General features: G+C 37.6%; 20 protein-coding genes and 2 non-coding genes across 28 annotated transcripts; 14 read left to right on the top strand and 8 right to left on the bottom strand.

The window, feature by feature from the left end:
* Nucleotides 1-6,634: 6,634 nt before the first annotated feature.
* On the top strand, nt 6,635-12,293 carry LOC145214316 (uncharacterized). 2 transcript variants are annotated; one of them, XM_080082823.1, is made up of 3 exons: nt 6,635-7,368; nt 10,020-10,692; nt 11,208-12,293. In XM_080082823.1, the coding sequence occupies exons 2-3, from the start codon at nt 10,335-10,337 to the stop codon at nt 11,795-11,797; spliced, it is 948 nt and encodes a 315-aa protein (XP_079938949.1). In that variant the 5' UTR covers nt 6,635-7,368; nt 10,020-10,334; the 3' UTR covers nt 11,798-12,293. The 2 variants fall into 2 exon arrangements, with proteins under 2 accessions (XP_079938949.1, XP_079938948.1); XM_080082822.1 differs by having other exon boundaries at nt 6,635-10,692.
* A 9,120-nt stretch (nt 12,294-21,413) lies between these two features.
* LOC145213539 (CD2 antigen cytoplasmic tail-binding protein 2-like) lies at nt 21,414-27,459 on the top strand. Its single transcript, XM_080081851.1, has 10 exons — nt 21,414-21,700; nt 21,807-21,842; nt 23,778-23,868; nt 24,104-24,273; nt 24,705-24,788; nt 25,297-25,462; nt 25,907-26,052; nt 26,124-26,271; nt 26,688-26,776; nt 27,120-27,459. Exons 1-10 carry the CDS (start codon nt 21,614-21,616, stop codon nt 27,228-27,230), a joined length of 1,128 nt encoding a protein of 375 aa, XP_079937977.1. The 5' UTR covers nt 21,414-21,613; the 3' UTR covers nt 27,231-27,459.
* A 68-nt stretch (nt 27,460-27,527) lies between these two features.
* Nucleotides 27,528-34,458, top strand: LOC145213538 (uncharacterized). Its single transcript, XM_080081850.1, has 5 exons — nt 27,528-31,744; nt 32,088-32,265; nt 32,572-32,610; nt 32,673-32,929; nt 33,403-34,458. Exons 1-5 carry the CDS (start codon nt 31,438-31,440, stop codon nt 34,356-34,358), a joined length of 1,737 nt encoding a protein of 578 aa, XP_079937976.1. The 5' UTR covers nt 27,528-31,437; the 3' UTR covers nt 34,359-34,458.
* A 6,477-nt stretch (nt 34,459-40,935) lies between these two features.
* Nucleotides 40,936-53,144, top strand: LOC145213409 (metabotropic glutamate receptor 4-like). The gene is made up of 21 exons (XM_080081664.1): nt 40,936-41,011; nt 42,261-42,301; nt 42,719-42,871; nt 43,326-43,415; nt 43,605-43,748; nt 44,543-44,723; nt 44,958-45,083; nt 45,716-45,877; nt 46,420-46,584; nt 47,059-47,135; nt 47,580-47,739; nt 47,914-48,048; nt 48,120-48,217; nt 49,011-49,141; nt 49,642-49,774; nt 50,181-50,381; nt 50,940-51,216; nt 51,693-51,775; nt 52,021-52,157; nt 52,577-52,644; nt 52,714-53,144. The coding sequence occupies exons 1-21, from the start codon at nt 40,954-40,956 to the stop codon at nt 52,773-52,775; spliced, it is 2,682 nt and encodes an 893-aa protein (XP_079937790.1). The 5' UTR covers nt 40,936-40,953; the 3' UTR covers nt 52,776-53,144.
* Nucleotides 53,145-54,079: 935 nt separating this feature from the next.
* LOC145213408 (serine/threonine-protein kinase NLK2-like) lies at nt 54,080-65,947 on the top strand. The gene is made up of 9 exons (XM_080081663.1): nt 54,080-54,362; nt 54,691-54,820; nt 56,704-56,756; nt 57,219-57,325; nt 57,885-58,053; nt 58,501-58,627; nt 59,537-59,734; nt 61,112-61,316; nt 62,637-65,947. Exons 1-9 carry the CDS (start codon nt 54,307-54,309, stop codon nt 62,783-62,785), a joined length of 1,194 nt encoding a protein of 397 aa, XP_079937789.1. The 5' UTR covers nt 54,080-54,306; the 3' UTR covers nt 62,786-65,947.
* Nucleotides 65,948-66,952: 1,005 nt separating this feature from the next.
* On the top strand, nt 66,953-74,596 carry LOC145214318 (uncharacterized). Of its 2 annotated transcripts, XM_080082827.1 has the most exons (12): nt 66,953-67,118; nt 67,516-67,665; nt 68,324-68,462; nt 69,217-69,353; nt 70,061-70,216; nt 70,492-70,614; nt 71,333-71,481; nt 71,786-71,886; nt 72,464-72,605; nt 72,910-73,033; nt 73,782-73,948; nt 74,135-74,596. In XM_080082827.1, exons 1-12 carry the CDS (start codon nt 67,043-67,045, stop codon nt 74,342-74,344), a joined length of 1,674 nt encoding a protein of 557 aa, XP_079938953.1. In that variant the 5' UTR covers nt 66,953-67,042; the 3' UTR covers nt 74,345-74,596. The 2 variants fall into 2 exon arrangements, with proteins under 2 accessions (XP_079938953.1, XP_079938954.1); XM_080082828.1 differs by lacking the exon at nt 74,135-74,596 and having other exon boundaries at nt 72,910-73,037; nt 73,782-73,878.
* A 25,747-nt stretch (nt 74,597-100,343) lies between these two features.
* On the bottom strand, nt 100,344-101,927 carry LOC145213899 (protein/nucleic acid deglycase DJ-1-like). The gene is made up of 4 exons (XM_080082311.1): nt 101,681-101,927; nt 101,286-101,447; nt 101,062-101,212; nt 100,344-100,617 (listed from the first exon to the last, which is right to left on the bottom strand). Exons 1-4 carry the CDS (start codon nt 101,768-101,770, stop codon nt 100,466-100,468), a joined length of 555 nt encoding a protein of 184 aa, XP_079938437.1. The 5' UTR covers nt 101,771-101,927; the 3' UTR covers nt 100,344-100,465.
* A 5,034-nt stretch (nt 101,928-106,961) lies between these two features.
* LOC145212965 (putative adhesion G protein-coupled receptor E4P) lies at nt 106,962-108,981 on the top strand. The gene has a single exon (XM_080081212.1). It carries the CDS (start codon nt 106,962-106,964, stop codon nt 108,573-108,575), a length of 1,614 nt encoding a protein of 537 aa, XP_079937338.1. The 3' UTR covers nt 108,576-108,981.
* A 371-nt stretch (nt 108,982-109,352) lies between these two features.
* Nucleotides 109,353-116,901, bottom strand: LOC145214436 (lipase maturation factor 2-like). Its single transcript, XM_080082962.1, has 18 exons — nt 116,834-116,901; nt 116,632-116,756; nt 116,381-116,548; nt 116,059-116,153; nt 115,824-115,930; nt 115,549-115,661; nt 115,260-115,285; nt 115,044-115,196; nt 114,149-114,287; nt 113,894-114,025; nt 113,533-113,638; nt 113,378-113,462; nt 112,679-112,864; nt 112,401-112,455; nt 111,896-112,009; nt 111,117-111,331; nt 109,744-109,855; nt 109,353-109,542 (listed from the first exon to the last, which is right to left on the bottom strand). Exons 2-18 carry the CDS (start codon nt 116,729-116,731, stop codon nt 109,472-109,474), a joined length of 1,977 nt encoding a protein of 658 aa, XP_079939088.1. The 5' UTR covers nt 116,732-116,756; nt 116,834-116,901; the 3' UTR covers nt 109,353-109,471.
* Nucleotides 116,902-117,551: 650 nt separating this feature from the next.
* On the top strand, nt 117,552-120,199 carry LOC145214717 (mitochondrial inner membrane protein OXA1L-like). Its single transcript, XM_080083304.1, has 7 exons — nt 117,552-117,731; nt 117,822-118,094; nt 118,683-118,869; nt 118,927-119,103; nt 119,175-119,339; nt 119,454-119,596; nt 119,817-120,199. The coding sequence occupies exons 1-7, from the start codon at nt 117,673-117,675 to the stop codon at nt 120,004-120,006; spliced, it is 1,194 nt and encodes a 397-aa protein (XP_079939430.1). The 5' UTR covers nt 117,552-117,672; the 3' UTR covers nt 120,007-120,199.
* A 2,020-nt stretch (nt 120,200-122,219) lies between these two features.
* On the bottom strand, nt 122,220-123,146 carry LOC145214718 (uncharacterized). Its single transcript, XM_080083305.1, has 2 exons — nt 122,958-123,146; nt 122,220-122,403 (listed from the first exon to the last, which is right to left on the bottom strand). The coding sequence occupies exons 1-2, from the start codon at nt 123,130-123,132 to the stop codon at nt 122,252-122,254; spliced, it is 327 nt and encodes a 108-aa protein (XP_079939431.1). The 5' UTR covers nt 123,133-123,146; the 3' UTR covers nt 122,220-122,251.
* A 3,398-nt stretch (nt 123,147-126,544) lies between these two features.
* LOC145212604 (tuberin-like) lies at nt 126,545-132,526 on the bottom strand. The gene is made up of 3 exons (XM_080080778.1): nt 131,631-132,526; nt 131,183-131,371; nt 126,545-131,111 (listed from the first exon to the last, which is right to left on the bottom strand). The coding sequence occupies exons 1-3, from the start codon at nt 132,114-132,116 to the stop codon at nt 127,308-127,310; spliced, it is 4,479 nt and encodes a 1,492-aa protein (XP_079936904.1). The 5' UTR covers nt 132,117-132,526; the 3' UTR covers nt 126,545-127,307.
* Nucleotides 132,527-134,155: 1,629 nt separating this feature from the next.
* On the top strand, nt 134,156-135,431 carry LOC145212606 (NF-kappa-B inhibitor-interacting Ras-like protein 2). The gene has a single exon (XM_080080781.1). The coding sequence runs from the start codon at nt 134,365-134,367 to the stop codon at nt 134,935-134,937; it is 573 nt and encodes a 190-aa protein (XP_079936907.1). The 5' UTR covers nt 134,156-134,364; the 3' UTR covers nt 134,938-135,431.
* A 19-nt stretch (nt 135,432-135,450) lies between these two features.
* LOC145212605 (ubiquitin carboxyl-terminal hydrolase MINDY-2-like) lies at nt 135,451-141,681 on the top strand. Of its 3 annotated transcripts, none has more exons than XR_013856746.1 (9): nt 135,451-135,726; nt 135,868-135,925; nt 136,064-136,287; nt 136,885-136,987; nt 137,246-137,391; nt 137,751-137,933; nt 139,247-139,338; nt 140,199-140,410; nt 141,245-141,681. XR_013856746.1 is itself a non-coding variant. In XM_080080780.1 (9 exons), the coding sequence occupies exons 1-8, from the start codon at nt 135,529-135,531 to the stop codon at nt 140,350-140,352; spliced, it is 1,158 nt and encodes a 385-aa protein (XP_079936906.1). In that variant the 5' UTR covers nt 135,451-135,528; the 3' UTR covers nt 140,353-140,386; nt 141,245-141,681. The 3 variants fall into 3 exon arrangements, 2 of the variants coding, with proteins under 2 accessions (XP_079936906.1, XP_079936905.1); XM_080080780.1 differs by having other exon boundaries at nt 140,199-140,386; XM_080080779.1 differs by having other exon boundaries at nt 140,199-141,681.
* Nucleotides 141,682-148,263: 6,582 nt separating this feature from the next.
* On the top strand, nt 148,264-151,597 carry LOC145214239 (retinol dehydrogenase 12-like). Its single transcript, XM_080082733.1, has 7 exons — nt 148,264-148,601; nt 149,054-149,392; nt 149,697-149,786; nt 150,002-150,154; nt 150,229-150,334; nt 150,635-150,846; nt 151,284-151,597. The coding sequence occupies exons 2-7, from the start codon at nt 149,074-149,076 to the stop codon at nt 151,574-151,576; spliced, it is 1,173 nt and encodes a 390-aa protein (XP_079938859.1). The 5' UTR covers nt 148,264-148,601; nt 149,054-149,073; the 3' UTR covers nt 151,577-151,597.
* A 379-nt stretch (nt 151,598-151,976) lies between these two features.
* LOC145212750 (uncharacterized) lies at nt 151,977-171,218 on the bottom strand. The gene is made up of 15 exons (XM_080080990.1): nt 171,142-171,218; nt 168,096-169,998; nt 167,980-168,013; nt 167,454-167,560; nt 166,620-166,775; nt 165,499-165,576; nt 164,727-164,929; nt 163,883-164,082; nt 163,487-163,562; nt 161,621-161,774; nt 160,882-161,017; nt 157,730-157,933; nt 156,993-157,069; nt 156,044-156,238; nt 151,977-155,369 (listed from the first exon to the last, which is right to left on the bottom strand). The coding sequence occupies exons 2-15, from the start codon at nt 169,923-169,925 to the stop codon at nt 155,010-155,012; spliced, it is 3,810 nt and encodes a 1,269-aa protein (XP_079937116.1). The 5' UTR covers nt 169,926-169,998; nt 171,142-171,218; the 3' UTR covers nt 151,977-155,009.
* A 1,859-nt stretch (nt 171,219-173,077) lies between these two features.
* On the top strand, nt 173,078-189,954 carry LOC145212239 (casein kinase I-like). 3 transcript variants are annotated; one of them, XM_080080288.1, is made up of 11 exons: nt 173,078-173,455; nt 174,680-174,720; nt 175,269-175,338; nt 175,456-175,604; nt 178,108-178,342; nt 180,713-180,798; nt 181,255-181,339; nt 183,228-183,376; nt 186,938-186,988; nt 187,052-187,164; nt 187,588-189,954. In XM_080080288.1, the coding sequence occupies exons 1-11, from the start codon at nt 173,251-173,253 to the stop codon at nt 187,637-187,639; spliced, it is 1,236 nt and encodes a 411-aa protein (XP_079936414.1). In that variant the 5' UTR covers nt 173,078-173,250; the 3' UTR covers nt 187,640-189,954. The 3 variants fall into 3 exon arrangements, with proteins under 3 accessions (XP_079936414.1, XP_079936415.1, XP_079936416.1); XM_080080289.1 differs by having other exon boundaries at nt 187,055-187,164; XM_080080290.1 differs by having other exon boundaries at nt 175,459-175,604.
* On the bottom strand, nt 173,959-174,032 carry Trnas-gga (transfer RNA serine (anticodon GGA)). The gene has a single exon. It is a non-coding gene; the product is annotated as a tRNA-Ser (tRNA).
* Trnas-gga (transfer RNA serine (anticodon GGA)) lies at nt 174,258-174,331 on the top strand. The gene has a single exon. It is a non-coding gene; the product is annotated as a tRNA-Ser (tRNA).
* Nucleotides 189,955-190,020: 66 nt separating the features above from the next.
* On the top strand, nt 190,021-205,924 carry LOC145212237 (uncharacterized). Its single transcript, XM_080080287.1, has 10 exons — nt 190,021-192,820; nt 193,089-193,282; nt 194,338-194,517; nt 197,862-198,128; nt 200,449-200,618; nt 201,079-201,305; nt 201,711-202,160; nt 202,730-202,877; nt 203,112-203,677; nt 204,558-205,924. The coding sequence occupies exons 1-10, from the start codon at nt 192,382-192,384 to the stop codon at nt 205,226-205,228; spliced, it is 3,312 nt and encodes a 1,103-aa protein (XP_079936413.1). The 5' UTR covers nt 190,021-192,381; the 3' UTR covers nt 205,229-205,924.
* A 767-nt stretch (nt 205,925-206,691) lies between these two features.
* On the bottom strand, nt 206,692-211,065 carry LOC145214522 (uncharacterized). The gene is made up of 9 exons (XM_080083069.1): nt 210,907-211,065; nt 210,431-210,617; nt 210,056-210,195; nt 209,788-209,928; nt 209,164-209,367; nt 208,531-208,690; nt 208,175-208,384; nt 207,665-207,763; nt 206,692-207,413 (listed from the first exon to the last, which is right to left on the bottom strand). Exons 1-9 carry the CDS (start codon nt 211,063-211,065, stop codon nt 207,250-207,252), a joined length of 1,464 nt encoding a protein of 487 aa, XP_079939195.1. The 3' UTR covers nt 206,692-207,249.
* A 3,057-nt stretch (nt 211,066-214,122) lies between these two features.
* On the bottom strand, nt 214,123-221,152 carry LOC145214520 (uncharacterized). The gene is made up of 13 exons (XM_080083068.1): nt 220,461-221,152; nt 220,338-220,402; nt 220,193-220,270; nt 219,979-220,131; nt 219,654-219,812; nt 218,904-219,090; nt 218,081-218,220; nt 217,419-217,559; nt 216,804-217,007; nt 216,145-216,304; nt 215,625-215,834; nt 215,072-215,170; nt 214,123-214,882 (listed from the first exon to the last, which is right to left on the bottom strand). The coding sequence occupies exons 1-13, from the start codon at nt 220,504-220,506 to the stop codon at nt 214,719-214,721; spliced, it is 1,806 nt and encodes a 601-aa protein (XP_079939194.1). The 5' UTR covers nt 220,507-221,152; the 3' UTR covers nt 214,123-214,718.
* Nucleotides 221,153-226,316: the final 5,164 nt, after the last annotated feature.

Below are 226,316 nucleotides of genomic sequence, written 5' to 3' on the forward strand. Positions count from 1 at the left end.
TAAAACACAAATGTTTGAAATTTTCGAGGACCTGGTGCATTTATACTAAACCAGTGGTACCCAAACTGTGGAAAAACATTTTCAGAGGACCAAAGAGCTTTTTGAACTTGTAATCTTAATGTATGTGATAAAAATAGGCTTTTATGATCACTTTTGGCCGGGCAATTGTGAATATTTTCAAAATTTGGAAGCACGTGATGGGCCACAAACAAATTTTGACAAAATTTAGTTCACTGAGTAAAGGTTTAGGAGTCACTTTACTACGCCCAAGCAAAGTTTTCCAAAAACCTCAGTCCAAGACTCCAAGTGCTGTGGCTAAATGTGGTGTATTTTCGTTGGAGAAAAACACATACGGACCGGCATACCGTTTCAAACGCCCTAATGAAATTCTGGACAGCGTCCGTCTATACGTCCAAGCATGTCACAAACACTGGAGCCAGCAATGCCGTGAATCCAAGACCGAAAACACACGATTTATTTCCGTAACGTACGAGTAGGAAAGTTATCAGGGCCACGTACTTGTTAAGGTATAAAGTTTTAGCCCGAATTTATTATGGTTATACTATATGATATTGTTTTTACCTAAACATGTTAATATACAGTAGGGAATGGTAAAAACACCAGATTGTTTTCTAAATTTCCCGCATAAAAACTAAACCTTTAATTTTGTGCAATAAAACCGGACAAAATGAAAGGTTTGTTAATACATTGAAAAGTACGTTGCCGTACAACCGTGCCTCTTCAAATTGCCTGAGCACACAACTACCAAAACATGACATAACAGCATAGTCGCTGAGGCGTACACAAAACGGCTTCTTACTGTTGAAAATATCTGCTTGGAAAATGAAGATGAACTGTTCACAGAGAGGCCCAAGAACTGCACGCTTTGTGACCAGTTGTCATAGTTGCATAACTCCATTCCGAAGGCAACACAGCTTAATTATATATTAAACTGGGGTCGCAAATATAAAGATATAGGACGAAATCAACGGACAACCGATAAAGTAATAACAAAACCTACCTTAAAAAGACTCACTGACACAAAATCATTACCACAATGTTTCAAAAAAACATGACTTAACTGGCTTGTATACACTTATAATAACTATGCTTTAACGACCACTTTTCAACTCTGCGACACAAAATTTCCTGTATACACAGTAATAAACTCATCAAAGCATAATATAAGTTTCTAACTGCGTTTCAATTAACTTCCGCGCACGGAAACTGGTTTAGTGGTTGCCAATCTCATAGCTTCCTAGTAGCAATCGTTGTCGGGTTCTCTGGGCGTTGGCAAATTTCGCTGCAAAAACGTTAACGTTTACCGCTTGGGGCTATAGCTCCGTAATTGGCAGTGTTGGACAAAGAAGAAATTTTGCCCCATAGAGTGATAGACGCAGACGCGGTGTTTACGGTTAAAAATAAGGAATAAAATGACACGTTGTTGACAGTGTGAGGTCACCAACATCTATGACGCAACGACCATTGTGACTAAATTGAAACAAAAGCGGCATTGGTTTCTGTTAGTTGTTAAGTTGCTATATACGACTGACACATTTTACTCGTTTTAAGCGTTTCTTCCTGACATGCTTTATGGCTAGGATTTCAAAATCAAAACGATTTTAATGGTGAAAATAACGGCCCAAATAGAAAGCGACATGCTATATATTTCAAACGTTTCGGCAAATGCTCACGCCATCATCAGTGATACAAAGCCACATCAGTTACATCCGTTCATATACACTTGAGTTAAATTTATGAACAAATCCGTATATAGTGTTCCAAAACGATTTAGTTGTTAAAATGAATTCACTTAAAACAGTTTACCCAAACAGATAAACGTAACAAGACCGTGTAATTTTCCTATTGGATGAAACTAAATTTCCTGTACATAAACGAATCAAACGCATTTCAATACGACATGTAATTTAATTTGCAGACAGGGACAGATTGAACATACCATTTCACACCGATCCACGTTACGTAATTATAATTAAATAAAACCCGCCCTTTCAAAAGCTTGTGCGTCTAAGGCTATATAATCCCCCCCCCCCTCCCCAAAAAAACGGCAACAATTCTTCATTTGATATAATATGCGGCTTGTTTGGCTACAAATTGGGACAACAAATGCAATTATTTGTGTAAAAATTAAAATATTTCAAGTGATAAATTGCATCCGGACATATTGTACTGCTGACAGGGGCCCGACACTGCAAACAACATAATGACTGCAGCCGAAAATAAAAAAGTATCTTATGTGCAATATATAAGAACTCCCTCCAATACTCTTTTACAGATGCTGTAATATTTAGACACATTATTATCTGCGTGGCAAGGGTTTCGGTTTATTCTTTTCGTTTTTTATCACCATAGTACACACGGACACATAACATCAAATACTGTTGTGAGATTCTGAGGTATCGTACGCACCTGTTACATTGCGGGGGTGAACACTATAGCCTACGTATAACAGAGATGCCACAATTAAACCGGTGTAAACCATTTGCTAGTACCTGACTGCCTGTTTCTTGCTTGTAACACACATTTACTGTATAGTGAAGAAGTTCATAAAAAAGATTGATGGCCTCTGGTAAACAGCGTTTAAACAACCGTTACAAGACTACCCAGTTGCATGAGCCAAACAGGCGTTCAACCGCCCTGATGACAGCCTGTATCCATTCATTCGACCGTCTTTGCCCCTAGCAGGGCATCCCCGTTTGACGTGGAAGCAATTCACAAAAAACTATGACTTCTCCGGGATATATAAACGTAAAATCAGTAGCTCTAACAGTTGTGCAAAGCGCAAAACTGCTCTAAAATATAGGGTCATCCTTATTGAACTTGGTGCACACATGGTACAAAACATTGCAATATGGTAACACGGCTAAAACTGTTGGATACAATTAATTAGGCGTTTTACGACTGTGCCAAACTAAATGATCCAAACAACACGGCTTAAGAACTGTAACTTTGCTTTGACAACATCCAGCTGTTCACAACCAACGCAGTTCCTCAAAATATAAATAGATTGCCAGTTATGTTTCATAGTGCAGTACATCTCTTACTTAATCCAACCTTCGGCAACGTAACCAGTTCAAAATCGGAGCGTTCACCCGAAAGCGAGGCACACAATCACAACTACAAAAAGCTAGGCTATCAAATTGCACCTGTGACAAACAAACGCAAAAATAACACTATAATCTGACAAGCCGACTTGTTCGTAACTGGACCTGTCGAGAATGGCTGCCTTTAGCAATTAAACAATTGCGGAAATGTGACGTCACAGTCGTCGTTTGATACTGGTATCTACAGGCTGTTAAGTAATTAAATACAGTGCACGCGTCCTTTGCTGCCGCTGTTTAGACAATGACGCAAACACGGCGCTAACGTTTGGCAGTCAATAAAAAAAACATCCCACATATATATTCTGTGGCACTAGTGTAGTGTTTCTGTACTAAGGTACCATTTTCATGTCCGGTTACAAAATTTATACAACACAATACAATATGTCGTATGGTGTTATATCTTGTCCTCACAATACTGACAGTAAGGATTTGAAACTGTTTCCTATTTGTGTAGTCTAGCCTGTAGGCTGTACGACAATGTTGCGATCTGAGGCGATTTGCTGCAAATATCGGGAAGCAGACTCAAGACCTGGCAAAGGGGCGGTTGGGTCAAAAATTTGATCACTCTCCTTTGAGATGCCTTCTTTCCAGTACTTGTTTCACTCCTCTTTTAAGTTGAAATTGGTATTTTTTGTTGTTTTGTAGATTGGATTTTCTGATTTCAATCTGAATGTATGTGGTGCCTAGTGGAAAATCCGTTTTTGGAAAGTGCCTTCTAAAAACTGCTGTATGTTAGTCTAGTTAAAGCCTGTTTGCGTCTGACATGAGCTAGCTATTGCGCTAATGGTTGGGAGCCAACACAACGGTGTCGATTTCAGAGCTCCTAAAATGTGTCAGTACTTGTCCCATACGGTAGTGTGTTAAAATGTGTGCTCAAAAGGGTTGACACCGTCCGAGCACCGGTTTGCTGGATCCGGTCTTAGTTATGTTTCTTAAGCTTCTACACTAGCGACAAGGTGCCGAGTTCATGGCCCTGGAGAGGAGAATCGTGTGGTGCAAGACGTTTTCTGGGCCCCTACTCGAACATTAGTCAGAACTAGATAGGCCACGTCATATAAGAGACAAAATAAAAATACGGTACGCAGCCAAAATCATCATTAAATACGGTACGTAGGTACGTTCCTCCATTAAAACGTAGGCCTACTCTGCCACCGCACTGATCTGCAAAATAAATCTTGATCAAAAACTTATTTTGGGATCGTGTCCAGTGTTTTTTTAAGGTGTTTTGGGGGACCGAAACGGTCCCCAAAATTTCTCCAGCGGTTTCCCAAAATTTGGACTTATGGCTATTTTTTGCAAATATGGCTATTTTTTGGTATTTAAATGAACACTTGCGGTCTCTTAAAACTACTTAGCGGTCACCCAAACCAAACCTTAAAAAAACCCTGATCGTGTCCATCGCAAAAGATGTTGAAATTGTCCGGAACTTGCGTTAAAAACTGTTTACTCTATGATCTCATTCAAGCACCAATGCACTAAACTAGGAGTTATAAACGTTGATGACGCCACGCTTTATATTTTGCGCTTACGTGGGTGATCGCTTTGGAAAAATGGGTTAGACGGACGATAATTATGGGCCCCTCAGACTATTATAGGCCCTAGTGCGGCGCACCGGCTGCATCCTCTCCCGTTGGCCTGGCCGAGTCCATCGTAGGGGACATCCCACATAAAGCAAAGAATATAAACAACTTTACAGGTCTGTATGGTAATTGTAAGTTGCCATAATACTACCACCAATTACTGTAAATTGTGTGTTATTTAGCCTGGGATATAAATCTTGTAAAGATGTCTTTTTAGGACCAAAACACTTACATTTACTCCAAACATACCTTAGAACTACGCTACAGGCTTTGCGTCAACCTGCTTTTGATCTACATTTTGTGATAAACCAAACAAACAGTCGTCGTTAGTTGCACCATAAAGCCCCAATAGAGACCACTTAAATCCACCTACTTTGGGGTTGTTCGGGCATTTTTGCTGTAAAAACAATGACTTTGGCTCCTTTCGAGTTGCTTTAGACAAATTTTATTTAGGAGAAGATAATTATCGTTAAAAATAAAAATCAGAGGAATTATGTTAATGTCTCATTTTATAAATTATGACCACAATACAACATGCCAAGTTTTTCAAGCACCAGAGAGGACAAGAACTCAAATCCGGGTTTCAAACTTTTAAAAAAATAACTGTAAAAGGTATATTTGTTGTCCTTAACTAATCAATGCTACATATCTCTTTGCACGATGTAAAGACCATTAACACGTTTTTAAGCTAAAATTTATTTTTAACGAACGCGGATTTTAGCAAAACTACTGCCGTTCACGCCTGTAGTATTACAAGTCACACAATGATTTACTCAGCAAAAAATACATGCAATCAGTCAGCAGAACTTTAGCGCCCACTACCGAATTACATATTTAAATACCAGCTGAGCAAATAAAACTGTAAATTCCAGTTAACAACCAGCAAAAGATTTGTGAACGGACATATCTAAAATATTTTGTTAAATACTTTAGACTCGATAATTGACTCACAGAATAAAACGATACTCGGAAATACTGTGACGATGGCTTTCGCACTATTAACTAGGAGACTTACGATTTTTATGTTGACTACCTTCGTTAAATAACACAACCGAAGGCACTGCTGTTGCATCTGGAGCGAAGTCGGGTAGTCCAAATGAATATAGTATAGTAGTAATGGTGTATACTATGTTACTAATACTATATTATTGAAGCACTAATAATAAACCAAACGAAAACATTCTTACGCGACCACTATAAGCATACACTGTTCATAGAATTGCTTAACACGAAATGTACAGTTTCCCAGAAAGCAGTACAAGAGCAAAGTACATGCAGATAAAAAGACGTAACTCAATTTGAGCGTTTATAAATATCAAGCCTAGTTGCTCCTCCAATTTATTGAAAACCAAACCAAATACCTACTTGACTAGTCTAAGGGCCATATAGGCCAACTGCCACAACACCCGATCTTAGTTAATTAAACACACACAAACAGAACTGACAGCAAGACCAAACTTGCCGCATACCATTGGTTTGTAATTTGTGGACACGCTCAAGCCGGATTCGTATACGCCCTCTCAGGTCAGCCGAGTACAGGTACTACAACATTACATTTGTTTATATGTTTATGTATAGGGGTCACGAGCCTTTCCACAACATCCCTATGCCATTCCCTCTTCGCCACACATCCGCGTGGGAAGTTCATTGAAATGTCGTCATGTGCATGCTGAAATGTCACCGTCGATTTACGGGTTCTGCTGTAAAGATTTTGACGGTTCCTGCCAACAATGAAGATCCTTTGTGACGTGACATATGCAGGCGCTGACGTAATACGACACCGGCTCGAGCCTGAGCGGCGTAAATCTGTTTACGGATGATCATACCGCGTCCGAATGCGATAAGACGCGCGATGTTTAGCCTCCAAACAGGCGCGCGCGTGCAGACCGGATATACAAGCATCTTTATTCTGCTCCGGGGATGAGATCTAAATCTGATGAGGTCCATTGATCAACGACGCAAAGCGACAAACCGGGTCATTGTACGCGCGGCGCCTCGACGATGCGCCACATGATATCGGCGCCGGACGCAGTGCGCCATCAGTTGTCGCTTAATGAATTCCGCAAAGGTCCTCTTCGCGGAAGAAAGATCGCGAGGCAGGAAATATTGGAGACGGAAGCGGCGTTCTAAGAGGGCGCTTTGTCGAAAGATAAATTATCTTTGTCACAGGTTGCATAACAAATTTTGCCAGGCCTCTAATGGCAGCGTCGCGCTAATTACGATATGAACCGCGAATATTGAGACCGAAGCCACACATACACATACATTGGTGAGAGGTTAAAGGGTTGCTTAATGGCGCTTTGTTCAGCTTTTGGGTTTTGCAATTATCTGGTTGATTTCACGCAAGTGAACTTTGGAAGCAAATTTGACGAGCATCCCCCCAATTGGCAGTTTGGTAAACCAGAAACGCTGTTCAACTGTCGTTTGTAAAGTCAGATTAGTGAAAGACCAATTTTACGGTGGCTGGAACCAGTTTTGAGTACAACCGATCAACCCGGAGAAAAAACTTGAGCGGTATTTTGAGAAACTTCCAAAACGACAAATCCAATTTTTGTAGAACTCGGAACTTTGGATGGAAGTGAATACGCTTTTGGTTCTTAGGTTTCATGCAGTCAAGAAGTGCGTCAAGACGTAAAAAGTGATGTTATGACGTCAATTAAGCGGTAATATAGTAAATAGAATTATTTTCACGTTATTTTACAGACAAATGTTGAAAATTTAACAAAGTTTGCATGAGTTTAATTATATGTGACTGCAAATTTGATATTTTATTTTGTTGTTATTTACGCATGTAATGGACTAATATACCAATAACTGACTATTGTCATTTCAACACAAGAATTTATGTGTGATGAACTATTTTGTTTTCCATGTTATATGAAACCAATGCCTAAGAAAATCGAAAAACTTGTTCTTAAGAATCAAGTGCCAAACGACTTATACACACCCACTAAGTGTAATCCCATAAATCAAGCCCCTAGTATTGCGTAAAGGAGAAATGGCATGCAAGACAAAAATAACTTCACAATTCTCAGAGAGCAACAAGGGGCGTGGGTCGGAAGAAGGGTCATGGGTCGTAAACCCCGGGGGTAACGCCCATGTCCCTCACCCAGCAACTCGATGACACCTATCCGTTGTCACTTGAGGGGTGAGTTCACCCAGCGGTTCGCACGGTCCCGCTCCAGTTGGCGCGGCTATTTTTGGGCAAAATATTTTTTCGGGAAGTATTCTCGGACTTCGCGCAATGGCATTTCGCGCCGCAAATATGTTTGGCCGCCAACAGTCGCCAAATTTTTTGACGCCACAAGGTTGGAGACAGTGGGGAAATTTGACTCTTTACTGATGGAAAGCCACTTGTCAATGAGCCCGCTTTTTAAGGCCTTCCAAGTCGTTGTTTTCAGTGGTAATCCGGTCATTGGGCAATCGTGCAAGGTTGGAGTGAGCGCTGAAAGGTAGTTTGTTATATTTTGGGTCACTTTCCGACGTTTCGTGGCGACGTCTGCGTTCGGGGGACGTGCGACTTGGATTTGGTAAACTCATAAAATATGTGAGAAAGTGAGTGGAGAGGTCAGCCGCTGTCAGCAACGGCATTTTTCCGAACGGTAAGAGTTCAGTTAAGAAATGCGCGACTTGTAATGGGTACGTTGTCGGTATTTTGGCTGTGCCTTGAACTCTTGCATCCGAAGAACTGATGTCTTTTCTTGGTTTAGTTGCCACTTGGCAGAAAGTATAAAAAATTAATATGATTTATTAATGTAGATTTTTTTAAATATTGTTGTTTTAGTTTTTGCAGTGTTTTTATTGAAGTATTACAATTCATAGTTAAACCAGATTAAAGCCAATTTAAGTAAGATTCAATTTTTTTTCGGGCGGCGGGGAGGGCAAAAACCATTAAAAACGGTTGTTTTGTGACATAGATGAATTCGTAAATCTGACACAAAACCATTAGAACGCAAATCAAAAAAAGTAAAAAAATTTAGAGTTAAAAACGATGTTTCGAATATCAAGATCTGACAGCGCAAAGTTTTAAGCTAAAAATCTGGGAGAAAACCAACTTGAACAATTTAAAAAGCTTTCGTATAGGAACACACCAGCTTAAAGCTTTGTGGATAATTACATAAACAAGTCGAGGACAAAAGAAAGGTTTAATAGTCGCTTTTTCTGTGTAGGACAAACAAGAACTTATCTCGCGGGTTGAAACGGATACAGTGAGGCCCAAAACACGATGATCTCATTCGTACACGTGTTAGCTCTATGGTTTACAGCGCAAACCACCTTTGACAATACTTTCGCGTGAAACACCAGGTCCGTTCGTTATTGGGTGTAACGAACACAACGTGAGTTCAAAAAGATCAACAGCATTTCATTTAAATGAACGCACAATAATATACAATTATAATTTTTTTAAACTCGTAAATTGTATTATCTTGGTCTTTCTTTAAAACCGTTTCGTTAATTTTAAAAACAAATTGCGGCGTTTTATCTCAGTCATCTATAACTTTATAGAGAAAGTCGAAAATTCCCAAAATACAAAAAAATTCTAAACCAAAAATATCGTACTTTTTAACAAAAAACAAAAATGGCCCAAAAAACAAATTATTTTGCTTAGTGAGGCATGACGATATAATTTGCGTCAAGGGATTTGCCTCACAATTAGACGATTACTAAGAATGTGAAAAACAAGTTTAGACAACAAACGTATTTCTTCGCGATCGGTTGGCGGTTTATCTCCATAAAACGCGCCTCTCAACTCGTTCCCGCTTGTTGAAGAAAAGTTCAAATTATCCATAAAAATATTTTCCCGAGTAATGTTTCTCCGGTAAACAAATCACGTTTGTTGCAAATAGGATATTTTTGTTTAGCCGGTAAATATCTAAAGCGGTATCTAATGAGCCATTAAAAATAGAAGTTGCACCTAAAGAGAAATGATAAAAGATTGCATTCTAGAGATGCAAATAGATTGCATTTTTTTCGTTCTGTCGTGTAATCTTTATGTATTTTAAATTGTCAAAAATTCTACATTTCCTGCCGAAGTCGCGGCGCTATTGTACTTTTGGTGTAAATTCACCGAAATCTGTAGAAGTGTCAAAATTCCCGGGAAAAAAGTGTTAATCGGAGTTTCAGAAATGAGTCGCTATCCTCTAATCCGGATCACCAGCGACGCCCGACACAGAATGCATTGTTTTAAGTCATTACGTAATGGAAGCTTTATGCACGTCATGAGTCAAATCACAGTAATGGCTTTTCCTTTGTGATCAACGTTATTTCGGGTTTGGCGGAGCCGACTAACGACTTTGCTCATTTATCTTCACAGCTAACGATATAGGTGTTCCCAGATACGCAGTTGTTAGGTTTATCCTGACAATATAGCACTGGCTCTAGGGAAAAAGGGGCAGCGACACAGTTCATGCACCGTGCCAAGGCCTGCAGGGATTATATAAAGAAGAAGCAAGCTTCGTGGAGGTTGCATTTGAGAGCCAAGCAGTAGGATAATCACATCTCAAAGCGCCCGGAAGAAGACTTGACTTTGATTTGTTTGGGTCGACGAGAATCAATCGGTCGCCTTGTTTTCCAGCACCAAGCCATTTCGTGTGTTTACGCAAGATCAGAATCAGTTTAGACAGGATTGATGATGGCGGAACTATCAATGCGCTCTCTTTGCCTCCTGGCCTTGACTTTGGCGGGGATTCGAGTCTCCGAAACCGGCCGAATCCGATCTCCGAAGCCCAACCATAAAGTAGATGCCGGATTGCCTTCATTAAAAGACAATGCAGAAAGTTCACTTAGTTTTGCATCACAAGAAATGCAACGCACAGTCGGGGTTGGGGAACTAGGAAGCAAGAAACATTCAAAGCGTGCTGCAGGACGGCGAAGATTACAAGTTACTGAAATGGAAAATAGCACGTTGCTCAGCGTTCCAGCTTACTCCTTTCCTGCATCCTATGGAGATACGATCATTGTTGCTCCTGTGGCTTATGTTAGAAGAGGTGAGTTGAACAATGATTTTGTTTGTTTTTGTATTCTAGAAAAACTCTAAAATCGCTAAAAAAAAAATTTTACCAAAATATATTTTTTTTACTTTTTCACTGCCACAGAATTTTTTTTTATTGTATAAGCTTATATTTACTATTTTGTCTTGTTGACCCATTGTATAGTGAAACATTGGCAAGAAATGTAAAATAAGAAATTGGATTTGGTCCAGTTGGCAAGTTGTGCATAGCTCAAGTGCTCTGAAGCGAAAGCATAATGTCATCAGCTCTTAAGTGCTGTTTACCTTCCACGACGGCAAAACTTTAATTTTGCCGTGACATTATCACACGCAGTGCACGTTTATCGCTATATTTCGAGACGGATTATTCTAAAACATCCGTTTGGTTAAACCATATTTGTTTGATCAACGCAAAATTTGACCTCAGAAGCTGTTGTCGCTCAAAACAGATCAAGTCGTTATCAGCGAGCAACTAGGAAATTGAGATCTAATCGTTGCTTGTTTACTGCGCAGACGGCAGGAATCGAAACGTGGTATCATACGACACCTCATCTATACGCTCCACAGAATCCAGTCTACGCCTGCGATCAGCCAAGATCTACGTCAACTTCGAGCATAGATCGGTTGCTACGCGACGGCAACAGCCTCGTAGCAGCCGTACGCGCCACGGCTACTACCAGCGACGCGATGTGGAGATTATTCCAATACTTGTGCGCGAATCAACGGCAAGTTCGGTGCCTCTGATTGTGGCGCGCGGAAAGTTTTGGCTGGAATACATTCCCGGTGGTGACCTTAACCGTTCTGGACGCCTTCGCTCAGCCAGCACCATAAAACGTTACCGGTTTGATGTAACAAAAACCGGAATGGCGCGCAGAAACGCCGCGACGGAGGAAAACGCCACGGAAAACCGCCACGCTTTGGACCTACCGACTCTGGCCTCGTGGCGACTCCCAAACCTCCAGATGGCTGTCATATGCCGACGAAAGCGCACTCGCGCAATAGTTAAATGTCAAAGGAACGGAGTGGTTGTACACGGCGCACCGTACCTCGAATTAACGACAACGCACGTAGACGGAAGTAATTACGGAATTCGGTGGAAATAAAAAGGAATTCCGCGGGACACGATTAGCAGTTTTTTTTTTGTAACTTATTATAATTTAGTGTTCGAAATTATTTTCTTCATTGTGCACTTGTTTTTGTTTTGATGTGTGCGTTTTCGTTTTGAATCAATTGGTTCAGGTAAATTACCAGATATTGCTTTTGTGTATCAGTCAGGTATTTCTCGAAATGATTTTTGTACCACATATTGTTTCAGACCAAAATTATGACACTAAAGTTACATTCTTACAACGACACCACAAAAAAAATCACTATGACCATTGTCTCACCAAAAATCTTATGCCATATGTACCACTATACACCACGGAAGCTTACACAGTTAAATGAACCAATGTGCTTATCTTAGCGTTTGTACATAACTCGCACTGACACTGCAGATGTGTGGCGAGCATATACTTTATACTGCTGATTCTTGTAAAGTTCTTCCCTATGTCAAACACCGCTTTGCCTTTTTACTACAATAAACTGCCGAATACCTTGTTTAAGAAGTTGCCGTTAGCAGGACCAAAGGCTATAAAAGAGTATATTAAATCTACTCTTAATTTATACTTTACGAGACTAAAAGAATGGTTTACAATAGCTCTGTTTAAGGTACAATGTCAGTTCCTTGGATACACCTAATCCAAAATTTAAATGCAAATTTATTAAGGTTTACAAACTTTGGTTCGTGTGCCTGTATCAGAAAATCCCGCTAGCGCTCGTTTCCTGCCATACCTGAACTTATTGTGTTCGTTCACTTTGATAAATAATTTATTCGCTAGGCAAGCACACAGGTACTTCAGTTCATCACTCACAAAATCGATTAAAACCAAACCGTTTAATCTGAACTGAGAGGCATGACTTGTTTTTTTTGCTCCCCAGCTATATACCTATTACGGTTGTTGCAGAAATTTATAGCCCAGTGTTTTTTAACCTATTTCAGGCCATGAAAGACTGGATGCATTAAAAAATACCTGCGGAACACCGAACGAAATTTTATAATGACGCTAAACTACTGTATTGTAATTATAGTTACAACAGGCTCATACACAATTACATTTTTAGTATTACGCAAAGAACCTTTATTAATACAACAAATGAATCAAATCACAATGAAACTTTCAAACTGGTGATAGTGGAATTACTTTCATAAAAGAAAAGCTATTTACGCTCACTACTAAACCATTAATTTTCGACCGGTGTTCCATGGAACACTAGTTAAACTAATCAATTTCGTGCGGAACACCTGACTATCTTTCACGGAACAATAGTGTTACGCGAAATGCCGGCTGAAAATAACTGCTATAGGCCTAGCCCACTAACTGACGTTCTAGGTTTATACGCACAAAACTTGACTAAAATCAGGTTAATATTGACAAGACAATAGTCAAATATAAAAAAATTACCTTTTTACGACCGTACGTACTTTCAAAAACATTTGGCATTTCTACTGGAGTGTTTCAAATATAAACCACTCCTTCTGTGTCTAAAAATAATTGAAAGCCAAAACAACCTGAGGTAGCCCACACACAACTACTAAAGTACAGTAATGTAGTGTTGCTCCAAAAAATCGTGTTACTAGTTGTTGACGTTACACTAACCTAATATACACGTAAGCGAAACGTAAGCAGCAAAGGCATGGCAAAATATCTTCACTACACAGGTGACAGGTACAAAACTTCTTCTAAGCCCATACAAGTGCAATTGTTATGTGTGTTGACAATGAGTAAAAGTCATTCTAACAAGAAGTAAGTTGATACAATTACTGCAATGTAAAACCACTTACACCGTCAACCGAACAACAAGAAGTCTACAACGTACACCTGAAAATTTCCTTCATCAAATTTACAACCCTGTGACGTAATAACCAGATCTATTACTGTTCGGGGTCAGTGTTTGCCGTTGCCAAAGCACAAAAGGCGCTTTTCAAACAGTTCATTGCGAGCACACAATTTTAACGGGCGAAACAGGTTCGTATGCCTACAGTAAACTGCTCATATACGCAAAGCAAGTAATATGGCTATCTGAAGACATTATAACGTAATGGCAAAGCACGTTGACACCGTTGTTTATTCTGTGCAAGCACTTGGTTTGAGTCGCGGTCTTGAATAAGCACAAAAGTAATCGAAAACGGTACAATTATGCCATTATATGAGGAGGTAGGAGGAACGTCCTTGTTCAAGCAGCGTCAAATGACAAACCACTATATCTTGTACAAGGGTGTAGGCCTATTGTGAAAATTGTATTATCTCAAGGACAAAACGGTAAACTAATCAATAAAATCAACTGAACGCGTTAAAGCCAAACCAATAACACTAATCCAGCATCTGTTTACCGCGAACTGTGTAGTCACCAATTCCCAGTTGCACTTTTTGGATTTATAGCGTCACAATACAAGGTACTGTGATGTCATAATCCGTGTCAAAACCCATCAAGACAAAACACACCTGGAACACGTTTGCCTACTTCCTCGGTGGTCCTTACGGATTTCCCATGAAATAAAGGTGTCAGTTTAGGAAAAGTGGGTTATCCAGCGGCCAAATTAGCCTTAAAGGTCAGAGGACCGCACATGCAGTAGACGTGAGGTTTGGAAATTGAAACCACGAATTTGTTGGTGATGAAATGGGAACAAAAACTCAGTTAAAAATCGTGACGTTTTGAAGTTGAAACTGGGTGTTCCGACATGTCGACTGTGGCCAACCTTGTGCAAACTGATTAGGTTTTATGGTTACGGTTACTTTTATTATGGGGCAACCTCAAGGCTGGAAACATTTAGTATTAGACGAAATAACAAACCCTTTTTGATCAATTAAAATAGTTTTTTGCGCAGTATGATTCATGCATTCATTATCGAACAACAAAAAAGCGAGTTACAACAGAGCTAAGTAAGCAATGTTTGATTTTACAACTTAACGTTGAGGATAAGGTTTGTTTGTACGAAAACCAAGGGCTTACTCCAAAAACCAACTACTACACCGCAACCTTCAGACAGCGATGCTTACTGTTAACGTGCTTAATTGATGTTAAGAAAAAATGAAATTAATTATTACTGGAAATTTGACGGGTGTTCTTAAAGTATGAATTAAAATTGTTTTAATTTCTGATTTGATTGTAATTTCGTGTTTGTACATCGAAATGGTTTCTGGGAAGACCATTTGTGCTGTTTAATACTATACAAAGAATAAGGCATCGTAAAAATAAAAATCTGTTGATTAAATTTAAACAAAGCCGAATTATAAAAGCTTAGTGGTAAACGATTTTAAAGTAATGCTTATCAGGCTATTCAAATTAAGTGACTCACTGATTTCATAGTTTTATTTTGGGTTTAACGCAAAACATAAACCGATGAAGCACGCTATGAAATCGGAAAAAATGTCAACATTAAACGTATATTACAGCAAAACTATTATCGATTTATTGTAGAAATGATGTCAAAAATTTTCTCTGAACTTGCCCACGTCATGCTATAACGTACAATTCATACAGGCTAGTCATGTGTGGAAAAGGGTTTAGTAAAAGGTGAGATCATGACGGGAATAGTTCCCAGACATTCGTATTGTTTGTTAAAGCCATAAACCCACATCCCAACGGCGCCGTAAAAGTGATTTAACAACAAGATATGGAAAATCCACGAAACTATGTGACTCATCGAAGCGAGGAAGTGTTTATTACGTCACAATCAAATAGCACACAACAAAATTTCTGTGATTACTTGTTTGTAGAAACGTTTAAGTTGGATCTACTTGCGACATTTTTTATTAACCAGAAGAATATCGAAGAACTGTAGTTGAAGTAGCAACCTCTTTACCGCCGCCTGCCGGATATTTACCATTCTGCTTAGGCGAGACAACACAAAACAATACACTTTTGTTTTCATACATAAAATGTGAAGTGAAAACTGGAACGAAATTGTTTCATAATCCATGATAATTTTAACTAACCTCTTTTCTCGCTAGTACAAAATTAGTATACGTAGACTTGACAAACTTGGATTATCATAGCCTCAAAACACTTAAGGGCTATTTTTGGAAACTAAGTGACATACGACGTGCTTTGCGTTTACTTTGTCTGCCTGTAGTTACGCTTATCATGAGTAAACAAACAACGAAGATCTGTTTGAAGATATATGGGCGCAATGGACAATGCAAAGACATTTCTCCACTCACGGTTATTTACATTTGCTATTCGCTGTCGTTTTTTTGGCAGTCGCACAGAACACAAACTAAAGAAAGACAAAATATTTCTACGCTATTTTGTTAAGTTTGGGATTTAGACAGACTCCAACTGTTCCCTCAAACGTACATAAATGAATGGCCTTTGTTTCTTGTGAGATTTGGAAAATTACATTTTTGGTTGCGGTTCTCTAAAAGATGCTCTTTTGCAACTATATGATAGCAGCCCACATGTTTACAGTAATTTAAATTTTTAAATACAACATTACCATACTATTTAGGTATCTAATTCTACACAAGTTAAAACAAATTATTACCGTGGATTTGCGTGTTGTTTTTTGGACTGTAACTTTGCCGACATTTGATTCAAGATTTGCGCAAACAAAAAGAGCTTTCAATAAAATGGCTTAAGGGGCTTTTCTGTGATAAAAACCTAAAGACTTTGCGACAGGTTGGAACATTAAAACCCATGAACAGCGTGAAGACAAAGGACATTTTCATTTCTTTTTCCTTGCAATATACATTTTGAGATAATGGGCATATATCTGTTATTTGACTATTGAATTTAATAACCGGCAAACCTCGTGTCTTATTAATTCTGACTTGTGTACATATAATTTTGCGAACTGACTAAAATGCCAACTTCACATTCTGTATCCCTTTGCTGTACGTAAAACTTTCTGGCTTCGACGTTTCTAAATATTTGCACACTTTAATTGTGAGAAAATTTAAAAAACCTGCAAAAAGCAAGATCTAAAGATAGAGGGACTGTCCAACGAAACCTATCTATCGTCAACACTGAATATAGACAAAACAAGTCAGTTGTTCACCAGTTAGAACGTACTTAGAATTTCAAGCATGGCACGGATACAAAGAAAACCGGCAACTAATAAGAAACAGCAATACCTAGGAAACATAAATTTATAACTGGATGTCAATTTAACAGCACAAGTTTGACATAAAGACGTTTCAAAAAGCTGAATCCCAAACTACCGTAAAAAGATGAGTTTTTTTCAAAAACGAAAGTACTGGCCTGACATGACACTAGGCAAGCAGTTCTGTATTTCGGGATCGAAAACACATGTAAGCAAACATAATTTTATGTTACGTTTTATATGCGTACCGTAAACCCTGACATAATTATATCTGCCCTGTACAGGTAAAGCAACAAGCATAATATATACAATTTGAAACTTTAAACAAAAAACTGAAAAAAATCGGAAGAACACTAACTATACTGGACGTTAAACTCTTAACACTGCAAGTCAAACATACTGATTCCTTGTTTTACATATGTTGCTTTCCTGAAACACGACTTGATATCGATAAATCGAAACTGTACACAAAGTACAGTCCGATTTATAAGTAAGGTCTTCGGCCAAGAAATTAATTTCTAGTGCAAATATCACTCACATTAATGATGTGACAAGACTGTAGCGAGGTGTTTATTCGAGGTACATCGAATCTAATACATAAGGTTTGAAAATCACGCCATCCAACTTAATTTTAGCAACAAAATAAAAATAATCCATTAAATAATTCTCCTTTGCAATTTGAATTTGACAGTGCAGAAAACTTCAAATCCTGAAATAATTTCTCTACCATCCCCTAAATGCTCAGTACAAGATGCTGGCCTTTCACAAATAGATCTTCCAAGAGTGCAAACAGAACCAGGGCGTTTCTTGAATATGCACTGAGCCCTTGAGTTTTCGAAAACGGCCAACAAAACAAGATGAATAAGCGATCCAATATTTGCTATGCCCAGCAACTCGAAAGGCCTGTCGGTGCGCGGCCTGTACGACTAAAGACCGTACTAAAGCCTTGCTTGTTAGTTAAACCCCATCTTTACGCTTTACCTAACCATAATTCTATTGATAAGAGCGTGTATACGTTGGGGAAAAACAACACTATTGTCACAGTCAGTCTCGGACGTGCTCCTGTGTTCAAAGACAAAACAAATCACCGATTGACTGTTGTTAATAGGAGCCGGTCTGCTCTTTGTTATGACAACTATTGTCGTTAAAATAATCAAATGTTTCGTCACAATGCGATACCAGTGATTGAGACTAGGTATACAAAAAACTCACAATGGGCCAGCTAATTGTTTTAGGTCATGATTTAACGCCGGCCTGATCTAAATTGCCCGGATGTATGTGTTCAGCAGGCTCTTAACGATGCGCTATTACCAGTACATTACAAGTCCTTTTGAAAACAATCGCCTCTTCGGGGTGTTGCTTGGACGCTATGAGCACTGTCCAACCAGGCGGAAAATGGACATCACTTGATAAACGGTCCATTGGGTCCTGTTTTCTTAGCATGGATTTTCTGGTTTATATACACTGTACACTAGTGGGCCTTCAACCGACGTGTTATGGCGAAAGAGAACCAGTATTTCAAACATTCCCTTGCAGACGTCAAGTAGTTTGTCAAATACGTCACTAACTATATTTATAGGTGATGATGTGGTTTGTTCAGGCGAGCGTTCCCCTCAGTCAAATTGACATGTGAAGCAATCAAGGGTGTCTGCGATAAACACAATGGTCAACATGCGCAAGCCTGTTAGAAAACTGAAATGCTGAATTTTGGGTGGTGATTATATCCTGCTGGTTTGTGTGCTAAACCCAACAGAGAAAACCGTTTCTTTGCGAAATCCTTTCTTTGCCATTTGAATGTTGTAGAGTGAATAGGGTTGTATCGTTTGCCAAGTAAACAAGTCTCTGATTTCTTTGTATTTTTGTACCTGGTGTTTGCCTTGGGGCACATACACCGTTTACGCATAGTCCGATGTGCAAAGTGAATTTTTTTTAGACGGCTTAATACAAAAAGGAAAATTTACTCGCCTATTATTGCTGCATTGCTAACCTGAACTAAATTAACAAAGATGTAAATTTAGACTCTATACAATGGAAAGTCTACAATCACATCGCAAAGTCACAAAAAATGCAGGATTTTAATCTTACAATGATTCTTTACTGCACTAGTAAATGACACCCCAATACGTACCCTATGTTTTGGTTTTCTATATATCCGTTAGCATAAAATCATAGCACCAGTCAAAACAAAGAAAATGCAAGATCGCAAGTTATTAAAGTTTGAACAGATTTACCGCAAGTATTTTTCAAGTGAAAGGACACGCTTTATAACGGGACAAAATAGCGTGTGGTTATTACGACATAACGATACGAGAGCTTTACTTCAAACAGTTAAAACGATTATATTAGGTATAATACTGAGTTTTGTGATTTATTTATACGCACTAATATCTTCACCACAAATAAACCGTAACTTACAAGTTTCTATGTCCTAAATGCTTTCGAATAAAAATCAAAAACAGTCTTTAACGCAAACTTAAACCAGTATACAGCGATGGCGCCACAATTAGCAGTTGAGAACAAACCATTTGATTGCAAATCAAAATTAACCTATGGATCAATCTCATTAAGAAACCTACGAATGCATTTCTTGCACACAAAACTCAAAGCTTTTGCTGTAGGCCTGATTGGGCACAAAAGTGGTCATTTAAACCTGTTTGCACCTAATTACACCTCATTGAAACGGCTTGATCACTGAGCTGGAAGCGACATTACCTAAGCACAGTTGAAATAGGTACAGGTGACTAATTGACAAACTTCGACCCTAGGAGCTATTACAATGGGTTTTGTTGTGATAACATTCCGGTAAAAAATGCACATAAAAACATTTCTCTCAACACAAAGTATGATGAATACAAACTACGATTCAATTTATAAACTGAAATAATCTGCATAGTTTTGCTACATAACATCTTTGCCCCTTAAATACAAGTCGGTCAGTTTGTCACCACCATCAGACTATAACTTTTATTATGTCTAAATACAAAGATTCCACAAACCGAAACCTATTTACTGTACATCACAACGTTATTGCAGCAAAACAGTTTTATCCAAACTACAAGTTAAGTTAATTAACTTGTTACTTTTAAGTCAAGTCCGTTCCATGACTGTGAAACTTAAACTTGACACCCTGACGGGATACATTACAACACTAAACAGCAAACATCAATTGGTAAACTTTTTTCTCACTTTATTGACTTTATCAGAAGAATTTTGCCATTACGTCGTTATTTTTTCCAAAATTAAATAAAACCTGTAGTTTTATACTCTTAATACTAGATACTGTTTTGCGACTGTTTAACCATCTGCCCATTCATAAACGTAGCTTGTATACCGCAAATGTATACTGCGTTGGCATGCACTCCCAACGTATTGACAGTCCTCGGCGATTTGTATAGTCAATGGGTTTCCTTGACACCCGACAAGTACGTACGGCAGTCGGCGCAAATGAAGGGACGAGCCACAGATTTGCCCGAATCAATCTGCTTGTGCTGCTGCTAATTCAGGAAACTTCGAGTCGATTACGTAATTACTGGAAATGGAAGCGAGGATGGAGTCACCAGGCTCGCTGTTGGAGTTGTTAATTCTTCCCGAAACAGTGTGGTTTTGTTCATTTACTAACGTACCAAGCACGTGATAGTGCGTCGTTAATTTTATCACAGTCTCGATACAAAAGACGAGCGGTTGTTATCGGTTTTGAATTGGAAATCGTCAAATTAGAAATCGTCCATGTCAGCCTTCGTCGCACAAACAACGCCAACCTTGCAACAGAGTTTATATCTCGGCAAAACGAAAGCTGTATTTAACAACGGAAAGTTAATATTTGCATTTCCCACTACTACATTCAGCAGTTGTTTTTCCTCGATTAGTTTGTTTAAGCTTTGCAACGGCTCACGGAAAGTTTGTAAGGTTACAGATAATAGAGTAAAACGACTATATATATGAAACCTTGCGCGGGAACAACTGTGTGTTTGCTTTTAAACAAAATATCTCAAGCTGTAATTGCCGCCCATATTCCCCTACGGGACCGTGGACTTCAGTTTTGGAGCCGCCGGGCTATACCAAGCTTAATTTATTTAAAAGTCCTGCAGCCGGGTTAAGTGAATTTGAAAATACGCCTATTTGGGCTACACCGCGTCGAGATAAAATTAGGATGTTATGTTTTGTGTACCACCGTCGTAAAAATGGTTTTGACCATATGCAGGTCTCTTTGATTATTATGCTATTTTTTGCCATTTTTTAGGAAGTTTCAGATTTTTTTCGCCGGAAAACAAGTTACGCGAAACTCTAAGTAACGTTTAGCACTTGTTTGTAGCAACTGGTATCGAATTGTAAATTGAATACGGTTTTGTCGCCACAAAGGTGGTCGAAAACAAAACGTTTGAAAAGGTCGGAGATACGTTTCGTATCAGGCAATACTTAAGTAGCCTTTCGATTATTTTGTCAGCGTGTTGAATTTGACCGTAACCCGCGGCCGTTAACTGACATTTGTCCGAGTAAGGGTGGTAGATGACCAAAACAAACATATAACTTATTAATATTGATACCTATACCTTCATGTAATATGCTTATTTTTGCTCCAGCGTGCACTTTTTTGCTAAAATGACTTTTTTATGTTTGTGGCTATTTGTGGTAGATGGTGGTTTTGTGACGGCAGCGGGAATCGTGATTTGTGAACAAAACAACTTTGGGTTTTGAACGTCCAGGTTCGAATGTTTTAAGCTTGTAGATCGTCGTTTTTTTTCTGAAATTTATTCTATAATTTCGCCCCGCAATCATGTCAAAGCGTGTGCGTTTTGATGAGGAAGCAATCACTGCTAAGGTCGGTCGTTATACTCCTAAAGATCAGCCTTCGTCGTCCAAGGTTTGCACCTCTCTAATTTTGAGTCTAAGTGTGCTCACTTTTCTTCGTCGTGTCAGATACAAAATTTTTGACTTTGTATTGATTTAAGTGTTTTTATTATCGGCAGGAATATGAAAAAACTGGACCAGGATCACGGTTTAAAGTAAGTAAACTTTTTCTGCTTGATTGACCCATTTTGATTTTTTTCGTATTAAATTAGATTGTATTACCTAACCTGAACTGAGGGAAGTCATGTTTAGATTGATTTCCTTTACCCAAAGTCACAAAAATAACGCACACTAAATTATACAGCTGTTGTAGTAACTATGTTAGTTCTTTCTGCACTCTACGATCCGAAGACCTTGCAAAAATGGCTAATTTTAGTTTGACCAACTTAGTGCTTTTTAACCTATTCTTAAAGGATATTAAATCGTCAATCATTTAGATTATGGAAGATTAGTTACATTGCACGCTGTTTATTATGGGTCCCCTTCCCTGAAGGGGACACATATTGTTTTTGTCCATATTTTTTTTCTTTCTAACGCGGATTTGTTCCCACGTTTTGGTCAAGAAAGAATGGTTAAAACTTTTTCAAATTTACACACGTTACAGATATTGGTGTAAAGATGGTCCATGTGAATTTTGACCCCGTTTGATCCCTTGGTTCACCCACAGCCCCCCAAAACGTGAAATTTTTAAAATGGCTATACTGGCTAAAGTACTTTATTTAGGAGTTATATGCTTTGTTGTTTGATGCAATATAAGGTATTTCAAAGAATTTTGTACCTTGAAAAAAGATTTACCCATTTTCACCCCTTAAACCCCAAAATATTCGTTTCTGTCTAACGTTGGTTTGTTAAATGTGTTTGGTCAAAAAAGAGTGCTTTAAATTTATTCAAATTTGCACAGATGTTAGTTATTGTTCCGAATTTGATCCTCCTGAAGTTTGACCCCAAACGACCCAGCGGTTCACCCACAGGCCCCCAAAACAAAAAAGATAAAAACGGCTGTACTGACCCAATTACATAATCTGAGGGTTTCATGCTTTGTTGGTTGGTGCAATGTAAGCTATTCTAATAAATTTTGTAACTTTTTATTGGATTTTACCCCTTAAACCCCAAAATAATAAGTTTTAGGCCAGAAATACAAGCCCTAATGTGCTGAAATGTTAAACAATTGTTTGCAGTAGGTTATTCGCTTCGTATTTAAAAATTTGCCTTAATCGGCCAAATAGTTACTTTTACAGCCCATAATATGTGTACACTGTCAGTCAGATATAAGTCTCACACTTTCAACTCTCAAGGGAGTAATTCAATTGTTTACTATTAAAGCGGGTGAATGCAGCGGGAGTGCTCAGCTTGACGTCTGGACGGATGTTTTACGAGACAATCGTGTTGGTGATTAGAAATCAGCTGTTTTTGCGCAGCTATTCTATGTCGTTTTATTAAGTTATCAAGCACATTTTCAGTTTTAGAAAATTGTGTTTAAAAGCTGACCTTGAACGACAATATCAAGGTCAAAGCATGAGATTAAATTGAAAGTCTTTATCCTGTTCTTGTTTACTGTTGTTTGTAATTATATGACAATAATGATGCAAAAAGAATAAGGCTAAAGTTGGTTAAGTTTTTTCTTAAGAATGTAAAAATAACCAGGATGTTTGTTTACCATAAATCCGCACAAAGCGCGTGTGGGGACCCATTCGTTTTTGCTTGCAAAAACAATCATAAGCGTAGATCAAATAATGTGCATAGTAAATTGGTAAATATCTAACAATGATTGTGCCCTATTTTTACTGTTACCTAATCGCATATGCGTATGTGTGGGCACCCATTAGATTATGCTTGCAGAAACAATTATGTTATTAAGTGCCAGGAAAAAGATAGGGACCCAATGAAATGTAGGTGCCAAATATATATCCATTATGAATATAGTAAATGGTATATGTGATACATCGTTAAATATGATGTAGTATATTTAAACTGGCAATATATAGAAAAACCACTATTCTAGTTTATTTTTCGATGTTATTTTACTTCTGTGGCCCATTTTGAACTGATGCATTGTGTTTTGGAAACTGTTTTATAATTTTCTTCTTTAGGAAGATCACAGTTTGGACAGTGACGAAGAAGATGAGAATGGGGATGAAAAAAAGGAACAATTTGAAAAATTAACAGAAGAAGATGTGGAAGGTTTGTGTGCTTTGTTTTGGTTATTGTATTTTCTGGATGGTAACTTCTAAGGAACTTAAGTTATTTTTTATGTTAAATGTGTTATAACTGATAGTAATGTACCAGTCTTATTTTTTAAGTTTTATAATTATTTGTTGTTTGACATGATTTACTGCTAAAGTGTATTGGGTCATTTGGATAAGCCATTTACTTGAAAAGCTACAAAGATTTTAAATGAACTTTGAAATGTTGTTAGGTGCTGAAGATGAAGAAAATGATGATCCATATGAGAATGAAGATGGTCCACGGATTACTCCCTTCAACCTTAAAGAAGAGATGGAAGAGGGAGACTTTGATAAAACTGGCCACTATCACTTTAACAAAGACAAAGAAATACATGACAACTGGTTGGATGACATTGACTGGGTAAAAACTAGCGATGTATATTTGGTGTGCCAAATTGATTGGGTCAAATCAGCCATTTCAATAAATATGCGGTTTAACATGAATTCAGGCAAAACCAAGTCTTTTATGTGGACAACTTTCAAACACATTCAATCTATTTTCCACCTTATTACGTCCCGCAGAAGTTTCAAATTGTGCAAAACTTACATTATAAATATTAAAAAAACATTCACCCCAACCCAATAGCCTTAGCCATAAGAGCTTTCAAAAGTCTGGAAATTATGATTTTAATCTATTAAAATTGTTTAATGTGATAACATGCGATGCCATGCGGTTGCATGCAGTGCCATGTGTTTTTTTTGTACCACCTATTTATTGATGGTGAAGTGTCCATCATATTCATCTCAGGTGCGATTCATATTGGATTGTCATTTAACTCTTTTTTAATGCAGGTCAAAATCAAAAAGGTTAAGAAATCTGAAGATGTTGAAATGAGCAGTGGTGACGAAGGCCCTGATGACTTTGATGAAGTCAAGGTACAAAATGGTTCATTTAAATACCTCACCTCATTTTGACAAATACTCACCATTAAAACACAGTGTACTGACTAATGACTATTAAGGTGTTAATGTAACTTTGTATTAACATAAGGCTGTAGCCTCATACTTGTTTCAATTTCTAAGGGGAAAAATTTCAGTTATACCACACAAACTAGCATTGTTGTGTCTGACAAAAATATATTTTTAACTTAAGTAAACTGATCTCTTACTAAAAACATAACCTTTATGTTGTACTTGTACAATGTATTGCTGTTTTGTTATAAAAATGGACTGTAAGTTAGTGTTGCCAAAAAACACTCAACCTCAATAATAATGAAAAAAATCGAGGCAGACTTTACTCTTTAAAGGTGTGATTCCTCTGACTCTTCTGAATCGAGAAACAAGAACGAGTTTAACGAAACCAACATAAATCATTTGTCACATTAAATTTTGTCCATTGTTGGTGAGGTGAATTGAATCAATTTGCACAATTTTGTATTTTTAGATTTTAGGGGAAATTGTCCAGCTTCTTCAGAAGGGTGAGACCGTGAGTGGAGGTTTAAGGCGACTGGGTGGAAAAGAAAAAACAAAGAAAAAAGGTGCACAGAGATCATGGAAGAAAGAAAAAGTTTATGATTTGGAAGCTGGGGATGAAGATACTGAAAAACCAAGTAAGAGTCATTGTGTAAAATCGGGGTTGTGAAGTTGCACTATGGAGTCAAACGTGGATGGAGTTTTTTTGTTACTTTAACTTTCAGGGAATTTTGTTTAAAACAGCAATGAATTGTGCAAAGGCAACACAACAGCTTTATCTTAGGTTGTTGTCACCGTGAGAAACTATTTAACCCTATGTAAAACATGATTTGATTTGTGTGGTTAAATTGAAGTCAATTATGTAATATTTAAGCCAATTGTGTGTTGCATTTATCTCTTGTGTTATGCGCATGTATAAGAAAAATAAATTATTTTCCAATTAATTAAACTTTTAGATAAACACTGCCAGACTCTACATTGTGGCAAAATTGATTTTTCTATCCTGCCTTTATAAAATTACAACATATACTATTTAAGGTGTGCCAAATCTTCACAACATTTATTAACTTTTCTTACTACAGTGGACGAGGACACTGAACTTAACGATGAAAAGGAGAAAAAAGAAAGATTTCTTCAACTTACAGAACTTGCAGATCAGATGGCTGGAGCTGGACATTATGATATTTATTCTGACACATTCGAAAAAATTCAATATAAACTTAACTCGGTAAAAGTTATTAGGATCTTTAGTGTTTTTAAATTGTGAGTGTTTTAAACAACAAAATTACTTTTTTGCAGTTAAAAGTTTCAAAATTGGCGTCCATCCCCGAAGGAGCTAATGCTGACGATGCTTTGGATATATTTGCTGATGATATCGACGCATCAGAACTGAACAAACCAACTAAAGTCTCCGCAACCCCAACGGAACAAGACGACAAAGCAAACGGTTCAATTTCGTTTCACCTTTTTGTGACTTGGTTTACGTGAGCGCTAGTAGAAAATATGTAGGTCTCGTAGGTTTGTAAGGTTTTTTGTAGGATTGTAAGGTTTGTAAACACGAAAGGCATTACATGACAATGCAAACTTATAATGTAATAATGGAGATACTGACAAAGACGAAACAAGGCAGCATCTTTTAACATGTTTTTATATGTCCTACAATCTTTTATTGTACAAAATAGGACTCATAATGTCAAACCAAGCAACTGCGTTGTTAAGGGCTTAAGTGTCGATAATATCATAAGAAGCGTAAAATATTCTTCAGTTTTTCACGAAATTATCTCTGCCTTGAAACATATTCCTAATTTGCGATCTTGAGTTAAAATTTTCTTTTTAAGTTATTTTGAATAACTTTTTCCGCAGGTAATGACGACGCCTCTGTCAAGTGGGAATACAAATGGAAAGCGGATGCTGATGAAACCTTCGGTCCTTTCACATCACAACAAATGGCTGTAAGTACAGCTTTAACAGTGCACTGCCTACAAGGCTTGGCTACTGTCATTTGTTGCTTTAAATCAAACCATTAATTGTCCTTTTTTAGTACATTACCTACAAGACTTGGTACTATTCTATCCAATGTCTTATCCCACCCCAGTATCGCTGTAAATCATACCATCAATTACTCTCTGTTTACCCCGACTTTAAGTTTGTTGTTTGTTTATATTTTTATCCTCCATGCTTTGTGCTAGTCCGTTGAAACACGTAGGATTAGAACCTAAGACCTTGTAAGCCACTCGACCGTCTTGGCGACAAGTGTAATATGGCTAATGTAAATTTCTCATTTTTCAATGTTAGGAATGGAAAGAAGAGGGATTTTTCAACAAAGAAGTAAAAGTACGGAAAGTCGCGGAGGGTGATGTTCCCTTCTACGACGCCAAACGGATTGATTTTGATCTGTACGAATGACGTCATGGGTTGTGACGTCAGCAGTTCCCGTCGAAACATTCTCATGTTCCTCAGTTGCGTCTTGTCGCCAAGGGAAAGATATGATATAGAGGTTCGAAGCAAATAAACTTCCCAGCAACATGTTACAGTTTAAAAAACAGCTTTTTAAAGATTGTATCTCCCTAACCATTTTCTGAAAACCAATTTTGCTACCCTGAGGTGAAAAACTAAATAAATTTACACACATGTATGTGAAGTTCAAAACAGGAGACTAGTATGGCAAGAAAGAAACAGAACTGTCAGAAATAGATAAGTCAGTGTCTATATTAGTGGTGTACCGAAGTTTCAGATGAAATTGTTTTGCCAAATTTGCTATTTTAACAAAGATTCCATTTCGATTAAAGCGAAAATGGCAAAAGGTGTCTTTTTCGCTTTATTTTGTGCGAAAGAATCTTTTAAACCAGTGGTTCTCAAACTCGGTTTTCGGGGCCGCATGCGGCTCCCAACTACTTATTTTGCGGCTCGCACCAGACCTCAGAAAACCACCAAACATTGCTATTTTAGCTTTCAAAGTAATAATCTTTAGTGATTTTCTTAAGGTTTCGTTTTTTTGCGGCTCCCTACACACTTAAGAAATACCGTTTGGCCCCGATAATGAAAAAGTTTGAGAACCACTGTTTTAAACTGTTGAATCGCGTCGCGTTTTTTTCCAAAAATGTGATTGTGCCAAAGGCGTAACATACGACTTGGCGTGGCGATAAAAATGATTCGATTTAAACTGTGTCTCGAACCCCGTAAAACATCTTAGTTTTTGGGATATTTCACCCCAGTTGTGAAGTGTGACTAGAGTTGCAAGGGGTCCGGACCCGGTTTAAAAAAGCCCCTTATTGGATTCAAACCCCGATCCGAAAAGTCCGGTCCAACTTGAACAAAATTATACTCCACTAAAAGAACAACCAGAGTATATTTTTCGTTTTACAATTTTGTTTCTTGTAGAAACGTTTTGAAAAAATCTAAAACCTGATTGTTTGGTCGTTTTGGGTGGATTACTATTTGTGACGTCACAATACAAGGGTGGCGATCGCGTTACCTTCTCTCAAATATCGTGCGTCGCTAACAAGCTAAAATCTTTAGGCACAAAGGCGAAATTGTTGAGATGTAAGCTGAACAGGCACAGATTTAGGACAGAAATAAACATACCATATAAGGTTGCGAATTTAAATTCTATATGCTGCTCAAATATAAACCTATGTCTGTGGTAGCTGGTGGCCTGTCCTGCCAAAATTTCGTCCAGAATTCAGGTTTGTTGATTACCGTACGTGATCTGCTGGGTGAAAATTTAGTACATAATTAAATCCGATGAAAATTGTTGAAATTTTCCAAACTTAAAACATAGAAATAACAACCAAATCTTTGGCAGCAGAAGAACAGAACACACCAGTACCTACAGTTCAATACCGAGTATTTTTATTGCTAATACATAGTCTCAATGCTACTAAGTGAAAAGTTTGTTTTTGCAAAGTATGAAAAGCAGATTTCCGTTAACTCGCGAATCACACGTTTAATTGGAAAGCAACAATAGGTTAAACCTGTTATAATAACATCAACATGTTGTATCAACACCACTTCTTGCTTTTATGTTTACGCAAACCCCCTATTAAAGAAATCCTTTGGAAACCATATTCTTTCATCTTAGCACAAATGTTTAATAGAGTAAAATGTGACGTTTGGTGGCGGAACTAGGACTTTAGGAATGTTGTTTTTGCCTTTGTTAAACACAGGTACAGCTAGTTGAGATCAACTCAACATCTGTCGTTTATTGCCTTTGCAAAGTCAACAAGTGTCTGGTTTGGTAGTCGTTTATATGGAATACAGTCATTTGCAAGGGTTTTTAACAACTTTTGTCTCTTTCAGATGTTGTTGGGTGCCAAATCTTGTTTTCTTTAAAAAAGTCATGTCAAAACACAAAAACAATTCAGCAGCAGCCATCAGATCAACAACTTACTTTTGATTGTTGTGGCTGTATGACATCACAAGTAAAATCATTTGTTTTTATTTGAAGGATTTCCGTAGCCTAGATCTACTGTAAAACATTATTCTCAGTCAAAGCCAACGCTCTGAATTTAATTTCGTATGTTCTAAAGTTTGAACTGGGGTGCGATTGCTTGCAAAACGGCGAAAACTATGGCCTATTAAAAGCGAATGTTAGGGTGTTTGTTTGTTAACCAGCAAATCTGATATTTGATTTGAGATGCACATTGTGTGCGCGGCTTTGTTCAAGTGCTCTCAACATTCAATATTATTCTCTATTTGTGTTAAACTGTGGCGTAACCATCCAGCGATAAGAGGTTATCTTTGCGAAGTACCCATTTGGGTTGGGTATGTTGTGTTGTACATTTGTGTATCACCACAAAGTTTGGCTATGTGGCATCGGGGTAAATGTGCCCACTCAAAATATGTTTTGGTTTAATACTTTGAATGCCTCGGAGTGGTGCAGGATACATAGGAGCACGTTTGCGTGTTGTGATAACGGCACAATCATAACTGTATCTAGAATTTGATCAAATATCTAGAGTTTAAGTTGGGTTTGTTGTGCTGTAAAGAGTGTTTTGAGCAGCAAAGAAATCAACAAATCTACTTTGTGAAGTGTACATGCAGCTTCAATTAAAAAATTTCCGAGATCGTTTTTGTTCTCAATGTGTTTCCTGATTTACGATATTACCTGTTTTATAATATTTGCTTGATGGCACGTACACCACTGTGACGTCAAACCCAGAGAAGTCATCATTTGCCTGTCCGGCATATTGTTTGCCGTGTAGTTACGGGCGATGTGGCCAGATGACGTTTCGAAGCATGTTTGTCTTTGTCAAGGTACACGAATCACTTGTGCTTTGATGTAGCTTACACTAAGGATACCAGCGCTCTCTTTATTTGTATTTTGCTGGACAAACGAGTTTAAAGCAAAATATTTGGATTTACATGGGGCGAGGAGTGATGGTTACTCATGCAGCTGTTTTGGTTTAGCAATCGGCGGGACAATAATAGGCCTACTATAGTCAGTTAAAGAGATAACAGGTCAATTGGTCTTATCAGATGAAAATTTGGATGAGAGGTTTTGTGTTTTTAAATCTCGCTTCTAACATCTGCACTTAAATGAAAAGCATTGTAAAAATGCCTCTCTGTAAATTATGAATTATTTCTGCTTTAATTTTAAAGTGTGATTTACCGGTTTAGTTAAATACGTTTCAGTGCCAATAGTAGTAGCAACATTACATCCACTATATTTCAAAACATTGCATTTGCGAAAATGTGAAATGTGGTGGTTGGCACAATTCGAAAATACGACAATTGTCAGCTATTTTTGTCCAACAAACGATCTGTAATATGTGAGAAGCAGCACCACATTACCGCGTAATATTCCATTCACCCTATTTCATGGCTTAAAAGGCGCCAATAACACCAGACATACACAGGACTTTCTTTATTGTAAATTACAGGTTTGTTGCAAATCACAGGTCAAATTGTAGCAAAGCTGGCCCAGTCAGACAAGGTTTCTTCAGTGTTTATGCCTTCGCGTTTTAACTGGAGTCAAATTACAGTGCTTGTTGCGTGTTTTGCGACCGGCACGACCTTCCTATTGATTTGCGTTCACACGGAGAGGGTTTGTGTTGCTTCTCGCGTCGGCTTGTATCGAATGAGGCGTTTTGGATTGAAAGTATTTCAATTCCGGAATCTGGACTCGTTGTTTACACTGATATTCAATGTGTAATGGCAGTGCTGTGTTTGTTGTAATAACCCCGTCTTTGTCTTTGGAGTTGGACTGTATGTTGTCTTGGTTCTCATACTATAGGCAGGTTTGATACTTTAGCGGTTCATTGCACGATGTAGCGTAAATTGTGTAATAGGCAAACACATTAGATAAAGGAGATTATGTTTTCAACTAATTGCATTTCAACACCTTTATTATCTTTATGACTTCGGTAACTGCAGATAAAGTTTCAGTCTATTATAACAAGATAGCTTTGTGCACAACTTGCAAGAAATAAGAGGAAGGTTTGTTGTGATTTTAGAATCAGCCTACCATTATAGGGTGAAGAATTTTGAAAAAAATTGCATGCTTTGATCGAGAACTCCAACAGGTTTTATTAATAAGTTATTATCCAAAACAACCATAGATTTTAACATTTCAACTGCTACATATTTATGTCTAATGTAACTGCATGATAAAATGTCATCGGATGACGTCACCCCACATGACGTCACAATTGCGGAAAAACTTTTTGAATCCACTGAAAAGCACCCAGTGGTAACAAGGGGTTGCATAAACCGTTCGGCTAGTCCCCTAACCCCGTGGGGTGACGAACAGCAAATTAGGGATAAAAAGAGAAGAAGCTCGATCAAGGGAAGCAACCGTCAGAAAACGAATCGCGCAGAAAAGGAAACGAGAAATAAACGGAAAGAGCGGAAAGACGAAGGAAAATGCGGAAATCGAAAATCACGGAATTCGACAACGGAAAAAGAGGAACAAAAACGAAGTAGAACCATTTTCTGACATTTTGTCATAACTTTAGCAGATCATAATTATAAATTTTGTACAGCCTTGTGTTTTGCGATAATTTTATTATTACGATGGGCTATTTCTTATGTTTGCAACACAATTTTTTTGCAAACATACTGAGTTAACCTAAACTGTTTAGTACAACGTTTCTGTTTAGTATTTTCGTGAGAGTAAACAAATAGAAAATATCTTACATTAATATAAACGCAATAACTTGATATGTTTAACGATAAAATATGAGTTTAAGAAGTAGTTGTGTACTCTTAAAGTAGACATTCTGGAAAATTGCTTACGACAATTTATTTCATCTTGTTATTTAGAAACCTCTTCTTTTCAACATCATTTGGATTTAGGAGAATACATGAGAGAATATAGGGAGGTCCGGAACAAGATATTGGCCACTCATAGAGATTGTGCATGCCACGGGTCTTATAAACGAGAAGACATTATGAAAGCTTATGACAGCTTGGGTGTGCCGAAGTTTCTTCACAGGCCACCGTAAGCATATGCTTTTATTCGATTTATGTACAAAAACAGGCGTACTATTCTAGGTTGGGTGAGTTTGGTTAAAATGTTCTGTCAAATGGGGGAAATTACAAAAAAAGTAAAAATTTGAGGCAGACGTGCTTGATAACTTTTGCGAAAAACTATGAAGGGCCTGAAAACCAAAAATCATTAATAAATGAAATCATCCCTAACATAGTTGTTTGTAGAACAATTTGCCTAAAAATGTCCAAATTAATTTCAATAATCAGTGACATACAGCATTTGCCGAATCTGGTCTGATACATTTCTTATTTGCAGGACCAACTTCCAAGACTTGGAGTCCCCAGAAACAGACAAGTATATTTGCCAACCAAACAACCATTTCGAAATAAACTTCTAAAATTTACGTTTGTTTAAAGGGAATCCCCATCAGGCGAGAGAAGCGATTCGTTGGAACGGGATCCTGACGCTGAGGATTCTTCTGACGAGAGAGAACTGTCCAGTCCCGACGCTCGGCAGCGAAGAAACAATCTGAACCTGACACCGTTGAGGAAACACGTTCGTTTGCCGGACATGAGTAATTTTCCTGTACAATCTGTGTCGGGTTTAGGCGTGAAAGAATTGGTTCGTTTGGCCACAGCGAGAGGGGAAAGTCGGTTAACTGAAAGCAGGACAGGTAAATGTCAACCTTTGTTTGTACTTGTATGTTTCATGTTATTAAGAACAAATGCTGTTTTTAGTATTGTAAGTCTATTAAAAGAAATCTCAAAGATATATTGGATTTATTAATTCTAAAAAGCAGTGGTAATGACTTTAGTTTGACAAAACTTCGTCAGAAATATTATGTTAAAATGTAGATAAACGCAAATTAAATTGTTCGGTTAAAATTTGATGTAAAACACAGGCTGAAAGTATATTTGAATTAGTCAAAAACCACTGCAAGGAACAAAATTACAAAATGTAACCACATATAAGGATAACCCTATTTAATTTGACTGTTGCAATATTCTCTGTGGTGTGTGTTCAATTTTATAATTTGCACATTAAATAAAATTTATTCAGACATTCGATTTTGCCTTCAACGATCAGACATTCTAATAGAGAAACCTATAAATCAATGTTTCAATAACGTGTTTAATTTTAATTCAGGTACATCACTATCAAGGATTCATTACTCTTCAGGAGAACGACGAAAACTCCCAGATCTTCCGGCTCACATCCAGGAGAAGGCTCTTTGTCGGATCGTGGAGCTAACTCTTCCAGAAGGACTTGGAAACGACAAGAACACAAGTGATGAAGATGAGAAGAACAAAACAGAAGAAAAAAGCAAATTTATTACTAATGACAAGGATAAATTACACTCTGTCGGTTCGGACCAAAACACTTTAGAAAGCAAACGAGTAACGAGATTGGATAAGTTGCACGAATGTAATGACGACCCTTTATCAATCGCTATTGGGACTAGCAGGAGTTGTCAATCATCGGTTCTGTCACTGACCGCCAGTCCTTCAGATGAAAGTCCCAACGGCGCGGGTTCAAAGCGCAGCAACACCACTGTCCGTGAGATGTTGACCGCATCGGTTCGCGATCTGCATCCTTTCGACAAAAACGGCGCGGCCGACAAAACCGATAAATCGCCTCATAAACTGGTGACATCGGGAAACAGCAAACAACAGGTATCGATAAAAACTCTGCGCAACCTGGGATACAAGCCGTCCATGCGAAAATTTTTGAGCCACTTCTACACCCCCACGCGTGAAAGTCCCAGCGGGGTAATTCCCAACCACTCGGACTGTTTGGTGTCCGGCAAAACCATACGAAAACTCAGCAAAGATGACGTCATTGGTGATGACGTCACCACCCGTTCGGAGCCTCTTCCGATGCCGTCAGCACCAATCTGCTTAAGCAATCCTTTGTCGCAAGAAAGTCTTTGTGCCAATCGTCTTATGAAACGTGCTCGACAGCGACAGTTAGCGGCGGAGGCGTACGTGTCATTGCGCCGCGTAGTGACGCTAGAGGGTCAAAATCGTCCTAAGTTAGCGATCTTTTCAAAATGTCATACAGTGGTGAAGCCTCAGGTATCGGTTCGCGGTGTTGCGTTATAGATGGTACGTTTTACTGCCATTATGAAACCTGAAAATTCATTTTGTTGCCTAACCTCACATCGTAATTTTTCAGGTGAATAAAATCGCTTGTCTTTCAAAATTGTTCTGCATTTTTCGGCCGTTTTGTAAGACAAGACAGGCGCTTACTCAGTTTTTTTTTTATATTTCAAAGTGTATTTTTACAAATAGGCGATGGTTTTATGAAGAATGTTAAAAACTGTAAAACACAAGAGGCGCAACGATTATGATGTGAGTTTAAAAATAAAAAATACTGTATAACCACAAGTGAGCTTCCATTTATTCTTTAATGATATTACATGATTTAATTTACACCTTTTATAAAAACCAACTGTTAGTTAGCTAATGATAAAAATTTCAAGAAAACATCATTGCTCGGTCGTACTGCCTCAGCTATCTCAGTGATTTAAACCTTTTTGAGCCCATAATACTTTTTGCCTTAAAATAATCGCGCGGAATAACAAGCGTAATTTTATAATTAAGCACAAAAACAAACAAAAGCGTACACACTCATCTACTATGTTTTACTTAACCAGGGACATGCCCACGTAGTTACATTTTTATCACACAACGATTTTTATTATTACATAACATGAAGCCAGGGAGTCGAACCGCTTGTCATACGGGTTTAGGTTCGGTTCGGGTTCACTTCGTTTTGTTTTTGAGGGTTCGGGTTCGGTTCAGGTTTTTAAAAATGTATATTTTCGGGTTCGGGTTTTGTTCCGGTTTGGGCAAATTATCCGGTCCGAACCGGTTTGCGGTTTTTAAACCGGTTCAAATTTTCATTCGTTTCAATTTATTTCTATCTATCATCTTCCTGGGCTTATCAAATCCCAAAAGATTTTTGACCGTACATTGTATTTTTTGACACGTTATCTCGCGTTTGCTTAAGTGCGCTGTTTTGAAAAAAAAAAATACAAAACATAAAACAGACTGATTTTTTTACTGGTTCAGTTCCGGTTCGGGTCCAACGCAAAACAAAATATGGGGTTCAACTCCGGTTCGGGTTTTTAGAAAATCGTAATTAGCGGTTCGGGTTCGGTTCGGGTTTAATGAATTTAACCGCTCAAACCGGTTCGTGGGTTCGGGTTCAGTTCCGGTTCGACTTCCTGCATGAAGCAAAATCACGATGGAGCATTCAGACCGTTGGTCGTGGTTAATTACTTTCATACAATAAAAGCTATTTGCACCCAACGTGTTAAACCAGTGATTTTTAACCGGTGTTCTATGAACGACGATTTTTCACTGAACACCGGTTAAAAATCACTGAACTATGTTGTATTGATAACCAAAGCACGCCTAACCATGCGTTGATTTTAATACAAACAAGACATAAGGGCAAACAGGTTTTACCGAGTTATTGCGGAAATCAAAATAAACCGCATGCGCAAAAACGTGGCTGCGATTTGCAATTTTCAGTAAGTGCCGGTAAAGTTTGACCAAGAAAAATAAGCAACGTTGGTGTCCACCCAAGAATTGACCATTATGACGTCACTTTTCAGTTCCTTGACGTAATTACGGTCGTCATGACGCTTTTCGGGCACGAAAGAAATCGAATGACATAGTAATGCAAAAGATTATATTTGAAAACGTTCATATGTTTATTTGTTCAAACTTTAAAACGCGGTTTGTTGCACGCTGTGTGATGTCACAGCTGGAGCAACATACGACTGTAAAACAGAGCAAGGAAATTGTTAACAAAAACAGGAGAGCTTATTTCCTTCTAAATATGAAAAGTGTACAATAATAACCTCTTGTAGATTTGCATACTTAAGTTGTTGATTGTCTCTTATATGTTGTCCTAAAAGCACTTTCAAAATCGTGCTATTCATATTTAGAAGGAAAAAAAGCTGTCCTGTTTTTGTACAAATATTTTAATGACAAATTCATAAATAGCACAAACTAAACCTGTAGTTTATCAGAATGTCATTGCCATTGATCCAAATTCCAAAAAAAAACATGACGCGATTGGTTAGAAATTAAAGCAATATTTAATAAAATACACTGTAAATAAGCAGTTTGAGACCCAACACGTGGTTATTGAAGCTTGAATATCGGCTGAACTAAAATATATTACAGAAATTTTCACGCAACAAACCGCAGGTCAAGAACCAGTGATCAAGATATTTTTTAACCGCGTTAGAGCGTAGAAATAGCTTGTACTCACTGGAAGAGATGTAAGGCTTTTTTTGTGGGCGGTTATTTCATCACAATAGGCGCGGCCACAACGAAGGTAATTGCCAGTTACGGCATAATTAAACCCTGAATTTGGGCGAAAGAACACGTCGCCACAACCGACGTTTAACTAAGCCCAGCATAGTGTTTTGAATAGCACCTGTAACCAGCCACAGTCAGTTATTTGATATTCTAAATTTTAATTAATAGCAAGTAGTTTTGAGTAGAAACAGTAGATGCAGCACTTGAAGTAGTAAAAGATTTGTTTATGAGAGTGGTAAGTTTGCAATGTTGAGAATTTGTGCTGTATTAGAGTATTACAGCACTTCGGGACTGTTACACAGAGGGGCGGAATAGTATGAGGGTTTTGGCATTCGATCCCATATGGTTTTAAACTATTAGGGTTTTGGTGACTTAAATTTATTATAAACTTTATTAAACGAAAGTGTACCAGCAGCTAAAAAAGTACATGTACTTTAACCAACGGCAAATACCATAGCATTTTTCTACATCTGCAATGATGAAGCAAAGTTCCTCTTATTTATTTCTGTCCAACTGGCGAAGTCTAACAAATTGCCTTGCTAAATATTTTGGCAATGTCACATCCAACAGTTCAACAACAACAGACATCAATATCAGTAAAGGCACGATTTCTATGCCCCAATATTGCATAAGCAGTGAAAACAGTTTCAGTTCCGACTTTGGGACCGAAAACTCTAATTATTAGGACTGATTTAGCCCCACCGAAAACTACAAATAGATATGTAACTAGAATTGATTGAAAAATCTTCAATTTTGGTTCGCAAAATGTCTATTTCGTCTTACTGATAAGAATCTGCCAAATCGTAACAGTTGTTTTTGACGAAGCGGCCTCGTTTGGTTCCGGCATTAAGTGTGGGAAATGGGCCCATATTGTCATACTATAATATGTTGTGATTTTGTTTATTGGCACGTTAGGGCGAAACCATTATATTTTTTAATAAACTGGAGATCTGGCCTGAGTTAAATCTTGGCAAAAACTTTCCTGGAACTATATTGGGTTTAAGTTTGCCTTCTTACTCAGCAACGAGAATATAAAAACTCCGATTTCGTTTTCTTTGGGATACAATAGTTTATTTTGCACATAGGGACTTTCAATTGGTAACTAATTTCAAGAGTGTAGTTTCTATGAACGGCAAATATGCATTTTCATTGCGTTTTTTTTTGCATAGCGGTATATGCAAAGTTGCAGACATGTGCACGTTGTTTCGGCCCATAATGTCTCATCAGTTCAGCTGGTGACGAGAGGTCGGCGGTATAAGCTAATGGTAGCCACCTTACGACACGAACACCAGTTTGTTGGGAGCAACAGGCTAAAAAGCCATGCTTTATTAACCTGTCCAATGCCACAGTTGGGCATTAACGAACTTATAGGTCGAAACAGTGTGCACTGTCTGCTGCTTATCATGTATTGGCTCGATGATTTTATTGTATATGTTAACAATTTATAAATTTAATTTTAATTTCGGGTTCTAAACAGTTAAATGGCGTGTTAACAACAAGGTATGTGTTTTCAGCGTGTCGTTGGCAGTTTGATAGACACATTTTTGCGACGACCACAAGTAATAGCGAGATAAAGCCAAGCCATAACAACGTCGAGGTTAAAATGCCAGAAGCTATTCTGCTCGAAATTTTACTGAATTAAAAGCACATATGTCTGCAACTGTCGCACAAATACGATCAGTTTTTCTGTCGTGCATTTAGTCAGTCTGTGACCCTTAAAAGTGTGATGTGAAAATATATACATGCAAATAACTAATAACATCAGTGACGATACAGGGCGATTTTTGAGGCGAAAGAAGCGGTATTAACTAACACCATTATGCTTCAGTTATGTGTTTTGCAGATTGTTGTTTGAGTTGTTTTACTGATATTGGGGTGCCTTTGAATGAGTAATTGAGGGATATGATTTATTATAGTTTTGATTTGTTAAAGTATGAGTAATAAGTTTAAACGCGCTGTATACTATACTGAAATACGGTTATGCTCCGCAAATTATACTTCAGTTGCATACTGAGCTTTTGTCTTACAGTAGTGCAAACCAGATTAAGCAGATGTAACTTCTGTGTTTTGGGTCGAAGTGGCAGCATATAATGAGCCGAATTAAGTAAAAATTAAAGTCACTAGTCACATAACAAAACAGTTTGATAGCCACTGCCACCATTTGTAGTATTGAATTCTAATTTTTTGAAAAGCAACATATTGTATACACCAGGGGTGGCCAACTTGTTAGTCGTTAAGATCGACAAAAATTTTCTTAATTGCACACGATCGACTGATCAGTAGTAATTTAGGCTACCACTTACACAAAGCAATAACGCAAATTTCTGCATGAGATTTGATTGACAATTACCACATATTTATATTCATGAGTTTTATTATAAAGCATCACCTAGTTCTTGCAACAATAAAACGTCGCATATGTACATATTTTTCAAACTTTTAAATCTCCTCAATCAATTGCAACTGCTTCGTTAACGCAAACATTAAAGTTGTGACGACAAACGAAAATCACAATTGTTACCCAACAAAGAGAGTGACATTTACATTATTATTGTCTCATTGCACATTTGTGGGTTGTGTCAAAATGTCAGAAGTGCTGTTTTATATTATTTAATTTGTTTTTCAATTGATAAGCTTTTGATTAGTAATGGAGAATTTAGTGCTATCGACCAGTCAAAAGCAGACGATCGACGTGTTGGCCACACCTGGTATACACCGTCTGCAGCTAATGTAAGCCTTATTGTTGTGTTTACTGTTGTTCTGTTAATTACTGGTGACGTTGCTGATAGGTTCCTGTCTTTTTATGTGAAAAGGTAAATTGCACATGGCGTTTACTCATACCGCGAACTTGCCAGTCATTATGACGTAATAATAAATCCTTTGAGCATTTGTCATATCTACGTAGCTCACGTATGCACTACTATACAATAGAATTAAGCGTTTAGCTGACAGTTAAGCATTAGCTGAATAGGACGTGATTAATAGACCCTTCTTTCAATGCGTGTTTTAAGTTTGCATCACGATTGATAACTGGTAGTTGCGTTTATTTTGGGACTTATTATTGCCACATGACTCTTTATTTCAGTAACTATATTATTACATGGCGTTCGAACTTATAATTGAGTTTTATGCAGCAGTCTTAGTGTACATCAGGGGTCAGCAAACTATGGGCCGCCACGTGAGTCCTGTGTTGTGTAAAAGTACCTAATACTCATTTTGCTCATGGTCATTTGACACAAAGATTGTTTTGTACCAAATGATTTTGATGTAACGTCACGTGTAAATTTATAAGTAAGTATTGTATCTTGTAGACTTAATCTCTTTGAAGAAAGTCAGCTTTGGGGTGTTAATCAGTTTAAACAAGTTTAGAAAAACACGCATCGAACCAGAACAATCAGTTTTTTGAAAGTAACTGATATTGCGCATATGTCTGTTAAATCAGTATTGGTTTAAGAACGTTGCAAACAATGTCAAGTTGATGATCGTAATACATAGACGTGCTTTATGTCCAAAAAGCTGAGCTAAAATTACGGGTGGTGCTCTAGCTACTATTTTGATCTTGTGTGGGCCACCAAGTATGACTGAAAAATAGTTTTGGTGGTAAAATATATCAAAGTTAGCCGACCAGCGGTGTAAGGAAGACAGACTTTACGTTTCGCTGAAAAAGGCGTTAACGAAACAAAACAAAAAAATGCATTTTCTATTCACGAGCTTGAAAATGTGACGTGATCTGAGTCCAAGGCACGTTTCTTATGTGTTTGTGCATACTCTGTGTTTCAATGTTTTCAATTGACAGTGTTGCGCAGCTTCCTGTTAAATTTGAGCGTGGGTGCGTTAGGGTCTATAACACAAATGAAACAGACGACGGGACTGCAGCCTGAAGGAGAAGACGTATACGTCAACACTACAGTGTTAAGAATTTTTAAGAAGAGTCAACGTCTAAAAACGTGATCGTAGAAGCAAAACAAAATTTTGCGTTAGATGTTTTTATAGTCTGGTTGCTAAAGACAGTTTAGCAAAAAGTAAGTTAATTAGTAGTAACATTTTTTGCAACCACCTACAATCATGTTGCAACAAATCCTACATTTCCTGTAAGTTAAAATTCACCCACGAACTGAATCAGCTCTTAAGTTTACTGAGTTGCCAACACGCTTAAGATGTCAATCCATGACTTACGCCTGTAAAGCGATGGTGACAATGTTTAATTCTTCCACTGTAAAGTAATAGCTTAAGCAGTACAACCGCGAAGGCATATTACTGAAAGCTATATGAATGCATTGTCTTTTTTGACTGATGAAAAGCCATTCTTAACATTTATGTTTTGTTGTTTAATATAGGGAGGTTTAGTTGCAAAATAACAATGAAGTGTTTTTTGTTTCTTCTTATCTCTCTGTTTGCGAACCAAGTTCAAACACAAAGTAAGTTATTTTTTGATACAACTGTTGTTACGAGAGACAACTGGTGACGATAAAAACATGTTATTGTTATGGTGAAAATACAAGTATCAATAAACTTGAACTAATTAAAGCAGCCATTTTCGACAATTAATACCCAAGCAAATTCGTTTTTGTTAAGTATTACTCTCGCTAGAAACTAATTTCGATCTTAAAAAATAGCCAATGATATTGGTGTTGCGAAATTTCATTTTGTCACGGTTATAAAAGATTGAAAAAACACTGCATGGGTTAAAGTTAACACAAAAATTTGGTTGAATAAAAAATCCTTAATCAAACAACTTTTAATTCATAAACGTGATTATACTAACCGTTTTTGACCCATCACTATTCTCAACCGTTTGCAGACGAAACAAAAGTAAAAACAGAGAGGAGTTAAAAAATTGTTTATGATTTTGGTGGTCGCAAACTAAAACAACTTTTAACCGAATAGCTTGCGATAAACACATAGACAGAGCCAAGAGCAGTGTTTCTTAACCTTTTTAGCGCTCGTACCCTTTGAGCTTTCATAAAATCTTCTCGGACCCCCTGTCTAAAATAGCCGACGGAAGTTAATAAAACGGTAATAATAGGAATGAACATAATTTTAATAATAGCTATTTATAACTTGCGTGTTGGATACATGCATTAAAACAGTATTGTAAGTAGTACAAAACCAACCCGTTTTAGACATAACAAAGTAACTTGCCTAAATACGGTTTGATTTCACCCTGCATGTCGTACCCCCTGCTTTAGTGCTCCGTACCCCCAAGGGGTACACGTACCCCTGGTCAAGAACCCCTGGCCAAGAGGAAATAAGGCACGGGACCTTAACCGTACACGCCAATGGATTTGCAGCTTTCGCTTACAGCAGGGGTGTCCAAACTTTTTTTAACGGGGGCCAAATTTTACCAGGTAAAGACGCCCGCGGGCCAACGTATTTTCAGAATTAAGACACAAATTTACAGGATTTAATGAAATTTTGTGATTTTGTTGAGTCAGCTGCACCTTCCTTTTTACCGGTAAATGAAGTTCCATGGAAAGCTTTTGCGTGATGTAGCGTCGCCAAAACCCAAAAACTTAATCCAAAGTTCCAAACTATGGCGGGCCATACGCAACACAATTTACAAAAAAACAGCCGCGGGCCACTTAAAATGCCGTCGGGGGCCGCAGTTTGGACACCCCTGGCTTACAGCCTTACACAATCAAATTACAACACTGTTATTACTTCCAGGTATTCCTGAGGCAATCAGTCCGCTTCATCAACAGTACCAGGTATGTGACGTCACATAGCGCTTCCGTCTAATGCCTGAATTTAGAGAAAACAAAACAGACCTTTGGTTAAATGTGTGGCCTGACGTAAACAAATATACGTCACAGTTTATTCTAGTCTACGTCTGTTAAATTTCGACATTTAAATAAGAATCTTAAAGACTGTGTTTTTTGTTAAAGGGCCTTAGATGTATTGCCACATTTACTCAACTTAAAGTCGTTGTTTTCAGTATTGACTTGATATCTGCATTCTAAATTTAAATTAACCTCAATAGAATCAATTTACTTTTGCTTTACCGTGACGTATTTCTTTTTTGCATGATTTTGAAACAAAAAAAAATACTTAACAAAAAATCATGCAAAATATCAAGCAAATACAAATGATCTTTTTACCACTCGAATTGTTTCTGGTTTACATAGGACAGAAAAGGAAATTTGGTTCAATATCGACATGGCGACATTCTAATCGGTGCTCTGATACGTGCTCACAAACGTGGAGCCGGAGACAAATGCTCCACTGTACTCGAAGATGGAATCCAAGCTTTGGAAACCATTAACATGATTGTCGACCAAGTAAGCAAGTCGATTACGTGTTTGGTTGGTAAAAGTGAATTTTGCAACAACTATGTGTTGTTACTTTTCGAAGTCAAAAACAGTCATATTTGTATAAATGTACGGACCGAAGCGGTAACAACTGCTGATGTATTTATTACGCTCCAGCAGAGTTGTCAGTCGGACCAAGCATTGGCGATGGGCTTATTTTTTTTTGAAAAAACAAACGGGCTTGATTTGACTTTACATTTGTGTCCGTAATCTTGTTTAAGCCATTTCTCTATTGTCCATTTTGTACGTCTTCTTTATTATATTCGTACAGTCGTAATTTTCGCATGCTTTCATGCGTAAATCTGTCAATTAAACTTGCGAGTCCATACGGATTTCTCAAAAAACGATTCGGTTTGGGATCGAATTTCGGGTCCGCAACCCTGATTCGCAAACGGTTATAATGTTGTTTCAACCTGTTTTCAAGGTCAATGCCAACTCATCAATACTTCCCGGTTTGAAACTTGGAACAATAATGGTGGATACTTGTGATATTGATACACATGCTTTACAAAGGGTGGGTAAAAATTTAAATTTATTAAAAAAAAATTTAGGTATATTTTGCGTCACACTGTAAAGAAACAAGTTTTTAGTAATCCCTAGTTGCTTAAAAAAATGATACATTGTTTAATTTGCTTACTTTAGACCGGAAAAATTTTGCCGCAACATTTTTCGGTTATTTGATTTGCAAAACCTTGTTACGTAGGCGGTGACGTCATTTCTCCCCTATTTCTGGGGCCAAAGAAACAGCACAAATGCAACTCCTGCGTTTGCTGGAGTCGTGGGAGCGTCTTCCAGTGCGGTGTCCATCCAAACTGCGAGTCTCTTGCAAATTTTCAAGATTCCACAGGTAACATTATGCTGGCACCAATGTAACCGCTAGGGGCGGTAGCAAGCTTTTTAAACAACTTGGCCGAATGATCCAAGGCGCCTGACCCATATATGCAAAAAAACGGATCGGGTTTGGTCCTCGTGAGTTTTAGGGTTCGAACCCCGTCAAAAGCAAAAAAAGCATTATATGTAAACATTTATGTATATGTTGCAGACAGTGCACATTGTTTCGACTCGTAAGGTCTCATTATTTTAGCTGGTGCAAGAGATAGGTCGTATTGTGTGTGACCATCCAACTACACTCCAGTAGACCGAAACAATGTGCATCACCGTCTGCAGCTTATCATTTATTGGCTTGATACTTTTACATTTATGATTGTTATCACAAAAGACCAGGAAATGTTTCAGACAGTTTTGAAAGCATTTTTCACCTTATTTCGATAGTTTGATTGTCCATATCTTGTTTTTGGTTTAATTCTTTGATTGGAAACATAAGGTGTAGCTAAAGCGCGTTTTGCCACTATCCACCAATCGTGCCCTTTTTGCGCTACGTAACGTTTCATCATGGAGCAGCTATTTCCGGCTTGGATTTTCACCAAGCGAAATAATCCAACCCAACTAAACAGTCACACAGTTTCGGCTGAGGTCATTGACGTAGGTAGTACAAAAATTTGGAAAAGGCTAAACAATTTTGTCGACGAAATGTGCATTGTTGAAGTTTGCGAAGGGGGCCATGACCTCTTTTGATCCCGGATACGCCAATGCCTGGAGTTGGACTTTAAATATGTTTTGTACATGATTTCTATTTTCTAGGTCAGTCCCTGGTCTACGCATCCGGACTTGAGTAACAAAAATCGCTTTCCCTACTTTTTTCGTGCTGTGCCTTCCGACGCTTTTCAGGCCAGTGCAATGGTGGCGCTCGCCAAACTACGCAAGTGGAATTATATTTCTATTGTCTACGAGGACGATTTCTATGGCGTGAGAGGCTACCGCGGTGAGTATAAGTTTGCTATACGAATGAACACCATCCTTTTTTGATAGAGATTTATTACGCAATCTGATTCTGGTATTATTTTTCAACCCTTCTTACTTAATTAGTATTGTTTGTTGCAATAACAACAAAATTACTAATAATTTTAACATTTTTTCTTTGTATACCATAACGCTGTACCGAGATGTAGTTAAACAGAAATTCAAAACTGTTAACGAAAGATTTAATACTTTTTAGAGGTTGATGCTGTTGCAGTAAAACAGGGAATTTGTATCGCCGTGGCTCAGGCCATTCCAAGGAGTCCGACCGCCGCAGACTTCAATAATACAATTCACAAGTTGCTTGCTGCAAAGAAAGCTAGAGGTAATTATTGCAAGAAACTTCGATAGGGAATCACAGTACAATCCTGGTGACCTTTCATTTAAATTCCACCCCAGTTTAGGCCACCAATAATATATAATAAAGATAAGATGCAATATAATAAAAGAGCTTCAATATCCCATGCAGAGTTACAACCTATAAGCTGGAACTAACTTTTGTCCGGTCTGGGCTTGCGTTTGGCCTGACCTTACAGTTGGCCTTATTTGTAAAAACTTTCGAGCATAGTTCAGACTTTTTTCGATAAAAAATCAAGTTCTGGGCGGGTTTCGGGCTCCAGCTTTAGTATCGCTTAGAATTCCAATACAATACGTTTGAAATGTCGCTTACATCTTCTTTTAACATTTCTTGCATTCAACAAAATTATTAACCCAAATCGAAAGGTGAAATATTAAACCCTGCGCAATTGCCCCAAAACTGAAAAAAATGCACTGATGATGTCAACAGGACCGTTAAAACAACAGGGTGGCTCGAAATTTCGACTCAAACGGGTCCGAACTCGAATGTTGAAAACCCGACCGTAATTTTGGTGTATAATAACATGTATCCATATACACAATTTATTTCGGCTATTTGAGTTCAGTGTTTTCAAAAAAACATGTTATTGAATCTCACAGCTGTTGTGGTTTTCACGAAACGCCACGATGCAGAAATGTTGATCGAAGCCGCTGAAGCGAATCCCAAATCACGTGGTTATTTTCAGTGGGTCGGTTCTGACGGCTGGTCGGGTACGATTCCCACCAACGGAGCCACAAGCAACTACAACACGTCTCTAAACGGTGTGAATATGGCTATTCGATGAGTTTTGGATCTGGCCGGGATTAAAACTGTATTATTATTATTATTATTATTAACTGAAATATCATAGTACGTCCGGCCTACTAAGGGCGTTGTAATCAAATATGGGTTACCTTTGATTTTAGTAAAAGTTTTGTATTTTCCAAATACTTGAACGCCTACCTATCAGTTTTTGGGCCACTTGTGTTTCCCTGTACAAGAAACTGATCTGCATTGCTCCAACCCAAAAGACCCCGATGAGTTAAACTGAATCGAATTTATAAAACTTTCCAAGTGTAAAATACAAATAAAAATTGATTTCACGGACTTGCAATAAAACAATCAGCTCGATAGTGGGCTCATTGTGAGCATGACGCATTCAGGTGTTGCCCTCCCACAAAGAATGAATATAGAACAAACAAACACTCATTGTATTTATGCTATTCCACATCTAATCCTGCCAATTGAGTTTAAAACATCATAACTTACTAGTAGTTTATAAACTTTAAAGTTTTCATTTCGAGTACATTTTTATCTTTTGTAGGAGCCATAACCTTCAAACCGAAGACGAGCGTGGTAAAGCCACTGGCAGCGTACATGGCTAATCTTACGCTTGGAGAACACCTCAATGGCACTAAGTCGAATTCACGCAACCCGTGGTTCCCGGAATATATCAGGAAAAGATTTCAATGCGTCTTAACTAACAATGGTAAAGATTTTTCTAAGATACAGTATGGTCGTTAACTAGGTAAGGGTATACAATGGATATTTGTTATCAACGAATGCAACGAATAAAACTTTATCGTCTATTTATAGTGTAAACTTATAGCTGAATAAAAGTGAAATTTACGTATAAAGTTGGTTTTGCAGAATTTATTAAATAATGTTTTTGAAAAAATGAAGCTTCAATGAGAAAACATCGAAACATATCTCATGTAACAATCACCAAACAATTGTTAGGCAAAAAACCCCCAAAAAACATACTTTATCCAAAAAGGGGTTCTTCACTTTGCATGATCATTCGTACCAGGCACTTAATTCATCACAAATAACTTATGACAAAAATTCTTAATTGTAGAAATGTATAGGTCCAAAAACCCTTTTTGTTTGTGAGAAAATATTTATGTTACAAGTATTTGCATTGGTTAACAATCTTGTAAATATTAATGTTGTCATTTTTTAGCAAGTGAATCAGTTGACAGTTGTTCACCAGAGGCACATCTTGATATCAACACTTTTCATACGTTGAGCAAAATGCAGGTAACCAATGTGCAAAAGAAATTAACAGCCAACATTTTTTTGAATTTCATTAAATAAGAAATATGATAGACGAAACCGTTTAAACGCAATCCGGTTAAATGGGACCAAACGCAAATAGGAATCCTGATCAACCGGTTTCTGCTAAAGAACACGATAGCATTGAGGCTTTACAATGATAAATTAGTAGCAGACAAAAATGCACACTTCCCTAACAGGTACTTGGCCATTGTTAACCCAGTTCCTCTGTAGTTATGGCCAGTGGTTCAAAACAGATAAAGTGGAGCATGGCTTTTTACCATGTTACTTTCCAAAAATGGTGCCGTTAGATGGTTACACTAACCAATACGGCCTGTCTCTGGTCACCAGCTCAACTGGTTAGACCTTAACGGTGCGTAGTCTGCAGCTAAAACGTAATACAAGGCTTGCCAGTTTCATTTTTGACAGAGTGTTGCCGATGCGACTCTTGCAATCGTGGCTTCTCTTCACGAATATCAACAAACTGTGTGTCCTAACCAAATAGGATGTCAGCAAATTAAAGCTATGGCTGGAACCAACAAGTTGGCCGACATTGTCTACAGAATCCTCAAAAATGTGACGTACACAGGTAAAATATCATTGAAGTTTAAACTTGATTAAATTCAGCGTCTTTATTTAACTGTTTCCATGGTATTATATTTAAACAAAAGTGCGATACACATATATGTTATATGTACTTTTTAAATATATATCTATATATATTGATGTTTTTTTCGCTGTTTAATGCAATTTGCTACACCAGGAATTAACGGCGACCTACTATCCTTCGATTCCAACCAGGATGGTCAGGCGGTTTACGATTTGCAAATGTATCAGAAAAATACATCAAGCAAACATGGCGGGTTTTGGATAAACGCGGCCACATTCAGAAACGAAGGTAAGCATTTAGTTGATATATTCCAATCTGTTATAATCCAATCTAATAGAGTTTTTGGGATTTTGATGCAGAAATTACATGGCGGACACCGAACGGAAATACAAGTGACGTAGAATCTGTGTGCAGTCAACCGTGCAGCTGGGATCAAGCCACATTAACTGAAACTTCAGTAAGTTTTGTTGAACTGTGTTTGGTTGCTGCTTCCAATCCATATACGCTAAATTTCGACAGGTGGCGCAAATCGCATAATTATCAATTTAAAACGGTATATTTCCTGTTAGGGATATTTGGGTCGAGGTAAAGTATCATTATTAAAAGCCATCAAAATTATTTTAAAAACTTAGATCCTGCAGACAGTGCACTCTGTTTCGACCCATAAGGTCTCATCAATGCAGCTGGTGACGAGAGATCGGCCGCATTGGCTAGTGTAGCCATTCAACGGCACTCCAGTTTGTTGGGAGCAACAGGGTAAAACCCCATGCATCACCTAGTCTGTGCGATGCCACAACTGAGCATACAGCACAGATGAAACTGGCTCACAATAGCCAATCAACTGCTTGGGAACCACTGTCTGCAGTTTATCATTTATTGGCTCTATGCTTTTACAAACTTAGATCCTGATGTGATAATTAGAAAATTTAACTTTCCAACCCTACCCCTGCCGTAAGGTATAGTGTTGGTAGCTCTACCTTTGTGGTCAAACAACGGGCTTTAGGATTTATTGCTGGGCAATAGCGATAACGTTTTTGCTTTCAAAAAAATGGTGAACCCCATAGCTGTACCCCAACTATAACAACCAACGCCTAATAGGCTAATTTTACTCATGATATCATCCCTAAACCTTGTTTGATATCATTCGAATGTTTTCTTAATACAGCAGCATGACAATATAATAGCATTCGGCAACTTTTCTGTAGGATAAAAAGCAACTTGGAAACTGATCTTATTTTTGTCTTGTATAGGCGTGTTGTTGGCATTGTGAGACTTGCTCCGGTAACTCTTACGTCGGCAACAACGGTTCAAAATGTGTGGAGTGTCCGGTTGGATCCAAACCCGATTCCAAAAAGCGTGGATGCGACCCACTAACAATACAGTGAGTACAAAATAAGAGTGTGATAATGAAAAGAGAATGAAAGTTAAAAAAACTTTTATGTTGTCGAGAAACCCACCTTTTCTAAGTTTTTTGGTGCAGATTTGCAGACTCATTTGCGCCTTATGGCCTTTAAACAAAACGTTTCTGAATTTGTGCAAATTGGCCCTTCTAACCAAAAACACTTGTTAATCCATAAAATGAACTACATTTTTTATTGCCGCTTGATAACCAACTAATACTCACAGAACAGACAGATTTTCAACGTTAGTTTATTATTTTTTGTATCTTTTTTAAATATCAATTTCGCCTTTTCTAAGGCATTGTCTGTTTCTGTATTTTTCCAATCTGTTGGAATATTTGACGCTGCTCATCTACCGCTCTTAGAAGGTATTTTATGAGTATTGTACTACTTAGGTCAGATTAGTCGGTCACCTGCCTCTAGCACACGCCTCTATGTTGCTAAGAGCTTCCACTGATACATACACATATACGTGTTGCAGGAGCACCCGATTTGACAGCGCATTCAGCATCAGCTCCATGGCGCTCGCAGTGGTAGGATTAATTATGACGTCAATTGCGGGAGGAATTTTCCTCAAGCACAGGGATTCGGCGATTGTTAAAGCTTCCGGAAAGGTAAATCCATACTATTAACTATTTTATTTTTATCATACTGGAGAAGTGGTTCTTAAACTTTTCATGCAACGCATTGACAAAATTTTCTAACGCAAAAAAATTGTCAAAAGAAAGTTAATTACCAACATTAGTGTCGTTGATCAGATTGCTTTTTGTGACACATAAATAAAAATGAACTTTTAAACATTGTCATGCATGCTACATTTTGTTTAAAAATAGCGAATATTTCGCGGCACACTTCGAAATCTCTCAAGGCGCACCAGTTTGTCGCGGCATACAGTTTAAGAATCACTGTACGGAATAAAAGTTAAACTTTCATTGTAATGCAAAAATATTGGCCTTTCTATGGTTAACAACCTTCTGTACTCTATTTTGCGACAGATTGTAATTTTCTTTGTATTTGCAGGAACTTTGCGTGTTCGTGCTCGGTGGCGCTACCTTGTGTTTTCTGAACAGTTTTGTCCTCTCAGCTCCAGCCATGATTACCACCTGTATCGTGTCGCGCGTTTTCCTAGCCTTCGGCCCTACTCTCATGTACGCTGGGTTGCTCGCAAAAACTATCCGGGTTGTAATTATCTTCCAAGCTAAGTCCTTTCTCTCGCCCCAGGTAAAAACCTCATGTTGAACTGACAATTTTGGTTGTCCACTGTTTGTTAAAAGTTGCCTTGACCAAGCAGGGTAAATATGTATTCAAATAAGTTTTCAAGCTTTCTTCTACATATGCTAGATTTGTTTTCATAGATACTTGTGTATGTTCAGGATTTTTATTGTTAACCTGTGTTGTCTTTTCTTTAATGCAACCAATACGGCGGATTATGACTATAGTCATGTATGTTTAAGAGTCGAGCTAGCAACATACTCACAACAGACAAAGTTTGTTAAATGGCGATAGATGGCATAAAGGGCACAGTTGTTTCAATTAACAGTGAGACTGGTATAGCGTTGATTTTATTGTTATACCTCACCCCAGCCCTAATAGCCATAATCGTCATCATTTTCACACAATAGTTTGCATTTAAATATTTACAATTGCTCTTTGCGCCGTCTACCGGTATTTAGCAAGCTTAGTATAATGTGAGTTACTACGTTAGTTTTTTTGTACTTATTTAATAAATCTGCAACAAAACGAATATGTTTCTAACGATCACTTTTTCACATTTATTAGGTCAAAACCTTCTTGCGACCGAAATTTCAAATCCTTACAGCTTTCGCGTTTACCTTTCTGCAAGCATTCGTCATCACAGTATGGTTTGCGGTCAGCCCGCCGTCAATCACAACTACGTATCCAAATGATGACGTAGCCTTTCGCTCGTGCAATGACGTAGGTCACCTTCTCGTTCTGGTGGGTCTGGCTTACCCACTGCTTCTTATTCTCACATGCACAGTTCTGGCAACTGTCAATAGAAATGTCCCGACAGGGTTTAATGAAACGCAGTACATTGGTAAGTACAACACCAAATTCGTGTTAAAATTGGTAACCCCGGCCGAACAGTAGTTATTTTTCAAACATAGTCCGAAACCATTCTATTTGAATAAGATACCGACGATGCAGCAAAGGCGAAATATATTTATCCTAAAATCTGGATGATGAGCGACTGGATGTTTTTTATAAACTTGAATCAATAAGCATAAGGTTCATTATAGTCTTCATCCACCAAGCAACAAGCTGGGAGATTCTAGTTTTAAGTAGAAACTATACAGTAAGGCCCGAAGCGTGGTGAAACTGCAACACAAATGAGCCTAAATGTAAAGTCAGGCCCGAATCGAGCCCGGGTTTTGCTAACTAAAGCCCGACCTGTTCCGAAAAGACTGACTGGACTTATAACTCCGGCTTTGCGTAGGCTAATAGAAGCTTTTTATATATTTTCTTGAGTTATTGCTACAATGCCGTTGGGTAATGAGTTTCTATGCTTCTTAGGCTTCACGATGTACGCTACCTGTGTCACGTGGTTGGCCTTCCTTCCCATCTTTATCACTAATGCTTCGAATGTCCCGCTTAAGGCAAGTATTTAAAACAGCTATCAAATGAGTTTAATATACTAGATGTTTGAGTAAACGTAACTATAAGAACAAAATCAACACCTAACAAAAATTAAATAAAAGGGTCGAAACTAGCTAAATGGGGAACTATGTTTTGCATTTCCCTTTCAACACATTTTGTCACTTGGCTATACAGAATTTCGAAGGACAGAAATCTTACCAATATGGTATATGGCCCAATTCTAAACAACTATTTTGTCCTTCAGGTGGCTACAGTATCAATCTGTCTTGACATAAGCGCCATCACTGTGTTGATCTGTCTGTTCAGCTTTCGATGTTACGTCATCATCTTTCATCCCGAGAATAATACGTCAAAATCGGTGATGTCATCAGTACAAAACCCGTAAGTTGGATAAGTTCCAAAAAACTGTGGCATAAGGCGTTTACCTAAAATGCAATCAGCAAACATTTGAACCTGTAAACTTATTAAGCCTTACTTAAATACTTGCATTATGGTATAGTATAGGTCAGTGTTTGCAATTGTTCGCGCACAATCGTAATGTTTTTGTCCTGTTTGTGATGTCACATGCTGTCTTTGAATGATTGTTATGCGCAATTTTGCATAACTAGCTAAAATCCTGCAATCAACTTTCGTTTTTATGAAATACACATTCAGGCTTAAGGACCGCGAGCCCTCGAAATAATGGCAAAGGGACCGTTTTGAAAAAAATATGAAAAAGTTTGGGAACCACTGATTTAGAGAGACATGCATATTTGTCACAATGGCATGCGTTCCCGCTAACAACTGTTAGCTTTTTGCAGAGTGACTAATTCGACGGGTCAGAAGAAAGACTCAGAAAACAGAGTGAGCGAAATAAGGAACGACTCTGGTTAGTGTTACAACAGACACCTATAAATCCTTAACACCCTACAAAACCAATTCGATGTTTTTCTTTTAGCAGGCCGAGGACCAAACGACGGGAAAAAGGCTGCGAAACCTCTTTATGCAAATGCGTTATAATTAATTATATTTTAAAAAACTTGAAGAATATATTTACGACACGATTGGAAAATCAGTGTAATCAATACTTTTGGTCATGTGTATAGTTACAACAGAATAACGCATTCTGTTTTTTCAGACTACTACTATTGCATGGAAATGATTAAGATTGTGTAGCATAGTCAAACATATTCTCATCAGTCACGTTTTTTTTAAATTGTTCTATTTTTAATGATAAGTTAATTTAAGGAATATACGCATAAACGCAATTTGCACGTATAACATTTATTTTTTTCATTCATACTTGCCTTAATTTTCGTACTTTTGTTTCCGTTTTCTTTTTGTAAATACTACTGTTGTGTGTTGTAATAAGACTATGTAAAAACACGAGCAATATGTTCGAATTTTGTTTTAGGAGGAAAGTAAGGGCTTCTTAACTGTGGACACGTGTGCCTCATAGGGGTACGAAGCACTAATGCAGGCAGGGGGTACGAGTTGTGGGATTCAATTTTTTGTCAGCCGGTTCTATCACAAATGTCATATTTTTTCACCAGGTTCTGTTACAAAAGTCCATTTTGACAGTAACGAGTATTGCTAACCGGTTCGCTGATTTCATAAAATTTCGTGAGACGGTTCTATTGAACCGGTACGAACCGGCTGAATCCCACCACTGGAGTTAGGGTCTTAAAATAATGACAGTAGCCCAGACCGAGCTTGTGTTAAAGCTATGTTTCAGTACTAATGTTAGATTAAAATATATAAAATGCCATCGTATTTATAAAAAAAGACTGTCAGGTTGATTACTAGAATTAGATTTACTGCTGTCAGTTATTGTAAACACGAAGAAAACTTTCCAAAGCTTGAGTGCCAGAGCAAAAATGTTAAGAACGCTCTCTTCTATTAGAGGACCTGGTAAATTAGATCTTTCGTATTTAACATAATCGCAAAGCTGTCAAGTGATTCCTTTTAAAAGTCAGAAAAACTCTTCATTTACGTAGTTCAGACATTTTTTATTTATTTGTTGTCAAGTTCTGTGACGCTAAAAATTTACGCATGGTTGCACATTTCACTCCTGAGTGACAAAACTTTGACGGCAAACTTTCCCTAATACAATTTTGAAAAATATTTGACGGGTAAAATGTTTGCCTCAAACGAAATGTGCAGCTGGATTATAATTGGAAAAGAGAAAAAATGTGTATGACAGTAAACTGAGACTTTTGTCCGAAAATAAATGTTTTTTTGTTGCAAAATATTTGTTGAAAAAAACCTGAACAATCTTGTAGTTGCCGTCAATTTGGTCAAACTCCACTACTACAACAAAGCATTTATTTTACAGGCACAGTGTTCTAACTTCTAAACTTTAGAATCTAAAGGCAACTTGTCAAGTTTTCAAACAGCACCTGAAATTTGCAGTTGTGTGGACAACAGTAGCCTATCTGCCGGACAGTTAGTGTTATTGAAGCTTAGAGTATTAGCTGTTATCGTTAGTATTTATTTATTGCACTGCATTTTGTGACAGTCCTTGTGTCATTTTTGCCGTTTTTCTCGCATTATGGAAATTTCGGAAATGGATAAACCTATAGGATATGGAGCCTTTGGAGTTGTTTGGTAAGGTTTTTACTTTTTAGCTATATTTTGTTGCTGTTTTTTAGCAAAAACTTTTGAACCGATTTTTGTTCCTGAAATTAAAATTAACCTAACTGGCTTAAAATTGTGTCCCTTTAAAAACTTATAAATGCCTGCGAAACTTTACAGCTAAAATATTGTGTCAGATATTTAGAATCATTTTTAAATTATCTTGCCTGCTGCTGTCTGGTTTAAAAATAAGACAAGCTAATCGTAACATGGGCAATGTTTGTTCTCAGTTTCTTTGCTTTACTCGTTTACTGTCATTTATTAAATTGTGTTTTAAAAAATCATGCTGGCTGCTTTGCAGGGCCGTCAAGGATCCTCGTGATGGAAAACAAGTTGCTTTGAAAAAGATGCCAAACGTGTTTCACAATCTAATGTCAGCCAAACGAGTGCTAAGAGAACTGAAAATGCTGTGCTACTTTAATCATGAAAATGTATGATTGAAATTCTTACATATACAATTACTTTTAAAAATATATACTCAAAAGAGTGGCAAAGGATATTTCAAAACTGAAATAAAAATTTGTCCTGTTTGAAGGGCAATGTCAGGTTTTGTCTTTAATGTTTAACAAATGAGGCCTTGGAACAGGCTGATTTCTATCGTCTGTTATGACATTTTCACTCACGTACAAATCCAAATATTTATGGGTCCCCTTCCCTGAAGGGGACACATTTTGATTTTACTCGATTTCTTTTTTTTTTTTTTCTTTTTTTTTCTTTTTTTTTTTTTTCTTCCCTGAAGTTTGTCCACCCCATTTTGCCATGAAATCTTTGGTGAATTTAGATGAAACTTTCACAGATGGTAGATATGGTTGTGCAGATGTGCCATCTGCTTCGTTTGTCATGACAACCCCAGTATTTACCCCGCTAGCCCCCAAAATGTAAAATGTTGTTGGTGCGCACCACAAACGTTAGTTTTCTGCTACCCATCAAACTGTAAAATGTTGTTGGTGCGCACCACAAATGTTAGTTTTCTGAGGTGTTATAAAGGCAACCAGACATTTGTTACCAGTGTTTGTGGGTTTGTTCGAGGATGTTTTGCAGTTGACACTTAACAGTCTTATGACGTCAGAAGCATTGACGAATGTTGCTAATAACACCTCTAGTGGTCAAAATGTTAAACATTGTCAGAATTGGATAAAATTTTACATGACTGTTGATTGGGTCATTGTGGTTTCATATTTTATACTTTTGGGTTTTAAACCCCATCAGTTACCCCACTAACCCCTAAAATGGGTGAGTGTTTTAAACGCTGTCGGAATTAGATGAAATTTTGACAGCTTGTATAATTTGTCATTTTTAGGTTTCAATTGTTGTGTTTAACCCTGTAGCCCCAATATTTACCCCTCTAGCCCCCTAAAAGGGTGAATTTGTTAAACATTGTCCGAATTGGATGAAATTTGGACAGCTTATAGAGTGTGCTACTTATAGTTGTTGTTTGTTATGTTCAACTTTGTCGCCCCAACATTTACCCCACTAGCCCCCCAAAATGGGTCAATTTTTTAACAATGTCAGAATTAAATGAAATTTGGACAGCTTGTAGAGTGTGCATTTATAGGTGTATAATGTTGTGTTTTACCCTGTTGCCCCAGCATTTACCCCACTAGCCCCCCAAAATGGGTCAATTTTTCAAACTATGTCTGAATTAAATGAAATTTGGAGAGCTTGTACAGTGCAATATTTATAGGTGTTAATTGTTGGGTTCAACCCTGTAGCTCTATCATTTACTCCACTAGCCCCCAACAGTCACGTGCAATTCGCGCTGATTTGTGTTATAGGAGCTGATTGTTGTGTTTTAGCCTATTTTCTCACTGTTTAACACTTTTTTTCTCAGATAGACCATAAAATAGAAAAACCTTCAAAAATGTATAAATGGACTGAATTTGAATAGTTTGTTCTCCATATAGCATATTTATTCAGGCACAGTACCGATCACTGTGTTTTACCTTACAACACCCGACTTTCTCATGGTTATCTCTTGAAATGTATTATTTACAACTTTGCATGTGTGGGGGACCCATGAGTTTTTGCTTGCAGAAACAGCCAAGGTTATAAAAGACAATGGATGATATGGGACCTAATATAAAATTAGTGTAGAAAATATGTGTTATAGTGTATATGCAAGGGCAATATGTGCTAAGCCACCCTTCTAGTTGTGTGTGTTTTTTTGCTTTTTTCATTTACATGATAAACTACATTAAAGAAACAGTAAAATGAAGTGGGAATGCAGGCTTACGAGTGATTTGTATTGGTGGTTGTTGTTTCCGACCATTGTTTGCCAATACATTCACTTATTTACTAAAATTGGTTTGTTTAGGTTTTGTCTGCCGTAGATGTACTGCCTCCAGTTGACAGTCCATATGAAGAAATGTAAGTTTTAATAAGTAAATAATAAAACATGAAAATAATCTGATAATAGATTATTTTTTATCCGATAAAATACCAAGCTGACCAAGTATGGCAATAGAATAAGCAAGCTGTTGTTGTGACATGCACTTTATTGTAAAGAAGACGTAACATTGTCCAGGATGTGCGACCGTGCAACAAACACTGTCATTAAGGGTAATTTTCAACTCCACATAAAGCAGATAATAACTAAAATTGCAGGTAGTTACCTATGTTAAATGCAGGATACCGACTGGCATAATCACACTAGCATCCCCTCTGTAAAAAGATCAGTTTTGTTTGTGTATGAACAATAAATACTGCCCATTTGGAACCTTGCATATGACATATGGGTTTACATTTAAAAACTTGCAAGTCATGTTGGTAATTTTCTCCATGTTGTGTGTTTTTGTGTTTGTTTTTTTAACCAAGAAAATTGCTTTTCAGGTACGTGATAACACAACTAATGCAAACTGACCTTCACAAGATCATTGTCTCCCAGCAACCACTAACCACAGACCATATTCGACTGTTTCTTTATCAGATTCTGCGAGGTATTGTAATGTGTTTTGCAACCCCAAGTGCTTTTTCATGTTTTGGAGTCTTGTTCGTGACAATTATTTATTGATTTATGCAACAAATTGTTTAAACCTAGACCAGTGTTTTGAAATAAAGCCTTTATACTTTTTTGACACAGTGTTTGATGTCTTTTTTCAAAGTTGTTTGTTTGTCTTAGTTAAAAAATATATATAATACTTTGAAATAAGTCTTCAAACGAATTTTGACAAAGTTGTTTGTTTGTCTACTCTACGTTAAAAAATAAAATACCTACAGACTTAGTTATCAGATTTTACGAGGTATTGTTATGTGTTACTTTTACACATCTTTAAGTTTAATGTATTGGAATCTTTTCCATCACAATTATTTGAAGATTTACCCAACCAATTGTTCAAACCGTAAAATAGTATTTTGAAACAAAGTTTTCAAACATTGTTTGACACGGTATATGATGTCCTTTCAGAGTTGTTCATTTGTCTTAAGTAAAAAAAAAATCCCAACTCAATTGCATGTAAAAATTGTATAATCTGTAATAACAACAAGTGATCATTATAGGCCTGAAATATCTACATGCTGCAAGGATCCTTCATCGTGATGTGAAACCAGGAAACCTGCTCATCAATAGTGATTGTCGTCTCAAAATCTGTGACTTTGGTTTGGCGCGTTTAGAGGAACCCGATGAGTCGAAATACATGACACAAGAGGTTGTAACGCAATATTATCGGTAAGCCTGGATTCTCGGATTAGTCAGGATGTGGTTTCACTGTCCGGTTATTAATTTGGTTTCGGTAACTTTGCTTGGCTTTAATGCTGTGATTTATTTTTTGTTTGTTGTTGTTTGGTTTTAAAGGTGATTAAGGCTGTTGATATTTTATCACAGCAAATTAAGATTTGTTTGTGTTCACTGTTTCACATCTAACATGCATAAAAAGTAGACATATTTTTAAATTTTTAACAATAATTTTGTAAAAGTATCAAGCCAATAAATGATAAGCTGCAGACAGTGCACACTGTTTCGACCTACTGATGAGACCTTATAGGCCGAAACACTGTCTGCAGGGTAACAATAAATGTGAAAAATATTATTCTTTTAAGATATTTCATAAATGTTTACACGCCAACAGCAATTGTTGACCAAATCAATTCAGTGTATTTTTATTTAAATATATAGAGCACCAGAGTTGTTGCTGGGAGCACGACATTATAACAGTTCCGTAGATGTGTGGAGTGTGGGTTGTATATTTGCCGAACTCATTTGCCGTAGAATCCTGTTTCAAGCCAACAGCCCTGTTTCCCAGGTAATTTATAAAAACCCTAATTGACATTTCACAGATGTGTCAGAGTTTAAAAATTTAACATTCAAATTTTACTTGACGGGTGAAACCTATGCAAAAAGAAAGCATGGTTTTGTACTGGGATTAAAAAAATGCCCAAACAGAGTCTGCATCATTACCAAACTTTTCTGAGTCAAATTAATGTCAAAGGCGATATGAAATATCACTGGAGTCATTTAATCTACTTAAATTTAATGATTACAATGCCATCTGACCGGGGTAACATTTAATATGACCTGAATTTAAAAGTCAACCTTTGCACCTGGCATTAAAATGTTTGCAAAGCTATTCTGACCTTGTTCGGATGAATAGTTAACCTTCTAAATAATTTATGAGCTAAGGCAGGACTGTCTAAACTGGATTGAACAAATGTTTTTGCCTAATCCAGTTTATTTGCAATAAGATTAGCCTTTAAAACTTGAATGTTGTCAACAGATGTTATGCCAGATTACAGTTTTGTCACGAGTTTTTGGTAAAATGGGCTTATGGAAACCTGATTACTTACTGTTATTTTTTTGCTTTGCCAATTGGCATAGATTTACTGCCCTTATTAGACCTAACTTATTCAAGTCACAAAAATGAAAAATGTTATCTAACTACAAAATAACAATTACAGTGTATGGGCCTCATAAGAAACTAGTGCAAATCAAGCATTTTTTTGTTTTGTTAGTTTCGTTGTATGTTATTGTGTGCGAATTTTAGGTGTATTTTTTAATCTTAGTGTTTTGTTGTATTATGAACTTTTTTAGTCAAAGTGTATCTTGAATGAAATAATTTTGTACTAAACTACAATACAACTTGGGGCCAGATGCGAAACAATTCATTTTTTTGCATCTAACATGCTCCATACAGTAACCCGTATTCCTTTCTCAGATCGACATGATCTACAAACTGTTGTGCGATCCTGACAATACTCAGCCCTCTGCGCGGTCCATGGACAGACAGACACGAACGCAGCTTTACAAGTCGGTATCCCGTATGCCACCTCCACCCAGCACATTCTACCATCTCGCTCCCACCATGACACATGAGTCTGCTCATCTTCTATCAAGGATGCTCGTGTGGAACCCGGTACGTCAAAACACCTTAGATTTTTTGTGCAACGGTTACCTACGCTTTTAAGCAAAATTTGTAGTGCCAATGCCAAAATAAATTAATAAACACTCCATAGATTTCAATGCTTTAAGATTTTTCGAATTTGATTGTCATAAATAAAAATAATACTGTACTGTAAATAATCAGTATTAGAATTGTTAGAGCCGTAAATCGTGCACCTAAGTGTGTTTGTAGCTTCTACGGTACCGCAGTTAGGGTTGCTAGTAGGGATGTGCCGTTTTAGCTCTACAAGGCCTCTTACGTCACTGGCGGTGTTTTATTAAGCTGTACATGCCCATAAAATACGCGTTTTCCACAATCTAGTGCATTTGAAAAATCATTCGTTTTTTGGTTATAGGACACCGTTTAGAACACTAGTTACATATGTCAGCAGGGCGTGAATATGCAAATTTAACGCTCGGGTCAGTTTGTGCCGAGCACCGAGCATTAAAAACAACGATGCTCGGTACCGAGTACTCGGTTTCTGGCTCGGCTCGGCCCATCCCTAGTAGCTAGGAGTCGTCATTAAGCTTTAATTTTCAAAAGCTGTCCTTTCTTTCAATGTACGTAGAAATTAGTGATGTACCGAATCGGCGAAATTTCGATTCGGCCGAAACCGAATATTCGGCGGTTTTACCGAATAAATTCGGCCGAATCAACCGAATCATTTATGACGTCACGCGAAGTCGTACGGTACGCGTTTGACATGAAAACATAAGTTTATCTACCAGGCAATTAGTGCAGAATGGTTGTGTTTCGTCCTTATTTCAGTTCTGTGGGGTTTAACATTGCCTTAAGCATAATTTCCAACCCGGCAATGAATTACTATTTAGTTGTCTGCAGTGGGGAAAACGATAATGTGGTAAAAAATATAATAACTGACAGGATTTTTGTTGGTGCTAAGCAGGAAAGGCACGCTTAACGCTTTAAATGTGTGTTCATAAAAGATTCGGTTTCGGCCGAATCGCAACAAATTATTCGGCCGAAACCGAATCTTTGCAAAAGTGGCCGATTCGGCCGAATAAATTCGGCAAACCGAATATTCGGTACATCTCTAGTAGAAATTACTAACTATGAATACCGCAAAATACCGTAAAACTGTAAAAATGTTTTTTTCACAGACTGTTGTTTATCGAGATAAGACGAATCCGGTTAACCCTGTATCGAATATGCAGCTAACCGAAAAATGCAATCAACCAGAGTTTTTGTGTTCTTTTTTTTATTACAAATAGCAGAGATTAAAATTCACAGCCTATTCAATTAAATGGAATATTCAATTAACCGGTATACACGTACCATATTTCTATCCCATACCAAAACAATGCAAGCAAGCACTTCTTTTTGGTGTTATAGGAAAAACGTGTGTCGTGTTGTGAAGCATTGAGGCATGTGTATCTGTGTGACGGCCGTCTTCGCTATCACACAAGTCTCTGTCGTTGCTGTTTCGTCACGGCTGATGGGATTCGACACGCTTCGGAACAGGAATTCGAACCGGTTCCGGAGCGCACTTTCAACGATGCATACGAATCCGAACTCCGGTCTGTGGAAGACGTTAGAAGTAAGTTGTTGAAATGATCGTATGTTTATTAAGCAGGGTTGTCATCGACATGGCCCCAAAAATAAGAACATCGGAAAAATACAAAAACTATGCCATTATACGAGCCATGACATATCACATGCCACTTTTTTCCATATTTTTTTTATGATGTCACAAAATCTCGGCGCCAAGTTTTGTAATTTGAAATAATGCCGGTATGGCAACCCTCTATATCAGTGGTTCCCAACCTTTCTTCATCGTGGGACCGGTAAAAATTTAAAAAAAATTGCACGGACCGGCACCAAAAGTACGTAGTAAATGCAACAGATATTTGAAAGCTTTTTTTCACCAAAGTTGTCGTTGCGCAACATAATACAAGATTTAGTCATGGCCTATGCATTTGGGACGAAAAAACCAAGCGGCAATCCATTTACATACAAATTCAATGTTAGTGGGATGTTTGCTGTTGTTTCGCTGTCAGTGCGAATGTCATCTAAAATCATTTCAAAAGTGAAGAATAACTTTGTTGTACAAAACATTGTTAAATTCTAGACACAGTTTATGACAAAACAATCATATTTACGCGGACCGCCGGTTGGGAACCACTGCTCGATATATACGACTGAAAAACTGTTATACGTAACTACCAGGTCGCAAACTTTGTAAACCGTTGTGATTGTGTATAAACTTTAACATAAGGTGAGACCAGTATATTTTTTCGCTTTTATTATAACATATAAATAAGCAGTAGGCCATAATATATTTTCTAGTTAATATATGGTAGTTTGTTTTTCTCTTTTTATCTATCTCCGTTTGAGGTTGGGAATTTGCAATGGTCAAACATTTTATGTAGGTTGGTCGTCCCTATTGTAATGAAAAAGCCCTACTCTAAAATTCATTTGCCTAGCGTTTCCCATTTCCCTTGGACGTAAAACAAATCTAAGGCTTCTCGGCATGTCATTCAACGGATGTTACCTGGCATTTCAAATCCAAATCCGTCGTTTCGTGATGCTTCGTTACGATTATCCAGTCCCAGCCAACCGGTATACCTTTCCGATACCACCATAATATCACGTGACACATTTTTTGAATCACGGATTTTCAGTAACTCACAAGGTTGGCGCGAAAGCATTCGCTAATGTTTGAAATGCAATGTGTATCAAAAATGCTGACGGTTGGGGATATTAGGGTTGGGCTAAGGTTTTGTGAAAATAGTAACAATAAAATCAACCACAAATAACTGCGCTCTTTACGCCATCTATTGGTATTCAGCAAAGTTACTGTGAGTTCCTGTGTTAGTAGCTCTGCCGTCTTATAACCTGAACCAAATGTTGCCTTTAGACGCAGTTACGGAATTTATCAACAGTCAACCATGCGGGCGCAAAACCCCGTTACGTATCAACACATCGAGTACCGTGTTCCCGCGTTTCATGGCTTCCACCGTTGCCCAGTCGCAACCCGTCACTGTGACGTCATCACGCGTCGCCTGACGATGACGTCACAGCGCGTTTCTTAGATGCCGGCGCTGTTTTTTGTGTGGACATCGGAATTAAGGTCACTGTGACGTTGTACTTACGTCACAAATGACGTAGCCTTGCAGTGACGTAACAAACGGTAAAAGTTGTGACTGTTTTTATGCGAATTGAATGTTTTTTTGTGGCAGAATGTGTTGCAGTAAACTTAGTGATAGAGTCAGATGTGCATTATGTCTGCCGCTTTAGTGTTTTTTAGTTGTTTTTTGGCCGCTTCTTGCTTTAAAACCGGGTGCTGCTGGCTTGCCCCAAAATCTTGCATTGTAAATTTGAACACATTGTCCGTTTCTGTACACACTGTTGACTCCATGTTTTTTTTACCAGCGAGTGTCAATTTTTTGTGAATCCCTTCAGTGCAGTTTTCAGCAACATACTGCTCTCACATTTTTACTCACTCTAGGCATGCAATGTTAAGGATGTACAAAAAAAGCTTCTGCTTTCATACGTTCTAGGGTTTTGCTGGCATTGTAGTTTGTAATAGCAATGAATTCGCACCTAAACTGTAGCTTTGTAGATTTTCTGAACGATTTCTTTATGGATTTCCTGCCTTTTTCGTTTTTGACCCAAAGCTGCTATTTGCATAAACACACAACAAATTCGTGACTTTTTACCTATATTGCTGTTATTTGCATTCGGTGCAGCACAAAATGCCTAAACTTTGTTGATTTAAATGCCATTGCCACGTGGTATAGCTATGTGCTTTATATGTAAGACAACTACCTGACCTAAATGAATTTTAGCTATTGAGATACTTACACACACAAACATATTTCTGTGTTTTATTTTGTCCACAGCATTTTTTTCTCTGGTATTTTTAGGGTTTAGTTATAAACAACAATTTTGATAAAACTGGTGACGGTTTTTACTTTTGTATGTGGAACATTATGACTGTACAGTGTGTTTTTTATTTTCATTTTTTTTATCTTTTTTATCTGTAGTGTTTTTGTCACCAAAAAACTTCCAACTGGCAATTAAATGGTTTCCAACTAAATACTTTTAAATTCACCCAAAATTTTACGCTATCTGCCATATTGTTTTACGTTAGCTGTTACGCTATTCTACCTGTAAAACGTGAACTGTCATTATTTTAGAATAACTGGCAAAATTTGCGCCGGCACAATCATTGTGGTCTTCACCTGGTATTCCACACTGTGTGATACGAAGTTACTTGATTGCACAAATTCGTTCTAACGAAAGAGTCACCAAATATTACACGTAGAAATTTTAACACTAAACGCTGGTTTGTAAACTATATTCCTGCAATCAACCATAACGTTTTATTTTAATCTTTGCATCAGGCATTATCTCATGCAGAAATATGTTTTGTGTTTAAAACAGTTTGCTTTTAAAGAAATCAAGCAAAAAGTGTTTTAACTACGTAAGCTCACTTAAAACAGGCGCGTATGGTTCGCTGCAAAAAGCGTGCTTGCGAACCCATTTCTGGAGGTATAAGGCCTTGGATCTACGTTTATCATTTACATCGTCCAAACTCATTTTTTACGTTAAGTCACTTCATCATTTATTTTGCACCTGTCACTATTCGGCCCGTGTGATAAATGAACTATAAAGCACGACATTGTGTATTTAAAGATTGGCATGGCCTGAATTTTTTAATGTTTTTTTTTTAACCAAACTGTGATTCGTAATAGGACATAAATTCTCAATTTTTTTATTGTTTACCCTAGGCAAATTTGTAAGGAGAAAAATTTGCTCTAATTAATTGAGCACACTTAACATGTTTTTGATTGCAAATGTTTACCCTCCAAAACATGTCAAATTGTCACTTAAACGAATTGTTATTTTTTGAAGCTTAGGTCATATTGTGTGACCAAGATTAAATCGTTTTTATCAGTATGTTTGTCTTTTTATTTATTGTCTTGTAGGGTAATGTTGCAACATTGTGTATGGTTTTTTTTAACTGGTGCGCCATTTTAATTTTTTTATCGGTGTGTAATATTAATCCATTCCTTCAGTTTGCCGGTTGGTGCATTACTCTTTCGGCATTGTGGTTAAGCTCAAATTATTTCGGCATTATCAAATTATTTCGTCACAATTTTGGCAGTGTGGTTCAGCTCAACTAAAGGCAAATTTCTTGCGACCAATTGCACATAATAGCGACAAAAATGTGGATCAAACTTTGTTTATATCGTCTATATATATTTGCCATATAATTTGAACTGTGCCCAAATTTATGTGATATAAATTAATGTAATAAGCTTTACACTAAGGGTTGGCCAATTTAGTTCTGTTTATTTTTCAATACGGTAAACAAACTCATATGTATGTTACATCAGTCAAGCGGAAAGGTTTGGCCCATCTTTACCAATTACTTTTAGTGAAAATTTCATGCCTGAACTATATAAATCCCCATTTGATTAAAAATTACCTTGTTTAAGCCTTATCTTTAGACGCGTACAGTCAGAAATGAAACAGGAATTGAAAAAATTCTTACCAAGTGCGTCACGTAGCAAAATAAACGGCACGTTATGACGTCACATTTTACCTGAACTAGCTTGACCCACGTAAACGTTCTGTTTGTGACGTTTTAGTCGCTTTTATGACCTAATTTACGACCTTGATGGAGTCATAATTAGTGTTGCTGTAAATAAACTGCCCTTGTGTTAACTTATTGCTTTTGTTGATTTTTTTGCTTTTGAAGTGACTGCTTTGGTTACAAATGAATTGAATCCTGTTTCTGTTGGTCTCTTTTAATGTGGATAATTTTTAAGTAGAAAGTCTGAATAAATTAAATGTACCTTTTTTGCATTGGCAATCAAAAAAAAGTATTTACATACAGAATTTACATGTATTTTAATCCTTCCAAACGGCAACACAATAGCATTTTCAGTACTGCATATTAACCATTTACTTGATACCCAACTATTTTTCATTAATGTGTTACAGTGTTTCGCGTTTATTTCTCTTTTTTCGCGTTTCCTAGCTTCATTACCGTTGCAACCTAAGACATTTTTTTACCTTGGAGCTTTTTCAACCAAACCTAGCTATGTACATATTTTCCTTTTGTACGTTTTTCACTTGTGCGTGTTTGTTTCTGTCCATTGCTCTTCTGTCCCTGTCTGTCTGTATTAGTGTTTCAATACACCACCTCCGATGGCAATATATGTTTGTAGTTTCTATCAAGCCCTTTTGTTTTGCAGATAAATATGTGATGAATACAGTGTCCTTGCCAGGCATATTTCATAAACATAAATATGTGATATACCGTTGGACAAAACCAGAAACCATGGACAAATACTTGGCACCGCACACACTTAAAACAACAGTTTTCTTAGCATCTCCTACCCCCTTTAACACATTTGGCGTTTTTAATTGTCTTAGTAGAAAATTCAAGCAAAATAATGTGAAAGCCCCCGTTGCACCTTATGGAAGCACCGTCATTTTGTGGTATAACCATCTTTGTTTATTGCCGTAGCAAGGGCGGGACAAGGAGTTATACACCTAATTTGAAAAATGGTGTTTTTGACCAACTTGTGTACAGTCGCAACAATTTACCCCTTAGTCCAAGTTTTTAACCCCTTCCAAAAGTTGTTTTTGGCTATAATGCATTCAGTTTAATGTATTTTTTTAGTCATATAAAAGCATATAGAGCCAATAAATGATAAGCTGCAGACAGTGCACACTGTTTCGACCTATAAGGTCTCATCAGTGCAGCTGGTGATGCATGGGGTTGTACCCTGTGCTCCCAACAAACTGGAGTGCCGTTGAATGGCTACACTAGCCAATGCGGCCGATCTCTCGTCACCAGCTGCACTGATGAGACCTTATAGGTCGAAACAGTGTGCACTGTCTGCAGCTTTTTAGTCATAGTTACTGCAATTGAGCTAACTTGTATATTGTTCAATCAGTGAAGGAGTTGTTGTGACATCGTGTGAAACTGGTAACGATGTTTTTCTTTGTGCCTTGAGGACACATGTGAAGTAAACGTCACAAGTTGAAGATTGTTTGCGTTAAGTCAAGTGATTAGCTTCCGGCGAAAACAAGGTGCAATAAACTTGTACAAGTCGATCTTGCAGACCAAGTGAAACGTTTTAAGAAGCTGGACTGTGGGCTTGTATGACGTGAAGTGTTTTTCTCTGTTTTTTTTTGTATTGGTTTTCCTGTTACAACTCAGTGCTTAGCAGCAGAACTGGTTTCTACGTGAAAAATATTTTTAAACCTGTAGTTTTTTTTCAGCACCCAAGAAAATTAGTAAAGATGGAAAGCTTTTGGAAAGTTGTTTTTTACTTGATTCTTGCAGTATCAGTAAACGCTATGGTCGAATCTAAAGAAGGTATGTTTTGTTATCATGGATTTATATGTTTAGATATGCATGCATTTGCATAAGTTTTTTGGTTATAGTTTAATTACATGGCGAATCTCATTGAATAGTTGTTTTAAATAGTCGCATAAGTTGACTGCTGAGGCTTTACTTGACTGAGACACGTAATATGTATGATATGTTATCTTGACTTAAGAACATAAATTTCATGCAGTTTCGATTGGCGAGTATTGTTCCCAATCACATATGTACTGCTTTTAATTCAGAATTCATGCTCTTCAAAACTTTTGGAGTATTAGGCAAAAAGTACAATCCAATCATACACATGCGGTTAAAACCAATCCCTTTAACATAGTTTTTTTTATTTTTTTTAATTCCGAACTCTTTTATTCATGCTGATATTTTTTAGGTACGATGGATGAAGGTGGTTGGAGTGATTGGAGTCCATGCTCAAGCACATGTGGTTCAACTTCTACCCGGTTTCGGTTGAGAAACTGCAACGGTGCACCTGGTTGCGTGTCCTTTGAATCGGAACAGTGTGAACTGAATCCTTGTCCAGGTAAACTTATTTACACAAAAAAATTCTAAAGTTAATATCGTCAGAGTAGGAATTCGATTTGGCGAAAAGCAAAAATAAACGTTATGCTGCTATTTTCTATAATTTTTTTGTTTGTCAATGTATGTGTTGCGAAATTGTTCTTTTGTAACATTTTCAAAAAAAAAACATTGCAAAACAATCAGTCTTGCTTGATCGACGGCGGACTCATTGTGAGCATAACCCACTCACGTGATGCCACCCGCTGATAAGATTACAATTAAAACTAACTAACAAACAACACATATTTCTTTACAGTTAAAGTTAGTCTTCTGCAATATCTGCGTTTAGATCCTTGTAATTAAGAGCTAATTAAAGCAGCATAACAAAGGTGTCAGAATTATTATTTTTATTTGTTACACCAGGGGTCGGCAATCTTTTTTGCACTGCGAACAGTTTTTGAAACTAAAATTTTATCGCGGACCGGCCTTTAAAAACTACAAATATTTAGCAATGAAAACGCCTATATTATAGTTTATCATCCGCTGGATACATGGGCAAAATGTTTTCAAGCATTTAACCTGAAAAAGTATACGGCCCGGTAACGAACTCGTCGCGGGCCGGCGGTTGCCGACCACTGCATTACACCACTTTTACTATAAGGCTACTATAATTTTGACAGTATGGAATGACTGGAGCCCGTGGTCTGCCTGCCCAGTTAGCTGTGGAAACGGAACAGAAAGCAGAACAAGAAAATGTTCGGGTGGACCTGGATGCAAAGGAGAAGCCACAGAGGAACGGATTTGCTGGCACGCTTGCGAGTAAATAATATTCACATGATTGTAGTTACTTCCTAGCATCTAAAATTGCAGGTTAAGCGTAAAATGAAATGCTAAGCCTTATTAGACGAAAGTTGGTTTTATCTTTTTGACTTTTCAGTCCTAGAAAATGATTGTTTTGGGGTCAGAGGGCGTTCGACAAGGCTTGTAATACGTTACTGGTTTGATACAAGCAGCGAACGCAATAAAAAGCAGTTGGTTTGTTTTATTTTCCACTGCTTGCTGGTTAGGACAACGTCTAAATGTATTATGTCTATTATAGTTCCGCCGTTGGGCCTGAGAATGTTTAATTGTATGTTTTCGACTTAAAGTTGGTAAATTTGTCTTTTCTAAAAATGTCAACCCACTTTGTACCATCGGTTTGCTGTAGTTTTGCAAGTAACTTGCTCAAGAAAAAAACGCGCCACAGAATTAAACCAACTTTTGACATTTGACAACGTGGTTCAGTGTTTGTTATGCGTCATGTAAGTCTCTGGCATAGAGTTGTAAATTTAAGCCGGTTTTTCGGGTTCGGACTTAAATGTAAATTGAACGACATTGCTTCAGGTCTTACTATTTATTTTTCGCCGCAATTTTACTAACTTTCGGGCCTAATTTGTTTTTTGTTTAATAAATATAAATCGGTTTTGGGCTTGCACTTTCGAGTTTGGGCCTGTTTTGAGACAATTCTGCTCTAACTGAAAGCCTACTAGTTTATGAAAATACATTTTTACTATAAGCATGCCTATTTTCTCAGCGAATGCGTTGACAACTGGGGAGAGGACGCGTGTTATCATCTACGTGACCAGGAATGGTGTGGAACTCTGCCGATTATGAATGAAAACTGCGCGAGCATGTGTGGTGATTGCAACTACGAGTGTTTCTGTGTAAACGGTAGGTTATGCGTTTTTTTTTCTGTTTTAGGCTGTATCTGTGAGTACAAAAGGATCAAATGAAGTTTAGATTTGACAAGCACGGAATTTTTAGACGTTCAAAGCGATGTATGTTCCAGATAATTAAAAACAGAATACATTTGTAAAACTACAGGTACCCAAGTAATTTGTCAACTAGTGTTCGAGCGCACCCAGTAACGTAAGCATCTCTGGACCCGTTTTTTACCACAACACTAGTTATTAAGCTGTCAAAATTGAGGCCTAATTAACATGGTTTGTTTTTGTAATTTTTACCTTAATTTGCATTTTGTTGAATTTTCCTTCAATACAATGGTTCCTAACCTTTTGATAACACCGAACTTATTAAGGTTACGGTCCCCTATGAAAAGTTACTTATAGTTCTCTCTTTAAAACTTTCGTAACATATTTTGCCTTTGTGCCAACCACCATCCCACACACCCAAAAGAGGTGCGCGAACCCCTAGGTGGAAACTACTGTTTTAACACAAGTTGGTATATAAAATTGTTTGTAAAGCGCCTTGAAATTTGAAGAGTATTATTTTTGAAAGACCTCCAAGCAAGTGCGATGTATAAGAGAGTCATTAGTTGAACGCAGATAAGCTTTGGGGTGCTTTATACAGAATGTCCCATAGCGTTCAAAGCTTCGCATGATGCAAAGTCTTTTGACCTTATGTTCGTATTTTTTTAGAGACCGGAGGAAGGTCGATGTGGTCCGAGTGGTCGCCCTGTAGCGCCTCCTGTGGCGGAGGAGTGATGGTTCGACAAAGGTCATGTGACCACGCCCCTCACTACTGTGGGTTGAGATCAGAAGAAATTGAGAGATGTAACACTGGAGCTTGTATGGGTAAGTTGTCTGTTTCCTAATAAACCCAAGTAAACCTATGTTAGGTATAATTTTGTGAAAATGGTAAAAGCATTGGTAAAGTTTCAGAACTGGATTTCCCATTGTTATGGCGTTTTTCGTTGTATATAGATGTTTTTGTTGACACTAAAGTGTAGAAAAGGTTTTGCTTGATAATAAAACTTTGTAAGAGGGTAAAATAGTACAGGTTTTAGTTTTTAACTCAAAAGATACAAGTTTAGAGATATAACATTGAAAGAACGTGTTTTTGTTGATAGAGCTTGGGGTTTGTACAAAGGAATGTGGAGGTGGAACTGTTGCGATCCAAGAATGCGACGAGAATGATCCAACAAACTGCTGGGTGAAATACGATGATTGTAACACACATGCTTGTACAGCAGGTAAGGAATGTATTTAGAAAACTTAAGTGCTGTAGTATGCCAGACCCACTAAAGGTTTACTGAACAATCCGGTCTCCCAACATGTCCCACATTTCATGTATGACAAGACAGAGGCTAGAAATGTCTTACCTGTAGTGGGATTCAAATTCATCAAGACAGAAGTATTTCCGGGACTGGTTTTTACCAACAGGGTCGTTTGTAAGCCCACGGCCGTCGGTTGTAAATCAGTTTAGAATTTAAATGAACATAAATCATAACTGGGATCAGCCCTTAAGCGTTCATACAGACCATCAGCAATCATGACGCACTCACGTACAAATCGTATAGTACGCCAGGGCCAATTGAAAACTTTTATGTTCATATTAAAAAAGTAATGAAAAAAAGGTTACCGTGCTTGAATTACTGCTGATGCCATTTAGGCAAAATATATATTCCTTTATCTACCACAAAATGACAGATTTTGTTTACACCAATGATTTTATAAATCCTGGTAAATTGATTCTGGGAATCAACGAATCACTCCCTGTTCTATTTCAGTTCTTGCAACAATTTCCACCTTTTATTATCAACTGACGATATTAACCTGGAAATAAACATTTCCCAACTCGTGACCAATGACTTTATTTTCCATTCGTCTTACTGTATTAACTTAAGGTTCGTGGTGGGGAATAATGTTGGACCTGGGTGTAATCATATTGTTTCATTTTGTTGTTTCAAGTAACTTGCGACTCGAGTCAAGTCTACCGGTACCGCAGCAACTCGTCGTGTTGTAGTCCTTCCACTACTCCGTACCAGTGTGGGATTTACCGCCTCGAGAGCAATATTATCGGAGGAGAGGAAGCAATTCCGTCCGACTGGCCGTGGATGGTATGACTTGGGCTACATACTTGCATGTTAGATATTATGGCTGTTTGCGAGATGCCTATGTTTTAATTTTATTATTGTTTACAAGGTTTAAACTTTGAATGTTTTTGTCGAGCAGTTATTGTGTGTTTCTTTGTTTTAAATATTACCTCAGTAAAAAACGTACCCTTAATCGCAAGCAAATGCTTTTTTCGAATGCTTCCAATCTGAACGCATGTATTTTATTTCTTTTAATAACTAGATAATAACAGAACGTAGCACTTTCAAACTATTGCCTGCCTTTTTATTACTTGGTAAACCTTTGTAGGCGCTGGTGATTCTTGGAAGACCTGACCAGGGGAAGATTGTATATTGCGGAGGTAGCGTGATAGCAGACAGATGGGTCGTTACTGCTGCACACTGTCTCACGTGAGTGTAAGAAGGGGCGAATGCCTGGAGTTTGTTTTGCGAATTTGAACACTTTGACTATTTTTTTTTGCTATTTTCATTGACTTTTGTAAAAGTCGCACTAGGAGCACAAAATTATAGTACGCCAGGCCTACTAAAGGCGTTGTAAAGGCATGCCATGTGCAGCATACAAGACAGGCAACGGTGCTTGTGATTCGCCTTTCTGCGGTATCTCCACTGAGCCTGTGCAGCTCAGTTGGTAGAGCGCGAGTCCCGGAAAGAGTCGTGTCGTGGGTTCGAATCTCACCACAGGCTGGATTTTTCTAGCCTGTGCCTTGCCACATAGGAATGCTTGGAAAACCAGCTGATTCGGTACAACGCCTTTAATAGCCCTGGGATACTATGATTTATCGATATGTTTGCCGTAATCGCTGGTCTGCATCGACGCTTCAGGGCCGATCCCAGTATGAATATGTTCATCTTAGGAGCACAAAAGTTTGATATTAAACAAATTTAAAGAGTTGCATTTAAGAACTCGGACTCTTTTGTACCCCAACCTTTGCTGGCTGCTGATATTCGACACAAATTTCGTTTTTAGACAATTTCGTCATTCACCAGAAGCTGTAAGAATCGGGGTGGGAGCAAAATATTTGAACGGCGGGAAACAAATAGTTCCTTCCAAAAGCGTCTACGTCCACAGTGGGTTCAAATTTCCCAAGCACGATATTGCTCTGATTGAGGTAGGTACAATCTATTGAAATTGAGAACCCAAAATCTGAATATTAAGTACCCGTCTTTAGTAAAAATGCACGCTTAAATGGGTTTTCCAACTGTTCTAAAAGCGAAGTTTATACTGGTCTTAAATACAATTTAAGTTTAGCTTACATAAAATAATACACAGAAACCTAGTTTAACCCAGTAAATGTGTGTGTGTTTTTTAAATCAATTTTTAACTGATTTTGGTTTAAAGATCTATATATTTTTAAACATTGTTCATCAAATGGTCACAGCTAAATTATTTTAACTGCAATTTTACAATTTTAGCTGAAAGAAGCACTTGTTCTTCTGTCCGATTCGCATCCTAAGAGCAAAGTGTCTCCTATTTGCTTACCAATGGGCGAAGAAACTCCAAGTGATACTCAGTGTTATGCTACGGGTTGGGGCGCAAGTAGGTATTTTACATTGTACATTGTTAACTATACCTAGCATGATTAGTTTTTGACCTTAGGGTGTTTAGAGAAAGGTGTTTTTTGTAAAAACAACAGAAACAATTTGGTTAGTTTCCATTTAGATTGTTTATTTGGCAAAAGATTGAGCATTCTAATAGATTATAACAAGTACGAACCCACAGTGATCCTAGCTTTGTATTTTTATCGACTTCGGCAGAGCCGTATATGCGGGGTTGCTATTTCTTTTTTATTTCTAACTTAGGAAACTGGTTTTACTGCACAAGCTTTGCATTTTTTTGCCTAACCGTTTAACATTGATAGCACAAATTTAAACACGCTCCCAAATTGTTTGATTCTCAACGGTAAGATTACTGTCTCTTTCTCGCCATATTGTATTTTTAAACCCAGCACCATCGTAACACTGCTCATATGATATAACTTAGTTTCACTCAGAGTTGTAAACAGCCTTGAACTAAATCCGGCCCGAACCCGAAAGTACAAGCCCGAAACCCGGCCCGAACCCGTTTTTGAGAAGCCTGTTTGGTCCCGAAACTTTGATCGACATGTGTACATTGAAGCCTCAGGAAATACCAAGACAAGACACACAATAAACAATAATAGACAATTGGTCTCGAACAAGGCGTTTCAGGGCTGTTTGACATTAGGTAAGCCCGAACCCCAAACAGGCCTGAAATGCCCGGCCCAACTTACAACTCTGGTTTAACTAATAATTAATTTCTTACAAAGAGGATGCTTCAAACCCAAAGATGAGTGAACGACTCAACCAAGTTAAAATGCGTCACTTCGACATGAAGGTTTGCCAGAGTCTACATCGTGGCAGTGGAGGCGCCGACCTTATCGACGAGTTTGTCACGTGTGCGGGGCGTATCAGGGGCGGGGTCGATACCTGCGTTGTAAGTGCATTTGCATATAACACGTCGACTTTCGGTAAACTGTTGTTTGGCCCTAATTAGAAACTGTTTGGCCTTTTTATGAATTTTGATAAAATACAGTTAATTTTATGCTGGACTTATAGATATTATCATCACAAAACCTTCTTTGTTATCAGTTTTGCTTAAAGGATTTGAAATGTTTTGCAGGGAGATAGCGGTGGTCCACTGGTTTGCCAACGATGCTCCACTTGCTCTTGGTACCTTGCAGGTATCACATCGTTTGGTTCGGCCAACTGCGGGGCGGCTCGCTATCCAGGCGTTTATACGAAGGTCTTGGCGTACGAAGATTGGATTTACCGAATTATTGGACGCAGAACTGAAACACAAGACTTTAACGGAACCTGCACAAGCGGCTAAATGCCATAAAACTGTTTTGAAATAAAAAATCATATTTTAAGTACGTGTGCATAGGAAACGGAAAAGCGTGAAATGGACACAAAATACCACATTAAAAGCAGTGTAGGCAACTAGTAAAGTAGTAAGTTAGTAAGCATCATTTAAAAGCTGAACAGAAACGTAAAATAAATACGCACACGTCATTGTACGTTTTATTGGTTTTGTACTTTATGCTCTCTGTTTTTTTGCACATTAAAATCAAATTGAACTAAATGATGGTTGCTCACTTGCGTTGTACTCAATAGGCAAACTAAGATAAGGTTTTCAAAACGAACCTCGTTTGATTCACCGGACAAATCGAAATATCATTAATTTGCCATTAAGCTTTAACCATCAATCATGTTTTCTGTTACAGCACCAAAGCAATATCACAGAAGTGACAACAAAGAAACATAGGCTACGGTTAGGAAAGTCGCCAAACACAAGAAGGGTACTCGGTCCACTATAACTTGTAGCTGACCCTGTCTATTATCGAGTAGTTAAATTAGGGCACATATTTATAAAACAACAAACGAACGCTGACGCAGTTTATTTTGACAAATAAATTCAACACGAAACGTTGTGAACAAACAGACATGTCATTCTGAAGACAACCTGTACGACGATTAAGTATTGACTTCGGCTTTTGGCAATTTCCGCGGGCAGTAACTGAAAGCACGCCGGGTGGGTAATCATTGAAAAACATCTCTCGGAAGTAATTAAGACAAAACACTACGTTTAATGCGAAACAGTGGACCTCGTGGTGCATGATTCATAGCAAACCTGTGGCTAAGGGCTGTTGAATTTACTATGAGGGCTGTTTGAGAGTAGGTGAACAAGTGTTGAATCGCTTTAATAACTGCCAAGAAAACTTTTGTTTTATTGAGTTGCACTTTACTCCAAACTGTGGTGCATTTAGACCCACCAGTGTGATTGACTGCAACTGGTAAAACTTGTGGAACTAATCAATTGGCTTCTTTGCACTTCTTGTTGCTTGTTCATGTACGGATGATAAAGGATTGAAGTCTTCTCACAAAAAGCTGGAGGTAACTTGTTGTGTTTGAAATAAAAAGTAAATCTTAGCACCTCACAGCACGTACTGGTGCTTTATATATTGACATATTTTTAACATATTAGTATGCTAATATAATTCTAAGAAACAATGACACAAATTTTATTTTGCATAATTTTTATTTATGCACGATTTGTTCGTATATAACCATTTTGTGAATAGCAGTTTTGTCCAAGTTAATAAAATCTTTCATATTCAAACTTTAGCACTTGAAGCTGTCTAATTTCGCACGAACGATTGCATCCAGATACTACTAGAGTTTCATTTTAAAAATAGCCCATTCCCGCTCAAAAACTGGCGTGTTCAGATTTGTTTATGACGTCACACACAGTCAACTGTTTCTTGTCAAGTCCCTGTAGTTTACAAACAGCAGAAGCGGCAGTTGTATGCGCTGGCTTCGAGTACTACTACACATTCAAGCTATTGTTTATGTAGTAATAGTAGGTTTGTTTTGTCAGTTTGTTATGCTATCGTTACGGTGTTGTATTTGCCGGTTTATTAACTTTAACTTGTGTTTTGTAACTCTATACCGAAATTTTGAGTGAGGTTTTAAGTTAAATTAGGCCAGCGGTTCTCAAACTGGGATCCGCGGTCCTTTTGGGGTCCGTGAGGCAATTTTGGGGGGACTGTAAAATGGTTGAAGTAATTTTATAAGCTTATTTGGCGTCAGTTTGTGCTACTGAATAAGTTTAAATCAAAGTAGAATTGAGAATTGGCTGTCTCCATTGCTAAAGGATAGCCTTTATTGCATGATAGTTAACAAAAACGCAATTGTTCGCGCACAATCGTAATGTTTTTTGTCTTTTTAGTGATGTCATAAGCTGTCTTTGGATCATTATTAAGCGCAGTTTTGCTTAACTAGCTAATATCCTGCAATCAAATTTTGTTTTTCTGAAATACAAATTAAGGCTTAAGGACCGCGAGCCCTCGAAATAATGGCAAAGGGACCGTTTTGAAAAAATACTGAAAAAGTTTGAGAACCACTAGATTAGGCAAACCATGTAAACATACAAAAGGTCTTACGTGATTTCTTTTTGCAGGTGGTTTGTTTTCGCAGTAGCCTGTTTGAAATGTTATAGTCTCTCTGGTCTAGGTACAATGGCAGGACACAATGGTATGTTCATTTGTTGACTTAACAACGACGCTTTTTATAGGCTAGCCTGTTTTGACCGCCCAGAAGAACTGTTTGTGTTAGACGTTTCCATACCTTGGTGGCGACAATGGGCAAAAAGCTACAATAGGTTGAGTTTGGAAATTGTTTCAGTGAGATTGTGAGCTGTTTCTTTTCGAACGACTGATTGGGTTATTAAAAAATGGACTTTAAATATACATTTTTGGAACTTCAAATTTAAGAATTATGTTGACGGTAAGTTCAGTTACATTTTTCATCCTAGTTAAAGTTAAAATAGTTTTTTTCTTAAAACATCAAACCTTGCAAATGGCGCGAAAACTGTTCGTCGGTTTTAAACATATTGACTCATAAAGTGATGCTGGTTTATTTATAAATATGTAGAAAAAACAAACAATTGAAAGTACAAGAATAAATAAATAGATAAATTATTAAATAAAAATCGACACAAAACAAGCAAATCTGGTCTTCGGCAATTCAATCAATATTAATACAAAGATGCATATTCGGGATTGTGCAGTAACTGTACATGTTAAAACGAAAATGGTTAAGTAGAACAAAAAAATGATTTTTTAAATGGTTTCTTTGGTAGCAGCTTTGATACACACTTATATTAGCAAAACTTTATTATGGATTAAAAAAACACTGCTTTACACAAAAGGTTATAGACAAAACTCCGTTTAACAAAAGGGCTAAGAAAAACTTGACAGTGTTTGGGTAAGGCATAAAACAGTGGAAAACATCACAGTAACAACCATAACATAGAATAAATAATAAATACTACAACAGTTACGCAATGAACAAGTACAATTAGTACGTGGCAATGAATACACACAAGCCTACAGTAACAGAATAAGTCACAAAGACCGTATATGTGAATGTTGTTAGTACGATTTTAAAGTTAATGTAAAAAAGTGTGTTTTTTTCTATCTTATGAATGTTCACAGTTTAAATGGTAATAAACACTATCCTAAAATCAATGTCCGTCACTCAAAATCATTGTCTCTTACTTGATTTTGATTTTCTTCCGTTCTTTCTTTGTTTACTCCATAAACAGTCACAACCAATTGGCAGTTGGACGTAGTAAGTCGCATTGTCACGTCCTATGATTTTCACTTCATTGTACACCACCTTTACTTTTTGTTTGAGGCGCCTTTTGCCTGGTAGTCGACACTTATCTTCACATTGGACCACGTTAAAGGTGGTTGGGTCAGAGTTAGTGCAGTTTAAACGTCCATAACGCCTTGGTGCAGCGTATTTTCTATTCTTGCCGTCATTTTGTTCATAAATGCAGTTGAATTGAGCCAAGGTTCTGTATAAACAACAAGTGATTAGATTAAAAACGTTTCTGCATTAAATTGCAGCGCAATAGGCAAGCTGGTGAGGAATAAAACGCATCATACACACTTACTAATTGGACCCGATGTATTGTTTATTGTTGTGGTGAGAATAGATGTGATCTTTTTTTAGGTAAAAAAACGTACCAAACAGAAGTAACCTATTATGTAGTGGTAGCAATTTTCTGTTAAATTCAAGCAAATATGTATTGCCAACTAATACAACACACCATGTGTCTATTGTGTTTTTGTACAATAGACCTTCGTATTATACTAAGTTTTGCACGAAAAAATGTGGTTTAATTAATGCTAAATTACTAAACGCTTTTAATTTACTTCGCTGTTCTTTTCGTTATGTTCACCGTCTCCATCAGTTTTTGCTCAACATTTGAAACTGGCGCTCCATTGCAGTGGTATAGAAAAAAGCAGAACAGCAAACAAAAACCCTGAAAAAGAAGTTGACTAGAAAATGCCCTGTATAAAACAGCTTAGTGAAATCTAGAACGTTCATCTGTGATTGATATATCATAGGACACAATTTTGAAAGTCACAGTTTCGTGATTGCTTTATTTGAAAAAATGTATCTGTCTACTTTCAAAGCAATTTTTGGCTGTAAATGTAAGCAGCCTTTAAAAAAAGACAGTACACATTTGAAAAATATTGTTTCAGCGTATGTCAGTTTTATTGCACCTTTTCCGACCTTACCTGTGAAATAAACTTCATCACGTATTACTTCGGTTTTGCTATTCTCCTTAATTTTGTTGGTCAGTATCTTGAGTTGTTAAGAAACAGTATGCTTTAGGAGCAGCGTTGCAGCTCAATTTAAAGGCAATTTTGCGGAACATTGTCGCTTTCTCACTTTCGCTTGCTTCTCATTTTTTTTCTGTACCTACGTTCCTTAACGTCCATGGTTCTGTCTTTCTGCCAATTGTCCCTTAGCATAATCACCTATTGGTCGAAGGGACTTTCCCGTTGCCTTGTTTGCTCAACCTCGCGCAGTGGAACGCCGTCAAGCAACTGCCTGGCGTCAGTGAGTACAAAATGCCAAGTAGCCTTTTTTGCCTCCACGTCCACTTTGAGTTGCCGAAACTCGATGTAGCTGCCTCGATTACGTAACACGAAGTTCAATTGACGTAAACTCCAGTGGGAACAATCAAAATAAGTTTTATGAGCAGTAAGATCTGTAAGTTCCCCTGCAATATTGGTGGTCCAAGGCTTTCTTCAGTCTTGCGTTTTTGTTGTTGCGTGAATGTTTGATTTAAATGAGCCCTTTGATAAGTTACACCATGAATGAATTGGACACTGTATGGTGGAATTGAAACGTGATACAGAGGACCCCGAAACGTTTTCTAATTATAAACAGATGGCTTCCGAAAATAGGTTCCCTGTTTTCTGGCGCAATATTTGCTTAGCGTCTTGTTGTTGCTTTTGTTGTGCACCACGCTAACACAAATACACTTGATTACATTAACTTCTTCAAGTTCCTCTTTAAAGCCAATCTGTTGCATTACATTTTTTTATGTCTGCGCGGACAAGCTGTCTGATAAGAACTTTGTTTCGGAAAAGTTGTGGTATATTAGTCGTTAACTTCTCAGTTTCATTAAGTTAAATTTTAAGTAGTAAGATTCAACTAGTGGCTGTCCTGTCGTTGGTAACGTTTGAGGGAATGTTTCGCTCCTCTACATTCAATTGGGTGTAAGTTGATATAGGGGCCACGCTTCTGTTGTATAGTGTTTCATTCATCAACTCCGCAGACAAAAGCGTAACTACCATCAGTACGCAAGGTTCTTTTTCTAATCTAAACAAACCTACATAAAGCCTAGACCATTTGGAAATTTTCTCGTTTCGTTTTCTACCCGAAACCGAAGCATTTCCAAATATTGCCTTTAGTTGGCCTTATTGGCATGCTGAGGGCCCTTCAGTGCCACTACTAAAGCTCTTTGCGTATGGGAACATTTCGTCATTGTGTATGTAATTGAAACAGGGAAAGTTTTGTACAGTCTATATGTAATATCAACTACACTAACTTCCGTAATGTAACTTAGCTGCAAGCTACTGGCTTATCAAAGGGTATATTCCACATTGTCACTTAGGGAAGTACCAGTTGACAGTGGGTCGTTTCTCCGATGGTTGGATCTTGTAAATTACTATAAGGTTTAAGCATGATATTGTCTTAATTTGTTTGGCAATCAAAGTTATTGCATTCAGAATTGGAAATTTCTCAATTAACATTTATTGTCAATATTTGGTTAAGATTTGGATTTTTGTAGTTATAAATCTACCCTTCTATTCTCCTAACAACAAACGGAACTCTTATGATAACGATTTTGTGGTGGAACTTATGTGCAGAAACCTTTTAAGGGAACAAATAAAAAACAAACTTTGATGGCTTCCCCATCTTTGTAAACTTGCTGTAAAAAATCCAAGTTTTAAATTTGCTGTTTGAATGTGAGAAAGGCTTTTTCAAAAAAAGAAAGAAAACACAATGACGTCAAAAAACGTTTTGTTCCTATTTGATAAAATCATTGCGGATGTTTGTTAAAACTCTTTTGGTAAACATTGCGTCTCAATATAGTTTAATAGATTTCAAGTTTTCTATTTTGAGCATGTCGGATTTTGAAAGGGTAAATGAATTTTAAAATCCTATTTTGAGCATGTCGGATTTTAAAAGGGGGTAAATAAAAGGGAAATTTGAATACATGTATCTATCTTTTTAACCTATATTAGTCTCCTAAAACTACTGCTTAAAAGCGTTTATTAATAAAGCTATAGTTGTGCAACTACATAAACCTACAACCAGGGTTGCCATACCGTCCCTATTTCTGAGATTTTTTCTCTATTTCAATAGACTGCGTCTGAGATAAACAAATTTTCTTTATTAAGAACTGCTCTTATTTTGCTTATGTCCCTCTTTTGTCCCAGTTACAACAACCTTCAGTGTTTTTTTTCTGCCTCACTATAGGTCATGAAATACTTATTTCTTTCAAAACTCAAACACTTTTTAAGCAAAATTACCACCGTAGTATTTACGTAAGTTTGGAAGACTTATTTGGCTATGAGTGCTCGTCATGTCCTTGGCATAGTCTATTTGACATTAGTTGCCTAAATTTAAAACATTTCCCCCGCAAATTGGCTTCTTTAGTTTTGACAGAAAAACCAGGGGGTGTTGTCCATCGTCCTACTATTTTAAACCGCGGACCGAGTACAACCTTGCTCCATAATATAGCTTTTGGCATTTCGTCTTGCAAATGTTACTACTTTCTGTTAATTTTTTACATGTAGAACCCCCCCCTCCAGTTTGTTGGGTGATTTATCACATTTACCCCATACTAAATGGCCACGGGGCAACCCTTTTTACAAACCATTTCGAAAAATGCATCTGCCCGGAAGACAGCAACGTATGCTTACATGAAACGTTTATTAAAACAAATTATTTAAAGTTACTCTTAATACGAACACGTAGAAAAATTCAACAAAATTAAAAAAATAAAAATCCACAGTTATCATGGTTGATTTGCTACTACAGTTTACGATACCACATGCGCAAAAAAAGCAACACGCCCAGTGGAATGATAACGTACATGTCCAACATTAAATATATAATCCAGTGTACAAAAAAAGTATGCAAAAATAGCAGCGGACAACTATTGCATCAAAAATATAAAATACACAGTAGAATTTAGGAGCAGATTGGTAAAGTAGCAAATATGGGAACACACATCAGAAGGTTGTTAGACTCGCTTTTTGCACTTCTTCTTGGTAACTCTTCCAGCCTTCAACATTCTGTTCTTGTGCTCGCGTTTGGTCTCGCAAAGGCATGATTGTGGTAGGTTTAAATCGATTTCATAGCCCCTGGATCCAGTGACTGAACGGAGGTAAAACTGTGGGTAGGCTCGGTATTTTTTCACACGACAGTCTTTGTCTTGTGACTTAAACCGACAACGTTTGTCACAGAGTACGGAGGTGTATGTTTCTCGATTGACTTTACAGTAAACGGAAAGATTAGTCCACGTCACTGGTCCAATCGTTTCTTTGTCACGTTTTTCGAACTTGCAACACATGTCTTTTAGGTTTCTAAACAAAGAATCAGTTGTTGGTCTCTTTTCAGATTTAATAACGATTGGTTACACCTTTAGGCCTTTATGTATAGTCAGTGGTGCGTTTCAGTCGGTTCGCACCAGTTCTATAGAACCGTCTCACGAAATTTTATGAGATCAGCATCATAGTTTGATTGAGATCATAGTTTCGATTTATGTAGTGTTAAGACTATAAGTGACAGAATTGGGTAATACATTTATAGCTTTAAAAGTTTAGCAAATGTAATAAGGAGCGTACAAAACCTAATGGTTAGATCAACTCCGAATTATCTTTTCTTGATGTCAAAATTCAAAAACAATACGTACTTAATTTCCTGACAAGTCATGTGTTTTGTTGCCTCTGAAAAAAGTCGTTTCTCTTCATTGCTTTGTCCACTCACCAAATACACAGCAAAGGCAAAAATGGTGGCCTGTAAATTGAAATAGCTTTTTGAAAAAACGTTGCTCGTGATAACGCTCAAAACAAAAATCAACATCATACTTCGAAAAAACTTGCGAATTCACATTTAATAAACCTTTGTTGAACAACAAACACATTACAGTCATAAAAACTAAAGAAATTTTCTTACCACTGCTAAAAATCTCATCTCGGTTGTTTTTCTCGAAATAGCCTTTAACATTGACTTTCGCAGGCGCTTTGTTCGAATGCTTGCTGTTCTTACAAATGATTTGCAAAGTTTTTTATTAGGCATATTTATACTGCTTTTCCGAAACGAATCTAAATCCGAAACTTCTCCTCGAACTGAAAGCAAGCATAGATTTGTTCAAGTTTCCAGTCGTGCGCTGCTATAGTGAATACTAAATAGGGGAAGTACCACGAGGTATCGGCTCTCGCTGTGCTGAAAAACGCGCATTCCTCACTGCCAAGCCGCGTGAAATGTTGCGCTAATTTTGGAGTTTTCGGGTCAATGGGAAACGCGAATAAATTGCCTTAGGGTAAATTCACCACACACCCAGACAAACACAGTGGCAAATATAAAGGAAAGACAGTGGTCATTTTGTGGGCAAACAAATTCTAGCTTGATCGAAATTGTGTACAAACTGAACACACAAGTATAGCGTTACATAGCCCTTATTACGCAAGGAACGAAAATAGCTCTTGCCTTTTTCCCACAGCTGTGATCTTTAATGACGTACAGAGATTCACCTGGATTGCGCTTTATGCTATTGTTTCTTGTTCGAGTTTCCTATTGCGTAAATTCGAAAGCCGGGATGTTTCGAGCTCTTCTATGTTCAAACTGATTTGCGTCTATTTAAATTTAAATGCTCTGATGTAAATTAGTTGCCAGATTGGTTGCCTTACGTTCTTGTGGTTTTAAAGTGAACTTGTTCGCACACAGCGTAAAATATAAAAGATTTTCAAAACAGAAACGTTTATTTGTTTGTTTTTATTGTCCAAAATTTATTCCAACACGACTTTACTATTTCTAATCTTCATTAAAGTGCAAGTTAAAGCACTTAAGAAAAAGGGCGACTGCGGAATTGTGCAAAAAATATTTCCGAATTTTTTCTCTGTGCGTGTTTGATTTGATTTCTTTCCCACAAGCAAAAATCGTTGTATTGTGTTAACAAGCCAAAAAAAATTGATGTCAAATTCTACGTTTTTTAAGTTCGGATTAACCTCGGACAGAAGTATATTTTTTCTGATTGTTTTTGGGAAAAAAGTAACTCGTATGTAAATGGAGGTCGAAACAGATTAGGGTATATCCAGTGGGTTTTTGCGTCGTGTGATGTGCTCCTAACTGACAAGAAAGTCTATTTAAGATAAATCCCAGCCTAGCCCGTTGCTACTAACCTAAATCTTTCAGCAAGTCTTGGTAGGAATAAGCGTTGGGAAACACCCGTGACGTTTTAGATCAAGCGGAGTAACATTAACTTTCAAAAGGTCACTCGTTATTGCGTCATTGCCAACAACCAGTCAAGCCAGAAAATAAGATGTTTTTTTCGCGAAAACATACCTTAATCTCCCTAACGCAGACACGCTGCTTAATGCACGTTTTCTAATCTTTTTCTTTTGTCCTTAAAAGTATCGACTTTATATGTGTAAATGGCTAAGCAACTTTTATAAATTAATCTTGTTGACCATTTTTTGGGGAAATGGCAAGTATGTGCTATAAAATTTGAAAATATATCAATACATATATGTAATCACATTTTAAAAAACATATGGGAACACAGTTTTCCTAAAATTTAAAAAATATATTTGGAGAGCGGTTCAGCACATAATGGAACTTGTTACAAAACGTGAAAAGCAGCAAAAATATTGACAGAATAACTTTCAAAACATAGGTTACAACTAGTGATGTACCGAATCCGTCTAAAAAGGTTCAGGCCGAATTATTCGGAATCAGGTCAAACCCAAATTCCCCTTCTGATGGATCTTTTCGTCTGATGTGTTGTTGATTTGATGCATCACTAGTTACAACGCTCACAAAAAAAACATGAAAATAGAACAAACACAAAATAAAACAGTGGCTGAATAGTCAAAGAAACATCGTGTCAAGTTTAGTTTAAATTCAATTTGTGCGCGAACGATTGATTTTTCGACCTTCACGAAACATTCTCCGGCTGTGTTCGTCTTGCGTTTCACAAACGCACCACTCGGGAAGATTGATGTCAACTGTTTCTCCATCGACTCCTACTACTTGATGCAAAACAAAAATGGGAAAGGCGCGGTACTTTTCTTGACATTTTCTTTTCTTAAATCGACACTTGTTGCATATGACGATGTTGTATGTTTCATGGTTGACTTTGCAGTATACAAGTAGATTGGTCCACGAAATTTGACCCACAGTCTCTTGGTTGACTTGCCCGATTATCGTACAGCCAGAATTGTTAAAATTACTGTAAGAAGTAACAGCTTGTAAAAATACTGGGCGTTTTGCCAAGTGTAAAAATATTAATAATTTTAATTTTAAACTTCGTCTCTTGGTTGTCATACACCAGGGGTCATCAAACTTACGGCCCGCTGGACGGATTTGCTAGTAGAGAGGATTATGTACTTTTTAACACAATTGTACTATTTTACAGTATGCTGCTATAGCACAATCCGAATCGAAAAAAACACAATGTTGGTCCTGCAAAAGCGCTTAGCGGACACGTTTGGAACGGCGATGTGTTGGGTCTTTTTAGGCTTTTACATTTTATCCGGCCCGCCGTGAAAAAAATTTGGTGACCCCTAGCATATACGATCAGCGTGCAGCCAGAATGGTTAAAATTCATGTAATAGGTAACGGTTAGGCAATTAGCTTCGGAGGGCAGACTTCTTGTGTTGTTTAGCACCTACCTCTTTTCTTGTAATGTCATGTGTTTTGTCGCCTTACGGAAAATCTCTATTTCACTGGTTTGTCCGCTTGCTGTGTGCAGCGTGATCAGAAGTGTAATCTGTTGCAAAAACAAAGTTGCAAAAACATGTTTCGTAAACCGGCATCACAATGGAAATACAATTATTTTGCCCTGGCACTTTGATTCGTTATAAGTATTGGACCTAATTGTGTACTGGCTTCTTTTTCAATTGAGCATTAAACGAATAGTATACTTTACTTGTTACCTATAATTCACCTTTTTATTTTAGTTATTTTTTACGCAGTGGCGTAATTTTCCAAGTTAAAATATTGGAACCCGAAAATAAGTTATTAATTCAAAGCAGAGTTTTGATGCAAGCCTGAATCAGACCCGAATGCTAGATTAACTAAAGCCCGGCCTGAACCCAAACTAATACCTAACGGCAAGAAAAGCCTCACTCGACTTACAACACCTCGTACAAAATATACAAAAGTCGCACAAAATGCCTTGCAACATCAATATACTGCTGGCTTACCATAGGCAAAAATTTCATCTTTAGTTTTCTCAATTTAAACAAATTACCAACAGCAAAATTAATACTTTCCGATGTCTTTGTTTGCTCCCAATTGCGTTTACAACTTGCGAATGATATAAACCGCTTAAAACACCCCTACATATATATACAAAAGCACGTAAGTCTATTTTTATTAACTTGTTGCAATTAGGTTAAGCTAATAAATACTTAACGTCATAACATGTTAATTGCGTATTTAGATAAACATTATTCCATGTAGCGTTGCGACTTAGACAAGGATTTCTGACACGGAAAGTGATATGACAGGGGATGCACCCATAATACCGAAATAACTTTACACAGCACCCGGTGTTCAAACACTAAGAATACGTTGACTTTTTTTGCATTTACTGCACTTTAGTCGCGCGTTTTTTTGCAGTCACAAAAGGACAATATTTTGTCAGATGGGTATAAATGTGGAATTCTCGTATAGTTAGGGTTTACAAAGTATGAGTTTGTATTTCAAAATGCCTTCACCTCTTATCGAAACGAAATCGAACCCACACGATTTTTGACATCAGACCCCGTTTCCCCCCCCCCCCCCCCCCCCCCCCCCCTTTCAAATTTGGGTGGAGTCCCTCTTTTGAAACACACGATCAGAAACAGGTACCACTTCTAAGTCTTTCAAAACAACAGTTCCTTCCTCAAAAGTTCCATTTTTTCTGTAACGAAACTTGTCAGATCTAAGTCTGGATTTACCCTACAAGTTTAATATACTGTTTTAGATGTACGAAATGGAAACGTGCAAAAAAACCTTCCTGGCTACAAGAATAGGAAATCCTGAAGGCAAATTGGCGAACCATACAAGTATCAATCAATGTGATACCCCATAAACTGTACGTATTTTTTGTGCAAAACTTAGACTCAGCAGTCATTTCCAGAATGTTGGATGTGCCAGCGCTGAGTGTAATATTGTTTTATTTTTGTCCAAAGCACCGTCAATACCCTATTTCATACAATGAATATTTTGGGGTTACCACCACACATAAGCTGAAAAGACACTTGACTCGCTAATCCATGTTTTTTTTTCGGTTTTACGGAACCATTTAACGGTAACAATGCCATGAAGGGGCAACACAAATAAACTTGACTTGACAATTGTGTGCATCGATTGTCGCCATTTGCCCCATTCATCAATAGTTGAGGTTTCGGGCATGTTAAAAACATTCTTAAGTTGGATCTACAATTTAAGTCGTTTGGTGCGGCCAAATCATGGTGCAAGTGTGTGTGATTTGTGGTTAGAATGTTTCCAAATTATTCACCATGATGTACATCGAAATGAGTCACTCACTACATTAATTGTGACATTTTACTATGTGGGGGAAATTACAAGTACTTTTCCTATAACCCATGTTACCGCTAAATAAATTGTAAACAACTTTTTGTCGCTAGGCGTTAACCGATTCGTAACATTTCACATAACATTTCATTTCAAATAGTCTCACCAACTTATATTTCTGTACGCATGGTATAGTATAGTATACGGCAAGGACGCTTTTCGCTATGATGGTCGCATTACAAACATTAAGATGTATCTTATGATACCTCATCTTATGATACCTATTTTTTAACTTTATACATTGATTAAAAGGGACGATTGGTAGTCATTTCGAAACTGTTTATGGCGTCACCATCTGCACAGTTACGTTGTTTGTTGCCTGTTTTATTTACTGGTTTGTGCATAATAGATAAAAGTGTGACGCGTATTGTTACTGGGCTGGTAATATCTATGTCCAGTTTCACAAAATACATACGTACCGGTATTTTTCAACCAACTGCCCGGCAAAAGAGTTTTTATCATTTCACGACCGCCACGACATAGATGACACATATCATGGCCACAGGTAATGTACCCCTGGTATAGTAGGGTAAACCCGTAGCTTTGCTGTGTACGTCAGGGTGCAATCCAGCATACAGTAAACACGTGGGCAAAACACTCCGTAATGTGCTTGTCACGTGACGTAAGTTACCCTAACCAAACACTGCGAACAATAATGCCGATGCCGACACATGTTCGCACCTCTTACACACGAAGAATGTTGACATTTGTAATTCGCTGGTTAGGTACTCCACCTGCGCTCTAATGTTTACATTTGACTATTCTACACAGAGAAAGTCGCGTATCTTGGATTTTGTGGTTTTCTTCGTTAGTTTCTACTTGTTTAGTTTCTAACTTACTCACAATAAGCAACCGCTTTCGTTATCATATCGGGGATTAAAACTTGCTATGTTTGACCAAAGTATACGAAAAACTGGAAATCATGGTTATGGTGTCTTTGCTTTTATGGACCCATTAGACGACCCTGAGTGACAGATTGCCGATTTTGGCTGCAAAGTAGTGTAGATAGTAAAAAAATTACAAAATAATAAAAACGATATTTTTCGGCCATTCAACATCTCTTCTTTGTATGTATGTTTACTGTAGCTTGACATGCAAGTTATTTATTTATGGCCTAAATGTTTTGTTTTATCGAAAGAACTAACATTAAGGTTCACTAACGCATATGCATTTTGATGCACCTAAAGCATTTTTTTATTGGAGAAAAAAAATACACATCGTTCAGCATCAAAACATATATCAAATAAACAAAAGTAACCATCCAAAAATCATGAGTCACTATTGCCAACACAACAGTAACAACAAAAAACACACGCGTATAAAACAACAATACTTAAATCAATAAATACTCGTTATGTACATGATAGGCGACCGTTTATTTCCATGTGCTTACGACTGCTTCTTGGAACGGGAACGTTTGCCTTTTGAGCCTTTTGATGTTCGTTTGCCTTGTTTACCTTGTCTTTTCCCCTTCTTCACACAGTTGCAAGCGATCGGCACTTTAACATCGACAGACTCGTTGGTGTCTTTGTGAAACGATTGGGAAATGTAACACTGCGTTTCCACTTTGTATCTAGAAATTTGATAAACAAAAAATAAACAAACTATTCGACAAAGGGTTGCTCACAACATTATTATACCCACAAAATGCTCAATATACAATGACTTGTTCAGAAGCGCAATGAGCAATTTAAACGGATTTGACCGAAGTAGCCCTGTATCGCTGAAGATAGTATGAGCATTTCATTTAATATCGCTGAAGATAGTATGCGCATTTAAACGAAACGTTTGAACAAAGTATGCCATATTTTATGTCTTTTTGAGTTGTTGTATTTTTCATTAACATTTGTGGTGTTTGAACAAAAGTAAACTTTTGAAACAGTACGAAGTTCGCACTATTCAATTTCGTGTTTATTTTACATAACTACCTTCTTATATTCTTGCGTCCACACTTTGAAGGGAGTTGGCAATGTTCGCTGCACTTTACTCCTGAGAAAGAGTTGGTTGTCAAATCCCTGCATGTACAGAAAACTTCCTGCGATGGTGCGACACTTTGCATAGTCATCTTTCCCACTTCTGTGCAGTTGCAGTATTTTTCCAGTGCATCGCTATACAACATGGTTGTTTGTTAGACCAGGATTTGTTGTCAACGCATCTTCGTGTCAGAAAAATGCTGGTGTTTGTGGTTGAGAATTAGACCAATTTCGAAAGCATAATTATTCAATAAAAGGTTTCCAATTCCATTTTTTTTCTTTTGGATGTTATTTCTTTTGGTAGACTGATTCTTAAACTGCGCAGAGTCTACGCCGTAGACTACACAAAGCACTTGTTTTGCAATGTTTAAACGTTTTGCTATGTTTGAAATCAGAACATATATTTAGGAGGCTCTTTACAGCTTTTATTTTGTTCAGAAAAATTGAACATTTACTCACGTTTTCTTTTTTGCTGCGCAGCAAGTGGATGCGAGTGCGGACACTAGAACGGCGAGTACAAGAACTTGCATTGAAATCTGCGAACAAATCGGTTGTTTGTAATTTCAGTCAGTAAAAAGAGTCGGGAAAGTCCAAATTTCCACGCTTACTTAAAACTATGGTGACTATTTTTTAACCAGCTGAAAAATAAAATCGAAAATCAATATTTAACGAAATGTCAGTAAGTTTGCGAACTTTCTTAGAAATTATTTTATGTCTATGTTATACTAGCTTGTTACATCTGCTTAACAGAACTTGGCGATGAAATCAAAACCTTTTTTACTTTAGGCCAACAAAAATATGCGAGTGACATGATACTGCATAATAAATGTTTTTCTTTTTCATAAGCGCCAAGCATATGTTTTATGTTTATAAGTTTGATCCCGAGTTGATTTTTTTTGATAAAATTTATCCCAAGTGATACAATTTCGATTAAGCCTAACTTCAAAAGCCACAATATTAGCTACAAAGTCTTACCTCCATTTTTGAAGCCTTGTGGTCGACTTTAGAAGATGTATTGTTTTACAATTAACGTCCAGTAGCAGCAAATGATATGCCATCACAATTTCATCGCTTGCTTTTATACCCATCTTCGCCAACGCAACTGTTTCAAAGCGAAAACGAATTGTTATTAAAACGCATTTAAATTGGGTAACATGTCATGGTTATTTTCCGTGTTCCATTCAAAAATTTGTGCTTTCGGTGTTTTGGGCCAAAAAGATGATGCAAAATGTCAGTTGCGGGTATCCATATGTTTGGCAAACGAAAAACATAAATAAATCCACTTTCTTGTTTGTCTAAACCCGCGGCCTTTATGTTGCTTTCATCAAGCCCTTAACGTTCACTTAATGTAAAAAATGTAATACGATAGAGAATGTGTTTACTATAAAAATGTTAGAATATCGACGAAATTATACGATTGTTAAATCATGCTTTGATCTAAAAACTTGGAAAAACAATAAGTTTAATACCATTACTTTCTATTAACGTTATTTTGTTTTTATAAATGACGTCCAAAACTGCTCCAAAATTATAGTTTTGTTCAAACATCAAATAGGCACAAAAAATGTTAATTCATTTGCTACGGAATGAATTTAATACAAAACTGTTTGTGTGTCTTTGTAAATCGTTTTAAATTTGGTGATTTACGGTTAAGTGGTTATGTTTAGCAGCAAAGCACTTATATGTGGTTAATAATATCCTAAACGCCAGGTTTCTTGTTTGTTCGCTCATTTACATTTAGAGCAAGAATATATTGACTAACGCCGGAATTTTTCAAAATTTCCGTTTTGTAGGTATGCAGCGTAGGTAATGTTGCTTAATTACGGCCCACAGCATTTGAGGAATTTTAATGTTGTGGAGAAAACGAAAGTTAACCCTCAAGAATGCTTTGTTTGTAATATTCTGTAATCACTTTCTAATTTTGCAATTGTGGAGGTTTGTTTATTAATTCGAAACTGGAAAAGTGTCCCCTACATATAAATCACTTTCAAATCGTACTGCCCTTCCCACCACTCAATGTCGTGATAAAAAAACCTTACTATTCACCCTCCGTGCCCCCGCTTTAAAATCAAATTAATATAAGAATCTGCAGACGAACATTTTTTTTCTGTAACTTCGCCCCACTTAACAAACTTGGTGATTTTTAATTGCTTCCCTTCCGGAAAACTTGATGGTGGTTAAAGCTCATATACTGACATTGGCAGTACTGGATTAACCATTAAGCAAAGTAGGCACGTGCCTACAGGCCAGTCAAAAATCCAGGCTACGTTATTTAGTTTGGCATATGACCAAGTTTTTGCACGGTACCCTGTGTTATAGTTGCAACAACGATTGGCAACACTGATAATTCTTATTTTTTAGTTGGTAACCCTGATTTTCGGGCCACTTATAAAATGTGCCTACAGGCCAGCCGACCCTTAATCCGGCACTGGACATTGGTTAATAAATTTTGGGTTTTAGGAAGTTTATGTAGAATGTAATTAATATTACGGAAGGTTTAACCATATTTCTTTAAAAGGGACTTATCTTGTCGATGTATTTTGTTTCGAACCATCGTATCACGACATATGCTTTGCGACGTTGTACGCAATACGTTTTGTAATGTAGGTAATGTTTGTGCTTGTAAAAGTTACGAGAATTTGATGTCGACATACATTCATGTTCCGCCACAGAACAGTTTCTGTGAAATTCCACTCTGTCGTCTCGTGTCTTCGCTGGTTAATTTAACATTTGGCCAATCGAATTCTTTGTTTACGTTTGAAACGCAGCACATTTAGCTGGGCGTCGAATTTTTGAACAAACAAAAAATTGACTATTTTTATTGAATTTTCTATTGAATCTATTCGTTTCTTGTGTGTAAATACTTCGTTAGATTGCATGCCAGAAAGCTCCATGACGCAATCTCAAACAAAGGTCATTGCGTTGATAAAAAAAGTGTAACTAATAAATATTTTACTTTACGACAAAACCCTACAGTTTATTTCGTAATGGCAAGTTTCTACATTCAGTTAAATTAAATGAGAAAAATTGGTTAAAATGAGAAAGTTTGCTTTTTTCTTTTCTGTAACATGTCTGTGCTTGGAATTAGATCAAGCTTGAACAATGTTGTGTGTTAGCGCGGTATTTGAAATCTTGTACGACATAACTTTCGGTGGTGCCGATTGCTGTAGTGACAGTGGTAACAACTGGCGCCCCTTTACCAATGTGGTAGCAATTAACTGGCAATTAACATTAATTAGCTGACAAATTCAGCACACACTTAAATCAGTCTGTATATTTCTTATGCGAAACACTTTGGAAATCGATTTCGCCCAAATATATGGCATCGTCAGTCCTAAACATAATAAACATATCCTGTATCCGTTTTTATTCTTTTACATTTTTATCTTTTTACATCGTGATTTATTTGTTTCCTGTTTAGGACTGACGATGCCATATATTTGGGCGAAATCGATTTCCAAAGTGTTTCGCATAAGAAATATACAGACTGATTTAAGTGTGTGCTGAATTTGTCAGCTAATTAATGTCTATATATGTGACTGGAATCGTCTGTTGAGCAGCCGTGGATCAGGACGATTTCTGTATTAGTATATCGATTAACTGGCAATTGTGCCAAATAGTAGACCACTCTCGATTTGAGTGATTAAATACGCGAGGTTTTTCGGTGACTAAAAGCGTTGTCTGTTTTTTGAGCTTGCGTTTACCCGCCAAATGCGACTCGTAAACATTTTCTTTAACAATGTTGGTAATATATCACAAAAAGTATAATTTCCTCATACAAAATCCACCATTTTACTTCAGTTGGGCCTTACGTCATCAGTAGCCTATTTTGGATTTTGAAACGCCTTGTTGGACAAAATCTTGTAAGTTTCCGTTGCGCAATCGTACCTGTTTGCAAAGTTATTACATGTCATATGCCAGAATAGAAAGTGGCTTGTGTAAGCGTTTGAGAATACGCCTAACATTTACGTGCTTTATTGGATATGTTTGAAAAGTTATATATTACGCCAGAGTTATACCTCAAAAAAGGTAATGTCCGGCGTACAGTTAACCTTGTTTAAACATTGTCATAATTTCTTTTATTAATTGCCATTTAAGACTGAAATGACTATCTATTATTAATGTATCCATTGGAAAAGTATTTTCTCATATTCATGTTAGAAGAAATCAATAAAGCAGTGTTTGTTCATGACGTGCGTGACGCAACCTGAGTTGTGCAGAATCGTGGGGCTTCCCCCGGGAAAAATGCTTTCCCACGCTTGCGATATTTAGGAATGGGTTAATATTTGTCTATGCGCAAACATATCGACTAAAAATTTTTTGCTGACCTTTTGCTGATATTTTTGATTGATATATTACTTCCTATGTCATTCGCAAAGGCATTTGATTCGCAATTTAATTAAATCCTGTTGAAGTAAAAACATTTTAAATTAACGCGTTAATTGTGTGTACCTGTACCATTGTGTGAAAATACTGGTTTGGTAATACAAATTCCTAAAAACATTTTCGTTATCGTTGATTTGTATGTTAATTGATGTCAATGCTGTCATTCGAAAATGTAGTTTTTCTTTCATTTTTTCCCGTAATTAGACCAAAACAATCTGTACATTTTAGTCATATTTAATTTATTTGCGTATATGGTGTTAAATAACGCATCCCACATTACATGTTTTTGATGTAACGACAAACAAACATGCGTTAAACATTTAAAAGCAGAAATAAACAACGAATTAAGCATTTTGAAAAATAAATTTTAGAGAACATTATTGCTTGGCGAAAATATAGAATATAAAAAAAGTGTTTTAAATTTCCGTTTCATTGTTAAAAACAATTCGTTTAAGTCAGGACAAATACAAAAAATGTTTTTCCAAAACATTCAAATAAACAACCATAAATACATACACCTAAATTATAAAATAGATTCGGGGTAGCATTTACACAAAGCTACTAGTAGAAGCACCAGATTTAGGCCATTAGCGTATCCTTACACAGTTGCAGCTAATGGGTAGAGAAATATCAACAACATGGTTGCTATATTTATGAGTCGTACTGAAGAGAAAAGGTTGTGTCCTTACAACGTATCTTGCAGCGTTACCTGTACACAACGCTGGGAGGTTGCAAGTTCGTTTGCACTCGACCCCGAAAAATGTATGCCTCGATAAATCTTTGCACGTCCATTTTACGTCAAGCCATGACGCAGCACCGTGATTTGTCATATTGCCGATTGGTTCTTTGGTGCAGTACTTCGACAAAGTTCTGTAAGGGGAACGATCAAGCCTTCTGAAAAAAATCGTCAAACTCTTGTATTATAAAAACGTCTTACTCTTGTATTGTAATTTTTATCTTGTGAATCCAAATTTGTTTCGACACAAGTCGTTTTTATGCGTAGTCACCGTAGATTTAATTATTGATTTATGACCTGGTGTTATCGCTAATCGAATTTTCGAACTTAAAAGTTACTATACTAAGTACAACCTCGGTTAAATTCGTTTAATCCAGATCTTCGCCTGATTCTGACAAAACTTGAGGTATAAATGATTTGTAATGTGGTAAGGCTTTAACAAATCGGCATCGGTTAATTCGGATATTCGCCTAATGTCGACAATTGTTTGCTCCCAACCTAGGTTATCTGTACAAATGTATTTTCTGGACAACTTTGCTTACCCAAATGCATCAGCCTTGTTCTTTGGTGCCAGTGAAAGTGCCAATGTCATAACAGTCACGAGATTGATGAAATGCTAAACACAGTGTTTTAAATCAATTAAGTTTCAACAAGGAAAACTTATTTTGCAGCGAAAAGTTGATTTACCTTCATCTTGAGTCAATCTTTCTTGAACTATGGAAAACTTGTTAAGGGTAAGAACTATAAAATATGTCTTAGACAAATGATATAGAGTTTTCCATTCAAATCGTTTGCTTATATAGCAGTTTGGAGGCTGGTGGATTTTTTGAAAGTGGTAATAAATTTTTGTCCACAAGGAAAGAACAATATGACATTTGCCTGTTGTTTCAAATTTTATTACGAAAACAAACCCGTTGTTTAACTAAATAACAAAATTACCAGTCGTGTTTGAAAGATGCAAGGTGCTACTGATAGGTGTACATATCTCCGGTCGATTTGGGTCAATAAAAATGCTGATCAAATGTTTGTTGATGACGAAAACGTATAACGAGCTTGGAAACTGATAATAATCAACGTTGCCTGACGTCGTCATTTGTGTGCAGTGTGTTGGGATTTTTAGTTTTTGATGCTTGTAAAATAAAGGTGTTGTAAAATTTAACCTTTTCTTTCAGGAATGATTAAATATTAGATAGTATTACGAAAGTTTCAATTGATAGGATTTTTTTTATTGTTAAAAACGGGAAAGCTTTTAACATGTGGTGAAAATAAATCTCATTAGAATATCGTCCACGGATCTGTTCATAAGTTAAAGAATCAATAAAAGCTCAAATATACGTAAAATCGACATAAATTTATCTGATTCGTTTTTGTAAAAAAGATATTTACAAGTAGTTTCAATGGTAAACTATTTGATTACTTCTCCTTTTACCCCGTACATTTATGCACGTCTATAATAGCAACATGTTCGAAATATTGATAAAACGGGGTTTGTAAACACCAGGCTTACAGCAAGGCATGCCTTCGGGTTGTTTGAAGATAATGTCTCATTTGCATTTAAGTCCTAGAGAAAAAAGGCCCTTCAAGTGGGTCTTGGTTTTAATTTCCGTTGCTGTTTTTGTGACCAATACTGAAATGACCCAATCACTGTAAATTTAGAGAAACAACACTGAAACAAGGTTTTAAAATTTTCTAAAATTCCCTAAAAGCGAGGCATAAGCGACCGAAACAGAATTACTTTTGCATTCCATCGTCGATTTTGGTCACCGTTGAAAAAAGAAGAAAGGGTTACTTTTTTTAAACAATTGGGGGTTAACTATTGGCAATAGTTTTTTGCATATCAGAGTGGCGTACGCCAAGGTTTGAACCAACGACTTTTAGACTAAAAAGCGGCTCAACCGGACTATTTTCACAGTAGTTGCCCAAGCTAATTTAAAAGTTGTGTCTGTATTCGGTGTTTGTTTTTTTAAATAAAACGGACCTGATTCGTTTCAGACTATACAATTGGTCACATTTGTGTCGTATTTCTACGTTAGTAAATCTAACTTTCGGGCCTATACGGACTTAAATTGTGTTCGGGTGGGTTTTTGGTTTCGGCCACAATTTTTTTGCGCTTTAAATTTTAAATTGAATTTTCAAATGACAAACGGAATGTGTGTAAATTGGGTCAAAACTATAAGTGTCCAAAATCCAAATGGTTTAAATTTAACAGCTAATCTATCAAACAAAACTTAACTTCGGCCAAGTATATATTGCAATGCAGTTTGAAAGAAATATATTTAAACCATCTTTTTACCAGCTTACTAACAAGGAAAATGCACTACCACTATCACTAAAACCAAATGCATAAACACGTGAGTTGTCGTTGTTTATTTGATGTACTAAAATGTTTAAAAAAAATTAGTATAAGCAAACAACTGTATGATTAACAATATGTATTTTTAGTTAAAGTTGTATTATGTATTTGTTTTTAAAACAAGTTTAGTTCCTGCTGTAAGAAAATCAGTTCACTAAAATAGGTCACATTTCAAAATTTTTATAAGCCTAGAGAGGAACTTAAGTTCCTTTTGGGGCGGTTTACTTGGTGAACCACAAACTGGGTCTCATAAAAACGCGAGGAAACGTTTATTTACGCACGTGTCAAGTCACGTGATATGTCTTGCGCCAATCCAAACAATGGTTCGGGTAAGAAAATGTAAAGGAATGTTATTCATTAAACCCTACAAGAAACCCTGTATTTTGTTGTCATTTTCTTCAAAACCAGCACCATGTTATCTTAACTTCGAGACTATTACTGAGATTGCTAAGAAAATGTGAACAGCCATCAATACTACGGTAAAAAAATGCTTCTAAGCCAATATGTAATTAAGCTGGGTAGGCTGTTGCATAAACGTTGTTTAAGTGCGTTGCAAAAAGTTATTGACCTGGATATGCTGTTGAACGCTTATTGCTAGTATGTTAGCAATTTTTTCAGTGGATAGTTTTAGAATTGAAGTTCGGTGACACCGTTTAATGGTGATACGCCAATCGAAGAAATACCGTTTAAACAACCCAATATGCCGCGTACCTAAACTGACAAACAGTTTAGCTTCTGTCTACGAAAGTTTGGTGATATCTGAATGGTGCAACCCAACGTATTGCTAATAAATAGAATTTGTCTGTGAAGAGGTGTTTGATATGACTGTTGGTGCAATACCTTTTAGGCCGTTAAACTTTGTTTTTATTTCACAGACCCAGTAAGTTTCCGTGACATCACAGTTACTGACGTCAGAGCAGCCACGTATTGCAACTAATCTATTTCGTCAAATAAAATTCCCGTCAACTTTGACAGAAATTAACCAGAGTGATTCCCCTGTTTGTGATTACGGCCAAAAAAATTTTTAATAGTGTATTAAATTGACAATGGCTTTAAAGTCGTGTTTGCCAACAATGCCCCAACTTCATTTTCTTTTGAGCTTCAACCACATAACGCTTCATAATAAATAAATTGTAGCTGCATTGCGTTTAGCCTTTACCCATGAATTGCACCCTTATCGTTTTGCGCTCCATATCGTTTTCATAATTTTTACGAAAAATCAATTTAATACAGTGCATAGGTCCAGTTTTAAAAATAGATTTCCGCATACCATAATGAACCTTAACAGGAACTCGAGTTCCTATTGGTACGGAATATTTAGTGAACCTACGGCTGATCTCAAGTCCAGTGATGTGCCTAATTGCGCCAATCCAAACAATGGATAAGATGACAAAATGTGAAGAAACGCTTATCAGCAAAGTCCACAAATAGCTAGTTTGTAGTAGGGTGGAGTATGTTGTATAAGATGATTCATTTTCTATAAGACCCGCACTATTTTTCTTTACTGCGAGACTATTGTTAAAACTGCTAATAAAATTCTATAGAATGTAAAAGTCAACATTCATCATAACTATAGTAAAAATGCGTCTAAGCCAATTTGTAATTAAGGCTCGGTATGCTGTTGCATAAACGTTAATTAAGTACGTTGCAATTTTTGAGGAATGTTGTTCGGTTTGGCCTGTACTTAGTCGCATAGCGAATGTAGGATTTTACTGTGCAAACTCACTTTCTAAATTCTTATTGGCAACACGCGAGTGGCGAAATGGTGTTTTAAACTCAACATGTGGCCTTAAGTGACGTACGGTTTGGTGTCAAATGAAGCGTGACAGGTACGTAAAGTTTTGCACAATGGAAACATTTTTTGTGTTAGAGGGGAAGAACCTGGGTATTTCCAAAGAAACACGCCCGCCTACCAGTATCAAAGGTAGTGTAAGTTTTATGTACGCAACGTGTTGTGGTAACCTTTACAGCGTGGGAAGGTGTGGTCAGTCTTTGCTAATGATATCAATGGTGCAACCCAACGTATTGCTTATGTAAAAGAATGTGTCTGTGAAGAGGAGTTTGATTTAATATATTGGTGCAATACCTTTAAGGTCGTTAAACTTTTTTTTTCACAGACCCAGTAAGTTTCCGTGACATCACACCTACTGATGTCAGAGCAGCCACATGTTACAACTGATCTATTTCGGTTAAATTCCCGTCAACTTTACCACAACTTACCTAGAGCGTTACTTCTCTTTGCGATTACGCCTTTACCTTATAATGACGTCAGATTTTTAAAAATAGTTTTAAACTTTCTAACATAGTTTAACAGAAATCCAGGAAGAAAGTACATTTGACCGAAAAAAAACTAGTACAAAACACACCATACTTTTTTGGATCGTATGTTTTAGTATTTTCCTCCGAGGATAGGCAACGCCTGAATGCGTTATGAATCCGTTTGGAGCGACCTGCTTTTTTTTGCAAGTCCGTTAACAATTTTAAACTGATTTTTTCGACTTGAAGGTTGGTGACTCCAATTTAGTTCCACCTGCCAAAATCCGCTGGGTTGGAGCAGTGCCGCTCGAGTTTCTTGCTAAAAACGCAAGCGACGGTGATACAGATTAGAACTTACAACCTCTTGAACACAAGGTGGTTTCGCTGACCACTGGGCCTTTCGCCTAAATGTTTAATTTTTTAAATATTTTCATTTTCTCAATCTCGCCCACATTTGCGTTTTGTTATTTTTTTAAGGCCAGTAAGAAACGATGGCCAATTGTTGCAAACGATTTCTATGAATAAATGGTTTCTTTAAGGCAGTGGCTCTCTTGACCGCGACCCAAATCTGAGTTTTATGAACATCCCACGACCCAAGCCTCAAACATAAAAAAATGTATTAACGAGGCGGACTGCAATTTCGAGGCCACGCCGTCGCCACATAGGAGTCTTGGCTGCAGGCTTAACGAGGTCGATTCGTTCGACAACACTGCATAACACAACACACATCGTGGCTTTGCAACACTATGATCATTGATAGAAGTGAATCCCAAATCTAAAAAAACTTACCAATCCTTAAACGCTAACTGTTACATCTCTACGTTCAGTTTCGCATGATTAACTTGTCCTATTATTTCCCGTGCTACGGTGTTACATTTGCCATATGCGTAACAGTAAAGTTGGAAGGCTATTGTCTGTATGTGGTAATGACTGGTCCATTTTACTGTACAACGTGGTCGAGTGAGGTGACTTGATTACTACATAAGGTAAATTCGTTTGTGTTTACTTAATGCAGTAATTGTCCTTTTGAGCAGAATTGAATCACCATAGCGCGACCCAGTTTTTGACCCTGCGCGACCCATGTTTGGGTCGCGACCCACACTTTGAGAACCACTGCTTTAAGGTCTTCGATTTTTAAACAATCACGATAAAAAGAATAATTTATAAAATGTCTTGTGAAATCCTGACGTACACAAGCTAGTCCAGCTCACGATCGATTTATAATTTTTCCACATGCTTACCTCTCTGTTGCCCACTGACGGTAACCTTTTTTGTAAATTCTGGTCTGCTAGTCCAAGTATGTTTTAATATTACTAGTGAACTGTAGGAGTTGCTGGTTGGACTCTCATAATAAGTATGCAAAGTAGAGGCTAAATTTACCTAAATAACATAACATTTTTAAACATTATAAACTGTGCCACTGTGTACAGATATACAACAACCAAAATTTTCTTCTTTATATTTTTAATACACTGTCTTTATAAACATGATAACAAGATCTGCACCTGGGACTTGATTGATTTTATAAATACAGTACCATAACAGCACAACCAAAATGACAGTATTTTAGATAAGCATTGGTTTTGCAACTTCATCGCGCTTTTCTTTGTCAAACAAAGCTTCCACCAGAGCCAAAGCAAAATCAAAAGCTGTGCCAGGACCCTGACTTGTAATTAGATTTCCATCCTTGACAACTTTGGCCTCACTGTAGTTGTAACCTAAAAAAAACATTACAGTTTGATGTTAATAATGAGTTGCTAGTAAAATATTCCTGCTTACAGGAAAAGTGTAGAGTAGTATATTGTTAGACATCCCTATTGAGGTTTTTCACATGTTTTTTTAACAATTTTAAGGGTTTTTAAAAATAACTATAATAACAAGAATGATTCATTACACAAAATTCGATGTATTATCTGCTTGCATTACAAAATTTTGTTGTGCTACATGCAATACTATTGCAAATTCTGCTGTATGGCATGTTGAATCCTAAATTATTGGCTATTATGAATTAAAAATATATTTCACCTAATTAAAAAATATTGATATTGCAATTAAGCTGAATCCTTCTTACTAGTATCAGCAGCCTTGCTGACAGAACAGATATATTTTGAAAGCAAAAATCTTAGCAATACAAAGTTTAAGTAAATGCAAACATATGTCACCTTCCAATTCTGGTTTCACTGCTGGATAAGATGTAAGAGACTTTCCAAGACACAATCCATGTGCTTTAAGAGCAATTGGTGCTGCACAGATAGCACCAACAATCCTTTGTGCTTGGTTCTGTTCTGACAATATGTCTTTAACCACACTTGCCTGCATCAAGCAAGAAAAATGTGTTATTAACAGCTTACATGCAAATTTGTCATCAACAACTAAAAATTTTTACTTTGGCAAAGGTTGTTGCTCCTTGCATACCGCCTGGCAGGACGATGGCATCGTAGGGACCTGTTTGTAAAGCTGTGGCAATATCTGCATCAGGTACAATCTTAACCTGCCTGCTGCAGGTTATAGGTTTATCTCCTTCTATTCCAGCAACTGTGACATTTACCTGAACCGAATTTGTATCTAATTTAAATGTCCTGCCTTTTAGAAATGGGACCAGTATAAACTTAAATATGTTTTGAGCCAAAAAGTTACTGTATTTTTGTATATCGTGTTAATATACCTTTAAAATCAGACAAATTTGAATATTATCTTGTAAAATTATGGTATTGCATGTGGACAATTTTGTGAATTAAAATGGCCACTTTTCTATGAAAATAAAACCATCAGCGTTTTTACCCCAGCTCTGCGAAGAACATCAATTACAATAACTGCTTCCATTTCTTCAGTACCATCCGCAACCAAAACCATTGCTTTTTTGTCTCCCATTTTTAATAAATATGCAGTTTCCACTACAAAAGATAACAGAACCTTGAATCAATATTTGGTTAATTTCGTTGGGGTTAGCGCTAAAACTGTTTTTTTTAATATATTGTGAAGTTTTTGGTTTGCACTGTTGGATTTTTGTCAGAGAAAAAACACGTTAAAATAAACAGAATAACTTCTTACAAACTGCAATTATATTAAAACACTGTTAATAGATTTTTATTTGGACTAAACAAAAACACGTGTCAGCTACAAAAGCATTTTTTGCACGGAACAATTTTCATTTGAAAACCAATGCTTGGAATCGTTTTGGTGACTATTTTTCAAAAACAAAAATTCACATTTTTGCAAGTTTGGGAAGTAAAATTCCCCCCAACGGTAAATCCCCCTTTTAAAATCCAGTGCGACAGAAAACAAAAAACTATTTTTAACCTGTACAAAGTAAACTACAGATTCACCAAACAACTGCAACATTTCATTTACAAAAATTCAGTCTAATTAAAATTCTATCATTTTGTTACAAGTTTTGGTGTGTAATTTGTAAAGTGCACTTTTAGAATTTGTTTAGCAGCTAAAAATCATTTTTTCTGCTTTCATTATATTAATCCAAATCATAAAAAGTAAACCACATCATTTTCTCTTGTTTACTTTATTTTCGTGAATGGTGTGCCACCATCAAGCAATAACGAACTGCACAAAGCATTTGTAATCGCAAATTCGCCTCTCTGTTGCCACTCAGTGGTTAAGTGCTTTATTTTCTGCACAAGTTTGTATAGGGCCTGTTGCGTGTTGTTGCAAAAGCATCGAATTACAAGATTTCGTAATGTGCGACTACCCGACCCGACCAAGTATGGGATGTGTTTGTTTCCAACATGTTCAAACTCCACCCACAGTATATGTTTACAAGCTGCCGAACAATCCAAACCCTATTTGAACCAACTCATCCTGCTTGCAACGCAGAGAATAATCGTTACCGAGCGTTACCGCGATAGTTCCGAGAAAGACATTGACATTGACGTTATTTCAACAAAAAACATGTTATGGGGTAGGCCATGTAGGCTAGTCATTTAACATGCCTTGACAAGTTACATGATCAAAGAAAGTCCCGTTGATGTTCAAGCGTAATGTTCGCGTCCGGTGCAGTAGGCATAAGCTATGCAAAGTTTTTTATAGGGTTGGAAATAACCGAATAGGCTGCCAGGGTCGTCATTTTTTTTAAGCTTGCTGTTTGGACAAAGCATAAAGCAAAAGTTTAGATTACATGCAAAAATCATCAAAAGCCTTATCCCTACATCTGTCAAGTTTTGTTCTAAAACATTACAAACATTCTACATCAAATTCGACTACTTTGGTTTCAAATAATATAAGTTAGATTACTCAAAATTTTGGTAGTGTGTTTAAAAGAATAAAAAAAACTTTCCTAATTTTTCTGACACAAACTAAATAACAGTCACAACATGCCGCACCCATGGGCCATTTCACGTTTGATAACGAAAACCCACAATTAACAGGCGCAATTAAGCCGTAAAGGAAGTCTTATTCAAACGAAAATAAGAAACATATTTGGTAGTTCGAAACTGAAAAACCTTTCTTTTAGAGTTTAGACGATTTATTCCCCATCACCATTTTTTTCCTTTAATTGTTCCTACTTCAAGTGATTCATTGGATTTCGATAGTAAAGCTTGGCATAGAGTAGATTGAATTGTTTTCAGTCATCAGGCTAACCCAGGGGTGGGCAAACTTTTCAGTGCAAGGGCCACATTCAAAGGTTTTTAATCTTATCGGGCCGCATAGTATTTCACCAACGGACGCCAATTGCTTACTTGTTTTTTTGTTTTGAAATAACTTGTGTAAAGAATTTGGTTTATATCACATATATATATCATTTTAAGTCGCCTGAAATGCCCAGATTAATAATTTCTAACTTGGTGCATTAGTTTAGCTGAACGGAGCTAACTGTTTATGACGTCATAAACTGTATTGTGACGATTGCGGTGCCTGTTCTTTCGCATTGTTTGCACACAATAAGCGGATAAAAAGCCTGGCGTATATGGTCACTAGGCTGGTAATCTTTTTTTCCAGTCTCACGAAAGCTGTTTTTAGCTGTTTGAAAATCAAAATATTAGGCAAAATAGTTTTAGTTACGTCACGGCCGCCAGTACATGTATTTTAACATACATGGTCACGACCGCACAAACTTGTCTCCGCGGCCGCATGTCGCCTTACGGCCGCACGTTGTGTACCCCTGATTTAGCCCAAAATATTAACATAGTATATTTTCAGCTATGTGCAAATACGTTTGTTGTCACTTTAATGATTGTACACACATTGGTTGAAACGCTACAATTGTAATTGTTTTAAAAAATAAACAAGCATTTGTTTCAACATAGGCTACACCACGTTTTTTTGTTAATAAATTCCTTGCGCTAACATTAAACAATGCGAGCCGCTTTTAATAGCCGTGTTTAATGTTCGTTTGCAAAGAACTGCAACGACCTAAACTTGATCCAAAGTAACCAAAGTTTTGGCGTCAACATTGCAAAGTGGGCTGTATTTGAAAACGTAAACCGCTTTTACTTTATCGAACAAAGAAATTGTGTCAAGTGACGATTTGCATAATAACGTGGCAGAAACAACCGGCTAAAGCACGTAAAAAGTATCTGCGTTTAGGCAAGTCCCATCCCCGGTATTTTTAAAACTCTACGCCTGTGCTTATAATTCTATTCAGCGTTGCTTGGTCACTTTCTCTTCAAAGTTTGCGAACATTTGGCGGGCCGCACAAACTCCTTTGCCGGGCCGCATGCGGCCCGCGGGCCGTAGTTTGTCCACCCCTGGGCTAACCAATGTCACGTTTTATGCATACAAGTTGCCGCTAATATCTGATCAATTGGTAGTCAAGTTTAATATATGTTTATAGCAAGTTTTGCTTGTTTGTAAACTTTTTAGATGTAGACGTATCGATTTCCCAAAACACTATTGTGCGCAAAATCCCACTGTGTTTGCCGAATGTTTAACTGAGATTCTATAGCTTGGGCTATTAAGCTACCACAATCTATAGTTATATGGAATCTTAACTTTATGTAAACATAAACATTATTGTTTACTTTTCATATTTTGAAGCCCGCGTAACATGTTCCGGTTTCCCGAGTAAAAACAATAGGCGCTCACTTAGTTAATTCACTTCTTTACAGTCAACTCCATTGCACAGTATAGCTACGAAAGCAAATGATTCAACCCAAGTCAAGACTAGAGCATCCGCAGCAACCGATATTCCAAACGTTGAATCATTCGAATGTCCCTGACTACGCCTTGTTACGCCATAGAGGCCTTGCAACGGAAGACGACGGTGACGTTGAAAGCGTTCAGTGACAGAATAAGGCTTAGCGGACGGCACTTGTTTACCTTTTACTCCATTCAGCAACAATGTATAATATAGCACTATGGGATGTAGTCTTTAGTAGTGAAAGGCCACGTTCTGCTATTGTCAACGGTTTTAAACAGCAAAAGTAGGCTTTTTGTTTATTGCTTAAGTTCTATGATATGCGAAAGAAGTAGTTAGAAAGTGTAGAGTGTTTGCCAAAATATTGCCTTGTTGGGTTTACTTGGCTATTGACTTTGTACTTTAAATACATTTTTATCACAAACAATATAGTTTAAATGCAAAATTTATTAATTTTGTGTCGCCTTGTTATCTAACAGTTGTTTATCAGCATTGTAGGCCACAGTCAAGTCTAGTTTAAAACATTATCCGAAAGTACCATGCAAAAACGGTTTTTCCTGCCATTGACCAACTGGTACGGAGTGACGTTTTAGGAAACCAGTGACGCAGTGGGAGAGTTAAAATGAACACGAGACAGTGTAGATGAATGCATGAAGAAGATTGTGGAGCAGTCATGGATTAGCATGAGATAAAGGTTGAGAAATAAATTAACAACTGGGATCAGCCCTTGCCTTGTGCAGTGTGAATGCTTGATGACCGGGTGATTTCTGTATAACGTCTTCAATAGGCCTGGCGTAGCCTACTATGATAGATCAAGCATAAAATCATATTTCGTTAACGCAAGTTCTAAAATTTAATTATCAGGTTGAGGTTGAAGTCTTATGATACCTGAGTGAAATATGCGTCAAAGCATTACGATAAATTGAGGTACATCAGTCGCATCAGCTTTCGTAGATAGATTAACTTTTGCAATCGCAGATAGAGCTTACGAATAATGTGGCTTCTGTCGAAAAATGTTACCAGAAAAGTTATTCTCAAAAACTTTGAAAACAAAATATAGGACGCCAAAATGAAATGTTTAGCAAAACCTAAAAAAGGTTGCTTATCAGCTTAAAATTATATCTTTAGGTCTTAAATATTTGCTAATTACCAGATGAGAAAGCAAAACTTGAGTCTATTATTGTTTTAGAGAATGTGTAGATGAGTGTTGTAGGACATAACATAAACTGCTTTCAAATACTAAGTCATGTTTTTCTGGATTCCTATAACTAGGTTTAACTGACGATTTCGTTGTGGAAATGAGCAGTGTTATTTAAGAATTTGTGCTATCAAAGCTGTATGTTGTGCTTTGTTTACGATGAAGTTTTTGGTCATTCTGCTACTTGTTCCATATTCTACAGCTTGTGTCAATGATTTAACTGGTGAGTGTTACGATACATTTACAGACTCCAGCATGCTTTACAAAAATAAATCCAGCAGCCGTGACTAGTATACCTTTAAATCTTAAAGACCTGATATTTATAATGTTGACCTGCAGCAACCCTTTTTCGTCAGAAGATCCAAATAACATTGCTTCGGTTTGATAAATTGGTAATGCTATATGGTTTAAATCTGTAATATTGCAGTTGAAACATTTTCCAAAAGTTTTGGTGATGGGTTTCCCTATTAATTATGTACAAGTACGAATATTTGTGTGCCTCAATTCTCATAGGTGCGGAAGAGCGACCTATACAATGTAACCATTTATCAATATCGCAAAATGTAGACAGTCCATGCTGTCACCAATTTCCTGTTTGGAAAAGTGGGAAATCATGGATTTTTAGAGTGACTCGCGATGTACCCAATGAATAACCAAAAGCATTATTTCAGTAAACTGCGAAATACTGCTGCGATAATTTTTGGTCACCAAAACAGGTCTTAATAACACGCTGCTGGGTCAGTCATCCATTTTACCATTAGTGTTTTTGCAAAAAAATGAAAAACAAACTGCGTTTTATGCCTGCAGGTGAACCCTTGCCCACGGACTCGCCCCAATGTCAAGTATCCAATACAAGCAACTTAACAATAACTGTTAACGACCTCGAGGCCAACGCCACAAGATTGGCCACCACCCTGTACCTGCAAAACAAAAGCAGCGGATTTCGGCTTAACGTTTCAGCGGGGGTGACACTTACTTATTGGACGTACCCACCCAACACACGAAACCAATCAACTCAAGCCAGTTTTCAAGGTATAGGAGACAGTAATGATACCGTTATCGTGGAATCAGCAACGATAAACAACTTGACTACAAACGCTTCCGCTGTTTTGCTGGTGTCCCGTGTCGCTAGCGTAGTTAAAAGTGTCGCGACAGCATCTGGGAGTGACGCTAAAAGTGTTTCCTTAGTGTCGGACGTGTATTCTGTAGATGCGTTTCAGGTGAACTCAACTGGCGGGACCAAATTAGACAAAGTCTCGATTCCAATTGTATACACCGTCAATACAACTTCAGTCCTGGTTGAGAGTTTATTAAATGGAGGAAGGGCCGTGATATTTGACACACTTAAATATACGTGTGTTTATTATAATCACAACACATCCAGTTGGTCGTCATACGGCTGTGAGGCAACTAATCGGAATGGTCAAGTTCAGCACTGCCGCAGCAACCATACATCGTCTTTCGGCGTGCTGCTGTCAGTACGAAGCATTAAGGTGCCACCTGAACTTACTATTCTAACCAACGTGGTTGAGATTATTTCCGTTGTAGCACTGTTTGGGACCGTAGTACTTCTGCTTTGGACGCGCCACCATCTTCCAACAGAACGGTTTCTGACTCAACTGGGCATAGCCTTGTCACTTATGCTCATGCATTGTTCATTTTTATTCGGATCCTTGGCGTACACAGTCAAGAACTCAGGGTTATGTGTCTTCAGTACGGTTGTAGGTCATTGGATGGCACTTACTTCAGCCATGTGGATGTTTAACGAAGGTGCCATGCTGTTTTTCAAGACAAGGCGCAATGCTTTAAAGTTTGATCCGGATAGGCAAAGCAGAAAGATGGTTGTCAGTGGTTGGCTATTTCCATTACTGTACGTTAGTTTCTGCATACTGGGTGGCTTTCTTAGCAACTCATACATGGATAAAAGCGACTTGAGCGAGTTTCCTTACCAACGTTGCTGGCTTGGCAAGCAGATGACCTTGGCGTTGGTGATTCCCCTTGCGGTTATCTTTACAACGAATGCGGTGATTTTATGTGTAATTATTTGGAAGGTGCGGGGAATGCACATGGCTTCGCGAAAGTTAAGGCCAAATAACGCTGAAAATAGACGGCAAAGTGGCAGCGAAGATGTGAGAAGCGATTTCCTTATTACTGCCCATGCGCTGATGATTCTCTTGCCAATGCTTGGAGTTCCATGGGTTCTGGGCTTGTTGGTCAACGTTCCCTATGCCGAATTGTATTTTATGTCTATACACATCAGTTTGAATGGAATACAAGGCTTAGTGGTTGCTATTGTGGTCTGTTTCAAAAACAGAGAACTTAGATTGACTGCTAAGCGCAAGATATACAACTTGGGACGAGAACGGACAAAAAGCTTGGATTTTACTTGATGAATAAACTATGGTTTTAGTTGGGTGAAAAACCTACACGTTGAAAATGTTGGAATAAAGAGCAAGCAACGGTTCTTGTACTGCTGAATGTCAACAAACAAATCCAGGAGAAAGGCCCTTCCAGAAGATGATATCGGTCTTTGTCGAAAACACAATCATGCATTGCTTTTGTGATCTTACCTAGACTGACTCTGATGACTATGTTTTTACATGGTCAAATTGTAATCCCTTTAAAATATGACCACCTTGTGTGGAATGTTCTTATAAACGAGCACTGTACATTTTCAATTTGCCTTGATGCTAATTTTTTGAAAGGTAAAAGTTTTGTGTATAAAATGCGATTCATAATAAAACTGGTTTTATCAGGCAAATATTTCAAACTTTTGTATGGTGACAGATAAAAAAAACTTGCGCAAAATGTCGAATTGATAACCTTTGAATAAACCTAGCTTTTGTTGATAAAGTACGAAGCCTGCAGAAATTGGAAAACAAAACCTATTGGCCTAAAGCAGTGCTTCCCAACCTTTTCCAGCTCGCGGCCCACTTAAAAATTTTGTTTTTTTTGGCGGACCACCGTATAATATTGCGAGAAAACCACAATGAAAAAAAACTATCCATTTTGTAGCTACGCAAAGACCAAATAAAGCTAACAAAGAGAGTTCCAGCATCAAGATTTTACAACTAGTACAAATACTGTTGTGACGTGACCGGTTGGGAAGCGCTGGCCTATAGGACAATTAGGTGTGTAAAAGCTATTCAAATAATTTCGACAACGCATAAGGCCACCACGGCTATTCCCTGTATTTGAACTAATGGACGCAAACAGAGGCAATATATTGGTGATTTGGCAGGTAGTGCATAAGGGTGCAGAAAGGGCTGTGCGTTGTACAGAATTTTCATTCCACTTTTTCCTTCTTTTGGCTTGTCCAGCTGGATAATAACGAGAGCAGAGCCGATATTGCCAATGCTGAAAAATATTTGAATGTAAATAAATAAAATAATAGTAGTTAAACCAATAAAAAGAATTAATTCCAAACCTTACAAAACAAATTTTCCATAAGTTTCAGCAAAATCGAGCCAACTGTTACACGTTGCTCAAAAACACTAAAATTTGTATAGACCAAAGAAGGCAACCGTACTACACTGCTCAAGGAGTGAATAAAATCACCTGTCAAGAAAATACCCCAAAGCAGGATAGGTGGGTGGATCCTTTTCACAATAGGACGCAGTCCATTGAGAAATCTTTCAACAAAGTTGGGCTCTCGAATTTTTCGTGCAGCCTGCAAGTTAAGATTGGTAAAAAAGACAGAAACGAAAAAACTATCTATAATGATGGTCCTACATTGTCGATCTGCTATTAGTAATAAGAAAACAGTTCCTGTGACACAACAAATGACATACAATGTCAAACCCTATATCGTACTTTGTTAAAGGGGAAAAATTTTTTTTGAGGTTTTGTTTTGCAGAGCGTTGAGAATCGCATGCCAATGCTCTGCGCCAGTGGTTCATTTTTAACTTTTCAAGCATGCAGCGCATCAACAAACTAAATATTTATTCTGTGTAAACTAAATATTGCTAAAAGAGAGTTAATTGCAACTTTATTGTGGTGTGTAAGATTGTTTTTTGTGACTAATAACAAGTCATGGCACACCAAAGGGTATTTGTACTTTTAAAACAGCGAAAATTTCAGGAATCACTGCACTACGTTACTTAAGGTAAAATAACTTCAACCACATTTAACTAACTAGTTGGCAAGCGTGGTATGATATTTGAAAACTAAATGTGTTTATGTTGACTTTTCCAACGAACGCCCTTATTAGGTTTCATTATACTCAGCAAGCTTTATGTCTTTCATGACCAACTGCACATACCGGCAAATTACATGCATCATGTACAAAGTTTACCAGCGTACTAATATAGTTAGAAGCGCCAAAGGCCGTGGCCACAAAACGGAAGTCGGTACATTGACGTTGTAAACTATGAACGATGAATTTTAGTTCATCGTTGTCAAAAGTTAGTTCATCGTTGTCAAAAGGTAGTGTCTTCTTGTTAAAGATCCATCGAGTCAAATCTTTGAAGTAAAGGCAATGCAAAGAGTTCTTTTTAATCGAGATTTCATTGCATCCCTACACTCTTTATTGGATATTTGCTGATCAATATACTGCATGTTGTTCATGGAATAGACCATGGGAATAACAGTTCAAACCACCTGTATAATATCTGATATCTCGACAAGTAAAATACTTTACAGACATTACTAGCGCATGCACAGTTAACTGACGACGTTTCGATTTGTCGGTTGTATTGTTTTCATATGTAAGATTCGGCCTAAAAATGAAGGTATATTGTATCAACCGATATACTTTTGTTTATCGCAGCGTTTAAGGTTTAACCTATTTAAGAAAAGAATGCAAAGCAACCTAAAAAATAAACACTTCAAAGTCTCCAACACCGCCACACAAGCTTTTGAACCACCTCTTACTCAGGGCATATTTTTCCCTGTGGCCCTTTATTCTTGCAACAAGCAACAGTCATATTTACCGGCATCAATCTGTTGTACTTCATAAAATCCAGTACAGAGGGGTCGTGGGCTGTGAGACGAGGCGAATATTCCTTCTGAAACTTTCGTTTCCACCACGATTTCGGGACTGTCCCGTTTTTCTTGACTTTGGTGAAATGGTAGAAGTAAAGCTTGGAACGGATATACTTGGGAGCTTTAGTGAATGGTAACCGCTCACGATCAAGCAGATCCAAAACTGAGAAACAAAATTACCGTTATATTCAGCTCTTATTAAGTAACAAATGAAACACAATTACCATGGTGCAATAAAGGGAAAATGCTATAAACAGTAGATAAGGATAATGTCGTTTTTAGGGAAAACATATATTATAGATAGTTAATTTATTAAAGGAAGATAAACAATTTGGAGCACACCAAATCTTTCTGCATTATGTTTACAAAACATACATTTAAGTCAATGACGTTTTTGTATTGTTTGTGCCATGGTTATGGCCCCCTACATGGATTAACAAATTACACCTGGTTATAAATGAGTTTAACATTAAATAAGTAATTTACCCATAGCTTTGTTGATAAAAGTACACACTTTGGCCAAAGTTGCATTTACAAACCGATATATAATATCATTTGCAAACATGTCGGTCAGTTTGCACACGTGCGCATGTGATATTATCCCTTTTTATGGGCATGTGCAGAGTGAGCGACGGCCTACTGGCAAAATACCCTACAGTCGACGTGATAAGCAGCATGTTTATATCACACAGTACGTCGTACATAAAAGCAATCAACGTCAACCTACCTTCCGGCTGGCCGATCAGCAACCTATGTACGAGGCTTATGTACCATGTACTGTACTGGTAACTTCCCAGAGCTGCAAACCACATCTGCCAGTCTAACCTTGGCTGGTGGGGAACTGGTATTCAAAATAAAGGAAATATTAACATTTGGCAAGAAGAAAAATTTTCGAGCAGCATTTTCTTGTCATATGGTCCTGTCATGAATTTCTTAAAAAACAATTGTTTTAACGCCAGTTGCGTTTACAATCAGGAGAAATCGTGCTGTAAAGAAGCCATATGTGCTTTATAATCGAAGGGAAAGCAACCCTTACGCAAATTCGTCAAAAATGATAAACAAATATTAGTATGGTGTCGTTAAGAGTTTTAACAAAAAAATTTAAAAGTTCTTTGCCTTACAATTATGGCGAAAATTGTTACAGATTACCACTACACCGATTAGGGCATACTACTACACCAAACAGTTTTAGTGAGTGCCATAGTGTGCTTGGAGCGCCTCTAGTGACCAACCTGTCCATGGCGGAGAACTGGTCGTCTTTCCTGGCTTGTAAACGAACTCATACTCCTGAAAAACAAAGGATTTATCTTTTAAAACATCATTTTATATCTGCACGTATAACTTGTAAATAAGCCTGCGTTTCTGCATAGGATGACTTTTGATACCAAGCTTAACTAAATCACAAACTTTAATCAATTCAAATTTCTTTAGTTACGCTTTACAAATAATCACAAAAACGTTAAAATTGTTGTTCACACATTTAAAAAGCGCGCAAATGATCATATTTTACCTTCCACGGCCCATCCACCGTTTGGCTACCTTCAATCACGATTTCAGGGCGGCCCCCAACCCCAGTCATGCGACGGAAAAGTCCATACGAGTTCACCAACTCAAAACGATCAGTCGAGTCATGCCATCGCTGGACGATCGGCCACAAATCGCCCCGGAAATCGGCCGACAGTTGACCGAAGGGGACCTGCGTTGCAAGGAAGAAACGTTATGGTATGTTGGTTTGATAAGCTTACCCATATGGCCAGATAATAGCTTGATAGAGACATGGTTTTTTAAGCCACGCACACTCCAAACACGTCAATACTAATCTTGTAGTTTAACAAAGACAATGTATAAAATGCACAGTGGACAAAATACTCAAGGCGAGTGTTTGCTACCATAACAATCATACTAATGTATTCGACATAGACAGTTGAAGACTGCAATTTAGTTTAACCCATCAGATTCCACTGGGTTGGAGCAATGCCGCTGAAGTTTCTTGCTCACAGAAACTCAAGTAACCAAGACAGGAATAGATCCCACAAACTTGCGAACACAGGGCTTTTGCGAAAAGCACTTATCTTGGAGAAAACTTAGCTTATGAGAGTTTTAGTAGCGAATAGAAGGCAAACATTTGTATATACATAGATTTCACATACATACATGTTTTTATCATAGTTTCTGTGGTAATTATCAGCAAAATGCAATTCATATTTACCAGGCTGATTGAAAACAGAAAGACAGACGGAATCACAACCACAAGTATTCGACATAGATTTCCACATTTGTCCTCTTTTACACTTCTGCGTGGCAAAGAAAGTAATTTTAGACAACCAAACCTTTGTGTGAAAAAAAACATTCACACTAAATTACCTGAGAATTTCCAACAGTATCTTGCTTACAAAGAGAATGGTTGCGATCCATGTAATAACAGGCATAGCTCTTTTCAGAAATTCGTTTAGTTGGTCACTGGTAAATTCTATGAAAAAAAGTAAAGTGCACCATTGTTTTGTACAAAAACTTTGCTGTTTGCATGAATTTATGACACTTTTTTACAAACACATTTAAATTCTAGCTTGGATTTCACAATTCATATTTCTCGGAGCAAATTTCAATAAACAATCACTATAAACTTCATGCATTGTTTGATGCAAAACCACAATGAACTGTATTTCAAGTATATAGTATTTCATGCAAAATTTCATCACAGGCATTTATAAACCACAATTCTTACCCAGTTCAAACTGGTCCTTATATGAAGTTAACTGGTAGCAAATGTATCCAAGAGTTGCCAGTACAGCAAGGTTGAGAACAACTGGTTTACATGATTTTGAGTCTTTTACATTGGTTGCTCGTGCTTTGTTCCCTAAATAAAGAGGTCACAAGAACACATTACCACAAACATCAGACACAACGGAACACTGAAACATTGTTTAAAAGAAAACCAATGTAAATAAAGTTTGTTTAATAAACATGTAAATGAGTTTACCTTTACCCCATCTACAGCAAAAGCAGCGAGACAAAAAAGCAAGATGTTGGTCATCCATTAGAGAGAGACAGAGAGCAGTGGTTAGCAAATTAAAGAAGTTGTAATTTCCAGTCAGTGAGATTACAAACATTAGAAATACCTGTAATCACAAAACATTGTTTCTTGACCTGGGTAGTACAGATAAATCTGGTTAATAGCATAAGACTGGGAAATACCAGGCATAGCCATTTGTTGAGAAAATCAACCAATAGCAACAAAATCCAGTTAGTTGCATGAAGAAGCATGGCATATGGGTTTTGCAATTAAAACTTTTTGTCTGCAGTGCCAAATTGTGGCTGTTTAAAAAGTATATTTAAAAGGTAGGGCATTTTATTTATCCAGTAGAAATATTAAAAAAAACATACAATATAAATAAAAAAAGTTAGTATAAAAAACATGTGTTTGTAGGCATAAATTTTCTTTCTTTTTTTGAGAAAATAGTGTAAAATTTGGAGTAAAAAATTGATGAATCCTGGTTAAGGCCAAACCCGTTACCCTGATATCAAATTTACAATAGAGTGTATTACGCTTGACCGAAAGTGGATAGGGTTGGGCACAGTCTCCCAATTCTACAACAGGAATTGAAATGCCCCACTGCATTTCAGTTGTTACACAAAGTTTACTGTACAAGATTTGACACTGACGTACACCCCTCCGGTTAATCACTCACACAAAGACACATTTAATACCTAATTGCTGCCAAAGATAGGGATCTAGTTAGATTGTATAACAAACACATAGGTTTTATTTTGCTATAATTACACATAGTTTACACCAGTGTGCTGGCATAGAAACACAAAATGATTTTTAGTACTTATGTATAATTATTATGGTGCCTGTACATGTATGTTATTACCTGTCCATAACACGCCAATAAACGACAAAATCGCAATGGAATAAAGAAAAGAAAAGGAAGTAAGATTTCAATAAAGTATGTTCCGAGTACTGAGAACTGTTGAATTGCAGTTGGTAGTTGGTGCGCCCACCATGCAAGAGGAGTGGGGATGCACTAAAAACACGTTAAATGTCAAAAAGATATATGTTTAAAATTTGTCAGCAAAATATTTTTTACCTGTGTTTCATAATGGTAGTTCAGTGCTGAAAAACAACATCCAATTTTAGATTCACAAACAATGTATAAAAACTTTTGTATCTACCCAAAATGGGCTATTTTAAATGACCAAACAAATGCAAGTAAAGGTAAGACATATATGTACAGAATATCTCGTTAATCCCATTTGGACCCAAAAAATTATCCAAATTAGGAGAAGATTCAGATTAACCAAATCCTGTTCAACAGAGGTTTGCTGTATGTAAAAAAAATCATTTTTAAACATATACAATTAGTTAGACATAAACACCTGTAAGACCCCACCATGTTGGACAATTGCTTGTAAGTTTTACAATTCCTGATGCAAACATGAGACGAAATAAAAGCCACCGAACGAGCCAAAATGGAATTTGCCTGTGAGAGCTGAATATAAACATTAATAGTTTATACATTTGACAATTAATGTGCATTTATTAAAATTGAACTGTAACCGCATGAAAAAAACATTTTAAAATGAGCAAAAGTATGCATTTTTACAACAGCATACTGCATTTATTCAGAAAGAAACAACAATGTACATCCTACTTTTGTGTTGTTGATTTAGTGTTTGTCAGAGGAGCAACAAACATACAAAGCACACCAACTTCTAGCAGCAGAATATCCCATTGGAACCACATAAAAGTCTCACCCACCTAAAAGTTTTGCAACAAAAGTAGTCTAATAGTTTTGAAATTTGATTTAAACTTTTATGCACACAGAAAAAATTTAAATGACTTGTTATAAAAATCCAATTCTTTGATAGTTTAGTGTGTTTTCATACCTTATAAATTGATAAATAAAGTAGCCAAAGCAGGAAATACACTGGACCAATTCTTAGACTTTGCGAAATGAGCGTGAGAAATGATATGAAAGTGCCTGCAACAAAATAACAGCATTATTTATCCAATAATGTAACAAATCTGGACTAACCACACAAAGCAGGCAAACGCAAAGCTTAACAAAACTCATTAGTTTTAATTGGTTATTTGGAGTACAAAAGCTATACCAAACACCACCCTTTAATGCAAAGAAAACTGACCATTACCAAAAACATGACTGCTAAAATACATCAACGGGGTTGATTTAAACTAAAAAACATTTACCTAAGATTGCCAGAAATTCCATCCCAATATCATAATCAAATGGTAAAAACCACAGTAATGTTGGTGTAGCTAAAAACAAGTCTTCAGTGGATTTTGCATTTTTTTGCTCTTCTTTTGCTGCTTTCATCAAACCTTGTACTGGCATTATACCTTTTGCACCAAACAAACCTGCAAATAGAATTTATAGCTGTTTAAAAACATTTTTTTTAAGTGCATGTTTAATTTTAAATCTTGCAAATAGTTTACCATACCTGGAATCTGAGTATAAATTGATCCAAATGCAAACATGTAGATTGCACCAATCGAAAATAAAAACAAATCCCTTGTCCTTGCGGTTCCATCTCGCACCATGATTATATATTGACAAATTTACCACCTTCAAAATCATAAAAATATAAAAGTGATAACATCTCACAAATAACTTACAAATCTCATCCCAAAATAAATTACAACCTATATAAGTCTTCGCGCCGGTCACCGATTGCCGGCCGTAAAAATATTTTTCACATTTGTGTCGTAATTTCCTATGTTGCAGTAAGTCATGCGTTTCATTTTCCCACACAAGTCAACGAAGCGAAACGCTAAAATAATATTAAAAACTCGTGTGTAGTGTTGTAATCTGTAATAACAGCAAAATTTTACAATACTAAGAAAGTGTCAACCTTAAATCATTTATTTTAGGAGAACATAAAGTAGCTTTTTTGCATTTGAATTTTTGACATGTTGATGTTATTGTACCAAGACCAATGATATCAAACTTTTTTCTAAACTGTGATCTTTTGTTGACGTTTAACAATGTTAGATTTGTCTTTATTCATGACATAATGCCTTAAATTTAAAGTTATTATTCATCTCGGTTTCAACAAACTAGATTAGTTAGATTACAAAGGATATGTTGGCTGTTTAAGCTTTTTACTTTTAAAAATAAACTTTTTGACACTTATAAGCGGTGCAAACTGCACTTCAGATACAAATAATTGTGTGAATACTGTGAAACCTAGTTTGTTTATTTTATTTTAGATTATCTTTAGTTTTGGGTTTTCTATATTTTACATTACAGTCCTGCCTAATTATATCCTGTTGAAATAAACTGTTTGACGTAAGTGGTGCAGATACAAATATTTGTTAGAAATCTAGTTTGTTTAGTTTAATACTATTCTTCTTAGTTGTCTATGTTTTACATTACAGTTCTGCTTAATTATATCTTGGTGTCCATTTTTACATGTTGGATTAACCCTAAAGGATTCAATCAACAAATGTCCTTGATATGAATTGTTTGTTGGATCTGCAGCATGTTTAGAATATTTACAAGAAAAGTGCTTGCTGGAAGACTAGCTTATACAACCAACAGGTAAAACATAAAAATACTGTGCAATATATTTCATCGCAGCTCATTCCACCATCTTTAAAATCTATGATTGTGTTGTTTCAATATACACAGGTTACGGTTTCAAGATGTAATTCCAACTTCATACCGAGGCTTTGCTTCAAACGCTTTTGAAAATTCAAGTGATTTATTAAAAAGACAATCCACACCAAATAGAAGATGTTTTATTTCTACTACCTGCGTGGCATGTCTTGAAAACGACACCACATTTAATACAGATTTAAATTTAACGCAAACTGATGTATTGAATGAGATTCCAAACACAGAATTTACTGATGTTGCACTTTCATCTCCCGTTAATGGATTGGAATCATTTGCAGATTATGGGTAAGCTGTTACAAAGTAAAGTGCATGTGTTTTGCCCTTATTCGTCCATTTTTTGTTTATGCATTATTTTTGTTTATACACTCATACTTCACGCAAAACTTCATTTTGCAGACCTACTGATTACTTAGTTTTTGGTGATTGTTATTGTTTGGGCTCTTCTAGTTTAGGTCAAGGTTACAGATATCCTCTCTGGGCATTGACCCAAAAATAAAGACAGCTGAAAAAAGGAATTTTTACATGAAACAAAGCAATTGTTTTTGAACAAATCTTTCCATTTGAATAAAAGCTGTGACATATGACATGATATACATTTTATTTTATGAAAAAAAATCTAAGTGTAAAAACATGTTTTGGTATGTTACGCAACACCAGATGCCAGAAGAAAAAGATATAAGTTGTGTATTTGTTTAAAATAAGTCAAAAACAGGACTGAAGTACAAAAAGAACATTTCTTAGAAATAATGACGATAAATTTTTCCAAATAAGGACAAATCTTAGAAATATGGATGGTATGGCAACATTAAGTAGTAACATGAGGTGTTTAGTACCACTAGTTTTCTTTACTAACATGATGTGCTTGTCTTTTAGGTTAGGAGGTTGGGACCTTCCGCACCACTGGGTTCAAAGCATGCTAGAAGTTCTTCATTCACAAATGGGCATCCATTGGATTCCTACCTTAATGATTGCGACTGTTACATGTAGATTACTGGCATTACCAGCTTATGTGAAGATGCGTGATTTTATTGTTCGATCTCACAACCATCTACCACAGCAAGCAAGTATAGTTTATGACGTTTTATGTCCACAAATTTACATTTGCAACTTTTGTTAGATGAAAATACAACAGGAAATGCAACATCTCCGAGGCCTGGCAAGACAGCGAAAAGCAGCAGAGTACATGGATTTTTTACGAGATAAAGACATGAACCCTCTCAAAGCTTTGCTCTACCAGATGCCCACAATGATTACATTTATGTCTTTTTTTGCAGCCTTACGCGGAATAGCTGAGGTTGGTAATTTAAAACTTTATGCAGTTGCATATGAGAGGAAAAAAAACTAATGAAAGATCTTGGTTTAAAGGCGGGACTTCCAAGCTTTACAACTTCTGGATTGTTTTGGTTTGGAAATCTAGCTATACCAGATCCTTACTACATCCTACCAATTGCCTCTTGTGTTTCAATGCACCTCCTTATAAGGTTTGGTGCTGCTACTGCCGAAGCAGGCCCCGCTACAAATATTCCTATTGTAAGTTGTGTTTTCTTTTATCTCTTTCCAAGCCAAAACGTTTAAACTGGGAAGTTTTAATCAAAAACAAAGTAGAGCTCAAAATAGATGACAAGTGACTTTTGTTAATTACAGGTGAAAAAGATTCTTATGTGGAGTCCTTTTGTTTGTTTGCCTTTCTTTTTTTATCAACCTGCAGCCATGTTTGTATTTTGGCTTACAAGTAATCTTTTTTCCCTTGTGCAAATGAATGTTTTCCTTCTTCCCCAAGTCAAAAGGTTAGTTGCTGTTTTGGTTTGTAAAAAAAAGTTCTTGTTGCAAATTACTATGTTTGAAAAATGTTAGTTGTGTTTTTTGGACTTAGAGTTGCAGACTAATGGCAAAAGAGGCAAGGTGTATGACAAAGCTGTTATCTGACCTAGAAAGAAAAAATGTGGTTAAAAATAGTGAGATGTTTAGGGAGAGTGGATCAAACGAATTGATTATTTTTGTTTTGAGATTTTTTAACATCCAAGAGATGACCCAACACCCAAAAGCTGTGATCGAAGCCATGCAAAAACAAATGAACCCGTTTGAAATGGCTCGAAAACAAAAGGAACAGCAACGGGTCGCCGAATCAGCCGCACAAAAGATGCAAGAACACATGCGTCAACTACAGAAGTTTTCAAAAGACAAGAAAAACCCCTAGCGTCATCTTGTGGTGATATGTTGTGTATGCTATGTGCCGCTAGGAGTCGCCACAGGTCTCGACTAAAACTTGATCGTTGCTTGTGGAAAAAGGACATACCTTGACCACGAAAATATCTTTACAACGACTGTTTTTGTTGCAATCAAACTGAAACGTTTTTACTACGGTGAAATAAACGTGTTTGTTATATTTATTATTGTCAAGAGACAGTGGTGGAATTCAGCCCGTTCGCACCGGTTCTATTCAACCGTCTCACGAAATTTTGTGCGACCAGCGAACCGGTTAGCATCACTGGTTGCTGTCAATGGAATTTTTGTAACAGAACCGGCTGAAAAATATAACTTTTGTGATAGAACCGACTGACAAAAAATTTGAATCCCACTACTGTCAAGAGGATATATATGTTCCACGAAATCTTCGCTATTTATGGGTCCCCTTCCACACATATTGTTTTAGCCCGTATTTTGTTTCGGTCTAACGCTGGTTTGTTATACGCGTTTGGTCAAGAATGTACTCACTAAAGTACATCATATCGGAGTTATACGCTTTGTTGGTTCGTGCAATGTAAGGTATTCTAAGATTTTTCTAACTTTTTATTGGATTCACCCATTTTTCACCCCCCAATTTTAAACAATTGTCGGAAACTTAGAATGTTACCATACCAGGTGTAATTTTGTTCGTATTACGGCAGTTCGACTTAAGGTCACAAAATCCCATTGGTTTCAAATTTTGAAATGGCAACGCGGCACAAACACCTAAAAATGATCCAATAAATGAAAATGAGGCAATGTTGATTTCATAACGCCTTGCAGTAATAACGTTTCGACTAAAAAGAGTCTCGATGGCGGGGTGTTTAACAACGCATCCACTTTGCTGTTTGCAAGTAGGCCTAAATATTGGTGCCAATGCACAGACAAATACGTATAATATGGTTGGGGTCTAAAACTCTTATTTCAATTTAGTCAAACTTGGTTTAAAACTCGGAGAAACAAAAACAAGTAAGATGGACGATAAAAATGTCCCCACTGACAGAAATATATCGATATAACTATGTAAAGAAACGTCAGAATATACAGTATATTTTCAACTATGTTGAGGTTCGTAAATTTGTAACTTAAATGAAACTTTTTGCACACGGGATGAAATTTACAATAAATTTGTGCATTAGTAGCCTACTAAACGCAACTGTATTTTGTTTGTACTTCGTAAACTTTCAAAATAATATTTTATTAACATGCTTAAATTTACAGACACGTAAATTGTTGTGTCAGCTATTTTAATAAATGTAGCTCAACTAGGATCAAAATTGTCATTAAAGTTCTACTATACCAGAGTTCTTAAGTTGTTGACCTAGGACTGCGAAAACTAATACACATGTCAAGAGATAGGGGTCTGTTGCTTTCGTTAATAAAGTTAAAAAGTATATTTAGCCACGAAATAGAACTTTTGCACAAGACCGTTGGAAAGTTTAAACTACGCACCAGGGCAGGGGTTCCCAACCTTTTTACGGTCTCGTACCACTTGGACGCCCTGTACTACCACTCCTTGCTGAACAACTAATTTGATCGAATCATATTTTATTCAGAAGAAGAATATTGGCCTACTAAAATAACACTAAAGCACCACAACTAAACCTAATGAGGTTTTTGTTTACTGTTCACCAATTGGTCGAACAAAGTATAAAGTTGTGAATCCATGTTTTTGTAAACAAAACAAAAGCTACTCGCGTACCACCTGAAAAACCTTCGCGTACCACTGTATGGGTACGCGTACCACTGGTTGGGAACCCCTGCACTAGCGCATCGCAACCCACAGTATATGAAAGCAAAGGTGACATTTACTTGTTATGCGCCACAAAAGTGTTGGATACCACTACAACAACACAGTGAAAACCCCACATTTTTCACAGTGCGATCCCTACATAATTTTGCTACGAGTAATTAGTTTAACAAATCACGTGACTAATGTAAAACGCAGTAAGATTCCACAACTCTACCAACTGCAGTACAGGCAGATCACGGCACACAACAACAAAAAGCGATCATTTAACATAAAAAAAATTATTCACGCTTGACACAACATGCCTACTTCTGTGTTTCTAAAAGCTATAATACAACTAGAAGTACCAGAGTTAGCAAATAGGGCCTTGTTTTGAACAACTTACTCGGACGATAACTGTTTTTTTTTAACTAGAGTTGTTTTGAACAAAATTTGTTCTACTCATGTTACCACTGTTAACGCACATTCAAATAGGTACAGTGCTGGACAGCCTAGATTTTCCATGCAATGGTTGCGCTCCTTTGTACTGTGACTGTCTGTCCACTGTACGAACGATTTGTGATCTTCTACTTGGTCTTGTCACTCCTTCGTCAGCTGAAGCACATCTGTCGGGCAAAGCTGCATAAAATTGTCAACAAAATCTTGGGTTTGCTAGCTTTAAACTTTCAATGTAAGTGTATAAATACTGGCGTGTGTAGGCCTACAAAAGATAATGAATCACTTCACAGCAAAAACTATACGTTTTTATTGCCGGCATTGCCCTTAACATACTTTTTACTTTCAAATAGATTAGTTAAAATAGTGTAATCACTGCATACGAGCAGTTAATAAGCTATTGAAACAATGGTAGAACTACTAACAATGTTTGGTAGGTGGCGCAACGGAGCATAGGCGTTTATGGTGCTTGCGCCACCTACCAGAAATTCCCAGACCGGGCGCAAGCCAAAGTTCAGCGTTAGTCGCTCTACCAATCCGGAAAAGGCTGTTAAGTTACAGTTGATTAACGAAAGCATTCAACCATATAACAAGGACATTTTACACCAATTCAGGACTATATGTTACGTAACAAGCCCGACAATTACCCAAGCAGCAGGTTTTGGAATGCATTGACTTCGAATGCTAAATTACATTTGGCAAAAAAGTGTTTCAAATTTTCCTTTTTTTAGACTTACTGTTAGTTTGTCGTAATGGTGCGACTGCTGATTTTGCTTTCGGTTGAGTTTTCGAGGAAAAATATGCGGCCATTCCTGTTGCCGCCAGTAGGAAAAATGTTGCAACCCAGGCGATGCCATAGCAAGCCCCGATAGAAGAAAGGTATGTGTTGTACAGGTAAGAGAAAATCAGCATTGCTGTCAGACTAGAGAGACCTACAGTAAAAAAGACATACTTACGTTAAACTGCATTTGGTCATCAAAACAAAATATTAAGGCCATTTTGTTTTCCAACTAAACATAAAAAGTGAGGGATACAGACATTAAGACGTAGCCTAAGAATGATTAAGGCTTCATTCGAAATAAGTAGCCTATATAATCATTTTTGAAATCAAAGCGCTTTGGTTGGATAAAAATCTTACTTGAAATGGCGACCATAGTCCGCATTTGCTTCAGAAAACTTGAAACCTCGCACATTTTCGCTTTTCCCTGCTTTCGAAACATCCACATTCGAAAACCGGCGTAGATGATTGTGCACCCAGCAGCGATTACGCTTATACACATCATTGTCAATGGAGCCGCGGCATCTAAACAGTAATTTTGTAGAAAAATTGTGTTTTTAGATTATAACATGCTTATCTATGAATTAAAGTAGGTCTATGTTGTTATTAAATGAAGCATAAAATCTCAACAATGAAAACTGTTTTCTACAGCTTTTTGCTACCAAATTCGAAATTTAACAGCATATTTTTTAGTAAACATTTCTGCTCAATAAAGCTTCTTAGGCTACTATGTCGCCATAGTGACGTTTTAGCATCATGGTGCATCAGATAATTTGATTTCATTTAGCTTTTTATCAGAAATCGTATAAAGCGACTTAAAGGAATTTAAGGCCAAATAAATCTAAGCAACGTCTATTATTAGAGCATGGGTCGGCAACCTTTTTTGCACTGCGGACCGCTTTTTAAAGTGAAATTTTATCACGGACCGCGCTTCTAAAAAGTACAAATATTCAACAAAAACGCCTAAATTAGTTTATCATCCCCGGGGTGCACGAGGAAAATGATTTGAAGCATTTAACTTGAAAATTACACGGCCCGGTAACGAACTCCTTGCGGACCGGCGGTTGCCGATCACTGTATTAGAACACTTACCTTTGGTGATTTCGTAGTAACAGCGTACTGCGCCTCTCACAGGGCCGTATATGCACCGATGAAAAAATCCAACATGTCCCACGACTTCTCCTATCGTGTTTTCGGCCTCTCGCAGAATAAACCATTCCGGCAAAGCGAGGGCCAAGATCAACGCCAGCACACCAGCAATAGTTGACCCGAATACTAATCCAATATAAATTGCTTGTCGTTTCGTAAAAGTACCTTGCGTAGTATTTCCAGTTCCTTGCTGCGATTTGAGTCTTAGCACAGAAGCTATCCTGCTTGTAAGGTTACCTGAAAATAAATAAAAGACTGTGGGTTTTTGCAACATTACACGTCATAAAATTTAGCGACAGGAAAACATGTTATCACTGAAGAGCAACATATTCTAATCAATTGCTTTAATACCAAAAGTAGGCTACTTTATGAAACGGCATGGTTTAAAAAAGTATTTGGTATATAAAAGAATTTTTTAAACGGCAATTTGTAAAGAAAACAAGATGAAAAGCAGTCATACACGTTTCTGTCGTTTTAACCACGGCATATAGCCTACTTACTTTCGCTTTTCACATTTTAACGATGTCCCCACGCCATTTCATATTTGACGGAAAATGTTTTTTTTTATTTTATGCGGCTTTTATCAGATGTCAATTGGAAATTTATCACGAATTTTCTACTGCTTGCTAGTGGTCGATTGCACCCAAGCCTTTCACAAGTATATGGCCAATTTAAGCATTTTTCTGTCATTTAAACTACAACTCACCGATTTGCAACCTTACAGTTTGTGGAGAACATTTACTTTCCGATATGTCTTCATCCTTTACTAGGGATTTATCTCTAGGTTTGGAGTCAGCCATTCTCGCATCGATAAAACTGTTGGTCCTGAAAGGTTTACGGTGAAACGGAACTGATATATCTACGACTATCGCCTTGGAAACGACACTGCTTTGTTGCTATTGGTTCAAGCTGAGCGCTATGGTGGTGCACAATGATTGAGATAATTTTAAGGCTTGTCTTTGATGCCAGGTTCAATGGACGCTTCTTCGCTAGGTGAGGTAGAAAAAGACAATGCGTTAAGTGGTTAAGTTTTGACAAGAGCTACTCAGCAGTGCCATCGAATACAATCGCAGGTGCGTAAGTACACAAGGATACTGTGGTGGTTTAATGATTTTCCCACTACCAGGACAGTTTAAAGTGCATCAACAATCTTGAAAACCTCAAATGGCACACTGGAGGATAGAATATCTCCTCGGAAACGTCAAACATTTATGTTTTTTCTCATGTGATTTTCTTAGTGATGAAAATAAGTTTGTTACTGGGACGATCCGGTCTGACAGCATTGTCTCAAAATTCCAACCTTAGATATAATGAGTCACAGAAGTAAAGACACCAAACTAAGGCTACGTAATAAAAAATAGGATCGAAACTAAATACTGTGAAGAATACCAAGATTATAGGGATTTATAGGCTACTGCAGGGGTGCACAACCTTTTTGCTACGACGGCCGCATCGCAGATTCTTATCTCACCAATGGCCACCAATTACCTGTTTACTTTCGTTTTATAATTACTGATGTAAAGAAATTGGTTTATATTATATATACCATCTAATGGCGCCCCAAAATCCCAGATTAATTTCTAACTTGATGCACAGCCTGGATAGCAGTCTTAAGTGTTTATGATGTCATAATCTGTATTGTGATGTATGTGGTACCTGTTCCGCATTGTTTGCACACAATAGGCGTGCAAAAAGTCTGATGCATATGCTTATTAGGCTGGTAATATTTTTTTAATACACAAAAACTGTTTAGAGCAGTTCAAAAAATCAAAACATTTAGAAAAAAGGGTTTATTTAAGTCACGGCCGCCAGTACATAGATTTTAATAAACATGTTCACGGCCTCACAAACTCGTCTCTGCGGCCGCAGGTTGTGCACCCCTGGGCTACTGCTTTCACCGGAAAGACATTTTGGCTAACTTTTACCATAATAAAGTGTTTATTCACTGAAACGGCAGATACGGGCTCAGGCCCAAAACTTAGTGAGTTTTAGACACATGTGGTGTGATTATATATGCGTTTACCGCCCATTGTGCCTTCTAATGTTTCGCTCTTTGTTACGTCTCAACGTTGCGCAGCTATTTCAGGCAAGTTGAATATTTTATTGCAATTTTGTTACCATGATTGTTTTTCCGAGCGAAATAAACTCATCTCAAACCGTTTTAGCAACGGGCCTACCACGGCGATATCAGCCCTTAATTTCGTTTCCAACCTCGAATATTAGCATTAACTTTCTATCAACATATGTAGTATTAAAACGACTGCCTTACAATGCGATATTTTCGGATGCTTTATAACTTGCAATCCCAGACATAAACGACATGACTCTTTTAACGTGTTTCAATGACTACTGTATTTTAAAAATGCCTTCAGCGTCGTGAAAAACAGCTTGGAAAAACATGTTTGCTAAAACTTTAATGAAAATTGTAAACTTTGAAAGTAAAATTTATTTGAAACAGATCATTCAGGAGCGCTAATACAAAATGGTTGACACGAGTCTACGATATATCATGAGTTATCCAAACTATAGCAGTTGTTGACATATATGTGCGATATTAAGATGAACAAGCTACCTCAACAACGAAGAAAACTCACAGGTAGTAGATGTTATTTCGGGACCATAAATTGCATTTTTAAACTAATTGTCAACGTATGATTACAGAATAAGTTTCGAATTGTACATGATGTTTAAAAAAGTCATAAATGAATGACTAAAAACGTACAAGCTGTATTTAGAAATTGTTTGTAAACGGTGCTTTTTGTATGTCACATGGTGTGCAATAAGACCAAATTTGCGTGAAACTTCAACCCCACATAAATAGCACCTGGTTAGAAGGTAACATGTTATGCAAAGTTAATATTTTTAGTTTGAAACTATTCCACAAAGTTTAATGCCTATATGTGCATGCATATGAAGATATGACATTATTAGGACAAGTTTACGCCATGTTGGCCCAATAATTAGGTAACTTTGTACACGATTTTGTATCGACAAATAGCCCACTTTAGTTAAATTTGTGAGGCAATGGCTTCGGCAATTAAACAGCACTACAAAATACCAAAATTTCTCATTCACAGTTACCCAATGCAAAGAAAACCATAGTACAAGAATTAAAAAACCAAGACACCGGCTTCCCACACGAAAAACGCGACGAATGCTATCACACGTAATTAGAAAACTCGTGTAAAGAATACAAAGGCTTTGTAGCGCTGGCAGTTTTTGCGGGAGAACTGCTGGACGAGTTATCGTCTTTGCTCGCCATCTCTTGTTCGACTCGGGTACGGATGCGTTTGATCTGCTTCAGCCTTGCAAAAGGCTTCGACACCGACTCCTGCGACTTGTTTTGGTACCTGCAAGCAACAGCAGCCATGTTTGCGTGCAAAGCCATCTGTTTTACAAGCAAACCAAGCCGCTTGTCTGATACGATCCGTTTTTCAGTGATTTGCAATATATCGTTCATTTCTGGTTTGTGATACTCCACACGAACTGCGTTGAACCCGTGATCCAGAGGGTTAACAATAATTTCAGCTGAAAGAAATTGTCCTTTTACTACGCAACCTGGTACGTAATGAGCCTTCTCGCTGTCGTCATACACGATAGTGACGTAATCGTTCCCGATGTGACGTTGTTTGCAGCTGATGTCATCACCGTGATTGGGCATGAGTGTGGTCACGTGAAACACCATTTGCATGATGTTTTCTTGCCAGACATACGTGAATAAACCGTCCTCTCCTTCGCTTTGATCAAGTCCGCCTAAATACGTCCGAGAACTGTCAGTTTCTTGTAAGGATACGAGTTGACCAAGAGAACCAAGAAAGTCTTGGTAGCGATTCGAACCGTGCTCGTTTGACAAGATCGAGCGTGCGTCCATTTTTTGGCCCGGACAAACGTACACTACTCCGGTCGACCAAGTATCGTACGGCGGAATCATGTCGAGCACTTGGACCGCGCGTTCAATGGTTGCAGTGTTCGGCAGCAACACGGGGCTATGAAGCGGGTTAGCAAGGATCGCAGACTGATATAGTTGAAGGAAAACGAAACCTGGCGTAAGTACAGATTCTGTGGTCTGTGCTGTCTTGACTGAAGTTGCAGAGGCAGATTTTACACCATCAAATAACTCAGTAGTATGAGCCTTTGTTCGCTGTTTCGATCTGGTAAGAGCACGAGAGGCAGCCCGCTGTGTGTAGTCCTGAGAAGACGACACTGTATGACTTCGATGCCTTACAACTTCGACTGGATGGTCGTCCACCTCACCGTTTAGAACTTTCATATCAGCGTGAGACACATCACCGTTATGTGCAGCCAGGTCATAGTCAACGGAGGAGGATTTTAAGAACGGCGCTTGGGTATGAAGGTTGGATCCCTCGCTTGGCCATTGTGTAAGAGTAAATTGTTCACTGGTCATAATAAACGAAGTGTTACCTGAAGGTCGGCGAACGCAGATTTCCGCTCGAGATAAATCTTTTTCAGTAAGGCAAACGCTACTGTTGCTTTCAACATTAGGTGGTGCCGGGGCGTCTTCCTCATCAAGGAAGCTGATTGTCTTGCTACGTAGAACAGCGCCTCCGGATTTGTGTCGCATGCGAGATGACTTCTGTGAGACTGTATTGGTTGTCTGCAGCTTTGCCGGTGCTTCTACAGAAAGACGGCGCTCATATGTGCCACGATGTGTTGGGATATCATGGCTGCCTTCTAAACTGGTATGCTTTACAGGTGAAACGGTTTTTCCTTCAGTAGTGATAGTAATTAGCCGGTTGCCCACTAACCATGTACAGCTCTGGCCTCCTTTAAGCGTGCGCTTCGCCTTGGAGCACGAGGACACAGGCATGCTGTTTGAAAAGGTGTATCGCGCCATTACATCAATGCAAGATTCGATCAGGCCGTGTTGAAAAGCGTCCTCCATGCTGTTGCGGTTCACATTTTGCAGCTTGCGGGTGATAAACTGTACGAAGTCTGGGCGAAAACTGAGACGACATTTCACAAACCACATGCCGATGATGTGATGTGCCATTGAGACTACGTAAAGCGAGAATTTGGCTGGGGTGGCATGTTCAAGTGCAATAGCAAACACGCTCATGTACTGGTCCTCCACAAAGTTTGCATACAAGCTAGGCAGCTGGGACAGAGTTGAAAGAAGTTCAAGGACGCTGGTTGCCAAGTGAACGGTGGCAGACATCTGTGATAAATGAAGAAGAATGGAAGGAAGTACCCTAAGCAAAGCATCCGAACTCATTTCCACCATGCATAAAGTAATTGAAGTGATGCATTGTTTCGCGCACTTCGTCGCAAAGCCAGAATCGAGACAGCGAATGATTTGTCGTTGACGTGCATTGTCCATGTGGTCATGAAACGAAGACAGAGCAGTCAGCGCTCTTAGTGCTGCCGATTGCAGTTCCTCCCGTTTGAAGCCCTTTTCAACACCGGACAAGGTGTTTACCCTGGGGTTGCTTGACACTAAATTGCTAACTACCTCTGCAAGAGTACGGATGTTCAAAACTTTTCCACTAAGCATGATTGTTTTGTTTTCCGTCAAATCACAGATTGAAGTTAAAGCAGCATTCAACACTGGCCAGTAATTCTCCTTTTCAAAACACTGAATTAGGCAGTTCAGGGCAAGCTCAAATGGCAGATACACTGTTGAGAAATGTTGAGCTGATTCTCCATCAACAAGATCTGTTTCATGGCATGTGATCAAAGGATTAAAGTAGACAGAGTTTAACACTTTAAGCTGCTGCATAAAATTGGCACGTAGTTTAAACAACAGGTTCAGAGTTTCGTTGCGTGCTTCCCACAGAAACGCAGCATTTATTGAAGGTAACTGGCTGTGGTAGTAACTGTTAAGAAACTCAATAAGCATCTCATATGCTTCAATGCAGTATTTTCCCTGGCTTGTGTAAAACTTGTCCTCAAAAAATTGTACCAGGCCTTTTACAACTTGCGTAATAGGCATCTCCGTTGCAGACCAGGCTTCTTTGCTAAACAAGTTGGCTGCTGTGAGTGAAACTTGCATGAATGGTTTAAAACACTGCAGCAAAGCTGTACATTGGCTTGTTTTGCTTCTTTGAAGAAAGTCAGTGATCAGTTTTATACTGTGCTGTTGCACGGTTGCGTTTGTCTCAGTATGTACACCTTGAAATGTTGGCGCCAATATGGTGTCAATCAAGTCCTTTTCATACACTTCACAGTTTTTCATCAACACATCAGATACAATATCCAACACCTTCAAGCGAATGTCGGTTTCCATGGTAGGAACAAAAAACTTTTCAATGAGATACAACAAATTTAACATCCAATTTTCTTTTGACGGATTCATAAGCTGTGCCTTATAAGACAAAAGCAGTAACACTGATTCTGTCTGTCTACCTGCAAAGTACTTTTCAATCACTCTGAACAAATCCTCATGTGAGCCATCAAATGCTTGAATTTGGTAAAGTTTTTCAATAAGAGTCAAAAGTTCATGAGCAGTTTTCTGCAGTGCTTTGAATTGCTCGTTTCTTGAATGCGAAGCTGCTGTATCCAAGATTGCCTCCACAATGACAAGAACTTGCTCCCAAGCTAAAGGGTGTAACTCATGGCCAAACTTTTTCACAAGTCTTTGGCATGTAAGAGATACCTCAAATCCTATGGCAGGGTTTTGCATCTTGAGGGCATAGGCAAAGCAAGGTAAAATCGACTGGGGCTTATGCATTAGGGTGGAAACACATTTTGACCCCCAAAGGCCCATGCCAAGAAAAAACACAGCGCTTCGTAATACCATTCCATCTTCAATAGCTTGAACATCCTGTAACATCTGACACATGGTTTGCACACAACTGTGACCCAAATGTGTACCAAGCAGATTTCGCATTATTTTCCAGCTTTGGTCACACAAGTTTTTATGATTCAGCGCTTGACATAAGGTTACAACTACTTCGTGAACTCTGCTTTGTGGCAAGGAGTTGTAGCATATAATGGCATCAAGCACCTAGTAAAAAAGAAACAGGTTTTAAATGATTAGCAATGCAACATAGGCAAGTAATAAAGCAACACAATTACCTTTAACAAGGATTCCATTTCCAACACTGAAGTGGAAGCAGAGCAATGGACACACAGATGGTGAACTATTCCCTCAATTGTTGCTTCATCCAAATGTGAAGAGTTGAATTTCACCACATTCAGTAGAAGGGACAAATAAATTTTGTTGTGTCCGACAATGTCCATCCACAAGACGAGATAAGAAGAAATCTATATTTGAAAAAAATTGTTTATATTAATCGGAAATTAGGAAATATTTTGTTCTTTACTTTCGCCGTTTAAAGGAAAGGGTCGTTATAAAACTTTTTTATGTTTACATGTTAAATAAGAACACAGAAAATTTAAATAATGACAAACTTGTGTGAACTCTGTTTTTCAAAAACAAATTATGCTGAGTTTAGCATAGATATGGTGACTATAACAAAATAGATTAGTACTGCTTGCAAAAAACACATACTTCGATACATACCTCATCTTCAAGAAATTCCAACTGCTTTCCATGGTCCGATAAAGCATCAATGATATTTAGAACATTAACAATATCGTCACCATAGGAATATTTGTGTGAACTTAACGTTGCAAACAACACAGACTTCAGCAAGCCTATATTCCGATACTGACATGATATTAAATGTTGCAGGAATTTAAAATATCTGCTTCTGTGTTCAAGAGGCACAGTTGGATTTAGTATATCCTTCGTTTTTACCCAAAGTTTTTCCACAATGCCATAATCCAGTTGTTTCGTTTCAAAGTATTGCTCAAAGGCAACTAGTTTATCTATTCGATTCTCAATTGGTTTGGTTCTTGATACTTCAAGCCAAAACTCATTGTTTATAGTTTGTTTCTCAATATGCTCTTCTTCCACAGGTGATGTGCCTGCTTGATTTTTGTGTAAGCTCAAGAAATTTTTTAATCGATCTTTAATGCTTAATGAACTTTCCTTGTGTTCAGCCATTGTGTGCACTTTGTAGCTTTGCAAGTTTTGAACTGAGACTATCAGCAAACGCAACACGGAATCTTGGACTTACTTTGTTCAGAAATGCATGGATTGATTCAAAAATCAAACCATTAATTTCATTAAATGTTGTCTTGTCATCAAAGCTCTGGTGTGACAAAACTTGTATGCCTTTGTATGTCAACTGTAGGTTGAACTGGACATTTTCAAGAATTGTGACAGAAAACAGCAATGGATCAGAGTCTGACACTTTAGCGTTCTGTACAGCAAAGCCAATTTCTTGAACAATGGATTTCACTTCAGAAATTGCATCATCATTATCCATTGGCTTGCAAATATCATACACAAAACACTGTAAATGCTTTTTCACAATCCATCCACTGCAAAATATACAAAAAATACACTTTTTACATGCAAAACACAGAAGAGTTTTGCACACAAAAGATCTCTATTTTATAAATGCAACAACCTAATCAAATGTAATCTTAAATGTTTTGTGTTCACTGCTTAAGCTTGGGCTTCCTAAAAGTGTTCTGGGCTTCTGGCATTTGCCAAGAATTTTTTTTAGAAAACATGCACAGAAATGCTACATGTGCAATTAAAGCGTAAGGAGAACACCGACTGAAAGTAAGACCCCATAACCACACGTGCATGACTAGACAGGTACATTCCGTCAATCATTACAACACCAAGAACTGCACGTGACAACCTGCAGCAATTAGCACATTTTTTTCTGCGACTTTTTTCCAGTTTCGATTTACGAGAAGTGAAACAACGTTATACATTTTATTGTATGGTATCTGAAACGCTTGCTGGTGCAGTTTGCTGGGACGAAAAACAAACATGATCAGAATATGCACAGCAAATACCTACCATTACTTTATTTAGCGCACTAAATGCAAGCGCCAAGCGACGATTTTTGTCAAAGACTGTCGGCATTATTAACCACACGATAGTTTTGGCACTTTGGGATATTTAAGTCTTTCTACACTTTCGGTGAATACGGGATGTCATTCATGCGGAACGATTTTATTATTATGTATTGCTGTCATAATTTTGGAACAAAAAAACAACTATGTTACAACATATAAAATATTTTGTAACACGAAAGCTCTTTACTGTTTCGAACCGTCAACCGATAAATGTGTTGTAATTGTAGAAAGAATTATCGTTTGTTGCATCACACAGTAGGGGTTCCAAATTACGGTTGACAAGAGCTTATGACAAACGTAACGCATAGTTTATTCAGTTTAAGTTAAATTTAGGTGAAAAAGGTTTCTTTCGTCGTTTTGTATCATAAATGCTTTCAGCGTGGTTATATGACAAGCCTAATAACAAACATGGCTAAAACTGAACCGTATTTGTTTGTGTGCCTGACAAACATTAAACGAGTGTGCTTCCTGCTTCTATTGTTGTTTGTTTTGTGTCTATGTGTTGTCAGGAAAAGTAATGTTGACGGTTTCCATCAAAAAGTTAGTTCCTGGATGTTAACTGAGCTTTGATGCATTGTGTTCTACCAATGTGCAAGTGCAATGTATCTGATGGTAAAGTTAAATACTTTTTGTTCTGTGTTATTTAAATATATAGTGTGGGAAGTTGGGGACCAGAGTATATAGGCTTGCCTTTTGTACCTAATGCACCCTTTTTTACATCAAAAAATATTTGCCACACAAACCAAGCAAAAAAAACTCAGTTTTTTTCACGAAGGAAACTCAACTCATTTAATCAGCTGTCTAAAGCAGGGGTGTGCAACCTTTGTTACTGTGGGGCCAAATACAATTACCAAAATTAGATCGTGGGCCGCACCTGTGTAAAACACAAAGTGATTTTTCTTTGTTGCTTACCAAATATGCTTAACTACAAGTAAAATTCGCATATGATTCTCGCCACCTACTGCCAGGTCACAGAAAAATAGCATCAGGCGCATTAATCTGCTCAAAAATATATTATAGTTGGTTTTGTTTGCCAGTACATTTGTAATCCAAGGGTCTCTGCGGGCCGCACAACCTTTAATGAAGGGCCGCATTTGGCCCGCGGGCCGCAGGTTGCATACCCCTGGTCTAAAGTACCCAAATGTATCTGTAATGATTGTTTATAGAGAATGTGCAACAAACAGCTGTGTTTGTGATTTCTCTGGGCAATGCAATTTCTTTTTACTATAGTAAAAATCATATATGATTTGTCTGCTGAAATCATACCCCTGCTTTAAAACATACCTGTGAAAACCCTTGAATTTTAGGCAAATGTAATGGGAAAGATTACTAGGCTGGTTGTTTGTGGGGCAAGCAAAACTGGAAAAACATCAATCCTAGAACACTTGATATATGGGGAACATGCTTGCAGTGTTCAGTACAAAACTATTGAGGATACATATTTGGCACAAATTGACACTGACCGGGGTGTAAAGGAAACTGTAAAAATCCAAGACACTGGTGGAGCTGATTGGATGAATGCAACCACTTTTCCTCGTCATTATTTTCATTTTGGCGATGGGTTTGTTCTTGTTTACAATGTTACCGATAAAGATTCATTCAAATGTGTAGAAGTCATCAAAAAAGAAATCGAAAAGGCTCGTGAAAAGAAGGACATCTCAATAGTTGTAATAGGCAACAAATGTGATCTGGAGGGAGAGAAGGTTGTAGATACAAACTTTGCTCAAAATTGGGCAACAAAAGAGAAAGTGAAACTATTTGAAACGTGTATTTCAAAACGCAAGCAGCTTGCAGAACCATTTATCCATTTGTGTAGCAAAATGACACAACCCCCAGTTAAGTCCACTTTGTTAGGAAGTCGGCGAATGAAACAACAAAGTATTGATTAAAATATCTTCTGACTTTTGAAAATGTATAACACTAATGTAAAGTGACTATTATGTGAATAGTGCAATAACTTATAATATGTCAAGGCATCATACTTTTTAATGTATGTGACCAAAACTGTATGTTTACAATATTGGATTATGTATTTTTTATAGTGTTTGTTAAATTGCCATTAGCCATGTATCACTTCTCATTTAGTAACTAATAGAGTTTGATGCACTACCTTGTATATGCTTTTTGTTACTGTTATCACTAGCAATTCTTTACTGTTGGTTATAAAAGTTAGAGCACATTTAACGTCACATGCTACCTACCAATTTGTGGCATCCCTTCTAAAGTGGACAGATTCTTCTTTATCGGCTTAATTTTCTTATTTCATCTGACATTGTATGTTAACAACTGCTTGCCTCAGTCGATCTACTAGATTTTTTTCATGACATATGGACCTTTAAATGTTCAAAACCTGATATATTTATTTATGTGTTTTATTTTTTAGGTTTCTGATACTAAGGTGGCTTTTTGTTTAGTACTGATAGAAATTAATTTGGCCTGTGCTGATAACATTTAGTGGTAGAAGTTAAGCACAGTCTGATATGGAAAGTGAGGGAGTTGAGGTTCCAAATGACCGGCCTGCTACGTCCCCATCACAGGATTCGGCAGAGGAAGACCCGTGTGTTTATCACATAAAGTGGATCACTTGGGAAGATTCCAAAACCCCAATCATCACACAAAACAAAAATGGCCCCTGTCCTTTATTGGCACTGTTCAATGTCTTGCTACTATCAAAAAGGGTAAATTAAAAAAAAAATATTTTTTTGACATTCACTAAATGTCAGTGAATTTTAGGGTTTTTTTCACATGCTTACCAGGGTATTTTTTTGAAAGTGTATGAAGTAAGTGTTTTGTGTTTTAGAACTCGTTTTTCTATTTAGATTACCCTTTCCGAGCTGTTGGAGATGATATCTTCACGACAAATCATGGATCGTCTAGGTATCATAATATGACAAATCGCACTAAAATTGCATACACTCTACTAGCTATAATGAAAATAAATGTGGTTGTCGTTCATTAAATGCAAATATTTTTTATGCATACAACATTTTTTACAACAATCCATTGTGTTTTTAGGTGATCTAATTCTGAGCGATATGCCTTCAGATTTACCAGATGATGAAAAGTTAAATTATGAACAAAATATGTCAGATGCAATTTCAATATTTCCTAAACTACAAACTGGAATTGATGTAAATGTGCAGTTTAAAACTTCTTCAAGTTTTGAATGTACACCTGAATTGTTAGTTTTTGATTTGTTGAGAATCTCTTTATATCATGGATGGCTCCCTGATCCCCAGGTTAGTTAGTTACTGGAATTCTTTTCAATAACTGAATCTTTCTGAAAGCACCCGAATTTCAAATCTAGCAGAGTGGCGTTGGTCTTCTGGATTCTTATGCCTAATTGCTTATTCTCCTGGTAGTCCCTCAAAACGTAAATTACTCTTTCATTACTAGGTTAGAGTTTGCACACTGTGTTTTTTTTTTTTAAAAAAAGATCAGCAACATGCATTCTTGCATATATTTGCAACATTGTTTTTAAATCCCATTTCATCGGAATTATTTTCTCTTTAAATGACAGAATACAATTTGAAAATTGTCCCGATTAACTGACTTTTTTGATTTGGAGGATTGCATTTTTCCGATTTTTCTTAAAAATAAAAAAGGCGGTTTGGAATTCACTAAACCATCCCCATTAACCGGTATTACTCAACTTGCGATTAACCATTTTCATCTGTAGTACCTTAAGGCCTGGAATTTTAGATGGCACCGTTTTAAATGCATGTAAATATGTAAGGTTTGCAAAGTCATGACTTCCAAAATACATTTCAACATTTTAATCTTGTAAAATTTTATCAATAAGACCTATATATCCTATATTTCTTTTTTGTTTTCAGGATACAGTTGCATTTGAAGCGGTAAAATCAAAAAGTTACAACCAAGTAATTGATCAAATTATAACTAGCAAGGACTCGACAGATGAAGAAGTACTAACTTCTGGTGAGCTGGTGTAGTTGTTGTAAAATTATTTCTAATTTGACAAAAAACGCAACAAAAATCATTAGACTTGGTCATATAATGTTTGCTGCATTTAAGTTTTTGCCAGCAACATTATTTTGTGTAAAGTTATCAAAAAGTTTCTGAAAAAAGTCTAAGTTGAACAGTCTAAAGTTGAAACTGAAATAACTCTATTGTGCAAACCAGAAGTATACAGTCCTAGCAGGAACTAGCTATGCTTTGTTTCTTGTTGCAGCGCAGGTCTTGCAGCAGAGCAATTTCTGCAATCAAATGCTGCACAGCTGACATACTGTGGAATTGTGAATATGCAGGAAACAATGAAAGATGGGGAACTAGCAGTCTTATTTCGAAATAACCACTTTTCGACCCTCTACAAGAAAAACTCGGTTTGTTATCAATATATATGTATATAATAGTTATGTATGTTAATGACTTTTAAAAACATCATTATTTTTATGTGACTTTTGATACAGTTGCATAGAGTGAGGAAAATATGTCAAAAAAACGTTTTTTATTTAATATGGTTTGTCAGTATTTGCTATTTAGGCACTTTTGTACAGCTGTATCAAGATATTTTTTATGTTTTGATTTCATTGTGTTGTTTGAAAATTTACCGCACATCCTACTCTTCCAATAATATCTATGTAATAATGTTTTTGTCCAACAAGACTGTTGCGTAAAGAAAGTGCTGCCTATACATTTTCCTATCTGTAGATCTCTAAGTATTATCATATATATATTACAGGGTGAATTGTTTACCTTGGTGACTGACCAGGGTTTTCTTACCAAACCCAACATTGTGTGGGAAACTTTATCAAACATACAAGGCGACACACATTTCACTGATGCAAAATTTCTTAGCACTCCGGTGGAGAGTGGTGCAGTGAACGCAAGTGCAGAGTTAAGCCCACAGCAACAGTTTGACCAGGTATGCTTGTTGTAACTTTTCTTCTGTCTAACTATCATCATAGCTTGTATGCCTAATGCTGGACTGTTAGTCATACACTATTTTATGAGTATGACTGTTGTTCCGGCTTCCAAAGAGCAAAAACGAATCGAATTACGTTTTTATGGAATGGTTTGTCAGCAAAAAACTTTTGCTATTTCATGAGCATATAAATTCCACTATAAAAGACTTATTGTAATGTTTTGTGGATTTGTGGTGTTGCCATTGTTTATGAACCCGTGCAGGCGTAAAAATGGGTGGTTGCAGAAATCCCAATTAACGTTAAAAGAACTTTCCCACGCTAAAATCGTCCCACGGCCCAATGCTTTTACTGTTACGATCAACTGAAATCCTGTAAACTGATGATGATTACCATACAAAACAACTTAAATCAACCGGACAAGCATTTTTAGGCGTTTCTATGATATATCTGTTGCTAAACGGGAAAACAGATTAAATGCTGATGTAAAGATGAATCACTTGCGTTTGTTGTGGCAAAAATTAACATTTACTGTCAAAATGTCACTGTATTCACCACAGTAGTAAATGTTGATATTGGACGACCTGTGTAGGACGTTTCACTTTTAACGCTATGCAGCATTAGTGAAATTAATCCCAGTTTGGTAATTGAACCGAACTCCTATGACCAGTTTTTACAATCAGTTAAATTAAATATTCAACAAGTTTGGGGTTATTTGCGGACATTTAGGCTTAGCACTCAAGGTTATTCATCGTCAACGCTATGAAAACGTTATGCATTATTTACTCTTAATTTTTTAATGAGTTTTGTTTACTCTTAATGAGTTCTGCCACGTGCCTTACAAATCTTTATTCAAACTGCGCATATGTCGTGAAAAATGCCTTGATTTTCAATTGCAACATGGTCATTTAGTCATCTTTATCGAGTTTGAAAATGTACGTATTAACGAGAGGGAACTCTAAACTACGTTATCTACGCTTTCTACGCAAACCATAACTGATGTATAATAATTCACACCATACAGTTCACGAAATCTGTACTAATAAAATTCACAGTAATGCAAACGCAATCGATTGCAGTAAATAAATATGTAATTTTCCGGGACTACCATATATATAAAATATGAACAAATTACGCCTGGTCATTACATAGCACATAGCTCGGAGTAATTTGTGTGGAATTGCGCATTCTGGAATAGACTGTAAATGAACGGTACGCTATGGCAATTTTAGGTTAAATTGTACATGACCGACAGTTGGTATGAGTGCATGTTGTTGGTGCTACCTGTTTAAAATTGTGTTCAAACCTCCAACAGGATATGATGATCGCCATGTCGTTAACTGCCGATGATGCAAATGACGTTGTATCACCCGCTGAGTATCCCAAAGGCAGCACCGAAGAATCGGAGTAAGTACAAGATTAAATTTACGAACACAAAAACTCGGATTAATGGGATTGGTTTTAAGTAAGCTGCAGACAGTGCACACTGTTTCGACGTATTTTCGACCAGAATGACCGTATGAGCTAATGTAGAATTGGCTTGGTTTTAAGTAACGAAAGTAACACATGACCTTGCTTCACTATCCTTTCAATTATCATTTGCGGCCTTTTGGAAGTTGTACTTCACAATGCACCAATAACATCGGCAATTCTAATATACTACCACCAGTAAAGCAAAATCTGCTGCGGTTACCGTTCCGGCTATATGTAACCATGTCTAAACATTATGATCATTCCGCTGAAACCCAAGACCCCAGCGATCACGGCACACTCGTCACTCACATATAAATCATAATACGCTTAGCGTGTTGAAGGCGTTGTACCGATTCAGCCGATCATCAACCATTCCCATATGCCAGGGGTGTCCAAACTTTTTTGATAGGGGCCAATTTTCATCAGGTGTAAACGCCCGCGGGCCAACGTTTTTTTTTTGCCAAAAAAAGAGCCTCGGGCCACGTGAAATGCCGCCGGGAGCCGCATTTGGCACTCGGGCCGCACTGTGGACACCCCTGCCATATGGCATCATTTGGCAACAACGTTGCCTGCCTGACTCGACTTTCGACAGGCTTTCCACGGAGCCTGTGTAGTTTACTCGGTGCCCCAAAAAGAATCTTGTCGTGGGTTCGAATTTCACCGCAGTTTAGTTTTTTAGCCATTGCCGTGTGGAAAACGTACTAAGACCCTGCGAATTTCGAATTTCTAACAGTTTGTTTGACGTCTCTGCATTTGTTTAAACTACAAGCGCATTGCAAACAAAATATTTTCAGCCACCAGATGGCGTCCCGGCTCCAGCAAGAATACGACGAGCAGGTGTCACGTGACGCTCAACGTCAGCAACAGCAGCAGCGACCGACGTCACGACAGCCTGTTGACACCGGCAGAAGAAGAACTTCATCGTCAGACAAATGCACTATTTTATGACGAATCCGTTATTAACGATACTCTTATTCAATTGGTACAACTTACAGCTGTTTACCAAGTTAGCAAATTGTTGATTTATGAACAAAAATATGTTTGAATAGGCGCGTCTGTGGTGAAATTTAAACAAATCACGTTTAAAGTGATTTTGGTTCTGTTCCTTGATCGCAGTCGTTCCCAACCTGTGTTCTATGCTTCTAGGGGACTTGTGATACCTAATATAAGAAGATTGGGAACCACTGCTATAGCCCAACTGGTGTGGCTTCAATTAATGCAAATGAAAAAGCTTGCCGTATTAAGTACCAGCAAAGACTTAAACCACTGCAAACCACTGCCAGATAGAGGCATAGAATATACCTTAAGAGTATATTTTCCTTGCTTGAGGTCCGAATACAATGTCCAGGAACAGGCTCGATTTTGCTTTATATATGCATGGTTTCATATCTTACTGAGCCCCGTTTACATTTCAAGGTTTGTTGTTATAAGTTTGTTGAAGTCTTGTCCCCTTCAAAAGGCATGAAAACACGGATAGAATTGTGGATAGGTGCTTTTTGCAATACGGATGTTATGTTTGTCCAACTGTATTTTGTACATCGCTTATTTAAAAACCTTGTACTGACAACTGCCCTGTTCCAACCAACGTTACTCTCAACAGCAAGGTTTCATAACGATACGGCTTGTCAAATTTGGTCGAGAGGTCATAACCCATTTCGTCAAACTGTGTTACTGTTTCAACACAATTCTGTAACCAAGCTGTCTCTGCCACCATTTTACTGCTTAGTTAAGACTATTTAACTTGCACTACAGTGCTAGTTAATGCTACTACCTGTATGGAACCTATGCATACTGTTTCAAAAGTTATGTTTAATCATATGCATCAAATTGATTTAAACAGGTTTTCAAAAACTCTTGTATGATAGCAAAGAACGCCGTTAGCTCCAAACCAACCACTCAAACTTTTTGGAATATCCAAGTTGGTACTTTTTTTGGATTTTTGGAACGGATATAACCTCATCTCAAGAGGATACACAATGCTTCACTTTATTCCCAATGGTTTCATGTATTTATTGGAGGTATATTATTGTGTACAGTCGAAGCATAAGCACCATTTCGAGACCTTGTTTCCGTCGGGTACGGAACAAGCTAACGATTGGTGTGGTGAATTTCATGTTGTAATAGTGAAATTGCCCTTAAATGGGCTTGTAACTTCGGTAAACTATGCTAAAAATCGTACTTTCGCTCTCTGTACGTTTTTTGTTGCATGAGATTCTGCTTTAAGCGATTTTGAAACTCCGGTCGATGTATTCATAGCCAACATTGTTGTTGTTTTAATGCTGTCGTAAGTATATTGTTGTTAAGAGGATGCAGCTTTGTTGGGTACTTTATCCGCAAACAATACCAGCTAGATTCTCATTTGCTTGCAAACACAAGGATAAGTTATTTTAACAAAATAGAAAAATTTGGTTTACAAATCAAAAAGCTATTTACAAGTTGAAGAAATGCGCAAAAACGCTGTTTCGTTGCAGGTCGGACATTTTTAGCAGCAACCATTTTGTGCTGTGTTGCTGTCTGCCTTTTTCGCACTGAATATTTGGAACAAAAGTATGCTTTTAAAGATGGCAAAAAAATCTTATCATACGTTTCCGTTGCAAAAGGAACATTTTGACCAATTCAGTATGAACCATCCATAAATATGCCCGTAACGTAAAATTAAAAATTTTATAACTTACTTAATAGTAGCCTAGTGACGCCAAAGACTTGCTATTTGTAAGTTATTTGCTCAAGAAGATAAAGGTAAAAAACTTTCCAGCTTCACTTTTCAAGTTATAATTATTATTATTTCAATGTAAAAGCATATAGAGCCAATAAATGATAAGCTGCATTATTATTATTTCATTTGTGGATAATAATAGCTGCTATTTTTTGGTGTTGAATAGCCTAGGATTGGGTTGTCCGAAGTGCGGGCCGAATGGGCCCCTCGGCGGCATTTCGCTTGACCCCTGTTGTTTCAAATTGTGTTGCGTATGGCCCGTCATAGTTTGGATTGAGTTTTTAGGTTGTGGCGACTTGATGAAACAACTTTCCATGTAACTTTATTTACCAGTAAAAAAGGAAAATAGAAGTATACATGGTGTTTGACGCAATAAAATCCCACAATTTCTTTAAATTCTGTATTTTGTGCTAACATTCTACGGTTAAAAATATAGAATTATAACACAAACTTTAACAAAAAAAATGTTGGCCCTCGGGCGTCGTTACATGATAAAAATTGCCCCCGATTAAAAAAAGTTCGGACACCCCTGGCCCTACATGGGTGACCTAGCTATAATCAACGTAAAATGCACTTAATGACACGAATGCCTAAAAAATTGGCATCCGAAGAGACTTTGGTTGTTTGGTGCTTTATTATGCCTATTTAGCCTTTATTATTATCACTGACACAGCAGAATTTTGCAGTAAATGACTGGCATTCACCGCATGGACTGCGCATCAGCCGAAAACACTTTCCAACTGCCTCGCACGCAGCTCTGTTTACCGGATTTAAGGCTTTCGCCGATTTCCAGCCGACCCGTAACCACAACAAGCGTTCCGCGCGGCTTCGCGACTACTTCTGTGTGCGATGCTCTGAACCTGGGAGGCCACAGAAGTCAGGCTGCCACCGTAGATGCTGCGCGCGCATGTTATATGGGGGGGTAGGGTCGTTGGCGGGCTAACAGTCGCGTGCCATCGACCACCGTATCGCGTGCGACTTCCTTACGTTCGCGTGCGAATTGGTTTCAAGCCGTTCTCCAGCACTGGATGTGGCCGCACGAGCGTAAACGGAGCACGCTTGGTCGTCTAACGCCATTTATGTACTTTTTGAAACCAAAAAATGCTTCGTGATCCAATTAAAACATTTTCCGATGCAAAATTTTTGCCCAGGTATTTAGACCTTTTAGGCTTTAGAAATGTTGTGATCTTGGACAAAACTAAAAGCAGCTGTTTTTCATTGCTTTAATAATATATTTTGGCTTTTGGCTATCGTTTTTATTGATTTCTTACTTTATTTAGTCTATATCGTGAATGACCAAACAAAATTAACTGCAGCGAAATATTTGGCTTTTTTATTTATATTTTTTGACAGAGGACTTATACCTACATTCAAAGACAATGTCGAATTGCATAGTTTTGTTTTTAGAATGTGTCAAACAGCAAGAAAAAATGATGTAGTTTTGTTGGTTAATGGGGTTTGTGTTTGACAAACACTCGTATCTTTCCCAATTTTAATCCTAAAACATTTGACTTAAAACTTCAAGAAACAACTTTTGAAATGAAATATGATTGATAACGTTTTAAAATATTAAAATATTGGCAAATAATTTGCGCCTCGCGTTGCTGTTTGTCGAAAAAGCGCGATTTGACAGACCTTTATTGACACATGAAAAACACTTCGAAAACCGAGTCCAGTCGTTCTCACGCGAGATTCCATTCCTCAGTGGTCTAACCAGTTGTTTTGAATATTAGGCTTAAGCTGGGACTTTATAATTAATATGACTGGCGACAAAACCCAATAAAACTTTGACGTGAAAATCATGTTTGCACTTTTTGTCAAACAATTTTTTTATCAAAGCTGTATTTCAGACTTATTTTAAGGTGTTTTATAAGCACTCAAGGAATAAAAAGGTCGGTTACGGGACATTTTGTTATTTTTTGTGTCGCAAACTTCAAAAAAGTTTTGTGACGTTTTTGATTATTTTAAGTTTTACATTGTTGTTTGCGGTTTGCGAGATTGCTACCACTTTTTCAAACTTCGTTTCGGTTCTAATTCCTCCATATGGCATTTTTCGGCAACGATTGATTAAACGTAAATCCTAATGTTTTGGAAACGTTACTGAGAGTCCACGAAAAGACATAAAATATTTGAAACGTTAAAATACGTTCAAAATTCCCTTTTTAAAACGTTTTATTAACGTTCTTGTGTCAGCTGGGATTTTCCAAAAACTTAATTTCTTGAAACGGTTTATGGTCTTTACTTGGAGTTTCCAACCGCGAAATTCCACAACAAGAGAAACATAGAAAGATTAACCGATTCCTAGAATCTTGTAATTTTTTCGAACTATCGCGTGACACAAGAAGTCGACTTCTCGACCAATGAGATAATCATCGTCGGAAGCGGCTTGGTCTAAAATTCGCAGGTGAACGCCGCCATCCATCACAGGTTGCCAATCTCACACAAAATCGCGACTAAGACCCGGTCGCCTTGGCCACACCTGTAACACAGGGGGAAGATATTGGGTAATCGTAAATTTTTGAGGTTTTTATTCGATTTCGCGTGGTTTAAAAACATTTAAATCCGTTTCGCGTTTAAGAGACTTTTTTTCGATGTATTTTCGCCCATTCAAATGATAAATTCCAATTTTGTTCACTAACATTGGATTTGTGTACAGATTGGGCCTTAAAAACGGACTTACAGAAACTTTAAGTAACTTGAGTAGGGACAGAACTAAAAACGTGTAAAATATACGTTAACACTACTCTCGCTACCCCAATAGCAGTATCGGTAATACCAAACTTTCAAAATCAGATCCATTATGCTTCATTCTAAAGTGATTTAATACCAAACAGACCAACTGTATTAGACAGTTTAGGGAGGTCGGTTCTCTGATTAGGTGTTAAACGTATTTAGTGATGCTTGCGTGCTGGAGACGGTCAAAACACTGTTATCGTGTTCCGGTCTGACAGACCTTCGTACCTTCACCACGTAAATTAGCTGCGGCGTTCACACGCGATGGCAAAGGCCCGCGAACTTTGATCCGTGGGTTTCGCACGATAAGGACAAGGTACAGAGGGAGACGCCTCGAAAGGGCCATAATGCCGACAGCGCTAAACAATAAATGTAGCATAATTTAAATGATTGTTTTTGAAAAAGACACTGATGAGCGAAATATACATGAATTTGAATATTTTTTATGAAACTAAATCAATGGTTAAAATGCCTGTTCTTAGTTTTTACAATATAAGTTTGATGTTTTTCACAAACTTCCATAACTTACTTTGTGTTTATTTTGAACATTAATTGTAGTTGGGCTGTTTGACTTGTCAAGTTTGTTCACCGAAAACCAATCTTCCAGAAAAAGCTCGTATCACCTTAATACAACCATCGCAGTTCTGTGCCAAAATTTGTTTCGAAAAATTGTAAGTATAGCTCCTGGTATTTGAATATCAATCGGAAAAAGTACTTCTGAAATACTGGGGATAAACTTTACAGAACGGCTTATTAAATAAAAAGAAAACTGCCAGGAAGTTTTAAAATGATTGCAATCTATAGCAGACTTTTTAACAATCCCTGTGTTTACAACAAACAAGTATTTAACATGCATTAAAAATCAACACAAAAACGTGCGAAATGCTGCAAGTGCATATTCAATATTAGAACATTTTACACCGTTGCTTGCACCTAAACCAGTTTTAGAGCAAAGTTCGTTGCCGAAACCCACTCTTGCAATCTAAACCAATTACCATAGGATGCTGCGTCGGCATTTGGACTTTTGCTCTTATCTTCGAATCTAAAGGACTGTTGTTGCGAGTCCGGGGTGTGTGTGTGTTTACCAGATGGCAACTTCGAACCTTCGCACGCTCAGTTGAACGCCTGTCACGCAACACGATTTAAATTGTCAGTTGTGCAAATATTTAACTTCTCTATTCGACCGTGTCCCCTATCAATTAATTTTGAGTTAAATCGTATTTTTTTAACCAGCAACATGCGCAGTAGTCCTTTAAAAAACGCTTTGAATGCAAAACTTTATATGCTTGTACAGAGATCGTACTGTATCTTTATATTACCTGCCTGAAAGCTTTTATTTCTTTGTTGCAACTGAGGATGTCATAATATAGCAATGAAAACGATATTACGATTATTACGTCGTATAATGAAAAACGCAGACTGATTTAAGTATACCGAAGGCTTCAGTTGCGTGCGATCTGAAGGCATTGGCATTTGTGTGTTAGTTTGGGACAAGCATTTTATTCCATTGGCGAAGGTATTGTGTAAATGCGACCAACACCCTCACACAGTCAAAAAACAGCGAAGTTTGTTAACTCACAACAAATCTGTTTTTGAGGCTTTGCGCAAAAACAGTGCCCTTTAAAATGGTGAAGAATTTACTACGATAAAAACAACAACAAGGTTTCGAAAGTGTGGTTGATGACATGGGTGGGGTTTTCCACTACAACTGTGCTTCACAACATCGGCCTCTTCTTTGTAATCTGGAATCCAAAATAACTGTTACGCGGATTGTTCTGGAAGGTTGTGTTTTTTATCACGGCATTTTGTTGCAAAACAAATTTGCACCGAAGCAAAATTGTACTACAAAACCTGTTTTGATGACGTCAGAAACCTCGAGATTCCGTTTCGCTGATTCACGCAATGTTTTCCAACGCAAGGTTTACACGCGATTCAAGGATTTCGCAGCCACGCCCACTTAACGCCCCTTTTTTCCTCTCAACTCCGACTCAATGGAATTCCGCAGCCCCGGGGCAAGTCTGACGTCACGCCATTCGTCAAATTTACCGTGACGTAGGCAGAACAGGGGGTTGACAAGCGGTGATACTCGCGTGCAGACGGCCACTGTCTCGCGTGACTGTGGTCTCCCATAAGCCCCTTTCACCCTTACTGAACCCCATGAGTCCTCATGAGAATTCAATATTGCCTTTTTTAGTGATCCCTGATGTTGGTTTTGACATGTTGTTCATCTGGGGTGTTTGTTTAAACGTTAACGCATTACGAAAATGGCGAAGCCTGCCGGATAATGAAGGCCATGTTTTGCATGTAAGGTGTGCGGTAATTTTACTTCTTTAATTTTATGAAGACTTTTTTCGCATTGTTGTTTGATGTCTGGTGCATGTGATGTTATTGCGTTAATGTAAAGATGTATATGACGTAACTACCACGATGAAGTTTTCACGATGAAATTACAGCGAACCGCAGTAAAGTACATAAAAATGACGGTCTAATGCACGGATAACTTATCGCAATGGTATTTAGCATCACATGGTAAAACATGAAGTTCCGAAAAAAACATATATTAAATAAACCCCATTTGACAAAGTGTGTTGTGAAGTTAACTAACTGGTACAATGCAGTATTTCCGATCAGTCCAAAACATGGAAAGGCCGCCAAGAAACCAAACGCTCCCAAAAAATCCTAATTTATTTACCGCAAACCGCATCGGAAGTGCTTAAATTACCATCCCACTTTATCACGCGAGCAAAATCCAGTTCAGAAAAATCGCGTGCAGCTCAAACCGGCAGCATCACGAAAGCGCTAAGATCAAGGAGCAAAGCGTCTAAAAATAGAGCGATTAACAAGTCGGAAAGTTATTACACTAGACGCGCATCCTTACCCTGGCCGGGGCTATTTTCTTGCGTGTGGTTGTTTTGACACGCTCCACCTGGGAACAGACCACGTTGCGTGATCCGAGCGATTCGCTATTAGAATGAATGCACGGAACAAGGCGCATTGTTTTCATTCTTCTGTGCCACTACGTTGGACGCGATCTGCCCCGTGTTGGATGGGGTGTGTGGCAGGGTTAAATTAGCACGACCTTTCCCTGATGATCGCTTAGTAGATATGTAACCTTTTGGATGGCAGTTTGTATCTGTATCGTGCAATGGGTGGTTACTATTGAATTCATTTGTGATATGCGGTGAGGATAAATATGTTGCACCATCTACCTGTTTGGTTCGCTTTGAAATGACTTAAACGTTTTTAGAAATTGAGCATTCTTTGGGTTGTAAATCGTCGGGCTTTTGTCATTCAAAATTTAAACCAAAGTTTATGCGAAATTTTCTGCGATGTTTTTTTATGATAAGACTGAAATCTGATGTATATTCGGTCTTTATCAATTTATTATCATAATAAACAACTTAAAATTAACAAGGTCAGAAACAAAACAAATTTGTGTGTAGGCTGATCACCACCACAATCCATACAATCGACCTTTGGGACTTCACATCAATTTCCCATTGAATAAGAAATGTGTAGCCTGAAGCCCAACGCCCTTGATCGAGCGCCAAAGTCAAATCCGTAGTATATCCGGCACGGAAAAATATCACAGCGAACCGGGTGTGAAAACGGAAGAGTCTTATTGAAAAGGCCAAAAGCCTATAAGCGTCGAAGCGGAGGCCGCGGAATGCAAAGAGAAGCAATTGAAGGGCGGCTGCGTGTGGCTGAACACAATGCCAGGGAACTATAATAGCGTGCCACGAGCCAGGTACGTTCTCACGCAACAGAAGTGCTCGCCTGCCTTGGCGCTGTTTCTTCCGAAGTTTGTGTTTATTAAACCTATTTAGGAAGTCCGATTCTCGGTGCGGGAGAAAAAGGGCTTCGATGATTTGAGGCATCATTTCTCTCTCGCACGCTACTATTAAAGCAACCTCACTTGCACAAATTCCAGTTACTCGATAAACAATACAACACGCGCTTGGAACTAAGTGATTAGTCGTACTAAAGTGTATTTGCACGAAAGCGCAAACTGTTGTTTCAAATTCTTAGAAAAATTGATAAGCATAAAAATATGAAAGGACAGTGGTAGAAATCAACATTTTGTGTAAATTGTCAGAAAGAATAATAAATATTTCAAGTGTCGTTTTTCAAAATTGTTGTTAAAAAACCAAAAAAATGACAAAAATGAGTAAATTAACACTTATTTTTTTTACAAAACAGACCCAAGGAATTTTAACAACATGTCAGCTTTATACGACTCAACGGTGTTACGCCCATTGAAAACTGATTTGGTCTTTGCGCCCCATCAAGTCACACTCTATGGCTGGGAAGGGGCCACAGCAGTAGTGGGTGAAAATAACGGGAGTTCCCTTACCCCCGCCGGGTTCGAAAGCCACGTGACTACCACTCCGCTACTACGAAGCCAAACCCATGAGACGGGCGCGTATGTTTTCTTTGCTGGTCTCGCATTGTGGGTGTATCTCCTATTTGTTGTACTGGCCCCTAAGCCGCGCTGCTCGTGTCGAGAGCGCTTGGACGGAAAGACTGTGGTTATTACAGGTAGATTTATTTGCTTTTTCATTTGCTTGGTTTTATGTTGGAAATTATTTCGACGTGACAGTAAGTATGTTCAAATAAAAGCACAGTTATTTTTTCACAAAGAGATTTTGTAAGATTATTTGCGGTTAGAAGCAATGTGTGACAGAAAGTTGGTTGAAAGCATTGTAAATGGTAAAATCTTTTGTGTGATATATAATTTATAGGCTAATCTTTACGTTTTTGTCTGGAGGTTTGGAAATTTTGTTAGTATTAAACTGCCTCGTTTTTTGTGTCAAGTTTGTGTCTAAGTTATTGTTCCCTTTAGGTGGTACTGATGGTGTTGGGAAAGAAACTGCTCTGGAACTTGCAAAGCGAGGTGCTAGAATCATTTTGCCGTGTAGAAATTTACAAAAAGGTGAATATGCCAGTTTACAAACAAACATACATGTGCTTTAATTTTTTTTACAATAAGATACTGTTGATACTGCTAAGAAATATAGATATCCCGCTATCCTAAGGAGCAATGACTATATGTTTTACACGAATTTAAACTATTTAACACAAGTTTAAAAAAAAAACTTGCACAAAAAGTATTTGACTTAGCCTACCCTAATTTTGGGAATTTAACAGGTCACAAAGTTATATCTGAAATACAGCGAGCAACTGGGAACTTTCAACTGTCAGTATTTTATGTTGATTTCACGATTCTGGAATCAGTGGAAGCTTGTGCAAAACAAATAGTACAAGCTGTGCCAAAAATTGATGTCCTTATTAACAGTGCAGGTCAGAAAAAGTTTTATTATGCAGCTGAATAAAACTCCTGACAAAAGTACTAAATTACGTTTGACATATTCCAGGGATTGGACACGGCATTGGTTCGACACGGGATGGATTTCCAATGCTCTTTGGCGTCAATCATTTAGGCCCATTCCACTTTACAAAACAACTGTTGGCTCCACTTAGGTAAATAACGCAAATCGTAACTTACATGAAAATGTTGGCACAAAATTTCAAAAGAATTCAAGTTAGAACTTTGTGTTTATTTTTTCCTACGTAGCCCGGGATTGGGAACGTTTTTAAATGAATGAGTGAATGAATAAGTTTTACCAAAAAGTCCAATATATACACAAATAAATTGCGAGCAAGCAATGGGTTCTCGCTAAGCTCTCAGAAATTATAATAAAACCTACTTTAGGGTTAAGATTTACTTGTCAAATCAATTAACTGCTCTTGGGCTTTTGTAACATTTAATTCTTTCTACAGGAAAGCTGGTAATGCTCGGGTAATTTTCGTTTCATCGATTGCTCATTTGTGGGGAGAAATCGATTTTGATTCGCTGCAGGAGCCAGACACCTTCACTGTGAAATCCCAGTTTAAAGCTTACTCGAGAAGCAAACTGGCGAACGTGCTCGTTGCCAAGCAACTGCACAGAACAGAGGGAAAGCACGGAATTACTACCTACGTTGCACACCCTGGTATGTTTTTCGCATTATTGTTTTAAGGTTCTCAACTAATTTTTAACTTTTTTGAAAAAAACTTTTTTGCCTCATCCGCATATTAATACAATGTATTAAAGCGTTGTTTTTCTCGAAAAACGATTAAAAACTTGAACAAGCAATCATATAAGCAGCGTTTTCTTCGAAAATTCTTTCCTAGAATTGAACGCACTTTAGTTATAGATATCGTTTGTGCGAGAGGAAAACATTTGAATATAGTTAAATTCAGTCTGTTCATTTCCAAAGTATCAATGGCAGTACACTGTTCCAATACATAGCTTTTGTTAAAATTTTACAATTGGTTAAACCTTTCCAATAAATTTGTAGTTCCTGATGTGTTAAAATTAACGTAAACTTTACAACCTTCAGATAGAAACTAAATTTTAAATGTGATATTTATTATTCATTTAAAACAGGTTGGACGTTCACTAGCCTTTTCCGCGATTTTCCACTCGTTATCAAATTCCTTGCATTCCCGCTTTTCCATCTATTCCTCTATCTTCCGAAAGAAGGCGCTCAAACGCAGATCCACCTGGCGCTGGCACGTGACCTGGAGTGTCAAAGCGGGGGTTACTTTGTGTCATGTCGACAAGCAGAGTCATGTCAAAACGCAGAAGATTTCCGATTGGCTGCTGATTTGTGGGCGTATAGCGAGAAGGCGGTGGCTTCGGCTCTGAGCTATGACGTACAAACTTGTACCTCTATATGATGTTTAATTTTTCGTTGTTTGTTGTTGTATTGCTCCAATACAATTAAATCTTCCTAGCGTGCGTTAATGAAATGGCCATGGGGACGCATTATTTCAACAAACTCGCCCCGGATCGTTCGAAAAATCTAATAACTTTGCAGTTGAACAAAATAGTCAAATCCTTCAATGGGTTTTAAACCGGACCCACAAGAGTTTAACAGAGTTTAGAATTAAAATTGCCAATCAGACATGATATGTTTCAATTTTGCGTTGAAGTTAAAAAAAACATTCATGCTCCTTGCTTGTGCATTAATTCCTTTCAACAAATGATTTAGCGAGTCTGCAATAAGATATATGTTAATCTTTCAGGCTAAATGCTTCACAAACTGATTTAACAAACTTGACAAAATCTCACTCCTGCTTGTGTAGAATGCAACGCAGACGGCATGTAATAATAATAATCGGTGGTAATAAGACTGGCGATAAAAAGGAAACCGTGGTAAAAGCACTTGAGAAAAAAACAACGTCAAACAACGGAAAACACGGGAGACATAGAGAGCGCGAGGAAAAATCGATCACCTAAGATCAGAGCGGACGCGTCTGCACGACTCACCGGGTCCGCGACGACATCTAGCGGCTGCAACACAGGAGTACGGGTCACAAAAACACTAAACCACACACACACACGTCACACAAACGCCGCCGGTCACGTGACAAAAATGGCGGGAGTGCAAAGCCCACGTGGCTCAAAAATCCACCTCAAAACTCTTTAGGAAAACTGGCGCGCACGTGACTACAGCGCAATGGTGCGTAGCAAAGGGGCATTCAGGTATGGATAAGGGTACTTGCGGGGTTACTACTCAACACTAAGACGAAGGGCGACCATCACAGCACGTTACAGCGTAGGATGAAATGTTTGGGACGCGCAGTGACACCTTGTGGATACAGCACAACGATATCGAAAGCCACAAGGGGGCGCGATTTGCTTCCGAATAAAGGTAAACGGCGGAACGGGTACCAAAGAGCGACTCGCATGGACAAAATCAGGTTTCAGGTCATTTCCATGCAACAGGCCGCAGTGAAAATACGCGGGTTCGTGACAAAAAAACGAAGAACAAAACAACGTTATGAATGAAGTCAAAAATCGTAACACGAAAGCCTGCACAAAAAGCTCGTTGGATTTTAAGGGAAATTTCTTCTTATTAGCGGATAATGCGTTGACGTCGATTTGAACTTGGCGTAAGTGCAAAGAAAATACGTCACTCCTATCCACAGTCCTTTGCGCGGCGATAACGTCACACGGCGTGGAACTTTCGTTGCGCCGGCGGAAATCGATTGATGGCAAGAAAAAAGGGGAAGATACCGTCGCCCCGCGGATTCCCGGGAAAGGGATAAAGCGCGGCAATAAGGAACTGCGGAAAAAATATTCGCGTAAGTTCGTTTGTTTTATGGCGGAAGTGAAAGTGAAGACAGTAGTGAAGTTTCGTGCTTTACTCCTGCAAACATTTTGAATTTGCAATCAAAGGCATTATCACCCTTAGGTAGTGAGTTGAAACGTGTGCCTCTGTTGTTATTTGTTTTCCGCCATTAGGGAGAGCAATTCGCCACTGACACAGTTTCGTACATAGGTAAAAAAATCGCAAGCCGCAAAATGAACTTGGAAAGGCGACAATTGTTTTTTTTCCTCCACTCAACCTCAAAGCACATCAGTAAAACAAACAAAAGTCGGTAAAATACAATTGCACTGGCTGGCGCGGTGGTGGTGGTTCAGTTTGCAAAATCTCAGTGTGAAGTAAGACCGTCGTTCGCTTGTGTAAAAACCCGGCGAAAATATTCAAACAGATTGCAACAACGGAAATTTGTGCTGAGTAAGCAAACAGCGTGGGGATCTCCCTGTTTTGTTCAGCGCATGCAGGCAACAGTGAGGTTAAAGCTGAGTCATGCTACGTCACTGCGTCAGCAAAATTGAGTCATGTTACGTTTCTTAGACGCGTTTTTCTTTTAAATCAGCTGATTTGATTTAACGTGAAGGGGCAGGGATGGAAACAAAACGCAGAGTCATATTACGTCATGTGTAACGTCAAAAAATGAATATTTGCGAATTAGTTGTTATTTTTATGCGTTTGTTTGGAAAATTCATGTAACAATAAAACGTTTATTAAAGAAAACAGAATATAGCGCTAAGCGATTTATCAACTGTTAAACGGGTTTTTAAACCGTTCACAAAAGTACTATGTGATGACGTCAGACGCCGATAAACAGGTTTGAGAGAATGTTGTGCGTGCAAAATTTTTGGTCAGGTGGATCCGGTGTTATCAGGTAACAGAAATATACGAAAGCACCCGGGAAATTTGTTGAACGTTGCAACCTTTGACGGTGCGAACCACGTCGTTTTGCATTGGCAATGGCGTTATACATGCGGGGGCTCCTCTAGTTAGGGCAGCAATAGTTTCAAATGCGAGAAATACTGTGTAGCGGGTGAATTTGCATTTGTTAACTGGCGGAAAGTTGTTTTTTTGCGAAGATTCTACTCAAAATGTAAACAACATGAATTCAACGAGGGATAAAACGTTGCCGAACACTGCACCTGGTTATTGAGAGCGACCCCTAGCAGAGGTGGCGGCAAGCGAGTGGTGTCGTAAGGTGGCGCACGCGAGTTAGTGCAAAAGAAAAACTGCCGACGGCTGCTTTTAAAACGCGTAAAACAACTGTAAAATGATTGCGCGGTTTTCACGTAGTCAAGCGAACTGATTTTCGCAGGTGGCTCAAAAGGAGTCCAATGCCAAACTTGAGCCCTAAAATTGCAAACTGAAACTCGGTGCGGTCGAAAACGGAAGTGACGGAGACGCTGGCACGGCGCCAAAACGAAAAGTATAGTCTGGAATTGAACACAGTAAAGAACAGCTTCGAAATAGTGGCGCTTGGCAAAGGTTTACCTATGCGGTTGCAGTACTAGGTATTTACGCGAGCGGAAAATACGGAAAACAAACACTAGAGCGCGGACTTTCTTAGGGAGGCGAGGGAATCGAAAAGTGCCGACGCGAAATCGAATGAGCGTCTTGTCGTTTGTTGCGTGCGACATACGTGGAAATGAGAAACGAAAATTTGTTGGTAGAACGGCGTCGTCGCAGTAAAAAGGCATTGGCGATTTGCAACGACGCGAGGTGGCGCTGTTGAGTAAATAGCGGCGTTCGAGTAGAACAAGGCGTACGCGTTAAAGCGAAAACAGAAATGTCAGAACATATGGGCAAAAAAATAAACAACACAGGTTATAAAAAGCGGTAGGAGAGGGATTCACAACAACAACAAAAAACACAAACTCAAACAGAAACACGCGCGCGCACAAGCGGAGAACTGTAGCAGAAAACAAGAAACAAACAAACAGAAATCGATCTGAAACAAACACAGCGGGAGGAAGGATACCGGAAGCGGTCATGCGTGCAGTGACGTCACATCACATATTTTCGCCGCCTAGAAGATTCTCAGGTAAAAGGCTGTGCATGGGGCTCATGATACGAGATACGTCGTCAGCTCCCCCGCCTGACCAAGCTGCGTTGCCTGGCCCGGCGCTCTGCTGCCACCCGCCGGCCATAGGTACGTTGTTAGGAGTCGCGTTGCTCCATAGGGGCTGACCCCCGGTGCTGGTCGTCAAATTACCCGGCTCTGGGGGATGACCGGGCATCGGACCCACCTGCTGGGGCGCTTGGGACATAAAACCACCCGTGGAACCGACGCCGCCCATGTAACGGCTCGTGGAACCACCCGCGGCTGACCACGAGGGGGCGCCAGCAGTAGCCGACACGAAGTTGTTTACCTGTGCAGGAAAAATATTTTTTTGATCAATTGAAGTGAAAAATACGCGGCTGTAGAATTTGACTAATCTATGCTGTAACCGGTGAAGGTGTTTACAGTTTGGTAATTTTTTTTTAAGACAAAAAAGAATGGGTTTTCAGCTTATAAACTCACGTAGCCAAACTCTTCCAGGAGTGTGTAGTGAATTGACAACCGGCTATTTTATGGGCCTCGGAACACTAGCACAGACTTGAAAAGTAGGTTTTACAAAAACAAAACTACATGTGAGTATAGTAAACATATTCGGTTCAACAAATCTCTGTTGTCATGATCAGTTCAGTTTATTTTATAACAAAACATTTATCTTTATGCACAAATAAGCCACATACTTAGACTGCATCAACGTTACAAGGAAGGCTAACTAGATTAATTGCAAACCTGTGAATAAAGAATGTTAACACAGAGATTTGGCCCTGGACTTGCAGATTTGAGGCTTTTTACACCCGACTTTTTTCACAGAAAAGTCATTTAGTTAGTTTTTTTTTTCATTTAGTTTAGTTTTTTTGTTTTGAAAATTCTGTTAAAAGTGTTTTTGTTTTGCGTGACGGACAAAGCAATCACAATTTATGTGTAAAAAACTTGGCCAAAAAAATGTGCAAAAAAAGTCTTAATGCCCTGGTTAACACCACTACTTACGTCGTTGTCAGTAGCAACAGTCGCTACGAGCATCGTGGATCCAGCCATGTGCATGTTAAGTGCCTTCTTCGCATTCTCAGCATCATCAGGTGATGCATATTTCACCAAAGCCATCCCTTCCATTGGACATTGAGGTTGAAACTGTATCATGGCACCTTGTTGAATGCAAAGCTGCCTCACTGCCATTACATCCACCTGAGAAAACCATCATACACATCATACAATCATCATTTGATTACATATGTTACACAGCTTTAGGACCAAGTTTCAGGCCTCTGCTGGTTATCTTTGTTTTTGCAAACTGCACAAATCACCTAAGTAACTGTATTAGGGTTTTCAATATCATAGCATGGCAGGACCATTAAAGGTGTAAGAGCATATCAACTGGCCACCAAGTTTTCCCATATGGCAGAGGTGTAAAAAATCTATTCTGTGGTGGTATTGGACCCAAAACAGGTGTCTTTCCAGGACTCTCACTCTACCAACTGAGCTACGCAAGCTCAGCGATGAGCCCATCAAAAGTCGAATCACAAGAACTGCTGCCTGCAGTGATTTCTGGTTTGCATGAACGCTTTAGTGCTGATCCCAGTTGTGAATTTATGTTTCTTAAGGTTTTTTTACAGTGTTTTAACAAAAATATTTGGTCTTTTGGGTTAGTGAAATGAGTAAATTTATCCATTTTGATACACCATGTTTACGGAGCCTGCAGGTTAAACGGTGGGTCAAAATTTCCTGGCACAGCTTAGTGTGGCAATTTACATGTGCGAATTTTAGTTTGTTTAAACCACTCTTTCTACCACACAAAACTTACAAAACAAACAAACAGCAAAAAAACTCCATAATCATTGCCAAATCAATTTTTGCACCAAACCAGTGTAAAAGAATAGCTCATCAAATTTATAAACTTGTGTAAAGTTTTAGTTTATAGAAAGTTGTGTGATTTTCTCACCTGAGAGTTAAAGTTAGTCAGGACAAGCCATGATCCTCTGGTATCCTGAGCTTGTTGTTGGTTTCCCCAAGTTCCTCCTGAAACAAATAATTTATCAAAAATCTTGTATGTTAATTTGCTCGGCAACCTCATACACCACTTAGCAGCAGCAATTTAACTTAACTCTCATACTACATGTTTATACCACACATCCTTCTTAAATGATAGCACATATGTGTTTGGCCAGATAGTTGCCATATTAGTAACTCCCATGCCACAAATGATACAAAATGCCAATAAACATAGATATCTAATCCAAAATATCTTTTGACACAAAAACAAAATCAGGATTTACAAAATGTTTGTACTAAATGCCATCTGTTCTGTTGTGTTTGACAGTTCTAAACATTGAATAACAAAGCCCGAAAATTATGTATGCAAAGATCTACATTACAACATAACATTTAAGGGACCAATGAATATGTTAGTGCAGTGGTTCTTACACCTGTGGGTAATTTGACATTTGCAAAAGAGTTTACACTTTTTAGTTCTGTGGTGTGACCCTTTTGTGATATCATAGATGATAATTTAGTTGTTTAAAACAGGGAAAATGCATCTGGTTATTCTCATGGGTTACAACCATAAAACAATAAAAACACTGTGAACCACTGAGATGGGCTGTTTTCAAATGATGTATAAACTTTTTTGTCTTCTACTGCTAATCTTGAAAGTTATTAAATCAACAAAACAAGACCTACCTTGTGTATTTCGTGCTGCTTGGTTCTGTTCCCAGCCACTTGTATTATTTTCCCAGCCTTGTGTTGGCTCCTTGTTTGCCATGAAGGGCGGGGCTTGTGTGGAGAGTGTTGATTGGCCGGTGGAGGATGTTTTCCACAGGTCATGTGATAGTGATGACCGTGATTGGTTGCTGGTGGTCGTAGTTAGTGTAGCACTGTTAGCACCTGCAAAGAAGGCATTCTATAGATATTGTTGGATGCATATATGGCTATGATTTAAATTTTAGGCCAGTGGCTCAAAACGGTTATAAATTTTGCCGTTTTATCTTTAAAATTAAATGAAAAAAAGTGGCCAAGATTGATGATCTTTGCTTAAATCCTTTCTTAACTTATCGGGCATGACATAAAGTTGGATTGTGTGATTTTTTTGATTGTTAGTCGCAAGAAAAAGACCTAAGCATTGTAGTTTGGCAGAATACATAAACAATTATGTTATTTTCAGACCAGGCATACAATGTTGGTTATTACCAAATCTGAAAGGTAAGCACAAACATAACTATAATTGTATTTGTTATAATCACATTCACCGCAAAACAGTCATAATAGTAACATATACCATTAACATAAGAAATATGCTGCAAAAACTACACTCAGCGATGACATTGATTCAACTGATGATTTCAAAATTCATTTTTTGCTTATTTAATTCAATCTAAATTGTAAGGCACCTGCAAATTGCAAAACCAATAATAATCTTGAGTGCACAGGTGGAAATACATGACTTTTATCAAATTGTTCATGCCTCCTGCATAGCATTAAGGGTCATACCTCATGCAATTTCCTTTGTAATTGGGTGCAATAGATTTTCTGTCCATCTAGCTAGGATGCTATTTTTGTAATTACAATGGGTTACTAATGTGATTAATAAAACAATCTGTTTTCCATTTGTTTGTTAAAAAATGACTAACACATCAAGATATGTTTTAATGATTTGTACTGCTGAAACACACTGTTTATTAAAACATTTACAAGAAAATTGATTCACTATCCATCAGTTGTAATTCAATAATAAACTAAAAATAATGAGCGAATCTAACTGATCTAACTCTAACTGAAAGACATCAAACTTCTTAGTCAGGTACTTCTGTGTAATTTTGAGCTACACTTTTTCTACTAAAGGTGTTAAGAAACTTGTGTTAGACAGAAAAAGAAATAACAGACAGAATCAACAAATACATTCTACATTTCTCAACATACATACTCAAATGAGTCCCTGACTATCTCATGATCGGAAAAAAAGTATTTTGAATTTTCATGTTATGTCCCTCAAACAAATGTGTACAATCTTTGCTTTTAGAGCATTTTTCTGCATTGCAACCTATGTTGCAACTTTCAATACAAGACACCTTTATCTGGATAATAGCACATAGAGAAATAGATTGTTCCAATATTCAGGTAAATTGAACATGAAATCCCAAGATCAGCCTTAAAGCATCTATGCCAGGGGCAGGCAACCTTTGTTACTGTGGGGCCAATTACAAATGTCAAAATTAGATCGCGAGCCGCACCTGTGTATAAGTGATTTTGCTTTGTTGCTTGCCAAATATGCTCAACTACAAGCATAATTCGTATTTGATTCTAGCTTCATAATGCCTGGTCGCAGAAAAATAGCATCGGGCGCATTAATCAGCTCAAAAATATATAATAATTGGACTCGTATGCGCCGACATTGAATTTTTTCCGGGTATGCCGTATTATATGACGTCACAAAATGACGTCATATAATGCCAAATATATTTTCTGCGGATGCATATGGTAAGAATGCATTAAAGTTGCAGTATATAAGCTTTACACAACGTAATTCCACCGCCAGGCCCGTTTGCTACTGTTGCAATTTAACGACCTAAGCTTATTTGCCGAAATTACGGGAAGGCAAAACAATAAAGATAGAAAAGATTTAGTTCGACTGTCACCTAACATACTTTGCCGTGCGTCGCAAATTACTTTAATGTTTAACATTTATCTTCTCTGTAATAACTATAACAAAAATGCTTAGTTTTCACGTAACAAAGCGCACACACTTCTGGCCTAGCAATCACAATAATCATTTTTGTTCGTTTTAACGTCGCTTGTTTCGTTTACAACGTGTCGCATATTTAACGCAGTGAGTTGTATGTGACGCATAATTAATTTTAAAGTTCAGTGTACTTTGTTTCAACGATGTTCTGACCTGCCTGAAACTTTCGACAACGTTAGTTTTTGTAGGCTAAGTACCAACCTTACGTTTGTGACGTAACATTGGGTGTTAATTGTTTTTTTTTTCGGTTGAAACTAGCCAGTCGTTGTTCTTGTGGTGTAGGCAGTTACAACAAAGGTTGGGCTGTAATTTTTAATTTAGTTCACAAACGGTAAACTTTTTTATCACGTGGTTGTTGACAAAATACCCGGGGCAGCGGCGTTTCTACCATAGGACAGCGTCAATACCTTTGTTGTGCTATTTACCACTTTTTAATGTTTAAATTCCAATGCTTCCCGAATACGTTTCGCAACTGTAATGAATGCGAACAATTTAATGGTTGTGAGACAATAACCTCGATTGAAATCATTTGCGTATGTTACGTATTAGTCGAAATAATTTTACAAAGCAACAACGCATGACTAACGTTGGTCCGATTCTCGGGTATGCGGCATACCCGAGTTTTTCGTCCGGGTATGCCACGCATACCCGGCATACCCGTGTTCGGCGCCTATGATTGGACTCGTTTGCCAGTACATTTGAAATCCAAGCGTCTCTGCGGGCCGCACAACCTTTGAAGAAGGGCCGCATGCCACCCGCGGGTTGCCCACCCCTGGTCTATGCAAACCAGGGATCATGGCACACTCATACATAAATGTAAGTATGTAATGTTTGGTGACCAGCTGATTTGATAGAACGTCTTTAATAGGCTTGTGATTGTTCTCATAAAGTGCAAGCAATAACAGCTTGCCAGGCTATGCATCAAAACATCGGTTGTTTTACAATACAAATCCACCAGAAGAGTTATAACTGCTATCACAGTATGTATGACAGCAACATCAAATTGTATGTATGCTTTGTTGGACCAAATTGATTACTTTGTTTTGAATTTTGCAGTGACTTTCCAAGTGGTAAATAAACACAAAATAAGACTTACCAGTTGACCACATAGCTGCTGTACTTGCTTCTTGGGCAGTTGTGCTTGAAGATAGGGTAGCTGAGGGATCGTCCGCGTTGTTGCTCTGAGCCCCGGTAGAGGATTCAGAAAGGGCACTTCTGTCCCGCTTGAGTACCTGGTCAAGTTCAATGTAAAGTGAGTTTTTGTGAACAAAACAATTAGTGGCGGTCGTTAGAAAGAGAGGTTATTAACAATACATAAAAGACAGAGAATGCCTAGTTTAGAATACAGTAAACCTTGTTTAAACCATATCTTCATCAAATTTGAACAAAACTTGAGGTACAGATGATTTTTAATGCGGTAAGACTTTAACTAATCGACATCGGTTAATCTGGACCTTCGCCTAATCCAGACAATTTTTTTGGTCCAAACCGGGTCGGATTAATCCAGGTTTACTGTATAGAGAAACATTTTTTGTGTACACATGTGTTTTAAAGACATTTGACATGCTTGTACATTACTGTTTACGAAACAAGTATCAAAATGTTTGGTTAAAATTTGTGCTTTCTATAGTTATGCTTTTCGAATAATTTTTAGGATTTAGCACATACGAAAAATAAGTATTTAAAAAACATTATTTCGAAAGCTCTGTTTTAAACTGCTTCTTAACTGTGTCAATTCTCAGCCTTTCTAGTACTATGAACATTCATCCGATTTCCACTGGAAGAAACTCAAATATACATGTGAAAATTACACAGCTTTTTGCATTTCGCTTTACCTGATCAGCATCTCTCACAGTATTAACAGACATAGATTTAGCATAGGCAACTTTTCCTGGCGTAATATCGGGGTCTGACTCTGGGTCAATGTGCCGGAAACCCTTCCACGGAACTCCCGGGGTGAATTCAGGGGGACCAATGTCGGCCAAAGACCTGCAAAATCATGGATATACTCGCTAAAGTTAAAATGATAAAGATATTCCTAGTACTGATAATAGCGAAAGAAGTCTAATCCAAATTTTATATACCATCGTAGCTAAGCTGTGCAGAAAAGTATTGTTATTAAAAACAGATTAATTAAAGGCTATTTTACTATTTTAACTAAGATAAACATAAATCTAAGAATATATAAACCACAGAACGCCAGGCCTATTGAAGGTGTTATACAGAATCAGCCGGCCGGGAATGCTTGGTAACCAACTGATTCAATGCAACCTTTTTTAGTGGGCCTGACATACTGTGTTGCTATTTAAGCATACAAGAAGAAAGATTAAAACTTTATTTTGTCACAGTGTCTTGAGTAAATCAAATTACACAATCCAGGCTTTAAATCCTTTTAATCATCACTAAGTAATGTAGGTGTCTGAAACAAGTGCTGTTTATTTCACCTGGTAAAACAAATTGTGGCAACTGAATTGTGTTAAAATAATTATAGCTGCACAATATTGAAACGGTATAAAGCAGGGGTGGGCAACCTTTGTTACTGTGGGGCCAAATACAATAGCTAAAATTTGATCGTGGGCTGCATGTGTGTATAACACAAGGTGGTGTTACTTTGTTGCTTAGCAAATATGCTTAACTACAAGTAAAATTCGTATTTCATACTAGCCACACATTGCCAGGTCGCAGAAAAATAGCAGTGGCAGCATTAAGCTGCTCAAAAATATATAATAGTTGGACACGTTTGTCAGTACATTTCAAATTCAAGCGTCTCTGCAGGCCGCACAACCTTTAATCAAGGGCCGCATTTGGCCATGGGCCGCAGGTTGCCCACCCCTGGTATAAAGCACAACAAAGTTGATGGCACAATTGATGAAAAAACGGTAAATGCGCTGCGGCTACACTGTTACTACAAACCTTAGTTGACAGGACTCACACTAAAGGGCAAGGTTGGCGGGTAAAAACAACGAGACATGAGAAGGGGACAATGCAGTTGGAATGAGTCAAATTGACAACTGAACTAACCACCCATGTATAAACAGAGGGTGAGGTTCAACTTGAGCAGGGGTTCCCAACCTTTTTACGATCTTGTACCACTGCCACGCGTACCACTTCTTACAGAACAACTAATTTGATCGAATCATATTTTGTTCAGAAGAATAATATTGGCCTACTAAAATAACACTAAAGCACCACAACTAAATTCACTAAATTTTTGTTTTTGTTTACTGTCCACCAATTGGTCAAAGCGCAGCGTAAATTTGCTAACAGCGCATTGAAAGTCTTTTCCGGGTGCACCTACTTTTTGTGAAAAAAAACGGAAGCTACTTGGGACCACCTGAAAAACCTTTGGGTACCACTAGTGGTATGCGTACCACAGGTTGGGAACCCCTGAACTAGACTGTTGACTGAGGAAATCAGAATGTAGGTCCCTTTTATCTCTAACAAATACTGTCATGATATGGTATGCTTGAAGTAAATTCAGATAAATAGGCACTAACAGTTTTTTTTTTAAGGTTTGGTTTGGGTGACCGCTAAGTAGTTTTAAGAGACCGCAAGTGTTTCATTTAAATACCAAAAAATAGCCATATTTGCTTATTTGCTTGCTTATAAGTCCAAATTTTGGGAAACCGCTGGAGAAATTTGGGGGACCGTTTCGGTCCCCCAAAACACCTAAAAAAAACACTGGGCACTAATACACTTACGTGCTTTGATCTGTGGTAGGTGCAATATCATTAGGAAGAGGAATACTTTGCTCGGATTGATTCATTGCTGATTTGCCTGTAACACAAACCAACAAAAATGAGTTTCGTCATTTCATTTAACATTTGTGTGATATACACCAAAAATACATGTAAGGTTTAGTTCAAAAGTTGTAACTTAAAGCAAGCAAAATTTAGTTTAGTGTGTGGAATTGGCATGTCAAAGAAACTTCCCAAGAAAAATCTGCCATTGGGAAAAGTAGAGAGAAATGTTGGAAACTTGCTTTATTCCCTTTCAAAACACAAAAAAGCATGTGCCATTGCCACTTGACCAATACATAAAATTGGTGTTTTGCAGCTAAATCTTTACGGTGAGTTACAGCGCGAAATTACACTTACCGCCAATGTCATTGGGCATAAAAGCAGACTTTCCGCCCATCTTGTGGAACTCTTCGAGGGGTGAACCATAACGCAAGCCGTTAATGTTGCTGTCACCCGTCGGCCCAAGGTTCATGCCAGGAGGGTTGTTGGATTGCATCAAATTGTTATCAAAACCTGGCATTGATTTGTTGGTCTTCCAGTTCATTAGGCGCGAAGAACTGTAAAGTAATGACACACATTAAATGCCCAGCTGTAATACATGGTGGTTAACCATTTGTGAAAAGATTTCTGGTCATAACCCAATGGACCCAAAGTGAGCAAAACACATATGTAACTCATTGAAAGGTTTTTGCTTCTATGACACCTTGAGAGATAAAACACTTTTTACTACACACTGAATTCACTGCGTACATTTTTTAAAGTCTGCAAATGATCATTCTAAAGAAAACATTGGCTGGGACATAATAGGCCGAGAAGCAATGTCTTAACCAAAAGTTTCCATTAGGAACTTTTAATCCAAAAAAACACCTTTTCATGAATAGGAACAATGAATTCGAATATAAACGAAAACAAAACTTTTAAAACAGTTGAAGAAAATATCCTGATTTTAGAACTAAAAGCTGAAAACAATAAAGAAGCATGAAAGGCTGTCTTGGTTTATAGTAGTCCAGCATAAAAATTGAACCAAATGAGATAATTCGGAGGCAAAAATCAGGATGGAACTAATTCTTAGTCAAAGTTGGTTTACAAAATATATTGCCTCATAAACAATAACTTTGAGCAGCTCTTATAATTCCAATCATGACAATATTAAAGTAAAATAAATAACATCCCAGAAGGTAAAAGTTTAAGGTTGACATACGTGGTAGGTGAAGGAATAGAAGACATTGGCATGCCAGAAGGCAGTGCTTGTCCAATAGCTCCCATATTGTTAAGAGGAGACATCAAAGATTGACCAGGATTTCGAATGCCCGGCATGTCCATACCACCCAGTGTTCCATTGCTTTTGGCAAGATTGGACTGTGTTTTTTGCAACATATTCTGCATGATCACGCTTCTTTGATTCTGTAAAAAAAGATAAATGTGGTCAACAGGAGTTAATACTAAAATCTATTAGAAAGTGTTAATATATATATATAAATATATATATGTGTGTGTGTACGAAAAAAGTTTTGTGGTGCATTTCCCCACAATGACTGTATCCTGTTGACTTTATACTAGTTCACCACAATAATGATGGTTATGACAAGCGTTTAGGATGCAAAAACACTATAACCAAGATAGAACTTCCCCAAAACTAAACGTAGGTTCTCACCACAAACAAAAAAGTTTTTTTTTTCTCAGATTAAATACGGATTGGATTACACAGTTTATTGCAAAAGCTGCTGTTTAATCAATAGAAACTATTTTAAACCAGCTCGAAGAATGGTTTATTAAATCACAAACCGGAAATCATGTTTAAAAAAAGTTTCTTTCCTTGTTCATTAATTTTTTATTCAGGAAAAAAAGAAAACCAATCTTAGATAGAAGTCAGCAAAAGGCTAAGACCTTTTTATCTGTTGAAACTGATCAAAATATTGACAATAAATTTAACCAAAAATAAAAATACATAAATAAAAAAACACTGGTAATACCTCAATATACTGGTGACACTGTCTAAGCATTCTAGACAGAGTCTCGAGCTGCTGTTGTTTTGGCATAGGAGGGATATTCTGTAAAGATTGAAAAAAAAAAAAAAAAAAAAACTGATTTAAAATGGTATGAGAGAGTGAGATTTAATACTTTTCATCCTAAAATTATAAAAACTTGGGCTAGTATTTCCACACTGTCATGTGACAAAAACTTGTTGTGTCAATGGTTTCATAAAAAGTTTTATAAAGTTTACTAATAAATTGTAGGTCTTACCGATCATACATGTTGGATGTGAAAATAGTGGTGTATAATCCAAATAAAAAAAAGAACTATAAAGATAGTGATTATACTGAGAAATATCAGACCCTCCAAAAGACAACATGGTCGTTGATGATCACAGTTTATGACAATAAATAACTGAGAATGGAAAATGATTTCCAAGTTAACAGAACCAGTCAATAAATTTACATAAAATATATTTATTTCGCTCAACTGGTATCTTTAGTTCCTACAAACCACAGGATAAAAAACTATAAAGGTGGCATTTCTATAAATTTCCAATTTATACATATTCTACAACCTAGTGAGCAATATATACCATTTGAACATTATATATATACTAGTGATGGGACGAGTACCCGGTACTCGGTATCGAACGATTTCAGTGGTATCAATACTGGTACTCGGTATCAAAATATTTTGTCTCAGTTTTCGATACCAACGTGCGAGTACCGAAGTACACCATAAGAATACGGGCAACTTTATGCCAATATTTGCTTCCGACAGCAGAAAATTGGAAAAAACTTCCTCCAGTTTACGTATATCTTTTTCGCTATCATGTGGGGATTACATTTTTTGGTATGTGCATGTGCACACCTATACCCCGACCATTGCAGATAAATTAGCCAGTGATATACAACTAAGTACAACACTACACTTAAGTACTCAGTAATTGTACTCGGTACTCGATATCGAAGGTATATACATGTGGTACTCGCTTCAAAACCTGGTATCGTCCCATCACTATTATATACATCATTTGACCGACTAACATGATTGTTTTAGCAAGTTTTTTGTGTGTAAATAGAAATAAAGCTACTTAGTACATATAAAAAGGTCAAACCTTATTTTGTTGAACTCTATTTATTTGGATTTGCAACTGTTGGTATTCTGAGGCTTTGTTCACGAGCTGAAGAAGTGCCTGCATGTGTTGTGGTGACATCAACTGGGGATTGAGAACCTGAGCTGGTATAACTCCAGCTGTAACAGCCTGCTGGATCTGTATTGGAAAAAACAGATGCTTGTTGGTTGCCTGAAAACTAAGAAACCGAAATCAGGTTCATGGAAGCTAAAACAAAATGTCGAACAGTTAACTATTTATTGTCTCTACAAATATTTGTCATGCCATTTACAACACATAATTTCAAGTTTGTATAATTCAGATTTGGCTAAGAATAGTCTTCTGGCCACGTATTTGCATTCTACACTACACATATTTTTTTAACTTGGTTTAGTGCATCGATATAATCCAACATACTCTGCCCTATCAACTATACACTTTTCCGCTTCCTGTCTAGTGCTTTTGTATCATACACAAAGTTTTAGAAAGGTACAAGTCATTTAAATACCAACATATAGATAAAAAATGAAAAACAACAACTGCCAAGTGAACACAAAATACTGCTATTGTGCATTTGTCTGTTGGCCGGTATCAAATACAGTTAATGTGTTGATATATATATATATGATAAGCAACGCGATCTGCCAAACAATTAATTTCCATGTAATGTCAATACATGTTGTTGTTTTTGCTGGAAGTAGTAATAGTTTGTTGCAATGGCTGTCTTAGGTGAAAAAAACAGTTCATTTTCTTCAACATCTTATAGTTCATTCAAGGTCATACATTGATTTGACATTACAGGAATACAGCATAAGTATACAGTTCTGCACACAGTACCTGGTGAAACTGCTGTTGCAATTGTAGTGGTGCTGCAGGTGGCTGATTTCTCAACATCATGTTTTGATGATTAAGCCCGGGTTGTGGAGGCATCATACCACGTGGACCTGTTAAACCAAAACAGCTGAATCAAACATTTGTTAGTTAAGCGCAAAACTAAAAGTCAGGCAAAACTTAGTCATAAATTTTGTTATGTATAGTTACAATGCAAAACAGTTATACTTAAATGACCAACAATTTTGGGGAATTTAAAGATATAGTTTCAGTGGTAGGATTCACATTTTTTGTCAGCCGGTTCTGTTACAAACAGTCCATTGACAGTAACCAGTAATGCTAACGGGTTTGCTGATCTCATAAAATTTTGTGAGAAGGTTCTATAGAACCGGTGCAAACCGGATGAATCTCACCACTGTATAGTTTCTTTAGCAATTTTACCATGCCATGCCTTGTGTTGCAAGTGCAAATATTATAGCTTGTGGGATAACAACAAATGCTTTTGGAACCCAAGAACAGAAAAAAAACTTACCATAGTCCATGTTGCCTTTCATCAATGGATCAGGCTGCAAAGAAAAAACAAACAATGTAATGCATATTAATTTTTGCTCAGGGGAAAACTAAAAATACATATTCAAATGTATTTACCTTTCCCATCTGTTGACCCCAGCCGCCATTGGGAGCATCACCCTGCCCCCAATGTTGTTCATTTGGTTGACCCCAACCCATATTAGGCTTGTTACCACCAGTATTCCAGTTGGTGCCGGGAGCTCCTTTGTCCCATTTATCACCACCACCACCAACCTTGCTTCCCCATCCTGATGTACCATTGTCCATGGCAGTTGGACGGGTCGGGGAAGACTCACCCCAACCTTCCCTTCGGGGTGAAGGCGGGCGGTTTTGAGCAGGGTTGGCTTGAGGCGGTGCACCCCAGCCCTTCGCTGCTGCTTCAGAGTTAATGTTGGGATTTGGCTGCCCAGGTAAAGATTCTCCTGCACCATTCTTGCCTTTCTTATCCCACAAATTCACCTTGTTGTAACCACCTGGATCGCCCCAGGCAGCAGTTCCATTGTCCACAGTGCTTGGTCTACGAGTAGCCATTGGGGGTTCTGCTGGCCTGCCCCATGACTGGTCAGCAGCTGGTGACTGGGGCATTGGGTTTGCACCCCAATTTGAACCTGATTGCATAGGACGAGAGTTTCCAGCTGCTCCCCAACCTGATCCAGATGCACCACCTCCGCTGTTATCTGTTGATGGCATGGTACCCCAGCCTTGATTAGAAGGTGCTTGTTGGGGTACAGGAGCACCCCAACCAGTGGGGGTCACTGGAGCCTGGCCGGGCATATCATTCCACCTGCTACTCATGTTTTGTGCATTTTGCTGGGAGTCGCCCCAACCTGAAGCAGCACCAGAATTTCCAGATGCATATGAAGGACGAGGTTGCTGTTGTTGTTGTTGTTGCTGGGGCTGCTGCTGCTGTGCTGGTACACCCCAGTTTTGTGGAGGAGCTTGGGGTTGATTAAAGTTACCCCCACCACCCCCTCCGGCACCCCAGTTGTTATTAGGCTTATTATCAACCCAACCTTGTGTTGGCATCTGTCCACCCGCTTTGCCCCAAGCTTCTGTCCCATTGCTTACATTAGACTGCTGTCGTCCCATTGCCATATTGTCCACAACATTCCAACTGGTTCCTTGTTGAATAGGCTTCTTACCCCAGCCTTCATGTGAATTCACAAGCTGTTGCACAGGGTCATTTTCATTGGGGGTAGGCAGTGGTGTTGTGCCGGCAGAACTCTCTGCCAAATCTTGTTCACTTTCAGCAGGCGGTGACTCAGAACTACCTGTACTGGATGATAGTCCCGCCGCCGCTGCTTTTGCCCATGAAGATGGATGGCTGCTGCTTACAGCTTGTGTAGTAGATGCAAGAGTTTGTGGATTGCTTTGTACTGGGTCAGGGCTTTGCATATTAGTGGTAGGCAAGGGTGGAGTAGTCTCTGGGGCACCCCACCCACTAGCACCACTGTCATTTACTTGGGGCACTGGGGGTACCTGGGTAACCTGCCCCCCACCCCAACCGCCTTGCTGGGTAACTGTCGATTTACTCCAAACTGCTGTCCCATCATCCACCGACTGTGGCATTTGACCCCAAGAAGCACCAGAAGGGACACCCCATCCTGAGGCAGCTTGGGGCTTTGGAGGGTTATCAGGTAACCTACCCCATCCCGAAGGCCCGCTGGGATCAGGTTCACTGGGGGGAGCAGCACCCCATCCCGTGTCGTCCTGTGCTGGTTTGCCTTGTGGCTGAGACATTCCACTGGCCGTCTGTTCTTGTTCAGGTGGTGCAGCACCAAGCTGTGGCCAGCTTGCTGGGTTTGTCTGTGGAGTATTGACAACTGTGGGTCGATTCCAGTTGCTTTCTGATGAAGCTAGATTGCCACTGTTTTCAAACTGAGTGGCCCAAGGAACATTTGAAGTCATTGCAATGGTTCGTGACAAACCATAATCAGTCCTTTATCAGTGCATTAATTATCAAGAAACTGTTTGCTCATATCTGTCCAAATTAAAGAATAAAAAATATCATTTAATCATCTACATAGGTTACATTTTTACAGCGAACATCAAGCAGATTGTACATGTATGTTGTGCACACAAAAATGCAGTATAATTTAAGATAAGTATCCCATTTTAAGATGCAATGTGCCAGGACACAATATGTTTAAGTTGTATAAAAACATGCCTGATATCAGGGCAGAATTTAAAATTTCATCTCAAAACACTAAAGACCCCTATTAATGGAAGAAAAGTAACAACAGACAGTTTCAAAAAATAAATATTCACTATCACAAATGGAGAATGTTGTTGGAATTGTACGAAAGACATATGAACGCAAAGGCTGTAATTTAGTGACCTGGCCAAGTGTCAGTAAAATAAACTGTTCTGAACTGAAAATTTTAATAAAGATAATGTATACTATAAACTATATGTTTACTATATTTGTTGTCAAAAGCAATTTAACAATCATTTATATGCTGACATTTGTATCCATTCAAAATTGTTACAAAGTAATTTAGAGGTTAAGTTCTAACAATACTTTTTATACTGCTAAACAGACAACAGTACATTGCTTATAGCCAAAGCTTATAGTATGTCCAAACATACTTCTTCAAAAGTATCAGAAACTAATAAAAGAAATATTGATACATAATGTTTAATTAAACTCAAACAGAAGCTTACAAAAATATTTTCCTGAATCAATGAGATTTATCCTTTACAGTAAGTTTTTCACATCAGTTGGCAATCATTTGCAAAACTATGAGTTTCAACATTGTTGAAAGATCTAAGTCTTCATTAAGTATGGCTTACAAACAAAAGCAGCTTCATGCAAAAGGTTCAAAAAAATAAAACAACAATAAAACTTAAGTCTTTTGAATTTCCTAAATTTGCATTTTTATTTGAAGTCATTCTGATCACTTTGTAGTCTAGTAAATATGGTTTAAAACACAATGAGTTTGGGATGTGACCAACGAACTGTCAGTGTTTTTTATGACTTCGTGCACCATACAAACAAAAAAAGCCAATTTACAAAACGAGCCATAAAGTTCAAAACTTGGCACACGCTAGGCATCTACTATTAAATGAAAATAACAGCAGGCAAAACACCACAAACTGAAACAAAGAACACACAAATACTTACGTAAGAACAAGGTACCGAGGTTTACCAGATTTAACAGTCCACCTTCGATATAATCTAGCAAATTTGCGATTTCGGCATTCGTTGAAGTTGATGGATAATTTACAAGGCCGGTGGAGTGCATTTTTAAAAATTGATTTGCATTGAAAAGAAAGTCTGAGCCAATTTGCTGGAACATTAGGTATACATTAATAAAGAAACTAGTTACACTTCTTGACGTTTGTGTTTTTTAAAAATACACAATTATTATGTGACTTTGCAGAAAGAAACGGTCCCGTAGATCAGGAATTGTCCTTTTCGTGAGTTAAATACTTTGCTTTTGTGGTGCAGAAAAACTTCTATTTCACAAAATTTAGTTTTAAATCATGGGGTCCACAAAGGGGTTTAAATCAAAGTAGGGATTTGAAGGGGTTGGTGAATGCGAGTTAAAGTTAAAAAAATCATAGTTGAAAATATCATGATTCTTTCAATAAAAACGTGTAATTTTCCAGGGGTCGAGTCCGTTGCTACAAAATGATGGCGCAATGAACGCAAAATTTGCAAGCAATATTGCATCAACTATTTTGCTCGCATAAAAACACCACGGGGAACACTCAACGAAACAGGCAGTTTCACCCGTATATAATTTTGCCTTTGTTTAAAATACGCACAACTGAACCGACATGGTAAATGATATGGCTGCTTTCAGTTAAAAAGCAAAACTCACGACAAACGTGTCCAGGTATTTGTCGCTCTAGATATTTATACTACCGCAGTTTTCGCTGAACAAAAACTTGTCGTCACTTCCTGTCTACGGCGTTGGCCTCATTGGATTTGCCAAATTCCCACTTTACCATTGCTAATGAAGGTAGGTTGGGTCGTGATGAGTGACGTCAGCTGCTGGTTAGCTTTTGTGTTTCATTCACAAAACATAAACTTCGGTGTAGGATTGGACATTTTCTGCTTCTAGATGTATTGTTGGTTAACGTTATAACATTTCATCAGTTTGTCTTATGCTTTGTAAAATAATGTGACTTTTGTGAAAGATTTTTTTGTCAAATGTTTTGTGTATTATTTAATTATACTTTGTTCATTTCTTGACCTCGATATTTAATTGGTTGTTTAGCAGTTATCAACTTCAATTGCCCTTTTATACAGTTTGACACTAAACTATGTTTACAAAACACACAAATAATGTATTGATTTAGAATTGCAGTGTTCCTTGCAATGATTGGTAAACTGTCAAAGTATAAAGCTAGTCATAGTTGACTCTGCTGGTGTTTGACAGAATGTTATGGCATTTCATAATTATTGTGTAAAAAGTATTGAAGGGGTAAATCAAATTTAAAGTATCTGATTCTGAGGCTTGTTCTTTTCTTAATTTTTCATTCTAGCACAATCAAATCTAAAGATTTTATATCGTTAATCCAAATATTTTGGAAATTAATGGCTTTGGCCGAGTTTTTTTTCAATATTTTCTCAAATGTGTTGAAATGGACGCAATATTCTAACCTGCTCATCTTTAATTGAAGCTGTTACAAAACAAATGTTGCACAAAGGATTCTAGATTGCTTTTTAAACATTTGTGTAAGCGAGTACACTCATAAAAAAATAGGTTCGCAAAAAAAATAGAAATAAATTTTTTCCTGATTATTTAAGAAAACTAAAATAAAGATAAATGTTAACTTTTCTGGAGTGGATCTGATGTACAACATGCATTTTACATGTCCAACCATGTAATTTGCAAAAACTTTTCCAATTAAAGTACATCAATGTTTGCCCATATCATTTCAAATACAGATTTTACTGGAAATGAGCTCCGCTTCATTTGTGTGAGAAAATCTCTGTTTCATGTTTTGGGGCACATAATCTTTTATTGAAGTGCCCAGACTGCTTGAAAAATCAATGATGTAGGCCAGATTGGCAAAGACAGCTGCTCACTGATTTTTGCTTTGTTGATCATTGCCTGTTTATTTGCAGTGCTGTATAATTTGATATTCGACAAGAACAAAAACTGCTGTAGGCTAGGGTGAAACTGTGATCTGTTTCTTGTGTAGTGGCCCTGCGGTATGTTTTACTTGTGACTGGTCACAACACAACTAAAAAGTGATTGTTGCTGCACAACATTCTGCTATGCAAGTGCGCGGTAATGGTGGGGACCGAAGAGACCAGTCGGGCGCCCGGACACATCGTGACCGTGGCCACCATGGTGGTCGATCTGGTGTAAATGATGCCAGGACTCGCACAACCACTCCTAATACAGGCATGCTCATGGTGGGCCCTAACTTTCGTGTTGGCAAGAAAATTGGTTGTGGAAACTTCGGCGAGCTACGATTAGGTAAGAGGTTACAAGTTTAAAATCTAATGCAAATTTTTCACACATTATAACCGTTTCAAACAAAATGTGTTTACCCTGAATTTCTGTCAGTGTTCAAATGGTTGTTGTTTGTTTTTGAAACTTGTTTTTAAACTGTTTTTGAAAGTTTTTTATCAAGTTGTTAATTTCATGATATTAATGTCTATTATTGTATCCAGTCTTAGTTTTCTTTAATAAGGAGTGTCTATTGGACAATTTTATATCGTATATTAAATATATTTTGTTCCCACATCTGTTCATTACTGCAAAAAACAATTTTCTTTGCTGCTGTTAATTATTAAAGGAATGTTAAGATGAACATAAATTCATAACTGGGATCAGCCCTGAAGCGTCTATGCAGACCAGCGATCACGGCACACTCATATATAAATCACAGTACGCCAGGCCCATTGAAGGCGCTATACCGAATCAGCCGGTCACCAAGCATTCACCACCATATGGCAAGGCGTAGGCTAGAAAAATCTAGCCTGCGGTGGGATTCAAACCCACGACAGGAGTCTTTCCGGGACTCGCGCTCTACCAACTGAGCTACACAGGCTCAGTGGAGAATCCGCCGAAAGTCGAATCACAAGCACCGTTGCCTGCCTCGTATGCTGTACATGTCAGCTTCGTAGACGCTTCAGGGCTGATCCCAGTTATGAATTTATGTTCATCTTAACTGATACTGGTCAATCTGGCGATCCCCTACTACGAAGCTGACATGTGCAGCATCTGAGGCAGGCAACGGTGCTTGTGATTCGACTTTCGGCGGATTCTCCACTGAGCCTGTGTAGCTCAGTTGGTAGAGCGCGAGTCCCGGAAAGACTCCTGTCGTGGGTTCGAATCCCACCGCAGGCTAGATTTTTCTAGCCTACGCCTTGCCATATGGTGGTGAATGCTTGGTGACCGGCTGATTCGGTATAGCGCCTTCAATGGGCCTGGCGTACTGTGATTTTAAGGAATGTAATTTAATTGTTGAGAGCAGTAAGGGGATTAGCTTCACATTAACGTGGTGTATGTTTAAGTGGTAATTGGATTTGTTCCCATTTTAACCTTTTAAACCGTCTCTCTGACCACTAATCTTTAGGATCATGGCATAATGGATCCTGTCGAAATTGGGTTATTGGTTAATACTCACATAGCTACAGAGATACAAAGAGATATTACAATAAAAGCCAGGCATAATTGTTTTCTTATACATTACAGGCAAAAACTTATACAACAATGAGCATGTTGCTATAAAATTGGTAAGTTGCTCTTTTTATCAAATATATACTTGTTTTTATGTAAAAGATATTGAATGTGCAAAGTTTTCATTTAGAAGTTCTTAACCTTTATTTGTTTTCTTATACCTCTTGTCAGATTTTGAACAATAAATTTTGTTGCTTGGTTTTTATGACACTAATCTTTAACAGATGGAACACTAATCTGACGTTTGCTCACTAAAAATTACCTCCAGAACCTCGTTTGAATTGATTCTTTGTTTTTCTGTGCATCATTCAACCTTTCCAAAAGAAAATAGTTCATGGCTATAGACTTAAAAATTTTGTAACCAAATGTCACGGGTGAATTTTTGGCAGTAATATGAAAAAATCAGTCCATAATTTTAAGGACCATCTAATCAAATAACTTTTTCCTTATCTGACACTTGACTGCTTTCCAAACACACTATGTATCGTTTGAGAATCACTGCTTTAGAACAATGTACCTATGTGTAAACTAAAATGGCCAAAAATTGACCAGTACTGAAATTACTTTGCCATATTGGTTTGTGCAATCTATTTTCTCGTTACAGGAGCCAATGAAGTCAAGGGCACCACAGCTGCATTTAGAATACAGATATTACAAGCTGTTGGGCAACATAGGTCAGTACAAAACAACAACAAATATATGAATAACCAATGGTTCTATTCTATACCAACATACAATGAAAGCTTAAGCCTGTCACCATATAATCAGACCCTATTTGTTCTTCATGGCAGAAGGAATTCCCCAAGTGTATTACTTTGGTCCTTGTGGAAAATACAACGCCATGGTGATGGAGTTGTTGGGACCTAGTCTTGAGGACTTATTTGATTTGTGCGACCGAACTTTCACACTGAAAACTGTTCTGATGATTGCAATTCAGTTGGTATGTAACACTCTAGCTTTGTCATATTTAAAGAAAATTATTATTGGTCCACTTCCCTGAAGGGGAAATTTCTTAAATTTAAGTTTTTTTTCCAGTTTTTTTATTTTTTCTGTCATAAAGTTTGTCCATGCATTTTTGGCATCAAATCTTTGAATGGATTTGGTTGAAATGGCCCTGTAGAAGTACCATCTGCTTCATTTGTCTTGATAACCACAGTTTTTACCCCACTTGCATTTTTTTCTGATTGTGCATTACAGTGTGAACATAAGTAGAAAATGACAAATAGATTCATCTGGTTGTATAGCAAGTACACATTCTATGAAATTGCATGTGGATTGCAAATTTGTTGAGAAAAAGAATTGGAATAGCCATGTAATGTGGTTAATTACATGGAAAAAATGGCAACTTAGACATGCGATTTTGTAATTAACAAAATTCTTCTGTATCTGTGTACAAACATGTCATTTTGTGCTCAAGTAAAATTAAATTACCATGTTTTTTCAGTCAGATTTGCTTACATGTATAGCAAGGGTAAATAGATATACTTGAAGCTAGTGGTCTTCAACCTAGGATGAGTTTTAAAACTTCAAGGGTTAAGTATTGTTAAATTTTTGCATGTTGTTTGCTAATAGACACTTAAGTTCTGGAAATATGACCTTTAAAGATAATGTAAGACCAAGTCTTATATGATCTTTACTTGTTTTTTTATGTACTTGTGGTATTTCGGGGAGGAATGAAAATGTTTTAAATAGTTGAGTGAGGGAGTTGTTAAAAAAGTTTGGAAACTGCTCTAAGACAAACTGATATTGACTATATACACATGTATGTACATACACTTCAAACCAGTAGGTTATAATATGCAGACCTAAAAAATGTACAGCTTAGTTTATTATGTGAGTGGGCGTTTAGAAATGTGTAACATCTTGTTTACATATTAAATATAATAACAAAAGAGTTGCCAAACATAGAAAACAGTGAATTATTGGATAACCAATATTAGTTATTAAACAGTCCCGTTATGAAGCAAGAATCAACCAAACATAGTCAATTATTACACAGAATATATACAGGATTTACATTTAGTCTACATTTTAACAGTCATTGCACATTAACTAAGTCACAGACTCGTTGGCCCTAAAATGTCTGTTGATTTCAGCCAAGCAGCATATGTTAGTCACTGCAGTCTTTTGTTTAAAACGTCATCATGATTTGTTTCATGTTGGCCAAGTTTAAATGTCTAGTTTCACTTACAAAGTTTATGGTAATCTTTGTGCCAAAAATTTAAGCAAGGGCAACTATCACATTAATCTGTTTTGAAATAGCCAACATTGCAAAAAAAATTCTAATTATTTAATACCTAGTGTACACTGAAGGATAGGTTGCCTGAAACATTTCAGCCGAATATGCGGTTATGATGATGTTTTAGTTTCAGCTAAGCTTTTGTTTGTGTGAAAACTAAGCCTAAATATTTTTGCCATCACAAATTAAATTATTGCAGGAAAAAGCTGTTTTCATCCAAAAATTACAAACTAAAATTTTTTTGGGGGGTTGTGTACAATATACACTGTAAAATGCATTTTGGAATATCATAAAAAGGTTTACTTTTCAAAACACCCATTATGATGGATATTTCAGGTTCAGCCGAAGCGTTTTGAACTGGCCTTTTAAGGCTGGTTTGGTGAATTACTAGTGCACACCTTATTACAAAAATACTAAATCTGATGAAGTCTTTTTTCAACAATTTTTACAAACAGAACAGTTTGCACATACTAAATGCTGATACGCTTTCTGCAACAATATAATACTGTTAATGCAAGAATTTTTTTGCCATATAGTTGCAAAATATTTTCAAGTTCATGGGTGCATTGTTTTGAAATCAGCCCCTTACTCCATACAACCAATAAATAGCAAACAAGCAATGGAAAATAGCAACTATGGCATGAACAGGAAGTTATCAGTCTTGTAGATTTTCTTGCTTGCAACCATTTCTATTTGCCAACTTTATCTCATGCGAAATGAAGTTTGGCCCCATTTGTAAATTTATCTCAATATAATGATGTAAAATGAATATGGACTAAACCTTTTCAGTTTGGTTTGATTCTTTCTACTAATCCTTTAGAATCTAAAAAATAACTGCACCATTTTTGGATTGTGACCCATTCACAAAAACAATAATGATAGTAGGGCAAATTGTTAGAACAGTAAATCGGTAAATAAAACATATAAACTGGAAATATATAGGAAAGCTTATATATATATATATATATAGGAAATTTTGCCCCTAGTGTTTAATAATCTTTTCTTTAACCTTAACATTTGCAACATGAAATACCCTCTTTGTGCTATTTGTTTAAATATACTTAGTCTTGCATATTGATGTGGTGCAAAAATGAAACATCCCCACTTGGCCATATGATGACTTGTAAATATGTTAAAATAGAAGCTTATCTGCATAATATCAACTGTGGTTTATCATTTTAAACACTCTTTGCTTGATTTACAGATAACCAGAATAGAATACGTTCATTCGAAACACCTCATATATCGGGATGTAAAGCCAGAAAATTTCCTTATTGGTCGCATAAGCTCGCCACAACAATCAACAATTAATATCATCGACTATGGTTTGGCAAAGGAATATATTGATCCTGAAACAAAGAAACATATTCCATATCGAGAACACAAAAGCCTTACTGGAACTGCCCGGTATATGAGCATCAACACCCATCTCGGAAAAGGTAAATATGCCCATTAAAGTGCATTTTTAGCTTAAATTTGTGTACTATACCCATTTGGGTTTGCAAACCTGTTTCAGGGAACTAAAAAATAATCTTTTACAATTTGTTTTCTGTCACTGTGATATTATTCATACATTTTGCATGATGTATTATTGTGTCCATGACGGGAATGGTCAAAGTGGGCCACATACACTAGCTGAGGTGTATATTAACCCTTTAACTGCTGAATATTTTTTGACAAAAATTAATGTTTAGACATGCTCTTGCTCTTTAAGGTTTTATACAAAATCGATAGAAGATAGGCAAAAACTTTCTCTGGGGAAGTTGTTGGGTATAACATTTTCTACAATTTAAAGATAAAAATTTTTTCAATGACGTCATCACTTACGAAATGACGTCATTTAAAATATATTTTTTCATAAAATTGCAGTTTATTGATGTTTTTCGTTACAATTATTAGTTCCAAGTTGTTTCACAAACAATTCCTTACAAAACTTGATGTGTGTTTTTCGGTGACGTCATTAATTAGCCTAATGACGTCATAATGATCAATTTCAGTTTCTTATTTTTCTGTAGTAAAGGACAAAATTAATGTTTTTGAGCGTATGAAACTTGTTTTCAATGAAAATTATTGGCAATCTTGACAATTTACGGACTTATTCTAATGTTTACTAAATACCTGTACACACATAATTCATTTACAAGTGTTTGTACATGGGATGTTTATTATGTATCATTACACCACAACATGTGCAAGTTTGACAACACAGTTCACGGAAGTTAGCAGAAAAAACACAATTCCAAGCATTCCCAAGGTACTTTGCACTGATTCTTCTGTATTTGTTGTCCATTCATGAGGCCAAATCCTCCTATCATTTGACAATGTAAATGCAGTTGAGGGCCAGATATAATCAAAATATAGGTCAGCAACCACAAACTTCCAAAGTCAAAATGCTTCTACAACAGTTGTTTTCTTGATAAATAACTGCTGTCACCACAAATAGTAAAGCTAAACTGGCTGATACAGCAGTATATTCAAGCAAACCAAGGCAAATTTACTGCCCCAAACTACCCACTTTCAAGCCCAATTCAGCTGAACACATACCAAATTGTAAACAAAGATTGCCGTAACACGCTTACAGAGCCCTGAAATAAACTCCAAACAGCTGTCTGTGAATCAACCAAGCGTAAAATAACAAAAAATTGATGTAAAACAAAAAATTGAAAAAAAGCGTTTTTTCTAATTTTTGACTTTCTCCTTAGTGTAATTAATTTTTTTCAAATACTAACATATCATTTTTTTCGAATAAATTGAAGCTAATATGCATAAGCTTTCAAACGCACCCCAGTTGTAAAAAATATTCGCACTAATACGATTTTTATTGCTGTTTACAACGAAAGATTTTTTATTTCGAAATGTGAGCATCTGTGTCACATTCATATGCATTGATTTACCACATGTCTTTACACCCCTGTTTTCGGTTTAAATGACATCAGCCAAATTAAATGGTTCCAACTATTCGGCCATCAAACTTACATTAAAGCTCTCCAGTTCATAAAAATCAGGCAATTTATGTGTTTTTTCCTATATCCGCTCTATCATTTTGGACACGAAACGGCAACCATGAGGCTGTATTGTGTAACAATGGGTTGTATAACTTGTGTTATATATATATAGAATCTGGTATAGGTCATTCCCTAGGGCAGGGGTTCCCAAACTTTTTTGGTCTGTGGCCCAAATGTCTATTTTAATAGCGATTCGTGGCTCACCACGTGCTGTAAATTTGGGCACAAAAATGAAAAATAGAGTCAAAAACAGGCAAAATGGTTTCTAGTAATTGTTTTTGATGAGATGCTCCAGAAATTTAGCCATATTTGCAGCTATTATTTAGTAAATTGCACTAATTGTTTTTGAAAAGTTAGCTAGTTCAATAAATGGCTACTTTTCAATTCCCGCTACTCACATACCTGACTACTCACCCACTTTGAACTGCTATCTCCCACCCACCAGCTAAAACCCATTGTTGGGAGACAATGATATTTCTTGCTAAATAATTATTGTTTTGCAAATATTATCTTTTTCAAAACAAAGCGCCTAATATCTACTGTATAACAAAACAGTAGAATCTGTTCAAATGGCGCTGTGGCCCATTAAAAATGTCTTCGTGGCCTAGTACTGGGCCATGGCCCACAGTTTGGGAACCATTGCCCTAGGGTGAAGAAATGGCATGTTTCCAAAACCTGGAAAGGCCCCCCCTAAAATTTTCTCGCATTACCTTATGTTGTGTTGTTTTTCAGTCAATTGGCAGTCAGCACACTCAGCTTATAGTAGATTACAATTGAAATAACTTTTTTTTCTTTTTTGTGAAGAACAAAGTCGAAGAGATGACCTTGAAGCTCTTGGTCACATGTTCATGTACTTCCTAAGGGGAAGTTTACCTTGGCAAGGTTTGAAGGTAAGTGAAAATAAGGCCTTATCTGTATTTGTGTTTGATCGTATAACTCAGTGGTTCCCACGCAGGGATTTTATTACTTAAGAGGAAGAATTGTCTATGTTGTGTGTAAATAAACACTTCATCTATGGGAATATAACCTGCGAAAAAAGACCCACTTTATATGATCTTTGTATGGTTTGGCATCTACTATATACATAATATATTACGGAAGAATGAAATGCCTTGAATTGTTAAGTGAGGTGTGCATTGAAAATGGTTGGGAACCACTGTATACTTTGTTACTAAACACAGAGACACACCCCTAGTTGCTTGTAACTAGGTTAACAGTTGTTTACGCCTTTATTTGTGCGCACTTCGTACTGTTACAATTCTGATGATGAATAGTACTGTTTTGGATGTTCATATTTGGTTTGAGATAAACATGTACGTAAAGTTAATTAAAAAATCTTTCTCCAGGCCGACACCCTTAAAGAAAGGTACCAAAAGATTGGAGATACCAAAAGGTCGACACCCATTGATGTGCTTTGTGAAAACCACCCAGGTATTATTAGAAAATGTTGTTTATGCACATAAGATGAAGGCATAAACTTGTTGTAATTGCTTCTTTTGGAAAAAGTATTGGACAATCCAACAGTCAGTATGGCCACAATCACTGTTCACGGGAATAGAAAATTTTTCCTAGTAACAGAATCAGTCAATGAATTTATGGGGTTTATACATAAAACTGACATTCTACAAAACCGTAAGATAAACATAATAAATAACAAAATTCCTTTGGAAAGGATTTACAGATTTAGCTAGGCTATTTTTAGGACTTGCACATCATAATAAGAAATATCTGTTCGACTGGATCTTGTTGTTGGACTTGAACTGCATTAAATCTCAGAATGTCAAATGACTTTTGCTAGCATTTTGTAAACATGATTGATTGATGATGAAAAGGGTACTTGATGCCAGGTTATGTCTAGACATGTTTCAGACAGATAAACATACCACATCCAATTGATGTCATCACCATTTGTCTCATGATTAGCTCAGTGACACATATACTGACATCCTTAACAGTCTGATACCTTGTTTAGCTGTTACTTTATAACCCACTGCCACAGTGCATTAACAAGCAGCAAAATAAATAACTAGTTCCGAAAAAAGGTCTTTATAATGTCTTTCTGGCACATAAATACTTTGGCATTACTTGAAAGTGGCAGTATTGCTTCAATATAATCAATTGACACTTGCAAGAAAGGTCAAGATTAAAATATATGTAATGTAACTGGTCGCAATGATTTTGAAGTTCTTTTTGGTGGTCTGTAAATATTTGTAACATGATTTAGTGTAGTTTTTATTCAAGGGTTGCATGTACATCCAAATGTTATGGGTGGCCATGATACTACCAATTTTGTTCATCATTTTTCCTTTTTTAGAAGACTTTTGGTTTAATAACAAAAAAAAGCAAGTAGCGGATGTACTGCTACTTTATATGCCTGCTGATAAGCTATACCCAGAATCAGTGTCATTATGAAGTTCAAATTTCCTGTGTTTTGAGGTTGTTTATTTACCATCCCCATATCTCCAGTTAATAGCTATGCAGCCATCCAATTAGTGATTAATGTGCTTCCTGGCTGTCAGCACATGTTTGGTACAGGTTTATACAACTCACGTTCTGTCTGTTTGGCTTATAATTAGACCATTACAGCACTAACCAGTGCCCATTTGGCGATTAATTGGCGCAAGACATGGTGACAAGAGTATTTTTAGATGTCTTTTCTTTGATGTTCTAACATTTACCATGCTGGTGTTCTTGCTTTTTCAAAATGTTGTCTTCGTTCACAAACATGTCAGGAAATCTGACAGACTCTGAAGGGATTATTTTAGAAATTGGATATGAACACATAGCATTACAGACAAATGGCATGTGAATATTCATTTACAGATATTGTTTTGGTTTAGTTTAAATTTTTTTACTGATAGCCATTTGAAGTTGGACCAAGTAAATTTTGAACCAGCAGTACAACTAAAGACGTTAAAATCCTATAAAAATTTTTTTTTAATTCTCAAACAAAATGGGAAGAAAGTATTTGTTTTATCAACATGTATATATATATACCATGCTGTTTTGCTCTTACAATACTTTAATTATGGTGTCACATTTCTGAATACACATGTTTTATACACCAACTGTCAGAACAACAAATATTGTTGTAAATAAGTTCCAATTCCTGTCACCAGTTGAATCATTTGACTTGTAAACTGAGTCCAGTCTGTGTCATATCAAATTGCTTACTGTGGTATTTTGCCTTACGCTGTTTTACCATCTTCATATTTTCCTTGTGTATAGTTCTTCAGTGTAACTTAATCTTGTCACTTGAAATGTGTTATGTCATGTTGGTGTTTGGAAATGTACTAAACCTCTGTAATTTTGTTTACAGAGGAGATGGCGGCGTACCTGCGTTATGTTCGGCACCTGGACTTTTTCGAAACTCCAGATTATGATTACTTACGGAAACTTTTCTCCGACCTGTATGAGCGCAAGGGTTACCCTCACGATTCAGAATTTGACTGGTCCGGCAAACCCTTGGTAAGATGCTTGATTTTTTTGTTGTTTTCAACCAAAAATTTTAAATTCACCACTTTTCTGTACCTGCCTTGGATTAACCGCCACGTAGAACAGGCCTATTCTCCAAAAAACGTTGTTTTTCCTTTGACGTTTAAAAAAAAATTTCTGCAAACCTGATGCCGTTGTATCAGTTTATTAGGTTCCTTTGCCTACATGGCATCTTTAGCTTTTGTGTGGATTTGATCTTAAAGGGGCATTTTGGTGAAACGTTCTCAGTTATATATGTTGCCTTAGTACAGTATTTCACAATCTTTTTGGTTGTTAATATATACCCCCCAAGTGATCCCTCTTAATACAGTTAAGTGATCTCCCTTAATAAACAAAATTGTCAACAATCCTAATTCTAAGTCACAGATAATAGCATGGTGGTGGTTGAGTAATGCCACCAGATTGGTTTATATACAACAAATTTGCCTGGAGTCTTTTTAGTCCAGTGCAACTTTTAGCAATTTTCATCCAGTGTCCCATTTTTTCTTGCAATTGTCCACAAATTGGGTACTGATACTCACCTCTAGAGCTATTGCTGTAAGACAGTGGTTCCCAACCTTTTTCTGGCGCGACCCAAATACTTTTAAAAATACAAAATTTTGTTTTGTGGTTTCTCGCGACCCATGGACATGCATTCTTACTATTTTATATTATGCCAGTTTTTAAAATTAAATTGTCAAACAAATTTTAGTTTTTTCGACCGATTATTTCCGTTTAGCTTAAAGTTTAGCTGGTTCAGCGCATTATTATCAGCCAAACAAAGTTCAAAAGTGAGCTAACATAAACATTATGACGTCACAAACAGAGTTAACCATTGTCACGTAAAGTTGTCATAAAATTATTATTAGGCAACAATTTGAAGCCCTGGGAAATGTTTGAAAAAAAACGCTACTCATCGTATATTGTCACAAAAACAGGCGACCCTACAGAATTATCGGGCGACCCAACTTTGGGTCGTGACCCATTAAGTTTGATGTACTTTTAAGTTGTACATACAAAGTACCCAAGTATTATGCTTGAACATTGTTCTCTGTGCTCTTGGAAACCATAACACTGCAAGCGCCAAGGCACCAACATAGGGCTTTCGAAGTGAAAGTAGTTACTGCCATATCTACCTTATAAACCTAATTTACTGATCTACAGACTTACTTAAACTGGTTTATAGTTTGTTTGTTTGCGATTGAAAAGTTACTTTAGCTACTTTCTAAGGATTTATGGCAATTTTAGCTTCTCATAACATGTTTTAAACATTGCAAAGTGGTCATTAAAACATGTTTTATTTATAAGTCTGTTATTGTATAGAATTTGTCTAACATGTGATATCCTCTCATGGACAGGGTTCCCGTGGGTATGGAAAACCTGGAAAGGTTATGGAATTTAAATTTGTATTTTTAAGGCCTGGAAAAGTTTTGAAAAAAGCCAACTTTTGCAAAAGTCCTTGAAAAAGTATGGAATTTGGCGCCTGAAAAAGCCAGATAGAGATATGAATTTCAAATTACGTAATGTTTGTATATTCGTTGCAAGTATGGTAAATTGGCTACATATATCAGTCTTTTTTCTAGTTTTACTATGGGAATTGCTCGACTTTTTTCGATTAAGGTTATGGAAATTCGGGGGGGGGGGGGGTTCTTAAAAAGTTTTGGAAAAGTCATGGAATTTATAAACAAAAATTGCGCTGGAACCCTGCATGGATGATTGGTATATAATTCAAAATTGATTAAACTGTTATTTTGTCAGTTGTTCCCAGTTATTAGTGAGAGAAAAAAACATCTTGAATCTGACATAAACAGCTGCAGCGTTTTGTCACCAGCCAAATTGGCATTTCAAAAATGCTTCACTACCTATAAATACCAGGGCAGTTATGCATAAGCAACTTTAAGAGCTTACAGAAATGCAATTTAAAAAGCATATTTTGACCTTTGCAATGGTAGATGAACTAATGGAAGCCCAGATATAGTCCACAAAACTGCTGGAAACTTTGCCATGTTTTATTATTAAATTTTATAGTTGCCTGGAATTGTAGCAACCAGACAAAGGCACTGTTGACATAGCAATCTTGTGTTTGCCTATCTCGATGGATGTGAATACCTCCTGTACACAGAAATGAATACACTCTTGAACATTGGGTTTTAATTGCCGTCATCAAATAATTTTTGTTTTGCGCCATCTTGGAAATGTAACATATCATGTCAGGCTTATGCATATTAATGTGTATAAAATAGATTTGCTGAATTTACAACCAAATAATGATGTCCAAAAATTTTCCAACTATATAACAATTGTTAAATAAGTTTTTTTTTAGTTTCCTTCCAATAAGGTTATGCTCAGACACCAGACTTCTGGTATATATACCTTTTAGCACATATATGCTTTTCGACCAATATGCATGATTTAAATCACTGTAAACTTCCTTAATACAACCGTACAGACACATTTTCCAGTTGTTAAAAAAATACAGTTTGATTACTTAATTTGTCAAATCCAGATAACTTTTGACATTGGCTATTATGACATGTTTGTACTTTTATAAGTGATGTGGAAATCCTCGTTAAAAAACAAGTTCCTGTTATTTCGGCTTATTTGGCCTCAACAAACACATTTACGACGTTGGTTTGTCAAGTTAGATCTTTCCGAATCAGGTGGTAAATATTTGGTGCTGAAACTCTGGCTTTGTGGCTGACACTGTCTCGGAATCATGATGTGGTTAGATACCACATTTTTAAATCACACTTTGTGTATTGTTGTATCTTTTCCAAATGAGGTGTACTTTAATTAGATTTAAAGTAATGGCAAATTTTTGCATCTGAAAATCACCCAGTCTGTAAATATGCTTTGAATTGTGAAAAGAGAGAGACTTTATTCAGAATGATAAATGAACTATAAACTTAGAATCAATCGATTGAGCTGTATCTGACCCGGACCATAAAGCGCACCCGATTATAAGGCGCACTGTCAATAAATTGCTTTGATTGGTTTTTTGTTCATACATAAGGCGCACCGGGCTATAGAACGCAACGTATTTTAAGGAGTATGGGTTACCGTATAACGCTCATTAAACAAAGCAATAAAGCACTACTTGGTCCATACATTGGGCTTATAAGGCGCACGATTAATTTATGAGGAAAAAAAAGGATTTAAGTTGTGCCTTATGGTCCGTAAAATACGGTACATCTCTAAATATGGAAACATCCGAAATATATTTTTTTGAGTAATATTGACTGATTCTGTTTCTTTGAGAACCAGTTTCCATATTTAGATATAAATGAACAATGATCTACACTGGTCAAATAGTGTGGTGGATTAATCTATTTTTTGTACCAAAGCTTTGAAACATAAGTAATCACAAAGTTGTCTTTAAAGTTGCGTAAAACATTATTATCTTGTCACACAAACGTTTAGTCGAAACCTTTTGGTAACAAGATTACTTCAATTCATGTGACTTCAATGGCAATTTTATTCTCAATTAAGCTATTCTTCATATCCATATCTTGTGTACCAAACTGTAACGAATAATTATCAAACTTTGTTTCGCAGCAATCTGTGACGCAAGTAACTGCAGATGTGCCAAGAAATCAAGTGCCAAGGGTAAGACTTCAATTCTAATCACGAAACTCTTGTTCATTACAAAACATTACCTCTGTTCTTTAGCAGACTCGCAATCCATATCAGCATGTGGACACTCCAGATGACCCTGGTGCTGGTCATTCCAATGCACCAATCACTCAACAACACCCTGATGTTGATACCCGTACTGAAATCAAGTAAGAATATTTGCAACTTTTGAGGACAAATGAAATATGTACAGATTTGGCTAGATTTCTTTCGAGACCATAATTCCAGCACCAAGAATCATTTTAAAACTCTTTTTTTGCTGACAAAGTTAGGTTAGATGTCTTGATTCAACTGAATTTTAAAGTATTTTAAATCTAAACAAATTACTTAGTATCAGTGGTAGTTTGATTGCTGTGTTGCCTTTTTTGAAATTGTAAAAAAGCAATCATTTAAATTCTAAAATATTTGTGTAGTCATGTGGCATTGGACTGAAGTAACTAAAACCACATTGTATCAATGAAGGGTGTGGCTCATCTCGATAACTGATTAATTTGATCAAGGCATCATACTGTTTAATAAGGATATTTACTATGCAAATATCAGAATTGTAACAAAGTGCTTTGCATTCACAGGTGCTGTTGTTTCAAACGAAAACGTAACAGAACGGTGAATTCGCGCCGATAGATGGGAACCAGTGGACCCACAGTGACAATGTTTGCCCCCTTTAGCCCCTCGTGGCCTCATAAGCGTTTCAAGCCCCCTTTTTCCTTTTTTATTTCTTTTATGTCTTTGCGCTTCGATTTTACCACCACTACCCGTCGCAAAATCATCCAGACCGGAATCACGCTCGGCGTGTCACGTGACAACTATGACGTCACACTGCGTCGTGTTGTGTCTCGACTTGTCGTCCAGAGAGGGCTAGGCTCGGCGGAGATGCACTAATTGACCATCCGCCCTTGAGTCGACATTGAACCGCCTACCCGGAAGTGACATAATGTCACGTGGTATGTGATGTTCTCAAATGATGTCGAAGACTTGTGGTTTTCATCTTTTCTGTCGTAATACGACAAGTTTGCCGCCAGTTTAGAGGCGTTTTGGGTTGAAATTGCAGAATGCCTGGCACGCGAAACCACACTACCACACGCAGCGAGTGATTATTGCCTCGCCGGAAGTGGTTGCGTCATCGGCATGACACCTTCGGCTAAACCGACGCGTCCACGTGCCACCGCATTGTCCCACGGCGCCGCTAATGTCGTCATAGACTCGTCGGCTCATCCCAGGCGCGCGTGTTGTGAAATCCAGTTGCGTGGTTCGGGTTTCATACCGGGCCCGGAGAATGAGGTATCGGTGGTGCTGCTTACTTTATAACCGATCTCACTTGGGTAGATGTTCTGACTGTTAAATAATAACCCACAGGACCTACGCGTGACCTTTGCTGTACACACAGGTTTTCCTTGTTTTATGTTTGTGTGCTCCCGCCTTGCGCACCATATTCTTATTTCAAACGTTTCTGGTGATATTTCATCCCTTCTGTCTTGTTTTTTTTTTCACTTAACGCTCCCCTTTCCCATTTTTTTCACGCTAACTTATTCCCTAACCCCCGTTCTGCAAAGCACGATGCCTAAACGTTCCAGTGATAAACCGATGTCATCATTTTGACAATTTCAAAAGGACTTTTCCTACCTTCGACTTGGATATCAAGTTCAATCCCGTGGTTCACGAATGTCTTCTACCTTTGCATGTCCCCTTTTTCCTAGCGCTGCTTTTTTAAATGAAGCCTCTGGCGTTTATAGAAATCTTAATTTAAACATGCGATGTCTATGTGCGCATGTAAACGGCGGGGCAAACAATTGCGCATGCCGTGGCAAAAGTTTTGTTTAAATTTAATAACGCGTAAAGCCAAAATCTGCAGTGACGGAAAAATGAACCAAACCATATGTTAAATTTTTGTGTGAAATAACTACGCTTAAACACAGGACCGGACGAACGAAGTGCAATAGTCAACCCACCATGGATGGGTTTTTGCAAGGTGCCGCGCTTTTTATGTTTATCCCCTGTTCTTGTATAGTTTCTACCGGTTTCTTTGTGCGCTCTAAACCCCTACCCTTCCCAAGTTTCCACGGCGTTCGTCCCCTTCTAACACTGTATTGGGCCAATCACCGTAAACAAACCAATGGTTGGGTTCTCGGTTTTGCCTTGACGATCCCTACGAACCGTGTACAGTGTTGTTTTATGAAGCACAGTGCCGACCTGCTGTTGTCGTTATCCCATGAGCGAAACGATTTTACTCAGCGCAGATGCACCAATATTTTTGATTTTGCAGTTTATCCCGTAATGGATAAGGATTCTAGCAAAAAGGTTCAAAGAACCAATTATGTCCGTTAGAGAATTCCCACACAACCGACAAAGTTCTGTCTGCCTTTGCACCGGCCTAAACACGTGACTTCTTGAGGCTTTGTGGTTGGCCGGTTGTCTTGTGTGCTGTAGCGCGCTCGCTTATTCCCTCTTGTGTCTGTCCATGCAAATTTCTGTGTGTTTGTCCTCTTGCGTAGCACCCTACGGCGGTTTGTTTTCTTTTTATTCTGTAACGGCCCCGCTTAGAAGCTCAGACAGTCGGCCGCGTCAGTTCTTTGTTTTACAGATGTGCTCTGGTCTCTTGAGTTCTATAATAAAGATACTTCGATTAATCCATCAAAGCACTCAGTACAGACGCTGGAGTTACAGACAATCAACAACTCTTTGTGACCACCGACCCCGAAACGGAATAACCAACGTCAGCTCATGCAAACAAAGGCTTGGTCGTCGTTGGACTGCTGCGTTGCCAATGCCTTCCTGTGCATTTTTGCAGTGCGAAATTTGGCGAATTTTCTGCGGCCGCTGGGTGGCGCACTGAGCTGCTAGCAGCGTGAGATAAACTTTTGTGGATTTTAGCGTTGACTTGTCGACCCCCGTCGGCGTCTTAATGGTTGGTTAAATAAAATTGTACTGTTGCACAAGTAGTTTTTTCGTTTCCGTTGTGACAATACCTTAGATGTGGGGTTTTTCAAAAAGTCCAGTTTGGTACTCCTCGTATTTAAAATCTGTTGGGTAGAGATAGGCAGAGGTCTTTAACAATTTTCTTTTTATTAATATGGAACACAATATTAAATGACCAAACCATTCCTTTAATGAGCAAATTATTTTTATGTTGAAAACGAAATTAACGCAGCGAGGTTTAATGGTTGTTGAAGTTAAAGGAGTCTTACGTGTCGTGTCTTAAATCAGCATTTAACGCGAAGTGCTAGGGCGGTTAAACATTGCGGTACCAGTTGCTTGTTGTTGCACAAAATTTCAAGAGTATGTGCGGGCAGGCTGTAAAAACGGGTTTTAGACCAAGATTTGTCCGTGTCGACTGTGTAATTAAGTTTGAGTTTAATTTTTTAACGACTATGGAAACTTACATTGAATTGTAGGATGTTGTTTTGTTTTAAAAGTCATTTACCAAGACAAAATAATCCTCGTATTCGACATACAGATAAACTTTGCTGGTTTGTTTAATTGTGCAATTTTATTATGAAAACTGGCATCACAATAATGTCACAACTTTCGCATATTTGTGGCATTAATCAACGCACAAAATACAGTAAGCCCCCAGCATCTGTCCTTAAGAGCATCCTACAGTGTTTACTGTCAAAGGGCGAAGCGAAAACAAGTAGCACCCCGCGGACAAAATTCAGGTTAGTCATAACTCCGAAACACATTTGAAGTACTGCAATTTGCCTGTTCACCTCAGCTTTTCCGAAGCACACTTCAAGAGTTGTCCGGCCGCTGTTGAATAAACATAATTCCACAGTAACTGGCGGCGCACGACAAACATCACAGGAGAAAGAAAGAAACAAACATCGGAGGCGCCCGGCAGCTCCTCAACCCAGGAGTGGTACAATGCCACTTTTTCTCCATTGCCCGTCGAGCTGTTTGGAGCGCAAGCCTAGCGAGTTGCGCTATTTGAATTTCGCTGGCATGTGAACGTACCGCCCATGCTCGAGTTTCAAGTGACTCCAAAATGCGATACGCTTTAAAGCGTCGAAAGGGGCTTTGTATTAATTATGCTATTTCGCTTTCAGGCCTCACCAATAGCCCAGGTTTGTTCACAGTGCTCACAGGAATAGTCCACCACTGGGCTGCTGTGAACGGATTATAGACGATCGATATATCAAACTTAGTCGATTCGCAAATCCAGGTACTTCAGACAGCAATCAATTTATACCACAGGCAGAGAAATAGTTGCTGGATCTTTGGATAGTGAAATCGCAAGTTAACTCGTGCCAGTGCAATTCAAAAACAGAAGGTAGTCGTTGGATACTCGTGTTTTCCTGTTGTTCAATTTAAGAAAGTGATAATCCTCTTCGTTAAAAGTTGTTTAATAAATAGTTTTGGCACTAGTGAATGTTTAAATCAATTGCGTTTAAAACAACAAAATGAGGCCCATAGAAAAGAACTTTGATGGACACTGGAAAAGAAATGGCGTTCAAAAGAGTGTACGCTTTTTTTATTTCATCTAAATTCACCTTGATTTTAACTAGTCTTATTTTGATGAAAGGTATGCATTAAGCCCAGCCAATATTGATTTACATTAATAATATAGTTTAACAATGAGTCTGGTGCAATAAAACAATAAAGCGGACCTCATTTAACTGTAGGGGAAGGTGATATGTTAATAATTGTCTGAAAGTCAATATTGCAGACGCGGTCTACACACATGCAGTAACAAGGGTTCTACACATGCAGTAACAAGGGTTCACCCTCGTATTGCGTTATTGGGATGCTTACAGTACAGTTATAGCCAGGTTATTTTGGCGGTGTTGTGCCTTGAACTTTTACTAAGAGTGATGTATATCTTGTGGCTTCTAGTGTTTCTTGATTATCACTAGTTATAACCCAAACTTGCAGTAGTTGAGTGTTATAACAGTTTTTGCTATGCACGAGTTTAAGAAAAATATTTGCCTAAAGCGAGTTTTGTGCAATAAACTGTGTTAAAAGCTTTTTGTTGAATGCGTAAACGGACGATATTGTTTAAAATACTTTATCACGACTAAACGCGCAAAGATGGCCTTTGAGTCAGGTATGAATGTCAATGTAGCACGGTGCCGACGGTAAAGTTTCAGGTACAATATAAATGTGTTATTATCGATCAACGGGGTCGTGGGTTGTAACAATGCCGAAGTTCCACGGCGTAACCCGTAAACGGAACACAACAATGGCACGATCTTATGTACACAGCTCACAATAAAAATTGGATGAGTAACCTCGAGTCCTTTATGACGTCATAGAGCTTACAATATTTTAGAAAGTTTCGAGTAAACATTGAACCAAGGATGCTGTATTGCTGAATACGGAGATAGTGGATATTATCATGTTTGAAAGCTAATACGTTGGAATTCTTCGAAATGCACACCTGGAATCAACCACAACCCGGGCCACAAAGTTGGTACAAACTAGGAGGCCCGCCAAATCCGATAGATTCTGCGGTTCCAGACCAGAACGGGCCTCCGCCGGAGTACCGGCCCCCGCCTGAACTTACCAACGGCTATGACAACAAAGCGAACCACAATGTTGTCGATCACTACTATTATCCGGACAGTGACTTGGAGACAATAGTCGAAGAATCCTCTGTGTTAGATTCAGAAGACGAACGTGGCTTTTACAATCACGACGATGTCCGAAATCCGCCTCAGCGAAGGAGTTTTGAGCACCACCGTACGCCTCAAAGCAGCGATAGCTCGTATTCTAGCCTTAGCAGCGCTTCAACGCCAAGACAGGACCGACCTTACGACGACAATTCCCCATCCAGGCAAAATGCTGGAAGCAACGTGCACCAACGTGAAGGTCTGTTTTGACCGTATGTTCTTTGTGTTCACTTAGGTAGTTGAATCGTAATCCCCAAAATGCCAATACTATGAGGTTTTAGCTCTCAATTGTGATAAAATAGTCCCTCCATATTATTCCTTCAAAACAATCTTCTCAAATAGCCCGAATTGACCTCTTTCCTTGCCATTATCCCTAAAGGGTAGTCATGATGTTACACTGTATCAGGGTTATCCGTTGCTATGGTGAAGAGGTGTTTATCTGCAACGTGTCTTCATTTGATTTGCAGAGTTTGCACCGGTGAACCCGTTCGCCCAACAGAAAATCGTTTACGCAAAGTGCCTGACACCCCGCAACGAGCTTGCTCAACGAAGTGAAGTTAAACCTAATCAAACGATCGATACGGACGTCGATGAAGCGATGGATCACTCGACCATCACTGACATGTTTGAGGCAGCAATGAGAGGCGACCTCCACGCGTTGGTATGTCAATTATTCATGAACGTTCACCACAACTTCGGACCGTTCAGTATAGGTTAAACCCCTACCAGCGCAAAATAGGCTCGGCGATTATGCTGTAATGGGATTATGAAAAATAGAGGACATAGTGGACAGGTTAAGTGCACCAATCAACGTAAAAAGCTTGTTCAAGGGCATATACCACAGTGTAGGCTATGTCTTGTCATATCGGCGGTATTGGAGGTTTCGAACAAGTTTTGTGCATTTACCTACATAAGTCATCATTTACTTGTTTTGCAAACGACCATTGTGAAATTTACAAGGCTGCTTGCAGTAACCATTTACATTTAAAGATAGCCTGGTCCATGGTTTGATTTGATGTGCATATTTATCGAACTACCTGTTGTCTGTTCACTTTGCAACAACACTGCAATTTAGAAAGTTGCATAGGCCAAACAGGGCAATTGCTTCAACTTTAAAACGACCAGACATAATAACTGCAATCATGTTCTATTCTTGTCTGGGGGCGTTGCTGGCAGACAATTTCATTATACACTGCTATATCAAAGTCTATAGATTTTGCTATGTACTATAAGTATATACTCAAAATGGCATTTTAATGAGTTTAAAGTTACTTTATGCCAAATTTGTCTACATTTAAACTGTTTAAGTGTACAATCCCTTGAATCTAGCCACGTCTGACATTAGTCATAACTCAAACCTTTCCAGGTTTTAAAATTTGTACCAATAAACCCAAAAAACTTAAGTTTAAAACACCGAACAATTTTACTTACTGTAGGCAGTTTGTGAAATCCCAAAACGTTTCACAGTCACAATCGCTAGCAAATATACAGCCAATGTTTCACAAAAGACAGTAAACCAAAACAAATGCATGGCAATTTTTTGGCAACAAACCAGTTCGGTGCTGATTAAAATCGTTGATGTTTTCTGTGACCAGGTTCATCACTAATCTACAATATTGTTACGTCATACACAATTTCATACGAATAGTTTTGTGTAAGGTTCTGAAATACCAAATGGCGGGAAAAGTTATATTAACTAATAGTGTTGTTTTGTAGAATTCTTTCTCTGCAAGCGAATTAAACGACACCGTTGACGAAAGAGGCAACACCGCCTTACATGTAGCTGCTGAGAATGGGCACTTGCCCTGTATCAGAAGATTGGTTTCCACTTCTAACCCAAACCTTATTACTCTACCTAATGATGATTTAATGACTCCAACTGCAATGGCAATCAAGGTAACAATTTCGTTACACTAAAACGAAGTGGTTCAGCAAGGTTAAAAGCAATTGAAATAAATCCGTTACTGGATACTGTGAGGAATAAAATCGTTTTGTCGTTTAGCTTTAAATTTTGTAATAGGCAATGTCAAGCAGTGAAAATTAAATTATATTCAAGATGTTTTTTTTACCAGCACAATACAAGTAGGCTTTAGAAAAAACAACCTGAAATGCTAAAACAGATTTATGCGACTCGAGTAGTGAGTAGCACATTTACCATGTGAAGTGTATGTTTTGTACATGGCTTTGTTTGCTAGCTGTACAAACGTTGGCAGTTACACAGGTCTTGTTCCTCCCGCAAACCTCAACGCATAATTCCGGGTTATAGAACTCTCTCTTTGTGCTTTTTGTGATGTCATAGTGTAAATTGAAAAGGCAATCCGCTTTACAGACGGTGTGATAAATCTGGTTATCCATATACGACAAAGCAAACTGGTGTGTCATTAGTATTGATTACTTCTATAACAAGAAAAATTAATGTGCACAACGGCCTGTTTACAGCCTACTCGTTAAAGCGATGAGCCAATCCAAATATTTTGACGCACATACAAGTTTTGCTGGTTTTAGTTTCTATGTTAGTTTAATAAAGATTTTACCGAACTGTTTAAAATCAGGTTATAACGTTCGATAAAATTTAACGCTTATTTGATCCGATAAACAAAACAGATATATTACGTAATCTAAATCCCTCGACTTCATCGCCGAATTTAGAAATAAGAAAGCTGTAGGTAAAACGCAAATATACAACACGAATTTAGGGTATTGCTGTCAGTTTGTTGTTATTTTTGCGACAATGACAGCTTATCAACTTAATATGCAACTTGGCTTAGACATTTCGTAATGTACGAAATTTAGGCTTTGCGGAGGTAATGAAATATACGAGCGTACTGTTGTTAACGTAAACATAGTCACGCGTTCAGTGGAATGAATGTTAGTTTACATCTCAAATCATTCCTGTGTCAATTCACAACAACGACGCCGTATCTAGGCAACAGGGCAAAAGCTACTGAAATCGTTTGACGAACGTTAAAGGCATAAGTAGTTGACTTGATAAACATATCTTTAAAAAGCTCACTGCTCATGAAATATGCCAAGCTTGTGTACGAAAGCAGTCCAGCATGTCTAAACTTGTTTTAAGCGTACCACGAAGCAGCTGACTTGTTCTTTCTAGTTGGCCTGCTGAAACTGTGTTTTACGATCGAGAGTGTCCTGTGTAAACAGAACAGCGCATCGCCCTTTATACCTACTGGTTGTGCTGGTATAGCAAAATATTGAATTAGAGAAATAGCTAAAGTGATTTACGATAGCCTTGGTACGTCATGGATTAATCTGTTTCTCCGATACAAAATTTGATGACCACAAGAATGCGTCATATGGTTGTGTAAGGTGAATTTAATGTGTAATGTTGTTTATGCAGCTTGTCGTCATTGTCCGTTTACTATACTTAGTTTGATTTCATGTTTACGAAATTATGCAATAGTTACAATTACAAGTCCTTAACAACCATGCCACCCCATCGGTTTTTAACTCAAATTCATGTTACCAGCCGTTGCAGGTTTATAAGATACAGTCCGAAAGAAACAAATTAAAAAAAGACAAGTGGAAGTAAATTTTTACTCCTAAAACAATTGTTTCCATGAAAATTATCCTTCAACGTCGAACGTTGAACTCACGTTTTGAAGAGAATTTTATATCTTTACATACATATACTGCTCAAATATTGTTTGAAAAGTGTACAAACACAGGTGTTATGTAGTCGCATTTAAACGCGCTTATTGCTTTACCTTTAGTTTAAATAACTAAGATATAAAATGTTTTTGGAGTGGATCCACAAAAGCAATAACTTATGCAATGACTCATTTTTATCAACGGAAAAACGATTGAAATCTACCTGGGAGAATTTTTGAAATGCCGTTGATCCAGTTTTTCGCGGCAGAGGCACGCTATCTGGGTTTAACAGACAACAATAACAACAACGGCGTTTGCTGCTTGAGTCCAAATGAATTCAGCGAGTCCTAATCTCATTATCCATTCATGTAACGCTTTCTGGCCATAACTCTTATTTAAGGGTGACGCAACAATAGGCATTATGACGGGTTCGCCAACCCACCGTTACACAATAGGAATTCACAATTGTGATGCTTTCCGCTCGGCTAAACTTTAGAAACACTTGCGGCTGATTAGAAGCTGACAGGTTTCTTGTTAAGGTTGTCATAGGCAGTATATTGTGTTGAACTTACTTACTTAATGAATTTGCGCAAATAGTTCATCATTATTGTTGAATACAATTTGCTTTACTGACTTTTGCCCGTTAAAGCCAATTTAGATCCAATGACAAAATATATTTCTGCATTAGTGTATCGCATATCTACTGAATTTTCAATCTTACCATATTTGTATTGTGGTCTTAACTAACAACTGATAAAACTACTAAATCAACGAAACAACAGGCTTAACTCTAAGCAAGTGGCATTTATGTTTTAAAAAAGGAAATAATGAACTGTCCAAATCACAGATGTTCATTTAAAGCTCATGTCAAAACATTAACTCTAAATAACAGTACAAATGCGTGATGTGTAATAAATAAGCAACTTACTATAGTGGTTAAACGTTGGTAGATGATTCAAACACTACGAGTGCTTGAGATTTTCAATTGGGCAGATTAAAGGGTTTTGTTGTAGAAACGTCGCGACAACTTTAACTGTAGCCTCATACTACGCCTAATTGGGCAGTGGAAAATATTTTAAGCCAAAATTGACTTGACGCTATAGCATGAAATGTGTCACTATAGCACAACGTATCTATAGCAAGCTTAAACCTACACTGAACATACACTCACATAGACAGACAAACAAACACACGCACATAGAACAACAACAATAACAATACAAATATTTAAGCATAGAAAACGCTTGACCTAAAATGATGAAATTGTATGAGATAAATTCATTTCGCTAGTAGTTTTTATTGAGGATTTTGCTTGTGTCTAGACTTGCAAAGTCGAAAATCGATATCTTAACCATTTCAAGGAGCCCAAACTCCCACAACAAAGCATTGTCAGGCCAACCTTCGTCTTAACCCTTATGTCAACAGGCAATTGTAAATGAGGCGAGAAACGAAACCAAATTGTAATGTAAACGTTCACCTTCAACGTTGACTATACACGTTAATGGATTTGTGGTTTTTTAATCGTTTGAATTAAATACAAGTGACTTCTAACAACGAAACTCTCTAACTTTTTATATGTTTGTCTTTTACCCCCTTTTCACCTCAAACCTATGATCAAACTCATATGTTTTCAGAACGGTCACATTGGCTGCGTGCAGTGGCTAGTGCGCCACACAGTGGCCAGGGAAGAGTTATCAATCTCGAAGCGACCTTCGTCCTTCGACGGATCCAGTACGAGGCCACCGATCGCTCACGTGGCGGCCAGATACGACAGAAATGAGATACTGGACTGGTTGTGCGAGGAAATGAAAGATGAAGGTTACCCGATCGATACAGCTGACCACTGCAGTAACACTCCTGTCCATGTTGCGGCTCGTTACGGCCACCTTGCATGCATTCAGGTAAGTGTCAACCATACAAGTTGTTTTAGTAAACTACAGGCATGTGGCGAATAATTTTTCCCCTTTAATATTTTTTTTCTGGGTTGGCATCAAAAAATTGGGTTAAGTTTGGGCTTAAACTTTGGGTCCATATACAATTCTAGTGTGGATACGACTGGCATGTTATTTGTTAGAAAATTGCATGACAACAATCGAAACACGAGAACAATCACATTTCTTTCCACCTTTAAGGAGCCGAAAGGTCCTCTTAAGTCTATGATACACATTTCCCACATTTTGGTGTGTTTCTAGCGGCTCCTGCCTGTGATCAATTAAATTTGACCAATGTATAGGCCTTACGCGCCTGAGAGCAACTGAAATCCCAGTGGATGTAATTACTTGTATAGATTGTTTGTTTTGCATCAGTAAAAATTAAGACGAATATAATTAGTAGATTGTCCCAGAAAATAACGATCCATAAGCTCATCAAGCGTCAAACTCAATTTAACGCCGCATACCTAAGCCTCAACACAGGACTGTCGCATTACATAGCGACTATAGCCTGTACTATCTATTGCCGTTTGTTGGGTTGTGGGCAGTGGTGGGATTCAGCCGGTTCGCACCGGTTGTATAGAACCGACTCACGAAATTTTATGAGATCAGCGTTAGCATTACTGGTTACTGTCAATGGACTTTTTGTAACAGAACCGGCCGAAAAATATTACTTTTGTGATAGAACCGGCTGACAAAAAAAAATGAATCCCACCACTGGTTGTGCGTGCTTGTGTGTTGTTACCAGGGAGTCGAAGCGGAACTGAACCCGAACCCGCGAACCGGTTTGAGCGGTTAAACCCTTAAAAATAAAACCAAGTGAACCCGAACCGAACCTGAACCCATATGACAAGCGGTTCGACTCCTTGGTTGTTACACACAATGCGGAGATTAATTTCATTGTTATTTTTTTTTGAAAATGGGAATGGTCAGAGCTCTGACCGCCTTCTGTTGTGGTAAACCATATAATGTGCAGTTATAACTAGTTTGAGTTTAACTGCAGAAAAAAATGATGTTCTGTCTTGATACTAGTTAAATTGCATGACAATACATCCAGCTTGATCATTAGGATTGAGCTTTTATGTACTGTAAGATGATGCAAGTCATGTATCGGCTTTGCAACGGTTGTCATCATGTATTACAAAGATCGCAATGGCCCGTTTTGTCAGCATGAGGCTTCCAATAATTTACCGTACCGGCCCACCAATACAAGTTAGTATTTGTAAATCGAGCTTCATGTAAAAATACGAATATGCGGAAAGGAAAAACAACTTATACTTTAGAACGTTTGGCTTCGAAAGGTATTTTACACTGCTATACGAGGAATTATTTTTTGGCATTATATTTTCGTGAGCATTTCCAACTGATAGACGGTAACACTCGTAACCTGAAATATCTTATTGGAATGTAACGACTTTTCATCGCACAAAAATATGTTCATGGTTTACATACACACTTGAAAGGCCAGGGATTCTAAATTTAAACATAACAGAAATACAAACGCTACAACCGCTTGTAGTAAAAAGCAAACCAGTGACCCTGTTCGGCGCATACTAACAGTTTCTAACAGTTACGCCAATCCTATACCGTAACACTTCAATAAAAGCGATATTCGTTTACCCAAACATCAAAGTCGTGTCACGTACAAAGCGGGAACCGGGAAACACAGTTTAGGTCTTTGAACACGTACTATTGTACTTTTCGAAGAATGCAAACAACCACTTCTTGTCCAAATTCTTATCAGTGAACAATTGTTTGTACTGTCTAGTGAGCAACACATTTACAATAGTGCTACTCAGTTTTGCCACCTAGTGATTGGTATGCTGCACCTGACCAATGACAGAATCAATACAAGGTGTTGGATTTTTGTTATTTCGTTGCAAACCGAATGCTAACGTTTGAATACTTGGTCTAACCACACCAGGAAGTAACGTGCTTTGTTAACATTAAAATTGATTTGAATGCGATGCACGAGTTTCAAGTGAGATCGAAATTAGGGCGGGGCCCAAAACCGAGACTCGGTCATAACTTAATAATATGGGTGAAGTAAAGCCCGAGCCTAGCCCGAAAATTAGATTTACAAACGAGAAATTACAATACAAACGTGGCCAAGTGTGAAGTCAGCCCCAACAACCCATTTTTTAAAACTCAAACTAACGGTTTAACTTATAGATGTACATTTGCAAGGACCAAAAACCAATCTCATTTGGGTGACCAGTCTGAAAAATGCAGTCAGATTTAGCATTAAGTTTGCAAATCATGTTCTCACGTAGTTTCTTTTTATAACCAGACCCTGGTTTCTCGTGGAGCATCAGTGACAATGTTGAATTCGGACGGAGACACTCCCGGTCAGGCTGCACAAAAATACGACCACGATACTTGTGTGGGTTATCTGGTTGTCGTGGAAACATGTGTGTCGCTTGCTCAACAAGTAGTTGCCCTGCGCAACGACATGGAAGCGTAAGTCCTGTGATATGGTTTTTATAGGCAGAAATATACATTTTCAGCTTTCTGTTACGAAATCTGTGTAAATTGAGGCGTAAACCAATACCACCTACGTTTTTTGCTTTAATGCTACACAACACACTCAAGGCATTTAAAGCAAACCAAAACATGTACGATGATCTTAACGTGATCATTTATAAACTGTTCGCTACGTTTTATTGTTAGTCGCTTAGTATCATAGCTTTTAAGCAATGCTTAGTTCAAAATTGTACTTTGATTTAATATTTTATGTGGTTAATCGTTAACGAACTGTTTCCCACTAACTGGAAGAAAACTGGGTATCTTTCAATTAATTTAGATTTGCTGCCGGACATATTACAAAAACAATATTTTTTTCTTCCGGCATTTTTTATTGCAACTTATTGTATCCTTCCATTGGCCTTATACTGCCAAACTACACAATCGTTTTCTACAGACTTAGAACCGAGAATGAGCAGCTGAAAAAAAACGCACAATCAGTAACTCATAAAAGCAACTCGAATCGTTCCCCAGTACGTAACAACGACCGTGGTGATGCAACAAGGAATGTCACTAGCAACGGTCTTCCCTCCCCACCACCTCCACAAGTGAACGGATTTCACGATCTTCCTCTTCCACCACCTCCTAACATGGACGATCTGCCACCTAGCGTTGAATACAAAGGTAAGTTAGCTTGCTTCTATGGATCAGATTTAAAACCCAGACCAGTTTTTAAATCCACTACTTTTGTGCCTCCTTTCGCCAGCCTCAAAGTTTTAAGAAATAGTTGTTTATATTGCCATTATCTGCTCAGCAGGGTGATACTTATACCTTCCTCCCTCATTCTTGAGTCGTTTTCACTTCTCGAAAATGTCACTTTATCGTTTTTTTTGCTGACGATGGCAAAAATTATTTCCTGAAATTTGCAAGTTTAATATAGGCCTAATCACGATAAAGTTATTGAACAACATACAGTGTTCGTATAGTTCCACACAAACAAACTAACTTTCCAACTTTGAAATGAGTAACAGCTGTGTGCTCCTTGTATGTAAAAAACATTTTTGACTAATACCAATTCATATCTGTCAGAAACAAAACAGCCGTCGAGCCCAGACAAATTAAAAAGTCCAAAGTTCAAATCTGCTTCCCAACGCCGAGTCCTTCAGGAGCAACCTCCACCTCCCAAGCTCACAAACTCCTCATCTCCACCGACATCTCCTCAAATAAAAGATGCCCCAGCACCGAAAACGGCCCCACACCAATCCAAACTGCGTAAGCGACCCCAATTGCGAGGGGAAGCCCCTAAAACTGGTGGTTCCACGTCGGCTGGGGGAGCAGATGCCAATCCATCGATGCAGGAAATGATAAACGCTGCTCTAAATGGACCCGGGACGTCGTTGGATGAAACTGGTGAAAAGGAAAATGGCACAACTGAAACTGATTCACCAATGCTTGCTCCTGTTGCTCAAAACGGTGACACAAACAGGGGCGTTGCTGCAAACCAGAAAACTAATGATGAAGTGGAGACCCTAACTAAAGGTTTTACTTTCATTCTTTTGTGCAATTCTTTTTACATGTAATAGGTAAAAAGCAATACAAATCAATAGCAGGTAATTGCAGTAGGCGTCAACTAATCGACTGTCGGTTATTTAACGTGTCGGTACTAAATTGCTACAGCGATAAACTTGACAACAATTGTTATGTTGGAAAGAAATAACTTTACGAAAAAAAACTTGCATTTTCCACATATACTTGTAGTGTTAGCATGTAAGCCGTCATCTATTGAATAAACATAAGTGTCAACCAATCACAGTACGCCAGGCCCAACGCCTTAATAAATGAGTATGCCGTGATCGCTGGTTTGCACGAACGCTTCAGGGCTGATGCCAGTACGTGTGTACTTTTATCTTTTCTGAAGTAAACAAGAAACACTTATGTATTAAATCATTTCCACCATACTTTGCAAAGACCATGTTTTAATTCCATAAGTTACATAAAACAACTATAAGTTAGTTATAATTTCTTCAAAAAATTCACCTATTCCCGGATTTAAATTTAACCGAGTTGCCAGCTCCCTTTACATGATGATATTTTTATCGTAAACGCAGACATGCCGGAAGCGCCCCAGAAGAAATCGTGGGAAAAACTTTCAATGGACGAGATGTTGAAGTTGGTGCGAGATATCAGGTACCAGCCATCACCGTCGATTTCACTCTGTACTGAAGATTCCACGATGGAATCGGTGGAAGTTATGAGGTCAGTAGATCGCACTTGTCGCTTTGGATCCGTGTGTTGTAAAGTCCTATCCTATTTATTTTCAGGAAGTAATTTCCAATTGGTATAAAACATGAGATTGAAGCGTGATTTATTTAATAACAAACAAGCAAATATATATTTACTATATAGTACAAAAGAGACCCAATCTATTTTACATTGTGCGTTTGTGCAAGCCTACTCCCTCTTAATAAACTTTGAAATTTCTCTACGTAGAGAGAGATTGGCGGCGGCCAGTCGATGGTTTCTTGTGGAAAGAACAAGGAACAAAGCACCAACACACTCACAAGGCATCACCAGCAACCCCGCGCCTCGTACCAACCATGGCAGGCAACGCACCAACAACGCCAACCCAAGGCAGAAAAACGTCGCCGCCCCCAACACGGCCAAATCGCTTAACAACACACCTCCACGTGACAAAAACGGTCCCGCGGTGTCATGGGTTGCGCCCCCTAGTGGTTACGACCAGCAACAAACTGTGACGTCACAATCTGAAAGGTACCAGTCACGTGGTCAAACGCGGAACATTGCTTCCGCCGCGACACAGATTAAACATTTCGAACCAACGGCGAAAACCCAACAGCCGCGGTCAACGACGGTTGTCGATAGTCCGCCTGTGCGGCAGAGCGGAACGCTGAAGTTTATGGTTACCAACGGGAAGTCGACGTCATCATCGGATGCGACGTCAGGCAGAAGTCGGGTTTCGAGCAGTCCTGACGACAAATCTTCGACGAATTCTCTTTCGCCGAAAAAAGTTTCATCTTACGTTAAAAGCCCACAAGGTTAGAAGCTGAATATGCAATTTGTTTTTATGTATTATAATTAGGGCAAATATTTTTTGACTTGTCAAAAAAAGTCAAAATTTTGTCTAAATTTTTAGAACAGGACAAAAATTGTCAAAATTGTTTACAAAGTCAACATTTTTTACAATGTTAAAATTGTTTACAAAATGCATTGTCGTGGTGTTGTAGAGGTTGCACTACCAGCAAACTATTCGTTTTACACCTTGTAGCCTTAGATACTTAATGTATCTTTCATTTACAAATGTATTGAATAATTTTCGTTGTGTCTTAGCTGCAGTTTTTTGGCAGTGATTTTTAATTAGCTCATTCTCTTTTCAGAATAGGTTAGGTCTATGTTCAGATTTTTGCCCTTCTGTTAGACTTTTGCACATTCTTTCGCTCTAGTTAGATTAGCCTAGCCATATTTTAACTTTTTGAACGATAATGCATAATTTAACTACTTGAATTCTTCATAGGTCAAAATTTTGTCAAAAAAAAGTTTTTTAAGGTCAAAATTTGTCAAAATTTTAAATTTGTAGGTCAAAATTTTTCGTTTTTTAGGTCAAAAAATAATTGCCCTAATTATAATACATTACAAAGAGTAACGATAGTCACATTATGTAATTGAACACCAGTAGCTTAAGTCTTCGTTTTTAACGATTTTAGTCTCGGAATATTCTTGTCGCAACTGTCGTTTGTGGAACTATCAATTTAAAACGTAAAAACCACGAAAACTAAAAAAAATTTTCTGAAACAGGTTTAAGTTAAGGTTTAGAAACACTGTGGTTTCAATGAATCAATATTTTGTGTAAACCAATATTGTGATGTTGAAAAAGAATCATATAAAGCTGGTAGAAGAATATTGTATTTATCTACCTAGGAACACCTCCTCTTAGTCCCAACAGCAATTTTACGGCTCAACGCAACAGTAGCTACAGACGCGCGGTTGACAAACAACAACAACAACAACAACAACACGACCCACAACACCAATCACAACAACAGCATTTGCAACAACGAGTTATGGACACACGAAGTAGCTCGGACAGCTTGTCGTCTGGTAGCAGTCGTAACACTTCGCGTAGTCAGTCAAGTGACAAGCGTTCAACCGTGTCCAGCAAGTCGTCTCGATCCGGACCAGTACAGTCACCTTTAGCGCAGTCGTCCCCACCTAAACCCACCGATCCCCTACAAAAACGTACTGCAAAAGATTTAAAAATTCTGTCGCAAAACCCAAGAAATCCGGATCAGCATAAAACAGGCGAGAGAGTCAAGCCGGAAGAGTTTAAGACCATCGAGCGTCCTGTACCGGTCCGGAAATATCAACCCCCGATTCGTCCAGTGACTGTGAACAACCCCAACCGCGCGCCTTTCTCGTGGTCGTTGCCCAGAGGTTATACAGCCACACAATCTTACTACAAACCTTACAACAATTCACAAGACTTGGATGAAGACGAAATGCAACCAGCAAGCGAAGTACCAGAGCTTAAAGCTGAAATTCCGTCAAGACAAAGTAGTTTCTTACGTAAAGTCCAGGGGAAGTTTAAGTAAACGCTTTAACTTTGTCAACAGCGACAGTTATTGTCTACATAATATTTTTACATGATGCTACCAAACTCTGTTAATTGGGCAAGGTTGAAGCAACATTCAGCTTGACAGAAATGTTTCATTCCTACCTTTTGGGGGGGATTTTGGCCTGTTTTCAAATTTTTTGTTGCTTTTTGTTATTTCAGCATCGGACAATAAAAACGAATTATTATGGAGCAAACGTACTTAATGCAGATCACTTTTTCGATTTAACCTTTTTTGTGTTACTTTGTGTTGATTTTTATTTCTTTTGTTTTTTAAATCACCTTTTCCGGTTGTACAAACAATCCCTACTTTTTGTGTTTGTAAGAGTTGATTTTTATTTTTTACATTCTCTTTACACACAGTTTTCTATTTAAAGTTATTTTTCCCTTTCCGATCGAACGCATTTCATCACAATCACCATGAAAAGGAATTATACAAGAAGGAAGCAAACCCAAATTATTGAATCTTTTTAGATCAATGGCTAGCCTTTTTAAAACGAAAAGTTCTTTCTCATGAAATTCAACACAAGTGATGAAGACATGATGTAAAAGTTTTATCCACCAAGTGTTCACATTTTCAGAAAACTGTGATTTGTGCCTAATTCAGTTTTAATGCGATCGTAAATCGGCCACACTGTATTAAGAATAAATACAAACACTTGTTTCCTTGGTCTTATTTTTGGATGTTTTTTTACCAGACACTATATTTGTCTTGAATACATTTTTTTAACAGTACCTAATTCATTTAAATGGGGCGACTTTTATAAAGAAAAGAATGGTAGAACCCGTTTGCTCTATTGCAAATTTTGTAGACAAAATAAAGAAGATATCTCCCATTTATTAACAGAATGCACTATCCCCATAAATATTCTAAAAGACATAAAATTTATTCTTTCCAGTCGATACCAAATTTCGTTTGAAACCGACCCAAATTTAATTCTTTTAAACTTATTTAACTAAGATGTCCCCTTATTATTTGTAAAAATAATTGCAATTTGGCGCACAGAAATTATTAAACAAAGAACAAAACTCGATTTTAAAAACCAATACTTAGATTTCTCCGCAATTTTTATTAGAAAAACGGCTGCTAAAATTTTGGAAAATCGTAACGATCAACTAAAAAGTTTTGCAAAAGCACTCGATGAAACAAACTCTGAACTGCGTTTTAACATACACCCAAAAACCTTACCCTTAACACTTCGGTTATAGCAACATGACCGTAATAAAAATAAAATACACATGCGCATGCATTTAATTGTAAACCTTTTAACCAAACATTATTTAACACGAAAATTACACCTATTAAGTCGTAAATTTCCAACCCTCTCTTTTTCAGTTTTCCTTGCTTTGATATTTACGCGTATATTTGCGTATACTTTAATTATTTTTTGTATATTTCCTTTTTTCTCTTCATTTGTTTTATCTATCATTTTTTTGCTCCCTGAGGCGTACGACGTCTCCTATACTAGGAAGGAGACGACATTGATACTTTGCGATCGGTTGGTCGTCACTTGTTGAGGCGGGGAGGGGCCTCTACATAGCGAAGAAAAAAAAACTATATATAAAACAAGGCACGGAACTGAACCGTTTCAATATAAAACAACATACCTTTAAAGAAAACATACTCTTGGTCACGGCGACATGAATGTTATATTTCTTTTATTTACGAACCAACGCAATATTTCTTTTAAAAAAATGTAAACTGAAAATTATATAAACCGTGTTATCTTTATTTGATTATTTTTTGTTTGTGTATATTTTCGTTTTTCGCCGTAAAAACGTTATTTTTATGTTTTTTTTTGTCTCCCGCCTGTTGCGGCTTTTTATAGTCTCGCATGGGAAGATGACAACAGACATTACGACAACGGTTGATCGTCACTTGTTGAGGCGGGGACGAGGGGCCTCTACATAGGAAAAAAACGTGCAATGGAATTCCAAAAGTTATGTACATAAAGCAGGCAAAAAAGCAACTCAAATTTCATCTTATTGGGAAGCCGAATTTCAAAGGCTTTCCAAAGCACTTGTGAACTGAAGCATCTGAATAAGGTTAAGATTTAGCTCAGTTTGGATTCTTGTGTAATAAACGTCAGGTGATCTCTTCAGCATTTTACTCAGGCCCTCCAAAGCTTGGCCGTCGAACGACGAAAGTATAGGAACCAGGTTCTCTGCGAGACAAAACGTTTAGTGTTAAACCAAATAAAAGCAAGCTATGAATTAAGCTGTAAGCAATGAGCCGACATGTAGTGCTAGAAACACAAATCATATATGAAGCAGTATATCGTTCGAAGTAATGATATTACAGAATTATTACAGAAAAAAAAAACAATTTGCTGACTGATCGCTGCATGGAAGTCCTTAGTATAAAAAAGATAGGCTCTGTTGAAACAAATATAGAAAAAAACCATTCAAAGCTTACCAATGCCTGATTGTTTTGCCCATGTTGACACTTCTTCTTTAGTCCAGTTGCGCAACAGATTCTGACTTTCATTTGAACCTTGCCCGGTGGAGACAACCTCTGAAAAGATAGTTTTCACGTGGAAAATTTTTCACATGATCGCACTTGTCGCGAGTTTGTATCAGTTCACAAGAGAACTGGTTCAGGCAACATGGCTTTAAACCGTTTCACGAGATGTTGTTAGAAGAAAGATCAAATATCGATTTTAATAGGTTTAGCTGAGCTGCAACTGAGCTGGAAAACTATTTTTTGGCTTGAGCTGAGCCCCTCTTTAATTTGTGGGCCAATCGCGAAATTTCAAGCCCAAATCCGTTTTTGTGTAAATGCCCAAATTATATCCCGAAGTTAGATTTAGATTTGTTGATAAGTGAAAGCTTAAAGCTTTAATCAGGAGCAAGTTCAATTGTTTGATTTTACCAACTAGTATGCAAATAACTTGTATCGGTCAGAGCAAAATGTTTATAGTAGAACCTGTAGTCGCTTTAGTTGTGGGTTTGACTTCCATTTTTAGATTTATGTGGTGTAGCAAATTGTCGAACTTTGTCTCCTTCCAATCTTCATCAGTGATGTCAAAGTAAAGTTGCATTCCAAGGAGGGCTCCAAGCCACCCGTCCGGTTTGTATTTGGGTTCAAGCAATAGAGGTATGATTGGCTTCGAATGTTTGTACGAATATTCGGATTCTGGTGAAAAGAGTGCCTTCCCGTCTTTGCTTTTTATAAGATTTAAAATAAGCACGAATTTATGCTTTAACGTTTCAAAACGCTCTCGCGATGAGTCGAAAGTTGTTTTCATTAAAACTCACTCTATGTTCACAAACATTGCCAACCTGTTCTACATGCATTGCTGTTTTTGTATTTTTCCGTCATAGCGATAACCACCACACTGGCATTCTCAATCGCCGCTGCCATTGCTGACAAAATCGAACCTTCCATGTTATCTACATCCACCCAGACCTTATAACCGCTTTCTTGTAGTTTGGTTCGTAGCTGAAATAAAGGATAACATGATACAAAATTAATTACATAAGTTTATTGTCAATTTGTCAAACATGTTTGCGAATGCACAATGTCACCGTACAACACAGGCCATATAGCCCTGTTTCAGTCGCGATCATTACAAGTTTGTAGACCGTAATAATACAGCATGGACTACATGTCTGAATTAAATTGTGTATCGAAAACTTTTAATGCAAAGTAGAACGCAATTTTTATCAAAAGTTTAAGGAAAACTATTTCCGCACCAGATTCGTCACCAAGATGACCAAGCAGTTACCACAACCGACTTGTGCTTTCGGTTCACTTCATTGAATCGAATAAAAATGATCCATAGTACTGGATACTATATAGCAGCTAGTTTAAACCTCGTCGGCGGACTCATATAAGTATCTACTGATGCAACTGATTTTGGCTTTGTTCGTCTTACGAGGATAAAAATAAAACAAACAAAGAAACAAACTAACCTCTAAAATAGTTGGCTGTACATCCCACTGGTAGCTCAACATAATGTAAGGTTCATTTCCATTTGTTTTCTTGGTTTCACCGTTACGGTTTGAGTAACATCCTTCGACGTTAAATACTATCCCATCACAGGACCGTTTCATCTTCTCACCAAGAGCATTAGCCTTCTCCGCAAACTGATGAACGACTTTTAGCAAACCAGGCTCCTGCCAATTTAAAAGTCTACAATGTTGCTTCATTTTAGGTTATCAACCCATACTTGCGCAAAGAAGCGCCACCATTTTAAAGTTTCTTTTGTTTTATATTGTCAAGTTAAACTAGATTGGATATACTCGATTGAAACTTATTTGCTGTTCAAAACATTACCTGTTGCTATTATACATTTGATGTTTATTCAGCTGTTGTTATTGCTGAACCAGATTTTTGGTGTTATTTTTGGTGAACCAGCAAAATGGGCCGGGTTCGGGTTTAACTTTGTCTGACGTAATTCACTGTGGCTACTTGGTGTTTGTTGTGCAAAATATCTTGTTAGGACCGTAATTTAGGGCCAGCTTCTAATTTTGTGGTAATTTTCTGCTCCGGCCCCGTGGCAAAAAATAACGAAATTATATGAAAACTGAAAGTACCTCTTTAATTTGTGGCTTGATGTTTTCGTGAAAGGACAAAGTCCAAAGGCAATTCATTGCTACCACATGTTCTTCTGCTGAAAAGTCTTTACCCAACGTTACTAACAGCAGTGGAAGAATTCCAGCTTTAACTATGGACACCTTGCAGAAACGTAAAAAATACCATGATCATAAACTTGCGAATGGACACGCCACAGAACAAGTTGGAACTTATTTTTACGTTTCGTATTTGTACATATGCATAATGTTAGGGACTTCTGCTTAGCACCTTATTGTTGTCATTTGATGCAAGTTTGCTGAGACCCACTAGCAATTCGACCACGGTAAATGAGTAGGTATATGTGGAATGTCCTGGCGAGTACATTGCTGTTTTCAGAAGTTCAACAATAAACGAAATTACACCACAGTCTGTAAAAAAAGTATAGGTTTTTATCTCTTTGGACTTCAAAAGTTTTCTCAGACAACAATAGCCTATTTATCATCAAAGATTTTTGTTTTTTAACAGATTGATGTAACACATGAGTAAAAAAAGCAAAATAAAAACACTTTAATCAAGCTTAGTGCCTTGTATAGATTTGGCGTACAACGATTTTTCAAAAATGTGTTTGTTTACAAAAAAAAATATTTTAAACATTTCCAATACCTGCAAATATTTTATCGTTTTCTTTTTCATCAACGCAATAAGCAAGTACTAGCATTGCTTGTGCTTTGGTCATGGGGCAGTCGGATTTGTGATACTGCAGTATTCTTTGTATCCCGTGGTTGCGTCGTATCAAAGTGCGGTTGTCGTTGCACAAACAGAGGATGTTATGTAGAAAAATCAGAGAAGCCTAACAATTGAATCAATGTGACTACATAAGGAAGTCCTAAGTGAATCAAGTTTAACAAGTTTGACACTCTGTGATTGAATTTGACAACCCTGACTTTGTATATGGCAAATACCTTATTGGCGTAGACCCAATTGTTGTTTTTATATTAACCCAACATTTAAATTAGGGATGCAACCATGGACACTTTGCTACTGAAATAATTAAGTCATACAGCCCAATTGCGATCATTTAAACGGGTATTGTATTTATGGAACCTTTATCTTTTAGCTAGAATTAACGAAGTTCTTACTTTTACAAAGTATTTGTGGTGGTCGCTTTTAAGATTATCGACGGCATTTTCTGGCATTGAAAATTCTCTCATACATCGCTCCACGGCCTTTTCCTGATGGGAAGCAGCCTCACAGAAGTTCGTGCAAAGATCAGAGTAATTCCATAAAATCTCTTTCATCTCTAAAGACTTTTACATCAACTAGATATCAATAGTAACATTATTAACCTATTAAGAGCAAAGTTGAAGTTTATTATGCATTTTAGTTATAATGAGGGCGAAAGAACAAAATGCATTCATTGGAAGGAAACTTCAACGTTTTTTGGTTTTGTATAGTAAGCACTTACCAATTTGTACGCTGGAGCGTTCAAGTAGTGTTCCTTTTTAACATCTGTGTTATGACAGTGATCCCAAATTGTCACAGAAATGTCGAGAAACTTGTGCTTTACCAACAGATCACTGATTTTCCATGTGTATTTTTTGTCTTCTTTGAAAAACCCCTAAAGAACAAATGTTACTTGACTCTATATGCAGTTACTGCGTGAAAATCAAATCTAACCATATTTATATCCTGTAACTGCAATTCTCCGTCTCTATTCCAAGGAGTTGAATTGTTTGTAAGTGCAACAATTCTTCCCTTTCAAACAAACGAGGTCAATTAACAAATAGAAAGGCTAATATCAACAACAAAAAACAGCTTCGCTACCTCAATCCATTCAACGTAACTTTCGTCAAAACTTGTTGTTGGACCTGTCTTTAAATCTTCGGTTTCTAAAAAACATTTTATTTCAACAAATTCGAACAATTTAATTTTAATGTCGCGTCCCACTTACCGTGTTCTTTTTCAAACCCATAAACTTTGTTCGTGTCCGACATTTTAACCAAAGCGCGAGAGTTTCGGTTATACGCTTTAAAAATCTTGTAAAATAAAATCTACAAAACTACGAAGAGTGTACAAAACATACAATGAAAAACAATATCGCACTGTCGTTCATGGCACCATTAATCTCCATTTTATCACCATATTGCGTTTTGTAGCAAAATTAAACTTTAAATAGGCTTAATATTTAACTTCATTTGAGTCTGTTCTTTTTTAGCCGTCTTTCTACAGCAGCAGTGCGTATGCGCACAACTTACCAGATTAACAACTATACTTGTAGGTATAAGCCATATACCCATATCCTATTTATGGACAGGAATGCAGAAACCTCCGGGCCTTAAACGTTACTGGGGTCCGCGGTCCTTTAGGGGTCCGTTAGGACCGCGAAGCGGGTAAGGTAATTCTATAATCTTATTTAGCGTCAGTTTGTGCCACTGAATAAATCAAGAGATATGAGAAATCGACTATCTCCATTGCTAAACAATAGCCTTTATTGAACGACAACTATCAAAAATGCAATTGTTCGCGCACAATCGTACTGCTTTTTAGTCTTGTCTGTAATGTCACAAGCTGTCTTTAGAGTTTACATCATTATTATGCGCAATTTTGCATAACTAGCGAAAATCCTGCAATCAACTTTCGTTTTTCTGAAATACACATTTCAGCTTAAGGACCGCGAGCCCTTGAAATAATGACAACGGGACCGTTTTGACAAAATTATGAAAAAGTTTGGGAACCACTGATCTACAGTTAAGTATTTAACACAAAACCTGTAGACACCACGGGTTGATGTTATTTTAATGTCAAAATAAAAGTAAAAACAACTTTGTTTACCATATAATGAACTTCCTTCACAAAATAACACCAATAGTTTTTGAAACATCCTCGATACGGTTGGTTATTTTCATTCTTGTCTGGGTGTGTCGTATCAGAACTTGCTTGTTTACATCGGGCTGAGTTGAGTTTACTATTTCTACGGATGAAACAACACGTAGCAGCACAATCTTTGTTATTTGTCTAACTGAAGGATTTTAATACAAGTCGGGTTCCGTAATTATGCTGTATTGTTAAACTCTTTCACTTTTGTCCAAAGTGCATGGCACCACAAAAGCGGAAGTGATTTCAATTGATGTACAAAATGATACAACACAATATTTATAGTTTCAATCGCAACCGTTCAAGATATTTACATGGCATTTCACCGCAGACTCTTGTGCACGTGGGGTCAGGAGTTCAAATCCCATCGTGGTTTCTTCGGATTTTTGTCGGTTCGATACCTTTAGGCGAAAAAAATTTACCGGTCGCTGACAGAACACAATCATTTCATAGGCTATATGCTTTAATTTAAACTATTCGATCACAGCTAAGATGTAATAAAAGCCCGTTTATCTGTGACTGTAAAAAAAGCCAATCGAAAACTTTTTTCTATGCAGTAAAGCTTGGGCTAAAACAATTAGTTACCAATGCAGTCTACTAAACATCAAGAAAAAAATATTTTATGGTTGTTTGTTTTGTTTGGTGGAACAAAATAGAAATAACGCCCGCTGTGAATTTTTTTGGAGCAAACGTACTGAATGCAGATCACTTTTTGACTTAATCTTTTTTGTGTTATTTTGTGTTTATTTTTATTTCTTTGGTTTTTTTCTAAATCCCACTTGTCCGGTTGTACAAACAATACCTACATTTTGTGTTAAATTTGTAAGAGCTGATTTTAATGCAGTTGTTTTACTAATTTTATAAAACTTATCCCAAGTGATGAAGACCAGACGTTTAATTTCACATAGTGTTTACATTTTCAGAAAACTTTGATTTGTGCTCTCAATTTTGATGCCATCATAAGACTCACACACTGTATTGAGAATAAATACAAATACTTGTTTTTAATATTTTTGATTTTTTTACACGACCCTTATTTGGTACCTAACCGCCCCAACAAAGAAAACTGGTAAAAAAAGGACCTGACAAACAGCCCTAAAACGCCTTGTTTAAGATCAATTGTCGTTTATTGTATATGGTGTTTGTTGTCTTGGTCTTTCCTGAGACAGGCATGTCAATCAAACCTTTGAGCCTATAAAAGAGCTTCTTAAAAACAATTCGGGTTCGGGTCAGTCAACTATTGTTTTTAGTTCTAGTTTGTCAGCACTACATGTCCCTCTGTGAGACAAGAGTATTTTTTATTGTTCGGTATTTTTCTTCGGAAGGCGATTTTTCTAGCTAGTGATTTGACCATTTGCTGTGCACTGATCTAAAGCCGCAAAAGCAATGGTACTTTGCCTGATCTCCTACGTGGTACTGTAGCGACTGATCACTTGCTAGATTTAATCCTTAATTTAAGTCCGACTGTGCACAATTATATCCGTAGTGACTTTGTATTAGTACAAGAGTTGAGTTATGTTATAGTGATGGTGATATAAAAGTGACATCGTATCGCTTGAAACAATATGTATATATACGTACAACTGTCAACGACAAACAATCAACAAAAGGTGACAACATACAGCTGTGTGGAATTAAATGCTTGAGGTGTTGATTGATTTACTTGTCAAATACGTTTGTTCAGATCACAATCCCACATAGTACATTTAAAAGCTAAATGTGCCTGGACTTCATGAAACCAAACTCGTATTTGCTTTCTCTAACGTTCCGGTTTGCATCATACACAACAATTTAGCATGCAAGCAAGGTGTTACTTGAAGGCACATCAAAAAAATTGCGAAACTTGAAAAAAGACGAACAAGGTCCGCAAGTTAGATTTCGTAAGGCAAAATCATGACACAATATGCGGCCGGCGTCAAGTCAGTCCTGAATCATAAATCAAAAACTTTATTCCGAATCGGTGTTTTTACAATTCTGGAATATTATGTTAGGCAAATTTGTTAATAAGCTTAGTAAACAGATGAAGCAGGCAAATCAAACAGCAGCTCAAAATTCTGCTTTATTGGCGATGCAAATTTTAAAGGCTCTTCAAAGCACTTGTGAACTGAAGCATCTGAATAAAGTTAAGACTTAGCTCAGTTTGGATTCTTGTGTAATAAACGTCAGGTGATCTCTTCAGCATTTTACTCAGGCCCTCCAAAGCTTGGCCGTCGAACGACGAAAGTATAGGAACCAGGTTCTCTGCGAAACAAAAAGTTTAATGATAAACTAAACGAAAAGCAAGTTCCGAATTAGGCTTTAAATGAGCCAATATGTAGTGTCAGAAACACAAAATCAAAAATTTGCTGACCCATCGCTGATATGTGGATGTTCTCAGCATCGGAAAGATAAGCTCTAATGAAAGGAATATAGAAAACCATCATAACCTACCAATGCCTGATTCTTTTGCCCATGATGCCACTTCGTCTTTAGTCCAGTTTCGCAACAGATTTGTACTTTTATTTGAACCTTGCTCGGCGGAGACAACCTCTGAAAAGATAGTTTTCATGTGAGATTTAGTTTTCACATGATCGTACTTGTCATGAGTTTGTATCAGTTTGAGGTTAAGTTGTTTAGAAGTAGCATTAGAAATCAATTTTATTAAGTTTGGCTGCATAAAATGTAATGGGTTTAGCTGAGCTTATCTTTGATTTTTGGGCCAATCTCAAAATTTCAAACCCAAATCCGATTTTGTGTAAATGCCCAAATGATATCCAGAAGTAAGATTTAGATTAGTAGATAAGTGAAATTCAATGTAAAGGCAGGGCAGGCCAGAATCAAGCCCGTTTTTGCAAACAAAACTTAAGTCCAAAAAGGGCCCGAACCCCCAAAAGCCCGGCCCGAATTAAGTTTTGAACGAAAGCAATTTCAACAGTTTGATTTTCCGAACTTAACATGTATATAACATGTTTTATAAATTGGAGCAAAATGTCTATAGTAGAACCTGTAGTTGTTTTAGATGTGGGTTCGACTTCCATTTTTAGAGTTATGTGATGTAGTAAATTGTCGAACTTTGTCTCCTTCCAATCTTTGTCAGTGATATCAAAGTAAAGTTTCATTCCAAGGAACGCACCAAGCCACCCGTCCGGTTTGTATTTGGGTTCAAGCATTAGAGGTATGATTGGCTTTCTGAGTTTGTACGAATATTCCGACTCTGCAAAGTTGTAAAGCGTTATATGCAGGAATGCCATTTCGTCCTTGTTTTAGAGATGTGTTTTTTTGTGGGCAACGTCGTTGAAAAAATGATTCTCCTTATTTCTCTGAATGTTATTAATTTTGACTTTCGTTCTTAGTTTCAACAATATTTAGCTTTTAATTTGTTTGTGACCAAATATAAAATCACAAACTTATCCACAACACAAAAAAGACCACCGTCATAAGTGGCACTGACGCTTTATTGTAACACACTTTGCAACATTTAGTTGTGAAAACTTAACTTTTAGTGCGTTTTTTGCATTGTTTACCTGTTCTGCATGCGTTGCTGTTTTTGTATTTCTCTGTCATAGCGATCACTACCACACTGGCATTCTCAATTGCCGCTGCCATTGCTGACAAAATCGAACCTTCCATGTTATCCACATCCATCCAGACATTGTAACCGCTTTCTTTGAGTTTGGTTCGTAACTAAAATATAGGATAAGTAAACACATTTAGACTTAAGATTCATTAACTTTTTTGAGAGTCCAGCCTCCTGGATAATATGTGCCGTATTTGTTTGAAAGTTCGTTTATCATAAGCTGGTAAACCTTATAAATGCCCAGTTTGTTCCAAAATAACCATTGCATATTTCACTTTACAACATAACAAAAGGTCTATTTAGTCAATTTTAAGTTTGTAGACCCTTAAAATACATCACGAGCTAGAATCTAGATTTGCCAAAATAGCGAAGTGGCCGGGGCGACCGCGTATTGTTTACAAGGTTGTAAGTTCTAATCCCTTCTATACCGATTGTGCTTTCCAGACCAATAATTTTAATCAAGCGTCCTTACGGCTTTTTACGATCCGAAAAAGATTAAATAAAATGATTCATCTGACCGGACACCGAAGCAAGCTGCTCGGCAGTAGTCGACTCATTCGGGCGATGTCGGTTTATAAAACAAAACAAACAAACAAACAAACAAACCTCTAAAATAGTTGGCTGTACATTCCACTGGTAGCTCAACATAATATAAGGTTCATTGCCATTTGTTTCCTTGGTTTCATCGTTAAGGTTTGTGTAACTTCCTTCCACATTAAATACTATCCCATCACAGGACCGTTTCATCTTTTTACCAAGAGCATCAGCCTTCTCAGCAAACTGATGAACGACTTTCAGTAAACCAGGTTCCTGTTCATTTATCAAGATTTTAAAAGTATACAATTTTTTAAAGTATGCTTTATTTTGATGTCATTAGCCCTTGTTTGCGCGAAACTAAGTTTAGTTTGTGTTTAATTGTCAAGTAAAATGGATTGAAACATATTGGATTGCTTTGCTGTTTAAAACGAAACCCGTTAGTGTTAGGCAATTGTTGTTTACTGCTTAAATCGATCGAATAACAGGTTCAACAACTGTTAAATTTGGTGAACCTGAACTGTAGGCTATAAAGTTTTGGTCGGTTTCGGGCTTCCTAAATCTATTTCTGTGTCAGATAAGATCGGGGTTGGCTGACAGTTTAGTTCCTGCCTCACAATTTGTGATGACTTTTTTCTACAGCCTCGTGCAAACAAAAATATCATGTTAAGTGAAAACCCCACATACCTCTTTGATTTGTGACTTGATGTTTTCGTGAAAGGACAAAGTCCAAAGACAATTCATTGCTACCACATGTTCTTTTGCTGAAAAGTCTTCACCCAAAGTTACAAGCAGCAATGGAAGAATTCCGGCTTTGACTATGGACACCTTTGTACGAGAAACAAACGTATTCTGCATATATGTGATATCTGCTCGCTGGTAACATACATGCATATGGTAGAGATACTGACATCAGACAAACCGATGGGTAGCGTAAAAAGCACAGTTATTTGATTTAACAGTGAGACTCGGATAGGGTTAAGAACGAAATGTAGGGTTAGGGATTCAGTCGGTTCACACCGGTTCTATAGAACCGTCTCACGAAATTTTATGAGATCAGCGAACCGGTTAGCATTACTGGTTAGTAACCAGTGGTTACTGTCAATGGACTTTTTGTAACAGAGGTGGCTGAAAAATATAACTTTTGTGATTGAACCGGCTGACAAAAAAATGGAATCCCACCATTGCTGGGAACTATAAGTTGCAGAAACATGTTTAACAAAAACTATCCCTAACCGTTACAACTTTTACACAATTTGCTTTTAAAAATGGACACGCCACCAAACAAAATTGTTTGCCGTTTTGCAATAAAATTGATTTGCGTTATATATTCTACTTCCACTTAGTACCTTATTGTTGTCATTTAAAGCAAGTTTGCTGAGACCGACTAGCAATTCGACCACAGTAAATGAGTAGGTATCTGTAGAATGCCCTGGCGAGTACATTGCTGTTTTCAGAAGTTCAACAATAAACGAAATTACACCAGATTCTGCGAAAGAAAAAAACAAAACAATATTAATTGATCTAAAATGAAAACACAACTGTCAAAGAACTTAATTGTGTACATATATAGAATACATCTTAGTGCAGACGGTTTAATTGCTGTTGTCATTATCACTGCAGTATTAAAAACTGAGTCCGCGTATGGTGATTCTAATCATAGCATTTATCATAAATCAATCCCTATAAATGCTTTTAACAAGCTTATCACTGACAAGTTTTTAGCGCTGTTCATAGATGTGTTTGCTTTCCACAAAAGATACTTTAAACCAGTGGTTCTCAACCGGGGGTCAACAAAGGGTTTACAGGGGGTCCACGACAACTTCTTAATTCGCGCAAAACGAGATTGAAAAATCGCGATTAAAAAAAATGAATTTTTTTTGATATGTGCTTCATAGGCGAGAAACTAAAATGTATTGTGACTTTTTAATCCCAGTGGCAAACCACGTCACATCACAATGCAATGGTCTTTCTTGTTGATTCCAGATGTCCCAAACAAAGATTAAAACTTTGGTCCTGGACCGAACGTGTTTTTGTGAACCATGCATTGGTAGCTTGTGAATAAACAAAGTACAAAAACTACTTTAAAAGGGGTCCGGAACTAGCTTATAGCACCGAAACGGGTCCGCAAAGGCAAAAAGGTTAAGAACCATTGCTTTACATTTCTAATACCTGCAAATATTTGTTCGTTTTCCTTTTCATCGACGCAATATGCAAGTACTAGCATTGCTTGTGCTTTGATCATTGGGGAGTCGGATTCGTGATACTGCAGTATTCTTTGAATCCCGTGGTTGCGTCGTATCAAAGTGCGGTTGTCGTTGCACAAACAGAGGATGTTATGCAGAAAAATCAGAGTCGCCTAACAATTGCATCAATGTAAATGTTTAAGGAGGCCATAAGCTGAGTGAAACGAACTTGACAAACCCACCACTGTATTTGAATTGCACAGCCTTGACTTTTATATGGCAAATACATATATTGGCGGAGAGCTTATTATTGCAAACGCTTTTGTTTTTGCTGAACATTTTAATAGAATGCAATCATGGACACTTTGCTGCTCAAGTAAATTAAACATACAACTAGACTGCTATCACATAAACGGGTATTCTGTTTATGGATTTTTTATCTTTTAGCTAAAGCAGGGGTGTGCAACCTTTGCTACTGTGCCAAAATTAGATCGCGGGCCGCACCTGTGTATAACACAAGGTGGTTTTACTTCGTTGCTTTCCAAATACTTAACTGCAAGTAAAATTCGCACTTGTTTCTATAGACACATACTGCAAGGTCGTATAACACCGGCCGCATTAATCTGCTCAAAAATAAATAATAGTTGGACCCGTTTGTCAGTACACTTGAAACCCAAGCGTCTCTGCGGGCCGCAGGTTGCCCAGCCCTGAGCTAAAGAATTGATACAGTACTTACTTTTACAAAGTATTTGTGGTGGTCGCTTTTAAGATTTTCGACGGCATTTTCTTGCATTGAAAATTCTCTCATACATCGCTCCACGGCCTTTTCCTGTTGGAAAGCAGCCTCACAGAAGTTCGTACAAAGATCAGAGTATTTCCATAAAATGTCTTTCATCTGTGAAGATGTTTGTATCAACTAGATATCAGTAGTAACTTTAGTACCTGGTAATAGCTATTTTAAAAATTTATTATGTATCTTTGATGGTTAGGGCGAAAGAACAAATGCACCATATGGAGAAAAATCTAACTTTTGTGTTTTTTTTTTATAGTAAGCACATTACCAATTCATATGCTGGGGCATTCAAATATTGTTCCTTTTTAACATCTGTGTTATGACAGTGATCCCAAATTGTCACAGAAATGTCGAGAAACTTGTGTTTTACCAACAAATTGCCAATTTTCCTGATATACTTCTTGTTTCCTTTAAAAAATCCCTTAAAACAAATGGTTTAATTTACTTCAACCTGCTGTAACTGCGTGAAAATCAAATCTAACCATATTTATATCCTGTAACTGCAATTCTCCGTCTCTATTCCAAGGAGTTGAATTGTTTGCAAGTGCAACAATTCTTTCCTTTCAAACAAACAAGATCTATTAAAAATGAAACTACGTATGTCAACGACAAAAACAGCTTCGCTACCTCCATCCATTTAACGTAACTTTCGTCAGAACTTGTTGTTTCATCTGATTTTAATTCTTCGGTTTCTAAAAAGATTGTATTTTAAAAAAACTTAAGCAATTTCATTTGTCATGTCTCACTTACCGTACTGCTGGTTTTTAAACCCGTAAAATTTGTTTTTGGTCGACATTTTAACCAAGATGCACGAGAGTTTTGATGATATGGGCTTTATAAATCTTCTAAAATAAGATTTACGAAACTAAGAGTCCTGAACTAAAAAATATGCAGAATAAAACACAATTTCCAACTGTCGTTCTTGCCGGTATTAACTTTCATTTCATTACAATATTGCGTTTGTTAGCAAAATTAAACTTTTAATTGGCTTGAATTATACTTCTTTTATGTTTGTTTCTATGATTTTGCCGTCCTGCTACGCATAATTTACCAGATTACTCCATATTGCAGGTATAGACATCTGCCCATATCTTATTTATGGACAGCGATGCAGAAGCTTCAAAAGGAAAAATCATATAAATCATCTAGATCTAGAGAAATAATTCTCAACCGCGGCAAAAGTAGTTAACTACTTATTTTGCGACCCTCCAGATCTTCACTAAAGATTGTTGTGCCAAAAAGCGGCCTCTTTCACCACGATTATCGTGTTCTTGCATACCTACAGCGAACCAGACAGATTGCCTTCTTTCTTTGACTCCCATCTTATGCGGTTAATTCGTACATTGCGGTATTCTGTTCTATGGTTACCATAGGCGCCGAGTTTGACAAAAATGCAAGGTGGATAAAATATGACGTCACTTTATGCGTGCAACTACAAGAACTTAAATTCAAAACCAAACAAACTTTCCATAGAATGGAACGTTGGTCAAAATCGGAAAAAAATATGTTAGAAATAATGTTTAGTTGGCAAATTTAACACGTTGCTGTTTACCATTGGTTTAGCAACGATTAAAAAATGTTTCCTCAAGTTTAACCATTTATTACAACACATTTGCTCACAACAATGGCCGAGCATTCACTGGCAGACAATAGTGTGTTTGACGTCATAAAAAAGGCACTAACCCAGTGGTTCTTAACCGGTGGGAAATTTAATGGTTTTCAGAGGGTAATTATGTAATCAGGTAACCAAACTCGGGCCCGAGGGTCGAACCCATCTTTAAATTAATCGTTGAAAGTAACTTTCCTAACATTTTTCCGCAACAACATGTAAGATTAATTTCAGCAAGGATTACAAGACACATACAAATCCAAAGGCCGTTTGTTGCATCACAGACAAGAGTAAAAAGTATCAATGACTTTGCTATTGTGCGCGAATAAGAGCCTTTCCTTTGTTGATTGTGATGCAATAAATGAGTATTGCAAGCAGATGAGACTCTTCAATATTTCAAAAACTTTAATATCTCACCAAGCACTATTTAAACTAAATAAGATTGCAGTATACCTTTGGGGTTCCAGACCAAATCGCTTTACAAAATTATTTCATTTAAAGAATTTTTTTGTTAACGTAGGGCACAAAACATGATTATAAAAATAACAGAGGGGGAAATTTGAAGTTGGTGATTGACTTTAGTGGGAAACCACACCAAAAAGGTTAAGAACCACTGCACTAACCAAAGCTGTTTGCAGTTTTGAGGCACGTTTTGTTGCTGTATCGCCAGCACGTTTAAAAGCAAAATTGTTCCGCCTACTCGGCGCCTATGATGGTTACCAAATTTGATGATACACAATCCCTGACAAATTTATCTCATTGGCGTTAACCTTGTTTGCGATCCAAACACTTTACGGAATAAATTTAGAATATTCGAACGTCACACAGACGGCAAAGCGAGAAAACGTTAGGTACTCCGGTCCTTGTCAATGAACTTTCTGAGTAGGCTTCTGTTGAAACCCCCAATAAAATAACTTTAATGAATGTAAGAAGAAGGCTACGTCAAAGAAAAAGACTTGAATTTTTAAAACACACCCCAAGCACATCACAAAAGATTACATTATTTGAACGTTTCTTTGAAACACATTGCCATGTTACTTGGGTCAGTCGTTTCTACATTTATCTCGCAATTTTAAGTGGATCATGGCTGTTTTTGTTACGTCACAATTGAATAATGGTGTAATCAAGGTTAACAATATGGAACAGAGTACAGTCGTGCATTGCTGTTCGCAACAGTGATATTTATGAATCATTCATGCTTGAATTGCTACACAAAACCGCTGCGAACCCTTGTGCAATCCCTAAAGTTCACGGAACTCCTGGAAGGGTTGTACGGAACCCTAGGGTTCCGCGAAACCCAGTCTGCAAAACATGGCAGTTCCCGACGAGATCTAGTGCGTGTAGGACCTACATGTCCCGCGTGCGTGCGTGTATCGACCCGTAAGTTCCCGTGCAAGACCTATTTTAGCAGGCACAAAGCAAGTTTAAGAGGTAAAGACAGCCCAATTAAATGCCTTTAGTGCAAAATTTTCGCGTGCAAACCCCAAAACTATGCGCGCAAAAATTTATTTTCAAATTTACCACTCTATGAGCCATTCGGACCAATTTCTCACATTAAAAAAAATGCTGGGAGTCACAAAGACCTTTTTAAATTTGAAATAAAATACCACTGTAAAAACGTTTTTATGCTGTCTCACGACATTCGACTTTTTGTTGTTAGTTAGTTCCTTGCATATTAGGTACACTTAAAACTTGCATAGATACAGAAAAATGGCAAACCATTTTGGTCAGCAGTAAAAGCGAATGAACTTTCCTACGTTCCCACGTAGCAATGAATACTGTGTTTTCATCAGACGCGGTCTTTGATTTCTGGATGTAACGCGTATTGTTAGACAACTAGTAACAAACAGGTATTGTTACGCGCGCAAACACACTGCAAAACGAATCAGTAACCTTGTGCGGTAACCTTCGCGCCGCCAGTTTACCTCGTTACTCTTTATGGTGTAGTCCAAGGGTCACCAAAGTTTTTTCTCTGCGGGCCGGATAAGTTTAATAATGAATCGCGCGGGTCGTATAGTTTACATGCCCTATCGCCGTCTTTCCGAACTTGGCCCGCGAGGTGATTTTTATAGGGGCGCCAAAATATGGTATTTCTACAACCCCATTTAAAATCTGGTGATGCGACTGTTTAACTGAATAGACGGTCTTATTTTACGAGCAATGCTTGTCTATTACGTCACGTAAGTAACAAAAGAAGGAAATTGTTTGCGCACAATTAACTCTTGTAGTCTTGTTTGTGACGTAACAAACTGACTTTGGATCGATCCTGGGCGAATTCTCTGAAACTCGGCAATCTACATATCGCGACAGGAAAAATTTCCTAAGGAGCAGGTTAATTTTCGAATGTTACAAAGTAATCAGTACGATTTGGCAAACCAAAAAATGTGGTCGCGGGCTGGATGAAATGATAGAGCTACTAACACCGAACTTTCGCTTGCGCCCGGTTTGGGATTTTCTGGTAGGTGGCGCAACGTATCATAGGCGTTTATGGTGCTGACTCAGCAATTTGGGTTTATGGTAAGAATAATTGCCGAGTCAGCACCATTACCGCCTATGCTTTGTTGCGCCACCAACCAAACTGGGCGTTAACCGAGTTCCAGTGTTAGTAGTTCTACCGGATGAAATGACCTCGGGACGTAGTTTGGTGCCCCCTGGTGTAGGTGTAGATGCGGTGGTAGCTAACTGCTAGAAACTTTCTCCGTTAGTATATTAATTTCATAGCATATATGTATATATTTTTCTAAATTCCGGACTTTTAGGTACATTTTCACATTTTTCCATGACGCAAATTTTTAGCACTAAATTCCCTGACGTACGGCAAACCTACTTCTATTCCAAAACTTATTCCAAAACCAGCGGTTCCAAAACTTTTCTAAAATATTTGCCTGGTGGACCCTTTGCAATTATTTTGATATTTCGCGGCCCTATAAAAATCAAAGAAAGCTACAGGAAAAAAACAAAAACCACACCAATGAAAGAAAAAGCGAAATACGGTAAGCGTTTAATGCAGGGGTTCTTAACCTGGGGTGCACGCACCCCCAAGGGGTGAGAGAACTGTTCCTAGGGGGTGCGGGGATACTGAATCATTAAGGTTGGTTAGGTCTATTCTATTTAAGCAATTACAGAAGGGGGAGCGAAAATTTGTTAGTGATTTGAAAGGGGGTGCGAAAATTGGTTGGTGATTTGAAAGGGGGTGCGAAAATTGGTTGGTGATTTGAAAGGAGGTGCGAAAATTGGTTGGTGATTTGAAAGGGGGTGCGAAAATTCGTTGGTGATTTGAAAGTGGGTGCGAAAATTGGTTGGTGATTTGAAAGGGGGTGCGAAAATTGGTTGGTGATTTGAAAGGGGGTGCGAAAATTGGTTGGTGATTTGAAAGGGGGTGCGAAAATTGGTTGGTGATTTGAAAGGGGGTGCGAAAATTGGCTGGTGATTTGAAAGGGGGTGCGAAAATTGGTTGGTGATTTGAAAGGGGTGCGAAAATTGGTTGGTGATTTGAAAGGGGGTGCGAAAATTGGTTGGTGATTTGAAAGGGGGTGCGAAAATTGGTTGGTGATTTGAAAGGGGGTGCGAAAATTGGTTGGTGATTTGAAAGGGGGTGCGAAAATTGGTTGGTGATTTGAAAGGGGGTGCGAAAATTGGTTGGTGATTTGAAAGGGGGTGCGAAAATTGGTTGGTGATTTGAAAGGGGGTGCGAAAATTGGTTGGTGATTTGAAAGGGGGTGCGAAAATTGGTTGGTGATTTGAAAGGGGGTGCGAAAATTGGTTGGTGATTTGAAAGGGGTGCGAAAATTGGTTGGTGATTTGAAAGGGGGTGCGAAAATTGGTTGGTGATTTGAAAGGGGGTGCGAAAATTGGTTAGTGATTTGAAAGGGGGTGCGAAAATTGGTTGGTGATTTGAAAGGGGGTGCGAAAATTGGTTGGTGATTTGAAAGGGGTGCGAAAATTGGTTGGTGATTTGAAAGGGGGTGCGAAAATTGGTTGGTGATTTGAAAGGGGGTGCGAAAATTGGTTAGTGATTTGAAAGGGGGTGCGAAAATTGGTTGGTGATTTGAAAGGGGGTGCGAAAATTGGTTGGTGATTTGAAAGGGGGTGCGAAAATTGGTTAGTGATTTGAAAGGGGGTGCGAAAATTGGTTGGTGATTTGAAGGGGGTGCAGCAAGGAAAAAAAGGTTAAGAACCACTGGTTTAATGGGAATGGGTGCACTTGTTTTACTGCAATTAACCACCGAGTATTTGGACCCTTTGAAACTGCTGTACGGACCCTAGTTTGGGAACTGCTGTTCTATTGAAATGTACCTCGAACAAACACCTCGCTACACCATCATTATTTAATCCCATCAATCTATTATTGAGAACAATTACAAAAACGTTAATCGTTTATTGTAGTACCGTCTCATGAGTCAGAAACAGAAGCTTTCTGGAGCTATTCAAATTCTTGTTCTTTGCTGTTATCCCGCAATATTTGTATTCGTTTTTTGCGGTTCTTCACACACTTGACTACCCTTTGGCCCCGACAACAAATAAAGTTGAGAACCACTGTTCTAGAGCAGGGCTACTCAAACTTTCTTGCTCTGCGACCCCATTTCAAAACCAAAATTTCTACGCGACCCCTTGATGGGTATAGCCCAGGGGTGCACAAGCTTTTCGCTATGACAGCCGCATCACAGATCTTTATTTCACAAACGGCCGCCAATTGCCTGCTTGCTTTGATTTTAAAATTACTGATGTAAAGAAATACTTATATTATATATGTATATATATATATACCATCTTATGGCGCCTAAAAAAAACTTGACACACAGATTGACAGTCTGAGCTTTTATGACGTCATAATCTATATTGTAACGTTTGTGGTATCTGCTTTTTCGCATTGTTTGCACACAATAGACATAAATCAGTCAGGCGCACATGGCTACTAGGCTGGTTAAAATGTGTTTGGAGCAGTTTAAAAATCAAAATATTTTGAGTTTTTATTTACGTCACTGTCGCCAATGTAT

This window comes from Phallusia mammillata, chromosome 2 (genome assembly GCF_965637545.1).
Source record: "Phallusia mammillata chromosome 2, kaPhaMamm4.hap1.1, whole genome shotgun sequence".
Lineage (NCBI taxonomy): Eukaryota > Metazoa > Chordata > Ascidiacea > Phlebobranchia > Ascidiidae > Phallusia > Phallusia mammillata.

Coding starts and splice junctions, on each gene's coding strand:
- LOC145214316 (XM_080082822.1), top strand. CDS start 10,335: ATGATGGCGGAACTATCAATGCGCTCTCTTTGCCTCCTGGCCTTGACT. Junction 10,693..11,207: donor TGTGGCTTATGTTAGAAGAG/GTGAGTTGAACA, acceptor TTTACTGCGCAG/ACGGCAGGAATCGAAACGTG.
- LOC145213539 (XM_080081851.1), top strand. CDS start 21,614: ATGTCAAAGCGTGTGCGTTTTGATGAGGAAGCAATCACTGCTAAGGTC. Junction 21,843..23,777: donor GACCAGGATCACGGTTTAAA/GTAAGTAAACTT, acceptor TTTCTTCTTTAG/GAAGATCACAGTTTGGACAG. Junction 26,053..26,123: donor TTCAATATAAACTTAACTCG/GTAAAAGTTATT, acceptor ACTTTTTTGCAG/TTAAAAGTTTCAAAATTGGC.
- LOC145213538 (XM_080081850.1), top strand. CDS start 31,438: ATGTCATCGGATGACGTCACCCCACATGACGTCACAATTGCGGAAAAA. Junction 32,266..32,571: donor AAGTTTCTTCACAGGCCACC/GTAAGCATATGC, acceptor TCTTATTTGCAG/GACCAACTTCCAAGACTTGG. Junction 32,611..32,672: donor GAGTCCCCAGAAACAGACAA/GTATATTTGCCA, acceptor GTTTGTTTAAAG/GGAATCCCCATCAGGCGAGA.
- LOC145213409 (XM_080081664.1), top strand. CDS start 40,954: ATGAAGTGTTTTTTGTTTCTTCTTATCTCTCTGTTTGCGAACCAAGTT. Junction 48,049..48,119: donor GGCCACATTCAGAAACGAAG/GTAAGCATTTAG, acceptor ATTTTGATGCAG/AAATTACATGGCGGACACCG. Junction 49,142..49,641: donor TGCGACCCACTAACAATACA/GTGAGTACAAAA, acceptor TACGTGTTGCAG/GAGCACCCGATTTGACAGCG.
- LOC145213408 (XM_080081663.1), top strand. CDS start 54,307: ATGGAAATTTCGGAAATGGATAAACCTATAGGATATGGAGCCTTTGGA. Junction 54,821..56,703: donor GCTACTTTAATCATGAAAAT/GTATGATTGAAA, acceptor TGGTTTGTTTAG/GTTTTGTCTGCCGTAGATGT. Junction 58,628..59,536: donor CCAACAGCCCTGTTTCCCAG/GTAATTTATAAA, acceptor TTCCTTTCTCAG/ATCGACATGATCTACAAACT.
- LOC145214318 (XM_080082827.1), top strand. CDS start 67,043: ATGGAAAGCTTTTGGAAAGTTGTTTTTTACTTGATTCTTGCAGTATCA. Junction 67,119..67,515: donor TATGGTCGAATCTAAAGAAG/GTATGTTTTGTT, acceptor GATATTTTTTAG/GTACGATGGATGAAGGTGGT. Junction 67,666..68,323: donor TGAACTGAATCCTTGTCCAG/GTAAACTTATTT, acceptor TAATTTTGACAG/TATGGAATGACTGGAGCCCG.
- LOC145213899 (XM_080082311.1), bottom strand. CDS start 101,770: ATGGGAGACAAAAAAGCAATGGTTTTGGTTGCGGATGGTACTGAAGAA. Junction 101,213..101,285: donor GAGCAACAACCTTTGCCAAA/GTAAAAATTTTT, acceptor TGCTTGATGCAG/GCAAGTGTGGTTAAAGACAT. Junction 100,618..101,061: donor AGTGAAACCAGAATTGGAAG/GTGACATATGTT, acceptor TGTTTTTTTTAG/GTTACAACTACAGTGAGGCC.
- LOC145212965 (XM_080081212.1), top strand. CDS start 106,962: ATGAAAAACAAACTGCGTTTTATGCCTGCAGGTGAACCCTTGCCCACG.
- LOC145214436 (XM_080082962.1), bottom strand. CDS start 116,731: ATGGTGCGAGATGGAACCGCAAGGACAAGGGATTTGTTTTTATTTTCG. Junction 116,549..116,631: donor AATTTATACTCAGATTCCAG/GTATGGTAAACT, acceptor TTCTATTTGCAG/GTTTGTTTGGTGCAAAAGGT. Junction 112,865..113,377: donor TTCTGTTTTCAATCAGCCTG/GTAAATATGAAT, acceptor CTTGCAACGCAG/GTCCCCTTCGGTCAACTGTC.
- LOC145214717 (XM_080083304.1), top strand. CDS start 117,673: ATGTTTAGAATATTTACAAGAAAAGTGCTTGCTGGAAGACTAGCTTAT. Junction 118,095..118,682: donor GAATCATTTGCAGATTATGG/GTAAGCTGTTAC, acceptor CTTGTCTTTTAG/GTTAGGAGGTTGGGACCTTC. Junction 119,340..119,453: donor CCGCTACAAATATTCCTATT/GTAAGTTGTGTT, acceptor TGTTAATTACAG/GTGAAAAAGATTCTTATGTG.
- LOC145214718 (XM_080083305.1), bottom strand. CDS start 123,132: ATGCTGATTTTCTCTTACCTGTACAACACATACCTTTCTTCTATCGGG. Junction 122,404..122,957: donor ACCATTACGACAAACTAACA/GTAAGTCTAAAA, acceptor AATTTTATGCAG/CTTTGCCCGACAGATGTGCT.
- LOC145212604 (XM_080080778.1), bottom strand. CDS start 132,116: ATGGCTGAACACAAGGAAAGTTCATTAAGCATTAAAGATCGATTAAAA. Junction 131,372..131,630: donor TGGAATTTCTTGAAGATGAG/GTATGTATCGAA, acceptor TTTCAAATATAG/ATTTCTTCTTATCTCGTCTT. Junction 131,112..131,182: donor AAATGGAATCCTTGTTAAAG/GTAATTGTGTTG, acceptor CTTTTTTACTAG/GTGCTTGATGCCATTATATG.
- LOC145212606 (XM_080080781.1), top strand. CDS start 134,365: ATGGGAAAGATTACTAGGCTGGTTGTTTGTGGGGCAAGCAAAACTGGA.
- LOC145212605 (XM_080080779.1), top strand. CDS start 135,529: ATGGAAAGTGAGGGAGTTGAGGTTCCAAATGACCGGCCTGCTACGTCC. Junction 137,934..139,246: donor CACAGCAACAGTTTGACCAG/GTATGCTTGTTG, acceptor AACCTCCAACAG/GATATGATGATCGCCATGTC. Junction 139,339..140,198: donor GGCAGCACCGAAGAATCGGA/GTAAGTACAAGA, acceptor AAATATTTTCAG/CCACCAGATGGCGTCCCGGC.
- LOC145214239 (XM_080082733.1), top strand. CDS start 149,074: ATGTCAGCTTTATACGACTCAACGGTGTTACGCCCATTGAAAACTGAT. Junction 149,393..149,696: donor AAAGACTGTGGTTATTACAG/GTAGATTTATTT, acceptor TGTTCCCTTTAG/GTGGTACTGATGGTGTTGGG. Junction 150,155..150,228: donor TGTCCTTATTAACAGTGCAG/GTCAGAAAAAGT, acceptor GACATATTCCAG/GGATTGGACACGGCATTGGT.
- LOC145212750 (XM_080080990.1), bottom strand. CDS start 169,925: ATGACTTCAAATGTTCCTTGGGCCACTCAGTTTGAAAACAGTGGCAAT. Junction 157,934..160,881: donor AGCAGCTATGTGGTCAACTG/GTAAGTCTTATT, acceptor CCTTCTTTGCAG/GTGCTAACAGTGCTACACTA. Junction 157,070..157,729: donor AGCAGCACGAAATACACAAG/GTAGGTCTTGTT, acceptor TATTTGTTTCAG/GAGGAACTTGGGGAAACCAA.
- LOC145212239 (XM_080080288.1), top strand. CDS start 173,251: ATGCAAGTGCGCGGTAATGGTGGGGACCGAAGAGACCAGTCGGGCGCC. Junction 174,721..175,268: donor AGCATGTTGCTATAAAATTG/GTAAGTTGCTCT, acceptor TTCTCGTTACAG/GAGCCAATGAAGTCAAGGGC. Junction 180,799..181,254: donor TACCTTGGCAAGGTTTGAAG/GTAAGTGAAAAT, acceptor ATCTTTCTCCAG/GCCGACACCCTTAAAGAAAG.
- LOC145212237 (XM_080080287.1), top strand. CDS start 192,382: ATGCACACCTGGAATCAACCACAACCCGGGCCACAAAGTTGGTACAAA. Junction 192,821..193,088: donor CAACGTGCACCAACGTGAAG/GTCTGTTTTGAC, acceptor TTTGATTTGCAG/AGTTTGCACCGGTGAACCCG. Junction 201,306..201,710: donor ACCTAGCGTTGAATACAAAG/GTAAGTTAGCTT, acceptor CATATCTGTCAG/AAACAAAACAGCCGTCGAGC.
- LOC145214522 (XM_080083069.1), bottom strand. CDS start 211,065: ATGAAAGAGATTTTATGGAATTACTCTGATCTTTGCACGAACTTCTGT. Junction 210,196..210,430: donor AAACGATAAAATATTTGCAG/GTATTGGAAATG, acceptor CTTTTTTTACAG/ACTGTGGTGTAATTTCGTTT. Junction 208,691..209,163: donor TACAGCCAACTATTTTAGAG/GTTAGTTTGTTT, acceptor CCTTTATTTCAG/CTACGAACCAAACTACAAGA.
- LOC145214520 (XM_080083068.1), bottom strand. CDS start 220,506: ATGTCGACCAAAAACAAATTTTACGGGTTTAAAAACCAGCAGTACG. Junction 217,560..218,080: donor CTTTAAATGACAACAATAAG/GTACTAAGTGGA, acceptor TCTCGTACAAAG/GTGTCCATAGTCAAAGCCGG. Junction 215,171..215,624: donor CACATCTAAAACAACTACAG/GTTCTACTATAG, acceptor CTATCTTTTCAG/AGGTTGTCTCCGCCGAGCAA.